Source organism: Lampris incognitus, chromosome 15, assembly GCF_029633865.1.
Source record: "Lampris incognitus isolate fLamInc1 chromosome 15, fLamInc1.hap2, whole genome shotgun sequence".
Classification (NCBI taxonomy): domain Eukaryota; kingdom Metazoa; phylum Chordata; class Actinopteri; order Lampriformes; family Lampridae; genus Lampris; species Lampris incognitus.
This window is the reverse complement of record NC_079225.1, coordinates 35,587,879-35,800,378: the sequence shown is the minus strand read 5'-3', so window position 1 is coordinate 35,800,378 and position 212,500 is coordinate 35,587,879. Positions and strand designations below refer to the sequence as shown.

Below are 212,500 nucleotides of genomic sequence, written 5' to 3'. Positions count from 1 at the left end.
GAGCACTCAACCAGGAGGTGGTGGAGGGGCAGGTGTCCAGGTCAAGACTACCAAGTAAACACAACCAAAACTGCATGCACCTCCACACATACAAACGCAAATGCACACACGCATGTACACTGGTGCCCGGGTTAATTCAGAATCAGAATCAGAATCAGGTTTATTGGCCATGTGGGTTTGCACACATGGAATTTCATTCCGGTTTCGTGGCTCTCACTGTGTACTTAATATAGAATCACAACACTGCAGCACAACGATCAACAATAATTCGGCAGAGTTCGTAGCAAAAAAACAAAAAAAACAAAACTAAATTAGACCGAATCTGTGTGCTCTAACAACTGTTGCCCATCATTAACAACCTGATCATTTGCTGAGCTGTCATATGTCCTGTGTTTAGCCAGGAATGGCTTGACGCTCCTGAACAAAGGACATCCATGCAAGCAGGGCTGGGCAATAACTCAATGTTCATCATCTTTTAAAGGTAGTGTGTCTTGATAACCAAGGAAAGTTGAATCTGTTCATCTGGACACAACGATTATTGACAGAGAAACGTTTCATCACTCATCACCCATCACTCATCAACTGACTGCAGGTATCCCCACCCTTATAAACAATACGGTGGCACAATGACCGAAATGATTGGTCGTTATGACACTTAGTTAATGGGCACACCCATATTTGACCATGAAACTGGTCGTTGGTTTCGGTCATTATACATCTGTCGCCATCTTACAATGCTGTGATGGCAACACTCCCTCATCCTCTTTGAATAGTACACATGATCAATGGTCACACCCATATTTGCATATGAAACTGGTTGTTGGTTTCGGTCGTTAGGCACTGTATTGTACTGTATGGTTTATAAGGGTGGGGACACCTGCAGTCAGTTTAGACTGAAGAGGTGACTTAGCTGAGCGATGAAATGTTTCTCTCAATAACCGTTGTGTCCAGATGAACTGATCCAACCTCCTTTGATATGCCACTGTATGGTTTATAAGGCATAACCAGGTGGCTGGGATAGTGTACAGGAACATCTGCCCTGAAAACAGACTGCAAGTTCCCAAGTCCAAATAGGAGACACCGCCAAAGGTGGTTGAGAATGGTAGAGCTAAGATCCTGTGGGACTTCAGGCTCCAGACTGACAAGCAGGTGCTGGCTAACCAACCAGACATTGTGGTGGTCTACAAGGAACAGAAGACAGCAGTAGTGATCGATGTAGCGATCCCAAGCGACGGCAACATTGGGAAGAAAGAGCATGAGAAGCTGGAGAAATACCAAGGGCTGAAGGAAGAACTAGATGGGATGTGGAAGGTGAAATCCACAGTAGTCCCAGTGGTAATAGGACCACTAGGGGTTGTGACCCCCAAACTGGGAGAGTGGCTCCAGCAGGTACATCTGAGGTCTCTGTCCAGAAGAGTGCCGTCCTAGCAACAGCTTAGATACTGCACAGAACCCTCAAACTCCCAGGCCTCTGGTAGAGGACCCGAGCTTGAGGAAGACACACACACCACCCGAAAAAGGGTGAGAGGGAGATCATTTTTTATATTTACTGGTATAAATGGTTATTTCTCCACAGGGTCTAAGTCTTGTTGCACTCCCCGTGCTCACCAGTGCCAGGAGCAGCTGAACGAGAGCTCTCCTGCCTCTCTCTAAAAGTACGTTGGCTGGAATAACCAGAACAACAGGTGAATGTAGTTAACTTCTTGGCAGAATAGAAAACTGGCAGTGCCAGTGGTGCTAGAGGACCAGATTGAGAAGCACTATGTTATTACTGGTCATTACCATCTGGACCCCAGCATGTTTGACTCTGCCCTATTCTTCGTGGATGGAAACGCTTGCGTTTCAGGGAACACTACATATTAGGGCAGTGCTTTTGGCTGGGCTTTCGCCTTCATTTTTCATTGCGCTCCCTAAATTTACACTGCTTCGTTTTGGATTCAAAGTCTGACTGCAACGGTGATTTGAATCGGAAACTATTCCCTCTCCTGGCCAGTGTGAGTTTTGTAATCTGCCAGTCATCGGTGCATGTAGTCTCAGTCAGACTGCAGGATCTCACAGGGGCGGGCGTGTGTTTGAATACATCACATTTTTATGCCGCACATGTACACATACATATGAATGTGCACATATATGTGCGTGGGCACTCACGAAAATACCACAGGCACCCTGGCTTTACATTGATATTCAGACACGACCTTTAAAGGGATGGTACAGAGACTCCATTGTCAGCCATGTTCCCCTGACACAACCACTCACTGCCTGGGGGGAGAAATAGATGGCTCGCCTCCCTTTGCAGTCTGCTCAGAGGTTTAAAAGTGTGTGTGTGTGTGTGTGTGTGTGTGTGTGTGTGTGTGTGTGTGTGTGTGTGCATGCCTCTGGTCTCTAGAGCAGTGGCATTCAGAGACAGGCCAAGGTGAGCCATGCCTAAGCCAAGCCAAGTTAGCAGGCTGACCCCTTCCCTGACATTTCCCTCTTGTGGGGTTTCAGTTGCCTCAGTTCATCCTCTGTACGTACTGTGTGTGTGTGTGTGTGTGTGTGTGTGTGTGTGTGTGTGTGTGTGTGTGTGTGTGTGTGTGTGTGTGTGTGTGTGTGTGTGTGTGTCTGTGTCTGTGTCTGTGTCTGTGTGTGTGTGTGTGTGTGTGTATGTGTGTGTGTGTGTGTGTGTGTGTGTGTGTGTGTGTGTGTGTGTGTGTGTGTCTGTGTGTCTGTGTGTGTGTGTGTGTGTCTGTGTGTGTGTGTGTGTGTGTGTGTGTGTGTCTGTGTCTGTGTCTGTGTCTGTGTGTGTGTGTGTGTGTGTCTGTGTGTGTGTGTGTGTGTGTGTGTGTGTGTGTGTGTGTGTCTGTGTCTGTGTCTGTGTCTGTGTGTGTGTGTGTGTGTGTGTGTGTGTCTGTGTCTGTGTCTGTGTGTGTGTGTGTGTGTGTGTGTGTGTGTGTGTGTGTCTGTGTCTGTGTCTGTGTCTGTGTGTGTGTGTGTGTGTGTCTGTGTGTGTGTGTGTGTGTGTGTGTGTGTCTGTGTCTGTGTCTGTGTGTGTGTGTGTGTCTGTGTCTGTGTCTGTGTGTGTGTGTGTGTGTGTGTGTGTGTGTGTGTGTCTGTGTCTGTGTCTGTGTCTGTGTGTGTGTGTGTGTCTGTGTCTGTGTCTGTGTGTGTGTGTGTGTGTGTGTGTGTGTGTGTGTGTGTGTGTGTGTGTGTGTCTGTGTCTGTGTCTGTGTGTGTGTGTGTGTGTGTGTGTATGTGTGTGTGTGTGTGTGTGTGTGTGTGTGTGTGTGTGTGTGTGTGTGTCTGTGTGTCTGTGTGTGTGTGTGTGTGTCTGTGTGTGTGTGTCTGTGTCTGTGTCTGTGTCTGTGTGTGTGTGTGTGTGTGTCTGTGTGTGTGTGTGTGTGTGTGTGTGTGTGTGTGTGTGTGTCTGTGTCTGTGTCTGTGTCTGTGTGTGTGTGTGTGTGTGTGTGTCTGTGTCTGTGTCTGTGTGTGTGTGTGTGTGTGTGTGTGTGTGTGTGTCTGTGTCTGTGTCTGTGTCTGTGTGTGTGTGTGTGTGTGTCTGTGTGTGTGTGTGTGTGTGTGTGTGTGTCTGTGTCTGTGTCTGTGTGTGTGTGTGTGTCTGTGTCTGTGTCTGTGTGTGTGTGTGTGTGTGTGTGTGTGTGTGTGTGTGTGTGTCTGTGTCTGTGTCTGTGTCTGTGTGTGTGTGTGTGTCTGTGTCTGTGTCTGTGTGTGTGTGTGTGTGTGTGTGTGTGTGTGTGTGTGTGTGTGTGTGTGTGTGTGTGAGAGAGAGTATTATACTCCCTGTCTGGCACATGTGTCTATAGAGGATACTTCAGAGGTGCAACAGTGGCCTTGGGGCAAGGAAAAGGTTCATATCGCTGCACCGCCTACAAGTGTTTGTGTGTGTGTGTGTGTGTGTGTGTGTGTGTGTGTGTGTGTGTGTGTGTGTGTGTGTGTGTGTGTGTGTGTGTGTGTGTGTGTGTGTGTGTGTGTGTGTGTGTGTGTGTGTACCTTTGCCAGGCTGTTGAAGATGTGGTTCCTTGGTGTAAGAGGATGGTCCGGTGATCGCAGAGGCCAATACGTTTGATCATGTGTCAGTAATCAATTCCCTAACAGTGAAAGACAAAGTGACAGGGAAAACATTGAATAGATACTTAATTCTTAAGACACACAAAAAAGCAAAGCCATTTAATGTTGTTTTATTGTTACATTCTGCGAATTTGAACAGCAAACTGTCGAACGTTAATGCAATATCTAAAATATGACGGTGTTGAATGGTGTGTTTTATTTGTAAGTTGTGGTTATAATTCTGAATATTACCATTCTGACATGTATTCATGGAGACTGTAAGCTTAATCACAACGAGTTCCACACCATCATGCTGCAAGGGCAAACCTATGAGAGCCATATTAGTGTTCAGGTGGAGCTCATACCTCTCATGTGTTCACACACAGAAACACTGTGTCTGGTTACAGACACCCCAAAACTTCAGGGGAAAGCCACTAAAGCTTCGGATGTTCAGAAATATAAATAAATGGGTGCCCGGGTAGCATGGCGGTCTATTCCGTTGCCTACCAACACAAAGATCGGCGACGCAAATCCCCATGTGACCTCCTGCTTGGTCGGATATCCCTACAGACACAATTGGCCGTGTCTGCGGGTGGGAAGCCGAATGTGGGTATGTGTCCTGGTTGCTGCACTAGCGCCTCCTCTGGTCAGTCAGGGGGAGGGGGAACTGTGGGGAATAGCGTGATCCTCCCACGTGCTACGTCCCCCTGGTGAAACTCCTCACTGTCAGGTGAAAGGCCGGTGACTCCACATGTATCGGAGGAGTCTTGTGGTAGTCTGCAGCCCTCCCGGATGGGCAGAGGGGGCAGAGCAGCGACTGGGGTGGCTCGGAAGGGTGGGGTAATTGGCTGGGTAAAATTGGGGAGAAAAAGGCGGGGGGGGGTGTAAATAAATGATTGCATGTAAAATGTAAGAAGACCCAAGCATTTATGAGCAAATGAATGTAGGGAGACAAGGTCAACGTCCCTCCAGCACTAATGACGGTCCCGGTGGTCCAGTTCCGTGTTACAGGGCTTAGTGTGTCATGGGAAGACTTGAAGAACTTGAAGTAATTGAAGAACCTTACAGACACAAACTAGCGGTCACTGCTGAGCAGCATGGCGGGACATCCACGATACACCCTGCTGAATTTGGCTGCGATGGATTCGTCAGTACTGCCACAGTGGTTTTACTCAGGGAGTTGGGATCACGCCTTGACCAGTTTTCAGGCCGGTGGTTCTGGTTTAAAGACTCTGCTGAACAGCTGGTTTCCCCTTGTCCTACCCTCTTCTCTGCCATAAACGGTTCTATTCATTCACTCCATATCAGAGAGAATTGTCTCTGAAAGCACATGGCCAGCATGGACTGCCGAATCACAATCTCAGCAAGTGCTGCACAAATAACGCCACCTGAAAATGCCGTGAGATGTACACACAAAAGTCAAATTTCGCAGAGAACAGCGACGGCAAATACAATTATAGGGGTTATAAGTTTAGGGTTAAGATTAGGTAGTGAGGCTGCCATACAAACATTCGGCTATTTTCACAGAGACTCCCTCGGTCTCAAAGGTGGATCGAGGAGAAACATGTACGCCTCAAGCGTCTGCTGACGGCATGGATACGTCACTTAACGTTTCACTCAGAATCAGGAAAACTCATATGTCTTCTACCAAAATAAGACATCTTGTGCGTGTGTCGGCCCTGTATGATGGTCTGGTGGCCTGTCCAGGGTGTCTCCCCGCCTGCCGCCCAATGACTGCTGGGATAGGCTCCAGCATCCCCGCGACCCTGAGAGCAGGGTAAGCGGTTTGGATAATGGATGGATGGATGGAAGACATCTTGCATGAAATGTAAAATTAGTGCATGCATAATTGTGTTTTATCATACTTAAAGTAGCACCATTGCCTTGGCACATTTATTACTAAATTTTTGCTGGTAGGAGTCTTTAGACAGTAAGAGACCTTTAGCCCACCTCATTAAGATATATGGTATATCTACTGCCTCAGAACTGGGTATCCATGCATCATGCAAAGCTTGAGTTTGTGTATCACTTCTTTACAGTGAAGCGCTTTGGGTGTCTAGAAAAGCGCTATACAAATGTCATGATTATTATTATTACCATAATTATTATTTTATTTTTTCACACAGCGCTGAGTGGATACGTCAGGAGAGCTGGCTGTCCCAGTACCCTATCATTGGGGATATTGATTCTGAGAATAAAATGATTGATTCTGAAATTGTTCCCAAAGGCCAAGTGTAAGCTTTAGTGCTGGTGCAGGATAATGCTGACAGGCGAGTGTAAGGTTAGTGTTAAAGCATCGCAGTGGTGCTGGTTTTTAGGGAGAAAATAGACTTTTTTAGTCCTTTCAAGCTCTTCTGAGCATCCTTCAAGAGAGCCGTCGTGATGCTAGACAATGTGCCTCATAGTCTCATCTTCAGAGATACGACATTGTTCCTCTGAATGCCAAGTCAAAAGCACAGACACAGCACTTGCGTACGCACACCGCACAAAACAGGTAACAATAGTGAGGCAAACGATTCAGTCCTTTTGTCACGAAGGACACTTTGAAAGATTATGGTTATTTTTTACAAGTCAGGTAAACACACTTAGTTATGTCAGCATGTGAGTGTTGGTATATTATTACCTTGCCTGACCGCAGGATGCTACATCAGTACAGCTCTCGAACTTGTGTATGGGCGAAACGTGTCCTTCTACTAGCAACAGCTCATCATGCGTTGCTAATTTGTGAATACTGCAAAAAGGAAAGAGGGTGGTTATTTATAGAATAAGACGATTCAGCGCTTTCTTTTTTTCATATCTGTCTACTAGGTAAAAGAATCCTCAATTGATAGAAATATGGAGTCATTCAACCAACCAAACAATCAATCAACCAACCAACCAATCAATCAATCAATCAATCGATCGATCAATCAATCACTCAACAGACCAACCAACAAATTAATCAATCAATCAGTCAGTCAATCAATCAGTCACTTATTTTCCAAACAGGGAATTTGTTGCACACCCAGGATTAAACACCTTGACTACAGGCGGCGGTAACAGGACAGTTTCGTGCAGCAGCTGAGGTACTGCATCAACCCTAAGCAGACCATCACATTATCTTGTTGGACTACAACTGGTCAGAGTTTGCATCGGGGGAACAACCCAAACTTTGTACCATCTGAGAAATGGGCTCATTAAAGCAGCCGGTGGGCTGCGGAGAGCAATAATCCTCCAGGTCTGGACACAGAGGACGCATCGAGGGGCTGACGAGGCAATCTGTTCGCTCCAGCACCGGGTTAGTGCGGCCTTGCAGGAAAAGCCTTCTGCGCATGGCGGCGGCAAAAGCCGGGCTTGAAACAACGATGCTGGTTTTGTTTGTGTGTTGCGGACAACAAGTATGGGTTTGCTCAACTGCCGGAAAGACCTCTCATGCCACAACAAGTGGGCTACATTTCATTTTTACATCCATTTATCCCTCACACATATTATTGGTCCTTGTGCCTTAGCCAGGAGCGGTCCTGACACCGCTGGTGCCCTCCCGTATGTAAATGACCTGTAGTAAAAACGTGGAAAAAGGAAAATGACTATCGTATTTCCTGTGGGGTTCCCCCCCCCATCTCGTTATGTAACAAACATGTACCACATGCACTACAGTGTTTCTATAGTATTACTACATTACACGTACCAACAACTACAATACACTCTGTACACTATAGAAATGTAAACTACTAATAAGACACGTTAGCCCCTAGCTAGCGGGTCTGACCCTTTAGCCGAGCGGTTAGCGATGTCGCCTTGTGGTGCAGTACACCCCGTATCGAGTCCCGCACCGGGCAAGAAAATAACCGGTTACATTGGTGGCAGCGGCGGGATCCGGAAGTGTGCAGATGCTCAGAAGTCTCTTCGGAGCGCGGGAATAACAAAGCGCGAGGGCGCGCTTCCGGGAGAGGGTGACGACTGTAAACTACTAATAAGACACGTTAGCCCCTAGCTAACGGGTCTGACCCTTTAGCCGAGCGGTTAGTGATGTCGCCTTGTGGTGCAGTACACCCCCGTATCGAATCCCGCACCGGGCAAGAAAATAACCGCTTACAGAAATATAGTATGTGTGTAGTCATGTCACAACAGGAAACAGGAAACACTGCAGTAACCTGTATGGTACGGGTTATAGTGTTTGTACAGTAAATAAGGAAATGAGAATACTATATAGTCCTTTTTTTAAATTTCCCCCTTCTTCTCCCCAATTGTACCCGGCCAATTACTCCACTCTTCCAAGCCATCCCGGTCGCTGCTCCACCGTCTCTGCTGATCCCAGAGCTGCTGCAGACTACCACATGCCTCCTCCAATACACGTGGAGTCACCAGCTGCTTCTTTTCACCTGACAGTGAGGAGTTTCGCCAGGGGGAGATTGCGCGTGGGAGGGTCACGCTATTCCCCACAGTCCCTCCCCCCCAACAGGCGCCCCGACCGACCAGAGGAGGCGCTAGTGCAGCGACCAGGACACATACCCACATCCGGCTTCCCACCCGCAGACACGGCCAATTGTGTCTGTAGGGACGCCCGACCAAGCCGGAGGTAACATGGGGATTTGAACCAGGATCCCCGTGTTGGTAGGCAACGGAATAGACCGCTACGCTACCCGGACGCCCTTTAAAGTCCTTTTAATGGTTTTATTATGGTCTATTTTCATACGGGCAGGAGAGATGTGTCCACCCCCTGCCAGCGAAACCCTCAGAAAGATCGTCTATGACACCCCCTTGAAATGACGAGGCCAAAACGAATATGTGAGTTAGCCAAATCTGCTGTTAACTTCAATAGTTAGGCGGAAAATGAAACTTTTATGAATGGTGAGAAAATCACAATGAAATAGCTGCAAGTCAGTGCCAGAGAGAACAGTGAGTAGCTTTTTCGATACATGGCTGCGGGGCTATGGGTTGGGTTATTTATTTTATTTTATTTTTTGTAAAGAATTGCAGTTGGTTGGCTCGAGATGACACGCACTTCTGTCTGCAGCAATACACTCCTAAAATGGATCTGGTGTGTTTGACCTCCTCGTGATGCTGCGAGCCACTTAATTGCAATATAGCTGCTAGCGGCTGCAGCCATCTGTCTACCTGTCATCCACAGTCTTTTCACTTCAATGCACGTCTAACGACGTCTCTCCCCCTTTGACCTTTCCCATAAGTGGACCTGCACCCGTGTGTGTAAGAGAGAGAGAGAGAGAGAGAGAGAGAGAGAGAGAGAGAGAGAGAGAGAGAGAGAGAGAGAGAGAGAAAGGAGAGAGAAAAGAGAAGAAGAGAGAAAGTGAGAGAGATGGGGAGAGAGAAGGGCGATAAAGAGAAAGGAGAGAGAAAAGGGAAAGAAGAGAGAGAACGAAGAGAGAGAAAAGAGAGAAAGCAAGCAAGAGAAAGGACAGGGAGAGAAAAGAGAAAGAAGAGAGAAAGTGAGAGAGAGAAAAAGGAGAGAGAGAAAGTGAGAAAGAAGAGAGCGAGAAAGAAGAGAGGAGAGAAAGAAGAGAGAAAGGAGAGAAAGAAAGAGAAAAGAGAAAGGAGAGAAAGAAAGAGAAAAGAGAAAGGAGAAAAAGAAAAGAGAAAGAGAAAGAGAAAGAGAGTGAGAGTGAGAAGAAGAAGAAGAAGGGGTGAGTAAGAGGAAAGTGGAGGTATGGATAGGTATCCTCCCTCCCTATAGGTACTATGGTACACAAACACACACACAATGGTGGTTTGACATCTCAACCTCTGGTGGTTTTAATCCACGCTGTCACTTAGTCTCACACACATTTACATAGAAATATATTTCACGTGTTTCAGTGTGTCGGCTAATTAATATTCACGAGATTGACGTACACAAACACACACACACACAAACACAAACACACACACACACAAATACATCATATGCTGGCTTTAGCAGCTTTAGTTCACACATTCCCATCTTAACTTGCTCCCTGAAATATATAATGGTGGGACAATGTGACAACTACGTTAGAGGAGAGCCGGCCAGACAGACACACACATGCATGCACGCATGCTGCACACACACACACACGCACACACACACAATATACAGTACAGTACGCCACAGCAGAAAGGGGACAGAGGGAAGACGAAAAGCAGAGAAGGCCTGTTCTCCACTTAATGCTGTGTTGCCGGGATGTTCTCCCGGGTGGTGTTTCTGTGGGCCCGCACCGCCTCAAGGCTGGTAGACTTGTTCCAATTAGGGAAAGGCAGTTCTGGTGCTTCGTCAATTACATTAATGTCTCTCCAGACCTCTTGAGTAATGACTTTAGGAGCAGTTCAGCATTTTGTCCCATCTTCCTCCGAACATCAACACCGACACTGAACGCTAGACAGTTTTTGCCCTCCAACATTTTTATCAAAACGGCTTTTCTTGCGGAGCAGAGCGGGAAAGAGAGGGAGAGAACGGGGCGCAGAATCACTCTAAAGACTGAAAACACATTCAAAGTATGAGATGGAGGTTTTAATTTTTAATTTTTTTCTACTTTCACCCCCCCCCCTTTTGAACTTTCAGCAATCATTATCAGTAACACAGAAACAGACTGGTAATAATGAAACACAACGGATGAATGTGCTATCGATCCACTCACCTTCTGTCTCGGTCTCCCTCTGAACTAGGTTTCTCTCAGACCACTTATCCAGGCTTTGAGGCCCTTTGGTCTGAAGGTTTCTAGTACTCAAAAGGCCAATTAGCTGTGTGTGTGTGTGTGTATGTACACCAATCAGCCAAAATATTAACACCACTGACAGGTAAGAGAATAACGTTGATTATCTCGTTACAATGGCACCTGTCAAGGGGGTGGGGTGGGGGGGGGCTTATACTGGGCAGCAAGTGAACAGTCAGTTCTTGAAGTTTTGTGTTGGAAGCAGGAAAAATGGGCGAGCGTAAGGATCTGAGCAGCTTTGACCAGGGCCAAATTGTGATGGCTAGACGACTGGATCAGAGCATCTCCAAAACGGCAGGTCTTGTGGGGTGTTCCTGGTATGCAGTGGGCAGTACCTACCAAATGTGGTCCAAGGAAGTACAACCAGCCACGGGCACCCGAGGCTCATTGATGCATGGAGAGTGAAGGCTAGCCCATCTGGTCCGATCCCACAGAAGAGCTACTGTAGCTCAAATTGCTAAAAAAAAGTTCATGCTGGCTATGATGGACAGGTGTCAGAACACAGTGCATAACAGCTTGCACCTTATGGGGCTGCGTAGCCGCAGACTCGTCAGTGTCCATGATGACCCCCGTCCAGTGCTGATAGCACCTACAACGGCCACATGAGCATCAGAACTGGACCATGGAGCAATGGAAGAAGGTGGCCTGGTCTGACGAATCACATTTTATTTTACATCATGTGGATGGCCGGGTGCGTGAGCGTCATTTACCTGGGGAAGAGACGGCACCAGGATGCGCTATGTGAAGAAGGCAAGCCGGCGAAGGCAGTGTGATGCTCTGGGCAACATTCTGCTGGGAAACCTTGGCTCCTGACATTCATGTGGATGCTACTTTGACACATACCACCTACTTAAACATCATTGCAGACCAGGTTCATCCCTTCATGGCAGCAATATTCCCTGATGCCAGTGGCCTCTTTCAGCAGGATAATGTGCCCTGCCACACCGCAAAAATTGTCCAGGAATGATTTGGTTTAAAGAACACGAAAAAGACTTCAAGGTGTTGCCTTGGCCTCCAAATTCCCCGGATCACAATCCGATCAAGCATCTGTGGGATGTGCTGGAAACACAAATATGAGCCATGGAGGTCCCGCTTTGCAACTTACAGGACACAGAGGATCTGGTGCTAACGTCTTGGTGTCAGATACCAGAGGACACCTTCAGATTTCGTGTGGAGTACATGCCTCGATGGGTCAGAGCTGTTTTGGCAGCACAAGGGGGACCTACACAATATTAGGCAGGTGGTTTTAATGTTTTGGCTGATGTGTGTGTGTGTGTGTGTGTGTGTGTGTGTGTGTGTGTGTGTGTGTGTGTGTGTGTGCAGGGAGAATGTGGTCTCACATCTTAACCTTTCCATTTCTACCCTCCACTGAGTTGAAACATGGGCTTGGAAGGCACCCAGGGCCAGGGGAATGTCAGGGATAAGAGTGACTCTGTCTACAGAGACGGCCACACACAAGTGTCCGTCCAACAGCCAGATTGTACAGTATCAGAATGTGTGGTGTTGATTGGTATCTATTTTTTTTCTAAAACACGACTCGGAGAATTAGCATTCCGTGTTCAAAGACACATCATGATAGCTAGCCTTCACCTTCAGCTAGCATGCCGAAATCAATAGTACCAATGGAATACAAGAATGGTGAAAGGGGAAGAATTTGGTTTGTGCGCATCATGCTTCATACATTTGGCATATAGTTTACATCTTTGTAAAGCGGTGAATATTTTTTTGCGACACCTTAAGACACAAGGAATACCAGATCATAGTAGTATTGGAAGATGGTAGTGAATCTCCTAAAATCAGGAATCAGGAACAAATTATCATCATTTCTTACATGTTCTTGCATACACAACAGTAACTAAATTTCGTTTCTCCCAGCCCACAGCAGTGCAACACAAAAGATAAAAACACATATCCAAAATTTCCCAAAACGACACCACCAGAAACACCCCAAAACAGAGAGAAGAAAGCAAAAAAAAAAAAAAAACAAACAAAAAAACCCCCCCAAAAACAACCAGTTAACAACACAGCCCATTCAGTGCAACACAGTCCAAAAATTCCTCTGTCCAGAGAGCGAATGCCAGCCAGGATGACTGTCCGAACCGCCGGTCTGCATGGGCTAGCAGTTAGCTTAGCCTGCCCCGCTTCCGTGTCCATTCAGACCGCTCTCTGTGTTTCCTCTTTGGGCTTAGATCCGGGCAAGGCCCACCAGACACAGCAGACCAGTCTCCCTCAGCCAATCCAATGCTAGCTCTCCCAGCCAGACATCTTCGACACACCTCCCCTGCATTCCACACGACGATACAAACACAGACGTAGACAAAAACACTGCACTGTTGATGCTGGGCGAGGCCGCCACCAGGCTGACTCGGTGTTTCCTCTTCCGGCTTAGCTCCGGGCAGGGCTGTGGTCCTTGGGCCCACCGGACACAGCAGACCAGTCTCCCTCAGCCAATCCAATGCTAGCTCTCCCAGCCAGACACCTTCGACACACCTCCCCCGCATTCCACATGACGACACAAACACAGACAAAAACACCGCACTGTTGATGCTGGGTGAGGCTGCCGCCAGGCCGACTCAGTGTTTCCTCTCAGGCACAGCTCCAGGCAGGGCCGTGGTCCCTGGGCCCACAGGACGCAGCAGACCAAGCTCTCTCAGCCAATCCAACGCCAGCTCTCCCAGCCATTAAACGTAAAAAAATTGACGATCAAAATAAAAACTTCACACGATGACACAAACTTAGATGCAGACGTAGATGTGGACAAGGACACTGCATAGTCAGTACTGAGCGAGGCCGCTGCAAATGTGAGTTCGCGCCACCATCTTCCAGAACAGCTGACACTGAAGACTGCTCATGGACTACAATGAAAAATGCTATCACTCTAAAGTTTTAAAGAGTAGAAATAAAAGATTATTATTAGTGCTGAACTAGGTAATGGGCCTGTGAAATACTGGGATATCACGAGTTCATTGGATAAATGTCTCAAGTCCAGGTTCAATGGTCTCTAAACTGTAAAAAGGATTAGCTAAGATTAGCCATGATACCTATGGTGATAGGTTAAGATACAGGAAAGCCTCCATACACTTTGGACTACACCACAGTGTTAAAACTATCAAAAGCATTTTTATTAGACAGATTTAAGCCTTTAAAATGGAGAAAAGCCACATGGCATGTTGCCTTAAAGCCTCAACAGCAGCGTGTTTTAAAGTGCTAATGCCTTCACATGGCTCCATAAAGAGTCTGGTAGTGACAAGCGCTTCACATTGGTTGTCAGTTTACCTCTATATAAGACACATGTGGTTTGTATTTTGTGTAACAGTCTTTATTTTGCTACTGATGTAGTGTTGGACTGGACTGTGTGTCTTGGCACAGTCCAGTCACCCTTGGCGAAGTCAAATGTTAGGAGTGCCTTGTCGACATTTGCTTTACTGGAGAAAGTGCCGTACCCCATATTTGTTCAAGAACCAGACTCCACTAATAGGGGTGTTAGACGTTCTGGCTCACATAACAGTAACAATCCTATTTGAATCATAAACGTATGCTTCATGATGACAAAAACCCAATAAACATGTTTAAGAGTCTAACAAATTGATTTTTTGCTTCTTCTTCACCCACCAAGGTGTCCTGGAAAACACTCCTGGTGCTTGAATGGAAATTACCCAGAATGTTGCTAGGCAACTGAAAAAAAAACAAACAAACAAACCAGGCGGTAAATGATACTTTGCTATTCTACCTGTTGTGTCATTAAATCATGAGTTTACAAGTGCTATGCAATAACTATAACGACAAATGCTTGGATGAACTATTTAAAAGCAGTGAACGTCATTTTGGATGTAATCCTTACTCCGTCACAGTGTCAGGGTTCCTGCTGTTTAGCCTGAATTGATCTCTTGCTACCTACGCACCTGTACGATACTGTGGAAGACTTTTTTAAGAGTGCAACATATTAAGATATTGTCATCTAAACGGTGATCACTATCATTTTCCGTCATAAAACAGACTCGGCCATCGCAACTGTAGGGGATTTGCGCAGAATTCTGCACAAATGTTATGCTATTGAGAGCATGATGGCTCTTCAACGATACAGGCTGCCTTTTAATTTTTCAGATATGAATTTGAGATTTTATGGATTCACTTGGCTAGGTGTCAGTCACAGCCACAGTTATATCAACAAGAGCAGATTTCATACCCCCCCCCCCAAAAAAAAAGGTCAGCCAGGAAATTAGTGTAGTAAGAAGACAATTGGAATGGTGGGGTAGCGGTAAAGGAGGTCCAACTTTCGAAAGGCTTCATGTCGATCCGTTTGGGATGAATTGTAATTCTCCCCTTTCTCTCCTGCAGACTGTCAGCAGAAGGGCACTGGAGTTGTCAGCAGCACCGGTGGGAAATTCAGAACTTGGCGAGGCCACACTTAAAGGGAGACCCACAATGTAAACAAGAATCGGGTGAGAGAGAAATTGGACTTTCTATCACCACTTAATGGACCTTTGGGATCAATAAAATCCATGGTTTCCCGTCATCGGTATGCAGAGATTTGGAAATGAAATGCTAAATTTCAATGACCTATTCATTTGAAATGTCAGTGACCTTTACTGCATCCTCATCAGTAAGCCTTGTATAATGGCTCGTGCGCCATCGAGTTCTAATTCCCCAAAGTCAGCTGCTTCACATGCTCACACAATGAACAATAGGCTCCATCGTGGATAATACTGGTGACAGCAAATAGAAATGCTAATACCAGGATTCCCCCGAGTACAGGCCCAGTACAGCAGCATGTGAATCTACAACAAAATGATGACTTTTAAAAAGGGAGCTGCTGTGGAGCATATTGCCAACAAAAGACCTACTGAAACACAGACAGGGACAAAAAAGGCTGGAGCAGCATATGCAAGGAGAAAAATCTTAGAAAAGAAAAGATGGAAGTCTCACACACATGTGATGTAGGTGAGATTTAGATGCCCGATAGTGATAAACCGTGGCAGGAACTCTACCAGGGGCTTCACTGCTGAGCTGTACGATGTGAACTGCCCATCAACAAAACATGTCACCTTCTTGCGACAGGCATGGGCGCAAGTCCATGAATACTGGGATGGCATCCAGCGCTTTACCTGTGCCTCCATCCATAGGGTTAGTGGTTGTGTCAGGATGGGCATCCGATGTAAAATTTTGCCAAATCATTATGCGGATTGACAAGACCATACCGGATCAGTCGAGGCTCCATAAGGGATTGGTTAAGGCCCGGGTTAACAACAGCCGCCATTGGTGTTGTGCCCTCACAGGGTACTGATGAAAACTGTAAAATCCACTGTGGCGACCCCTGAGAAACAGGGAACAAGCCAAAAGAAGAAGAAGAGTGCATCATTATATCCGAGACAAATTTCCCCCTGACCATAAATAAATAAATAAACACATAAATAAAAGAAGGAGGAGAAGGAGAAGGAAAAGGGGAGGAAAAGGAGAAGAAGGTGATCATCAGTTAATCTTTACAGGAATGTCCACTGGTGTAAATATAGGTGGTGCAGCCGGTGCAGTGGCACCAGGGCCCGTCGCTAGGGGGGGCCCGTCAATATTTCTGCATGCATTGTCCTAGTCCAATGTTACGTGTCTGTTTTGAGCATGTGACGATAGCTCGTTTAGCGCGCGCAATATCATTTACCTATCTAGCCTACCTAAGTAACGTTAGAAAAATAAAATCAAGCAAGCGAGCATGAGTTACACACATAAAAGTGGATGTAAAAAGAGGAAGGAGAGCAAGGAAAAAAAGGAAAGCTGCAATGTGTGCTGCGTGCGTGCCAAACCATGCAATCTAGCAGGTTTTGAGTCTGATGTGTGCTCCCCTGTTACTGTCGAATGACAAGGCTATTAGCTATATTACAGCCTAGTTGCTTTGTTGACTTGTTTCATTGCCTTGTCGACTGATTGGATTTAGAGACCGTCTGTTTAGGTTTCCGAACTCTGTCCGTGGTGCGTCCGCTCTCCGTGGTTCTGAAGTGTAGCCAACCTTTGACGTACTGACCTTTACAATAACTAATCTGTGTAAACTTTGTCTGTTACTTTGATATTTCTATTTTATTTCTTATATTTTATACTGTGAAGCACTTTGTGATTGTATATCTGTGAAAAGTGCTATACAAATAAATTACTAAAATGACTTACTAAACCCACCTATGGTGGTGGTGGTGTGTGTGTGTGAGCGGGTGAGAGAGAGACGGGGGGGGGGTCTACGAGGGTTGCTTGCACCAGGGCCCATAATAAATATGTTACGCCAGTGGGAATGTCTGAAGCGTAAATCTCAAAATCTTTCCTTTAGCCAACGAGATGTTTAGATATTCAAGAGATCGGTCCAATTTACCACTCAACACAGGTCAGGAGACAGCCTATGACTGCATTTCACAGAAGACGAGATGTCCTGAAGGCAAAGGTTGCCCTATTCCTTAGTCAGCACTTGATATGTATATTATGTTAGATGTTTTGCACATTATTTCCAATTATTGTTGTTAATAAAAGTAAAAGGACTTAGTAGAAGACCTCCTGATGCTCTCTTCAGAGTCTCAGCAGGAAAAAAATTGGTCCTAATTGGAGCCTCATTCTAATTTCCATAAATTAACCAATTCAAATAACTCACTGTTGCTGAAAAAGACCATAATGGAGATTAACTGTTGAATATATTGTTATTGTAAAGGTTGCCGTTATTGTCATTATTTGTAAACTGTATTCTGGTTTTGTGTTGAGGCAGTCATGAGGATAATGACGAGCTTCTCAACAGTAATTGAAATAAGCAGCCCATTATGGCATAATAACTGGGGTAATTGATTCTGTATAATAGATGTGCAGCTCAAACTACCAAGAAGGAAAAGGTCAAAGTAGGTCAGACAATCACAGTATGACAATCAGGTGCAGACCTTTAGACTTCTTTCTTTTATAAACAAAGTTTAAAAAAAGAAGACCCCACCGCCCCCACAAAATTAAGGATGCACTAGTCCTTACACTGGAACTAACATGTGCACGTGCCCACACACAAGCAACATTAATTAAATCTGCATATACAAGCAAATTGCAAGGCCAGCAGCTCCCATATGCATAATTCCTATTTAAATAGTCATATCCTCTTCTTCTGTGGCATATTATCCCATCTTAACCACTAATCAAGTATCACTTTATCACGTGTATGCATGTATTTTTTTCCAACCCAACACTACATCAGCTGATTTTTCTGACTAAAAAATCCTTCAACCTGACAGGAGAGGACTAGTGAATAAAACCAGATATAGTGTAAGGTCAGATCAAAAAGATAACTGACATACATGTCTCAGCAGCATGGCACATGAGTACCACTGCTCTGAACAGAGAGAGATACCATCTCTCCACACTAGGGTGCACACACACCTTACCTTGAACTAATGGAGCTTTGATGCAAGTGTGGTAGTGAGCAATCATTGACACAACTATTGTCAATGATTGCTCACTACCACACCCAGACCAAACTGACCCATTATCAAGCCACTTTCTTTTGTCATTGTATTCTAACAATGAAACGTGTTCTCTGCATTTAACCCATCCTATTGTACAGGAGCAGTGGGCAGCTGCAGCACCCGGGGACCAACTCCAGTTCTTCTTTCCATTGCCTTGCTCAGGGGCACAGACGGGAGTATTAACCCTAACATGCATGTCATTTTGATGGTGGGGGGAAACCGGGGCACCCAGAGGAAACCCACGCAGACACGGGGAGAACATGCAAACTCCACACAGAAAGGACCTGGGACGGCCCGGGGTTCAAACCCAGGACCTTCTTGCTGTGAGGCGACAGTGCTAACACCTGGGCCACCGTGCTGCAAATCTTAATAATAACTTAATTATCTGCTGCTGTGTTTATCCTGCCATGCTCACGCATGTCATTTGATCCGAAGATCATCCCACGCTGCACTTAAAGATGGCCTTCCACCTTTAGATGGTCACCTGTTGTTCCAGGTCTAAACCCCCACCCCACCCCACTTTGCATATATTAACAGTGCATTGTATATTTATTAAGAGTATATTTATGCTGTGCTCTCTTACCTTGCTGCTATAGATGGTCCTGTACACATTTTATAGTTCTCTGTCAGTGTAGTGTTTGCGGAGGTTTGTTCAGTCTTGTTCACCCCAGCATGTTCTGGTAAACTCATTCCAGCTTGCGGGTGGTGTTATTTTCTTTTTGTTGGGTTCTATTGCTGAGCTTGCACAGGTGTATTTACTCTAAAACCTGTTACTCTTATTCTTCTCTTACTTTTACGCATACTTAAAGCGTTATTTCAGTCTTATCTCGTTTCCTATGTGCATTTCTTATTCCGCAGCAGCAATCCAATTTCCCCAAAAGGATCATTTCTAGTTCATCTAATCGTAAAGGTTCATCTAAGCTCCCGGATATATTCTAGTACCACAGCACCGTCTCTCTCCGCTAAACTTGAGTCCAGCGACCGGTGGTGGATGCTGATGAGAGCAGCGAGCATCCTCACAGGGTTTGCCGACAGCGCCTCCATCATACTGTGGCTGTTTTCCGTGACCAGTGGACTCGGCATTTAAAAGAAATCACTAAATCCTGAAGGCTTTGTTATTTACTGTCCTATCATTAAGTAATCAATAGCTAATGTGACACTAAAGGGGGCCTAAAGATGAAACTAAGTCTCTTGTATAAAGGATGAAAGGATTAACCACACAGCTGAATAAAAACTTAAACCAGGATTAGCTGAGAATATTACAAAATCTACAGCATTTTTTCCCTGATGCAAAAAAAAGAAACCTGCAGCATTTTGAGAAGATGCATCAGATACTTTAGAGGAAGATGCTAAATAGTCAACAGACTCTAGTATCACCCCTCCAACTACACTAAATACCCAAGACACAGACTGAAGCTGGAAAGTGAGTTCAGACTAGTCAAACAGCAATGAAATAACCAGTAGCGCCATAGGGTTGGATAAGAAAAGAGAAGAGACCATCTTCAGGACTGGGCGGCATGGTGGCCCAGTGGTGAGCGCTGTCGCCCTCACAGCAAGAAGGTCCTGGGTTCAAACCCCTGAGCTGTCCAACCTTGGGGTCATCCCAGGTGGTCCTCTGTGTGGAGTTTGCATGTTCTCCCCGTGTCCGCGGTGGGTTTTCCCCACCATTAAAGAAACATGCATGTGAGGGTTAGTACTCCTGTCTGTGCCCCTGACCGAGGCAATGGGAGAAGAACTGGAGTTGGTCCCCGGGTGCAGCATGAGGGCGGCAGCCCACTGCTCCCAGCTACACAGATCACAGCTAGGATGGATTAATTTGCAGTAACTGAATTTCCCCAAGCGGATTAATAAGGAAAATTTTATCTTAATTGGTGCTTCCCCTTGATCATGAATGTAAATTTGTGCGATATCTAAGCATCCAGAGTGGAAAAAAAGAAGAAAAGACAAAACCATGAATTAGTGACCATAATATGACCTGAAATGGGAATTTTAAAAGACAGAAAGCTGAAACACGTCAGCATCGTGAACTTCCTGAGATAGAAACAGAATAGCACCCCCCATTTCAGTATTCCTAACATGAAAAAAATAATAAAAGGGACCGCATTACCTTGAACATTTTAAAGTAACATTCAAAATATCTCCAACCGCCCCCCCCCCCCCACGCTTCCTCTGGTGCTTGGAGCGGATGTGATTACACTTCTACCTGCTACAAAATTTATTCCATCTCAGGAAAAGCTCTTCCCGCTGACTTATTTATGTGTTACATATTTAATGTCATTATACGATGTATAAATTAATACTGTGGTAATCACACAATATGTTGCTATAATATTTTGATAGGTCAGCTTGCACCAAACACACTTGTAATTACAACATCAACCTTCGTGTTACTGTGATGAAGCAACATGTGGTGGTTTTCAAGTTTAGGGCGAAAATCCAAAACCTTCCAGCATGTGAAACTGGGTTTCATTACTTTTTTCCAATACGCCACGACCAGAACATCAGACTCATTCAACAGCAAACAGCTACTCAGTCAAAGTGCTGACCTTGGGGGTCGGGGATTTGAACAGTTGAGCGTCTCATTGGTCACCACCAACTGGACTCTGTTCCACCTACCTGTTCCACCTACCTGAGATTAAACAGCCATGTGTGAGAGATGGCGAGTGTAATGACCTCATTTATTATTAATCCTCAGCGCTTCTGATGAGGGACGACATGAGGGTAATGAGGGGGAGAGAGAGCAAGAGAGAGAGAGAGAGAGAGAGAGAGAGACTCAGGAATCAGGAACATTTATTTGTCGTTTCATTTCATGCACTTGCGTACATGAAATTAAATGAAATATAGTTTCCCCCAGCCCACAGCAGTGCAACACAATGACAATAACACATATCCAAACTACAAAAAAAAAACTACAAAAATAGCCAACATATCCAAGAAAAATAGAAAATACATTCACCATCCAAGAAAACAAACGCTAGCCAGGATGCCTGTCGGAACTGCCAGTCTGCATGGGCTAGCAGTTAGCTTAGCCTTCCCTGCTTTCGCGTCCTGTCAGACCGCCCTCGGTGTTTCCTCTTCAGCCACAGCTCCGGGCAGGGCCGTGGTCCCCGGGCCCACAGGACGCAGCCGACCAGGCTCCCCCCAGCCGATCCAACGCCAGCTCTCCCAGCCAGACACTTTCAACACACCTCCCTGCACCTCATACGATGACACCAAAAACACAGTCAACGCTAGGCGAGGCCGCCGCCAGACCGCCCTCAGTGTTATCGGAACTGCCGTCTGCATGGACTGCTCACTAATTATTAGCTTCTCGTGCATTTAAAAAAATAAAGACCTGCATAGGTACATAACCACAACAGGTTGTGATAAACTTCTATACAGGGCACAATATTAGCACCAGCCAAATGCAGGTAAAATATGCAAGTGCCTTCACTCATCAGCCAAAAAGAACAATGACGTATCTATTCAGTGGTTGGTAAAATTTAAACATTCACCGGCCCAAAAGTTAATTCTGCACCCTGCTCCCATATGCATTAACAAGTGTTAATTGTTTAAACTGGCTTATATCCAGAGCATGGTTTTAATAAAATATTCAGCATTAACTTGTAGACTTCCAAAATCCTCAAGTCTTAACAGCCTTACGGCTTATATGCAGCACAATGCTTATAATTAACAATTCTAGAAGCAAAGAGCAATATTTAAATCTTTTTTTTCCCTCAGCTGTGGTTCACACTTACATTTTGTCTTACAACCCAACATTTACTCTTTAGTTAACTGTTTGAGCTACTGTAACATCTTGTTTGTACAACCTACCAGTCCTCGGTATTTCATAACTGCCTACATTACAATGCTAGAGTCTCTGGAAAAATGAAGAGGCATTATACGTATCATCCAAAGCACTAAACATTGATTTCATGTAAATAACACTTGATAATGAAGTTAAGAATGCCTCCTCATTACTTTGTAGATGGAAAAGTGTCAACATTTCACTGGCACATAAATTATGTATCCGAACACCTTAAAAATACGGTACATTAAAGAAGGAGTAAGCACTGGTTTTTAGTCTGTCTCCAACAGCTCACATTTAGAAAAGGATAAAGAAAGAGTGTAGATGTAGAGGACAGTGATGGAGGTGTCCATGTATAAAGGATATAAAGGGGTGTAGATGGAGAGGATGGTGATGGAGATGTCCATGTATAAAGGATATAAAGGGGTGTAGATGCAGAGGATGGTGATGGTGGTGTCCATGTATAAAGGATATCAAGGGGTGTAGATGTAGAGGACAGTGATGGGGGTGTCCATATATAAAGGATATAAAGGGGTGTAGATGGAGAGGACAGTGATGGTGGTGTCCATGTATAAAGGATATAAAGGGGTGTAGATGCAGAGGATGGTGATGGTGGTGTCCATGTATAAAGGATATAAAGGGGTGTAGATGGAGAGGACAGTGATGGGGGTGTCCATGTATAACGGATATACAGGGGTGTAGATGCAGAGGATGGTGATGGTGGTGTCCATGTATAAAGGATATAAAGGGGTGTAGATGGAGAGGACAGTGATGGTGGTGTCCATGTATAAAGGATATAAAGGGGTGTAGATGCAGAGGATGGTGATGGAGGTGTCCATGTATAAAGGATATAAAGGGGTGTAGATGGAGAGGGCAGTGATGGGGGTGTCCATGTATAACGGATATACAGGGGTGTAGATGCAGAGGATGGTGATGGTGGTGTCCACGTATAAAGGATATAAAGGGGTGTAGATGTAGGGGACAGTGATGGAGGTATCCATGTATAAAGGATATAAAGGGGTGTAGATGTAGGGGACAGTGATGGGGGTGTCCATGTATAAAGGATATAAAGGGGTGTAAATGCAGAGGAGGGTGATGGTGTTGTAGTAGAACACGTTGCCCCAGCTTCTCACAAGTCTACCAGCAGAGTACAGTTGGCCAGTACCGCCTTTCTGCTCAACTCATATTTTACATTTCCTTGTTTAGTAGACGTTTTTATCCAAAACACCTTACAAGAGGGTCAGGATTAGCAGATACATTGGAATGGTACCAACTGACATCACAGTAGTAATGATATAAATGAGAGCTCATGTTATGTGGATTACATTTAGTGTAGGTGCTCCTTAGAGCATCAAGAGGTGGAGAATAGGAGAATCAAAGGTACATCCTATATTTACATTGCCACAAGTCAGAAAACTGGCAAATTATGCTCTCACGGTTGAGTAGAGAAAAGGTTCAATAGCAATAGTTATAACAGTAATAGTTAACCACGTGTAATGGTGACAATAAGTTTATCTTAGTGTGGGTTTCCCCCTTGAAGAAAGAAAAAGCATACATTTTTCTCCCTCAAAGCTGCAACATGATGCAGTCTCTTTTTTCTTTTTTTTGATGAATTCATGACCAGGGCAATCTGTTCTGCCAAACATACTCTTCTTTCGGCTGCTCCCGTTAGGGGTCGCCACAGCTGGCCATCTGTTTCCATCTCTTCCTGTCCTCTGCATCTTCCGTCAACCTGTCCATCACCATTGCAATAAAGAAAGGGCTCAGAGCCGATCCTTGATGTAATCCCACCTCCACTTTAAACCCACCTGTCACTCCAACCGCACACCTCACCACTGTCAGGCCCCCCTCATACATATCCTGCACCACTCCTACATACTTCTCTGCCACTCCCGACTTCCTCATACAATACCACACCTCCTCTCTCGGCACCCTGTCGTATGCTTTCTCTAAATCCACAAAGACACAATGTAACTCCTTCTGACCTTCTCTATACTTCTCCATCAACATTCTCAAAGCAAACATCTCATCTGTGGTGCTCTTTCCTGGCATGAAACCATACTGCTGCTCGCTAATCGTCACCTGTCCTCTTAACCTAGCTTCTATTACTCTTTCCCATATCTTCATGCTGTGACTGATCAACTTTATACCTCTATAGTTGCTACAGTTCTGCACATCGCCCTTATTCTTGAAAATCGATACCAGTATGCTTCTTCTCCACTCCTCAGGCATCCTCTCACTTTCCAAGATTGTATTAAACAATCTAGTTAAAAACTCCACTGCCATCTCTCCTAAACATCTCCATGTCTCCACAGGTATGTCATCAGGACCAACTGCCTTTACCCTCTTCATCCTCTTCATAGCTGCCCTCACTTCCTCCTTGCTAATCCACCGCACTTCCTGATTCACTATCTCCACATCATCCAACCTTCTTTCTCTCTCATTTCCTTCATTCATCAGCCCCTCAAAGTACTCCTTCCACCTCTCAACACACTCTCCTCACTTGTCAGCACATTTCCTTCTCTACCCTTCCTCACCCTAACCTGCTGCGTATCCTTCCTAGCTCGGTCCCTTTGTCTAGCCAAACAGTCCAAGTCCTTTTCTCCTCCCTTAGTGTCCAACGTCTCATAGAACTTGCCATACGCCTTTTCCTTTGCCACCTCTTTTTTCACCTTATGCCACATCTCCTTGTACTCCCACTTTCTTCATCTCTCTGACAATACCACTACTTTTTTCTCCAACCTCTTCCTCCATACTTTCCTGTACTTCCTCATTCCACCACCAAGTCTCCAAGTCTTCCTTCCTCTGTCCTGATGACACACCAAGTACCTTCCCAGCTGTCTCCCTCACTATTTCTGCAGGGGTTGTCCAGCCATCCGGCAACTCTTCACTACCACCCAGTGGCTATCTTAACTCCTCCCTGAACTCCACACAACAGTCTTCCTTCTTCAACTTCCACCATTTGATCCTTGGCTCTGCCTTCACTCCGTTCCTCTTCTTGATCGCCAAAGTTATCCTACAGACCACCATCTGATGCTGCCTAGCTATGTTCTCCTCTGTCACCACCTTGCAGTCTCCAATCGTTTTCACACATTTAAAATACTATTTCTTTTTCATTTAAATAACACTGTAATTCAAAAGCTTGTTGTGATCATAGTTGATAGTTATGTGTATATCCTCAAACAACTATAATGCAAAAGCCTGATATGACAACTATCATGCAAAAACAACCATAATGCAAAACAACTATCAAACAACTATCACGCAAAAGCATGAAAAATGCAAAAGCAAATAAAACCAGAAACCCAGCACCTGTAAATATGATGGGTAGAAGCTCTGTGGTACGCACAAGGTGGGTCAGTTCAACAAACAGTTGTTTAACAAAAACATGTAACACAAGTAAATCCTTTGGAGAGGACTGTATTAGACCATAGGATGATCCTTTAAATCCCTAAGAGGTGACAACACCCCTGTTGCACACAACACATTGTACCATAAGCCAAATGTTGCAAATTCAACCAGCCTGGCTTCAAATCACCACGCTTTTGTGGCTACACTCCACACCAAATGCTAAAAATGTTTCTGTGCTTTAAACTAGAACGACCAAGACGGTTATTATGACCGTTTTGGATATTCAAAGTTTAATAACTTTGGGAAAAAAGATACAGACCTGCCGCTCCCTGAATTCTCCTAAAATTGCACATATTTGCATTTAAAATGAGTTTTAGATCAATTGCACACACACACAAAAAAAGTTATGATTAGATCTACCTAAAATGACCATGAGCGGTCATGATGACTGCTCGTAATTTGTGCATGATCGTGAGCGTCATGTCACTATTCATGACGTATTTTGGTCGCATCATTTCCTTCACGGAAATGATGCGACCAAAATAGGACATTGCTCTATCCTAGAAAAAAAACAATGTTCTCCAGTGCAGATAAATAGTCTAAATTTGATTTTTGATTATAGCCAACATGTCTGGTTACACACGCCGTTACAGACGCACCATGACTACCACCGAGGCGTTGTAGTATTTACAGGTGTTGGGCAGCGGCCACTTGAAATTGTTGAAAATAGTATTAAAAGTTGTTAAAATGTTAATTTTGGTACCAGTTTCTTAACAGACATACTAACATATGTAATGCAACATTATCTCATTTGGGTATTTATCTTGACAGAATATAGAGTTTAAAAACTGGCGGTCATTTTGACCGCCCATGGTCATTTTAGGTCGAAGTGTGTGATTACACACAATAATGGACTACAACACTAGACTGTAGTAGATATAGTCTCTTCATATGCTTCACTGAATTGTCTGTGCTACAAAATGTTTCCATGGGACAAAATGTTGACTTCTCTTTGCTAAAGCTGGGATGTTTCAACACCAAGCTGACAGATAAACCAAGGCAAACTCCTGTGACAATCTCGTGGTCATGAGGCTTGTGCCGACTGGTGATTGAAGGGATAATCAACGATTGGTTATTTCCTATGCCGATATTGAGGTGATTTTAAAGGTAGAACAAGAAGGATTTGTTGGTTGTGGTTTGTAAACAATCCAGCAAACAAAAAAAAAAGGTCCCCAGCATGTCCTCTCCGAACGTCCGGTAAATGTCATTGTGTAGGGTTTTCATTACGTCACGGGGATGTTATTGCGGGGAACGTCCCAAGGACATTACAGGGACGTTAGGGAAAAGCATATTGTTGTGTGTCCATAGCAGCAGAAACAACAATATTGCAATATTGTATTATGTATTTATATTATAATTATACTATTATGTATTGTATTATATTATATTATGTAATTAGCAGTACTGGAAGAAGTGTTCAGATCCTTTACACTGTGCAAATACTGTTAATATTATCAACAAAATTTACTGAAAGCATCTGAAAGCAAAGTAAAAGTACTCATTGTGCATTAAAATGGTTCCTGTCAGTGTTTTATTATTATATATGATGTTTTTGAGTTAATATTAATGCTGAATTAATGTCTATGTTGCATGTTACTGCTTTAGATGTATAAGGTTGAGCAAATTTGAACTATTTTATATACTGTTAAGTAGTTTGATCTAGCATGAACATGTTAAATTATGATTGATGCATGTTCAGTCAATGCATCATAATCTAGAAGTAGAATTTTCTCAACAGATGAAGGAACAATCCCTCCATTTATTAGAACATTCACGTTTAAAATCAATACATTTGGATTTACATGGTTTTCACTGGATAGGAAGGGTATGAAAAGTTTGGTGCTGTCCCACGTTGTGGGGCATGCTTCAGCGTGACAGCAATGAGCTCCTCCACGCATGCGGTGTGTGGAGTCAAGTTCTGTATATATTGAAGCTATATACAGAACCTGACTTTAACGACAAAAACATTAATACTCAGATTTTTAATTAAACGTAGAGCTGGGTCTGTTGTAAAATTTGAGGGCGTCGCGGTCTCAAGCCTGATTTATTGACGCTTAAGTTAATTTGGGGTCTCCCGCCTCACACCAGCAGGGGTGAGTTGATGGAGTAGTGCACTGTCATGGATGTAAGTGCACTTGTTACCGTTCAAAACTCTTCCTGTATTTTATTTGGTGGTTGGCAAACAGCTTTTTGGTGCATTACTGCCACCTTCAGTGACTCATTGTATTAGGTTAGCCTTGTATATAATGTGTGTGTGTGGTAACTGAAAATGTTCAAGATTCAAGAGTTTTATTTGTCACATACACACAAGTCCCGAGTGCAGTGAAATGGAAGAGAAAAAAAATGTACGAGCTCCGAAATGAAATGTGCAAACAACAAATGTCTTACCTCCCATAGGTGTGACGTCCTGCTGAGGATCAATCTCTGCTTCATTAAAGAGCTGCTAGACAGTATACAGAGGTGAGGAAGTTGGATCAATGTTTTCTCCAATTCTATGACGCTGTGGTGCTTCGGCAAATAATTCTTGTTTTTGGTCAAATCTGTCACTATTCGGGTCCAATCATATTTCAATATTGTTTTCAAATACTGAAAATGTTTGTAATTATAATCAGCAGTCTACCTTTAAAACATTTTGACTAGACCTAGGCGAGTTGTCAGATGTCTTTAATTTCCAAAGCCCCAATTTAAATGTGTCTTTGTAAGCAAAACGTAAGAAGACATTTTCAGTGTCTGTATATCCTTATCACAACAAAAATCAACTGCCCTGTTCTCATGCACGGCCAATATTCTGTTGAGTTTTTCATACACCCAGGATTTTCTGTTCCTTCATATTCATACAATTTAGGATACATATTTTTTAAAGTCTTACAATTTTGATTATTTAAGAAAGAAAACTTCCTGAATTTAAGGGAAAATTAGAAGATTAAAGCCCATCCTAGATTAAAAAAGGGATTTCTCAAACTTACTGTTTATTATCTCCATCTCCCTCTCTCTCAGACCTGAGTCCAGCCAGACAGCAGAGCACGAGGAGCACCCTCACACCCCCACCAGGACCACCCTGACCACAGCATCAGACCAGAGCCAGACTTCCACAAGCTACCTCTTGGTTCCCCTGGAGAACTGCTGTGTCTGAGCTGTACAGCTCCAGCATGGTTTGGTGCTACCACAGACCGCACCATAAAGAGACTGAACAGATCAGAGTTGACAGTTCAGGCTGTTCATCCTCCTAGGACTGTTACAGGAACCCAAACCTGCCATTGCCAGTGGGATTAGCAATATAGGTGGTGTATCAGTCTAATATGAGTATGCTTTACATATTAGCATGTTGAGACAGATTCTGTATTTGCATACACACACATCTATCTACCTGAGTAGTTGTACACACTTGTTGCACAGGTTTATGTGTTCATGGATTGCATGTGATTCAACTTGGCTCCAGCCTGTTAAAATCCTTGCATTTCAATTTTGTTTCTCTCCCCTGCAGCTAACACTTCATTCAACAATTTCATCACAATTTTGAGTAAGTGACATTATATTGACATTTAATTTTTGGGTTTGCAACTTCAGTATTTTACCAGCATTTTTTTCCCCTACAGTTTTGGAGACACACTGTCATCTGGAAATATTTCTTTATGGTAACACTGGAGAGCTAACTGAACAGGGTTACTTTTATCAAGCAAGATGCTAAAAGACAAATTTGTGATAACTGATCTGAAGTAGTGTTTTGTTACCACTTTACAAAGTGGCATATGCCCTTTTGAAATGTTGAAATGGAATTTGCCATCAGACCAACTCTCATGACATTTTACACAAGTGGTACCGCCAGATCTAGTGGTTATCGTGAATTTTAAATGGTCGAGGTTCCCACCTCAAAGTCTCTGCTGTGAGGGTTTATGGATTTGGCAGATAGTTCTTTTCAGCAGTGTTCTCTCTGTTTATCATTGCAACCTTCGCCCTGTTTTTTCTAGATATTTGGTTCCTTCTTGACCTCAACTCCTCCATGAGCATCTTGAAGACATCGTCAATGACAAAAACAGAGTCAGCATCTTTCCCCCACCATTCCTCCTCCTCAACCTTGCTCAATGCATCCTGTAGTGTTTAATTCAAGATATCTGCATCTCTGTGCTTATCTTTCTGTGTGGGTTAGATGGATGGGTGATAGACGTGGGTGAATAGAACCAGAGGGTCTAACTGACAGCTACTAACTACACAGTGTGACGGCCCCAGAGCCTTGGTGCTGTATACTGTGTGTGTGTTTTGTGTCTCTTGCAGGTAGGTCCCTGGTGGGGTGGAGCTGAGGTGTCATCACAATAACTGGGGAAAACCTGGCCGATGATATAATTACTTAAAACCAGACTTCAAACACAGTCACCCTTCACCAAGCTCTGTGTGCACGTTTCTTTTGTGTTACCTCATTTTGTTTTACACTGACAACACACATCTCACATTAGCCACTGCTCTCATGCGCTTTCACACAACACTGACTCTGACTTCCACACCTCATTGCAATTGTTATTATTACTGTTCTTTACTTTAATAAATCTCAGTTTGTTACTGCTAAAATCAGTGTGCACCTTCCTTAGTTGTTGTGGCCCACGAGCCGGTCCTAACTAATTGGGTGATCGTCATTGGGACCTTTCAGAACAAACGTAGCAGAAAATGAAACATCACCTGGTACAACCCACCCTACAGTGATGCTGTGGCCACAAACATCGGTAAGAGGTTTTTTGAACTTTTGGCTAAGTGCTTTACTCCGGACCATCAACTGAGGAAGATATTCAGTAGGAACACCATCAAAATTAGTTACAGCTGAATGCCTAACATTCAATAACTAATATCGTCCCACAACACAAGAGTCATGAACAAATCAATGACACCTTCATCACAAACGGACACTCCCAACTGCAACTGCCGTGTGAACGACTCATGCCCCCTCGAAAGAACATGCCAGACAAAAGGAGTTATCTACCAAGCTGCGGTGACGAGAGATGACAATGGCAAAATAGAGACATACGTCGGTCTAACAGAGGGAACATTCAAAAAGAAGTTTAATGCACACGTGTAGCTTTAGAAACAACCGTTTAAAGAATGTAACATCTTTAAGCTCTTATATTTGGCAATTGGCAGACAGAAACATTAATTATTCAACCACCTGGAAAATCCTCTCAGAGAACAAAGCATATTCAACCAGTAGTAAAATGTGCAATCTGTGTCTAACTGAACAACATTTTATCATTTGCAAACCAGAAATGTCCACATTGAATAACAGGAATGAATTGGGCAGCAGTTGCAGACATAGATATAAGCACCTATTTTGTAATTATAAATAAATCATGACAATAGACAAATACCAACGCCCCATTGGACCGTTAACGATCACGTGTTTTTGAATGTCGCACCTCTCCCTTCCCCACTGGACGTTGTGCACATGATGTGCATAATGAGGCAGTAAATGCTATGTCCTTTCCCGTGTAACTTTATTGACAGCTGATGATTGTGCTTATGGCACGAAACCGGCTTGTACGGTCTCATAAAGAATTTACTTGACTCACTGGATTATTTTGCTCCTTACTTGTTGAGCACTTTCCCTACCGTTGAGTGTGTCTTTTAACAAAGTTTTATATATATATGCTCCCACTATATTGCACTATATTATCTTATATACCAAAAGTATCTAATTATCTAAGTAACATAACAGGCCCGATAGAAAATTTGATTGTAATTTTGAGTCAAATCATCACATTTGAATAAGGTTCACTGAGGCGTATTTTAGCAAGATAAACACTTTCTTATTTTTAAGTGCCAGTCTAGCTGTTGAGTAAAGCTAATTGTGTCTTGTGAAAATCCTAGGAAATTTAACTTGCCCACATCTGATGCCCTGGCGCTGCCTATGATCAGAACTAAGATGTTATAAAAATAATTTCTAGCATCTGCACCCTACTGTGCATTTAGAGATGTTTCTGGTGGAGTGGCATGTCTGTCCGCTGAGCCCCGTTAATCAGCGCAAGTGATGAATGAATTATAAATCCTTAATTACAAACCAGCTCGCCATCTCTTTTCCATGGATCTGACATCCCACATCTCTGTTCTCCATATGCCTGCTCAAAAAACTTTGCTCTGCACTCCATGAGAGTAGTTAATTTTATGGATATGATTTGGATAGTGATATTAAAGATAATAATGTTAAACAGAGCATGATGCTGTGATATTGTCTCAAACACACTGACTTTTAAACGGGAGCCATTGCTTGAATAGAGGAGGCATTGCTATTAAATAGATTTTTCATCTCATCTCATCATCAGCCGATTCTCTGGGGTCGGTCGTGGTGGCAGCAAGCTAAGTACGGCACTCCAGACATCCCTCTCCCCAGCAACAACCTCCAGCTCCTCTTGGGGGATCCCAAGGTATTCCCAGGCCAGATTAGACATGTAGTCCCCTCCAGTGAGTTCTGGGTCTAACCCAGGGTCTCCTCCCAGTTGGCCGTGCCTGGAAAACCTCCAAAGGAAGGCGCCCAGGAGGCGCCTTAATCAGATGCCCGAATCACCTCAACTGGCTTCTTTCGACGCGAAGGAGCAGCGGCTCCCTCCGGATGTCTGAGCTCCTCACCCAATTTCTAAGGCTGAGCCCAGACACCCTACGGAGGAAACTCATTTCAGCCACCTGTATCCGCGATCTCACCCTTTCCGTCACTCCCCAAAGCTCATGACCATAGGTGAGGGTTGGAACAAAGATTGACTGGTAAATTGAGAGCTTTGCCTTCCGGCTCAGCTCCCTCTTCACCACAACGGTCCAGTACAACATCCACATTACTTCTGATGCTGCACCAATCTGCCTGTCAATCTCCCGCTCCATCCTACCCTCACTCGTGAACAAGACCCTGAGATACTTGAACTCGTTCACTTGAGGCAACAACTCATCCCCAACCCGGAGGGAGCAATCCACCATTTTCCAGTAGAGAACCATGGCCTCAGACTTGGAGGTGCTGACTCTCATTCTGGCCATTTCACACTTAGCTGCAAACCGCACCAGTGCACGCTGGAGGTCACGTTCTGATGAAGTCAGCAAAACCACATCATCTGGGAAGAGCAGAGATGCAATTCTGAGGTTCTCAATACGGACACACTCCTCACCTTGCCCGCGCCTTGAGATCCTGTCCATGAATATCACAAACAGAATTGAAGACAAGGGACAACCTTGGCGGAGTGCGACACCCACCGAAAACGTGTTTGATTTTGTGCTGAGAATGCAGACACTGCTCTCACTTTGGTTATACAAGGACCGGGTGGCTTGTAGCGATTGCCCCGGTACCCCATACTCCTGCAGTACCCCCCACACGAGTGCCCCGGGGTACACAGTCATAAGCCTTCTCCAAGTCCACAACCAGTCTACAAATGTAGTCTGGCTGGTCAAACTCCCATGCCTCCCTCAGCACTTCCACAAGGGTGAAGAATTGGTTTGTTGTTCCACGGCCAGGACGGACTCCATTGTTCCTCCTGGATCTGAGGTTCGACAATCAGTTGGAGCCTTCTTTCCAGCACCTTAGAGTAGACTTTCCCAGGGAGGCTGAGCAGTGTGATGCCCTGAAAATTGGAGCACACTGGAGGGTGTGCTCCAATTATCCAATTAGATTATTTTAGTTCTTAAATATTTTAAATAAAATGTTGACAATCTTTTATAAATGTTTATTCATGTAACTGTAACTGTATTGCTTACAGAAAGCTGGAAATTTTGTTTATTTCAAAGTGCCATTCACACTGAGGTACGCTCAAGATTATTCAAAATCTTTAATCCAAATGAAATCTAACACCAATAATAATTTAAAAAATGCTAAACAGAGAATAAATTATTTAATAAAGATGAACAAATATACTACTACCACTAGGTAAAATCCATAATATTCCCAAATACGAGATGCTACATTTTTTTTCGTCACTAAGCTCAAAGTCGTCCATGCTGGCATTTCACTGGCGTGCTGAGACGTAACTCTCCTCTCACCCCCTCCTACTCCTGCTACCCCCTTGCAACTGGATCACCTATTGGCAATCTCGAGTAACCACAATTGGATGATATGAAACTAGAAATGATCGTCAAACCCTAATGGCCATATCCCTCAATGTTATCCAGTCAGGTTTTGAACTGTAAACTAAGAAAGAGCTTCAGCTGTACTACGAGATGATACTCCTCTGCTTTATGACAGTCAGAAAAATACTCATCTCAGAGCCCCCAATATAATTTTTAAGTGTCTTACTAGTGTAACAGTGTAACGACCATGGATGTGTAGACTTGCTAGCCCTTGGCTAACGGGTCGGAACCTTTAGTTGACTGGTTAGCGCAGTCGCCCGCGGTGCGGGGAACCCAGGTTCGATTGCCGGCTGCCCCCTGAATTCTCGCTACATTGGTGGCAGCGGTGGGATGCATATACGCTCAGAGGCATGAGGGAGTTGGTATGCTGAAGTGCTGGGATGCGCTTCCCGAAGGAGAGGGGTAGTGTAACGACTACGGAGTGGCAGCGGTGGGATCGAACCCGAGTTCCCCGCACCATGGGTGGCTGTGTTAACCAGTCAACTAAAGGGTCTGACCCGTTAGCCAAGGGCTAGTGAGTCTACACATCCGTGGTCATTACACTGGTAACCATCTAAATAAAAGAAACAGCTGAATGAGGGAATGAAAGTAATAAAGATGTTGTGGCTGGACCTGCCTGGCTTGGTTCAGCTCCACTTTAATTCCGGAGCACAGCCAGGCATCTGCCGTGGCCTGCAAAACCTTTTGTGTTATCAATGTCAGTGTCAGCCAATGGCAAAGCATCTCTTTATGTTGGTGGGAGAAGAATCTCCCAGAATGACCGTGTCCCCATCAGCATGGCAGTGATCACCGAATCATTTCATTGGTGTGTAAGTCACGTGACTTATGGATGTCCCAGTTATTTCATACCATCCACACTGAACACTTGCCAGGGAAACAGGATGACAGTATTTCTTGTCAGTGGTGATACACAACGTTGAATAATTCCAAAAAAGAGTGCAGACAGCCATGTAGGGAGCCACGGTGTGCTGGATCTATTCCTCTAAGGTATGGTAGGTCACTTTTCACATACACCTCCTGTTACTGAGCTGTAAAATTGTGAAAGCTTGAATGGGATTTCAGGTGTTTCTACGCTACGGAGTCACGGATGGTTTTCATGTCGGTGAGGACTGTTTTCCGGTAAGCGCGCTCCAACCCCTCCATGTACTCCAGATAGTTACTCACCTTGAAGCCCTGGATAGGCTCCTCCTAGACGGGGAAGAAGGAGAAGAACATGATTACCTCGCTGTCAGTAAATGAAATACCATTCTGTTACTATTGTCCTCGATGGGGAAAAGAAATTATCAGGGGAAATGAGATGACCATGACCAAAGCTTTCATTAGACATGGCAATGTCCACAGCAAATAGACGCAGCCTGTCAAAAAGCTGACATTTGACTAGCAATTTTCATCAAATCACAAAAAGCAATGCAAAATGTTTTGCAATTTTAAGAGAACAAAAATAAAAAAGGCTTCAAAACCATAAAAAAAACTTTTGCTGACGTCAGTGTCACAAATAATGAAGGCATTCAGCTCTCCTTCCATACAGATAATATATGGGTGGTGATGGTTACAGAAAACAAGTTTTCTTCAGCGCTGCTCAGTCTTTTTGAGATGTAATACAAGATTTATATAAAATACTTAACATTTAACCTGTTTTGGAGGCACAGGAAATAAAATCGAATCTTTCAGATTTAATGTCTTCACCAAACCAATAAACAACCTTTATCTCTGTTGAGGTAATGAGATTTTAAATATCAGAGTGCAAAATGACATAACAGCACAGACACAGGCCTGTTAATCCAAGCCTATTGAGACCTACAGTTACATCTCCACCCGCATACATGCAGACGTGTGAAGAAGTACAGCTCAGATAAAAAACGCAATAAAACTGCTAAGAACTCTCTTGGTGAAATATAATAACCATGCTGGCTGGAGGCCAGGAGAACCTGACACTAAAGCACATTTTATTTTATTCATTTGTTCAGTCAGTGTTTCAAGCCAGTGTGCAATAATTGCCGCTGTAGGTATGACTCTATCATGGCATAGCTAACCTCACTGGCTACAAGAATGATCAGAAAGTTAGCTTTTACTACCTTTTGTAGATGTTTACTTCCTAAGGTTGATGAAAGAGTGGAGGGTCCATGCCATGTATGCAGCACATTGAAAGGGGAGTTATTAAAACGGCCTCTGGTGCACTGCCCCCCGAAGGTAGGGCTAAATTCAAGGACTCAGCCCAGAACAAATAAGTGGATTCTATATATTTAAAAAAAATTTTTTTTAATTCCCCCACCTCCTTTTTTTTTCTCCCCACTTGTATCTGGCCAATTACCCCACTCTTCCGAGCAATCCCGATTGCTGCTCCACTCCCTCTGCCGATTCGAGGAGGGCTGCAGACTACCACATGGCTCCTCCGCTTCTTTTCATCTGACAGTGAGGAGATTCACCAGGGGGACGTAGCACGTGGGAGGATCACGCTATTCCCCCCAGTTCCCCCTCCCCCTTGAACAAGTGCCCCGACCAACCAGAGGAGGCGCTAGTGCAGCGACCAGGACACATACCCACATCCGGCTTCCCACCTGCAGACACGGCCAATTGTGTCTGTAGGGAACGCCTGACCAAGCCGGTGGTAACACGGGGATTCGAACCGGCGATCTCCATGTTGGTAGGCAACGGAATAGACGACTACGCTACCCAGACACCCCTCATGGATTCTATCTTTTAACATTATACATGACACGGGCCTTTAACAGACTTTCAACATGTGCTGATCTTCACTTTCTTCTGTCTCATAGCACAGAAGCATGTCTTTGGGAGGATCCAGTTACTGTTTGGTTTGTCCAGGTTAATATCAATTCCATGGGTTTGGCACAAGACAGTGCAGTTGCGGTGAGTGAGGTGGGATTGAGCTGGTGGACGTATATAGAACCGCAAATATGTATCTATATAAAAAAAGACTGCAAAGTTGTTACTCGCAGGCTTGAAAAGAGATTATTTATAAGCAAAGGGAACCACAAGCTGAGGAACTGCACATTTCTGTAGTTAGGATCTAATAAAATATGCATTGCTTTACCCCAACACTCCCCTCTCCAGCGTCCTTCTCTGCTGTAGTGCCCCAGACTTGCCATGATGGTCAAAGTTACAATATTGCATTAAGGTTGGAAAAAACATCTTAATATTTGCGGTCCTTTTTAAAATTTAATGAGGTGCATTTCATAAATACTTAATACAGGCAGTATTACATTACCACTCTGAGTGCACAAACGATGAAAATCATCTTTGATATACACTATCAAAAGTGACAGCTTACCCTATTAGTTTAGACTTTGAGCCTTTGTTGGTATGTGTCAGCTGTAGAATAAGTGTGTTATCTGCAGTATACGAGCCACTCGAATCATCTGAGCCCAAGGTTGTTTGCGTTCCATTTCATGTATGACATGTCTGCTGGTTGGCAAGAGCAGCATGTGAAAATGACAGGATCCTGATTGAAAGGAAGCTTCTGTTGAGAGCTGTAAAGCCTGAAGAGTGATCAACACAAGTCGTTCCCGCCAGACATTCATCATAGTAGGAAAACATTGCTGACACCATTAAACCCTCGGAGAGAGAGCAAAGATAAGCGATGGGAATCACACTAGCAGCGTTAATGGCCTAACATTTCCGCTGGGAGAATTAATGAAGCAGAAAAAAATACAACAACACAGAGGTCCTTGGAGACGGGGTAGGACGAAATAACAAGCTCTCTCAAGCAGTGACCTTTGTCAGCGTCCCGGTGGCTGAATGGTTACGGCGCATGTCACATAACCACAACGTCCCTGGTTTAATTCCAGCAAGGGACCTTTGTTGCATGTCATAGCCATTTCTCTCTCCCCTCGTTTCCTGTCCTCTGCATCACTGTCCGCTATCCAGTAAAGGGGAAAAAAAGTAACCGTTGTAGATAGTTTTACCCAGCGTTGGAGAAAAAAAGTGAAAAGAGCACTTAGAAAGGCGGCCTAGACCAGGGATTCCCAAAGTGTGGTGCGCACCCCTAGGGGTGCTTGAGTTGCCTCTTGGTGGATGCATGAGAGGAAAAATGTAAGGGCTTGTGTAATAAGGTTATAAGAATTGAGGCTTAAATTGTCTTCAATTGTGCCAAACCTCGGAGAGTTTTGTGCAAAGATGCAGGCCCACCTGTCACATAATACGGGTATTTGGCCATTGATATTGCTATTATTGCTACTTGGTTACAGGCAAGACTCGGCGTTTTCAATTTTTATTTTTTAAAGCTATCCAGCATGCTGAATTTCACCACAAGAGGGCACTATTACATAACCTCACAAGAACAGGAACAACTTTTGGATCCGTGGAAACATAAAATCCGGGTGAAAATCAGTTTAAAAATCTGGGTATTTTTTGGGGAAAATTGGTAAAAACCAAAGATGCTGAGCCTTGGTTACAGGGAACACTCAAGCATCTCTCTCTCTCTCTCTTTCTCTCTCTCTCTCTTTCTCTCTCTCTCTCTTTCTCTCTCTCAGGCTGACTTGAAAATCCTCAAATGGATCCTCCTTGTTTCCATGTTATCTGTTTCTGAATCTATGCATGTGTCGTTCTCTTTGTTCTTTACGTGGTGGATCATGTGTAACTTCACTGCAATTTGATTCAAATTACTGGTGTTCGAACTTTCCATAACCTCGATGTTATGTGTGGTTAATTGGAATTTAAACTTGATACAATTTTCCTTTAATGCAGCTGAAAAGATGACAGCATTTCCCCCCATCTTCTCTCATGATGGGCCTATCTGCCTCTGAGCCTGTGCATGTGTACTCGCCCTCAGCCATCCTCTTCGCTCTTTAAAAGTGACGGCTTGTGCGTAACTTTGTTGCAATTTATCGAAACTTTGTTCCAGTGTAATTTCAGTTTGATTTGAATGTGAGAGTGCATTGTTGAGCTCTCTTGAATATTTGTTACATGTGTTCTGATTATTTGTGTATGATTAAACTTGATACCTTTAATGTGGCTATAAATAGGCTAGGTTGAGTTTTTTTGCCCTGTGATGGACTGGCGGCCCGTCCAGGGTGTCTCTCTGCCTGCTGCCCAATGACTGCTGGAATAGGCTCCAGCATTCCCATGACCCTGAGAGCAGGAAAGAGGTTTGGATAATGGATTTTTTTTTTAAGGTGTGGGGGTACAACAACCCGGTTGGTGCATTGCCTAAAAAGTTTGGGAATCGCTGGCCTAGACAAACAAGGGGACACTGTGAAATCCGTGGAAGCGGTAGATGTGTGGAGACAGTTTTTCACTAATTTTTCTATTTTTTTTCCTCTTTTGGAAGAGGAGCAAAGCCAGGTTTGATTTTGCCTTGTTTGATGTAACATCTGAAGTGTTGTCATGTTTTCTACTGTTTTTCTCTCATTTCCTCAGTTTCACTGCAGTTGCTAGGCTCTAGCTAGACTCAGAACAACTGCAGCAAGACATGTGACTTTTCAATTTTTAATTTAGATGAAATATAGATATACCCTGTTGTGTGGCTCTGACTGAGTGAGCGTGTAAGAGAGAAAGAGAGAGAGATCTAAAAAACAAAACCTTCTGCTAAATACTCCATCTGTCAAATCCAAAACCCTTTCCTCACATCTATCCCACAGAGAACAACTAACTTTGGAGGAAAACTGGCATCACTTAGATGTTCCCACAGTTCAACTTGGGACAGGGATTGTGCAAGATTCTCTCTCTCTCGCTCTCTCCCCCAACACACACACACAAACACACACACTCACGCAACATAGTTTTTCTGTCTTTAGCCCTTCTCCTTCCCTGTAGCACTATCTGCTGCCATGTCTGATTAGAACAACAATGACTCTATAGCTGACCTTTCATTCACAAAAATCATCAGCGGCCACTAATGGAAGTGCTAATAACAGTGCTATCAGCGAGAGACAAGGTGAAGGAGACTGTATTAAATGCATATTGAACAGTGCTTCAGCACGAGTGGTGTGTGTGCATGGTGACTTTTGCACTGACTGAAGTGTTGCACTTTCCAGCTTGTCAACATAATTATGTGCTTGTGTGTGAGTGTGCAGGACTCTATACAGGGTTCATACACTCTTTCATCAATGATTTTCAATGACTTTTCCAGGACTTCTCCACAACCATTAACTGAGTTTCCATGACCAAAAAAATGACTTCATTGTTCACTGAAAAGTATTTATTGTAGCACCAAGTAAAATTAGGTCTGCATTTCAAACATGTGGTGCCTCTTTAAAACAAATCTTTGCAGTGTATTTCCTTGTATTCACTTTTAACAAAATAAACACATAATACTTATATCTAAAATGAAATAAAACAACTCTCCCAAAAACTAGAGATGGAATGTGTGTCACTCAATAGTGTGAAATAAATTGTAAACCGTTTCCCAGCAAATACAAACATAAGTAATAAAACTGACACCAAATAAATCTCTCTTGCGATGTTGTTGAAGAGCATCACTTTTGGGATGAACAGAGGATCCTTGGAACTGTTCTTCATGGCCTCAAAAGACTTAACCTTAGGATCCGGTAGATCACCCTTTCGCACCATCTCCATGTAGGTTGTCACGTGGGGCCAAGGCTTCAAAGCTTGGTCAGACACACCAACATTTTCAAGCCAACGGTGTCTGCAGAACTTGAGCATCACGGTGCTGCATCCAGTGGCAGTGACAAAGTCCTCATGATGAGCGGGACAATCACAGAAAAGCCAGTATAGGCTCAAGAGTGTATGCTCAATGTCCCAGCCGGTAGTTTTGCATCCCTCTCTGACAGTGTTATGCACGATATGCAAACCACAAGATCCAATGTTGAGAAGCGATTTGTCCACCACATCTCTTTCTGTATTAGTTCAGATGCTTTCCAGTTCACGTTTGGCCCGTCCATAGACAGCTGGATGCGGTTATGAACTCCTGTCTCAGACAGCGCTTTGCTTATATTTTCCACGATATCAACTGCAGTGGAATGTCCCAAAAATTCTGAGCCAATGTATTTAGTCTTAACCTGTGCACCTTCCCACAGCCTCATATGTAAACCCATTTGTTTAGACTGCAAATGGTGGTTTAGGCTCTCGTCAAATGGCACTTCATATGCCGTTTGTTGGGATACTTCTGCCAGTAAGAGCGTCTTAAAATACGGAGCAAGCCCAAATGTGGAGACATATATGCACACTTTCTTTCACCGCAGGCAAATCTTGCTGCAATCTGGCTGTCCGGGAACATGGCTGCAAAAATACGGCTCGTGTCCTCGGATGACTTGAATAAGTAGTGCGAATTCATGAATTTTAATGTCCACATAATCTCCACTTTGAGGACTTCCATTTTTTGTTGAAACATCCAAAGTTGTCTGTTTCTTCATTGTTGAAGGTGCAGTAGCGTCGCTGGATGTAGTTGATACACCAGAGTTCATAAACTCACCGATGGGAACTGCGGTGCTAGCAGTAGCGGGTGCTGTCTCGTGCTTTTTCCCCTTCATGTGGCTACCAAGTGCAGCCTCGCCCATATTCGAAATATCGACACCTTACACCTAGCACATTTTAGGTCAGTGTCTTCTGCCAGCCGCATTTAGTGCTTATCCTGATAAAGCCATGTATTATTGAAGCTGCACTTCCCTGGCATGTTGGCACAGCAGGTTCGCCACCTGCTACCTTAGCGCACTGGAGGGCTAGTGGGCAGGCCTGTAATCATAGACTTAAATAACTTCACCGAAATACTGCGACGGTTATGTGCCAATTTAGTTTTATTTTTTATGCTTGGATTAATTAGTAATAACATTTGATGCAAATCTAGCTATATTCCCATGACTTTTCCAAAACTTTAAAGAAAAATATATATATTCCATAACTTTTCCAGGGCCTGGAAATTACATTTTAGATTTCCATGACTTTTCCGGGTTTTTCATGACCGTACGAACCCTGTTTATAGTACGAAAACAAATGTTGGCTTATGAAAAAGGTCTGAGTGAGTTTGTGAGTGAGTGAGAAAGACAGAGAGAGCGAGGCAGTAAGAGAACGAGAGGTTGAGAGACAGAGACAGAGAGACAGAGAGAGAGAGAGAGAGCGAGAGAGATCCAACATTCCAGGTGACTAAACATAAGGAAAACACTGTGTCTCTTTGAACCAGCTTCACCGCACCTTGAGGAAGACCTGCAGCTCCTGGGACTGTGTGTGCTGAAGTATGTCAGGTTGCAGGTGCTTCAAGACAGCGACGCACATGTAGACCTGGTAGTCAGGCCCCATCACCACGCAGGTAGAGATGTAGTGACATATTTCCTGCCAGTCCAGGTAGTTCCAGAAACACTGGCCCAACCACTGAAGGCACATCTGGGATATAAAAATAAACAAATAAATAAAGGGGGCAACTGTATTATACTAGTTACCACCCAGTTGTTATTTGTAACATTAGGGATGTTGGGGAACATTTAATCTTGGGGCAGTTGGTATGATATTTGACTTACAAATTAAAAGTAGGTTGCTAAAAGTAACTTGTACTGTAATGGTTAACCAAGCAACACAGCACCAGCTATTTGGTTGCTCAGGCTCTAAGTGCCAGATGAGGGGAGAAGATGAAAAAAAAAACATATTAGAGTTTAAAAAAAGAAAGGATTAATTCAAAAGTGTGATTGAACAATCCTTCCTCACACTTCATATTTATGAATGCCAATATATTTATGAACACTAACATATTTATGATTGTAATGTCTTTACGTTATGAATATCAACCTTTAACACACACCTGTACACATGTATAATAGTACCTCCATTTTTTTCTAAGTTTGAGCAATGCAACAAATCCAATTTCAAGTAATATGGGGGACTTCCAGCTATGCCATGACTTAAGCAGATGCAGGAATACCCAGCCCACCACACCCGTAACTAGAATAGCCTAAAACAGAGAAATAGTCAACAAATGAACACAAGAACACATGGCAAACCTTCTACTACAATGAGTTGGAATGGGGCTTCCAGGTAGTGTAGCAGTCTGTTACGTTGCCTACTAACATGGGGATCGCCAGTTTGAATCCCCGTGTTACCACCGGCTTGGTCGGGTGTCCCTACAGACGCAATTGACTGTGTCTGCGGACGGGAAGCTGGATGTAGGTATGTGTCCTGGTCACTGCACTAGCACCTCCTGGTCAGCTGAGGCGCTTGTTCAGGGGGTGGGGGAATTAGGGGGAATAGCGTGATCCTCCCACGCGGTACGTCCCCTTGGTGAAACTCCTCACTGTCAGGTGAAAAGAAGCGGCTGGTGAATCCACATATATTGGAGGAGATATGTGGTAGTCTGCAGCCCTCCCCAGATCATCAGAGGGGGTGGAGCAGCGACTGGGACAGCTCGGAAGAACGGGGTAATTGGCCGGATACAATTGGGGAGAAAAAGGGGACCCCCCCCCTAAAAAATATAGCTGGAGAAAACTCAATATGAAAAATGAATGGATGAACTAAACCCTGAAAGTCTGGTCACTGGTGAGAAAAAGGGGGAAAGCACCTTTAACAATATCAAGACCAATGAAGATTGCAAAGACTATGGATTTCTGCCAAGTAAGTTTGATGCTGAGTTTAGGGAGTAGACAGAGAAAGGACTTAGTACAATACACCAGATGTCTGAGGGGGCCATTCATTTAAACTACAAGATAAATTTGGTTTACACTCTCTACTACTACTACTTTCGGCTGCTCCCGTTAGGGGTCGCTACAGCGGATCATCCGCTTCCAATTCATCCTGCCCTCTGCATCTTGCTCTGTCACACCAACCACCTTCATGTTCTCCCTCACCACATCCATAAACCTCCTCTTTGGCCTTCCTCTTTTCCTCTTCCCTGGCAGCTCCATATTCAGCATCCTTCTCCCAATATACCCAGCATCTCTCCTCCACACATGTCCAAACCATCTCAATCTTGTCTCTCTTGCCTCTCAACTCTGCCACCTCCAGCTCCATCTCCTGTCTTTCCGTCAGTGCCACTGTCTCCAAACCATATAACATAGCTGGTCTCACAACCATCTTGTAAACCTTCCCTTTAACTCTTGCTGGTACCCTTCTGTCACAAATCACTCCAACACTCTTCTCCGCCCACGCCACCCTGCCTGCACTCTCTTCTTCACCTCTCTTCTGCACTCCCTGTTACTTTGGACAGTTGACCCCAAGTATTTAAACTCATACACCTTCGTCACCTCTACTCTTTACATCCTCACCATTCCGCTGTCCTCCTTCTCACTCACACATAGGTACTCCATCTTGCTCCTACAGACTTTCATTCCTCTTCTGTCCAGTGCATACCTCCACCTCTCCTCAACCTGCACCCTACTCTCGCTACAGATCACAAAATCATCCGCAAACATCGTAGTCCATGGAGACTCCTGCCTGATCTTGTCCGTCAACCTGTCCATCACCATTGCAAACAAGAAAGGGCTCAGAGCCGATCCTTGATGTAATCCCACCTCCACCTTGAACCCATCTGTCATTCCAACCGCACACCTCACCCCTGTAACACTTCCCTCTTACATATCCTGCACCACTCCTACATACTTCTCTGCAACTCTCAATTTCCTCATACAATACCACACCTCCTCTCTCGGCATCCTGTCGTATGCTTTCTCTAAATCCACAAAGACACAATGTGACTCCTTCTGACCTTCTCTATACTTCTCCATCAACATTCTCAAAGCAAACATCACATCTGTAGTGCTCTTTTGTGGCATGAAACCATACTGCTGCTGGCTAATCATCACCTCTCCTCTTAACCTAGCTTCTTTTACTCTTTCCCATATCTTCATGCTGTGGCTGATCAACTTTATACCTTACATTTGGTTCATACTCTAAAGAGTTTTGGAGATATTTACAATTGAGAAATTATTTAAAGTCACAAAAGGAATGGAACACACTTAAATGTCCACCCACTCCCACAGAATTTTTTTTTGTTGAATAAAGATTATGGAAGAGTGGTAAAGAAAAGAAGAAGAAAGAAAGAAAGAGAGAAATAAAGCTACTTTATTTTCTCATTGTACAGGTTACAATGAAATGTGTTTTCTGCATTTAACCCATCCTAGTGTAAAGGAGCAGTGGGCAGCGGCAGTGCCCAGGGAACAACTCCAGTTCTTCTTTCTATTGCTTAGTTGACCTGGGCGCCCCCCCCCCTTTTTTTTGCTACTCACAGCATCGTAACCCACTCTATTATAAATAAACATTTTGTAAAAAAAAAAAAAAATCAAGTAATATGAAAGCTTACGTTCATTGACTTTATGTCAATAAAACGGCTGATGATTCTGATACAGCGTGGCTACGCGTGATGCTTTTAAACAGTTTTTGCCTCAAAACTGGGGATGAAATTAAGATTTTAATTTAGGCTAGAATATTTCACAATTTAAATTGACAAATGGCATTGTTATTAAAAAAAATCACCAAAAGCTGACTCTGAGATAGTACCAGCATGTATTTTCTTATAAAGTTGCTTTTGATATTCAAACCAGACCAACGGTGAAGTGTCACACTTTCACCTGCATAGTGTACACACTGTACATGTACAGATCACGCACGACACTCATAGTTATGTCAAGCTGTCCTTGTAAAATAACAGCATGTTCTTAACTGACCTGGCTGACAGAAGAAGTTTAATAAAAGGTGCAAGTAAACACACCCACGAATCTATTCAGTGTAATTATAAGAAGTGCAAAGTTACCCCATTTACTCACAGCGCTTTGTCGGATGCCCAAAACTAATCTTTGCGGAGATATTTTCACTTTCTGACTGCAAAGTGATAACTCATACCGACTCTCTATTATTGAGGTGGGATTAGGGGACACAGAGGTGAGGAGGTGCAAATATTCATTTCCACAGTCGGAGGCTTTGAATCCCGATCTATGATGTAAATGCACCGGCCCAAAGACGTGTTTCATTCCCGGTCCAACCGAAAAGAATACAAATTACCACAGCAGAAAGAAAAGCCCAATTTCATTTGGCTAACGGGGAGTGTGAAGAAATCATATTAAGATGTAACTTATCTTCAGATTAGTTTTGTTTTTCTTCTGTTACAGGGCCTCTAATCACGGGTCGGCAGTAAGTCATAACATTGTCAGCTACTCATCGCACATCTCACGCACACACACAGACACACACATACACACCACTTGCGCTGATATGTTTAAGGCGAGACACAACCCATCTGTTATGGTGCCAATTAACCTTTTCCAAGGAAAAAGTTTGCCCTTGAGCTCGCGACAGTAAAAAAGGGTTTCGTATCAAATGAGTCATTGTTTCCCCGTCACGGGTATGGTGATGTAGCACATAGTTACAGGAAACTTTAAAACTTCTTATTCTTATGACGTAAGAGCTTCTTCTGTCTTCTTCATTAGTGCTATAAGTCAGTCTGTGGAGCGCCGATATCCAAATGATAATGGCCTCCATTCCTCTACTGGCTGTCGCCTCTTGTTCTTGTGAATACACTACTTACAGTGACTTTCAGACCAACTGAGCCTGAAGAAAAAAAAAGACAAGGACCTTGAATCCAGGTATTCAAGCCTTCACTGGAGAGCAATGCACTGTGTACATGTTAACTATCTGGAATGTCAGAACTTCCCAATCCAGTTTTCCTACATGCATCGGGCTGTTGAGGCATACAGAATCAGTGGCCGTATAGCAAGCAGCATAAATACAGTACACTACTATTAACTCGTCTTCTGCTGTACAAAAATCCATCCATCCATCCATTATGCAAGCCACTTATCCCAACTGGGGTCACGGGATGCTGGAGCCTATCCCAGCAGTCATTGGGCGGCAGGCGGGGAGACACCCTGGACAGGTCGTCAGGCCATCACAGGGCTGACACATTCACAGCTAGGGACAATTTAGTACGGCTGATTCACCTGACCTACATGTCTCTGGACTGTGGGAGGAAACCCACGCAGACAACATGCAAACTCCGCACAGAGGACGACCTGGGATGACCCCCAAGGTTGGACTACCCTGGGGTTCGAACCCAGCAGCTTCTTTGCTGTGAGGCAACCGCGCTAACCACTGCGCCACTGTGCCGCCGATTACACTACTATTAACCTGTCTTCTGCTGTACAAAAGTCAATACCATTATATTGTTGTGTGCTTATAATGACAGGAATTAACGAGTTTTTGTTTTTTGTTTTTTTTTACATGCAGACACAAACTATTTCTCCTGAGGCAGGCTAGGTGTGAATATGAATTCCTTCAAGGTCTTTTTCCAAGAGCACGTATACTCTTCCGAGAAGGGTGCAAGTGTTTTCCTCTGTTGTTGGTGCTGCTGCTTGCCAAGACTGATAGGGCAAGCGTGAGAGTGTCCATTCTGGCAGAACCCCCCCCCCCCTTCTCTACAGTGAATAGTATATATATTAAAAAAAAACTCATTCAAGGTCAGCTTGGATGCATTCAGTTATACACAGTCGACATGAGCTCAACCCTTTTCTCAGTGTTTGACACATTTCAAACTTTTTTTTCGGTGAGGAACAACGACGGGCTCATCTGTATGATGAGAAGTTTAAAATTAGTTTCAGGGATAAGTGAATTTTGTGATGTTTAGATCATCATGTAACAAGAGCATGTTTTTTTTCTTAGGAGGACAGATCTTGTGTATTGATATATTTACTCTCTCGCCATGTTTTTTGATTTCAGAGTGCAAAACAAACCTACCTGTGTAGATACAGGCCTGCTTCTTTATTTAAGGCAGTTCAAAAGCAGTGCATATTTTCTTGCTCATGGATGTCAGCTTCTTCCTAGGACTGGCATCACCTCCTTTACTGGGTGCATGTCAACTGCAGAAATTATCATATAGATTGCTAAATTACCCCTTCTAAGCTGTAAGTATATTCTCTTGGTCTTTATATGGCCGATGTGGCAAACTGGGTGGTAGTTTGGGTATTAGCCTGGAGGTATAGAGTCAAAAGTAGTCCAGCTGGTCAATGAGGTGCACCTGCACCCCATTAACCTCTCACTTACATACATACATACTTATGTGTCCCTACCCACTGGGTGCAGGGAGAGGATCCCGCAGACCGTGTGAGACACATTACTACGCGCCTGGAGACCTGCAAAGACTGCTGGACTTCAATTCGTGAAGGGAATATTGAGCTGAGCAATACGCATATACGAGTCCTTATTTATCTGGCGCCAATTAAATGGGAGCGGGCAACCAGAACAGCCCTCGCTTCAGTGTCCCTTAACATGATAGCACCCAAACCATGACAAACTAAAATTCTGCACTTTAGACAGCAATTTTTTTTATTGCGCACTTTTTCCCAATGTGTGAAATGAGGAAATGCACAAATTCCCCAAAAAAACAAACTTACTCCAGTGCAGTGTACTGGTTAGAAACAGAAATAGACTAAATATTCATTCATTCATTATCCAAACCACTTATCCTTACTCAGGGTCATGGAGATGCTGGAGCCTATCCCAGCAGTCACTGGGTGGCAGGCGGGGAGACACCCTGGACAGGCCGCTAGCCCATCACAGGGCCAACACACACACACACACACAGACACATTCACACCTAGGGAAAATTTAGTACAGCCGATTCACCTGACCTGCATGTCTTTGGAATGTGGGAGGGAACCGGAGTCCCTGGAGGAAACCCACATAGACACGAGGAGAACATGCAAACTCCACAAAGAGGATGACCTGGGACGACCCCCAAGGTTGGACTACCCCGGGGGCTCGAACCCAACACCTTCTTGCTGTAAGGCGACTGCGCTAAATATTAACAGACTAAATATTAATAGCCAAATTACACAACTCTTCATATATGATTGATATTGTATATAAAAACCACAATTGCACCTGCACATTCCTACTTAGCTGAAAAAGGATATCTCCTGAGTGTCTTTACAATTAACAAGACAATGCTCCTGTTACGGCCACGGGTGTGTCCGTATAGTTTTTTTGTTGCCTCCTGTATCTAACCCTCACTCTGACTCTACATTCAGGTATCCGCCAGGTGCTCCTCATCACCTAATCAACCGGTCAACGAATCATCCAGTTTCCATCAGTTGTGCAGTCTCCCATTTAAACCCCCACATGTCTTCAGTTCACCGGCCAGCTAGTTTAGTTTGTGTGTTGTAGCTACTTTGTGTTTGTAATGTCTGGCCCATTTTTGGTTAAGTTTGCATTTTGACTATTTTGAGTTATGTTCAGTTGTTTAGCTCTTTTGGGCAAGGGGATCAAGGTAAGATGCCCATGGGCAAACACCCCATCACGTAGCTTACCTCTGTTAGACACACTAGGTTAGCAGCGGTTGCCACTTTTTGTCTTTAGGTTTGGTGCTTTTCAGCACTGTCAAGGGTGGGTTACTTTTGTTAATAGTTTATTGTTTTGGCAACCGTTCGGTTCCCTTGTCCTGTCATTGTGTTAATAAATATTTATTTAAATGTTTATGTCTCACTGTGTTGCACCCTTGCCTCACTGTTACTCAGTACACTAATTGTTGCACCCTCTCCAGACCGAGGGTCGTAACACTCCACTCACACTGAAGACCATTTTATTGGTGGTTAAAAATCTTTCTATTATCTTGGGTTACATTATAAAACTCTAGGCAGTTGGCATTTTTAAACTCTCAAGCAGTAACCCTAAATACCCCAGAGTTGGAACACACACACACACACACACACCTGCTGTAAGGGAGTTTTCATAATGCCTCATTTGACATCTCTGCTTTGTCAGGTTTTCAGAGGTAAAATTTCAAATGAATATTTCCAGCGAGAGAAGAAAGTTAAAAGCCTTACTCCCCCCTGAAGACCTCCAGACAGCCTTAAAGAAATCCCCTTTGCCTCATGCTATGAGTAAGCCTTAACCGTCAACCGTTGACACCCACAAAAGACAAGATCAATAGGAGGGTTGGAAGGTGAAAAGATTTTTGTTTTTATGAAAAAATGGTTGAAAGGAATTAAGTGCAGGGTAGCAACAACAAAATGTTAGGCAGAAAATTTAGCTTTAGTGTCGGAGCTGTGTTTTGGCATCTCAAAGTCAAACTGAAATCAGAGCCGGGAATATGTGATGTTATTCAAAAGGCTTGGCAACAATGTGCTATGCTATAGCTGCATTCTTGAGTCATACATATATTTTTAGCAAAAAAGAGAAAAATAAAGTTTCATGCCCTTTGTCTCTCAGGGTGTTGCAGGTAGAATGTCGCCCTGCTGAAGTGATATTATGTGGATCATTATCATTTGAGTTCATCATAGATTAAAACATTATATGATTGATCACTGGAAGTAAAATCAACCCCTCAATCACGTATTTGAGCATTGACCTCTTTGTATGCCTGATGCACAACATGGTATCCTGAACATGGGTGTAACATTTCTGAGACAATGTCATGCAGTCAGTTTGAATCACTGGTGCTGTTGAACAACATCTGCCTGCACAGCAAATGTGCAGACATGGGTTATGTGACAACTAGATTGGTGAATGATGTAAAAAGAAATGAAAACACGAAATTAAGTTGCAAAATGCATCTACACCACATGGTTGCCTTCAAGAAGATGCTCAATACCATTGATGGGTCTGAGGGTTGACACAGTGCGAGCAGAGTTGTGATATACAATCCTTGCTGCGCTTAACTCTGGATTAAAGCATTCAAGCAAGTGATGTGAGGCTTTTTTTTTTAGAATAGAATTAGTATTTGACAATTCCCTTGGCTTCATTTATATATAATCCAGTGGTTCAATTAATTCTTTAATGGACAGTACAAGCCTGTATCATGCCATAAGTAATCACCAGCTGTCAGTAAAGTTACACGGGAAAGAACATATCATTAACTGCCTCGTCATGCACATCACGTGCACAACGTCCAATGTGGAAGGAGGAGGTGCCTACATTCAAAAACATGTGATCGCTAACCATCCAGTAAAGGGGGGGGTTGCATCCAAGGTTAACGGTATTTGTCTATTGGCATTATTCATAATTACAAACTAGGTGTTTATATCTATGATGGCCAATTCATTCCTGTTAACTCAATGTAGACATTTCTGGTCTGCAAATGACAAAATATTTTTCAGTTAGACATAGATTGCACATTTTACTACTGGTTGAATATGCTTTGTTCTTTGAGAGGATTTTCCAGGTGGCTGAATAATTAATATTTCTGTCTGCCAATGACCAAATATAACAGCTTAAAGATGTTACATTCCTTAAACAGTTGTTTCTGAAGCTACATGTGTGCATTAAATTTTGTTTTGAATGTTCCCTGTGTTAGACTGACATGTGTCTCCATTTTGCCATTGTCATTTCTTGTCACCGTAACTTGGTAGATAACTCCTTTCATCTGGCATTTTCTTTCGAGGGGGCATGAGTCGTTCACACGACAGTTGCAGTTGGGGGAGTCCGTTTGTGATGAAGATGTCATTGATTTGTTCATGATTCTTGTGTTGAGGGACAATATTATTTGTTGACTGTTAGGCATGCAGCTGTAACTAATTTTGATGGTTTCTTTTTGAATATCTTCCTCAATTGGTGGACCGGGGTGAAGCACTTATCCAAAAGTTAAAAGAAACTGCTTACCGATGTTTGTGGCCACGGTATCACTGTAGGGTGGGTTGTACCAGGTGATGTTTCATCTTCTGCTATGTTTGTTGGTTTGCTGGCAGTCAGTATTTAATGGTGGATTGTACTTGAACTTAAAATTGTAGCCGTTCTTTTGTAAGGTTTCTTGGTATGGAGGTGTAGCTTCATTGAAGATGGACTCATTTGACAATAATTTTGAGAGTCTTCTATTAATGCTTTCTGGGATGTTCTTCAAGACGGAGGGTGGGTGGTTGCTTTCTCTGTGGACATACTGCAGCGTGTTATTGGGCTTAATATGCGGTTTGTATGTGCCGTTCCAAAGGTCCATTGAGATGTCCAGAAAGTCAATTTGATTTTGTTTGCTTCTATTGTGATTTTTAGCCCATTGTTTGAGAATATTTTGCATATTGTTTTCTTAATTTGCTCGACCTCACTTGGTGTTTTGCAACAAATTGCTAGCCCATCATCCCTATAGAGACCGACACTGATGTCTAGGTCTTGTAATTGAGATACCAAATATATTTCAATTAGTTCACACATTTCCGCCCCATCGAGGCCGCCCATGGTTACATCAAATTTGCTATTACCTTTTTTTCTGCCATGGGTTTCCATTGTCGTACAAAAGTGATTCCTTTGTCTGGTATATAATGTCGGTCTTGCTCGGATATCACTGTGTTTTGCGGCAAAATCAATGGTTTTGGATAGTAACTTTCTGCTTATGGAGGGGTAGAACTCCCAGATATCAAAACATATAAATTTGCAGTTCTTCTTGTCATGTATGTTCCTAAACCATTCTAATACTTGGGCCGTGTTTTTCCATTGGTTTAAGGGGACTTTTTTCAAGATTTGATCATTCATGTTTTCAGTTTTTTTACCTACCTTTCTGATTTCCGGTTTGGTGGGGGTTGATCAGTCTGCATGTTGGCTTGTTTAAACAGTGATGTGTATGACTAGGCGGTTAAAATGGTATGTTCTTTCTTGTGTAGCTTTATTGACAGCTGATGATTGCTAATGGCATGAAACAGGCATGTACTGTCTCATAAAGAATTTACTTGACTCACTGGATTATTTTGCTCCTTATTTGTTGAGCACTTCCCTACCATTGAGTGTTTCATTTAACAAAGTTTATATATATATATATATATATATATATATCACCTGGGATGGGGTGAATCCAGACATTCTGAAAGCAGAGTGGACGAGAGGGACCTCCGCCTTCAGCAACATCTCCACAAAGTGAGCCGTACACCAGTAGATGGGAGGGATTCCTGACCAGGCAACCTCCACTGGAATGTGGATCTGTGAAAAAAAACACACACACACACACAGACACACACACACGCACACAAACAAAAGAATAAAGAGCAGATTTATGAAAAAAGTTCACCCCCCCCCCTCCCAATTTCTCAGAGTATTTCTTCATAACAAGCTGGAAATGTTAAGTGATGCTTGACCTTGGTACTCCAAGGTAAAGGTGTCTGACCAGTCAAAAACACCAACTTAGTTTCAGGTTTTCTGCTGAGGGGGAGTATACAGAGTTGTAAATTCTTGACACAGATTTTCCAAGTAGCATGAACAAAATACAACTGAATAAACAGCAGGGTTGAGAATCATTTAGCATCAACTGAACATATACATAAATGGGTCTAAGGGCAGGATGTTGTGTTGCTGTAAAGCCCCTTGAGGGAAATTTGTAATTTGTGATATTAGGCTATACAAATAAAATTGACTTGACTTGACAAATACCAAATATGCTATATGTAAAGAAAGAGTACAGAGTCTGCTGACTGCCTGACAGTTAACAGATCCTGCAGACTGGCTCATGGCCATGGAAAACAACAAAACGTTTTCTTCAAGCTAAAACTTGGTTGATTTTTAAACAAGTGTATAAAGAAAAAGAGCTTGAAGAAAATCTTTAAACAATTCATTCTCATTTTGAAAATCCTTCAGGCATGCTTCTAAAGTTGCCCCGTTAAATTTGCTGCTGTTAGTTGATTCCATGTCCCTGTGTTTTCCGTGATATTGACCAAATCGAATGCATTAGCTAGTCTGCACCTAACTCTGCTGTGTGGAGAGACTATTCATGTCCAGATCCAATACACACAGAGCACATACCACAGGGCCAGCACAGATCCTTCTGAGCTGTAATAAGCTGTAATGAGAGGCAACAAGATGGCTGAGGTTTGCTGGAACGATAGAAAACTCAAGATCTCAACTGCAGCTCTCCTCTGCAATTTAGAGCAATTGAAACAAGAGTTTTCAGACTCAGTTTTACCGCCAATTTTAACTGTCTTTCTTTTCATCATTCATCAATTTTTCTTCATTTGACCTATATCTGTTCTTTTTTCCACACTTTCTGGTCTACTCTTACTTTCTCAGCATTAGGTACACACTTGCACATCGTGATTTGTAAAGGTTGTAGCTAAGTTAGAACCAAAACTCCATCTGGCTACTACTACTACTACTTTCGGCTGCTCCCGTTAGGGGTCGCCACAGCGGATCATCCGTGTCCATCTCTTCCTGTCCTCTGCCTCTTCCTTTCTCACCAGTCACCTGCATGTCCTCTCTCACCACATCCAAAAACCTCCTCTTTGGCCTTCCTCTTTTCCTCTTCCCTGGCAGCTCCATATTCAGCATCCTTCTCCCAATATACCCAGCATCTCTCCTCCACACATGTCCAAACCATCTCAATCTTGCCTCTCTTGCCTTGTCTCCAAACCGTCCAACCTGAGCTGTCCCTCTAATGTACTTGTTCCTAATCCTGTCCTTCTTCGTCACTCCCAATGAAAATCTTAGCATCTTCAACTCTACCACCTCCAGCTCCACCTACTGTCTTTTTGTCAGCGCCACTGTCTCCAAACCATATAACATAGCTGGTCTCACTACCGTCTTGTAAACCATCCTTTAAACTCTTGCTGGTACCCTTCTGTCACAAATCACTCATGACACTCTTCTCCACCTACTCCATCCTGCCTGTACTCTCTTCTTCACCTCTCTTCTGCACTCCCTGTTACTTTGGACAGTCGACCCCAAGTATTTAAACTCATACGCCTTCGTCACCTTACTCCTTGCATCCTCACCATTCCACTGTCCTCCCTCTCATTCACACATAGGTATTCCGTCTTGCTCCTACTGACTTTCATTCCTCTTCTCTCCATCTGGCTCTGTTGGTTTCAATTCTTATCAGTCTATGCATTATTCCTCCTTCATACATTGCATCAAAATTTTCCGGATATACTACATTATTCTTGGTGTGAAGATTTCCATAACAAATGCACACACATATACACACCCATACTTACACAAACACGTGGAAACAGATAACATTGTGATTTTAAAACAATACCATCCAGAATAGGGGCTTTTTGAGATTCTCAGAACTCTCTCATATAACTGACCTAGTGCTTAACTGAACGTTCAACCAGGCCAAGATAAATATTAGGCATAAAATGTAATTAATCCATTTGCAAACTCAATGGAGCTTGCAAATGGATTTCATTTCAGCTCAATTCGCCTGTTATTTAACTCAATGGAGTTAAATAATTTGCCTGTTATTTAACGCAATGGTGTTAAATAACAGGCGAATGGCTGTTATTTCTTAGAATCTAAATACAGTGGTGATTACTCGCAAACCTCTTATGCTAAGGCATATTATTGTATTATACACATTATACTATTATATCATTATTGTTATCTTATTTAAGACAGGTAGGTCTGAATAGAAAGGCACGATAGACAATTTCATGGCTTTAACACTTGCATGTATATATCTCATATACACGAGATTCCCCTGGTAGGCCGTGTTTTTACGTGTGTGTGTACATAGTTATGTACTTGTACTCACAGAGGCGTGTATTCTTGCTGGCCATATAAATGCTGAGGTGAGCAGAGAGGACAGATTGAGTAACAAATGAAGACACCTGTCCATATCTCCAGCCATAATAAGGAAAACTGTAGATGTCAGCCAGTCATGGCCCGGGTAGCCATCTTGTGAAGAAGCTGGAGGATAGTTAAGGAACAGTGGAGTCACAGACCAAAAACATTCTCAGTGTGTAGCATTCTACATTCAACTTCAAGTGTTGTGTGTTGGAGCATCTCATTGTACAAACTCAAACTGCTCTTTTGACCATAAATGAAGCAGGAGGAGGTGGAGAGTGGAATCATACAATATTTATCTAAACAGAATAAAATAAATGGTATAGAGGTGTGGTAGGAAGATGCTTTAAAGGTTTATGGGAAAGCAGGAGTGGATCAGACCCAAACTAAATGAGAAATGTCCTCTCTGTGGCCTTGCTTCTTAACCTTCCTTTCAAGAGTGGGGCTGTCTCAGCAATGGCTCAATTTGGCAGCCTCTTCCCAATCTCTAAATGGATGTGAGAGAGGTGTTTGGCTGACTCCGGTTCCTTTGTCTGCAAAGTGGGTTAATTATTGTACCAATAATCTGATGGGCGGCACGTTGGCGCAGTGGTTAGCACGGTCGCCTCACAGCAAGAAGGTCCTGGGTTCGAACCCCTGGGTAGTCCAACCTTGGGGGGTGTCCCGGGTCGTCCTGTGTGTGGAGTTTGCATGTTCTCCCCATGTCTGCATGGGTTTCCTCCTGGTGCTCCGGTTTCTTCCCACAGTCCAAAGACATGTAGGTCAGGTGAATCAGCCATGCTAAATTGTCCCTAGGTGTGAATGTGTCAGCCTTGTGATTGACTGGCAGTCTGTCCAGGGTGTCTCCCCGCCTGCCACCCAATGACTGCTGGGATAGGCTCCAGCATCCCACGATCCTAAGTAGGATAAGTGGCTTGGATAATGGAATGGAAAAAAATCTGATGGTTCTCGGCTACATTCAGGTCTAAGTGTTCTTGTGCTGCAACACTTGTGCTCTTCATAAATCCACTTTTCTTTGTTTTTGTGGCTTCCAATGACGTGCGCTGCAATTTAAATAACGACCATTTAGGACTTCAAAATAACAAAATAAAGCATCGTTCTCTGATTTTTACTGGCCAGCTCTGAGACAGTTGGGATGCTACAGATTATGAATTGACCAAAATGAGCAAATGGAAACCACAACAGTTCATCATCAGTTAGCATGAAAAAAAACAAAACCACTTCATGCTAGTGTCAAAATGAATGTCTGTTAATTGTTATAACACACTTGTTATGTCTTAAGTCCTCACATGACACTGAGCACATGCTGCACCCCTAGAGTTTAAAATTGTGATCCCGCATTTAAGTTTGTTTTTCTTAAGAACAAAAAAAAAGGAGGGGTTTGTAAACGTTTACCAGCCAAGCAGGAAGGGCCAAATGCTTAGCACTCCATGTCATGTGACTTTGGAGAAACAAAAACAAATCAGCACAAATAGGCCAGTCTCTGTCCAAGGGGTCCAGTAGTTAATCAGCCCTTTCAGGGATGTTGGCAGTGATCTAAAATGCAGCCTTTTCAGATGCTTACGGTCCACTTGCCTTGTTCCTTTTCCCATGTCTGGTTGCTGTTTCCAATCTATATACGCCTGTTTATATGTCTCCCAGTGGTAGCTGGGTAGACATATAAACAGGGAGTGGTTAGTTAGATACAGATGTGCTTCGGTGACCCACTCGACATCTCCTGGCACTCCCCACCGGCTAATCAATGCTCGGAGCCAGGCTCACTTGCTACAACAAGTTCCCCATCAGGACACGAGGAGAATTTTAACAGAATATAATTTTAGACGGTGTCAGACTCCTCTTTTACTACCCAAAACATATAGAGAGAGCTGTACCCCAGTGACATTAACACTTAACAGGCAGGAGAATTTCTGTACTAAAGTAGACGTCACCAGTGGAGATTGTTTCCTTGTGTTGTGCTAAATAATGCTAATGAAGCAAATTCTTTTTTCGTTTTTTTTTTTTTTGTGGATTTTCCCCTCTTTTTCTTTCCAATTGTATCCAGCCAATTACCCCACTCTTCAAAGCCATCCCGGTCACTGCTCCACCTGCCGAGCCGAGGAGGGCTGCAGACTACCACATGCCTCCCCCGATGCATGTGGAGTCGCCAGCCACTTCTTTTCACCTGACAGTGAGGAGTTTCACCAGGGGGATGTAGCGCGTGGGAGGATCACGCTATTCCCCCCAGTAGGCAACGGAATAGACCGCTACGCTACCCGGACGCCATAATTAAGCAAACTCTGAGTGTGATCCAAGGTACAGTGTGATGTCAGTTGGCAAACTCCATGTGTAAAGATGGGCTCACATCCCGATGATGATAGTTCATTCTGTTTTGTGAGCGAAAGAGTAATGGGCCCAGACAAAAGCTGTGCTTTTTAATTATCTTTGCTCAGACAGGAAGGTTTTAATGAGTGCAATCTTGCATCTTTTCTTTACTCATTTTTGTTATTTTTATCATCTCATGTGATGCGGATGGTATGGATACCATGGTGAGCTACACTTAGGAACACCTGCTCGCCCTGTGGTAGAAAGTTTCCCTCATTATTGTCACATAATTGCCAACAGCACTGATGGGCTCTTTGTCTCACATGTGGTAAGTGTGTCTGCTACGTCGGTGCAGAGGCACCGACATGAATGTTCAGCTGATGATGAAGAAAAACTGGGAGTGACACGGCTTTTAAGAGGGGTTTGTTTACTACTGGGGCACGTTTTATGAACAAAGGTGCAGATGCACTTAAAAGCCGCTACAGGCGACTGGCAGATAAGCCTCAGTGATGATGTATAATATACAGAAGTGAGAAAAATACAACATTCATCTCAGAGAATGCAGCCAATTTAGCTCTACTTTCCCTAGATGGGAACCGAATGACATTTTAATTGTTTCTTGTTGGTAGCGACATTATAAAAACATTCATGTTTCAAGGCGTTTAGCATACACACGTCCTCAATGGCATACCATTGCTGCTGGGTGAAAATCATTTTTCCGATAAACTTTCCGATAAATGTTTTTACTTGAACTGTACATTTTCTTTATCCTTTATTCTGACTGTGTGGCCCCTGGATGCCTGAAAACTACTCATTAGTGCAATTTCCAAAAAAATATGAATGTGAGTGTATACACTGCTTCTTGCGGCCCCTTAAGATATCTTCATCCATGATACATTTTACGTATTGGTGTTCAGTTCTTGGACAACCAATATAGTATCTGGTAGGTTAAAATAAAGGATCTTCGGGGCGTCCGGGTGGCGTGGCGGTCTATTCCGTTGCCTACCAACACGGGGATCCGGGTTCGAATCCCCGTGTCGCATCTGGCTTGTTCGGGCGTCCCTACAGACACAGTTAGCCGTTTCTACGGGTGGGAAGCCGGATGTGGGTATGTGTCCTGGTTGCTGCGCCAGCGCCTCCTCTGGTCAGTCAGGGTGCCTGTTCAGGGGGGAGGGAGAACTGGGGGGAATAGCGTGATCCTCCCAAACACTATGGCCCCCTAGCGAAACTCCTCATTGTCAGGTGAAAAGAAGTGGCTGGTGACTCCACATGTATTGGAGGAGGCATGTGGTAGTCTGCAACCCTCCCCAGATTGGCAGAGGGGGTGGAGCAGCAACCAGGAAGGCTCGGATGAGTGGGGTAATTGCCAGATACAATTGGGGGAGGAAAAGGGGATAAAAAAAAGAAAGAAAAAGTAAAGGATCTTCAGGTATGCCTCCATTATGTTTTGTTATACCTCATTTTGACCTCAGAACAGCCTCCATTTATCTGACTCAACAAGGTGTTGAAGACATTCCACAGGGACGCTGGCTCATGTTGTTGAGTCGGCCGAGAGTGGATCTCCAGTCTGAGAGCAGCGTCTCATCCCTCAGATGTTCAGCTGGACTGAGTTCAAATGACTGGGCATGCCACTGTATAAACCTGAATACATGATGTTGTTTGTGGAACAATGATGCCAAAATCATTAGAGTCTTGTGGCATGGGGCATAATCATGCGGGGAAAAAATCCATTTGTGGATGGATAAATTGCCCCCTTGAAGGGCTGTGCCTGATTAGCAATGATGTTTAGATATTCTGTTGCATTTGAACCTTGCACAACATCAAGGGGCCCAGCATGTGCTCATGAAAACAACCTACACCATGGCTGTCCCCCTGCAAAGTACAGACAGCATAAAGGGGTAATCACATACAGGAAAGCATGCACATGTTTTTTTGTTTTTTGATAACATTAATTGTGACTGCATGTAGATTTCTTCTTTTGTGTGTAGAATCTCTGCGGTGTTGTAAAATGAGGCACCAAGTTAGTTGACTTCAAGGAAATAACAAACACCCTAACGTCTTGATGCATGCTCAATAATCCAGGTAACAAAATCAAATAAGGATGAATCAGTTCATCTGGATACGTTTACTGACAGATACATTTCATCACTCAACTAAGTGACATCTTCAGTCTAAGATGTCACTTAGTTGAGTGATGAAACGTATCTGTCAATAAACGTATCCAGATGAACTGATTCAACCTTCTTTAATAAACACCCTAATATTTTCCACTCTATGCAAATCTCAGCGTGTTCTCACTAATACAGTTGTGTGCCAGAGAAAATTACAGTAATTGAGATAAAGTCATCCCTTCCCTTTTTTTCAGGTTCTACTTCCCACACACACCAAAGAAACCTATGGACTGTTCTGAGAAAGAAAAGGCGTATCGTCTGCCATAAGTGACAGAATAGCCTACACTATCTAATGGGACGTAGAGGAAGTTAAGATGTACTGTATTTTTTCGCTCCGACAGAAGTGGATAGATATTGTCTGGCTCTCTCTCACAGTGAGAAGAGTCATGTTATCCCCATAGTCCTGCCAATAGCCTATAGCAGCTAGATCTGTTCGTCAATGAGAGACATAGTGAGAGGAGGAGGTAAAATTGGGCATGTACACACACTCATTTTTAACCTATTTTTCACCGGCCTTTGTTTATCTATACGTACCTGCTCTGTGCAATGCAGTTTGGGACCAAATTTGACCTAATTCTGTGGGATGTGGAGTGAGACACAGGAAAGGAGGAAAGATAAAAAGAGAGACGAAAACTGTGTAAATGCATGCATGTATTCCTAAGTGTGTGCACATATACTTTCTATTTCAGGATACTGATTTTTGAAGCTCCATTGATGCTTTGTGTGGAGAGGAAGAGCTGAGTGTGCTTCAGCAGAAGAGTCAGGCCTTGCTCAGAGTCTTCCTTAAGTAGCCTCAGGTTTCTGCCGTATCTATGGACAGACACAATACAGACATAACTCACATGTCTGTGTACATTAAGCCTTTGTCTTCCTGCAAGGTCATGTGGTAAACTTTTGTCCCACACTGTCCTTGAGTATTTTAGTTGATACTTTGTTTGAGTGACAGACAACAGATAAACAGACCGAAAGGTAGACAGACACATACACACGCATTCACCCTATTTCTGGGACTATAAGTAGCTGCTTTTTCACTCATTTGGCTGATTCGACTTCTATTTCCAAAGCGCCTTATACAATGTAATTTTGTTGGACAAATACGCAGCATTTCAACTACAGCCACGAGATGGCACTGTTTAATCTTGTGACTCAATTGTAGTTCAAAAGAAAATGGCGACTGCGGTACTTTGCTATATGGTCAGTGGAGCTGTCCCAGTAAATTTGTTCCGGCGCGTCATCCAGAACTTTTTCCCCGGCCGGAACAAATATACGGTGACAGCAGGGACAAAGTTCCGGTCGCATCATCCGGAACTTTTTCCCCGGCCGGAACAAATATACGGTGACAGCAGGGACAAAGTTCCGGTCGCATCATCCGGAACTTTTTCCCCGGCCGGAAGGGGAAAAAGTTCCGGATGACGCGCCGGAACAAATTTACTGGGACAGCTCCACTGACCATATAGCAAAGTACCGCAGTCGCCATTTTCTTTTGAACTACAATTGAGTCACAAGATTAAACAGTGCCATCTCGTGGCTGTAGTTGAAATGCTGCGTATTTGTCCAACAAAATTACATTGTATAAGTCGCTTTGGAAATAGAAGTCGAATCAGCCAAATGAGTAAAAAAGCAGCTACTTATAGTCCCAGAAATAGGGTGAATGCGTGTGAACAAATTTACTGTGACATCAAATTTGTTCCGGCCGGGGAAAAAGTTCCGGTCGCGTCATCCAGAACTTTTCCCAATATATTTGTTCCGACGCGTCGGCCGGAACAAATTTACTGCTATCACAATATATTTGTTCCGGCCGGGGGAAAAGTTCCGGATGACGCGACCGGAACAAATTTGATGTCACAGTAAATTTGTTCACACGCATTCACCTTATTTCCGGGACTATAAGCAGTCGCGGATCTACGGGGTGGCAAGGGGTGGCCATCTCTGGAACACAGTCTTGCCCCCCCTGTTGCCACCCCATTTATAAATCAGATAATATGTTTTTAAAGTATATTTTATGTACATGCATGGCGAAGGTCAATGAGACCCGTACCAAGCTCATCTCAAACAGAAGTCACCGATTTAGAATCCCCCTCCCCCTCACAGGCGCGGATCTACGGGGTGGCAGCTGCCACCTCTGGGACACAGTCTTGCCACCCCTTTGCCACCCCAGGAAAAAATCTCTAGATCCGCCACTGACTATAAGTAGCTGATTTTTTACTCATTTGGCTGATTCGACTTCTATTTCCAAAGCGACTTATACAATGTAGTTTTGTTGGACAAATACACAGCATTTCAACTACAGCCACTAGATGGCACTGTTTAATATTGTGACGCAATTGTAGTTCAAAAGAGAATGGCGACTGCTGTACTTTGCTATGGTCAGTGGAGCTGTCCCGGTAAATTTGTTCCGGCCAGGGAAAAAGTTCCGGATGACGCGAAAATGGCGTTCTTGGCATGGCAGAAAAGAGTCATACCCAGGGCATGGCGAAGAGCAGGAGGCATTCTGATCCCCAAGGAAAAGAACTCTTCCTGCATCAGCCAGTTTCGCCAGATCAGCCTTCTTAATGTAGAGGGAAAGATATTTTTTAGTGTGATTGCCCAAAGGCTCTCCACATTCCTGCAAAGAAACAACTTTGTTGATACATCAGTGCAGAAAGCCGGGATCCATGGCTTCTCAGGATGTCTGGAGCATGCTAATATCATCTGGCACCAGATACAAGCTGTCAAGAAAGAACGGAGAGACCTGCACGTGGTTTTCTTAGACCTTGCCAACGCTTTTGGATCAGTTCCTCACAAGATCCTGTGGACGGCGTTTGATTTTTTCCATGTCCCCAAAAATATCAAAGAGTTGGTCAAGACCTATTTTCAGGATCTCCAGTTCTGTGTCACAACACAGAACACCACCACCACTTGGCAACATCTGGAAATAGGCATTATGGCGGGCTGCACTATTTCCCCCCTGGCATTCATCATGGCAATGGAGCTCGTCATCTGTGCATCTCGATGGGTGGTGGGAGGCGAAAGGTCCAGGAATGGCCTGCGTCTTCCACCAATCCGGGCGTACATGGATGACTTGACCACCATAGCAACAACAAAACCATGCACCAGGCGCCTGCTGCAGAAACTCCAGGAGAACATCAAGTGGGCACGAATGGAGTTTAAACCAAGCAAATCTCGCAGCATCTCCATTGTCAAAGGCCAACTAGTAGATGAACGGTTCTGCATTAGTGATCAACCAATCCCCACGGTCCGGGAGAAGCCCATCAAGAGCCTCGGACGGTGGTACAATGCAGACCTCAAAGACACCCAGCAACTGGAGCAACTTCGCCAGGATACAATCAGTGGCCTCAGGCAAATCAACAACACTGCACTGCCCGGGAAGTTGAAGCTTTGGTGCTTTCAGTTTGGGCTGCTACCCCGACTCATGTGGCCAATAACTATGTACGAAGTCTCACTATCTCATGCCAATCGCTTGGAGAGGCTAGTGAACTCGCAGGTGAGGAAGTGGCTTGGACTGCCAAGGTGCCTCAGCAGTGTTGGACTCTACGGCAATGGAGCCCTCGCACTGCCAATTTCCAGCCTGGTTGAGGAATTCAAATGTGCCAAAGTGAGGCTGGACATGTCCCTCACAGAATCCCGAGACCCAATAGTGAGAGGAGTTGCTCCAACCCTAGCAACAGGGAAGAAATGGACCCCGGCTGCAGCTGTACTGGAGGCGAAATCTGCCCTCCGCCACCGAGACGTAGTAGGCCATGTTCAACAAGGCAGAGGCGGCCTTGGCCTGGGAATAAAAACACCTACCTGGCAAAAGGCGACTACTACCGAACGGCGAACTATGGTGGTTGAGGAGGTCTGCCGACAGGAAGAAGCAGCCAGATGTGCTAAAGCCGTAGCACAAGCCAAACAGGGTCGCTGGATGAGGTGGGAGGGTGTTGAAAAGAGGAAACTCACATGGAGTGAGCTCTGGAGCATGGAATCAAACAGGCTGAGTTTCATCATCAAGGCCACATATGATGTCCTGCCCTCTCCCATAAATCTAAATCTCTGGTTTGGAGAGAATCCATCTTGCTCCCTGTGTACAGCCCCAGCAACCCTCAAGCATATCTTGGTTGGCTGCAAGACCAGCCTTACCCAAGGCAGATACACCTGGCGACACAATCAGGTGCTCAGGTGCTTGGCAGCTGAACTCGATTGCAAGAGGGTTTCCATCAATGCCCAACCCTTCAACAACCAGGAAGGGCCCCGGCGTTTCCCAGCTTTCATTCGAGAGGGGGATAAACTGAAGGCCAACCCTTCACTTCCCAACTTAGGCTCTCTAAACTCAGCCAGGGATTGAGAAATGCGAGTGGACTTAGGCCAGAAGCTCATCTTCCCGACAGAGATCGCAACAACCACCTTGCGACCAGACCTCGTCCTCTGGTCCAATGCTAACCAGCTCGCTTACATCATTGAGCTCACAGTCCCCTGGGAGGATGCAGTCGATGAAGCGTACGAGCGTAAGAAGCTGCGGTACGCCAACCTAGCAGCCGAAGCAGAGGACAGAGGCTGGAAGGTGAAGGTGCGCCCTGTGGAGGTGGGTTGTAGGGGCTTTGTTGCCAGCTCCACAGCAAAACTCCTGAGGGAACTAGGAGTCAGGGGGCAGGCCCACAGGAGAGTGATCAAAGAGCTAGCCAACACTGCTGAGAGGACTAGCCACTGGATCTGGCTCAAAAGGAGAGACGCCGTCTGGGCTGCCAGGGTGAACAGCTAACCACAGGTCACACACCCAGGACCGATCAACCTGTGGTGGGCCTGCCTCAGCGGAGGGTGTCTTGTGATAAAAGGCCGAAACACCCTGTAATGCTGAGGTACACAACTGATGATGTGTCCTGGTGGTGGCAATGTCACCTTGGCAGACATCTCCAGTTTGATCTCCACTGAATCTGTTGCAGTGCAAACACTAGGGATTTTAACAACCAGTCCTTTTTTTGAAACCTAATCAGCTGTTGGAACTTTATTAATTTGCACTCCTGCGCTCGCGCTAATAACCATTCCAGCCCTATCACAGGACACTGGAATGAGTAAAGACAAATTTACTGTGACATCAAATTTGTTCCGGCTGGGGAAAAAGTTCCGGATGACGCGACCGGAACCTTTTCCCTGCTGTCACAGTATATTTGGGAAACAAGTTCCGGATGACACGACCGGAACTTTTTCCCCGGCCGGAACAAATATACTGTGACAGCAGTAAATTTGTTCCGGCGCGTCATCCGGAACAAATGATATGGTACATAGTGTTTTATGTCATTGTATGTACAATAAGGTGTTGCTCGTGTAACTTGTAATATAGATTCATTCTGAATGTGATTACTCTGTTGATGTGATGAAGTTTTGAAAGTGGTGCTCATCATCATCAAAATTTAATTGGACAGACCAACACCTAAGTGAGGCAGGACTTGGAGAAATGTTGCACATAGTCAATTACAATAAAGGCCAAAACATTTCTGTATGGTAGACCAATTAAATATGGTTGACAGATCAATTAAAAGCAAGCCTAAAAATATTTTAAGGAGGGCATGACTCTTTCAGGCATGGAAGGTGACCAGCTATGTATGTAATGAGAGATCAAAATGACATCTGATACACCCAACACAGGACATAAACATTAATTAGGCACAGTCAAATGGGTGATTGATTATTACTGCTAAGGGAAAAGATGGAGAGTCAAAGCTTTGAAAATCAGCGTGTCAATGAGAGATAGATGGCAACCCAGATCTTCTAAATAAATGATTTGCAGTCATACGATGGATCTAAAAACGCACACATGCACACACACACACACACACACACACACACACACACACACACACACACACACACACACACACACACACACACACACACACACACAAAGGAATTTGAATTAAAGGCAGACTATAATTATCCCAGTTAGCAATGTCTTTAAGGCTCAGCGAGTTGCATATTGCTCCAAAGACAAAGCTTCTAATTGAGTTCATGGAGAGTTTAACTATATTGTTCTCACTGGGTCCTTTATAAAACAGTTGATAAATCAGAAGGGGGAATCTTCCGCCTGGTTCCACTGCATGTCAGGAGAGCTCTTTCAGAGACAATAGTTAAGACCAAGTTGAAATAAAGTACAGAGCCATGGTGGTGCAGTGGTTAGCAAGGTCGCCTCACAGCAAGAAGGTCCTGGGTTCGAACCCCAGGGTTGTCCAACTTTGGGGGTCATCCAGGGTCGTCCTCTGTGTGGAGTTTGCTTGTTCTCCCCGTGTCTGGCATGGGTTTCCTCTGGGTGCTCCGGTTTCCTCCCACAGTCCAAAGACATGTAGGTCAGGCGAATCAGCCATACTAAATTGTCCCTAGGTGTGAATGTGTCAGCCCTGCAATGGACTGGTGGCCTGTCCGGGGTGTTTCCCCGCCTGCTGCACAATGACTGCTGGGATAGGCTCTAGCATCCCACGACCCGAATTAGGATACGCGGCTTGGATAATGGCTGGATGGATGAAATAAAGTAAAGATTATCAACAAATCCTTTTGTTTCTGACTTTGAATTTCAGTGCTAATTCAGAAAGTGTTTGCCATTATCCTTGGCATAATGAGTAAGACTTTATTTCCATGCATCCAGCAGTACTCAATAACACTGGGTTGCATTTCATTTTAAAAATGGAAACACTGGTGCACAATTCTGTTATTCTGATCATGCATGCTAAATAAGATGATTCCAAATTCATGTTTAAAGTCCAACATTTTCTCCTACAAGATATGATGCTCAAAGTAGAATCCATTCACACAAAAATGCAAGCATGGCACTTAGTAGAATCCTTTTATGTACGCCCGGAAACTTTTCAAGCTGGAAATCTCTCTTCAGGGAGGCAGCAGAGAACTGAGTAATATAGCAACGGGGAATAACTGTAGACCAGAATGAGCTGTATGAGAGCAGTAAAATAAGTCTGAGAGTCCTCTTAGGAGAGAAACAAAGAGAAATAAAGAATGGACCGAGCATAATGTGTGTTGTGTTGTGCACTAAGAGGGCATCTCTTGGGTCAAAGCAGCAGCAAAGCATCAAAACATTAGGCAGGTGTAGGCAATCCATTGTGCAGCACAGTGGAAGGACTGTAACAAAGGAATAGCAATGACACTGCTGTAACACAGAGCAAGTGTGTCACTGGGGAATGAAGTCTCGGCGGCGGGGGTGGTAGCCTGTGGTTAAGAGAGGCAGTTTTGCGAGCAGACATGCTGTTCCCGTGACACTTCCAACGACTGTCATCAAAGCCCCCTTGAACAAGATGCTTAACCCACAACTGTTCAAGTGAAGTTTGCTACTCAGTGGGTGCATGCAGAGAATTGTGTGCAAAGGGTAGCCATGAATAAGAAATCTTCATCAACCTTAGGTTAGCGAAGCAAGGATTTAGCAGTCAGAGAAAAACAAGCACATACCTCAGACAGACGTGGACACCATGCTGTTGAATGGGGGATAGCACGACATCCTTTACACTCCTCTGCTGTGCTGTAAAACAAGGTGATTAAAGGCAGACATTACCAATGAGAGAGGCCATGATGGGAGGTTTTCTATTAAAACACTCCTAAGACATCACTAACAAGAGTTCATTGTAACTGTCAAGAATGGCAGAAACATACTAACACATGATGACTTGCTACTATGAAGGTATGACATATGAGATGCTATGTCTGGGTCATTGTAAAGTTGGCTGTTTCAGAAAACACATTTCAATTAAGTGGTTGAGAGGCACTGTAATATGGAGGTGATGTGGGGGTTTTTCTCCAACACTTAGCAGGGGAAACTGATTACTGTCACCTTTGTGTGAATAATGGTTTGCCCTTATTGGTTCGTCGTGAAATGATGACAATATTTCAACAACAAAAAAGTTCAAAATCCCCCGACGTCAACACTGGAAGGCAAATGCTCAAATCGAAATACAAAACGATGTTGCAGAAATTAGTGAGGGAAATGATGCTCAGCAATTCTAATCGACAGCTCTGAGTGACAACACTGGCGGATTTACGTATGGGTGACACGGGCTGCCGCCCAGGGCAGCATCTTGCCAGGGGTGGCACAGGGCACCCACACACAAAAAATTCGGAATGGTGACATTTGTGCGGTCGGTTTTCCATCTCTCATTTGCACGTCACATCAATGATATCATGTCACCATGTGGGTAAATTAACCTTGTCGGAGTGGGCGCTCTGATTCTAGTTTGTGAGTTAGGCAGGCTACTGCCTGGGAAAGTCTCCTACTCAGATGTATGAGATGGGGAGGGAGGGGGCAGGGATAAGTTGACATTAGGTCTCCCCACTGGATGCCCGAGGTAGGAAAAATCTTTCAAATAGCACACCTCTAACTTCATACAGTACTAATGCAAAAGTAAAGCAGTCACACTACGAAACGTTACCAAATAAACCACAATTCATTCAGAAGACATACTGACTGTTGCATTTTTTTTCTGGTTTGTGTGAAATCGTTAAGAATAATATGGTGTCCGGGTGGAATAGCGGTCTATTTCATTGCCTACCAACAAAGGGATCGCCAGTTCGAATCCCCGTGTTACCTCCAGCTTGGTCAGCGTCCCTACAGACACAATTGGCTGTGTCTGCGGGTGGGAAGCCGGATGTGGGTATGTGTCCTGGTTGCTGCACTAGCGCCTCCTCTGGTCGGTCGGGGCACCTGTTTGGGAGGGAGGGGGAACTGGGCGGAATAGTGTGATCTTCCCACGCGCTACGTCCCCCTGGCGAAACGCCTCACTGTCAGGTGAAAAGAAGGAGCTGGTGACTCCATATGTATTGGAGGAGACGTGGTAGTCTGCAGCCCTCCCTGGATCGGCAGAAGGGGTGGAGCTACGACCGGGACAGCTTGGAAGAGTGGGGTGATTGGCCAAATACAATTGGGGAGAAAAAGGGAGAAACCCCCCCTCAAAAAAAGAATAACATAAAAACAGTCTGCACCAGGGTTCGAACTACTGGGGAGCCAGGAGCAGTTTGGCTTCTCTTAATAAGACATGAGCTTTCCTGAAAACATGATTTGTGAAATTTCGGGGGGTCTCTAAAATATTGAAAATATGCTATTTTTTGCCAGGCATTTCTATTTTTCTGTATCTTCATCATGATAGATCATGCATAAAATCGGGCTATAACTAATGTATGATTCATGCATGAGGGTTATTCATCACTAATTAATTTTAAAAAGCCACGAAACACTTAAACATGTTTTTGAGCTGTAAACTGAATAATATGACTGTGCAGTCATGAAACGAATCAATGATGGTGTTAATAATGACATTTCTTAGCAAATTTACTACAAAAATTGGCATATCGTGGGTGGATAATGGCTGAACACACCATTTACTGTTTTAAATCAGCCCTGAACCTTGCAAGGCCAATGCTGACATAGAGTCGACCGGTTGGGACTCATCTACACAATGAAAAAAACAAAAAAAGAACGTTAACGTCTTCTAATCAGAGGTGGGCAACACCACCCCCAGCCCTCGAGTGTGAAACTGTGAAACTGCATTCATTTTCATGCTGATTGAGACTCATTATTCACAGGAGTTTACTCGCTAATCTTGTGCCTTTACATTTTCTACTAACCTTTTGAAATTTTCTCAATTAACAGTTAGTTATAGTTATTTCATCATTTTCAATTTTGGTTCGGACTTGTGCTTTTAATGGCTGTAGAGGTACAACCGGAAAAATTGGTTGGTCGGGCTGTGCTCGAGCAGTCTCCCCATCATCCGCCTCTCTCCACCGCTGAAAAGCCACGGCCTGTCTCGTGGGGCCCCCTTCCATCTGCTGCACATCCCCATTGCAGCAGTGGGGGTGGTGTTCGATGCCATGCCCAAAGGCAGGCTGGTGGAGGGGACTAGGCGCAGTGGTGAGCCAGCAACTCCCGCCAGGCCCTTCTCACAGATCTCCCCAGCTACTCCTGCCCATGTTGCTTCCTCAACCCCCCCCCCCCCAGGCTCTTGCCCACTTTTTAGCATTTTTCAAAATTATGAAGTGGGTGGAGTTGCACTCAGACCCATAGGAGAAGTTACAGTTAATAAAGATACCAGCATGCATGCTATTCTTGTTATCACCATCGAAGCATGGTGGCGCAATAACTCACTTTAACTCAAAGATCAGAAAAAAAACAAAATCTTTCTTAGTCCCACACAGTCAGCGTGTCGAGTCGATATATTAATTTTGCTGTTTTGTAGTCAGCATACAGAGATGTCAAAAAGAAAACAAGGAAGCTTACCCGCAAATTTTGGATTTACCAGAAAATCTAAGCCAATCGACTCTGAAGAGCAACCAGAGCCAGAGGCCTCTGTGGTCGCTTCGGTTTCAAGGTAGGAGGAACTGGATCTCTTGTAGGCAGCCTGGCCTATTATTGTTGGTATTTACATTGCTCATGCAGGTCAAGTCAATTATTATTTGTATAGCTCATTATTACAAATTACAAATTTGCCTCAATGGGCTTTACAGCAACACAACATCCTGTCCCTAGACTCTCGCATCGGATAAGGAACAACTTCCTAAAAAAAACCCTATAGCAGGGAGAAAAAATAGGAAGAAACCTCAGGGAGAGCAACAGAGGAGGGATCTCTCTCCCAAGATGGACAACGTGCAATGGATGTTGTGTTTACACAATTTACAGAATACAACATTGAGGGGTCCGCGGTGGTGTAGCGGTGTAAGCATCGGCTTTGTGTCGATACAGTTGCCCACTGGGGACCAGGGTTTGCGCCTCGGTCTCGTCAGATCCGACTATGGCCAGACTCGATGAAGCAGCAATAATTGGCAATGCTGTCTTTGGGAGGGGGGCGGAGTCGGCTTGTGTTCGTCACATGAATGCGTCTCTGTGTCGGAAAAAGCAGTGGTTCAGCCTGGATTCGCCTTGTCACGAAAGTGGCGAGGTGAATCCTTCGAGACTGCCGGCCAGAGAGATGCAGTTGGCGAACGCATACAGTACGAGGGTGGGTGTTTGAACTAAAATAGGGATCGATTGGCCACTAAATTGGAAGAAAAAGGGAAAAATCAGAAATAAATTAGTAAAAAAAAAGAATACAACATTGAAGGAGGATAGCAGAATTATAAAATATATGAAGAATACGATGAGGAGGATGCCATGCAGTGTCCAGACAACAGCCCAGGACCCAAGCCACACGACCAGCATCACCATGTAAAAAAAAAAAGAAAAAGAAAAAATTTGTTGTTATAGGCTGGTTTGAGATGCCTGCATCTCTCCCCCACTGAAGTGTAACATGTGACCTTCAACTTTGATGTCTTAGTTGTACCGAGAAATTATAGTGCTCATCTGCATGTGATGGGTACCTTGAACCATTGTTGATGAGGACTCCATCCCTTGTAGGCAGCCTGGTGTGTTCTGTTTTTGATTTAATGGTCATACATTTGTGTGTTCATAGGCAGTTTTCTATTTGACCTATCCAGGTCTTTTTTGTGCTGATAAACTATAGAATATAGTACATCACTCTGCAGAGTATACTGTGCCCTGCTTTAGTTGGCTGTATTGTATCATGATTTTAAAATTCTATTGCTCACTTTTAAGGCCTTAATTGGTCTTGCTCCTACATACATTTGTGATTTATTGACATGGTATAAACCCTCTTGACCATTAAGATCTGCAGATGGAATCCTACTGGTTATTCCCAGGTCTCGGTATGTTACAAAGAGTAATCGGGCTTCTGCTGTTGGAGCCCCACACTATGGGGCGTCCGGGTGGCATAGCGGTCTATTCCGTTGCTTACGACCACGGGGATCGCCGATTCGAATCCCTGCGTTACCTCCGGTTTGGTTGGGCGTCCCTACAGACACAATTGGCCGTGTCTACAGATGGGAAGCCAGATGTGGGTATGTGCCCTGGTCGCTGCAATAGCGCCTCCTCTGGTTGGTTGGGGCACCTGTTCGGGGGGGGGGAACTGGGGGGAATAGCGTGATCCTCCCACGCGCTACGTTACGTCCCCCTGGCAAAACTCCTCACTGTCAGGTGAAAAGAAGCGGCTGGCGACCCCACGTGTACGGAGGAGGCATGTGGTAGTCTGCAGCCCTCCTCGGATTGGCAGGGGGGTGGAGCAACGACTGGGACGGCTCGGAAAAGTGGGGTAATTGATCAGATACAATTGGGGAGACAAAGGGGGGGGGCCCACACTGTGGCACTCTCTTCCTATTGAACTAAGACAAATCAAGTCTCTAGCTTCTTTTAAATTTCTTTAAACTTTTCTTTTTAAGAAAGCTTTTACAAGTATCTGATATTTGTTTTTATTCATACTGTTTTCATTTTTACTTTTATTTTTGTAATTGTTTCAATTAACAATTTGCTCTCTTCTCTTTTGCTCTGATTTCATGGTGTTATTTGTTAGTGCTAATATTTTATTCTCTTACGAGGTTTTTTTTGTACGGTCTTATCCTGTTCTGTGAAGCACTTTGTAACCCTGTTTTGAAAAGTGCTGTTACATTTATTCTTATAATAATAATTATTATTATTACTATTTTTATTATCATTATTATTATATCATACTGTGATGTTTGGTTTTGATACCTGTGGAGGTTTGATGTGGTCATTAACTGATTATTAAATATCAGATGTGCTAACATAAAGCAAGTAGGTCTACATGCTTGCAGCTATGAATGTTTCTTTGCAACAAGAGTCACAGTCAGTCCTCTTTGAGACACGCACATGCCCCCCCCCCATAGTGCAATTGTGTAATAATGTAACAATGATAACCTGTGCAATAGTGAAATAGAGTAATAATCAGGTTCTCTTCTTTATAAGTGTGTTATTCTATTTGTATGTTGGTGATGTAGGATTTTTGCAATTTGGTTTTGATTTTTTTTTTTTTTTTGTAGATATTTCCCCCCTTTTTTCTCCCCAATTGTACCCGGCCAATTACCCCACTCTTCCGAGCTGTCCTGGTCACTGCTCAAGCCCCTCTGCCACTCCAGGAAGGGCAGCAGACTACCACATGCCTCCTCCGATACATGTGGAGTCACCAGCCGCTTCTTTTCACCCAACAGTGAGGAGTTTCACCAGGGAGACGTAGCGTGTAGGAGGATCACGCTATTCTCCCCAGTTCCCCCTCCCCCCTGAACAGGCGCCCCAATCGACCAGAGTAGGCACTAGTGCAGTGACCAGGACGCATACCCACATCCGGCTTCCCACCCGCAGACACAGCCAATTGTGTCTGTAGAGACACCCAACAAAGCCGGAGGTAACACGGGGATTCGATCCAGCGATCCCCGTGTTGGTAGGCAATGGAATAGACCGCTACGCTACCTGGATGCATTTAGTTTAGTTTTTGTTAGCAATAGGGTGATAGTGTACTACCTGGATTCTCTTTAATTGTATTCATATACTACAACTTTCTATTTGTCTTTGTTACTTTTTGATATTTATGAGCCATTTTGTATATTTTTTGTACAGTTTTAAATATGATAAATTATTGGTGTTGTTCCAAAAGTCAGAATAAAAGTTAGTTAGTGCTTTTTTTGTGCTGGCAGGGGTGCTTAATGGGGTGGGGTTGCCCGGGGCGTCAGACAAGCTAGAACCGCCACTGAGAGCTGAGTAACATGGATTAAACAGAACCCCCTCAAATCGCGTATTAATTTAACAATGATCTTGATGAGTGTGAAGTAGGCTTGGGCAATTGGACGAATATATCAGTAATTAGCAACTGAATGAGTCCAATAAGCATTTAGTTTTTTCGGGCCTTTTTTTTTTGCATGTGATTTTTGTCCTTTTATTTTTCAAATTTAATGGTGTGCTTTCTGGAGAATTCAACTTGGTAAATAATTAACCTGTAAAGCACAATTCTAAGCGTGCGTGAATAGGAAGTGCCAGTTGGAGTTGGGCCATATGCACATTCTTGTTGCACTGATTTTCAACGAGTCTTCCACAAAACAGGGCAGTGACTTCAGTAAGTAAATGACAATCTTTTGATGGCACTACTCATTTGCAAAAACACAGCTAATTGCTTCATTTAGGTCCTGGGGCTTGCCAGTTGTGTCTGGTTTAAAACCAAAATAATCCCGAATGGGGGACGTTATGTTAAATTCCCTGAAAACCTCTTCTGATGGTGTTTACTGCATAATGGAGATATATCTTCTCTTGCTCAACATTTCTCTCAGCTCTCGTCTCTCTGGCACTGTCAGTGTCATCCATTTTTATTCTGTAATGATTCTGTCATCAGAAAGTGTTAAAAATCCCACTTGTATCTTAGGAATTGGTTGTAACAATGGAATGGATAAGGCATTTTTTTAAACTTTTTAATTGAGCACAAAAGGAAGGAACTGTCAGTATCACAAGCGTAGCACCGAGGATGTGTTTCACGCTCCCAGTTGATCTAATTAAGGGGAAGGGGAGGTTTAAGTTGAAACAGGATCATAGAAACTAAACCCATTGGCTTTGTTTTTCTGCTCAGGTCAATGGTCAATGACATATCTACATATCTAGGGAGAATACCTACAATAGAGCAGCTATAGGCAAGTTTGGTTACATAAGGATTACTCGCAGAAAATTCGTATAAAATCTATGTTTACATGAGACAGACAATGTTGAGGTGGAGGTGACAAACAATAAGGCCTCGCCTTTTCTTTATCTATTTTGCTGAAGCCACTGGTTGCTGAAACTTCGGTATAGAAAGCTCCTCTCCCCAACTGCTATTATACGTCAAATAAATTGAGCTCTCTCTTTTCTTTCCAGTCACCCACCTTGGGTGGGTGCTGAATTAAATGAGACGGCTCGACAGTTGCTTTAATCAGTCCGGAGCAGAGGGGGAGATAAAGTACAGAGCTGTAAGTTGACAGAGGTTAACACTTGGCAAATGAGTCTGCTCTCTCCACACAATGGGAAAACTCAAGCAGGGCATAGAGGCTCAGACTGTAGTAGATGTCAATCAGACACACACAAGTGTGGACACTAACTCACGTACATGCACACATAAATGCATGCGTGTGCGCACACACATACACACACACACACACACGCACAGCTGAGACCTGAAAAAGAACTATGACAGCAGGGCGCCCGGGTAGCGTAGCGGTCTATTCCGTTGCCTACCAACATGGGGATCGCAAATTTGAATCCCCGTGTTGCCTCCGGCTTGGTCTGGCGTCTCTACAGACACAATTGGCCGTGTCTGCGGGTGGGAAGCCAGATGTGGGTATGTGTCCTGGTCGCTGCACTAGTGCCTCCTCTGGTCGGTCAGGGTGCCTGTTCAGGTTGGAGGGCGAACTGGGGGGAATAGTGTGACCCTCCCACGCGCTACGTCCCCCCTTGTGAAACTCCTCACTGACAGGTGAAAAGAAACGGCTGGCGACTCCACATGTATCGGAGGAGGCATGTGGTAGTCTGCAGTCTCCCCTGGCTCGGCAGAGGGGGTGGAGCAGTGACCGGCATGGCTCGGAAGAGTGAGATAATTGGCCAAGTACAATTGGGGAGAAAAGGGAGGGGAGAGAAGGAAAATAAATAAAAGGACTATGACAACTTGTAGAAGAAAAACTGCAGAGTAAAATATAAGGGAGTACAATGAGTGTTGATGTGTGTAGAAATTTCCTTAACTACCATCGTGGTTACCCCAAGGGTTGGTACTGCAACCAGTAAAAGCGTAGTAACTAGTGTCTTAAGGGACTTACCTCTGGGTCAAATTTATGACCAATCAGACTGCTCTGCCACTTACAGTGACTATAAAAAAGCTACACACCCCTGTTAAAATGGCAAGTTTTTGTGATGTAGAACTGTTTTCACCTTTAATTTGAGATTGCAACTTATAAAATTCAAGTGAAAAACAAACAGACCTTTTAGGGAAAAAATAAAAAAACTTAACCTGGTTGCGTAAGTGTTCACGCCCCTAAACTAATACTTTGTTGAAGCACCTTTTTTATTCTATTACAGTACTCGGTCTTTTTGGATAAGCTAGTATCAGCTTGGCACATCTTGATTTAGCAATATTCTCCCACTCTTCCTAGCAAAAAAGTTCTATATTCACCAAACTATGAGGGCATCTCTTGTGTATAGCCTCTTCAGGTCACCCCACAAATTTTCTATTGAATTCAGGTTTGGGCTCTGGCTGGGCCTTTCCAAACCATTGATCTTCTTTTGGTTAAGCCGTTCCTTTGTTGATTTGGATGTATGCCTCGAGTCATTGTCATGCTGAAAGGTGAAATTCCTCTTCATCTTCAACTTTCTAACAAATACCTCAAGATTTGGGCCAAAATCAACTGGTATTTGGAGCCATTCCTGATTCCCTCCACCTTGACTAAAGCTAGCCCCCAAAGCCTGATGCTGCCGCCACTACCATGCTTCACCGTAGGTATGGTGTTCTTTTGGTAACGTGCTGTGTTGTTTTTGCACCAAACATCCCTTTTGGAATTATGGCCAAAAAGTTAAACTTTGGCCTCATCAGACCATAACACGTTTTCCCACATGGTTTTGGGGGACTGGATGTTTCTTTTTGCAAAATTTAGCCAGGATTGGATGCTTTTTTTTTGTGCGCGATAAGGCTTCCATCTTGCCACCCTACCCTATAAACCCAGAGATATGAAGAATACTGGAGATTGTTGTCACATGTAGGGAGCAACCAGGACTTTCCAGAAATTCCTGCAGCTCCTTTAATGTTGCCGTTGGCCTTGTGGAAGCCTCCCTGACCAGTCAGTTTTCTCCTTGTCTTCACATCAATTTTGAAGAAATATCCTGTTCTTGGTAATGTCACTGTTGTGCCATATTTAATCTATGCCTTGGAAATTGGAAATTCTTTTGCATCCCTCTCCTGATCGATACCTTTCAACAACAAGATCCCGTTCATGCTTTGTAGCTCTTTGTGGACCACAGCTTTTGCAGCTGGATGCAACCAAGAAGTTGTCAGGAAAATCCTACATGAACAGCTGAACTTTATTTGGAGTTAATCAGAGTCGTATTAATTGATGGCAGGTGTATCCTCGCTACTATTTAACATGTGTTTGAATGTGATTGGTTAATACTGAACACAGCCACATCCCCAATTATAAAAGGGTGTGCACACTTATGCAACCAGGTTATTGCATGTTTTGTATTTTTCTTATTTTTTCTTTTTTTTTCCAAAAGATTTCGGTTTGTTTTTCACTTTGTTTTTATAGGTTACAATTTCACATTAAGGGCAGAAGAAGTTCTGACATGATTTAGCTTTGTTTCTTTTTTTCTTTTTTATTTGATCACAAAAACCTGCAAGAGTGATGACCTTGGGTTGTCCCTCTGCCACTTTGCCTCTGCTCCTAAAAGGCATGGCTCAGGAGTGGAATTGTGGCACCTAAACCAAGGCTGTGTTCCAAATCGCATAACTGCATACTGCGTAATATGTACTCAATGAATATGTGTGGATACTGAGCACTCAAGTTCAAATGTTGCACACCATTAATAACAAAGAGTTTAGACATCTATTACGTTATTCTACATTATCCCTTAAATGTATCCCACACCAAACAGTCCCTTCACTATATATGGGCCTTCCCAAGGTACTGTATATTTAACAAAAATTGCAAGAAAACAACAAAACAAGAAACTGAGTATGATCGTTTCATCATCTTAGATGATTTTAATGTTCATGTTGACAATCAAACAGACCCCGATGCTAGAAACCTAATTAGCTTACTGGAGGCGTTTGCTCTCACTCAGGATGTTTCTGGATCCATCCACAATAAGGGGCATACTCTGGACTTAGTCATATCAAAAGGACTTCATATTACTGTACCCTGTTTCAAGGATTTAATATTACTGTACCCTGTTTCAAGGATGTTGCTATTTCAGATCACTGTTGCATATTTTTTGATGTGTCTGCTTTTCCTGTACAACAGAAGAGCAATCGAATGATCAAAAAAATGTTTCATTGACAATAATACAATTGAAACCTTTAAGAAAACAGTAAATGAGTTATCGCTGTTCATGGCATCACAAACTGAGGATCTTGTGAACAACTTCAACTCAAAAATACGAATTATCTTTGACAACATTGCACCTGTTAAAACTAAAAACACAGAAAAACAAAAAGCCCCCTGGATAAATGGAGTGGTTGTTAGGCAGCTTAAGAGTGTCACCAGGCAGAACGACAGTGGAGAAAGACTAAATTTCAGGTTCATCATGAAATTTACAAGGATAGACTGAACAAGTACAGCAAAAAAATAACAGGCCAGACAGTCTTTTTTCTCTAAAATCATGAATGAAAATATTAACAATAGTAAAGTGCTTTTCTCTACTATTGATCTACTTATCAATCCACCATCTCCAAACCCATTCGATGCTGTCTACTGAAAAATGTGAGCAATTTGCTACATTCTTTAATAACAAAATTATTGTCATTAGACAGAAGATTAGTGCCTCAAGATCCAGTAATGAACCTACCCTCTAGTTCTCCAGAAATATCACTAGCGCCATGTCTTACTTTGACCTTCTTGACCTTCAAAGTCTAGACAATATTGTAAGGCAGCTCAGGTGCTCCACCTGCTGCTTTTTAAAAAACGTTTTTAATTGCTTAGCACATGAAGTTTGAGAAATTATTAAATGCTCTCTTCAGAAAGGTATGTTTCCTGCAGCACTTTAGACAGCTGTCATTAAACCACTTCTGAAGAAGAGCATCCTTGATGCGACAGCTATTGCCAACTGCAGGCCCATCTCCAACTTACCATTCCTCAGCAAAATACTTGAAAAAAGTTTATTCACAAGTTAATAACTATTTAACATCAAACAACCTTCTAGCCATTTATCAATCAGATTTTTGATCTCACCATAGCACAGAAACAGCAGTTATCAAAGTTGTGAACGATCTGCATATGAACACAGATTCAAAAAAATTATCTGGTCTTGTGCTCCCGGATTTTGGTGCCGTCTTCGACTGCTGATCATGACATTTTGTTAGAGAGATTTGAAAAATGGGTCAGCCTCTCTGGCCCGGTTCTCAACTGGTTTAAAATATACGTACCTACAGGACAGGCAGTTCTTTGTATCTATTGGAGACTTTTCCTTGGACAAAGTGGGTATAATGTGTGGGGTACCCCAAGATTCGACTCTTGGACCATTTCTGTTCAATCTCTATATGCTCCACTTGCACATGTTATACAGAAACACAATGTGAATTACCATAATTATGCAGATGATTCACAACTGTACATCAGGAATCAGGCACACTTTATTTGTCATTTCACCTCATGTACTTCCGCACATGAAGCGAAATGAAATGCCAAAATACAGATCCCTATCTCCTGATGACTTAGATCCCATACATTCCCTAACTCAGTGTACTGATGATATTAATCTATGGATGTCGGAGAACGTTTTACAATTGAACAAAGACAAGACAGAAATACTTATTTTTGGTGCAAAGACTCAGACAGAGAATTGCAGCTCATCTCAGCTCTCTGTCTCTGGAGTGCAAAAGTGAAGCTAGAAATCTCAGAGTAATCATAGACAGTGATCTGAATTTTAAGAGCCACATCAATCATCTCACAAGATCAGCCTCCTACCATCTTAAAAATATTTCAAAACTAAGGGGCTTTCTATCAAAATCAGATTGTGAGAAATTAATCCATGCATTTATAACAAGTAGACTACGACTACTGGAATGAACTATGCACCGGCCTCCCAAAATTAGTTGTACGCCAACTACAGCTAATCCAAAATGCGGCAGCATGTATTCTCACCAGAACTAAAATGTATGAACACATTACACCTGTTCTTAGATCTCTGTATTGGTTCTCCGTCAAAACTAGAATCGATTTTAAAATTCTGCATGGGCTAGCAGTTAGCTTAGCCTGCTCTGCTTCTGCATCCTGTCAGATCACCCTCAGTGTCTCCTCTTCGGGGACAACTCCAGTCAGGGCCATGGTCCTTGGGCCCACAGGATGCAACAGACCAAGCTCCCTCAGCCAATCCAACGCTAGCTGTCCCAGCCAGACACCTTTGACAAACCTCATTGCACGCTACACGACGACACTAAAAACACAGTCAAGGCTAGGTGAGGCTGCCGCCAGACCACCCTTGTTGTTACCTCTTCAGGCACAGCTCCAGGCAGGGCTGTGGTCCCTGGGCCCACATGATGCAGCAGACCAAGCCCTCCCAGCCATCAATCGAATACAAACTTAGACACAGACATGGACAAAGATACTGACTGCATGGATGGTACTGGGTGAGGCCATTGCAAACATGAATTTGTGCCACCATCTTCCTACACCAGTACTGGATGAGGCCGCTGCAAATGTGAATTTGCGCCACCATCTTCCCACACCGGAAGCGGCACAAATTCACATTTGTGCCGTGAATTTACGCCAATTGACCTCACCTCAACTTCAACAGTTGAGGTTGAGGTGAGGTCAGTGTTAGGGTGAACCTCCTGCAAAAGTTTAGCAAATCTAGGGTTACCATCTAGACACGTCCAATGAGAAGGGAGGAGTTTGGCTTTCTTGGTTTGTCTCTTACGTTTTGAGTAAAAAGCACCCTTATATAAAATCTGTCACTCTGAGGGGACTTGAATTCCCTTCAGATGCTCATAAAAAGGAAGGATGAGCGCTACAAGATTATCTGGATAATAAATGTGACATCCCCAGGTTGTCTGAGAAATTTTTCAGGTTAATTTTCATAGCTGAAAGAGAATGTCTAAACTGACATTACTTTGATGACTGAGAGTATAAGTACCCATCTTTGAGTTCTCTCATCCTTGGCTGCAATCCATTCTTACAGATATCTGCTGGTGTCACGAAATAAAAAAAATATATAAAAAAACGTGGGTCCCATTTTTTCCCCCTTAGTTTGGTGATAAGGTTTGTTGGAGAGCTATTATTGTCTCTTAACATTTTTTGAAAGAGAGGCTTCAATGAAGGTTTTTTGAGTGGAGAAAGAAAAACTCTGAAAGATCCTGGGCAGCTGTCCTAGTGCTAATCACCTAATATGCTATACAGTGATGTATATATCTTATCGCAATGTTAAGTCATCTGAGGAGATTTGAATAACTGTGCAATCATGCTTAATGCATGTTCCAATGTATTTTAAGTAAAGAACACTGGTATTCTTTGGAAAACTGCTTAAACTGTGATCCTGCTGGATTATAGATACTACATATGTTGTGGTGGCACAGCTATCTGATATATTATGTACAGTAGGCTAAAGCTTTTTATTGGGAAGGCAGTAGTACTGCTCCTAACTATTTTGACACTTCCACCACACTATTAGACCCCTAAAGAACATAAACAACTCCATTTGTCATACTTTTTTGATTTTTGATTTTGAGATACTTTATTGATCCCCGTGGTGGGGAATTTACACTCTGCATTTAACCCATCCTAGCTGTGTAGTTAGGAGCAGTGGGCAGCCACCGTGCAGCACTCGGAGACCAACTCCAGTTCTTCTTTCCATTGCCTCAGTCAGGGGCACAGACAGGAGTATCAACCCTAACATGCATGTCTTTTTGATCCTGACATGATCAAATCCTGACATTTGTTTTCACAAAGACCTTTGAGTAACTTTTGCTAGCCCATCTAAGCCATCACAGATCACCAGATGAACCCCTTCAGTTTACTTACAGAACAAAGAGGTCTACAGATGATATGGTCAACATGGTCCTGCACTTAATCCTTATCCTGGAAGGCAAGGGACCTATGCCAGGGTACTGCTCATGGACTTAATCTCTGCATTAAACACCATTGTATAAGACCTTCTGCAGGCCAGGCTTTCTAAACTGACTGTGCCAGATTCTATCTGTCAGCAGATAACTAACTCCCCCACAGAAAAGAGACAATGTGTGAGGCCAGGCAAACAACCATTAGACACACTGTCTCTCAGCAAGAGCACTCTGCAAGGGTTGACACCAATTGGCCTTACAAGTGGCAGCAGTGAGTCAGCATACAGAGGAGGGTTCAAGCAGCTGGCTTCCTGGCCCAGTCACAAAAACCTGGAGCTCAATGCTCCAAAAACTTTGGTGCTGTCTGTAGACTTCAGGAGATGCCTCCCTTCTCTGCTCCCTGTCAACATCAGTGGCTCTACAGGCTCATTCAAGTTTCTGGGAACCACAATCTCATCGAGAAGAAAACAAACTCTGTAATCAACAAGGCCCAACTGAAGTGATTCAACTTGCTGCAGAAAACAATCCTCCAATTCTATGGGTTTATCACAGAGTCCAACCTATTCTATTCTAGAAAAATCCAGTCAGTGGATAAGACACAAGCTGAAAACACCTCCCCCACTTTTACAACTTTAGTGCAGCATTGAAACAAATAGACATTAACTTTCTACAGCTGGTATCTTGCACCTACTCACACTAAATACACATTTGCACTGGCTGTATAGTAAGTCAAGTCAATTTTATTTGTATAGCCCAATATCACAAATTTGCCTCAAGGGGCTTTACAGCAACACAACATCCTGTCCTTAGACCCTTGCATTGGATTAGGAATAACTCCCTAAAAAAACCCTTTAATGGATAGAAAAAATAGGAAGAAACCTCAGGGAGAGCAACAGAGGAGGGCTCTCGCTCCCAAGACAGACAGACGTGCAATGGATGTTGTGTTTACACAATACAACATTGAAAGAGGATAACAGAATTATAATAGAATTATAAAATTTATGAAGAATATGATGAGCAGATGCCAAGCAATGAAGAGTTTTTATTAAGTAAAATTAAATTTAAGGCTGTTTAGTTTATATTTAGTATTTATTTCAATTTTCTGGTTGAATGTTCCTTACCAGTGTAATAATCTCAAAAGTGAATATTTTACAGCAGAGATATACTGCTTCCAATTTTTTTGTAAATGATCTTTTGAGATATTTCCTGCCTTTATAATCACAGCATATCAGTTTTGTACACACTGTAACAAAGAGAACCATTATTTCATTATTCTTTCCTTCCCTCGCCCTCTTAGATTTACTACCTTTCTTTCACCATGTGTACATCTTTGCGTTTTGTGTGTGCAAACAACCAAGTCAAATGTGCAAAATGACTTGGCTAATAAAACCAGGTTGTACCTCTGATTCTAAGACAAAGAGTGGGGCAAACGACTTGTAAATCTGATGGCATTGGCATGAAACTGGCGGGACTTATGGAAACGCCATAGGGAAGGCAGAGAAGCGTTCACTTGACGGGTCCGGTTCTCTTTGCTGATTCAAAATAGTTGCAATTCATTGTTTTGGGGCATGAAGAATGCAGTTCAGGGTGTTGCGCTCACCTTTATACTGAGCAGGTGAGAAGTAGCGCTCTGTGGCAGAACTAGATAGATGGGCCAACACCTTCTCCAGGAGGTCAGACAGCACTGAGGAAAACAAAACAAAACAAAGCTAAGGTTATTGAGGTGATGCTGAAAAAGATACATTTTTTCTGCACAGATTCAAAGAAAAATTCAGTTTCCAGAAGCTGACACCTCGTTTTTTTATTGCAATTGCCCCTACGATTACAAATAAACATTTCTGAAAGCTTACAGGCAGCACAGTTAAATGATAAGTGTTCTGCCATAAGCCAGTTTTGAAAATATAGATGTAGCACACACAGTAAAATGCAAAGACCTTATTTCAAATGGGAATTCTAAATCGACTATATCTGCATCAGCACCTTTGAACAGTTGCTTTAATAATCCTCAAGTATAAAGGGTGCAGAGAATATTCTTTGCTCATTCATACCAGGCACAGCATCACTGAGCCTGAGAAAATAACTGAATCCATCCCAAATAACAATTCAGTTGTTCCAATGTGCATGGTCACACAAAGGAGCTTCATCACACAACAAAGCAGGCACATGTGTAACAATGGCAATAAAAACTTTATGCTTTTATTATGCAGCATTTGTGCGTGCACACAATCTACCACCCCCCATGTCTGCCATCTTTGTTTGCCCCCTCTTGGGCAGGAGGCATGTAGTGAGAGGTCTTTGGCTGATGTAATTGTTTGAAACACCTGATAATTTACTGAGGCAGGGAATGACTGACAACACAGCACCCAACCAGCCACACATGCACACACACACACACACACACACACACACACACACACACACACACACACACACACACACACACACACACACACACACACACACACACACACACACACACAGCGATAAGGTGCTCTTTGATGAACTTTTTAGTGTCATATTGCTGATGCTTTATTATCACATACAAGAAGTGGTTCTGTGATTATGTAAGTATAGGTGTGTGTGTGTGTGTTTTTATGGGAGTTCATAGTATTAGGATGTTGCTTTGATCAAGATTGTATATCTTGCCAAGGCTACTCAACCCTCAACCCAAATTAATGCAAGAGTGTTCTGAAGAAATACTACCCTGCTGATGCACACTCGGTTCAGAGTGTTTTCTTTGAGACAGCAAAAAGCCCTGACTGAGGCGCTCCAAGTTGCCATTACCAAGAGATAAGGGGGGACGTGCAACTTCAAACATTCACCAGCTGGCCGCTTACTTCAATACCTGACTGGAGGGTGGGTGCCATCTTTAAGTATCTTTATCTCACCCTACAATAAAAAAAAAAAATTGTCTTTTTCTATTTATGGTTGGGTTGATTTATTAATTGATTTGCTGCCTTCATAAACGTGTTCTTGTACTTTTTTTTGTTGATACTACAACATTTCTAATAAAAAAAAAAGGTTTTAAGAGTCCCATGGTATGATGAACGCAGTGTTTTTGAGGGAAATTCAAGAGCTGAATGAAAGGGAGAACTCAACGTGCAGTGTACAGTGATGAGACAAAACATTATGACCACTCACAGGTGAACCAAATGACGATCATCTACGAACAAGGGCACATGTCACGGTCTGGGTAGATTAGATGGCAAGCGAACAATCAGTTCTTGTAGTCAAAGTGTTAGATGCAGGAGAAATGGGCAGGAGAGACCTGAGTGACTTTGACATGGGCCAAATTGTTCTGGCCAGAGATCTGGATCAGAGTATCTCTGAAACGGCAAGGTTTGTGGGGTGCTCCCGGTCAGCAGTGATGAGTACCTACCGACAGTGGTCTGACGAGAGACAAACCACAAACCTGTGACAAGGTGTTGGGTGCCCAAGGCTCATCGATGCACGAGGGCAAAGAAGGCTATCCCATCTGGTCCAAACCGACAGAAGGTCTACTGTGGCACAAGTCACAGAAAATTTTGATGATGGTTACGTCAGGAATGTGTCACAACACACAGAATATCCTACCCTGCAGTGGCTGTGCAGCCACAGACTGGTCAGAGTGCCCATGATGACCTCTGTCCACCATTGAAAGCGCCTATAATGGGCATACAAGCGTCGGAACTGGACCTTGGAGCAGTGGAAGAAGGTCGCCTGATCTGATGAGCCCTGTTTTCATTTAGCTCATGTGGATGGCCATGTATGTGTGCACTGTTTACCTGAGGAAGTGATGGCACCAGGATGCAATTTGGGAAGACGACAAGTCGGTGGAGGGAGTGTGATGCTCTGGGCAATGTTCTGCTGGGAAACCCTGGGTCCGGTCAGTCATGTGGATGTCAGTTTGACACGTCCCACCTACCTAAACATCATTGCAGAATGGGTACACCCCTTCATGGCAATGGTTTTCTCTGATGGAAGTGGCCTCTTTCAGCAGGATAATGTGTCCTGCCACACTGCACACATTGTTCGGGAATAGCTTAGGGAAAATGATGAAGTGTTCAAGGTGTTACCCTGGCCTTCAAATTCTTCAGATCTCAATCCAATTGAGCATCTGTGGGATGTGCTGGTCCAACAAGTCCGACCCACGGCGGCTCCACCTTGCACCTTACAGGACTTAAAGGATCTGCTGCTAATGTTTTGGTGCCACAGGACACGTTCAGGGGTCTTGTAGAGTCCATGCCCCAGTGGGTTGGCAGTGTTTTGGTGGCATATGGAGGACCAACAGCATATTAGCCAGGTGGTCATAATATTTTGGCTCATCAGTATATGCAGTAATACAAAGCTTGTCTGACTGAATTCATTTGGATACATTTTTCTTTCCATTTTGAGTCCTAACTCTTAAAAGTTCAGATGAGAAATGAGTCATCACTGCCATTTCAAATACGAGTTAATGTCAGTTGATAACAAATTGCTCTTAAAAGGTTAAAAACTTCAATCAGCTTAATTCTTGTCCGTCTCTGTGAACAGGAATTTAACTGTTTGTACTGACATCAAAACTACTACACAAACTATCTCACTAATGCAAACACACACGCACACAGACCAGGGTTTGACAGTCATGACCTTTCTGCACTCTCTCTAAAAGGGGTTTTAATCCAGCCAGTGACCTACCAGGCCCTGTGAGAACATTGGGCTTGGTGGTCATGACTTTGCAGTACTGTCTCCGGCAAGTGTCCATCCAGTTCCCATCCTTCTCTGTTTCTTTGGATGATGCCAAAAACGCTCTGATCTCAGAGTCTATGAAAGAACACACACACACACACATGCACGCACGCACGCACGCACGCACGCACGCACGCACACGCGCACACACACACACAAACACACGCAAAATTAATCAACAAATCAAAATTCAAAATCAAACAAATGCAGATCGACACAGCTTGGATCAGTCAACATTCCTCTTACCCTGTTGGCTGTGGCTGGTCTTGGATGTATTCAAGATGTAGCATTCAGGTAGAGGGTAGCAGGAGAACATGGGCCAGGGGTAAGGATTAGCTCCCTAGAATGAACAGATGGGGACATTTTAAAGGAGCCTTTGAGTTTTTTATTACACACTACCGTGGTTACAATATTATTTAGTTAGGTCAGGAAAATTAATTCATTTGTAAAAAAAAAAAAAAAAAAGAAAAGAAAAAGTATATTTTATTAGATTAGACTTGTTGTGTGATCTAATTACGGCTATGGCAATAAACATATTTGCTTATAGGGAGTAATTCCTCCATTCAGTGCACTACATTAATCAAAATACAGAACACAAATCCCGCATACGGTACATAGAAGCAGACCCAGTCAGGAAATGGATGGGACAGAAGTGGATAAGTAGGAGCCAAACAAGCAGCAGCGGCATATGTGAGATCTGAATACCAGACATGTAGTTTCTATAACACCATTCCCTTTTGTGTCAATGGATCGGTGTTAAGTGAATATGTGGTTTATACAGATCAGGTCATCTGTCAGCAAGACAGCAAGTTCTTGACTGAACTTGTTCTGATTTATAATAGAACATCACTAAAATGGGTGTGGAAAAAAAGCCCTTCGTGATTTTTGTTGGTGAATTTATCTACTATTACTACTACTTTCGGCTGCTCCCGTTAGGGGTCGCCACAGCGGATCATCCATTTCAATTTCTCCCTGTCTTCTGCATCTTGTTGGTGAAATGTATGACTTCAATAAATCCCTTTTATTTAAAAATAGAAAGCCCTCATAATCATTTCATACACAAATACAAGAAGTTTTTCATAAGTCTGTTTTGACTAAGTTTTTATATTTTTTTGGATCCCCCCCCCTTTTTTTTCCCCAATTGTATCCAGCCAATTACCCCACTCTTTTGAGCCATCCGGAACTCTGCTGCAACCCCTCTGCCAATTCGGGGAGGGCTGCAGACTACCACATGCCTCCTGCGATACAAGTGGAGTCGCCAGCCGCTTCTTTTCACCTGACAGTCAGGAGTTTCGCCAGGGGGTCGTAGTGCATGGGAGGATCACGCTATTCCCCCCAGTCCACCCCCCCCAAACAGGTGTCCCGACTGACCAGAGGAGGCGCTAGTGCGGCAACCAGGACACACACCCACATCCGGCTTCCCACCGGCAGAGACAACCAATTGTGTTTGTAGGGCCGCCCGCCCAAGCCAGAGGAAACAAGGGGATTCGAATCAGCAATCCCCGTGTTGTGACTAAGTTTTTATAAGAGAATTAACTTTTTAAATATTCATATCACAAACACAATTTATTCAAAAATTATGTTTGACCTTTTAGATAAGAGAACTGAATTCATGAAATAGGTTATACCCTGGTTTTACACAACTCAACCGGTGGACTGTTAACTTGGCATTTGTCTTTGCTGAAATAATGCCTGCTAAATGTTAATGACTTTACAAGGGTAGCTCCTTTTATGGCATTATCTCTGCAAACATTTGTTGATGATCCCTGTTGGTATTTAAACCTGCCACTCACACAGTGATGAAATTCTCCAGAATGGAGTTAGAAAAAACTGCATAAAACCATGTTTTTTGGATGAGCGATGAGAAATACATCCATTGCTTTGAAAACCAAGGAATAGCCTCTCGGTGAACAAACAAAAAAACAAACAAACAAACAAACAAACAAACAGAATAACAGAGACAAAGATATTTTGGCCATCTGGTTTAGAATGTCAGGATGTGCCATAGTATATATGTATAGTATATATGGATATGGATATGTGTGTTCTTGTAGTTTTTGGATGTTTGTTTTTGTCTGTGTTGTACTGCTGTGGGCTGGGGAAACGGCATTTCATTTCATTTCATGTACACAAGTGCATGAAGTGAAATGAAATGTTCCTGATTCCTGATAGTTTTTATTCAAAAATACATCCATATCATGACGCAACTAGAAAAGCACTTCAGTGTCTTGCAAAACAAAACAAACATTTTTTTTTTCACTTACTCACCAAATGGGCAAGGACAACCAATGCTTTGTAAACTCATTCTGTCAATCATTACTGCCGGGTCGTATCTAGACCAGAATAACAGACTGACTGACCTCCTGCAGCGATCGGGAGGGCAGCCTCCTCTCAGATGGGCCGCCCACTGCACTCACACGCACCAGCACATGGTTCCTCTCCACCGACAGATCATCCACGATGAACTCTCTGTGAGGGGGAGACAGACAGGACGCAGGGAGTACAGAACAAAAATGTATGAACAGAGAGCCATAAGAGGGATCGACAGGCAGTGTAAGAGAACAGGAGAGGGGAGGGAAGAGGAGAAAATGAGAGCAGGAGAGGTAGAAGGATAAAAGTGACACTAAAAAATGAGTAGGGGTGGAGAGGAGGTGGAAGGGAAAGGTGATATCATGAAAACATCTGGGGAGATCAAAAGTTGGAGGCAACTGAAAATACAAATTGAAAGACACTGAGTGAGAAGAGAGAAGAGTAATGGAAATGAAAAGGAGAGCACAGAGGATGATGATGATGATAATAATGGGGGGGGGGGGGTCAGCCAGCACTCATGCCTATGTGAGCATGCTTTTCAGGGCAAATAGCCTAAGCTCCACCAGTCATCAACAGCAGAGAGTGCCATGCTGACCTCCACTTTTGAAAATAAAGGCCTTTTAACTTTTTTTCCCTCCACTTTTATTGTGAAAGGGCAAACAAACAATTTTCCTTTCCTGAGTTAAATGGAAAACTGGTCCGTCACAACAGGATGATAGAGGGGGAAAAAGCTTGTGCTGAAAGCATAAGAGAGCAGACTTCATCTACAAGGCAATGTGCTGAAGGTAGATTTTTTTCCATTTTTTTCTACTCAAGGAATATGTTTTTTTAATCAAGTTCAAACAACATATTTCAGTTAAACTCTAATATACTTGGAGAAGTCAATATTGAAAATTATTACGGCCAACATTTACCCAAAATGTTCACTAAAGCACAGTTTTTTGTTTCCGTCACTTTCTTTCATTGTTCTTGACTCAAGAACAATGAAAGGAAGTGACAGAAACAAACAACTGGGCAAAAAGATGTTGGTGGAAACATGAACCCCGCTGAGTATATGCATGAATGCTTAGATACAAAAGAACTGAAGTCGGTACAGTGCTTTTACCTAACCATGTTTGCCCAAGCACTTTGCAGCACCTACCTGCCACCTGGGATGTTTTTTCTCCATACCTTGTGTCCTTCAGCATGGCTGTCAAGTGACTTTTTGTTCTTTTCAGCAGCTGAAAGAAGCTTCACAGTAAACTATTCAAGATTATAATTTTAATCTAGCAGACCTAAAGGTATGGTGGAAAGACAAGGTTGTCATGCATTCATTTACCATTTTATTTAGCATTTCCCAGTGGGCTCGACAGTGTCTCTTGTATTGAACTCCAACTGATTATTTTTCATTGTTACAATAAAGCTCTTCTTCTGCAGATTGAGCCCATTACAACCATTAAAGGCTAAAACTCAATCAATACCCCTGATGCCGGGGTTGAATGGGGGGGGGGGGGGGGCAGTGGGGTGAGTGGGAACAAAATACGGGGAAGCAGCCAGTCTGAGCTCAATATACCCAACATCAGTTTGAGATGCTGGGTATATTGGGAGAAGGATGCTGATTATGGAGCTGCCAGGGAAGAGGAAAAGAGGAGGGCCAAAGAGGAGGTTTATGGATGTTGTGAGAAGACATGCAGGTGGCTGGTGTGACAGAGGAAGACGCAGAGGACAGGAAGAAATGGAAACGGATGATCTACTGTGGCGACCCCTAACGGGAGCAGCCATAAGTAGTAGTAGTAAAAGTAGCCAGTCTGAGCTCGTATACATAGTGGAGCAGCCACGTGGATGGCTATGGTATGCAAAAATGATAATGAGATTCAAGTATTTAAATACACACTTACAAAGTAGCAAATTTGCAGAGCGGCCAGGAACCGCCACACTCGCGACGTGAACCCAGGTCTCCCGCACCACAGGCAACTACGTTAACCAGTTGACTAAAGGGTCTGACCCGGTAGCCAAGGGCCAACGAATCTACTCATTCATGATTGTTACACTACCCCCCTCCTTCGGGACACGCGTCCCCGTGCTTCAGCATATCAGCTCCCTCATGCCTCTGGGTGCACGCACTTCCAATGGCCTGACAGTCTCACCATCCCACTTCTGACACCAATGTAGCGAATTAGGGGGGCAGCCAGGAACCGCCACACCCGGGACGTGAACCCGGGTCTCCTGCACCACGAGCAACTACAGGCCTTTATGCTCAGTGTTATGCTCTGTTCAGTTTTCCAACCTGAACAAAAGAAATTGTCCATTGACAGTCTTACGTGAAAGCAAGTGTGTGTGTGTGCGTGTGCGTGTGTGTGTGTGTGTACTCGAGCTGATACCAACATTGGTTACCACTAGGTTTCATCCCTAGCCAGACATTTTTGAATTGCCTGCTGCTGGATGATGAATAGCCACAACGTTCCCTATCTGCCCTGTCCAACTTTTTCCCTACTTGACATAAGTTTTGAATGTGAGCACCATCTATCACTGACTATAAATCAAGAGTGGCATTATATTTCCCCTTTTGGTGAAGCAGAAAATGACATTTAGTGAGATACAGTGGGCTAATGAAGTTCTGTTTGGTGGAGGCCTGGTGTTGAAGGGCAGAAACAAATTCTGTTTTTTTCTTATTTTTAATCTAGATTACTTTTTAGTTTTTGTCTTGGGGTAGGGGAAAAACAAAGCCATCAGGCCTGCTTTACAGCTGAGTAAGAGGACAGGAGATAAAGCATGAGTGAGCATGGAGTTCCTCAGTGACTATCCATGTACACGTATGCATGCATGCTTGCTTGGGTGGGTACAAATGTGCATCCGTGAGTAAATATGGACATGCGTGTGTTTGTCTTTCTGCACATACCCCTTCCCACTTGATGGCTCAGTGATGTTGTCCCTCTGACATTGAAGCAGCATGGAGCAGATGCTGTACTGGCTCTCCAGCAAGAGAAAGGAGTCCAAATTACAGCACAACACACTCAGCAGCCTGCAAGAACAAAGACATAGAGATACAGGAAAAAACAGACGTGAGCATGCATACAGTAACCAAGCAGGAAATATGGTAATGTAGCTGGAATGTGGATTTCAACCCATTCAGAAGGATGACACAATGCAGATAATCAGAGGAGACCCGAGCTCCTGAATGGGATGAAGTGGCCAGCAAGATGATTTTATGCAGGTAAGGTTAAAAAAAAAAAGTTTGTGTGTGTATATACATTCATCCATCCATTATCCTAACTGCTTATCCTGCTCTCAGGGTCGCGGGGATGCTGGACCTATCCCAGCATCCCCATGACCCCCGTTATTATTTATATATATATATAAAATATATAACATTTAACAAATAATATCATCCCACAACACAAGAATCATAAACGAATCAATGACACCTTCATCACAATCGGACTCCCCCAACTGACAAGAAATGACAACGGCAAAATAGACATACGTCGTTCTAACAGAAGGAACATTCAGAGGTTTAATGCACACATGTGTAGCTTCAGAAACAACCATTTAAAGAATGTAACATCTTTAAGCTGTTATATTTGGTAATTGGCGGGCAGAAACATTAATTATTCAACCACCAGGAAAATCCTCTCAAAGAACAAAGTATATTCAACCACTAGTAAAATGTGCAATCTGTGTCTAACTGAACAATATTTTATCATTTGCAAACCAGAAATGTCCATATTGAATAAAAGGAATGAATTGGCCAGCAGTTGCAGACATAGATATAAACACCTATTTTGTAATTATAAATAAACCATGACAATAGAAAAATATCCCCCCCACTCCATTGGACCATTAGTGATCATGTGTTTTTGAATTTTTGAATGTAGGCACCTCTCCCTTCCCCACTGGACGTTGTGCAAGTGATGTGCATGACGAGGCAGTTAATGATATGGTGATATGGTCCTTCCCGTGTAGCTTTATTGACAGCTGATGATTGCTTATAGCATGAAACAAGCTTGTACTGTCTCATAAAGAATTTACTTGACTTGACTCACTGGATTTTACAAATATATATATATATAAAACAATAATAATTATTATTATGTTATAATATAGTAATAAAATGTGTTGTAGTAACAAATTCAAGGCTAAATGCAAATGATTAACAAAAAACCTGCATGAAATTTTGGGGCTTTTAGCTATTTGATGATTCAAAGTCAAAGCAAAAAGACTCTAAGGCTAGCTGCAAGCTCAGATTTCAGCCATAGAAAATCCCTGCGTAGACTCCAGAACCAGATGAAATGTAGTGTTGTAGAGAGAAGCCTAACAATTGAAGGAAGAAAAAAAAGAAATTGCAACATCAATGAAACTAAGATAGCAGACATCACAACATATAATATATGCCACAAAAAAAGGAAAATATATTGCATAATAAGGATTAGGATATCTACATTAGGCATCAGTAAGCACAGTATCTGTAGACTGTTCTTGAGGTTCAACATAACATCAACGCCAAGGGGACTGCAGTGACAAATAGAAAGCACAATTCCATCTGTATGAATGGCATCACTCCAAGATTTCGGGCTAGAGATTAAACTGTGGTTCAAGAGTTATAAGGTACTATGACGGAGTTCATAGATACACTAACCCAGACCTGATTCCAAGTGGAAGGTGCTGAAAGAACAAAGTGCTTTTTGCACATTCATTTGCATGATAATAGCCCCCAAGATTCAAACAATTTATGAAACGCTTTTCTTGCAGCTTAGAACACATTGTTCAGCTGTTTGATTATACAAAGAAACTTGTCTTAAAAATCCAATTTTCTGCTCACAAGCTAATATAAAGGTGCACACATATGGTTTTGCTAGGCCGGATTTATATTCTTTAATCTATTTTGATGAGACTACATTTCACCAGACTCATCTCCTTGCACATTAACAGGCAACCATATAGACATGGGCAATATTGAGGTAGACTGTGTATGGCCTCGGTTATGTGCATGATATGAGAGTGAAGGAAAGAGTGAGAGAGTGGGAGAACAAGAGAATAACCAAGAAGAGAATTGGAGCAAGACAATAGAGGGATTTGAGCATTAATGCAGTAGTAATAAAGGTAATAAATCATGAAAGGATCCACATGATGAATGGAGACATTGTTTGGAGGCCATGCTGCAGGAGAATATGGAAGAGAGAAAGTGAAAGAAACCAACAAAGAGAGACAGACAAACAGAGAGAACTGGATTAAGGACAAAAGGGCAAATGAGAATGTAGGAGAAAAGAAGAGAATGTAGGTCACAGGGCCTTTCGCCACTTGGTGTCAGAGACTTCTCTCTCCAATGGAATAATATAAAAGGAGTGTGTGTCTTGGGGCCATTTTGGGCTAGTACCCCAAATAGGTGGCAGTCTAGTTTTTTGTTGTGGGTTCCCACATGACAGCACCAGTATGTTTTCAGGAGGTCGGGTTTAGAGCTGAGGGACGATGTACACAATTTGCTTCTCCCCTAAAAGAATAGTGATGAGCCATTGGTCTGGTGTATAGCAACATAAGCGCAGGTAAAAAGAGAACATAGTATAAGGCAAAAACAACTCTCATCAACAGACCTCACAAAGTGTAAAAAAGCCTTACAGGCAAAGTCTGACTTTTAATTGACAGCACACCTGCTGAAGGGACTGGGGGATCAATTAACTTCAACTTGCCATCAGGCAGGATTTTCATCAGCCAAACTGTAGGCTTTGTTTTTCTGATTCTTAACAAGGAAATATTCATTCATTCATTCATCTTGAGCTGCTTCTCCAGGGTTGGGTTGCAGTGATAGCAGGATAAGTAGGGCACTCCAGACGTCCCTCTCCCCAGCAACGCCCTCCAGCTCCTCCTGGGGGACCCCAAGGCGTTCCCAGACCAGACTGGACATGTAGTTCCTGCAGTGAGTTCTGGGTCTACCCCAGGGTCTCCTCCCAGTTGGCTGTGCCCGGTAAATCTCCAAAGGAAGGCACCCAGGAGGCATCCTAATCAGATGCCCGAAGGACTTCAACTGGCTCCTTTCAATGCGAAGGAGCAGTGGCTCTACTCTGAGCTCTCTCCGGATATCCAAGCTCCTCACCCTATCTCTAAGGCTGAGCTCAGACATCCTACGGAGGAAACTAATTTCAGCCGCTTGTATCCACGATCTCATCCTTTAAGTCACTACCTAAAGCTCATGACCATAGGTGAGGGTTGGAACGAAGACTGACTGGTAAATTGAGAGCTTTGCTTTCCGGCTCAGCTCCCTCTTCACCACAACGGTCCAGTACAACGTCCGCATTACTGCTGATGCTGCACCAATCTGCCTGTCAATCTCCCGCTCCATCCTACCCTCACTCGTGAACAAGATCTCAAGATACTTGAACTCCTTCACTTGAGGTAACAAATCATCCCCAACCCGGAGGGAGCAATCCACCATTTTCCGGTAGAGAACCATGGTCTCAGACTTGGAGGGGCTGACTCTCATCCCGGCCATTTCACACTCAGCTGCAAACCGCCCCCGGTGCACGCTGGAGGTCATGTTCTGATGAATCCAACAAAACCACATCATCTGCAAAGAGCAGAGATGCAATTCTGAGATTCCCAAAATGGACACACTCCTCACCTTGGCTGCGTCTTGAGATCCTGTCTATGAATATCACAAACAGAATCGGAGACAAGGGACAACCTTGTCGGAGTCCAACACCCACTGAAAACAAGGAAATATGATTTTATTTATTTACTTCGGTATCAAAGTATTCATTATTACCCCTGCCAGGCTGGCAGGGATTATACATTTGGTTGCGCGCACGCACACTTGTCTGTCTGCGGCTAATCTTGCAAACTACTGGATGTATCAGCCTAAAAAATTTTTTGTGCACAGTTATGACAGCATGATGAAGAACCTCTCATGGTTGCGGTGATTCAAAACCTTCAAAAAACATTTGTTCTCACTATCATCACTACCTCTCAGCGCCTTTGCAGTTTTAGCCCCAAGCCTCTAGAATAATCTCCCCTAATCCTTTAGATTCGCTGAATCTTTGGACTGTTTTAAGCAGCTTCTAAAAACCCATCTTTTCAGGCAAGCCTTTTTATAGATTCCCACCCCTGACTTCTGTTTTGTTTAATTTTTAGCTTGGCCTATTACTGCTGATGCCATGTTTTTATATTCATTCAATTTGCTGATGCCATGTTTTTAATATTCATTCAATTTGCTGATGCCATGTTTTTAACATTCATTCAATTTATTTTATGTATTTATTCGTAATTGTGTGTATGGAGTGTAAAGCACTTTGTAACTGTGTGTTTTTAAAAGTGCTATATTCATAAAATTTTGCTTGCTTGCTTGCCCTCTTCATTCATTCTCTAGCTCGCTCAACCAATGCTGCTGTCACTGCCTGATCTACTAAGTCATCTGTGCGCATGTGAGACATCTATGGTTGACTTGGATCGGGCTGACACATGATTAAAAGAATTCTGATCATCCAAAAAATGTGAAAGTTATGAAGAAAAAAACTTCCTCTAGGGTGCAGTCAAAACAGGAAGTGTTGCATTTTCTTGTCGCTGACTTATCAACTATAGATGTGAGTCATCCATGCGCGACCGTAAACGGTTTAAGTCAAGTCAATTTTATTTGTATAGCCCAATATCACAAATTGCAAATTTTCCTCAATGGGTTTTACAGCAATACAACATCCTGTCCTTAGACCCTCGCATGGGATAAGGAACAACTCCCTAAAAAAAAAAAAAAAAACGCTTTAACAGGGAGAAAAATAGGAAGAAACCTCAGGGAGAGCAACAGAGGAGGGATCTCTCTCAAGACTCAAGATGGACAAACATGCAATGGATGTTGTGTGTACAGAATAAAGCACAATTTACAGAATACAACATTGAAAGAGGATAACAGAATTATAATGGAATTATAAGATACATGAAAAATATGACGAGGAGGATGCCAAGCAGTGTCCAGATGCCACTCGAACAGCCAAGGATCTGAGCCCCGTGACCACCATCACCACGTAGACCTGGCAGGAGGACAGACTACACAAGCACACGGGGGAGACTCACATCACACCATTCACCCATTCACATTCACGGGAGAAGAGACAAGAAATTACATTAGTCACACATCGGAGAGAGCGAAGGATATAACATTGAAACAGGATAACAAAATTATATGGATTCAGTATATATAAAGAATGTGACAAGGAGGATGCCAGCAGCATCCAGGTAGCAATTCACATCACCATGGAGACCTGGGAGGAGGACAGACCACATGTGCACACAGGGGAGACTTGCATCATATACAAGGCAGAACAGAAAGGAGAAGACATCATACAGAAAGAGAGAAAAGATGTGAGCAAAAGAAAATTTGCAATAGTCAATAATCATTGGCAGAACAATGCTTGGTAAATTCACTGAGACAGAAACTGCCCCGCCATGCAGTACAGGTCATTTAGTGCTCAATTTAAAGGCAACTAACTGTAGGCCAAGGCAAAAAGATGAGTTTTTAGTTTGGATTTAAAGGACTCAACAGACTCTGATTGTCTGACAGCAGCCAGCAGGTTATTCCATAGGAACGGGGCCCAAAAGGAAAAGGCCTGCCACCTGCTGACTTCTTTTTAATTTGGGGTACACACAGGAGCCCTGTAATTTTGAGAGCAAAGAGCTCGAGATGGAATGTACTGTTTAAGGTGATCAGACAGGTAAGATGGGGCAAGCCCATTTAAGATTTTGTAAGTCAGCAGAAGCACTTTGAAGTCTCATCTAACATCGATAGGAAGCCAATGAAGGGAGGCAAGAATTGGTGTAATATGGTCCAATTTTCTAGTTTATTTTCTAGCTGCAGTATTTTGAACCATCTGAAGACTTTTAATACTAGCATGTAGCAGACTTGAAACCAGAACATCACAATATTCAAGTCTGGATGAAACAAATTAGAGTCTCTTCATCAGCCATGAACAGGAAAGACCAAATTTTAGCTATGTTGCATAAGTGACAAAAAACCCAGTCTTGGTGATTTCTTTAATGTGCTTATCAAAGAAAACGTGAGGATCAAATGTAGCACCCAAGATTTTTGACTGCCACACTTTGTGAAATCACAGAGTTGATAATTGTTATTGTTCCTTGATCAAAATTAGGGCCAATGACCAGCATCTCAGTTTTATCCGAATTTAAAAGCAGGAAATTTAAGTGATATCCAATTTTTCACAGCAGCCAAGCAGGCCTCTAAATTAGTCATTTGAGTACGATCATCAGCTCTTATAATTTGTGATATTGGGCTATACAAATAAAATTGACTTGACTTGACTGACTTACAGGCACATACAGCGGAGTATTACCAGCATAGCAATGGAAATGTATTCCATGACTGCGTGTTATTTGGCCAAGAGGTGAAATATAAAGAGAGAAAAGTAGAGGGCCAAGAACTGAGCACTGAGATATGCCATATTTAACATCAGAGAATTTCGATGTATTATAACAGACACACTGTGTTCTTCTAGATAAGTCGGACTTTAGTTGAGAGGGCTAAGCCAGAGACACCACAATTACAATTTATTCGGTCTAATAGTATACAGTGATCAATGGTGTCAAAGGCTGCACTGATGTCCAGTCATAGAAGACAAGTAGCAAGTAGAAGATCGTTCACCACTCTGGTCAGAGCAATTTCAGTGGCGCGACAGGCCCTTAAAGCTGATCGAAAAGATTCATAAAGATAATTTTCTTCTAAAGGGGGCGAAAGTTGTTGATACACAACTCTCTCTAGTACTTTAGAAAAGAATGGAAGATTACAGACTGGTCAATAGTTATTAAAGAGACCCTGGATCAAGGTGTTTTTTTTTTAAGTAGAGGCTTAACCACAGCTGTCTTAAAACTGCTGGGAACAGTGCCAGTAGTAAGTGATAATAACAATGTTTAGCATTGTAGGCCCCAGAAAAGGACAGAGGTCTTAAGAATTTTTTGCTGGTAAAGGGTCAAGTAGGCATGTATTTGGTTTAGAAGCTGACATGCGCTTAGTCAAAGTTACAAGAGAGATAGTATCAAAAGCTGTAATAACAGGGACTATCAGTGACTCATTGTAGAGATGTGAATTTGGTAAGACAGGATCTGCAGGAGTAGCTGGAGTTGAACTAATTTTGGTTATGATCTCATCAACCTTATTGCCAAAAAAGTCTAGAAACTCATGGGCCGTGAATGGGAAGCAGTCAATAGACGGCTGCTTTTTATCTGCAATGTCAGAGAGAAATCTGGGATTATGTTTATTAATATTGATTAAGCGAGTCAGATACACTGCTTTCACAGCAGATAAAGCACACTTGTATTTCAATAAACACTCATGCCAAGATAAGTAAAAAACTTCCAATTTTGATTTTCGCCATTTACATTCCAGTCTCCTGCAGGCCTGCTAAAGAGCACGTGTCTCATCATTAAACCAGGTTGTAGGCCTCTTTAGTCACCTAGCTCTGGTAGTGAGAAGTGCAACTGAACCAAGGAGACTAGAGAGGGCCACATTTAAGTTACAATCTTACAATTTCATTTAGCAGATGCTTTTATCCAAAGCAACGTACATCTGAGAGTTAATACAACACAAGCAAGGATCTAGTCAAGTAAGTGCCAAAAAACTAGGTTCAAGTCCGATAGGACATGGGTGTCAACTCTCGAGTGAAATTTCCAACAGAGTCACTCGCTACAGCGAAAGGAGCCAAGACTTCAGGCAACTGCTGGCCAAATGCAGCTACAGTGGACGGACCAATGTGGCGAGTGGCAATTACATTTGTACCGACATCAACAGCACAGGCCAATAATGGTTCAAATTTAATGACAAAATGATCTGACACAGCAGATGTGGTTGGCAAGACAGTCAGATCAGAAACAGCTATCCCTTTAGATAAAACCAAAATCAAGGGTGTTACCACTGCAATGAGTTGACTCTTGAACACTGGGTGAACCCAAAAGTATCAACAAGCACCAGAAAGGCTTTACTTAAGAGGATCAGCAGCCTTATTCAGCTGAGTACTGAAATCACCAAGCATTAGAATCTCATTAGAATGAGTAACAAGACCTGAGATAAATTTCTCCAAATTCTTCAAGAAATAGTAAGGGCCAGGAGGTTGATAAAGTATCACAATCTGGAATGAGCAGAGTCTGTTTGTGGCTGAGGGAGATGGACTTAGAATAAGAGCCTCAAAAGATTTGAGTTTAGATTCAAGTTTAGAAGTTAAATTGAAAATAGACTTAAATATTAAGGCGATAGACAAATAGATGAAATATTAATTGGAATTAGATACCTTGTATCTAATTCCAATTGTACCAAGTTGACAACTTTAAAGACTTACACTTTGAATAGAGTACACTTTATTTGAAATTCACTCTCTGCATTTAACCCATCCTAGCTGTGTAGCTAGGAGCAGTGGGCAGCCACCACACAGCACCCGAGGACCAACTCCAGTTATTTCTTCCTATTGTGTTGGTCAGGGGCACAGACATGAGTATCAAAACATACATGTTTTTTTGGGGGGGAGGGATTTCCCCCCTTTTTTCTCCCCCAATTCTACTTGGCCAATTTACCCCACTCTTCCAAGCTGTCCGGGTCACTGCTCCACCCCCTCTGCCAATCTGGGGAGGGCTGCAGACTACCACATGTGTCCTGTGATACATGTGGAGTCACCAGCTGCTTCTTTTCACCTGACAGTTTCACCAGGGGGACGTAGCATGTGGGAGGATCCCACTATTCCCCCTGATTAGACAACTAAACTAGTTGACTCCACATCCACACTAGGTTTAAACCTAGCAGGCACTCTAGTCACCTGCGACCTGCTGAATGAGATGTCCCTAGTGTCAATCTAAATGTAGACAGCTATCTATATTGCTAGACAAAAGTGGCACCATCCCCAGTAGTGTGAATGCCGCCCGCTTTCAGCAGGTAAGAGGGGCCCCAGAAAGAAGGCAACAAAACCGAATCCCTGCTCATTACAGAAACAAGCCAGCCAGTGGTTCATTGAGGTGAGCCTACTGTACAGCTCATCATTACCCCTCACGGGTAAGGGACCAGAGACAATTAACTATGTAAACACATCTTTCTGGCCAACTCAAGCATCCTGACTAGGCTAGCCTTTGTGATCTCTGATTGCTTCGTTCTAGCATTATTGGTGCCAACAAGAATATCAATGTGGCTGAATGTAGTGGTGCTGTGTGCCTGGGTTCCCTGATTCCTCTTTGACTCCACATCAAGGATGTGCACATCCTCATCCTTGAAAGAGTGGCCACTGACCTGTAGATGGGTCTAGACCGTGGAGTCCTGGCCTGACGCGTTAGCTCTTCTGTGTTGTGGCATCCTCTTGGCCAGCATCTGTTTGGTTTCCCCAGTGTACAAGTTATGGCAATCCTCCCAGCACTTAACAGCATACTTAATGCATCAGGCCAGGACTCCGCAGTCTACACCAATCTACAGGCCAGTGGCCACTCTTTCAAGGACAATCATTGCTCATTGCTGAACCGGGGGGGGGGGGGGGGGGGGCTAAGAGTACATCTGTCACCATCTTCTTACAATGCTGTGATTGCAACTATTCCCCAATCCTCTGTGAATAGTACATGTGGCTATTTAAAATCGAGTTAATGGTCATGCCTATTTGCATATGAAACCAATCATTGGTGTCGGTCATTATCCAACTGTATTGTTTATAAGGTTGGGGGATACCTACAGTCAGTTGAGACTGATGAAGTCACTTGGATGAGTGATGCAATCTTCCTCTCACTAAACATTGTGTCCAGAATAACTGATTCACCTTTCTGTGATTTTCTTACCTGAATTATTAAACATGCATAAAGATTTTTTTTTTATTGGGCAGCTTTTTAAGCTTGAGCGCTGCATATTAAAAATGTTTTTTCCATATTTCCTGTTCAATCAACAAGGGTGCTGCGCAAAAGTTTTATAATGGCAGGATAAACACTGGTTTTTCTGTCTGTGTGTGTGTATGAGCATTGGCCCGCTGCTAATCTCGTATACTACTGGTCTGTCAGGCTAATAAATTTCGTTCACAGTTATGACTGTATTATCAAGTCCTCTCGTGGTTGTGGTGATTCAAAACCTTGGAAAAACCCATTTTATACTGCAGTTGAGTGCTAATTCCTCAGCTGGTTTTTCGCTTAAGTCCGAGCACCGGAGAAGGGGAGATATGCCTGGTGGAGATCTGCACTCTACTGAGTGCACTCTTCTAGTATATAATATATATTGACGGATGGTGTATACAAAGCCATCGTTTAGCATCCTGATATCAATTTCATCTGATGTTTGGTCACACTGGTATGTAAAACGTCCTTCGAATGTCAGATGTCCCCCGTGTCATTCAATCAGAGAGCTGAACATCTCAGACCAATTTGAATCCACCTATTTCCTATTGGTATTGACTACCACACAGGAACAGGCTTTTTTTCCCTCTCTTGTTTCCCACAATTTGGAAACACAACCATAAGAGTAGCCATCTTGAGTTTCATTTTGGAATGTGGCAAACTGGCATTTTAGAAATGAACCGAGATCCTGTTAATTCAATTTTCTGTGTGGGAGAGAAAAGAGAAAGGGGCATAAATGTGCCCATGTCATGTCATTTTTAAAATAGTTGTTAAGAAAAAGCAGTGGAGGGTTCAATATTTCCATGTTATATGGTGCATAAGCGCGTGTGTGCATGCTTGTGTGTGCATGTGTATGTTTATCAATGTGAGTGTTTGCCCTTGCAGAGGAAACCTCTGCTTTAAATCAGCTGCTTCATTCTCCTGATGTGACGACCTGTCACTTGGCATTCTGAGTGAATGACACCTCTCCACTTTCACTCGAACAACAGCACAGCAAGAGGCCGAGTGTCTGTCAGGCATTGCAACCTCATTGAGTTTGAAACACCAAAGTAGAGAGGCTAGCCTGGTCCCATGTTGCAGGATGGAGTAGAAAGCAACTGGGATGAAAAGCAATTGTCCAATGGAAGGTTTCAATTTTGTAAATAGATTCGAGTACATGCCCGATGTTTTCCCCTCTGGGATGAAATTCAATTGCAGTTTCAAAAAACGAGGACTTTGCTGGATGACCTCAATAAAATGGCAAAGTCTGAATGTGAAAAAACTCTTGAGATGACAACCAGTTTAAAACCAGCATTTTTACAGACTGAAATGGACACGTTAATAAACTAAAGCAGGGAATACACTAGAAGACATATTAAGTCCTAAACAACTGGCAAAGGTCTCAGCATCACACACTTAACGAGTGACTTTTAAAAATTAGGCCTGCAGTTGTAGACGAGCACACTGATTATGACTACAGTCATAGAGGTTAACACACTTGCCTACAAGCTCAAACTTGTCATAAAAATCAAATATGTTTGATATAATCATGATAGATATGACCTGTCAAAGGCTCGAACAGGAGACAGATCATTTGAATCTTAAACTCCTGCACACTACCAGATAATTTGTGCCAACTGTCCTTAGTGACCTGCAGACCGGTGCAGACTCTTCGCCATCATGGAAATCAGTCATAATGGCCAAATCATTGGCCCATCAGCAACAACTGCACCTCCTTCACCGCTCCCCTGTCCCAAGGCATTCCCCAGGGTTTGGTGCTTGGTTCTCTCCAGGTCATCCTGAACATGCTCCCCCTTGGTAAAATCATACGTCGTTATGGTCTCCACTTCCACTTCTATGCCGATGACGTCCAGCTCTACATCCACAGTAAATCCATCGCCACTACAACTTACTCCAGTCTGACCAACTATCTCACTGAAATTAAATCATGGATGCAAGCCAACTTTCTCAAACAAAATTGTGATAAATCTGACATGATCATCATTGGCCCCACATGACTTACCCCTCACAAATTCTGCCTCAACATCGATAACTATACTCTGTCTCCTTCCCTAAACATCAGTAACCTTGGAATCATCTTTGACAGCCACCTCTCCTTTGAACACCATGTCAATCAAATCACAAAGAACTTCCTTTTCCCACCCAAAAAACATAGCTCGTCTCCACCCATCACTCTCCTTCTCTGCTGCTTAAACTTTGATCCATGCCTTCATTACATCCATAATTGACTACTGCAACAGCATTCTCTATGGCTCATCATCCAAAGTCCTAAACAAACTCCAGTACACCCAGAACTTTGCTGCTTGCCTGCTCATCCACTCTCACTCCTGTGATCAGATCACTCCTGTTCTCCAGAACCTCCACTGTTGCCTTCAGACGTGTTTCCTCTACTTTGAGCTCTGCTTGCTTAACTCTCATTTTCTTTTTTGGGGGATTTTTCCCCTTTTTTCACCCCAATTGTACGTGGCTAATTACCACACTCTTCTGGACCGTCCTGCTCGCTGCTCCACCCCCTCTGCTGATCCGGGGAGGGCTGCAGACTACCAAATACTCCAATACATGCGGAGTCACCAGCCACTTCTTTTCACTTGACAGTGAGGCGTTTCACCAGGGGGACGTAGCATGTGGGAGGATCATGCTATTCCTCCCAGTTTCCCCTCCCCTCCAAACAGGCATCCCGAACAACCAGAGGAGGCGCTAGTGCACCGACCAGCACACATACCCACATCCGGTTTCTCACCCGCAGACACGGCCAGTTGTGTCTGTAGGGATGCTCGACCAACCAGGAGGTAACACGGGGATTCAAACTGGGATCCCCGTGTTGGTAGGCAATGGAAGAGACTGCTACACTACCCGGATGCTCGCTTAACTCGCATTTTCAATTTCCTTTTGAGCAAATACTGCTCTAACTCATGCTGCCTCACTAGCATGTGCATTGACTGCAGCCATGCTGGCTGATGACTTACTGGAGCACTTTGATTATTTTGATGCGTGAATGTGGACCAACCTGACTTCATCACCTCGCGGCTGAGACATGCTCAAGTTCTGGGCAAGGCTGTCGTGTGTAACCACCTGACATTTTGTTGCTGTAGACAAAATTGCCTTTTCACTGTTCGGCCCTCACTGTTCAACCTGAGCACAGCTGCACATTTGTCATAATCACTATGTAAGAAGCAAACAAAGATGATGTAAATTCTACAGCTACATATAGCCACCATGCAGCTATGCTACTAGCACAAAACATCCTTAACTGCAATCTGTTGAAACCCTTGCAATGCCAAAGTAGTCATCAACAATGCCTTTAAGACATGTTAATAATTGAAAATACTCACAGGCAATGCTTTCCATAGAACAATAAAGAAGGATGGATGCTGAGTCAAACATAGCAAATCTGACCTCTGTCGGCCATATCTGAACACGTGAAACATACTTCCTGTTTCCTAGTCAACCTAAGTCATGAGCAGCAAACACAACCCACAGTCATTCATTTTGAACAAGAGCTGAAGATGAGGAGCAGCCAATGCCATGGCAGCACAGTGCAGCGAGATGCCAGTACCTGAGGCGTAGATTAGAAGTTGAGCTAAAGTTAAAGTTAACCTACGCAAATTAGTGATAACAACCTGAAACAGCAACCACTTGAAGACGGATTTCTTCACACTGTAACATCTCTATAACAAACTTGATAGCCTATAATGTTTGCAACACAGGTTCAATATCCAGCCACCCTTGACATGACTACAAGAGGGCTGGCAGCAAGCAGCGAACAACCAGAACATCCACTAGCAAGATGCCTTTGGTTGCTTTTGGTGTTAGCCCAAGGAAACACCTGCGGTCTGTGAGGTCCACAGTAAAATACTGAGAGTGGAGGTTGGCCATATGCCTCATAAATGCTACTGTGTAGGTCTGCACAAAAACCAAGCACAAAAAAAGTTGCTATATTGCTCTATATTGAATAAGTGGTCTGATTAGTACGTTGCATTCCTCAATGAGCACACTCAAACAACATGGACCCTGCTGGCTAAAGACTAATATCCCTTTTATTTTGCTTGATGCAAAGTAACACGAAGCAAGTCGGTAAATCTCTCCCACTTGGCAATGCCTTTCACCTCTCCCAGCGATTGCTTTGATATTTATTTTTTATCAGTGATGGACTAACTGGGATCAAAGAAAAGAAGAAGTCCAAGATTTCTAATGCAACATTTATATAGAGAGATTTACCCAATGAATCTGGTCCAAGTAAATTTCTATTTTGCTCTTACTGCAGATGTGCTGCTGTAATGGTGTCGGACAAGTATTCAGCATCCCATTCTATTTGAGTTGCACTAATTTCAGGGCCAACATGTACTGAATAGAAACTGATGTGACATGTTGAGGTTGGTGATCCATAAAGCTGCGTGTTGTATTTGTTTCAAGTAGTGATTCAGTGATAATCAGATTTGGGCATGATGGTCTTCAAGCGATGCACTAGAAATCTAGCTAATACTTGTCTCTTTAGCTTCAAACACATCACTGGCACCCGCAGGGATGTGTGCTCTCCCCGTGACTCTTCTCCCTCTACACAAATGACTGCACCTCAGGTGACCCGTCTGTTAAACTCCTCAAGTTTGCGGACAACACAACCATCATTGGTCTTATCCGGGATGGTGACAGGTCTGCATGTAGACGGGAGGTTGATCAGCTGTCCCTCTGGTGCGGCCATAACAACCTGGAGCTGAACACGCTCAAAACAGTGGAGATGACAGAGGACTTCAGGAGGAGCCCCCCAACACTGCCCCCCACCACCACCAGCACCATACTCAACAGCATGGTGTCTACGGTGAAAACCTACAGATTTCTGGGTTCCACAATCTCCCAGGACCTAAGGTGGGCATCCAACATAGACACAATCATCAAAAAGGCCCAGCAGAGGACGCACTTTCTCCGCCATCTCAAGAAGTTCAACCTGCCTCAGGAACGGCTGATTCAATTCTACACTACAATAAGCCAGTCAGTCCTCTGTACATCCATCACTGTCTGGTTTGGTTCGGCCACCAGACAGGTCAGGGACTGACTACAACAGACAGTTAAGTCTGCAGAGAAACTCACTGGTGCTAACCTGCCCTCCATTCAGGACTTATACACCTCCAGAGTCTGGAAATGGGCAGGCAACATCACTGCAGACCCATCACACCCTGGTCACAACCTGTTCCAACTCCTCCCCTCTGGTAGGCGCTACAGAGCACTGTACCCCACAACAACCACCTATAAAAAACAGTTTCTTTCTGCGGGCTGTCACTCAAATGAATGCTTAACACTGTCTAACAAATCCAACCATTTTGTATATACTGTAAATTGTACGTATACTGGTACGCTCTGTCATGTCCATCTACCTCAGGCATATATGTAAGTAACCTGCTAACATTTATTTCAGCATCTCTGATATATTCTATGCACCATTGCACTTTATCACCTCTTATCTCGCCTATATAAGTCAATCCTTGCGTATATATCTGAAGATTGCTGTGTCGTTATTCTATGTTAAGTACACAGAGAGCCATGAAACCGGAGTCAAATTCTATGTATGTGCAAACGTACATGGCCAATAAACATGATTCTGAAACAGAATATAAACTTCTTTTTTTTAACCTCAAATGATGCTGGCCCCTGAGCAAAGACAAAATCCCAACCTTACTAAATACAATGTCAACATAACGAACCCCATTTTTTGCCAAATTAGATATAAGTTATGGAATGATAATCATTTCGAACAAGTGTTAAACATATGATAAGCAGTAAAGTCAATTTTCGGAGGAAAGGGGCATCGCTTGATTACCACTAAATTAAACTGCCAGCTAGTAGGAAAAAATGAAATCTCCTCAGCCACCAACCACTTACTGGTAGAATATATATGTTTGTGTGGGTAGAGTTTTTTGAAGTAAACTTTGCTATTTAATCACACAGGTAAGATGCATGCGTTGAAGCAAACTGTGTGTGTGTGTGTGTGTGTGTGTGTGTGTGTGTGTGTGTGTGTGTTTGTGTTGAGATGAAAAAGATTGCAGGGGTGTGTGCTTGTGTGTCACTGGCTTCTGTCTGTGAACTAGAAGTGGGCTGAGTGACAGAGACAGAAGCCATAAGTCAGTCAGACAGTGAGGCTCAGAACAAGCCAAATGTTGGGATTCAGTATGCTTTTCAAAAAGCAAACAGCGTCCAACTGCCCTGCGGCATGCAATGCATGCACAGACATATAGGTTTGTGTGCATTTCTATGGGCACATATCCATAGATGCCCACAATTCTCTTTCTGTATCACACATTTTTTTACTACTGGATCGATCTCTTAGATTTACATCCACACACACTCTCCCAACCCCTACATACACATGCATAAGAAGGCCTTGATAATCTCCTCATCCAGAGGAATCCTTTCATTAGCCCCTCAGTGTCAGCTAATCCCAGTATAGAGAGCCCAGTCAATCTGCTACTAGCTTGATAGCGAGAAACGTGCATGTGTGTTAGTGTGTCTGTATGTGCATCGCTAATGCTAATCAGTAGGGGAAGACACTTAATACGTTCACTTGCAGCTATCCAGTACAGAAAACATCAATTTCACCTCAGGCCAAACGTGTGAGACTGCTCATAGTTGAAGAGAGAATGAATCTTGGCATCAGAATTCACAGCAATCAACCTGTCAATCAAGTCCTGTGGGGTAAAAAACAAAGAGAAATGATGGACTGACAGGACATTCAGAATGTCAACGCTGTGAAATGTAAATGGATCAGAGAATAACAATGACGTGCAGTGGGCAATATACACCATGAAAGTGTTATATTAGTGGGGCCTGTGAAGAGAGAGACGCTCACACTTCGTGGGTGGTGCTTAGGGAAGAAAAGAACAAAAATGCCCTCCAGTGGCTGAGTGAGGTACTGCAGCCACACCATGGTAGTATATATATTTGAATAGCGCTGCATGTGCGTGTGGTCTCACCAGTATGGAGGTGGGAATCTCTCGCAAGGTGTATTCACTCTTGTTAGGGAGAGGCTGTTGTCCCAGCAGCTTTTTCACCGACTGAGGAGACGAAAGGAGATTGACAAGGGACAGGAAAGACTGGAGAGAGAGAGACAGAGAGAGAAAGAAAGAGAGAGAGTTCATAGCACTTTTATTTATATAGTATATTGATTTTTCCCCCTCTTTCATGAAAAGGGCATTTGCTGGAATTTGTGATGTATCTGATCTTTATAAAAAAAATTATTTATCACAAAAAAGAAGAAAAAATGTTGCCCTGAGATGAAGAAGCTGATGTTCTAAGAGCGCACACACACACGCACACGCACGCACGCACGCACACACACACACACACACACACACACACACACACACACACACACACACACACGCCAGAACAGATGTGAGGGTTACAGTAAAACAGTAAAATGTCTACCTGTTCTCAAAGGGAGATTAAAAAGAGCAGACACACCACAAAGCGATCAAAGGAACAAATAAAACCCATTGTCTCATGTTGTTGAGCAGCTTGTAAGGAGCAGCAGAGCTTGCTTCAATTGCTTTGGTTGTAAAAACATGAACTGGGTTTTCTTTTTTCACCCTGTGTTTTCTTTTAATGTCTGATCTTTTACCTCCTCTGTTGAGCCGTTACTTGCCTCTGTTCCACACACATATGCGACACACCAGCCAGAGGGACCGGTGGGGGTTGCAGGGCGAAAATAAATCCATGATGCTGATCTGAATGGGGCTTAGGTTGTGGTGGACAAGTGGGATGTTGTCATCCCCTATATGTCTACTTGGTTTTATTGAGTGCAACTTTAAACTATGTCAAGGCAAACTAAAAGGTGCCTTAATGCATTTGAAACCTGTTCTTTTTCAGCTGACGGTGCTTAATGCACAGCGCTGCTTAAAAGTGAGACATCCCTTGCCCTTGCCAATGAGATGCAAAGGGACACACACACACAATGGGGAGCACGTTCAGCCACAGACTCATCCTCCCTCGGCACACCACAAAGCACCTCTGTGCCAGTAGCCACCAGGCTGCACAACCGAGGCTTGACCCCCATATGAGAACTTTTAGACCTGCACTGTCTGTTACTTAATTTTGATTTTAACTGCTGAATCCTGCATGGACTCCGGCACTATTGCACATGAACTTATATATTAATTCATACATATATCCATTCATATTTGTATATGTACATTCATATTTATTGATAGATTAAGATGGGGTGTCTCCCCGCCTGCCGCACAATGACTGCTGGGATAGGCTCCAGCAAACCGCGACCCCAATTGGGATAAGCGGCTTGGATAATGGATGGATCGATGGATAGTCTAAGACTGATAGACTGAGACTATTTATTGATAGACTGTACATATGTAGAGATTTATATTTATTGATAGACTGTACATATGTAGAGATTTATATTTATTGATAGACTGTACATATGTAGAGATTTATATTTATTGATACACTGTACATATGTAGATATTTATATTTATTGATAGACTGTACATATGTAGATATTTATATTTATTGATAGACTGTACATATGTAGAGATTATATTTATTGATAGACTACATATGTTCACTCATTCAGAGATCCAGTACAGATATCTCGGGCCAGCAGCTCAGTGTTTTATTTTATAGCCATTTATATTTTCATTCTTATTATCTTGGCTTGGTTCTAGACTCTCCCTCTTCTTACTTGCACCTCTCCTGTGTTTCATTCTCATTGCTGTTGACACTTGAATTTCCCTCCGGGGATTAATTATTTCTTATCTTATTGCTTATCTAAAAGCTTTATTCATCCCGAAGGAAACTCTTGTGCCAGAGGTTGCTTCAAAGTTAAAACATAATAAAGCAATAAAAGTAACACTTGTGCCTACAAGATAAAATTAAGTAAAAAATAAGTAAACTAAAAAACAAAAAAAGTAATTATTGCACATGATATGGAGAAGTAATATTGCTATGATGTTGAAAAAGTGATATTGCACATAATATAGATCGTATTGTTCTCAATGTTTCAGCTGTGTAACTCCTCCCTCTCCCTACAGAAGGGGGAGGAGTTATACAGATTGACGGCCACTGGTAGAAAAGACCCCGTGGCGTTCTGTGGCGCACCTTGGTGGTCTCAGTTATCTTATCTTACACACACTCCACAGACTCACCGTCAAGGGCTGCCACCCCACCCCTACCGCACGTGGTCTTGTTTTAAACAAACGTAACATAAATAAGCGTAACAGTTTATGATACGATAACGCACAGGTTTACTAATTTGTCTTTTGTTAAACTGGATATTCAAATTAACTCTCTCCCAGTTGGTTCATCCACCTCCACCAGACCGATGACTGCAGATTGGTCACATCTGCTTACTAAGTGCTGTAACAGAATGCTTCCATGATAATCGATTAGAGTTGCCTGCGGCCATTTAAACAAAGCAACAACAGTTGGAAGAAAAAAAAACTAAATCAAAACGCGTTGCAAGAAATTTAGTCCATTCAGACGTATTTAAAATGAATAATACATGGTACTAGAGGCAATGAAGGCAGCAAATTAAGCGCACAATGATTTTTTTTCACATTTATCTGATGCAAGCTTTTGAATCCACAAAACTATTATGTCCTTGTACAACCAATATTTGAAAGTAATGGATAAAAACCCGGGCGGCACGGTGACGCAGTGGTTAGCGGGGCGGCACGGTGGTGCAGTGGTTAGCACAGTCGCCGCACAGCAAGAAGGTCTTGGGTTCAAGCCCTACGGTAGTCCAACCTTGGGGGTCGTCCCGGGTTGTCCTCTGTGTGGAGTTTGCATGTTCTCCCCGTGTCTGCGTGGGTTTCCTCCAGGTGCTCTGGTTTCTTCCCACAGTCCAAAGACTCAGGTGAATCAACTGTACTAAATTGCCCCAGGTGTGAATGTGTGCGTGTGGGGGCCCTGTGATGGACTGGCAGTCTGTCCCGGGTGTCTCGCCACCTGCCACCCAATGACTGCTGGGATAGGCTCCAGCATCCCCGCGACCCTGAGTAGGATAAGCGGTTTGGATAATGGATGGATGGATGGATAAAAACCCATGAGTGGCTCCGCTGTTGGGCTATACCTTGATATGTTATCATTGGATGAGTTCTGACAGCATCATTCAGTTCTGTTTTATTAATGTCTAGCATTAAATAATCTAGCACCAGGGGCGTCTGGGTAGCGTAGCATGGAAGCATCAAGTGAGTGACATGTTTCAACTTTCCTCTTGTTTTTTACCGATGTGCATCCCCCCCTTTTTTTCTCCCCAATTGTACTTCGCCAATTACCCCACTCTTCCTAGCTGTCCCGGTCACTGCTCCACCCCCTCTGATGATCCGGGGAGGGCTGCAGACTACCACATGCCTCCTCCGCTACATGTGGAGTCGCCAGCCGCTTCTTTTCACCTGACAGTGAGGAGTTTCACCAGGGGGACGTAGGGCGTGGGAGGGTCACGCTATCCCCCCCCCCCCCCGACAGGCGCCCTGACTGACCAGAGGAGGCGCTAGTGCAGCGACCAGGACACATATCCACATCCGGCTTCCCACCCACAGACACGGCCAACTGTGTCTGTAGGGACACCCAACCAAACCGGAGGTAACACGGGGATTCGAACCGGAGATCCCTGAGTTGGTATGCAACGGAATAGACCGCTACGCTACCCGGCTGCCCCGATGTGCATTTTAAAGACAAAATATTACAAAATACTTTTCGTGGTGGTTCAAATGTATTTAACAATTAAATATTTGAAATCTAGAAAAAAAATAGCTAATAAATTGAGCAACAACTAGATTTTTAGCACATTGACGTGTTTGGTTTTGACTCCAAATTGACTCCTTTAAATCTTTTGCCTGCTGTTGCTCTATAACAAACTCTCTCACCTTGCTTACACGTGACTGAAACACAGCAAAAAAACAACTGCCCCCTTGTGCTCCACCCCGTTACTGTCTCAAGTCATGTCCATGACTGGTGTAGCTCCCCTCGCCCCTAATAAATCAAGGACTGCTTTTGTTTGGCAATAAGCCAATCCTGTTCAGAGCTAGTTTGTAATCTACAGTCCCTACCAAGAGCCACACACACACACACACACACACACACACACACACACACACACACAGATCATCTTGAGATGACCATCCACCAATTCAAGAAAATTGTTGGCAGAGAGAAAAGCGACATTATCAAAGTGTCGATTCATGTGTAGTGTGTGTTTTTGCAAATCAAATCTTACTTTATTCAGACACAAAGGTAGGTCCATGTTAAATACAACAAAGAAATACAACACAAGACAAGAACACAAAAATATAGCTAAAAACAGCAGTTCACGAGTCCACAATGATTAAAAGCTATACAGACATTTGTTCCAATGTTTCCAGAAACAAGAGGAGTACCTTGTGTCACTTTGTGTAGGCTCCGTTAACAGCATTATAATTACATTCTTAGAATCAATTAATCGACACATAAATTTGTACATAAAATTCCTCAACACAGCATGAAAAGTGGGAACATTACTAGTCACAAACGTATGACTTGCACTTGTCCATTATGGAAGCTTGAGCAAGATTCTGAAAGCATCATTATAAGCTACCAGCAGCTTTTTCCTTTTTGCTCTGCTATAACTGCACCACAAGTGGGCTGTATAGAGTGGAGTACAGTAGGCCCTAAAAAGAGCAGTTTTAACATCATCTGTACGCATATGAAATTTGTATGCCAGCATATTGGCTTGTGCATACAGTTTGCAACACTGGCGTTGCACATCATCGTCATCACATAGATCATTCCTGATGATGTGACCCAGATTTCTCATTTTGTTCACCACATTCATTCATGGTATTCATTCGGTGTATTACAGTGCACACTGTAGATACTTAGTTTAAGAAGATGGTATAAACCAGCCACATTTCAGCAATATTTCAAAAGTACTGTAACACATTAGAAACTGAACCGGGGGAGAAAAATGAAATTGCTACCAATCATAATATTGCACAAAAGGGAATAAACCTTGGGGCTTGTCTGCCAAAAGGCCAGTGTAATCCACAAAAACTGTAGTGCATTAGCTTGATTGGCACTACCAAGGTCAGGGGGCAAAGACAAAAGAACAAAAAGCTCGTCATCCAGAGCCCCACAGATGCACAAAGAAAATTACCGGCATCTAGTAGTCTCCAACACAGGCTCAGTTCTTGACTCTGCTGCCAGCTATCGTGGTCTCTGTCCAGCCCTGCAGGTCAGCATAATGGTGCATGGGCCATACTGTTCTTACACTAGTCACTGACCCGCTCATAACACTGGTTGTAAATTCAGTTGCAGGGGAAGCACAGTTCACACTTCTCTGGCTGCCCATGTTCACTTTTTCACCAGCTAATTGTGCTAAGCAAGGTGGCCTGCCTCCTCTCAAAGAGCTGAAACCTAAGCAGCACACATTCTTGCAAATACACTAGAGCAGTAGGACTCAATCACGAGCCATTAAGAGCCATAAATGTGCAGGTTTTCATTCTGACCCAACATCACACAGGCTGATTTCATTCAATAACTTCTTTCAACTAGACAGAGCAGGACTTATCAGTGAGGTAAGCTGATGTAGCATTAGGTTTTTATGAAAACCCATTCACACATGACTTTCCATGGCATGTGATTGAGAGCCACTGCACTGGAGACTGATTTTGGACCTAAGAATCTCAATCTTATTGTCTTGACATCCATCCATCCATTTTCCAAGCTGCTTATCCTAAGTAGGGTCACGGGATGCTGGAGCCTATCCCAGTAGTCATAGGGCAGAAGGCGGGGAAACACCCTGGACAGGTCGCCAGTCCATCTCAGGGCAGACACATTCACACCTAGGGACAATTTATTAAGTCCGATTCACCTGACCTACATGTCTTTGAACTGTGGGAGGAAACCGGAGCACCCGGAGGAAACCCACATAGACATGGGGAGAACATGCAAACTCCACACAGAGGACGACCTGGGATGACCCCCAAGGTTCGACAACCCCGGGGCTCAAACCCAGGACCTTCTTGCTGTGCGGCGACGGCGCTAACCACTGCACCACCGTGCCACCCCACTGTCTTCACATGAAGGTGAGGAATGTCTGTCCAACTTAAACCAAGTACAAGCAGTAAACGGAAAGATTTTAGATTTTAAAGAATCTGTCCCGACATCAGCTCAGCGAGTCAAGTTAGATCTTGGAATCAAATATCAACATCTTGAATACTCACAAGTGTGTACACACATGCACGCATGCAGACACACATACTGTACCTTTAGGCAGCTCTTGTCTATGGGGTCCATGGGTGTAGATTTGGGATGGACAACCCTTGCATCCTCTCTGCCACACTCCAGAGCTGACCAAAGCTCAACCACCAGCGCTTGGACGTAACCTGGACATGACATCACGAGTGAGCATTGAGAAGTATTTATACTGTATTTTTGTTGAGAAGGATATGAAACCTCCACAAGATGTGTTCACAGAAGCCATTTGAGGGAAAACATTATTCCTGAAATACTACACCAAATTATGAATTCACATCCATGCCACTCTTAGCAAGTTGTAATCCTCTTCTTCCAAGCATAAAAGTACGGTTCCAGTCATGGCAAAGATTTTCAGCTACAAATAACACATGCTACTAGGAAATCGCTTTTTTTTGGCTTCGTATCTCTGAAATGAAGCTGCACCGAGCTATTTGTGTTTCACTGGCAAAGTAAATCAGATGAATGAATCTTGAGCATCTGTAATACCTGTAAACATAGTTTGCATCTGTATATGCACTTGCCTCTTCGTGTGTCTATTTGCGTTAGTGTGAGAATGTGTGTGTGTGTACCTGAACTGTGCAGGGCTGCCACACCAGGAGCGGTAGCTGCCACCTGAGTCACCATCACCCCATAACCAAACTTCTCACAGCGGCTAACCTGTGTCACACACACAAACACACACACACACACACACACACACACACACACACACACACACACACACACACCAAAAGCTGTGATCTAATCATACTGTATCCAAACTTATGAGAGAAAGGCAAGCTCAGGGGTTATTTGTAGCAACCATCCATCCACATCCATCCATTATCCAAGCCACTTATCCCAATTGGGGTCACGGGGATGTTGGAGCCTATCCCAGCGATCATTGGGCAGCAGGCGGGGAGACGCCCTGGACAAGCCGCCAGGTCGTCACAGGGCCCACACACACACACACACACACTATTTCTAGCAGCTTTACTAAAAATGGGTATACTAATTAAGAAAATGCAAATTCATTGTGTTGGCAGCATGGGATTATTTCGTGAAAAAGCACAATCCCATAGTACGCCACGTATTTAGTTTCAAAGTGTAGCACAAGTCATGTATAATTATATACTGCAAGAGGGCCAATACAGCTCCTTCACCTTATTTAAATGCATTCACCTGAAGGAAGGAGGATGAATATAAAGCTTTACTACTACATTATAATCAATCATACTGATTGGTGCACGAGCCAGATCTTGAAAATGATTTATATATCTGTGACAATGCCTTTGAAGAAATGAATGATAGTGGTGGTATACTTAGAAAAGATATAGGAACATATTTACAATATTGTGGGTGCAGCAGGGTTGTGGCATCAGTCTACTAAAATCAGCCTCAAAAATTGATCAACCATTAACTTTGTTGTTTAATAATTATAATTAAGCTACAGACATTGATGGAATAATCAAATCAGTCCCATAAAATCAGTCTCATAAAACATACTACAATACCAATTTGGAACTCTTCTTAATAATCAAATTAAAATCTACAAACAAAATTACCATATCGATTGTTTGCAAATGTCAAGGGTCTTCAGTGTTCTGAATAGTAGAGGTGGGCAGCACGCACTCTTGTGCAACATGAAATAGACCAGCACATACACAGGTGCATCTCAAAAAATTAGAATATTGAGAAAAAGTTCATTATTTTCCATAATTTAATTCAAAAAGTGAAACTTTCATATATTCTATAGATTCATTACACATAAAGTGAAATATGTCAAGCCTTTTTTTTGTTTTAATCTTGATGATTACAGCTTACAGCTCATGAAAATAAAAAAATCCAGTATCTCAAAATATTAGAATATTACTTAAGACCAATCAAAAAAAGGATTTATAATACAGAAATGTCAACCTTTTTAAAAGTATGTTCATCTATGCACTCAATACTTGGTCGGGACTCCTTTCGCACGAATTACTGCATCAATGCGGCTTGGCATGGAGGCAATCAGCCTGTGGCACTGCTGAGGTGTTATAGAAGCCCAGGTTGCTTTGATAGCAGCCTTCAGCTTGTCTGCATTGTTTGGTCTGGTGTCTCTCATCCCCCCTGCGACAGCCCTGTGTAACTGACTGTTTTAAATGGGCATATGATATTGTCTCATATCAATCGCAGACCGCTGAATTGAATCAAAATCGTATCGGGGCAGTTTGTGACATCAGCAAATATGGTATTGTTGGCTTGGCGACCTGTCCAGGGTGTCTCCCTGCCTGCCGCCCAATGACTGCTGGGATAGGCTCCATCATCCCCGTGACCCTGACAGCAGGATAAGTGGTTTGGATAATGGATGGATGGATGTACAAAGAATCGATATAATATTACTTCATGATGAAACTTGTGATTTACTAGGGATGAGACTGCAGTTGGTGGTGACAGGCATGGGCGCAAGTCCATGAATACTGAGATGGCATCCAGCGCTTCACCTGTGCCCCTGTCCATAGGGTTAGTGATTTTGTCAGGAAGGGCATCCAATGTAAAATGCTGCCAAATCATTATGTGGATTGACAAGACCATACCGGATCGGCCAAGGCTCCATATGGGATCGGCTGAGGCCCAAGTTAACAACGGCTGCCATTGGTGCTCACAGGGTACCGATGAAAATGTCTGTGAATGAGAACATTCACAGACATGGGGATACCATGGGGATACCGATGAAAACTGTAAAACCCGCTGTGGTGACCCCTGAGAAACAGGGAACAAGCCGGGAGGAGAAGAAGAAGGAGGAGGAGTAAGAGTAAGAGAAGGGGGACGACCTTGCGTCACTCTAAAGTATAACTAACCTCATGTATGGTATGGCGGAGCCAACTACCTAATACCTAACAAAGATAACAGGACAGTAAATTTCAGTGACCATCCAACTCAATGAAAGAAAAGAGTGGGGGGGTTCCGTGGTGTGTTCTCTGGCAATTCCGATGTTTGTTGATGACCCAGCTTGGGTTGAGTCTGTGGTTCAAACATCAGTTGTGATCTTTGCTGTGCAGTGTTTCGATGGCACGGGTCGGAGGAAAATGGTCGCTCCTTTGTTCTCCTGCCAACTCCACGGGTCATCTCTGTGCTAAACTCGTTTGTTGCTCCTATTGCTTGTAGTTAGCAGATTTCTGTTGCAGCTGCTCGCACTAAATAAATGCATTTACTCTCAGCTAGCGTTGGATAGCGAGGGAACTTGGGCAGGCTCTCGCGTCACTGCTGGAAGAGGAAGAGTTCAGTGCAGGAGCCTGGACTGCACCCACGGAGTGAGAGCTTCAGGGAGTGGTAAGAGAAAAAGGACAGACTGCAGACTGAAGCAGACTTCGGATTAAGCAGACTAATTAAGAGTTCAAATTTTTGCCGCCGTTTATTGGTGGAGTTTCGTCACCAAACACAGAACTGCTGTCCAATACACTGGCAGTGCGTCATTGGGAGGATACCCTTATATCCACTGATGCTGCAGTAGGTGGGAGGATGGGGGGGTGTACAGTTCATCCAATGCTTTCACAGCCAAGGTGTTGCGAATGGGCAGAGTATCTTTCCCGCCCTCTGTAACATCAGCAGAGGTGATTCGGGGATTTATGAGTAGTGTAGTCTACGGGCAGGGAAGCCCCTACAATATCTACAAGGCTCAGCATTTTCATTTTTACCGATTTTCACCAAAAAATACCCAGATTTTTTAAAAAGGAGCGGATTGGTTTAAACTGCATTTCACCCGGATTTTATGTTTCTATGGATCCAAAAGTGTTTCCTGTTCGTGTGAGGTTATGTAACAGGGTCCTTTTGTGGCGAAATTCAGCATATGCTGGATGGCTTTGAGAAATAAAAACCGAAAATGCTGAGCCTTGAATATCTACCACTATTACTTTTGGCTGCTCCCGTTAGGGGTCGCCACAGCGGATCATCTGGTTCCATCTCTTCCTGTCCTCTGCACCTTCCTCTGTCACACCAGTCACCTGCATGTCCTCTCTCACCACATCCATAAACCTCCTCTTTGGCCTTCCTCTTCTCCTCTTCCCTAGCAGCTCCATATTCAGCATCCTTTTTCCAATATACCCAGCATCTCTCCTCCACACATGTACAAACCATGCCAATCTTGCCTCTCTTGCTTTGTCTCCAAACCGTCCACCCTGAGCTGTCCCTCTAATATACTCGTTCCTAATCCTGTCCTTCGTCACGCCCAATGAAAATCTTAACATCTTCAACTCTACCACCTCCAGCTCCGCCTCCTGTCTTTTCATCAGCGCCACTGTCTCCAAAACATATAACATAGCTGGTCTCACAACCACCTTGTAAACCTTCCCTTTAACTCTTGCTGGTGCCCTTGCAACCCCTACAATATGTATTTACGAAATTCAAAAGAGCTCGCTATTCACTAGATTTTTGTTCTTACATTGGAAAAAAAAAAGGATGTGAAAATCAGAGAAGAATATTAAAGAGAAGGAGCAAAAGACGGACTTGGTTTAGAGACATGAAACAGTTTTTAAAGATAAGGAGGACTGTAAATGCTGTGTGTGTACGTGTGTGTGTGGTTTAATTGACATTTATAATTAAGAATGCACAGCGAAGAGAAACTGCTAGCATCTTAAGTGGCAATCTGAATTTTACAGATGAAAACCCTAACTGCATTTTGATTTTGATCATAAAAAGCCCTTCACTAACGATACAATGATTACAAAAACAATGTCACAACTAAAAATACACTAAATATTATTAAGAGCGCCAATGAAAGCAAAGTGCTGAAGCAGGGATGCGATTACTGAAAGTGTAAACAACGGCAGTCTATTACATGAGCAGGGGATGTGCTGAGATTTTTTTTTTATTTGTGTCAGTGTATGTGTGTGCGTATGTGTTTGTGTGTATGTTGTGTAAATGCAAGGCGTAGTGAGGCAACACGGTGGCAACTCACTGTAGTGAGATTCATCAAGTTGAATGTGTAGCCTTGAGTAACTCAAGGCGAGAGGCGAATACTAAGCAGTATTTTAAGAAATATTACTGTAGCTTTGAGGAGGAAGCAGAGCGAAATGTTAACACGTCGCCAAGAGGATGATTTATGGATAGAGAACACATGGAATAACGGGTGGGATATAAATACAAGTTCTGTTTCACTGTGGTGTGAGTCTGGAGAGTGCATGTAAGCCAAAGCTATCAAATTCAGTTTCTCCAGGACTTACCAATTGCTAGAATTCAAATCGCATTCATAATCTATATTGACAAGAAAAGAATTCACTGAAATTAATAAATATTTTATGATATTTATTGGGCTCCACTTACTTCGCAAGACAGACAACTCTTACAGGCTCACAAAATCTCTAAAATGAGGAAGGCAATGGCTCAGCTGTATTGAAGAAGACTTTTTACTCCAATGATAGAAGTTTGTAACAAAAAAAACATTTCCTTGTTTAACTCATTACTTCAGGTTTAACTCAGATAATTAATTTAAAAAAATCTATGAGCAACGGGAGTCCAGGTAGCGTAGCGGTCAATTCCGCTGCCTACCAATATTGGGCTCACCAGTTCGAATCCTCGTGTTACCTCTGGCTTGGTCGGGCAGACACAATTGGTCGTGTCTACGTGTGGGAAGCCGGATGTGGGTATGTGTCCTGGTTGCTGCACTAGCACCTCCTCTGGTCGGTTGGGGCACCTGTTCAGAGGGGAGAGGGAACTGGGGGGAATAGCGTGATCCTCCCACGCGCTACGTCCCCCTGGCAAAACCCCTCACTATCAGGTGAAACGAAGCAGCTGGCGACTCCACATGTATCGGAGGAGGTATGTGGTAGTCTGCAGTCCTCCCCGGATCGGTATCGAGGGGGTGGTGCAGTGACCAGGATGGCTCGAAAGAGCGGGGTAATTGGCCAAGTACAATCGGCAAGAAAAACGGGGAAATCCAAAAAAAAAAAAAATCTATGAGCTGCTCAAGGTGCATTTTATCACAATAAATAACATAACATAGAATATTGTTATGGCCAAGGCCAAGTACTGAAAGCAGTCTTCGTGCTGTTAGTACCATGTCTGGAACGGTCCTTTCAATAACAGTACTGGTATAACTGAGTGTTCCTAACACACACGTCTCACAATTACATTATATTGAGACCCCAGAAATGTCTGTGAATGTTCTCATTCATCCAGGTCATGGTTATCCAAAGGAGTTGAATCAAGTGCAACTGGACGTTTCGCCTCTCATTGAAGAGGCTTCCTCAGTTCGTGCCTTTCTGACTAGACCAAGCTAGTCTGACTGGCTGGTGATGAGACTCAGAATTTATCCTCTTTGGAGTCGTTGTCAGAGCTATAGATGTCTCATCACCAGCCAGTCAGACTAGCTTGGTCTAGTCAGAAAGGCACGAACTGAGGAAGCCTCTTGGATGAGAGGTGAAACTTCTTCACGGATATATATACCAAGTCCAGTTGCACTTGATTCAACTCCTTTGGAGACCCCAGAAAGTCATCTGGACACAACATTGTTTAAGAGATACGTTTCATCACTCATCTAAGTGACTTCGTCAGTCTCAACTGACTGCAGATATCCCCACCCTTAGAAACAATACAGTTGCATAATGACCAAAACCAACAATCGGTTTCATACGCAAATTGCCCATTACCTAGGCCATTTGTACTATTCACACAGGATTGGGTAATGGTTGCAATCACAACACTGTGGCCCCTCCCCAGGGATGGTCTTTCCCTCTTCTCTTAGACAGCCTCTTTGACTCCCCATTCAAACCAGCGTTCCTCTCTATCAAGGATGTGCACATCTCATCCTTGAAAGAGTGGCCACTGGCCTGTAGATGGATGTAGACTGCAGAGGGCTGGCCTGACGAGGTAGCTCTTCTGTGTTGTGCCATCCTCTTTGTCAGCACCTGTTTGGTTTCCCCGATGTACAAGTACATCTTACAATGCTGTCATTGCAACTATTCCCCAATCCTCTGTGAATAGTCCACATGGCCATTGTAACTCTAGTTAATGGTCACGGTAATTTGCATATGAAACAGATCGTTGGTTTCGGGTCGTTATGCCACTGGATGTAAAGTACTATACTCTGTGTGTGTGTGTGTGTATATATATAAAAGGGTGGGGATACCTGCAGTCAGCTGAGACTGATGAAGTTACTTAGATGAGTGATGAAACGTTTCTCTCAATAAACATTGTGTCCAGATGAACTGACTCAACTTTCTGGGATTTCCTTACCTGGATTATTGAGAATGCATCAAGACATTATACCGAGATGATGAGGTAAAATTTAAAAACTATTTGGACAAAAACAAGCCATCATGGATTTGAGATAGTCAAGCCTCGCTTCTCAACATTTTGGATTTAAATTAAAAAAAAAAATATCACAACAATATTTTTTATAAAAGACAGGCACACACTCAAATTTCTGAAGGACAGAAAAAAAAATATTTGACAAAGTGTGTGTGGACAAGGAGAGCTTCTTCAGAGAAAAACAAATATGCACTGATATTTACTGGTTCAAGTTTGATGGATTTCTTGCTGGTTTTGGGCCATTTTTTCCCTCCTCCTTTTCTACTATATTTTTACAATTTCATTTGAGATGGCAGATGATGGCAGATAATTTCGGTCAGTAGCTATATCACAAACAACAAAAACATCATTTGACCTGAATATTGTCAGGTAATTTCTCTCACACTTCAAAACCATTTTAAACAGAACTTGGAATATATACAGAGCTGGTATACGCTACAAATTTTGCAAGGACCCACCTGTGTTGCCCTGAATCAGATTCCTGTCATTATGACTTTTTTGAAAAACAAAAGCCTAGTATAAATATATTATACCCATTCCAAACAATCCAATTGCTGGTGGTTTACTTCAGGATGAAACTCCAAATCCTTCTGACATCCAAATGCATCCATGGACTTAAATCCCCAAAACCTATGGAAGTTACTTAAACTCCAACCCCCCCCAAAGCATCCTCAGATCCAACAAGTGTAAGCTCCTTTGCAACCCCAAAACAAAGTTGTGCACCATAAGGAAATCAGACCTTACAGTGAAGGTGTCAATAAATAAAAATAATAAGTAAGGTATAATGATTCTAAGTTCTGACCCGTCAGTAATAGGCGTGGTTTTAAATATGAACAGCTATTTACAGACTATGTGGGCTAAAAAGCACAAGAAGCCTAATTCTCCTTTACAATAATTCTCCACATGTAGTGGATTGGGTAGCAAACTCGTTAATTAAGATCAGTGTATATTGATGGAATAGTGGCATTAGAACGTGCCAGAGGCCACCAAATATGGGCTTTGCTAGCCAATGTTTTTCTCCGGGGAGCATGCCCTCAGGACCCCCCCCCCCACCACTGGCTACTGTTTCCCCACTGGCTGGCTACTCTATATCCTTGTGGAAAGCCCTGTCATTCTAAAGACAGTAATCGCATTAACACAACCAAGGCTTTTACCTGGCTATAGCCGACACTGATGAATGCCTATCTAAAAAAGACAGGCAAACACACACAAGATTAAAGCTGATGCTCACCCGTGGAATTCCCAGTTTGATTGTACTGTCTACTATACCTTCTATACCTACTATACCCTACTACCGTAGAGGGAAACAGCCTAAACAATTACTTTCGAAACGACAACTTGTATGGCTCAGTGCAATGTGAGTATTTACCTGAAGTTTCTTGGTGAAACGAGAGAACATGTAGGAGACACATTCGTTGATAGCTCCGGTCTGCTGAAGCAGTAGCAAGCCTCTAGGGGTAGCAGCAAAGGTCAACAAGCTGTCCAACAATGTCTCTTCCCAGATCAGCCTGCTCAATAATGACAGACAGACAAACTTATGAAAATGCACTTTCTACCAAATGTTTATCTTGTTACATCAATCAGAAATAGACAACTGACAGTATAATGACCCAGTGGTGTGCTGTGGAAAATGCAATTCGATCCTCATATATCTAACAAAATACAACACTTTTACTGCCATAAGGTTCTGCGTTTAATAAGTGTGACAAGTCATGAATCTGCATCTTATCTCAAAGTGATGATACCTTGTGGACTATTTTCTATTGCAAGGCAATCTTCTGGATGTCTTGTTGTGACAGCTTACTTTTTAATTCTATAAACATATTGCAATTATGATAACACCGTTACCCTGAATACACAGAGTAAGCACAACGTGACAGGGAAGTGGACATCACTGCATCATTGTCTGAGCTGACACATGCCTTAGAGCGGTCAGATGAGAGATGTCCATCTGTCATTGTTTTATTCGAGGGGGGGAGTTACACAAGGCTGATTGGGAAATGGCATGTTTCGGGTCAGTTAACTTAAGACTGAACTTACAATCTTAATAGCTGACAAAAACCTATATTACCCCACTAAGCTAAATCCCATTTTCAAATGTTTCAGATACTTGTGTTTAAATGTTTGTCAAAAGATGGTATTTTAAGTCATATGGGGGGACGTGGTGGTCTATTCCATCACCTACCAACATGGGGATCAGTGGTTCGAATCCCTGTGTTACCTCCGGCTTGGTCAGGCGTCCCTACAGACACAATTGGCTGTGTCTGCGGGTGGGAAGCCGGATGTGGGTATGTGTCCTGGTCGCTGCACTAGCGCCTCGTCTGGGCGGTCAGGGCACCTGTTCGGGGGGGGGGGGGGGGACTGGGGGGAATAGCATGTTCCTCCCACGTGCTACGTCCCCTTGGCAAGACTTCTTACTGTCAGGTGAAAAGAAACGGCTGGCGGCTCCACATGAACCGCAGGAAGCATGTGGAAGTCTGCAGCCCTCCCGGATCAGCAGACAGGGTGGCGCAGCGACCGGGATGGCTCGGAAGAGTGGGGTAATTGGACAGGTACAATTGGGGTGAAAGGGGGGGGGGGTCAGCCCAAAAAAATATCATATGGAAATTCCTACAATAGTTTTTGGAGGGGCACAATTGAATGTGTAGCTCATTTGACTGATATAAATATAGACTGGTAGGATGATATCGATATATCAATTCTTGCCAAGTCATGTATACATGGTATTTATCCAGAGGACTTTGAGGCAAAACAAAAAACAGGAACTGCTTTTTGACATGAGGCTGCTGAAGGCTAGCAGTAATTGCAACATTTTGGAAAAATGGGTGTCTCCTCAACAGCTATGTGGATAAAGGAAATTCTCGCTTTGGAGGAAGTGATATACCACATATGCAGCAAGAGAAAAAAGGAATCAATCTTTTTAAAGACCCAGAGAATAGAAGAACACGAGTCTTAATGTGTGTCTTTCTGTTAGAAAGACTGCACGGCCTTTATTTCCTGTGTAAATTTGTGGTTTCAGATGATTATTGGTGCTTGTTGTTTATTGTTGAATTAAGGACAGTTTTTAGAAAAAAAAACACCTATCTAAGCACTCAAGTTACAGTTTTCCTCAGCAGATAGTGTATACATGCGTCTTATGCATGTGCGTTTGTATGTGTGTGTATACATATATATAAGCCTTACATGTTCTGCAGCTCCTTAGAGGATGTTCCAGCAACAGCTCCTGGAATTGGGGTTGGGATCCTTTCCGATTTGAAACTAGTCTATAAGACAAACCAGGGAAACATGTCAAGTTACAATTTCTATCACTCCGTAAGACTAGATTATCAGTTAGTGTGTGAGGTTGCAGCATAAGATTTTGGCTAGATGAAGTCAAAGGCGGGTCTCATCTCAAAAACATAACATGGCAACATATGTGGCTAAGGAATCCCAGAAATCATGTGATGTGCAACCTCAAACAAGGGGGTTTAGACAGACACAAAAAGATACACTGTGTATCTTTAACAAGGACCAAAACCATGGTGCTGGCATTTGGTCATTATTCCAAACAGGTTGTTAGTTTACCAATCACTTTTCTTAAAAAAGGCGATGCGTGTTGATAGAGGTCAATAGAAGGGTGAAATTGTGTTAATTAAGCTTATTAAAGATTCAGACAGCAGAATATGGACTTCGGATTGGGCCACATTTGTACGTGCTGAGTCATGGAATACCGGTTCAAAACTGTATGTGCAAGAACACAATGACCAATCAGGCCATCTGATTAAACTTTAACAGATGTGGTTGAATCAGAGTATGTTTGAGAAGGGTATTGTTTTCTGACTTCGTCCATGAGTCAATGACTGATTCATTATTGAGACAAACGTTTCTGAGGAGGAACAGGTAAGTGGTAAAATGGCCAAATAGGGCTTTGCCATTGAGAAATTTAAAACAACATGTAATTAGTGAAAGCACTGACTCTACGCTAGTCTACCAAGTAATTCCTCTGTAGCTACCATGTTGTGGTAATGGTTGGGAATTGTTTTTAGTGTTGGCTCTCGTGTAGGATTTACCTTTTTCCATACCGTGGCTATAGAATTGTGCAGGCCATAGGGCTGAAGAATCTGCAAGCCCTCACAAGTGTTGTATATCTGCCGGCAGACGAAGATGAAGGCCCCACACACTGCAGGGGACATTTCTGACTCTTGTAGTGAAGGGAGATCCTTTTCCAGCAACCTCTGGGTGAACTGCACAATGACATGGGCAGCAAGGGTCCTGGATACAAAAGCATCGTAAGCAGTTCATTGTCAAAGGAGAGACAGAGGGAGAAATGAAGAACAGAGAAAGCAAGTTTTTGAAAAGGAAGTGACACTGGACATGACAAAACTATAATGCTGTACATAGGTCAAAAGATATTTAGTAAGTACAGCTGTCACAGATGTGAAAACATTCAAGAATAGGATGAAGGATGGAAAAGGTTAAAAGAGAAAGGCCTGTGGCGTGAACAGAGATTCCACAGGTTTGTTTTGACAGACTTAGTGTCTATTAAGTGATATGTACATTTTTTTACCCCCCCTTTTTTTTTACCCCCCCCCTTTTCCCCCAATTGTATCCAGCCAATTACCCCAATCTTGCCAACCCAGTCTCTGCTCCACCCCCTCTGCAGATCTGGGGAGGGCTGCAGACTATCACATGCCTCCTCCGATACATGTGGAGTCGCCAGCCGCTTCTTTTCACTTGACAGTGAGGAGTTTCACCAAGGGGGACGTAGCACATGGGAGGATCGCGCTATTCCCCCCAGTTCCTCGTCCTCCCCGAACAGGTGCCCCGACCGACCAGAGGAGGCGCTAGTGCAGCGACCAGGGCACATACCGACATCCAGCTTCCCACCCGCAGACATGGCCAATTGTGTATGTAGGGACACCCGACAAAGGCAGAGGTAACACGGGGATTCGAACCGGTGATTCCCATGTTGGTAGGCAATGGAATAGACCGCCACGCCACGCTACCTGGACGCCGATATATACAATTTTATACAATATCTTCAACACTTGTTGTAATGTTATGTTTCCCTGATGTGATATGACTTTAAACCTGACCTATAAACACAAGTTGAGTAAATGCCTTTGCTGTCTCAGAGATGGTGGACAACCGTCGACTAGGTTACATAACAAAAACTCAGTCCTGATCTTCTTCCCCTTAAATGAAAAATGGCCGTGAGGCTGTCTGAGTTCACCAATCTCATGCTATTATGCTCAGTCATCCTTGTGGTAATGTGTTTATTTACCAGTGCAACACCCAATACCATGAAATGCTATCCAAAACTGTAATCGCTGTAAGGTAATGACAATTTGTCTGCACATTTGGTGAAATTGATAATTTGCTTTATGAACTCTGTAAAAAGGTACGTATTACTCCCTAAAGCCCTTTACTCACTTGCCTACTTATAGATAGGTGGATACTATTACTTTTTATTCATGAACACTCTGAAATCAGGTTAACTTGCACTCTGACTGTCAGCAACACACACACACACACACACACACACACACACACACACACACACACACACACACACACACACACACACAAGATACACTTACCCTTCCCCTTGAGCTGCAACTAGATTCTTCTCATATAAGAAAAGAGCTAAGCCTCTGTCAGTGTTAGCAATATGAGCCAAAGCGTCCGCTATATGAGTCAACGTTGCAGCAGGAGACTTTAATTTGACCTGTGAACCACAAAAAAAACCACACACACACACACACACACACACACACACACACACACACACACACACACACACACACACACACACACATTAAAATTGCCTCAGGAATAGAGTGGAACAAATACAAAACCATGAAAAGAGATTAGCATATATTTACCAGTTTTCCTCCACTTGGAAAGCCACAGCACTACTATGAACTGCTATGTTTCCATAAGTGCATCTGGGTGGATACGGAAAGTTCACAAACAACTGACAAATTGCCTAAACCTGCCCAACTGAGACGTGATGATGTGTGGATAACAGCTGCTCCATTATCTCCGACCTGTGACCTGTGATAGCAGGACATGCTTCACCATCACTACCAAGAGATGGCCTTCACTGTGTTTATAAGTGTACATATCTCTTTCTTTCTTCTGTACGCCTTATATTAGCTTATATCTTCTTTACTGTATGTGTGTGTGTGTGTGTGTGTGTGTGTGTGTGTGTGTGCTGACCTGCTGTTCGTTGAGCAGGGTTACAACAGGAGCTAGCAGCGCCTGTATGACAGGGGTCTGGTAGACACATTCTATTGCACACTCAGTCCTCTCACACAGCGTCCACAGCACCTCCATCACTAGACCACTGGGGGACAGGGAGTCTGGACACACAGACAATAAAGTACCTCACTGAAAACAGATGATGGGTGAATCAATCCAAACAAAACTGGTCCTAAAAATTTTCAAAGGCAAAAAGAAAAGCAAAAATATAGGAGCTGAACTGTGAGCTATAAATAAAAGGCCATTAAACAGGACACACTAGCTCTATGTAGTTGGAGACAGCCTCTGTGATCTGAAATTTTATGTTCTTATCACAAGTGTAGTTCCATACATGTGACTACTGTACCGCAGAATATAACCACCATATAAAGAAATAACTCCCCCACATTGCATTACAGTATGTACGTATAGGAATGTACTCATCACATTATACTTTACTCATCTGCAAATTAGATATTAAAATATCTTTTTTAATTCAATTAACTTGATCTACTTGTCACCTACTGTATTATGTAAAATACTTGATTCTCACAACAACACAAGTTACTGCAAGAATATAAACTATATACATCATCCCAGTTTTTTCAAATCATGGAATTGTGATTTCTAATGAGTTCAGTTAAAAAAATTAGTATGTAAAGCATGCGACCATGACAGTTTTTCACTAAAATGGGTTTAAAAATGTGCAGGTGTGATACTGTTTTAAGAGATTTTTGTTCCTATAAAATGAGGTTGTGTTGCTGTAAAGCCCCTTGAGGCAAATTTGTAATTTGTAATATTGGGCTATACAAATAAAACTGACTGGACTTGAGTCTGCGCCATTGCGATTGCAGATTACCTTTCCTCTTATTCTTCAAATGACATAACACAACAATAAAGCTATAGAATGCATAAACAAATGCAAATACTCACACCCATACACACACACACACCCACACACACAAGGTTTCTTCCTTGGAATTATGACTTGCTCAAAATTCACTCCTATCAGAGGTACATCTGTGTCATCCTAGGGGGGAAGGAAAAGTTTAAAACAACTCTGACTCATTCACCATGACTTTCTTATTACACTCAGAAAAAAAGTGACGTTCAGACATGGGAGCTCCTCAAAGTCAAGGCAAAGGACACTATTGATCACTTGTGCAAAGTCCCCGTGCTATTAATCATGAGAAGAAACACAGGCCATAAAGCTGGGCTTGTGAGGAGACTGTCACCGTAGTACACGACTTGGTGCCAAGTTAAATTATATTGCCTAAGGAATGTTATGGCTCATAGGGAGAGTCCCTCTGTCCTTCTAGACTTAAAGATTTTGTGGCAGGCAATTTCAGGGTGGGAACTCAAATTTACTGACGTAGATAACAGTGTGTGGACATTGAAACGATAAAAAAGAAAAATCTAGATCGAAAAGAGATTGTTTCATCCCAAGACTCAACTTTGCTCCTAGTTAATTTACAATCCTATTGAGCGGCTATCCCGATACCTGTGAGTGAGGTTTCGCCATGTGAGGGCTCGGGGTGTTGGTACATGATGTTAATCAGGGTGACTACCAGGTCTGTGAGGCCGACGGGATCTGAAACACAGACAGGAAGGTAATAAATCTGTCATTCAGGTTAATCAGTAATGTGGGTGAGAAATAAAGAAGGATTTTAGAGGAACTCATTACATAACATGATCATACTGGTGACTACTTGAAAGTTAAAAAAACTACATAAAAATGACCATTTATTTGTACACCAAGAACTGCCATAATTGAGAGTTCAGTCTTTCAAACTCAAGTTTTGGAAGCAGCAGAGGCAACATCTACTGTTAGGATAAGTGTCAGTATTTTTAGAGCTGTAAATGGAATTTAAAAATTCATTGTTCTGGAAGGGGCCAGATTATAAATTTTCAATGTCTACATATTTTATACAGCGGCAACATCCCCTTAAGTGGTGGCCGTCACTGCTTAGGAGAAATTAACAGTTGAACTATTTTGAACCTGAAGTTTGGTAGGACAACAGTAAATGGAAAAATTGGTGAGGAGAGACTTCAAGTACTGGTTTGGATGTTATGAGTTAAGAATAGTAATATCTCCTGGTCTCTAACAATGCAGTGAGCATGTGAGCAAACTGACTGGAATCCTTGAATCGCTGACATGCAGTCAAGGTGTGCAAAACATTAAAATGACAAATAGATATAAATTAAAAACGGATGGGAATGAACCGACAGACTCCTCTAGACATAGAGGCTGACGTTCATGAGTAACACCAAGGATTTTGAGATTAATTTGTGATATATAACTGTTGTCAAGCAATACAGCAAGAAAGTCTGAACATGGGAAGGCACCTGATACTGATGGAGGACGATGAAATCTCAGCAGTTGCCTGAAGGGGGCCAGAGGTTTTGTGTAATATAAGTTCAAAATACCCTGATACAATTAGGGCTTTCAAGAGTCTTTCTAAGAAGTAATTTCAAGTTTGGCATCATGTGATCTATGGAAGTTATGCCTTGAGAATAGTGAAACAGGAAATCAGTGACATCATCCTTGTAGTCTCTAAAGGTCCATCCATCCATCCATCCATCCATCCATTATCCAAACCACTTATCCTATCCCAGCAGTCATTGGGCGGCAGGCGGGGCGACACCCTGGACAGGCCGCCAGACCATCACAGGGCTCACACACACACACATATACATATACACACACACACACACACACACACACACACACACACACACACACACACACACACACCTCGGGACAATTGAGTACGGCCGATTCACCTGACCTACATGTCTTGGGACTGTGGGGGGAAACTGCAGCACTCGGAGGAAACCCACACAGACATGGGAAGAACATGCAAACTCCACACAGAAGACAATCCAGGACGACCCCTCAGGTTGGACTAGCACGGGGCTCGAACCCGGGATCTTCTCGCTGTGAGGCGACTGCGCTAACCACTGTGCCATCATGCCGCCCCTCTAAAGGTTCTAAACCAGTTTTATTTTAATGTCAAGAGCTGACAGTATTTTTCCAAAAATGAGATTTTTTGTATCCACTTGTACATATTCTGAAATGTTTAAGGGCCTGTAAGTACCACCGGGTTAATTGGAATTATTTTAAACAGTAATTATTTTTATGTGATCTACTACTACTACTTTGTGCTGCTCCCGTTAGGGATCGCCACAGCGGATCATCCATCTCCATCTCTTCCTGTCCTCTGCATCTTCCTCTGTCACACCAGCCACCTGCTGTCCTCCCTCATCACATCCATAAACCTCCTCTTTGTCCTTCCTCTTTTCCTCTTCCCTGGCAGCTCCATATTCAGCATCCTTCTCCCAGTATACCCAGCATCTCTCCTCCACACACGTCCAAACCATCTCAATCTTGCCTCTCTTGTTTTGTCTCCAAACCATCCAACCTGAGCCGTCCCTCTAATATACTTGCTCCTAATCTTGTTCTTCTTTGTCACTCCCAACAAAACTCTTAGCCTATTTTTCAGTGATGATTGTTATGATTTTGACAAAGCTGTTTCCACTGTCATTACACAGAAATCTAGGCTTAAATCGCAGACAAGCTTCTTCAAATACTCATCACAATAGCGCCTCAACAACTGTAATATGCAATATGTCCACATGCTGCCATATTTCATTACACATGTAGGTGAGCAACTGATCAGATTATTTTAAAGGTGAGCAACAGCTGGATAGGACCTATTGTGCTGTTCATCAACAGGTTGACACCCCAAAGTATGAGGATTATGAGCACAATAAACTATTCACATCCGAGTAAACGGACTGATCTTACACTAACTCTGACTGAAAGATGACAAGTTGGCTGACAGAGGAAGTGAATTATGGGTTATTTAATGGTTAGGACGGATGGTAGGCATATTAATCTATAGCAATAACAATTACGCCACTACTTAACTTGAGTCACTAATGAGTCACTAAGCAAGGGTGGAGGGTGACATACCACTGAACAGGTGTGGAGGGAGTGGGAGTGTGTAGTACAAGGTAAGGAAATCACAGCAAGTTGAATCAGTTCGTCTGGATAACGTTCATCGGGGGAAATGTTTCATCACTCATCCAAGTGACCTCTTCAGGCTCAACTGACTACAGGTATCCCAACCCTTATAAACAGCACAGTGGCCTACCGACAGAAAACAATGATCGGTTTCCTATGCAAATTGCCATGACCATTAACTAAGTGTACATGAAACTGATCGTGGTTTTCAGTCATGTCACTGTGCCGTTTATATGGATGGGGATACCTGCAGTAAATTGAGATTTAAGAGGTCACTTGGATGAGTGATGAAACATTTCTGGAGTTTACGAGTGATCACAACCTGAGATTATCTGGCGTAATTATACTAAAGAGGAAGTGAACAAGTGGGACTCATTCATGAAGGACATTTTGCTATAATTTTTACACTGTATTCACTATTGACAAACAATGATATAATAAAGAAAAACAATTAGAGGGTTTAAAATCTAGATCCCTTCAACTATATACATCATTCTTTTTAGAGCTGCACCATTTTATATTCACACACTTGGCAAAAAATGTGCAGATGTTTAAAACATCTATATGAAGCAATGTCTTTCAGCATCATACCTTTGCTGTTCAGGACTTTGATAGGGAAGAGATTTCTTCCACTGCTGTAAAGGAGCAGTTTCCCAAGAACACACATTGAGTGGACAAAGACGGCATACTCCATCTCCTTCCCTGTGTAAGTACTCCTCTGGACTGAGCCTGCAACGTGCACGAAGACAACCAAAAACATTACAGTTCACAACAGTACTATCATCCCTCACCTTCCTTTGTGCCCATGTTACAATGCAGAAAACCTTCCAACATTTCCAGTCTGTGAAAGTGTAAACATGTAAGTGCTCATCATCTGTTGACAGCCGATTTAAAGTGAGGGGTTAGTGTGAGGATATTGGACAGGGAATCGACAGGTACCTCCCCATTCAACATTACAATGATATTTGAGTGCGTATTTGATACAAATCAGCATCCATCCATCCATTACCTGAACCGCTTATGCAGCTCTCAGGGTCACTGGAGCCTATTCCAGCAGTCACTGGGCAGCAGGCGGGGAGACACCCTGGACAGGCTGCCAGCCCATCACAGCCCAGCACAGCACAGTGTGCGCGCACACGCCCACACACACACACACACACACACACACACACACACACACACACACACACACACACACACACATATATATATATTCATACTAGGGACAATTTAGTGCGGCCGATTCACCTGACCTACAAGTCTTTGGACTGTGGGAGGAAACCGGAGCCCCTGGAGCAAATCCGCACAGACACGGGGAGAACATGCAAACTCCACACAGAGGATAACCCGGGATGACCCCCAAGGTTGGACTACCCCGGGGCTCGAACCCAGGACCTTCTTGCTGTGAGGCGACCGCGCTAACCACTGTTGATACATATCACGATTTTTCAAATATCCTATTATGATATATAATGTGATTAGATATGCTTTTTTTTAAGGCTCCATCACTTCTTACCTACAGTAAAATCTGAAAACTGCAATAATCCAAAGAAAACTTACAATAACATACATTATTTTAAGCCACATGTGTTACAAAAGCTTAAAACATGGGTATGCTTCCCTGGGTAAATTGGAACAATTCAAACTCAAACATTCAGAGATTCAGAAATCATTACATCAACCCTCTTCACATATTCTGTTCATTATGTGTCAACATTGCAATTTAGGGGAAATGCCCCCAATATCAAAATCATCATGGCTTCATATCGCAACTTTGAAATGATTCCCTTCCAGCCCTATGAGGAAATGTGAAATGAACAGAGTACGAGAAAAGAGGACGCTCCTGTTCCTAAATGAAAGCTGAAAGAAGATGCCTTAGGCTTTTATTAATTGCACAAAACAAGTCTTACATTACAAAGCCTGACTGAAATGGAGCTTGTTGAGAATAACAAAGACAGTCCTTGTTCCTTTCTCAGGCACATATCAGTGATGGGGAGTTGGCATATCTCTGTTCAGCCAAGGCAAAGGTCGAGACATTGTTCTGTGTACCTCCAGGAGCCAGCTGGCTTGCAGGAGATAATACCACGTACCCACGACTAGCATCCTCCTTCACCTCGCCTCGTTTTTCTCCCCACTGTCTTTTTCTGTCCCCTCTTCTCTGCTGTTACCAACAACCCCATTCTGCTCTCTCCTCATTCTTCTTTTAGCCCATCACCTCCACCCATTGCTGCACAACGTCAGGCTGCACAGGGCAGACTTCACAATAAACCCCAATTGGTCTTTGATGGGTTTCCAATGCCTGAGATATCGTTCTCCGGTCTTATTGTAATTGCGCAGGAACCAGATATCAAACCAGGGTGGAACCTTTCACAGCTGATTCCCAGAACCAAGCAGGCCAGTGTAATGGAAACAAACTGTGATTTTCAAGCTAACAGAAAAAACATATCTGATTCTTCATCTAACTGTTTTGTCATTTTTCCCTCTACTTTAATCATCTAACCCCTCCCCCTTAAACTATCCTGCCCACACCCACCCCTCCATCCTCAACTTCTGAACGTCACGTCCTCTTTTCTTTCATCTCACTTTGTTTGTCTTGTTCTCCATCCTGACGCTCCACTTTTTACATTTTCATTCCCTCTATTACCTTTCTTTCTGTTTTTCTCTGCTCTTAATGGACATTCCCCACATGAAGAATGAAAAGACAGTGAAACCACAAAGGGAAAGAGAAAATCACAGACATTTAAGAAAAAAACAAAAGTACACCTTCGGAGTACTTCAGCCCGAGAAATATATGAAGGTTTTCTTTCACAACACATTACAATCATCACTATTGCAAGTGTATATGTAATCTGTATGCGCTGGAGTAAGAGAGAGACTGCTGTACTGAAGATTTTCATAACTCATCATCTCTCATCTCATCTTTAGCCTCTTCTCCGGGGTCGGGTCGTGGTGGCAGCAAGCTAAGTAGGTCACTCCAAACGTCCCTCTCCCCAAGCAACGCCCTCCAGCTGCTCCTGGGGGATCCCAAGGCGTTCCCAGGCCAGATTGGACATGTAGTCCCTCCAGTGCGTTCTGGGTCTACCCCGGGGTCTCCTCCCAGTTGGCCGTGGCCGGTAAACCTCCAAAGGAAGGCGCCCAGGAGGCATCCTAATCAGATGCCCGAACCATCTCAACTGGCTCCTTTCGATGCAAAAGAGCAGCGGCTCTACTCCAAGCTCCCTCCAGATGTCCGAGCTCCTCACCCTATCTCTAAGGCTGAGCCCAGACACCCTACTGAGGAAACTCATTTCAACCGCTTGTATCCGTGATCTCACCCTTTCGGTCACTACCCAAAGCTCATGACCATAGGTGAGGATTGGAACGAAGACTGACTGGTAAATTGAGAGCTCTGCCTCCCAGCTCAGCTCCTTCTTCGCCACAATGGTCCAGTACAACGTCCGCATTACTGCTGATGTTGCACCAATCCGCCTGTCAACCTCCCGCTCCATCCTACTCTCACTCGTGAACAAGACCCCGAGATACTTGAACTCCGTCATTTAAGGCAACAACTCATCCCCAACCCGGAGGGAGCAATCCACCATTTTCCGGTAGAGAACCATGGCCTCAGACTTGGAGGTGCTGACTCTCATCCCAGCCATTTCACACTCAGCTGCAAACCGCCCCAGTGCACGCTGGAGGTCGCGTTCTGATGAAGCCAACAAAACCACATCATCTGTGAAGAGCAGAGATGCAATTGTGAGGTTCCCAAAACGGACACACTCCTCACCTTGGCTGCACCTTGAGATCCTGTCCATGAATATCACAAACAGAATCGGAGATAAGGGACAACCTTGGCGGTGTCTGACACCCTCCGAAAACGTGTTTGACTTTGTGCCAAGAATGCGGACACAGCTCTCACTTTGGTTATACAAGGACCAGATGGCTTGTAGCAACTGCCCCGGTACCTCATAACTCTCAGACTAAATTAAACTCTGAAAGCAATCAGATAGACGTTTACTTACAGGTGTTTAGTTGCTCCATTGGGTGGGTCACATCATTTGTCTCAGCTACGACACCTTCATGAGACTTGCTGTACTGAATGCACCTCTGTAGGGCCGCTGCAGTCTAAAGCAAGAATTAGATTAAGCGATTTAATTATATATAGATATATATATGTAGGGAAACATTTTTTTAATACATAGCAGTACAATCTTGTTTCATGCATTGCACACTCATCAACTGCCAACAAGTGCGCGACACACGAAACAAGCTTGTACTGCTACAGTTAAGGTCAAATTAGCCTCCTTTATGAAATCAAACAAAACCCTTAACTTTTCCATGGAAATGACCATAACCAAAACTGTTTATAGTTTAACTGCTTCCAAAAGAACAAAGACAAAATCTCCACTAAGCTTGATTAAGATATTTTACTGATGTGCTGAATTGAAACAAGAAAAAACAGAAATGACAAGGCCAAAATTATTAGCCCTCTGACAATTAATAGTCAAAAGTGTAACCTTTCTGACTCACAACTGACAACAACCTCTTATGGTAGTTCCTAACTAGGTTGGCATATGTCTCTTGAGGAATCTTAGCCCATTCTTCCATGGCAAATTGTTCTAGTTCATCCAAATTGCGTGGTTTTCGAGCATGGACATTAACCTTGAACTCCCGCCACAGATTCTCAATAGGATTGCGATCTGGGCTCTGAGAGGGCCACTCCAGGACCTTGATTTTGGTGTCCTTCAAAAAGTTTTGGACCAACTTGGATGTATGCTTCAGGTCATTGTCTTGCTGGAAGACCCAGCAGCGACATAAAGCTAGACTGGCAGCAGATTTCTTTACATTATCCTTCAAAATGTCAACATAATCTTCTTTCTTCATGATCCCATGAACCAAAACAAGGTTCCCTGTGCCTGAAGCAGCAAAACAGCCCAACAGCATTATGCTCCCACCACCATGTTTAACTGTGGCAACTGTGTTTTTAGGGTTGAAGGCCTCTCTCTTCCTTCGCCAAACAAAAGCAACATCCATGTGCCCAAACATCTCAAGTTTAGTCTCATCAGACCAAAGGACAGACTTCCAAAACTCATGCCCATGTTTCAAATGTTCACGGGCAAACTGCAGTCTGGCTTTGATGTGCCTCTGTGAGCAATGGAGATTTTCTTGGACGATGACCACAAAGCCTACCACAATGAAAAGCCTTCACAACAGTCTTCCTTGAAACATCAAGTCCAGAAGAGGCCAGTTCAGCAACGGTCATCTTGGCAGAAATCCGGGGATTGTTGTTGACAATCACTGACTATTTTCCTCTCCAAAGTTTTTGAAATCTTGCACTTTCAACCATGCCCAGGTTTGTTTCTAGCAGAATTTGTCTCCTTGTGCTTTGCAATGATGCAACATACAGCTGTTCTAGATACTGTGAAATGCTTGGAAATGGCAGTATAGCCTTCCCCTGTAAGATGAGCATCCACTATCTTCTTTCTGAGTTCCAGACTGATTTCTTACCAATAATTTAAGAGTAGTCCCTCTCAATCAAGTGTTCAAGTGCCACTAGCCCTTCTTCTTCTTCTTCTCTCGGTTTACTGGTGGATCGCAAACTACGTTAAGGTGCATACAGCCACCTACTGTACAAGAGCGTGTAATATCATGTCATGTTCCATCCATCCATTTCCGAACCGCTTATTCTGCTCTCAGTGTCGCTGGAGCCTCTCCCAGCAGTCATTGGGCGGTAGGTGGGGAGACACCCTGGACAGGCCGCCAGACTATCACACAGGGCCGACACACACACACACACACACACACACACACACACACACACACACACACACACACATTCATACCTGGGGACAATTTAGTATAGCCGATTCACCTGACCTACATGTCTTTTGACTGTGGGAGGAAACCGGAGCCCCTGGAGGAAACCCACGCAGACACGGGGAGAATATGCAAACTCCATACTGGACGACCCCCAAGGTTGGACTACCCCGGGGCTCGAACCCAGGACCTTCTTGCTGTGAGGAGACCGCACTAACCGCTGTGCCACCGTGCTGCCATCATGTCATTTTACCCTATTAAATTCTACCCATCAACCTTGTGTCACTTAAAAAAGTAGAGTGCCTTCCTGGTGATTTTAATCCCCTCTCCCTCTCCTTCTGTTCCCAGTATCCCCATCAGATTCCACTTCCGTCCCACCTCTCGGACTTTATCCTGTGACCTTTCTCTTTCCACTTCATACATGTTACAATGTAGTATTACATGTTCAGCGTTTTCTTTAACTCCACAGTTCTCACACTTATCACTGTCCCTTTCCCCCATTATAAACAAGGTGCCATTTAATCCTGTATGAGCCAATCTTAGTCTTGTTACGACGATCTCCTCCCTTCTGTTCCTTTCTTTATAATTCTTTGCTATGACAGATTTTTGTATTTTGTAATACCCCCTCCCTTTCTGGTCTTCCTCCCACCTTTTCTGCCATACCTCCATTCCTTTCCTCTTAATCACTACTTTTCCTTCCCCTTTTCCAAGTGGAACTGATGCTGTTATTTCTTTTTGCAATGCCATTTTTGCTAGTTTATCTGCACACTCATTCCCTTTCGGTCTCTCATGTGCTGGTACCCAACAGAACTGTACGTCTATACCACCTCTCTGTAGTCTTAGCAAATGATGGTCAATTTCAATGATTAAGTCTTCTCTGGCAGTTTTTGTTAACTGTATACTTTCCAAGAATGCTATTGAGTCTGTACATATCACCACCCTATTAGGTCTGACCTCTTCAACCCACTGTAACCCAATAATGACTGCCACTGTTTCTGCTGTATATACTGATAACTGGTCAGATATTCTTTTGGAAATAGATATTTTAAAATCAGGAACATACACACCAATTCCCACACACTCCTGTTTGCTCTTGGAACCATCTGTGTAGATTTTGATATAACTGTGATAACTATTACTTAGGTACACACTTGTTTTAACTCCCACTTCATTCATTATCCATTCTCTTTTCTTTTCCAGAATACTCATGTCTATCTTCACTTCTGGGAACAACCAAGGGAGTACGCTGCTAAATGGGGTGGACCTGGTGAACTCTAAGGCCTCCATTCCATATGTCCTCACTCTTTCATCTCTTGCCCACCCCAACCCATACCTCTGGAACTTGGAATATTCCCAACAATCCTGTAATGTCTTCTTTGTAAGGTTTTCTTCCCCATTTCCTTTTAATCTAACCCAATATGCAATTGCAAGTTTCTATCTTCTTAATTCCAGTGGTCTCTCCTGCTTCTATTCGTACTGCATTACTGGGGGTTGACTTAATAGCTCCTATACACATTCGTAGTGCTCTATACTGTAGTCTGTCCACTTTTTTGCAATGACGTCTTTGCTGCTGCTCCATATACTATACATCCATAATCTATAGTTGACCTCATAACCGCCCTATAAATGTCAAGTAATGACTGTTTATCTGCCCCCCAGTCGCAGCCAGCCATAGCTCATAATAAATTTATGACTTTTTTTAATTTTCTTTCCAGGTGTTTAATATGTACTCTCCATGTATATTTGCTATCTAGCCATAGGCCCAGGTACTTATATTCAGCCATCCTCTCCAACGGCTGATCAGATAATGTTAACTTCCCAGCATCAATCTTGCACTTATTTGTAAACTTCATGTAACAGGACTTGCTTGTTGATAATTTCAACCCCCACTCATATGACCACTTCTCCACTTTCTCTATTGCTTTCCCTATATTCTTTAACGCATGGTACATTCCTTCCCCTCATCCATATGGCCCGATCGTCTGCATATAGCGCTGATTTGATGCATCCATCTAGATTTGTAAATATATCATTAATCATTACGTTGAACAATAGAGGGCTGATTGCACTCCCCTGGGGAATACCATTTTATATTTCATAATCCTTAGATACATCTGCTCCAACCTTGACTTCAAGTTTCCTGCATGTTAAAAAGTCCATAATCCAATTATACATCCTCCCTCCAATACCCATTTTACTTAATTTGATAAGCAACCCCTCCCTCTACATAGAATCATATGCCTTTTCAATGTCAAAATATATTATTGTCATCAACCCTTTCATCTTCAGTGTCTTTTCCACCTCGTTACTTACTCTAACTAAAGCATCTATTGTGGATCATCCTTTTCGAAATCCACTCTGAAAGTTACTAGTAACCTGCCACTAGCCCTGTTCATTGGAGTCCCTTAAGGAAAGTTCAATGCTGATTGATTGCTCAGGTGTGGTTTGAAAGCTGATTGATTGCTCAGGTGTTTTTTGAAAGAAAAAAAAATCATAATTTTGACCACCTCAATTTTCACTACATTTGGTATAAAGCAAACCTGAAGATTTATTTTACATTCCAAAATGTACCAAATAGGGGCCTTGACATTGATGAATTTTTTACTCTGTAAAGTTTTATGAATGATGCAAAAATTGGGCAGAATTTTAGGGAGATGTTCCTTGGGAGCTAATAATTTTGACCTTAACTGTATGTATTGAAAGTTTTTTTTCCTACATCTATCTTGATATTCCGCTCCTCATTTGTTTGAGCACTTTTATCATCAACATGGTTTTCTAAAAAAAAAAAAAAAAAAAACCCGCCATATATATATCAACATGGATACAGGAAAAAAGATTTTAATGCATAGCAGTACAGGCCTGTTTCGTGCATCTTGCACTCATCAGCTGCTAACGTTTTTTTGACAAAGATTCATACAGTTACGTTGCCCAGCGTCACGCCCCTAATTTTGGTTGGACAGTGACCAATCAGATGGGGAAACATTCAAATTATAACAGCCAATGGGGTAGGTACTTATGATGCACGGCAACCAATGGAGGGGTAGAAAACATTACAACCAATGGGACTGGGGTTTGTTTTGAAAAGCATTTAGGGGCCAGGGCACTGTTGAAATGGTGTACATTGAAAATATTAAAAATATAACAAGGTAACTTATGTGAATTATATATTGGGGTGGTGTTGGGGCACAGTTGGGAGGACAGGTAGTTAAAAAGAAAAAAATACATTTAAAAAAACCCATATTTAAAATAGCATACTAAAAAACCCATCCCCACAGGGATGTTTTTCAGCGGCAGGAACTGGGAGACTAGTCAGGATCGAGGGAAAGATGAATGGAGCAAAGTATAGAGAGATCCTTGATGAAAACTTGCTCCAGAGCACTCAGGACCTCAGACTGGGGCGAAGGTTTACCTTTCAACACGACAACGACCCTAAGCACACAGCCAAGACAACGAAGGAGTGGCTTCGGGACAAGTCTGTGAATGTCCTTGAGTGGCCCAGCCAGAGCTCAGACTTGAACCCCATTGAACATCTCTGGAAAGACCTAAAAATAGCTGTGCAGCGACAATCCCCATCTAACCTTACAGAGCTCGAGAGGATCTGCAGAGAAGAATGGGAGAAATACCCCAAATATGGGTGTGCCAAGCTTGTAGCTTCATACCCAAGAAGATTTGAGGCTGTAATCGTTGCCAAGGGTGCCTCAAACAAATACTGAGAAAAGGGTGTGAATACTCTGTACGTGCAATATTTCAGTTTTTTATTTTTAATAAATTTGCAAAAATTCCTACAAAACCTTTTTTGCTTTGTCATTATGGGGTATTGTGTGTAGATTGATGAGAAAAAAAGGAATTTAATCCATTTTGGAATAAGGCTGTAACATAACAAAATGTGGGGAAAGTGAAGGGGTGTGAATACTTTCCGGATGCACTGTATATATATATATACATAGCAGTACAAGCCTGTTTCGTGCGTCGCGCACTCATGTATGTATGTGTGTGTATGTGTGTGTGTGTGTGTGTGTGTGTGTGTGTATATATACAGGGACCGAAATTAACGCTGCCACCCGCCAAATGTGAGTAGATTTTCTGACTGGCGAGTAAATCTCAGAAGCCTACCCGCCACATGGCAAGTAACAAAAAAAGTGAAATCCAACCACTTAATCCCCCCCCCATCTCTCTCACTCTCTCTCTCTCTCTCTCTCTCCCTGTCTCTTTCCTTAGCAACAGCAATAACATAACAGCAATAACAGAAATTAACCAACCAAAGTGTATTAGAACAATAACATAGCAACAATAACAGAAATTAACCAAATACATTAGAACAATAACAAAGCAACAACAATAACAGAAATTAACCAATCAAACTGCGTTAGAATGTTGCTAGACGCTACTGGCGGGTAACATTACACACACACTCGAGAGGAACGACGACAGCAGCATCCATCAAACTCGGTACTAGCCTACTCAATTCTTTTAACTAACATTAGCGAGCAACACCAGTTTCAATAGTTTATCTATTGTTCAATAGTTTCTCTATTATTCAATAGTTTCTCTATCTCAATAGGGAGTTGCAGAGAAGTATGTAGGAGTGGTGCAGGATATGTATGAGGGAAGTTTGACAATGGTGAGGTGTGCGGTTGGAATGACAGATGGGTTCAAGGTAGAAGTGGGATTACATCAAGGATCAGCTCTGAGTGCTTTCTTGTTTGCAATGGTGATGGACAGGTTGACAGACAAGATCAGGCAGGAGTCTCCATGGACGATGTTCGCAGATGACATTGTGATCTGTAGCAAGAGGAGGGTGCAGGTTGAGGACAGAGGTGGAGGTATGCACTGGAGAGAAGAGGAATGAAAGTCAGTAGGAGCAAGATGGAATACCTATGTGTGAGTGAGAGGGAGGACAGTGGAATGGTCAGGATGCAAGGAGTGGAGGTGACGAAGGCATTTGAGTTTAAAGGGAAGGTTTACAAGATGGTTGTGAGACCAGCTATGTTATATGGTTTGGAGACAGTGGCACTGACGAAAAGACAGGAGGTGGAGCTGGAGGTGGCAGAGTTGAAGATGCTAAGATTTTCACTGGGAGTGACGAAGAAGGACAGGATTAGGAATGATTATATTAGAGGGACCGCTCAAGTTGGACGGTTTGGAGACAAAGCAAGAGAGGCAAGATTGAGATGGTTTGGACATGTGTGGAGGAGAGATGCTGGGTATATTGGGGGAAGGATGTTGAATATGGAGCTGCCAGGGAAGAGGAAAAGAGGAAGACCAAAGAGGAAGTTTATGGATGTGGTGAGGGAAGACATGCAGATGGCTGGTGTGACAGAGGAAGATACAGAAGATAGGAAGAAATGGAAATGGATGATCCGCTGTGGCCAGAGCCCTAGAAAGAGAGAGTTACGTCAACTTCGTAGACGTCAATAGGCCAACCGCAATGGCGGATCATGGGAGCCCCTGATAGTTCCAAACAGTGTGCATAGAATATGTGTCACGTTGAAATATATCTATATCTATATATAAATGTAAAAATCTGAAAATATTGGTTAGTAGTTACCCGAAATTGCGGCTAAGCGGTTCATTTAAATGACCCGCCAAGCTTCGTTTGGAAATATTCGGCGGCTACATTAACCATGTGACCCTCTCGCGTTCTCACCCCTCATTGACGCAAGTCTCTCTTTCTAGGGCTCTGGCTGTGGCGACCCCTAACTGCAGCAGCCGAAAATAGTAGTAGTAGTAGTAGCGAGCAACACCAGTTATGTGGCGATATTTAGAAGGCACAAAACCACCATCAAAAAGACAACCATGCCCCAAAGAGGAGAAAGAAGCCACCATCACCACCAAACCAAAAAAAGAAAGTTAGTGAAAAGTGAAGGGATGATGATAAAGGAGTTGCGATAGGCTGGCTGGAGTATAATGCACAGACCGTGATAAAGAGTTGCTCCGTCTGTCCCTAGTATGCCAAAAACCGTAGCAATTCATTTGTCACCGGTAACAAGATAATGAAGGTAGAAAGCATCAAGGAACATGAGACCTCCAGATGTCACATTACCTGTATGAATGCCTCTCAGGCTCAATTGGAGCCTGTCCTCGCAACATCCTCCGTAAAGGCGCTAATAGCCATGTCTGAGCAGACCAGCATGAAAATGCAGAACATGTTTAGGACTGTGCATGCCATTGGCAAGAAGGCGAGACCACTCTCTGACTTTGAATGGATGTGCGAGTAAGTGAATTTAGTTGTCATCTCAAAATATACAGCGTAAACAAAGTGCTGGCTGTAGCTAACGTTAGCCAGCTAGCACTAGTATGTGACACCTAGTTTGCACTAACGTTAGCTGTGTGCTAGCTACAACACCATGAAACAGGTTAAAACTTATTGGCGGTCCAACCTCAACTTAGACACACTCTCAGATCTACTGATGGTGCAGCTGTCATCTCCCGAGATCAGGGAGTATGACCCAACCAGTGCTGTTGATCTGTGGCACCAAGACTCTTGTCAGGAGCAGGAGGCCAGACTTCATGGACGGTGCAAAGAGAGTGGCTGCTGTAGAGTGAGAAGTAGTCTGGGACTAGGAATGGGCACGTGGAGCACTCGAGTAGTTATAATAATACTGCAAATAAAACTTGAAATCATGTTTGGAACATTTTATCGTTTAACCATTGACTAATTTTACATAAAAATATTTATGCTTCAGATCTGCTCTTGTCACATTTTTAAAAGCTTTTATTCAACACAATACCTTATTCTCTCATTGATATATACTGAAAACGTGTGTATGGCACAAAAAAGGCTACTTATTATTTTGGCCGGTAAATTTTTTCATCTACCAGTCCCCTTGGCCGGTAAGCCAAAAAGTTAATTCCAGACCCTGTATATATATATATATATATATATATATATATATATATAAAATCCAGTCAGTCAAGTAAATTTTCTATGAGATAACATTGAAAGAGGATTATATATATATAATCCAGTTAGTCAAGTACATTTTCTATACAACATTGAAAGAGGATTTTCTATCCTCTTTCAATGTTGTATTGTGTAAATTGCGTAAACACAACATCCATTGCACGTTGTCCGTCTTGGGAGAGAGATCCCTGCTCTGTTGCTCTCCCTGAGGTTTCTTCCTATTTTTTCTCCCTGTTAAAGGTTTTTTTTTAGGGAGTTGTTCCTTATCTGATAAGAGGGTCTAAGGCTGTTGTGTTGTTGTTAAGCCCACTGAGGCAAATTTGTAATTTGTGATACTGGGCTATACAAATAAAATTGATTTGATTTGATGAGACAGTACAAGCCTGTTTCATGCTATAAGGAATCATGATTGCTTATAGCACGAAACAGGCTTGTACTGTCTCATAGAGAATTTACCTGACTAACTGGATTATTTTGCTCCTTATTTGCTGAGCACTATCCCTACCATTAAGTGTTTCTTTTAACAACGTTTTATAATATATATATATATATATATATATATATATATATATATATATATATATATATATATATATACACACACACACACATATATATATATATACTGCTTATCCTTACTCAGGGTCACGGGGGCTGCTGGAGCCTATCCTAGCAGTCATTAGGCAGCAGGCGGGGAGACGCCCTGGACAGACCGCCAGACCATCACAGGGCCAAGACAACACAAATACATACACACAGATTCACACCTAGGGACAATTCAGTACGACCTACGTGTCTTTGGACTGTGGGAGGAAACCAGAGTACCCAGAGGAAACCCTCGCAGACACAGGGAGAATATGCAAACTCCACACAGAGGACAACCCCCAAGGTTGAACTACCCCAGGGCTCGAACCCAGGACCGCGCTAACCATTGCGCCACCGTGTCGCATATGTATATTTATAGCGTTTTTTTTTTCCTTTTTCGGAAACCGTCAATGGTGTTGATGAAAGTGCTCAACAAATGAGGAGTGGAATATTAAGATAGATGTAGGAAAAAAACTTTAATTCATAGCAGTACAAGCCTGTTTCGTGCGTTGCACACTCATCAGCTGCCAAGTTATATATATATATATATATATATATATATATATATATATATATATATATATATATATATATATATATATATATATATATATATATAAAAATTACATGAAGTACATATACCCAGGGTGGGGAGATAAAGGGCAACAGACGAATACTGGGAAAAATTGGCTTCCATGAAATTTTTAAAATGTACTTCCTTTATCACTAGCCTATTAGCAGTTAGGGGTTCACAAGCAAGATTCAAATGTGGTTCAAAATGTGGATAAGAGAACCCTTCTTGACTGTATCACTTACCAGAGACTTGTATTTTCTGTGCAAAAGTCTGAAAACCACAGTCCTGCTGTAGTACCCATGCTGGAATGAAATAATGTGCATGAAAAAAAAAAAAACAGGAAACAAAACAGAAGTTATTAAGAAGTATCTCCATCATGACTGCAGAAGGAAAAAACATGCACATAAATAAACTTAGTAAGCATCATTACTTACCATCCACTTTTTAAACCAAATAGCTTTGATATCGAGTAAGGCTAGAAGGTGAATGGGCTCCAGGGGTTTTTCATTCCCCGGTGACACTAAGCCATGTTCAGCATGCAATGACAGCAGAGAGAAAGTACTCTCGATAATTTCCTCCATATATCTACCAAGGAGAAAGGAGAGAAGCAAAAGAAAAATCAACTCTGCTGAGACATGTCTGTGCCATATCATTGAAGGTAAGATAAAAACAACTGCTAACTTCTCTGGGTGACGAATCCAAAATGTTGTCACTTCTTTTTGGAAGTCATTCATCAATCGCATCTGAAAGAGGACAGGGAAAGATACCAAAATGTTAAATAAAAGGTAAAAAAGGAATATCACTGATTTGCTTTAAGCCACAATGAAAACAAGTCAAGGATTTCGTTTATATGTTGGGAAATACATGGAAGAGAAGCTGTGTTCTTATTGCCTAATTGTCTTATGAATACCATATCCTAATGTTCCCCACAAGACAGTTAACATTGACCCGAACAATGGAACAACCATGTCATAGACAGCATTCATAGCAGGAGAAATATTGGGAGTATTGGAGTAGTTTATGGATTGGACTGCACAGTCTTAGGATGCTCTACCTGTTTGAGAAGACGACTGATATCAGGACTGTTTATGTCAATCCGTTTAGAGCCAGTCGGGAAACCCAGCTTATAGGATAGGAAATTAGACTCCACACTTTTAGCTACACATCAGAGAGAAAAAAAATTATTCATTGCATATATTACATATTGAATGTATGCCACTTATTTAAAGACAAATTGGAAAAATTACAGTTTTCTGCAATGCTTTCGTCAGGAATAAAATGGTCATGAGATGAACCGTTATTAACCCTGCATTAGACTGGCCTACCCAAAGTGGTGTAGATCTCTCGGGTCACATTCAGTGGAGATGAGGAGAAGGTTTTTGCAAAAAACTGAAGTACCTTTTCCTGGAGAGGGGAGAGGAGGCTGAATTAGCCGTAAGTACAACAGAAAATCACGCATGCGTGCGCGCGCACACACACACACACACACACACACAAGGGAGATAAGGGCAGGTTGGAGAGAATGCTTTCAAACTTTGGCTGTGACAGGCAACAAATAAATTATTTTTTTCCCAATATTTAATACATTAAAGTGACTTGTTGAAAAAAAGTTTGTTTTTTTTCTCCACACACTTTACTGGACAGTATATAATAATAATAATTGTTAAGAACCAGCGATTGTGGTCAATGGGCTAAAAAAGGAAGCGGAGGCCTGAGGGGACTCACACTAATGTCAGGGTCTGGGTCACACAGGGCAACAGAGAGATTCCTGCACAGGCTGCTCCAGCTCTCACAGCTCAGCACATCAGCAGGAGGGGCACAGCACAGGGCCTGCAGTGCTTCCCATCGCACCTGTATTCCATAACATCACATGAGTGGTTCATAAAGTTAATATCGAAACCATCATTGGTACAGCACAATAACTGTTCGTATTGAGTGAACCCCTGCCAACCTCAGCTTTGTGAGCAAAACCAGACAGCATAAGAAAGGAGGTGGAGTTGCCATTTTGTTCAATGACTCGCTCGAAGGCAATAAGACATCTTATGGAAATTTTGCTTCTTTTGAATATTTGGCTCTTCAGTTGAATTCCTCTCCTCAAGTTATATTTCTAAATATCTATAGGCCACCTAAATACAATGCAGACTTTTTTGATGGCTTAACTGAACTGCTGTCTATAATCTGCATTGAATTTGACAGTGTAGTTATTGCTGGTGATTTAAACATCCATGCTGACATCTCCCAGTACAGGTGAACTACACAACTGTGTTGTGTTCTTGATAACTATGGACTAACTCCACGTGTGACAGAGCCCACATGCAACAAAGGGCACACGCTGGACTTCATTATTTCTAAGGGTCTGAACTTTTCTAAGGTTGTGGTGACTGATGTCGCTCTCTCCGGTCATTCCTGTGTTTTCTTTTGAGTACTATCTCCATGCACACAAATGCTCAAACAGAGGAAATCACAAAATGGCATATCACTGAAAGCACGAGAGAACTATTTATTCAGGCTCTCTCTTCCACACTGTTGGGTCTCAGTCAATGAGCTTGTTGATAATTCTAAAATTACAGATGTTATCCATGCCACTGCACCTGCTAAGGTGAAGGTGGTCTCTGGTAAGAAAACATCTCCATGGAGATGTGTCACGCTGGTCAGAACAGGAAAAAAAAGTGTCGTAAAGCTGAACACACATGGCGAAAAACAAATTTTACTGTTCATTATGACATCTATAAAGAGAGACTGTGCATTTATCATTTGGAACTGAGAAATGCAAGGCGGTCCTACTTCTCTGACATCATTGCCAAAAACAATAATGGCTAACAAACCCTCCTGTGGCAGTAGCCTCTGAAATTTTATCTATCAGGGCCTGCAATGAATTTGCCTCCTTCAATGACAAAATTCAGAAAATTAGACAGGCAGTCAGTTCCTATAGGTACAGGGCATGTGTTGTCCCTGTGTCCAACTAAAATCAATTCAAATAGCATGACACATGATCCCATCAACCATAAAAACTTGGAGGACATTAGACATCTGAAATCCTCCTCCTGCTTCCTTGATATTCTGCCAACAGGCTTTTTCAAAAATGTTTCGAATTGCATGGCCTCAGATCTTCTACAAATTGTCAACACGTCTCTTTCTCAGATCTCTTCCCACAGGCCCTGAAACTGCAGTTATCAAGCCACTCTTAAAAAAGAGTAATCTAGACGCTTCACTAATGAACAATCATAGGCCCATATCAAACCTCACATTTCTAAGTAAAATAACTGAAAGAGCCGTTTTCCAGTAACTCAAAAACTTGTTGGCACTAAACAACAGTTTTGATGTTTTCCAGTCAGGATTTCAACCAAACAACAGCACTGAGACTGCTCTTGTTAATGTTTTTAATAGCATCTGCTTAAACACAGACAATGGCAGAATCTCAGTCCTGGTATTATTGGACGTCAGTGCTGCATTTGACATAGTCGACTACAACATATTACTAGACCAATTGGAAATCTGGGTGGGACTTTCTGGCACAGCACTACACTGGTTTGGATTAAGGGACAGGACTACAAATCTGACATGGAGTTCCCCAGGCCACTTCTGTTTAACATCTATATGCTCCCACTAGTTAAGATTATGTAAAACAACAAAATATGCTACCACAATTATGCACACAACATGCAGATTTACATAACAATATCACCAGGGCACTATAATCCCATACAAGCACTGTGTAAATGCATTGAATAAAATCAATGATTGGATGCCTCAGAAATTTCTTCAACTCAGCAAAGACAAAACTGAAGTAATTGTCTTTGGAGCCAAGGAAGAATGATTAAAAGTCAGCGCTCCACTGCAATCGGTAATGTTAAAGACCACGAACCAAGCCAGAAATATTGGTGTAGTTATGGACTCAGACCTGAATTCAGATAGCCACATTAAGACAATTAAGAGAGTCAGCCTACTATCACATGAAGAATATATCAAGAATTAAAGGATTTATGCCTCAGCAGGATTTGGAAAAACTTGTACATGCATTTATCTTCAGTCGACCTGACTACTGTAATGGTGTCTTTGCAGGTCTTTCTAAAAGAAAAAAAAAGAATTGATCAAACTGCTGCAGCTGATTCAGAAAGCTGCTGCTCCAGTCCTTACCAAGACCAAAAAAGTGTATCACAGAACTCCAGTTCTGAGGTCGCTACACTGGCTTCATGTCCGTCAAAGAATTGATTTTAAAACTGCTCTTGGTTTATAGAGCACTGAATGGTTTAGGGCCAAAATACACTTCTGACCTACTGCCACACTATGAACCATCCAGACCGCTCCGATCATCTGTCCCCAAAGTTAAAAATAAACATGGAAAGGCAGCTTTCAGTTTTTATGCACCATATATCTGGAACAAACTCCTGGAAAACTGCAGGTCTGGTGCAACTCTGTTCTATTAAGACAAGGCTGAAGACCCTCCTGTTTTTCGCTGCCTTTTAGCAAATAAAACTTTAAACTTTTGTTTACCATCTTATACTGACTGCACTGTAACTTTTACTCTCTTTTTATTCGTTTCTAAATTTTTTTTAAAAATTTTTGTTTTTATATACTCTATTGATCCCCGTAGGGAAATTATGCTCTGCATTTAACCCATCCTAGCTGTGTAGCTAGGAGCAGTGGGCAGCCGCCGTGCAGCCACGGAGACCAACTCCAGTTCATCTTGCCATGCCACAGACAGGAGTACTAACCCTAACATGCGTGTCTTTTTTGATGGTGGGGGAAACCGGAGTACCCGGAGAAAACCCACCACAGACATGGGGAGAACATGCAAACTCCACACAGAGGACAATCTGAGATGACCCCCAAGGTTGGACAACCCCGGGGTTCGAACCCAGGACTTTCTTGCTGTGAGGCGACAGCACAAACCACTGCGCCACCCAAATAATATGATTGAGTGTTGGAATATGTGGAACCAATGAAAAATAGAAATCGAACAGATTTGGTTCCATGTGAACATTCTAACAGGAGACATGAGCCAAAGAAAAAAAAAAATCCAAATTACAGCAAAAAAAGGCCAGGCACTTCCAGTAAAAATCAATACTCACTGTGCAACTTAAATCTTGAAAAATCTCGTGCCTGGACGTGAGGAGTTCCTGTTGGGCTTACTGACTCTTTTTATTGTCTTTTTATTGCCTTATAATTCTTTTCTTAATGTCTTATGTTTTATGTAAAGCACTTCAAACTGTCTTTATACTGAAATGTGCTATACAAATAAATTGGCCTTGTCTAAAAGTCCACAGTGCATGAACAAGATCTTCACAGCAAAATAATAAAACAATGAACACATTATCACTCTCTGTGAATAGGTACCCAATTTTACCTCTTTGGGTCTGCTTGAGTCGAGTTTCTCAGCCAAGGCTTGTAGTTGTTCTTGCTTGATGAATGCATAACTCTGGAAAAGACAATAAAGATGTGAAGACGTAGCGTTTCAAGTGCTCTTTTTATTGTTAAAAATAAACAATCACACACAGGCGTCTGGGTAGCGCAGCGGTCTATTCTGTTGCCTACCAACACAGGGATCGCTGGTTTGAATCCCCGTGTTACCTCCAGCTTGGTCGGGCGTCCTTACAGACACAACTGCCGGTGTCTGCGGGTGGGAAGCCAGGTGTGGGTATGTGTCCAGGTCGCTGCATTAGCGCCTCCTCTGGTCAGTCAGGGTGCCTGTTCAGGGGGGAGGGGGAACTGGGGGGAATAGCATGATCTTCCCACGTGCTATGTCCCCCAGGCGAAACTCCTCACTGTGAAGTGAAGAGAAGTGGCTGGTGACTCCACATGTATCGGAGGAGGCACGTGGTAGTCTGCAGCCCTCCCTGGCTCGGCACAGGGGGTGCAGCAGCGACCGGAATGGCTTGGAGAGTGGGGTAATTGGCCGGATACAATTGAGGAGAAAAATCCAAAATAAATAAATAAATAATCGCAATTTTCAACAGGGGACAAATGAAAGGAAAAACTAACATGAAGCGTCTTAATAAGGTGTTGGGTCACCACAAGCCTCTAGAACAGCTTTAATGCTCCTTGTCATAGATTCTACACGTCTCTGAACTCTGTTGGAGGGATGGAACACCATAATTCCAAAAAATATTCCCTCATTTGGTGTTTTGATGATGGTGGTTGAGAGCACTGTCTAACACATCAGTCCAAAATCTCCCATAGGTGTTCAACTGAATTGAGATCTGGTGACTGTGAAGGCCATACCATATGATTTACATCATTTTCATACTCATCAAATCATTCAGTGACCCCTCGTGCCCCATGAATGGGGACATTATTATCCTGGAACAGACCACTCCCCTCAGGATAGAAATGGTTTATCATAGGTGATCACTCAGAATAACTTACTATTGATTTGCTGTGACCCTTCCCTCTCAGGGGACAAGTGGACCCAAACCATGCCAGGAAAATGACCCCCCCCCCCAAAAAAAAGCATAACGGAGCCCCTGGACCCCCTCACTGTAGGGATAAGACTCCATTAGAAGCATAATGCAGAGCAGTCTTCTATGGGTCTCTCAAATTGCAAAATTATGATTTACATTTTCTGATAAAATGTAGTCTATTTCAATGTAGCCTATCACAGATAGCAGCAAACCAGAAGTAGGGGCTGTAGTTATCATATTCACGGACTGTCACTTTTCAGCACAATTTGTCGGTGAAACAGTCATTCTTTTTCCTAAATTCACTCTACTAATTTCCACTAAATCAGCTGGCAGAAAAGGAGAGAAAAGTTATACTCAAGTGGCAGGCAGCGCAGTGATTGCTCTAAGCCTGTTCAACTCTTCAGTCTCATCACAGATAGGTACTGGACTGATTTTATTTGATGTCATGTGGATCACCATGCTACTGTTGGGCGAAGGAGAAGGAGAGGGGAGGGGAAAGGCATGTCCGGAGGCAGCGAGAGAGGAGGAAGGGTAAGACTGTGGAGGTGAGAGTTGGAACTTTGAATGTTGGCACGATGACTGGTGGCTGATATGATGGAGAGAAGGAAGGTACATATACTGTGTGTGCAAGAGACAGGTGGAAGGGGAGTAAGGCCAGGAGCATCGGAGGTGGATTAAAACTCTTCTACCATGCTGCAAATGGAAGGAGAAATGGGGTAGACATAATTCTGAAGGAAGAGTATGTCAAGAGTGTGTTGGAGGTCAAGAGTGTGTCAGACAGAGTGGTGAGTATGAAGCTGGAACTCAAAGGTGTGATGATGAATGTTATCAGCACATATGCCCTGCAAGTTGGGTGTAAGATGGAAGAGAAAGAAGAATTCTGGAGTGAGTTGGATGAAGTGGTGGAGAGTGTACCCAAGGTGGAGAGAATGGTGTTTGGAGTGGACTTCAATGGGCATCTTGGTGAAGGGAACAGAGGTGATGGGCAGGTATGGTGTCAAGGAGAGGAATGTGGAAGGACAGATGGTGGTGGATTTTATGAAAAAGATGAAAATGGCTGTGAGGGCAGTCTGACAGTGGTGAGGTGTGTGGTTGGAATGACAGATGGGTTCAAGGTGGAGGTGGGATTACATCAAGAATCGGCTCTGAGCCCTTTCTTGTTTGCATTGGTGATAGACAGGTTGATGGACGAGATCAGGCAGGAGTCTCCGTAGACTACGATGTTCGTGGATGACATTGTGATCTGTAGCGAGAGTAGGGTGCAGGTTGAGGAGAGCCTGGAGAGGTGGAGGTATGCACTGCAGAGAAGAGGAATGAAAGTCAGTAGGAACAAGACGGAATACATACTATGTGTGAATGAGAGAGAGGACAGTAGATTGGTGAGGATGCCAAGAGTAGAGGTGACGAAGGCGTATGAGTTTAAATACTTGGGGTCAACTGTTCAAGGTAACGGGGAGGGCAGAAGAGAGATGAAGAAGAGGGTGCAAACAGGGTGGAGAAGAGTTTCAGCAGTGATTTGCGACAGAAAGGTACCAACAAGAGTTAAGGGGAAGGTTTACAAGATGGTTGTGAGACCAGCTATGTTATATGGTTTGGAGACGGTGGCACTGATAAAAGACAGGAGGTGGAGCTGGAGGTGGCAGAGTTGAAGATGCTAAGATTTATATTGGGAGTGACGAAGGACAGGATTAGGAATGAATATACTAGAGGGACAGCTCAGGTTGGATGGTTTGAAGACAAAGCAAGAGAGGCAAGATTGAGATGGCTTGGACATGTGCGGAGGAGAGATCCTGGGTCTACAGGAAGGCCAAAGAGGAGGTTTATGGATGGGGGTGAGGGAGGACATGCAGGTGGCTGGCATGACAGAGGAAGATGCAGAGGACAGGAAAAGATGGAAATGGATGATCCACTGTGATAACCCCTAACAGGAGCAGGTGAAAGTAGTAGTAGTAGCAGTAGTCATGTGGCTCACTTGTGAAGAAAAAAAAAAAGAAGAGGATATCCATACACTGAAATATAAAGCTCCCAAATATTATTTTCATTGTGACGTTTAAGTCAAATATATCTTCTTCAGGCATCAAGGCATAACTGCCCAGAATACAGTAGCCATTTACCAATCACCAGTGAATACATAGTCATGTGAACAAAGGACACATCTTCCATTAGTAAAATGAAGATAGAAGTATAAAGATTACTGAATGACAGATCATTGAATACCTATGTATAATACAGAATAGCGGAAACAAAATTTTTTTCGTCTTGCTTCTATGGTGAACACTTGTACCTTCTGTTATTGGGTAATTTGCTTCCCACCAAATAAGCATTCAGTTAAGGTAAACAGGGAATAAATGAAAATGGCAACCACCTAAATGCTTGGGGCCTGCAAGCTTTTTAAACCAATATTTACAGAAACAGTTTTTAAATAGCTTGCTTGAAGATGAGTTCTCCCCATTCATGACCCACTGTCTGTGGTCCAGTATCATTGGAGCCTATGTAGGAACAATATACGCATTTTGTCTTTTGTGTATCCCTTATTAGTATATATCTATCACTTGCCTGGTTGAAAGAAGAGTCACTGTCAGAGCAGTTGTCAGTATAGTAGTGACTGTCGGATGGTCCTTGATGTTTGTCTCTGTGCATCTCCTCCTTCTTCAGCTGGTCCTCCTCAAATTTGTTGATTAGTGCCTCAACCACCACTATCATGGTATTCTTCAGTGTCTGCATCATCTGCTTGTATCTGAGAATGAAAGAACTTGCATTAGTTTTGTTATTGGTAATATGACATTATTTTAAAAAATATGGAGAAAAACCATTTCAATAAAAATTGTATCTAATGTATCCTTACACTGCCAATAACATAGCTCAGTAGTATCCCCCCCCCCCAAAAAAAGGAAACATAGTATGTGCAGAGAGAGTTTCAGTTAGGGAGAACATAAAGGACATAGTTAGGGATAAAGATTTTCAGAAACACCGTTAAAATAGATTTATAGTTGGGAAATAAAGTTCATACAAGAAAATAAAGTTGTTCCTGCATCTTCTAATGCATCTTGTGTTTGGTAGTATAATATGCAAAACATGATCCGAACTTGAATTCCACTTCCAAGTTAATGGACAATTGCACGATCGGGGCAATTCACATAATGTTAATGACTAGCTTTAAATTAATCTCATAGGCAACATTATACAGATAACCATTTGAATAGCGTAAAATAAAGCAAACAAGAACACAGTTTTTCTCTGCACCACACTCACTCAGCTGATTCTCTGGTCCTTCTGGTAACAGTGTGGATAAGGGTGTCATGACCTGAGCCAATAGCCTGTCCCACTCTTCTGGCATAATTCTCTGTCTCCTCCTCCACTACTGCACCGAGTGAGCTCTCCACATACTGACGAAGGTACCTGACCAACTCATAACTGGGAGTGAAAAGAAAGACAAGGCGGTTAGCAGGCATCAAATACATCCAATTATTCATCATGTGGAAAGAAATTTACATAATTACTTGAAAACATAGCAAGGTTTGCAGAATGCTAAAAACAAGCATATACATATATTTACTCTTACAGAATAACATTTACAAAAGCAATGACATGGTTACAAATTTACTACAGTTCCTGTCTTGTATCTTGTGTTGTCTGTCCGTGTCCGTGTGTGTGTGTGTGTGTATGGGGTGGGGTCTGTCCTGTGCTGGGTTATGTTCTACTTACTTGTGGAAGTTCTTGTCAGTCTCCTCCAAGTGAAGTAGGATCTCTTCAGCACATTCAATCGAAGGAGCACCAGAGATCCTATCTTTGATACTTCTGAGTAGCTGCTTCAACAGGGACTGCAGTTCAGCCTCATCCTCAGCTGAGAATTGAGACATACTGCCGGGCCTTGAAATGGGGGAAGAAGGTTTTGGCCTCAACAGTCTAAAATATAGACAAGGGGTAGGGGGTGATAACAAGTCCACCTGTCATTACCTTGTTACTCTGGTCTGGTGCAGCTAGCCTATAGCCATAACTAAGCACAGTTTTAACCATCTAGTCTAGGTATGAACTAGCTAGTCGTCTGGCATAAGGTAGCGAGTACAGCGAAGTGAGGTCGGTGTGGACAAGATAGCGTTAACATGGACTCGTGTTAGCTGTTTTGTCTGGCTATGTAGCATTAGCGAAACAAGCCTTGTGACAAACACCACATGTGAAATGGAATCAACCAGATTTGCAGCAAAACTGCTAAACCGAAATCTGTATTATATAAAAAAGAATAATAAATGACAAACGTTACCTCGCCACTGGATCAACTGTTTCTCAATTTAGGAATAGCTTGTCAGTCATATTAGGTTTAGTCAAACTTGCCGCAGCTGCAGCTCCGTTTCTATGGAAACGTTGGTCCCGCTTTGTGACCCCGGTGCATTGTGGGAGGTCAGCAACTACTGAACCATATGGCGTGTTGTGATGTATTTTTGAAAACATTTTGAATTTTGTTATAGTTTCAGCTCTTGGGACATTGTTGGCGTATTTCAAAACCGCGCTCTTGCCGGAGTACCTCTCAGACGGAAACGCCACGTGACTTTTCATGTTTCGGTACCTTTTCCGGGTTGTCCGGCTGCAGGAGCGTCGGTTAAGCTGAGTGTGTATCGTGGTGCTTCCTGCCGTGTTGCTGTGGAAACAACACAATTAATCACTTTAAATGTGTTGTTTGCTATCAGACGTTAATCCTATCTATTGCGGAGGTACGCTGATGGCTTGAGTTTTTAGAGAGTTGGTTAGTTCATGCGATATCGCATCAAGCAAAGCAACAACCCGGCTATTATCAACCATGGCCGCTGTTGACAGCTTTCAGCTTCTGTCCAGAGAAGTTGCTCGGTCATGCAGTTCTTACTTTGAAACGCTGGCTTTGATCGGAGCTCTGTACACGACCGCTAAAGCAGTCATCCTATTGCGCGACTGCTGTTCCCTGATAAGGGTGCATTTTCTCCCTCGAGTCATTCCAAGGAAGAAGCTGACCCAGCGTTTTGGTAAATGGGCTGTCATTTGTGGTAAGGGTTTAAGAAGCCTAATGTAATGTACATTGTACACAATAGCTCTACTGCATGCATGCAATGTATATGTGACAACGGTGAAAGACCGCACCAAGTTCGTCAGTCTTTATTCGTTTGTCAAGTACAGAAACGGAGCACTTGGTCCTGACGTTACATTGAAGTTAGACTGATCTAATCATATGTCTTAGTCATTTTAAGTCAGCTAAGGCCATATGTATTTGAATGTGATGCAGCACTCCGTTTTGTTTTTGTTTTTATTCATTTGGGACCTGAGATTGAGATACCCATGGTGCTTTGTTCTCTATCTTTTTGCACAGGTGGATCAGCGACTATATCCATTGCTTATGCAGAAGAGCTTGCTAAGCATGGCATCAGCATCATCTTTATAAGCCAAGACCATTCCTTTATTGGCGATTTTGTGACATCCCTCTCCCAGAGCTATGGCGTGGAAAGTGATGTCATCTTTGCTGACTTCACCCTGGGCCAGGCAGCCAGCAAGCCAATTATAGATGCCCTTAGGGGTAAAGACATTGGCTTTTTGGTGAACTGTGTGGATGAGTCTCTGGCTTTCTCTCAGAACCTGATTGAGATGTCTGAGCAGAGGCTGTTGGACCTTGTGAATAAGAATGTAGTTGCTGCTACTCTGATGACTAGGTTGGTACTGCCCGGAATGCTAGAGCGAAGCAAAGGGGCAGTGATCAACATATCTTCTGGTGCAAGCTGTCAACCCTGGCCAGGGAGAGTGGTACTGACTGCCTCAACTGTAAGAATACACAGTAACAAAACTAGCTTTTGTACACACATTAGAAAACACATCTATAGCCTTGATATGCACAGTTCTCTCTTACTCCTTTTGATGGGAGAGGAGAGCAGGTTGCAGCAAACTACATGCCTAAATCTGACAGTGCAGTGTTCACTTGCAAACCAGCAAACAAACATACCTTATAGAACTCAACACTGTCCAAATTGTGAGAAAAACACTCATTTTGGTAGATATCTGATTCATTATTTATTCAAATATATTTTTACTTTTAAAGGTCAAATTTACAATTACTGATAATTCCTCTTTCTCCAAAAGGACACTGTTGGAAGACAGTAGAAATAACCGTTTGTAACTTTTTAAATGTGAAGTTCTGTTAAAAAAAAGTGGTAAATTGGTCATTATCACATGCTAACACATCCACAAAGATATTCAATAACATATCTCGATTCTCTTGCTTTCTCTGTCACCCATCCATTAAATAAACACAAAAACATTTACACATTTACACTATTTAACCTGTTCCTATTCTCTTTGCATTAATGGTGATGTCTATCCCGTTTTGGTCTCTTGTAGGGGTACCTGGATAATTTTTCTCGAGCGCTTCACCTGGAATATGGCTGCAAGGGGATCTTTGTCCAAAGTCTGATTCCTTTCCAGGTGGCCACCTAAAATTTCACGATGCAATAATAGGACAAGTAGCAATATAATAGTATTATCAAGTGTTGTGTAACACATATGGATGGTCACAGGAATTTGCATACCAAGCCAATTGCTGGTTTTGGTTGTGATGCAACTGTGCCAGTTTCAGTCATAATGCAACGGTGTTGTTTATAAGGGTGGGGATACCTGCGTCAGCTGAGACTGACAAAGTCACTTAGATGAGTGATGAAACCTTTCTCCCACTAAACGGTGTGTCCAGATGAACTGATTCAACTTTCTGGGACGTATAAATGTAGTTAATAATTCACAGCAAAGAGATCTTCACTCTTTCTTCCCTTTACAGACCTGGCTAGACGTGGGGTTTTTTTGGGGGGAGTATTTCTTTTCATTTAGTTGTGTTTGTTCTTTTAAATCAGTGATATTCAGTCATGAACCATGGAGAGCCATGTGTAGGTTTTCATTCCCGCCCAACATTACACCAGTTGATTTCACTGAGTGGTCCTCCCTTGTCTGGTTTAAGGTTTGCTTAGGTCTGATGTTGTGTTGAGTTGGAAAGAAAACCCACATACGCATGGCACTTCATGGCACATTACTGAAGGCTCCCTGCTTTAAATCACAAATAACATTATCACTGAGATGCAGTAAAGCCAGGTTGCATAATCAAGTAAACATAGTGTTGTTTGAAGAAAATGCTTCAAAGTTCAATTGCAACGGTGTCAGTTTTTCATAGCGTGTGCGTACATGTGCCCAGGTGGCCTCAAGTGGACAACCACCATCAGCAAAGGGAGGCTGGCTGGTGCCAAAGCCAGAGGTTTATGCTCGCCATGCCATCTCCACCCTGGGCATCTCTCATAGGACCACAGGCTATTGGCCTCATACGCTGCAGGTTGGTACAACGAGTAATAACCAAAGGTGGCATTATACCGTACAAAAATTATCTGGTTTGCAAGAGGGAAAGGACACATTAGCTTAATTAGGTCACCGCCATGTGTACAAGCTTGATGGGCAAACTAGTCTAATCCCAGTGCTTGCCCCCCCACCCCCCAAAGTATCACATTGTGTTGCCATGTGGGAGAAGCCTTTCATTTCCTTTTATGGTTGATTGCTTCAGTTAATATCTGTATCTTAATATCTAATAGTCAACTCTTATATATAAACTGTTTCAAGGAAAAGCTTGTGCAAATTACCAGAGGATATTTAAATATTTATGACAGATTAAGTCCATTTTAAGTAATGAGCAATGGCTGTATGTCTATAGTAAAGCTCAGGAGAAATTCCTCACTTCATAATACAAAGGAATATGGAAATCAAATATCAAAGATCCAATCCAAGAAGCAACAGTCTAAAAGAAAGAAAGGCCAATCATAAAATTAGGGAAATATGAGTGTATAGTATTTCTTTTTTTGACCATCTCTTTCTCTCTTTTTTTTTTTTATTATCTTTACAGTACGGGCTGATGAGATGTATTCCAGACTGGATTTGGGAGTTGTGCTCATACATGCTCATTAGGTCAAGCTAAGGACTCTTCTCTAGTAGGAGACACAGTCTCTGGATTTACCAATAACTGAACTATTTCTGAATCAATTTATTTATTTTATTTATTTATTTTTTTGCCAGTAAAATCTAACTGAGTGTTAGCCGTGAGATTTTTTGTTTTGGTGTCCTTTTTGTTAAGGTTGTTATTTGGGACTCATTGAACAGTTTCTATACACTGCTATTATTACATGCTATTACTGCGGCATTGAGTTCAAATTTAGATGGTAAAGACCCATGTCATTTTGATCGGTTGCTGCATTGACCAGACCTGTCAAAATGGCATCATCAATTCCAAAGGTATATTTCCAGCTGGTTGTCTGTGATATTGTACTTTTCCAGTTGGCTGTCATTGGAGGTGGACACTGACGTAATATGGTCTAGACCTTTTCTAGAGTGCATGTCAGTACTGACAAAAGCCAATGCTTCTTGCCTTTTGTTCTGTAAGATATCAACAGGCTGCCATCTCTAAGGAAATTGTCAATTCTGGCAGATGATAATATATGTTTATTCAAATAATGCTTGATTGTATTCTAATATATTGCAGCAATTCCCTTTGTAAAAACCACGAGTACCTCTTCAATTGTTAATTTGAAGAAGTACTTGTGGTTTTTTAGGCTTTGAATTGTTGAAAAGTCATGCCTATATTCAACTATTGCCTCATGACTGAAGTGAGATTAAATCTGAATAAGGTTCCCATAACTTGAACACACCTTCAGTTTATGTGGCTTCCTGCATTGATTAATGGTAGTATTCTAGTAGTATCAATGCAACAGGCATGGGTGCAAGTCCATGAATACTGGGATGTCATCCAGCACTTTACCTGTGCCCCCGTTCATAAGGTTAATGGTTGTGTCAGGAAGCGCATCTGACGTAAAACATTTTCCAAATCGGAATTGTGGATTGACAAGACCATACCAAATCGGCTGAGGCCCCAGTTAACAATGGCTGCCATTGGTGCTGTGCCCTCACAGAGTACCGATGTAAACTATAAAATCCACTGTGGCGACCACTGAAAAACAGGAAACAAGCCGAAAGAACAAGAAGAAGTAGTCTAGAATCGATGTGAGATAGTGTTCCCTTTGTTGTTCACTGTGAAAGACAATATATATACCAAATGATTGAGTGGTGGAAAATGGTGAGAAAGCAATGATCAGGTTCAACTGGATAGAGTTTAATTTACAATGAGAAACTGTTCAACATGCTTTCTTAGGACGTCACTCTGCGATAACGGCTGTCATCTATAAATGCTGACATATTCTGAGGAAATGAGCAATAAAAGTTGTTTTCACTTCCCACAATTAATCACCCTTTCACTTTGTTTTGTTGAATTTGTGCTGCAAAATAAGAGATAGCTTGATCGTAGCATAGTAACCCCACCTAAAGCTTTTGAATAAGTAGGTGTGTTGATTCCTGGATGCAATATGAAATGTGGTCTTTTCAATGACTCCCCCCCCCCCCCCGAAGAGCCAGGATTATTGTTTTCCACTTGAATTCAGGAAGTCACAAATGCTTGGCGATCAGAGGGTAGGTTTACATTCTCTGACCTTCAGATGAACTGGGTCAGGGTCTGTTTGTACACCGTTTGTAATATGCATGGAGCAACAGTCTGCTAAAGAGACAAGTTTCCGTGGAAATGTATAGTAGAACTGGTCTCAATGAGGACCAATGCACACCCTCACCCCCACCTCTGTGGTTTCTCTAATGCAAGGAATGACATCACTAAACACCAACATAAAGAAAAGGTAAAACGATCACACACAAAACACTCACTCCCCCCTACAGACAACCCCCCCCCTTTTTCCTCCACAATCGTATCCGCTCCTCGAGCCGTCCCGTTGCTCCACCCCCTCTGCCGATCCAGGGAGGGCTGCAGACTACCACAGGCCTCTTCCGATACATGGGGAGTCGCCAGCCGCTTCTTTTCACCTGACAGTGAGGAGTTTCACCAGGGGGAGGTAGCGCGTGGGAGGGTCACGCTATCCCCCCCTCCAGTCCCCCCCTCCAGTCCCCCCTCTCCTCCCGAACAGGTGCCCCGATAGACCAGAGGAGACGCTATTGCAGCGATCAGGACACATACCCACATCCGGTTTCCCACCCGCAGACACGGCCAATGTGTCGGTAGGGACGCCCGACCAAGCCACAGGCAACACGGGGATTCGAACCAGAGATCCCCGTGTTGGTAGGCAACGGAATAGACAACTACACACCCGGATGCCCCCTACAGACAACAGTTTGATCAAACATACAGGAGCGAGTTGCATTTGAAGAGTTCTATGACACAAACAGCCACTATATCCTAACTGACAGAAAAGAAGTACCTTTTGTTCATCGATTTGTATCTCTTGCATGGACAATTCAACCTGTAAGTCTTCGCATTTTGCCAAAAAAGACACAAGATGCGGATCTGCAGCCATTTATACAGAGCCAAAATGTGTCTCGGAGTCCAGGTGTTTTAAATGTTGGATTGGACCAAAACAAAGCACCTCAAGATAATGACTACTCAATGTCAGCTCATTGGAGCAGCCTCAGAATTAAAGCGACATTGATTCGCAAACGAGACATGATCATTTCCTCGCACGCAGGAAATGACATTACGAGGTGTCATGAAAATAAACACGGGATTTTATATTTCATTTGACCACGTGTATTTTGCTGCAACCTCTGGACCTACAAAAAAATATCTAAAATCCCACATTTCTGTCTAGCTTGTCGTGTAACGAGCACCATTTCCTGTACACATTTGCTGGTATTACGATAACACTACCCGTGTGTGGCGTCACGGTGGCGCAGTGGTTAGCACGGTCGCCTCACGGCAAGAAGGTCCTGGGTTCGAGCCCCGGGGTAGCCCAACCTTAGGGGTCGTCCTCTGTGTGGAGTGCCGTCTCCCCGCCTGCCACCCAATTACTGCTGGGATAGGCTCCAGCATCCCCGCGACCCTGAGAGCAGGATAAGCGGTTCTGATAATGGATGGATGCCTGTGTGTGTTGCACCGGGCCATTTGAGGTGATAGCAGTGGAATGATACACGGATCAGCCAAAAAACATTAAAACCACCTGCCTAATATTGTGCAAGTCCCCCTCATGCTGCTGAGGCATGGACTCCACAAGACCTCTGAAGGTGTCCTCTGGTATCTGCAGATCAGCAGATCCTTTAAGTCCTGTAAGTTGCGAGGAGGGGGAACAATTGTTTTTGCAGCACATCCCACAGATGCTCGATCGGATTGTGATCTGGGGAATTTGAAGGCCAAGGAAACACCTTGGAACTCTTTTTTATGTTGTTTAAACCATTCCTGAACAATATTTGCAGTGTGGCAGGGTGCATTATCCTGCTGAAAGAGGCCACTGCCATCAGGGAATACTGTTACCATGAAGGGGTGTACATGTCAAATTAACATCCACATGAATGCCAGGACCCATGGTTTCCCAGCAGAACATTGGCCAGAGCATCACACCGCCTCTGCCAGCTTGCCGTCTTCCCATAGTGCATCCTGGTGCCATCTCTTCCCCAGGTAAACAACGCACACGCACCCGGCCATCCACACGATGTAAAGGAAAACATGATTCATCAGACCAGGCTACCTTCTTCCATTGCTCCATGGTTCAGTTCTGATGCTCATGTGTCCATTGTAGGTGCTTTCGATGGTGGACAGGGGTCATCATGGGCACTCTGGCCAGTCTGCAGCTACACAGCCCCATACACAGCAAGCTGTGATGCACTGTGTGTTCTGATACCTGTCTATCATAGCCAGCATTAATGTTTTCAGCAGTTTGAGCTACAGTAGCTCTTCTGTGGGATCAGACCAGACAGGCTAGCCTTTTCTCCCCACACCCATCAGTGAGCCTTGGGCGTCAATGAACCTGTTGCCGGGTCATCGGTTGTCCTTCCTTGGACCACTTTTGGTAGGTACTGACCACTGCATACCGGGAACACCCCGCAAGACCTGCCGTTTTGGAGATGTTCTGACCCAGTCGTCTAGCCATCACAATTTGGCCCTTGTCAAAGTCGCTCAGTCCTTACGCTTGCCAATTTTTTTCTGCCTCCAACACATCAACCTCAACAACTGACTGTTCACTTGCTGCCCAATATATCCCACCCCTTGACAGGTGCCATTGTAACGAGATACTCAGTGTTACTCACTGACCTGTCAGTGGTTTTAATGTTTTGGCTGATCGGTGTATGGTCTACTGAAACGTGAGAGCTCTCAATGTGTTCATACTCCAGATCTTAGTAAATCAATAAAAATTACACAGTGTCGCTTTAAACATTTAAATGACAAACAATAAACTTCCAAATCAAATAGAATATCTATGTAGCAGAATAATAGTAGTCAATGTACCATTTCGTTCCCCAAAGTGGGATAAAAAGCTGTAGAGACGTACGATTATGGATGTAGTTTATCTGATGAAGATTAAACTCTGAGAGTGATCGCAAAAATAAAGCAATAATTAATTCAAGACTGAAAACATGGAGGCCCCAGAGAAACAAATCAGACAGCTGTGGTGTAGGTCAAATGTTTTACATAACTTTTACATCTGCCAGCCGGGTGGGTAGTCGGCTTTAGGACTGAAGGTCTGTTATGGCTAAGGTCGGAGCCCTTTGGATAAGAGGCAAAGGGAAGGATGGGGAGAGGAGAATTTCTTCCTCACTCACTCACTCGGCTTCGTCCTCGAGAGGCATCGCTACCTTGAGCCACTTTACTTTTCTCTGAGGATTAGCTCATCGGTAAGTTGAAAATAGCGACATACCCAGTCCAAAACATTATTGAACTTGACAAAATACTGCAGCTAAATGGTGATGTCCATGGACCGGACGACTTGGGATACTGGAAAAATGTATTTATATCTATGCTAATTGGTGGTCCGGAGTGTAAAAAAAAAAGAAGTGTAATCAAACATTTACCATTCATAGATTTGTAGAATTTATGAATTGTGTGAAAGGTTCATATGTGATAGAATTGGAAAATGTGCATTTTGTTCGTCAACTGTTGTGAATGTGTGCAATGACCAAAGCTTAAAATGTGTCACAAGTGGCATTAATTCAATATAACAATCAAGTATTAAACAGTACAACGCTTGAAGCACATATTGGGTTGCACTAATTCATTCAATCATCTTTAGATTCATCTGTCACTGAAAAGCAAAGACTAAAACTAAATTTTGTACACTGTTGGGGGTGCAAATATCTTTCCGTATTTGGTAATGTTTTACATTACCCAAGTGCATGCCATAAGTGTTAGTTAATAGGTAATAAGGCCCTCATAAAATGCTTATTAACATTATAGCGAGTTAACAGCATCATAAACTCGTTTTCAGCCTCTAGGTAGTGCTTGCAAAATATGCAAAAACTTCTTTTTCCACACTTGTCTTAGGTTGTAAGTCCAATCTGCATAAAAATGTGCACATAGCATCTAAGAACCCTCATGATTAAAATGTATGAAAAGAATTTTGATTGTCCATCAAATGCAAAAGTTATGCCTTATAAGGGCCTTGTTACCTATCAACTGACACATGTAAAGTGTTACCCAGTATTCGAAATGAGATTTATAATCAGGTATTGAAGAAGGTCAAGTCTTTGGTTCCCAGCAGACTGGCAAAGCATGCTATCGAAATCAGGTGTTGGGGCGATTATTCGTGTAAAAACACAGGCCCACAAGAGATGTTTTCATAATCTGACCTCTACCACGGCACAATCAGTTCTGTCTCATGTCTTTTTATCCTGGCTGCAAATGGCCTTTATCATTCTGTCCTGATTGCCAATTCAGGTTCATGCGATTTTGAAAATATGAAAAGAGCATGGGCTAAAGCCTAACAGAGTAATGCAATCTGTTTTATTAATTCTGAGGAATTACTTAATTCAGAATTACAGTCAAATCCAAATGACCAGGATTGCGTACTATAAATAAACCTGTTTCCTTTCCAATAATGGAATAAAGGAAAAAAAAATTCTATAGGCAAACCAACTGCATTGAAAGTCAGGCCAGTAAATGGGAATTGTAAATGTCCCCTTCGATGCCTTAAGATGTATAAGATGTGCATAGAGCATTATCAATCTGATATTCAAAATAAGAAAACAATCATTCGTCCGTTGCTAAATATTCTGCAACTGTACTTTTGTTTATTAACAATGAAGAATTGTGCTCTTGTTTCTCTTTCCACAGCAGGTGTTAGAATATCCCGTTCAGAGATTACACGATTGGACACTATTTGTTTAAATCTTCAGAGTGTAATAAACTCATTTTCTCTTCACTCTTGTGTATAGCAGACGCACAGCTGGCGGCAGAAATGGGGGACTGGGAAATGCTTAGCCGCCTGCTGGATAAGGTGCAGAGCCATTCCACAGTCATTGGCAAAGTCTGGCTCACAGTACTTTTTGTTTTCCGTATCCTGGTCCTGGGCATCGGCATAGACAAGGTTATGCATTCACTGCCTCACACACATTGTGACCGATGATGACCTCCACTGCTTGTTGTTATGGGTTCTCTTATGACTGTAAAGTCCAATATTGCATGCACACAGCCTGCCGTCCAGATCGTAATAATAATAATAATCAACATCATCATCATCATCATCATCATCATTAAATTTATATAGCACTTTTCTAGACACCCAAAGCGCTTCACATTGAAGGGGGTAACTCACATCAACCACCATCAATGTGTTACAACCACCTGGGTGATGCATGGCAGCCATTTTGCACCAGAACGTTCACCATATAATCAGCTTGAGGTGGAGAGAGAGGAATCATTGAGCCAATTACATGGGGGGATGATTAGGTGGCCAGATGGAGAGAGCCAGGTTGGGAATTTTGCCAGGACACTGGGGAACCCCCGACTCTTTGCAGCAAGTGCCATGGGATCTTTAATGACCGCAGTGAGTCAGGACCTCGGTTTAATGTCTCATCCAAAGGATGGAAGCACACAAAAGCCTGACGCATTTTATGTGGTGCAGTCATAGATACAAGGAACCCAGACTTCTTTGCAAGGTGCTTTTCAGCCCTTTTATCCTCAGTCAACTGTACTCCCTCATGCCATGACCTGCGGCAGTTTGTCCAGTCAGAGCCCATAGTTTCCAGTAAGCCAGGGTCTAGTCCTGGGGAAGCTCTTCAGTTGGTCTTTGAGGCATTTTGTCAGTTTTTCATAAAGGATTCTCTGGGAAAGGCAGTCTCTCTCACACGCATGCACGCACATGCACACACACGCACAATGCTAAATGCTTTGTAAATGCTACAATATGTAATGCACTATATGTACGTCATATATGGTATACTGTGGAAGTTGGGAGAAAACATTGATGAACAACTTCTCTCTGACTACATGAACTCGTGTGTCATTTATTTTTCATTTCACAACCCCACCTCAACAGCACGGCGCTCCATAACCATGGCTAAACCCTGAGCCCTTAAAGTGAGCACACTAACTTAATACAAACAAGCTATGGTGAATTATGTCTATAAGTCCATTACACACGTCCCCCCCAGAAACATACGGGCTGACTATGTTATTCCTTCCGTTCCTTTTCTCCTCATCTCGTATGTTTCATCCTGTATGTTTCTGGGGTCTCCGAGAAACTCAGGAGAATTTTTAACAAACACCGCATCCTGGTATACTTCACACCCAGCAACACACTCCGACAAAGACTGGTTCATCCCAAAGACCGTGTACCACACACCCAGAAAAGCAATCTGGTGTATGCTGTACAATGCAATGAGGATTGCACTGACCTATACATAGGAGAAACCAAACAACCACTACACAAACGGATGGCCCAACACAGAAGGCCAAACTCCTCAGGACAAGACTCAGCAGTCTATCTAAACCTAAAGGAGAAGACACACTCCTTCGAGGGCAGCAACATACACATTTTGGACAGAGAAGATAGATGGTTTGAAAGAGGGGTGAAGGAAGCCATCGATGCGAAACTGGAAAAACCATCCCTCAACAGAGGAGGAGGTCTGCGACACCACCTATCTCCCACTTACAATGCCGTCCTTCCATCTCTACCCAGGAGACTCAAGAAGCCTAGCCTCCAAGAACAACAGTTGGTCACTAACGGCTCCAACGACTCTCATGACCACTGAATAATGAAGTCGAAACTAACACCCCCAACGACCGTCGCTGCTTAACATCGGATCACAAAGAGCCATGGACATCAATAGCTCTGATAACGACGGGCGTTGCTAAACATTGGAACACAAAGAGCCATGGACATCAATAGCTCTGATAATGACTCCAAAGAGGATAAATATCTGAGTTTCATCACCAGCCAGTCAGACTAGCTTGGTCTAGTCAGAAAGGCTCGAACTGATGAAGCCTCTTGGATGAGAGGCGAAACGTCTTCACGGATATATACCAAGTCCAGTTGCACTTGATTCAATTCCTTTGGATAACCATGACTTGGATGAATGAGAACATTCACAGACAGTGAAGAGGTTGGTTTTGCCAGCAAGATGCTGTACAGCTGTGGTGAACTCTGAAATGTAGGACAGTTGTCACTGCTGGCAGGCGGACCATGGTTCTTGGTCATGGCGAACATCAGTGGTTTGTCGTCCAACAAATGCTGTGAACTGGCGGGCCTCCAGCAGGGAACAGACGTGTCAAATGGCGAGGTAGAGGGTGAGGCGCTCCCAATTGAAGGTGCTGCATCATTTACCCACTGCTCGTGTACCGCACCGACTGCACAATCCAAAGCGGTCATAGTAATGATGATCGGAGCCTTGGGTGACGGGTGCACCAGCATTGTTGCGTCAGCCAGAGCAGTCTTAGCATCCACAAATGCCTTGTCCCTGTCTACGGACCAGTCTACAGTATGTTTGGTGGCTTTGCCTTTCAGGGCCTCATACAGCGGTTGCATAAGTTGAGAAGCTTGGAGGATAAAATGGTGGTAAAAGTTCACCATGCCGAGGAATTCTTGCAGGGACTTGACTGTGAGCAGTCGTGGGAAGATGTCCACCTTTGACAAGATGGGTACCACCCCGTGTTTGGTGTCCGAAGAAGTCGATGGTTAGCCCAAACTGGCACTTGGCTGGGTTGACGATCAGCCTGCGCTGGCTGAGCCACTTGAAAAGTGTCCAGAGGTGAGACAGGTGTTCCGCTTTGGAGGTATTGGCAATGAGCAGTGAGGGCGGTGTTGGCCAAAGCAGCCCGTACCTGAGAAGGCAGCTGTCGCCGTAACAGTCGGACAACGAGGAAGTCAGACTTGTGCTCTCTCAGGAGATCCAGCATCCTGTCCATGAGTTCAGGTGACTTACTGTCACTGAGGCCTTGTAGAGAGAAGAGCCGGCTGGCTCGCTCAGCGTCAGAAAGTTCAAAAGTTTTCAACAGGTGAGCCTTGAGTGTCTCATATTTATCCTGCTATGGAGGATTTTTAAGAAGGCTCACCACTCTGGTTGCTGCTGAACTCCTGAGGGCCGACACCACATAACAGTATTTTATGGTATCCGCAGTGATTCCCCACGAACCGCGCTTCCGTCTGGGTGAACCAAGCCGAGGCTGACGACTCCCAGAACTCCGGTAGTTTGAGAGAAACTGCATTAGTCATCATGTTCATGAAGAGCTGTCTCTGGAAATGTCCAGCAGACAAACGTCGAGGGGATCACCAGTGTGGGAGCCGGGAGAAAACATAGACGAACAACTTCTCTCTTTGACTACATGACCGCGTGTGTCGTTTATTTTTCATTTCACAACCCCGTCTCAACAACATGGCGCTCTGCTACCATGGCTACACCCCGAGTCCTTAAAAGTGAGCATGTCAACTTAATACAAACAACAAGCTATGGGGAATTATGTCCATAAGTCTACTACAATACCGTATCGCATCCTGCATTTATTTAAAACCAGCTACTAATACTCAGTTCTGTATATATATATATATATACACACTCACCGGCCACTTTATTAGGCACACCTGTCCAACTGCACGTTAACGCAAATTTCTAATCAGCCAATCACATGGCAGCAACTCAATGCATTTAGGCATGTAGACATGTTCAAGACAATCTGCTGCAGTTCAAACCGAGCATCAGAATGGGGTAGAAAGGTGATTTAAGTGACTTTGAACGTGGCATGGTTGTTGGTGCCAGACGGGCTGGTCTGAGTATTTCAGAAACTGCTGATCTACTGGGATTTTCACGCACAACCATCTCTAGGGTTTACAGAGAATGGCCCGAAAAAGAGAAAATATCCAGTGAGCGGCAGTTCTGTGGGCGAAAATGCCTTGTTGATGCCAGAGGTCAGAGGAGAATGGCCAGACTGGTTCGAGCTGATAGAAAGGCAACAGTAACTCAAATAACCACTCATTACAACCGAGGTATGCAGAAGAGCATCTCTGAACGCACAACATGTCGAACCTTGAGGCAGATGGGCTACAGCAGCAGAAGACCACACCGGGTGTCACTCCTGTCAGCTAAGAACAGGAAACTGAGGCTACAATTCGCACAGGCTCACCAAAATTGGACAATAGAAGATTGGAAAAACGTTGCCTGGTCTGATGAGTCTCGATTTCTGCTGCGACATTCGGATGGTAGGGTCAGAATTTGGCGTCAACAACATGAAAGCATGGATCCATCCTGCCTTGTATCAACGATTCAGGCTGGTGGTGGTGGTGTAATGGTGTGGGGGATATTTTCTTGGCACACTTTGGGCCCCTTAGTACCAATTGAGCATCGTGTCAACGCCACAGCCTACCTGAGTATTGTTGCTGACCATGTCCATTTCTTTATGACCACAGTGTTCCCATCTTCTGATGGCTACTTCCAGCAGGATATCGCGCCATGTCATAAAGCTCGAATCATCTCAGACTGGTTTCTTGAACATGACAATGAGTTCACTGGACTCAAATGGCCTCCACAGTCACCAGATCTCAATCCAATAGAGCACCTTTGGGATGTGGTGGACCGGGAGATTCGCATCATGGATGTGCAGCCGACAAATCTGTAGCAACTGCGTGATGCTATCATGTCAATATGGACCAAACTCTCTGAGGAATGTTTCCAGTACCTTGTTGAATCTATGCCACAGAGGATTAAGGCAGTTCTGAAGGCAAAAGGGGGTTCAACCCAGTACTAGCAAGGTGTACCTAATAAAGTGGCCAGTGAGTGTATATATACCTGTTAGTGGGATCTTTCATCAATGTAATATTTTCACAAAAGAACAACACTCAGTGTAAATACAGTATAGCAGAGGTACTATCCAAGGATTTTCTTTTATGCACATTTTCGATTGTCAGTTTTTTTTTCTTAATTTGTTGCAAAGATAGTATTACATATATCCTTTTAGTGCCTTGTACTCATGGATTCTTAAGTCTTTTCTACATAAATATGCTGAGACACTGTTAGACGTCCTACTCTAAGCATGTTTTGCCATATTCCTTGCTTTTTTTTTAATACATAAGAACATTGCAAAGTCACTGTAAGTGGAATTTTTACTTGGCTCTGATCTCATCTCATCTCATCTCATCTCATTTCATCTCATTTCATTTCAGGTGTGGGGAGATGAGCAATCTGACTTTGTCTGTAACACAAGGCAGCCGGGCTGTAAGGCCGTCTGCTACGACCGTGCCTTCCCCATCTCTCACGTCCGCTTTTGGGCCTTCCAGATTATCTCTGTGGCAACACCGACACTAGTCTACCTCGGTTACGTCCTTCATGTGATTCACATTGAGAAAAAGGCGAGTGAACACAAATTGAACAGCTCAGCATTAAACTTGTCTGACTTGACACCTGCCTGTTGTTGAAAGGTATTCCTTTTTAGCTATTTTGTGCATGGTGGGAAAACCATGTGGAACACCTTATAGATGCCCACTTGATTTGTACTGCACAGTGCATTTGTGTAATTTTATGTTTACTGATCCAATGTGAAGGGTGCGACCTTGAAGAATTATAACCTGTTGTCTTGCAGTGAATCTCCCCGCACTACTTTACAAAGTCTCAGTTATATCTCGTCTTTTCAATACGATATAGGTGAGGGAAAGGATGAAGAAACATGCGGTCCTGGATGACCCTGCCGCTCTGCTCCTTAGAAAGGGTTACAAAGTTCCCAAGTACAGCAACAGCAGCGGTAAGATCAGCCTCCGTGGACGTCTGCTTCGCATTTACGTCCTCCATCTTGTGGCCAAGATTCTGCTGGAAGTCGGGTACATCGTGGGTCAGTACTTTCTGTACGGCCTCACTCTCCATACAAGCTATGTCTGCAGCCAGTTCCCCTGCCCACATCTAGTGGACTGCTTCCTCTCCCGGCCCACAGAGAAATCCGTCTTTATCTGGTTCATGCTGGTTGTGGCATGCATCTCCTTACTCCTCAGCCTGATTGAACTGCTGTACCTATGTGTTAAAGCTGTGAAGGAGAATCTGGGAAGGAGGCAGGACTACACCGTGACCCCAGTGACCCCTCCGATCACAGAGAGGAAGGCCTTCAAGAATGAAGACCACGTGATCCAGAACTGGATCAATCTCACCAACGAGGTGACAGGTGGGACTGAAAGTGGGGCAAATGAGGTTACAAAGAGCGTGTCGTCTGAGGAGAACCACATGAGGGAGATTCAAATCTGAAGGGTGGTGGGATTGACGTGCGACGTCACCTGAAGTGTCGGAACATGCTCACGTTCCCTGAACTTTTTTTGTTTGCTTTGCTATTGGGGAGCCAAGGGGTATGTCTGTGAGTAGGTGGGGTTGAATGGGGGAGTCAGCTTCTGTAAACACGGCTCAGTCACATGAAAAGTGCAACTTGTAGTGGCTGAATGGGATTACAGTGCATACTGAGTTTTTTTCCAAAGCAAATCATGCTTTGGAAAACGAAATGTCATAGAGCTGATAGAACTATAACTTTAACATGTCAGCGGGACCATTTTTTGTTTTTACCCAAAGCTGGTTCAACATAATACTTGTGTTTTCCATTTGAAAAGTAGGTTCTGTGTAACAAGGGACCCTGTCATTGCTTCATTTTGCTTGAATTGTTATCTTATATTTCCACTGTACGCTGAGATATGTTGAAGCAATGTAAAAAGCAGTATTATCCAGAAAAAAAACTATTTACCTGATAAATGTCTTCCACATTCCTTCACACTGTTGCTGCACCGGTGTTACCTTTTTATGTACTTTTTTGTCCACACGTCTTGCCTCAGAATCAGCTCAGGTACAGTTCAAGTATTGCAAGATAGTAAACACCTACTTTCAACTTCCAAACTCACCAGTAGGAAAGCTAAAAAAAAATTGCTATCCTGCAAAACAATAATACATAATTGTGCATCTGCAAAAGTTTTTTTCTTCCTTTGTCGATACATCCAAATCAAAGATTTTTAGCAGTAAATTAGTTTTTGATATTTTATGATTTTGATATACTTAAATGATCCCCGCAGGGAAATTACGCTCTGCATTTAACCCAGCCTAGCTGTGTAGCTAGGAGCAGTCACCGTGCAGCACCCGGGGGCCAACTCCAGTTCGTCTTGCCATGCCTCGGTCAGGGGCACAGACAGGAGTACTAACCCTAACATGCATGGTTTTTTTTTTTTTTTGATGGTGGGGGAAACCGGAGCACCCGCAGAAAACCCACGCAGACACAGGGAGAACATGCAAACTCCACACAGAGGACGACCTGGGATGCGGCCCAAGGTTGGACGACCCTGGGGTTCGAACCCAGGACCTTCTTGCTGTGAGGCGACAGCGCTAACCACTGCGCCACTGTGCTGCCCACATAGTTCACATAGTATATACAATAAAGAGATGCATAGCAGTGTGTCTCATATCCCAAATATCCCATTCACAACTTCACATCTTTGAAGATGTGTATATTTGTAAAGTAAGTTCCTCATACAAAGAGTAGTTAGACTACCAATTAAGCTATTTCAAAATGTAATTAAGCTAAATACACGAGATTTACTTTCAGAATGGTTGAACTTAGAAAAATGTGTCTTCATATACCCACATGCTGCCAGACCATGCCATTTCCCCTTAGTTAAGAAACAGGACTAGGATTAATATCTATCCTGGTCAAAGTTCCCTATTCTTTGGCTGGTAAGCAACTTGAGAGGGTTTTTTTTTTTTTGCACATTCAAATGACATACCATCAAGTTACTAATTGAGAGTTTAGGAGGAAACACAACAAAATGATGGCAGCGTTGACAGTCACAGAATATATTTCTGTTAACTTAGAGATCTTAGGGGTTACGACTCCCTATTTAAAGAGCTAACCAAGGTGTTTAACACGGTCAGAGACAACTGTTTTTAACAAACTGGGCTTTTAATTTCAAAGCAACTGATGCTTTGCCATTACACTTGTTCTCCTGTACATGGTCGAAGTGACCGTGACCGACCGTCAAAGGGATGATGTGTTTTTAGGTTTCTTTCCCAACATTCAGGTTTGAACTTGGCAAAATGAACTTTGATAATCCCGGCCCTTACTGTCTGACCCGGCTGTGTATAGGTTTAAAGTTAAAGAACTGGTCTGTCCCGGTAAGCAGATGTATTTGTTGCTGTTAAGTTGGACTCATACAGGGCTTGTCTGCTTCGGGTGCAGATCTATCTAATAATGTCACTTTCTGACTTTACGCTGTTGAGACACCTGCTAGTTTAGCTTCAAGTTTTAAACCTTCACAATATAACCTGCATATCTTCACATGTGAAAATCCATCCATCCATTATCCAAGCCGTGTATCCTAATCAGGGTCATGGAATGCTGGAGCATATCCCTGCAGTAACTGGGCGGCAGGTGGGGAGACACCCTGGACAGGCCGCCAGGCCATCACAGGGCCCGCACACACACACACACACACACACACACACACACACACACACACACACACACACACACACATTCAAACCTAGAGATAATTTAGTACAGCCGATTCACCTGACCTACATGTCTTCGGACTGCGGGAGGAAACCGGAGCACCCGGAGGAAACCCACGCAGACACGGGGAGAACATGCCACTCCACGCAGAGGACGACCCGGGACGACCCCCAAGTTTGGAAAACCCTGGGGTTGGAACCCAGGACCTTTTTCCTGTGAGTTGACCACCCTAGCAATTGCACCCCTGTGCCACCACATGTGAAAATGAGGTATTTAATTGATGGAAAGAAATTCGGGGAATTTGAAATCACAATAAACTAATTACATTATTTACTGTATTTTGGGTGTACTTACTGGGGTGTGCTGGGTATTTTTGATTGCTTTGACCTGTAGACAGAAAAAAAAACTTTCTTGACCCATCATACTTCAAAACCAATGTTGATTTGTACCACTGTGTTTACACATGTTGCATAAATGCAAACAGACCCTCTAAAGCATCAAAATGAAGATCCCGTGAATTTTTTTGGCGTGCACCATCGATCCGTCTGTAGAAAGTTTAGACAAATTTGTGCTAGAGAGAAAAAAGATAATAATAATAATAATAATAATAAACATTTTATTTATAGGTGCATTTCATGACACTCAAGGTCACCTTACATCAAATACAATAAAACATAGCAACAAAAACATTATTGCAATCAACAAATGAAATAATAATAATGCAATAAAGCATACATCAGCAGGAGTAAAAAAAAAACAAGGTGAATTTGATGCTGTTAAAGATGGTTTAGCCTCTGTCAGGGTCACCGGTCAGAGTTCACCTATTAGGACAACAAGGCACACCTGCATCCAAATACCATTCTCACGAGTTTCTGACCCTGTGAACACTGTGTACAGTACACCATGCCCAACCGCTTACCTTCTCTCTCTCTCTCTCTCTCTCTCTCTCTCTCTCTCTCTCTCTCTCTCTCTCTCTCTCTCTCTCTCTCTCTCTCTCTCTCTCTCTCTCTCTCTCATATAAATATATATTTTCTGGTGTCAAATAAATTCACCCACCTACTCTAGTACCAATACTTAATACTCCAGCATCTTGAGCAGGTCTTCATTCCAGCACTATTCACTCGCTACAAAACCAGTGAAGGTGGAGTACACCAAATTGCTGTAATAAGCAGCAAGATAAAAAGTCCCCCATTCACTTAGTTTTGGGACTCAAATTTTCCCCAACACCGGCAAAGTACATATATTTAGATGAGTAAGATCAGTAGTACCATTTGTTGGCCGGTGTTTGTTGATGTAAAAGTTTAGACTTTTGCACCCCATTGCCAAATATTCAAACCCATATACCAGACTAAACACATCTAGCCTGCAGGATTTTTAACCTGACAACGTGACAGTAAAGCCAGATGTTACGCAATGCAGTCTCTCTCCGGTTCTGTTGCCCTCCGCTGCAAAACAAAACTCCAAGGTCCAACCTCAGTTAGTGATATGTCCAAGACTCACAGCGTCATTTCTGCCTGGCATCTGGGTAAGCAGCAACGATTTCTGTCCTCTGCTCAGGAATACACAGATATTAATATTATCTCGGGGCAAGACTGACTGATTGGCTGATTGGTGAGACTTTTCTCCGTATAACTAGATCAACTAGTATAGTTTTTTCATGTTTTATTTTATCAAATCTTGTTCACAGTCACAATTAACATGTTCTGTGGGGACATTACGAGAAGAATTTTCAAAAGAGACAATTCTCCACTGTTTATTTCATGTGGTATTATAGATAAAACGATATGACAAGATGCGAGTATTTAGCACGACTAGTGTTTTCTGTTGTTAATTTCTACCCGTGACTCTAATTAGGATCCACCTTCTAATTGTAAGGTGCTTCTCAATGATATAATGGGATTTTGGTGTTTTTTCTTAAAATTGTGATTGGTAAATCATAAAAAAAATCTGATTCAAGGAAAAGATGGCACTAGCTATGTTCACACCTTTTTTTAATTTAACTTCATTCACAATTCAACAACTCATAACCCTGGAAGAACACTTCTTTTTAAGTTTAATTAAACGGTGAAAAAAGAACATCTTTTTCCTTGAGGTTACTCACTGAATTAGTAATTAAAACATTTTGGCAACTTTAAGCAAGGTGTGCCATGAGTCTTTAAGGTTTTTGTCACTTCCTTGATTACTTGCTACTTGATGTATAGGACCTTACTACTCATATTGAATATGTTATGGTTTCATGTTTCAGTCTCAGACTCAACCAATATTACTGAAAACGTTGGTAGATTGAGGATTGTCATTTTTACCTGCTGGTACTTATTTCCCTTCCTGTCTCTCTTATCACAGAATAACTGACCATCAAGATGGGAGATTGGGGGTTCTTATCATCCTTGCTGAACAAGGTCCAGGCCCACTCTACAGTCATCGGAAAGATCTGGATGAGTGTCCTGTTCTTGTTCCGGATCATGGTTTTGGGGGCTGGCGCCGAAAGCGTCTGGGGCGACGAGCAGTCGGGCTTCATATGTAACACCCAGCAACCTGGTTGCGAGAACGTCTGCTATGACTGGACCTTCCCCATCTCGCACATCCGCTTCTGGGTGTTGCAGATCATCTTTGTCGCCACGCCAACCCTGGTGTACCTGGGCCACGCCATGCACGTCATCCACGAAGAAAACAAGCTCAGAGAGCAGCTGACTAAACCCAGCTGCAACCAACTCAAACATCCCAAGTACACCAATGATAGGGGCAAGGTAATAATCAAGGGGAACCTACTGGGGAGCTACATGACCCAGCTAGTCGCCAAGATCATCATTGAGGCTGCCTTCATCATGGGTCAGTACTACCTCTACGGTTTCATCATGGTCCCCATGTTCCCTTGCTCCAAGAAGCCCTGTCCCTTCACCGTGGAGTGCTACATGTCTCGTCCCACAGAGAAGACCATCTTCATCATCTTCATGCTGGTGGTGGCCTGTGTCTCCTTGCTCCTCAATGTCATTGAGGTCGTCTACTTGCTCTACAAACGAGTCAGATGTGGGTCCCGCCAGCGTACTCACAAAATCACCTCAGCGCTGAACCCCGCCAGCCTGTCTGCTCCCTTGTGGCCCAGTACAGACGACGCACTGCTTCAAAACAAGATTAACTTGGAGATGGAAAGCAACCAGAGTCTTGGAGGAAGCCTGGAGGGCGCAAAGGAGGGGAGAAAGCTGCTGGGTGGCCATTAGAAATCATTGTTGTGACATTGATAAAGCAAAATAAAAAAACATTTTAAATCCCGTTTTGAAGTTTTTCTCATGGCCATTTGCTGACTCAGGTCTAAATCTCTATGTGCCAGTCACCTGTGCAATGTCAAAATGCTGAGAAAAGTGTTTTACAAGTGATGTTTTTTTTTTTTTGTATAGATGTTTGAATTTGGAAATTTATTTTAAGGCCTTTCCATTTGAAATTGAACTCTGTTGTTAATTTAGCAGTGTAAAATAGGTATACTATTTATTTTCCTATGTATATTAACACGCATTTGTAAATTCATGTAAGACATCTTGCAGTGGCAGGATAAAGAGCAAAATATTTCTCTTTGCTTATACTGTACATGTTTTGCTTCACAGTAAAAAAAAGAAAGAAAAAAAGTTGAGTTTCTCAGTTATTGCTAATGACCATTTATTATGTTATAACAATACTGATCACTTTTATAGGCTTTGGGGAGAAGAACTGTTTGTTTCGTGATGAATGATGAAAATAAATGTTGTTTCCTTTGTTTGCTTTTACATATGCTGTTTTGAAAGAATAAATAAAGTCTATGGTGGAAAAAAAGTACTGTTTGACTGGCAACTTTTTTGTTAGATGACGAGATTGCATAACACAAGGCAACAGCTCTTAAAGTACACGTTAGTTATAGTGTAGGCTCGAGATAAGTTCAGACTGAGGAGTGGCGTGTTCTCTAGACATTGTAAAAAGACTGGGGATTGTGAAATTAAATACTGATAAGAAATATTTCAATAGCAATTCATATCTGGGGTTATCCAGCGTACCAGCTGTCTATCACTGATGCTGGATATCAATGTATGAAAAGACAAAATTCAGACTAAAACCTGATATGTTGAGGGTTAAAATTAAATATATCCATAAACTAATTGATTGATTGATTAACAAATTTACCCCTGAATTTGCAACTATGTATTTTTTTAAAGTAACGACAAATCATATTTTAAACGTAAAAATGATCAGAAAAATAAACATTAATGCCCTATTGGATGTTGTCAGTGTGATTAAACTCATTAAACTAAGGCATGAAATAATAATCTGAGGGGTTCCTCAGTTAAGATTGATTTAATAAACTGTACTGTATAATTTCATGCCACTTTTTTACCATCCTTGAGCATACTGGCAATATGTGGTCACCTGTAATATTGTAAGCATGCAGTCATAGCAAAGCACATGGTAAGGGGTGAATTTAACTTGTTTTTCTGTCAATTATTAACCTCTAACAGTAACGTCAGACCTCTACCCAAAATCTCTACTCTGCATGAAATTTCCAGATGTCAGGACAACGTGACAGCTCACACAACACTTGTGTAATCCCACAAATGTAAAGTTCAAGGTGCTTAGACAGGTTTGGTGTTCTGTGCAGCGCAGCATTCGCCTCTGTAGTTTGTCACTAGTGTGCTGTCTGGAAAGGACGTTGTCTGAGGCTTAAAGGTAAGATGTTATGTTTTATCCTGTTTGGTAGTATTTGTGTTACATTTGTGACACTATAGGGAATGTGATTTCACGACTTATCTGCAGTTTACTGATTTTTTTTTTTTACAGATGTATTGTTTTTACAGATGTGACATAAATTTGAGTGTCAACTTGAACAATGAATTGAGAAGAGTATGGAAGAGTATGGAGTATATATTTCACATATCTAAACTCGTTGGATTGTAAATTTCTGCATAGAAAGAGGCTGCTCAAATTTTGCACACAACTCATGTGTGGACATTGTGACCGACTGATAGGAGGCCCGTTACTGTACAAACTGAGTTTTATGGAAAAATCTCAGATATTTTTATCAAGATTTTCTATGTTCTTGTCTTCCTATTGCTATTATCACTGCATTTTCATGCCGATAAGTATAGCGCTCCCTTGCTATTTCTCCATCTTTCTACTTACAGACAACATCTCCAGTACACTTAGACTAAGATAATATGAGATAAATGTATGTGTTGCAATATACTTTATGACTTGAACATCTTTGTTTTGTAAAAAAAATCCATAGATTAGGGTTTTTACTATGCCTTGATGTCCCTTGACATCTTTTCACTCTCACTGCAATGGATATTGACTGATTAAATCACATATTTCTGTATATTAAATTAATTTACCTGCGGGGTACAGTAACCTATATTCATGTACTTTGTTACTATATGTATGTATGCATATAATATATGTTTTAGATATGGTAGGTTTGTTTAAACAAGGACTTTAGGAGTACATGTGAAAGCTAAAAGTGAACCGGGAGGGGGAAAAAAATCGTTCGATTATTCTTTTTCAATGAAGGGGGATATTTTGGTTTGCTTTGTGGACCTCTTCAACTTTATACGTCAACTAGAGTAAAAGAGGGAATTCATAAGGAAACAATGAAGAAAAACAATTTGTCATTTATTTATCTCATCAGATCAGAGACCATGGGAGAGTGGGGTTTTTTGTCGTCGCTGTTGGACAAGGTCCAGTCCCACTCCACTGTCATTGGAAAGATCTGGCTCACTGTGCTCTTTATCTTCAGGATCATGATCCTGGGAGCTGGCGCAGAAAAGGTCTACTCGCATTTTTCTTTCAAGAAAGTTTAGCTTTATGCAACACTTAAAAATAATATCAACAGACAAATTAAGGTGAACCATTGATACATTGTCATATGATCTTTAAATCTTATATTTACAAAGTAACTTTCATTGTATTGTTGCATCAATCTCACTCTACAGCATCTTTACATTTCAGGTATGGGGTGATGAACAGTCCAACATGATCTGCAACACCAAACAGCCTGGTTGCAAGAACGTCTGTTATGATCATGCCTTCCCAATTTCGCATATCCGTTTCTGGATTCTTCAGATCATCTTTGTCTCAACGCCAACTCTTGTCTACCTAGCTCACGTCCTCCACATCGTTCACAAGGAGAACAAGCTGAGGGAACACATACAGAAAAACTCAGGGAGAGAACTGATCAAGTTTCCAAAATACTCAGATGAAAAGGGCCATATCAAGATTAAGGGAGACCTTCTGGGGAGCTACACGGCCAGCATATTATTCAGGATCATTCTGGAAGTAGCTTTCATCGTGGGGCAATACTATCTGTATGGGTTTGTCATGGACCCAAGAATCGTCTGCTCTCGGGCCCCCTGCCCCTTCACTGTTGAGTGCTACATGTCTCGTCCTACAGAGAAGACAATCTTCATATTGTTCATGCTGGTAGTGTCTTGCATCTCTCTGTTTCTCAATGTGATGGAGTTATTCTACCTGATGTGCTCTAGAGTCCGCTCTTCCAGCCAAAGAGCTAGAACAGCACCTATGACAGCTATTGCCATGCACTCTCATTTCACTGACAACAGCCTCATGCAAAATGAGAAGCTCAGCCTTCATGGGGCTAGTCACACCATGGGCTGAATTTTTTTTTCTCTCACCCAGATTGCGTCCAAAGAGATGATAAGTAAATACGATCTGAATACAAGAAATTACTATCCTCTGTTCACGCTGATGTTCCAGTACATAAAAATTGTTAAAGTGACGTAAATTAAACTCTACTTTTGAAATACTGGCAGGCACCTACAGATAAATGTTTGCAATAATACTCTCTATTCCTCGGCTAAAGTCCCAACCACTAAATAAGAACCAACAGGTCATAGTTGACTGATGTGGTTAGGAGTTAACACTAGGTAGCGGCATTAGGAAGACAGAGACATAGAGCATGTAGATAACAAGAATACTTTTTTTTTTTAAGTTGACAATCTTGATTGTGAAGACACTATAAAAATTGTGGAAGTCTGAGCATGGAACTCAAACACAGTACATTAAGCAGTTCAAGAAGTACAAAGGACTGATCAAGAGATATAGGGATGATGAAAAGTTGCGTTAGCTGTCTAAGTTTTATTTATCACTAAATTATTTTTTTTCTTTCTATGACACCGAGTGGATATTTGGGTTGTACATAGCATTGAGATCTGTTTATTCTTGGTACCTGACATTAGGTTGTGTTTTTGATGTGTTTTTTTTCTCCTATTGTTCACAATAGTTGAGTTTGTATTGTGCAGCACAATTTGCACTGAATTTGAACTACACAGTACAGCGGGAATTGAGTTTGTAATGTACAGTTGCTGAATTAACTTAAGAGTAGGTGAGAAGGGTTAGGGAAAAATAAGTGTATACTTCCTCCTACTGCTTTTCCAACATGTGAGAAGTAATCTGATGCATACGGAGATTTGTTCACTGAGTTTGATGTGTGGATTTGTTGATCATTTCAGATTATTGGCAATGGTTTATCTGCATGTTACATCCTTCTCATTTACATGTTCGAAATAAATCATCATCATCACTATTTTTCACTTTTTTGGGGGGGGGGGGACAACTATGCCGCCCTTGTTATGTACTGACAACTTGGCAGTAAGTTAAACACCTCCTGTTCATCCACCGTCCGCAGGTTTATTGATTTGCAAAAGGGTGAAACTGAGAACAGATAAAACAAAACAAAACTATGCTTACTGTAAATACCCCATTGCAAACACACTTCTATTATGAGTTAAATTGCCCCTTTTCAATGCTTACATAGTTTACATTGCATATTTAACAAATTATCAATCAAACGACCCGTAACAGTCTTATTTAAATACGGTGTCAATCAGTGTGTTTTACTATAACTCCTCATGACTATACACATAGCATTGGCTGTACATGGACTCGACCGAAATTAGCTTGGTAGCCTTTTTACATCAAAATACATAAAACGCTTATTTTATACCAAATAATGAATTACAATTGTAGATAATGATAAAAGATCGAATTACATACCAGTGATGCTACGGACGGCATAAGACGTGTGCAGACGCTTGCTGATGGAAAAAGTTATCCTAAAAAGAATAGCAGTACTTTTGCAATGCGTCTTCCCTTCCTGACTAAAGTCACATGGGAGGCTAACTTCCTGTGTTTCTTAAAGGAACCACTACCTTTCACAGAAAACAATTGAAATCCATCCATTTTCCGAACCGCTTATCCTGCTCTCAAGGTTGCGGGGATGCTGGAGCCTATCCCAGTAGTCATTGGGCGGCAGGTGGGGAGACACCCTGGACGGGCCGCCAGGCCATCACACAGGGCACTACCATAACAGATTAATGGCGGTTAATCACCCCCGTCTGGCAGGATTAACCGCCACAACCCAACAGTCTCTAACACAGTTATTATGTCTCCTTCTCAGGAGCGACGAGCAGGACTGTCTCAGTAACAGGCCACAGGAACACTTTAGTCCTGTCCTTCGTAGACCTTGATCTCTACCTTGCGTAGCCTATTGTCTTTGCTGGGGAAGACTTGAGTTATCAGTCCCAAAGGCCATGCATTCCTCTTAAGTTGGTCACCCTTGAGAAGCACAATGCGTCCAGGCTGAAGTTCAGACTGGGAAGACTGCCACTTCCTTTGTGGCTGAAGCGAAGAAAGGTTTGAGCCAGATGCTGGGCTTGTCACCACTGGGATTTGTAGAGGTCTTTGACCCAGTCACCAACCGGGGCAGAAGGAAGACTCACTTTCTGAGTGAGGAGGGTTGCTGGTGTAAGGATGAGAGGATCGTCTGGATTGGTGGACACCAGAATAAGAGGTCTGGCATTGACAATAACAGCCACCTCTGCCATCAGTGTAGTAAGGGCCTCGTGGGTCAGCTTTTAAGACCCGAGACGCAGGAACATAGAATCCTAGATTTTTCTTGCTACACCAATCATTCTCTCCCATGAATCACCCATGTGAGAGGCGTGGGGAGGATTGAACTGCCATGTGCAGCCTTGATCTAACAGGAACTCCTCGACAGAAGTGTTGTCAATATTGTTAGGAATCTTAAGCTTCTTACAAGCACTGACAAAGTTGGTTCCTCGATCGGCATGGATGAGTTTCACTGAACCCCTGCTGGCAAGGAAACACCTGAGGGCATTGATGAAGCTCCACACATCTAGAGACTCGATGACCTTGATGTGAACAGCTCTTACACTCGTGCAGGCAAAAAAAAAAAAAAACTGCCCACCGCTTACTCTGAGCGAGGCTACCCCTTGTCTGGCTGAAGATACTGTCCGTGGGCCGAAAACATCCAGGCCAACATTCGTGAATGGAGGTTCAGTAGAAAGGCGATCTGCTGGAAGGTCCGCCATCTTCTGTTTCTGAGGTGTGTCATGAATTTTAGGCATGTGACGCATCCATGAATAACACTGCTAACCCGCCTTTTGCCACCGACTATCCAGAGACCAGCAGCACATAAGGCACCCTCGGTGAACAGTCGTCCCTGGTGTTGAGTTTTCTCGTGGTAATACCTGACCAGAAGTGTTGCTTTAAGGTGCTTGCTAGGAATGATGAGAGGAGTTTTCTCTTCTTGCTGGAGTTCGGCTTCTCTGACATGACCTCTGACCCTCAGAAGGCCATAAAGGGGTCTAAGGCTTTGAGAGGACTTTCTTAAGGCTCTTCTCCCCATGGCCTCTGTTACTCCAGAGCAGGTCTGGAGAGAAAATGGGAAGGTGGGGCCTTGGACATTGAAGGCATCAAAGAACTCAAAACAAGCTAAGGATCTATTGCTATGCTCGTTCTTAGGCCTGGAGCGGTACGACTCAAAATGGTGTGTGAGCTCATCCCACTATTCTCCACGTGTCACACCACGATGCTTTCAGTCAGACACCCCACTCTGTGGAGTTCACCGCCTGATTACTGCAACAAAATTAAAGGAGACCGCTCCTGGGAACTCCCTGGGTTCGCTGAGGGAAATGAAAGAAGCCTTATTATTGTCTAGGACATAACACAAATATATAAACACAGTTGTCAGTTGTCTGTCTGTTTTACTAGAAGTGTACATGATTTAAAAAGGATTAAAAGGAAAAAATCCAAAACTTTTATTTCAATATCTACATTGGACTTCCTCCGGGTGCTCCGGTTTCGTCCCACAGTCCAAAGACATGTAGGTCAGGTGAACCGGCCATACTAAATTGTCCCTAGGTGTGAATGTGTCGGCCCTGTGATGGCCTGGTGGCCTTCCAGGGTGTCTCCCCACCTGCCGCCCAATGATTGCTGGGATAGGCTCCAGCTTCCTGCTACTCTAATCAGGATAAGCGCTTGGATAATGGGTGAATGGATGGATGGATTTCATACAGTTCAGAACCTAGTCATTATTAAAATTCAACTTACCTAAGCTTTAATGCAAGAACAGAGCAGCATAGCACTTTAATTAAAACTCGTGAATTCATATTTTAGGCTATATTATTCACAACCTCATTATTACAATTGAGTCTGTATGACATACAAACAATTCAGATACATGCAGATTTTAATACACTTTATCAGTAACAATGTACGATAACCAACTCACCTCGGGAGATAAGGGCTGCACAGATGGCAGGCTGCTGCTCAAGAACCAGGAAGAGCAGCTCAGGGGCGCTTTTCCATCGGACAACAACAAATTAGCTTTTGTTGTGGAAGGTCCAGCATCCTCTGGTTTGTCTTCAGTGCATCCGCGGTGCTTCTGTGGCAGAGGGCGGAAATCCTCCGAACCGTCACAAACACTTGAGCAACAGCTGTCAGTTACAGGGCATGCTGTGACGCGAGGTTCAGTATTTGCACAAAACACCGAATGTGTTGATAACCAGTCAGCTCAACTAGTCATATTTGATCCATTGTCAGTAACGACTACTAGGTCTTTTTCAGTAAGCTAACGGTGCCTCTAGGGTTTGCTTTCTGCCGCCGTCCACGCTGCCCGCCATTTTCCCTGCTGCTGCTGCTGCTGCTGCATATGCTGCTACTTATTCTTCTTCGTCTCCATTGAAAAATATTTTCTGACGTTTCAATTTGACAAAAAATAGACAAATAGAACAGAAAAAAAGACCAGGGCAATTAGTTCCATGCCAGAAATGTACAAACAGAATAAAAACAAAAAAACAAAAAAACAAAAACAAAACAACAAACGAAACAACAACAACATATGGACCCACACAAGAGGTCTACTTGATCAGGTATAATCCTGAAGAGTTTGCATACATTAATAGTTTTGGTTACTATCTTATTACAGGTTTTTAAATGTAGCAGAGTTTGAAGACATATACTTAGATCTGTTTGTTTAAATGTTTCATAAGATGGTAACTTCTTCAAAATTTTCATTTTATGAATATAGAATTTTGCTAAAATAATGAGCAAGTTAATGACATATTGTTCATTGCTGGAGAAATTAGGATTGTTGAATATCAATAACAAATCATGCTTTTTGGTGAAATGTCCTTATCAAAATATGTTTTAAGATCCAAAAATATGTTTAAGAGCCAGAGTTTCTTCTTCTTCACCACCAGTTTACCCTCATTCACCCTCATTCATTTGTTAAGCGCCACCACGTGGAGTCATGAAGTAGTGACTCTGGTAAGTCAAATTGGTGGGGGGAATCCGTTTAGAGCACCTGCATATTTTAATTAGAAATTTCGATATTTGGCGCCAGTCTATCGATAACGTATCGCAAGAGGAAGTAATACAATATATTCCTGTATCGATATTTTGTCTCATCCCTAGAAATAAATAATATACTTTTAATTTGAAATAATTTTCTTTCGCTCTGCAGCTGTTACACTGGAGCCCCCCAAGGTTCAATCTTTAGCCCTATCCTTTTCTCAATTTTATATAATATACCTCCAAGGTGTGTTATTCATATGGATATTGTTTAATGATACACAGCTCTACCTGACTGCTAATTCGAAAGTGTTTTCCTCTATCATTGCTTCTACTAGAAATATGTCATACTGGTCTGAAGGGGGAATATCTTGTAATGCTCACGAAGGACAATTCTGAATCAAGTTTATTTTGCTGTTAAATCAATAGGGTTTTTTTTCTGCACAGAATTAGAAACAGGGGCCTATGGTGCAAAAAGATAAGAAATCTAGGGGTGATTTTGATTGTAATTTCAAATTTAATCTCGATTTTATTGTTTGATCCTCATAAAAATATTGATAAAGTAGATTGGATTGTTTCAGAAAAAAAATGCGCTACAAATACCATTGTTTTGAGCAGATTAAATGAATGTCATGCACTTTTTACTGGCATCTTAATAAAAAATCATTTGTTTGCAACTAATAATATATGGGCAATGAAAACTTGTTGAAATGTAGCTACTAGCTATTCGCATAATCACTAGAAACAGCTATACAGTAAGGAAATATAGTATAATCTCTAATTCAGTGTCATTGCACTAGCTACCTAACACTAGCACTAGCCTGAGATCTGTAGACCAAGTCATTATCAATGTTCAGAAAGCTAGCCTCAGTACTGGAGGGTCTAACGGCTTAGCCAATGGGGCCACTTTGGTTTTGAAACAGCCAACAGGAGCTCAGATTAGTGTTGTCAACAGTTTCTTATAGAAAACTTACAAAAAAAAAATGTTTGGCCTCTTTTTTTACAGAGCCCCTAAGGGGACATGGACGATTTTTTTTGGTGAACTATCTCTCGTGCGCACGACATACCAACTGGTGCTCACGAGATACTAACTGGTGCTCACGAGTTAGCACGAGATAGTTAACAAAATAAAAAATTCGCCCATGTCCCCTTAGGGGCTCCGTACTTTTTCTATCAATCGTTCAGATTTATTTTGATTTTTTTTAATCTCTTGTGATCCCTTGCTTTTTTTCTATTGCTATTCCATTGCTCATTGCATTGCATTTTAGTTACCTGTGGAGCATGTCGTTCATCTTGTATTTAAAAGTATTATTAAAATAAAGCCATTAATGTCATTGTTGATGTTGGTGTTATGGTTTTACTATTTTAAAGTTAGATAATTTCCAAGTAACAAGGCAATTAACCAGAAATTGTAAAATATTACAGGAATTGCTTAAAACATTCTAATTTATTAGAAACCTTGATTAATTCTCCTGATTAATTAATATTAATTAATTTAGGGTAAACACAGCTGCAGCTAATAACAGTAACATTCGATTTTGGTGTATCAGCACCACTTATCCTTACTCAGGGTCATGGGGATGCTGGAGCCTATTCCAGCAGTCATTGGGCAGACAGCACTAATAATTGTCAGTTACTATTAATATTAACTATTTGGTGCATCTATATCCAAGACTCATTTTTTGTTAATTATTAGCTGCAGCTGTGTTTATCCCGTTATGCTAACGTCACAGAGTACCAAGACCAGCCTGCCATGTTTTTAACCTTTACATGGTTTTTAACCTGTACATTTTTATTTTTTTTAATTTTGATATACTTTAATGATCCCGTAAGGAAATTACGCTCTGCATTTAACCCATCCTATCTGTGTAGTGAGGAGCATTGGACAGCCGCCGTGCAGCGCCCGCAGACCAACTCCAGTTCGTCTTGCCATGCCTCAGTCAGGGGCACAGACAGGAGTATTAACCCTAACATGCATGTCTTTTAGATGGTGGGGGAAACTGGAGCAATCAGAGAAAACCCACCACAGACACGGGGAGAACATGCAAACTCCACCCAGAGGACAACCTGGGATGACCCCCAAGGTTGGACAACCCTGGGGTTCGAACCCAGGACCTTCTTGCTGTGAGACGACATCACTAACCACTGGGCCACCGTGCCACCAAGGGATTATGAGTACTTTGGGATCAAACAGATGTTGAGCATCGGTAATATGTGGAGGCAGTGCAGGCAAGCCAGATGGGTTAGGAATGGAGGCAAAATAAACATCGGTAATTAAGGGCAAAACTATAAAATAATGGTAAAAATCGATTCTAGACAACTGCTCGTCTACTTTGCCTCATTATATTGTCTGTTTACCAAATTTCTATGGAAAACCCAACTTCAACTGCAGTGACAGCACATGAGTTTGATGGAACCAGGTAACTTCACCCAGTTCGGCCAAGGATAAGGACAGGCGGGTTTAAGAGCTTATATTCAAAGACAACGATGGCTGTGGCAGCGGTGTAAACCGGGCAGAAGGAGCACTTGTTTTGTGGCAGTGGACATTCAGCCAGGCCAGACAGAGAACTGCTTTGAGGCCAGGCCTTCATTAGTGCCAGCAGACAAGGTAGTCTCACTGAGCCAGGACACCAGAACATAGCACACCTGCTTGTCTTCAGCCTGATTCTCAGCAGCACTACGAGGAAGGGAACACCATCTGGTCCACCTGGTTCATCTTCATGTGGTTGTCAAGGATCTGGAAGAGCTCCTGGATGTTGGGAATGTAGCCTGACTGCAGTCTGGACCAGATGGGGACATCGTTGAGTGTGATCTCAAATGCTCCAGGAAGAGGGTCTCCAGCATGTTACTGAGGAAGAATGCCATCAGACATGAGAAGATCTTGTTCTCCTGGCTCCAGGTCCAGGCCCGCAGTGTAGCCACGGCCAGCAGGAAAAAGGGGTTCTGTCCATTCACTATCAGAGTGATGGCAAGCAGCTTGAAGTAGGAGAAGAAGTTACCTGTATATTCGTTGAGGGGTGTCGGAGGGTAGTTCTCTCCCTCAATGCGGATGTCTGGGTACAGCTGGCTGATAGAGCGAGAGTACTCCTGGAACACCTTGCTGTACCCTCAGGAGATGCAGTACTGGAATTTATGTAAGGCCTGAGGTACAGGCTTTGTTTGGCCGCCTTCAGAGTATCGGGGTCCCGCAGGCCATCGGTCACTGAGCCGAGGCTCTCTGAGGCCGGGCTTTGACTCATCCTCCTCCCGATATAGATGTCTCGGACCATCACCACTGTAAACAGTAGAAGAGCCATCAGGATGCCCGTCTGAGTGTATTCAGCCATGTCAAATGGCCACCGGGACCAGAGTCCCCGGAAAACACACTGTTATTATGTGCAAGTTTCTCTGGAACTGCCAGGAAACATTTCCGTGGATGTCAGCAAACTCACTAAAATAGCCTTGGATCTAGTTACTCTTTGTGTATTATGATAGCATAACATTCTCATATTGATATGTGGGCTATAAGTAAATCAAGACAGTCTATGCTTCCAGTTAGAAACATGATATTAGATGCACAAGCACAAAATCTAGACTAGTAATATGGACATCATGGAAATTTGACATGTTGCTTGCAAACAGTCATGCATGTTTAGTCATGCTTGTCATGCTGTTATCCAAGATGATCCTAACCAGAGAGAGGTGATCACAAATGAATGGTGTTGGATGTGTGTTCCAGCTGAGATGTCCTTTAAATATGTTGTTACTTTGAGCACATTCATATAAATTTCTACTGTTTTTAAAATACCCCCTTTTTAGGGGAACTGTTATGCAACACTTCTTTATTCTACTACTGCTACTACTACTACTACTGCTATTACTTTCGGCTGCTCCCATTACGGGCCACCACAGCGGATCATCCATTTTCATTTCTTCCTGTCCTCTGCATCGTCCTCTGTCAAACCAGTCACCTGCATGTCCTTCCTCACCACATCCATAAACCTCCTCTTTGGCCTTCCTCTTTTCCTCCTCCCTGGCAGCTCCATATTCAGCATCCTTCTCCCAATATACCCAGCATCTCTCCTCCACACAGGTCCAAACCATCTCAATTTTGCTCTCTTGCTTTGTCTCCAAACTGTCCCACCTGAGCGGTCCCTCTAATATACTCATTCCTAATCCTGTCCTTCTTCGTCACTTCCAATGAAAATCTTAGCATCTTCAACTCTGCCACCTCCAACTCCACCTCCTGTCTTTTCATCAGTGCCACTATCTTCAAACCATGTAACGTAGCTGGTCTCACCACCATCTTGTAAACCTTCTTTTTAATCTTGCTGGTACCCTCCTGCCGCAAATCACTCCTGAAACTCTTCTCCATCCACTCCACCCTGCCTGCACCCTCTTCTTCACCTCTCTTTTGCGCTCCACGTTACTTTGGACAGTTGACCCCAAGTATTTAAACTCATACACCTTCATCCTCACCAATCCGCTGTCCTCTCTCTCATTCACACATAGGTATTCGGTCTTGCTCCTACTGACTTTCATTCCTCTTCTCTCCAGTGCATACCTCCACCTCTCCAGGCTCTCCTCAACCTGCACCCTACTCTCACTACAGATCACAATGTCATCCGCAAACATCATAGTCCACGGAGACTCCTGCCTGATCTCGTCCGTCAAACTGCCCATCACCATTGCAAACAAGAAAGGGCTCAGAGCCGATTCTTGATGTAATCCCACCTCCACCTTGAACCCATCTGTCATTCCAACCACACACCTCACCACTGTCACACTTCCCTCTTACATATCCTGCACCACTCCTACATGCTTCTCAGCAACTCCCGACTTCCTCATACAATACCACACATCCTGTCTCAGCACCCTGTTATATGCAACACTTCTTTATTCTGCTAGAGTTTTAACAAACAGCCATTGGATTTGCCGTATACTGTGTACATGACTAAATTATATATTGTGGTCTATAGTTGATTAACTGAAATACATTTTAGACTTCTTCTGAAAGAAGAAGTCAGTTTTACAGTTTTTAGTTATCTAAGGATTGTGGGAGGAAAACTGACAGAGACTAAGCAAAAATGAGGAGAACAAACATATGATTCAAGACAGTATATGGCCTTACAAGCCATGAAAACCATGTAGAATCTATCTTATAACTTACTGTTACTTCTCCCCAAAACTAGTCTGCATATCTTATGAAATTGAAAAAAATAAAAACTTGGCTTTTTTAAGAAAAGTTTTAGAGAATTCATAAAAGCTTTTCAAAAAGACTTTTCAGTGGGCACCGGTGCTATGATTAAGATGCAGGAAATGATGAGAGGAAATCTGAAGTGGGATTATAGCTCAGTAGCCATTTCCTCTTCTGCTATTTTGAGTCAGCAAAGGAAAGGCACTGGTCATTCACAAACTATGGCACTGTGTTTCAACAGAGCTCTGTAAAAAACAAAAAACAAAACAAAAAAACACGCAAAAACAATCACAGTTGTGTTGTCATGGCCCCTGGTTATCGTCACTACATTAATTTAAGAGAACATATGTGGGAGAACGACACATTTATCGGTGGTTTTAAAGTTTGTTTAATGCAATGAGCAATGATGCATGATCAAATTTATTTTCACACATTCACTTTCAAATCACAATTCATACTACACACATAACATCTCTGAAGTGAAAAGCAGACAGCTTGCATTAAAAAAAACAAACACAAAATGGGCCTCACAGTCAGCAGAGTAAAAAGTAACAGATAATTTGTGCCTGCCCCTTTAAGAAAGCAATGCGATACTCAAATTCATCACATTAAGTGCAAGTGTACAGTTCATATGTAAAGACAGAGCTCTTCCCTGTAATGTAGCTGTCTAAACTTTCAGCAAAACGTTGGTGTCGTAATGGCTCTGTGTGTCAGTTCTTTCAAAGAGTGCATCTCTTCTGAGGGTGGGCATCCGCTGTTCCTTCTCTTCCTCTGGCTGATCTTTGAGACCATCAGGTAGAACAGTTCGACGATGTTGAGGATCAGCGAGACGAAGGCCATTACCAGCATGAAGATGATGAAGATGCTTTTCTCTGTGGGCCGGGTGATGAAGCACTCTACGGTTCCCTTGCATGGGTAGCCCTCGAACGTGATCTTGGGTGGCATGAGGATGAAGCCGTAGAGGTAGTACTGGCCCACGATGAAGGCCACCTCCAGCATAACTTTGAAGAAGAGCTGGATTATATAGCTGGCCAGCAGGGTGCCCTTGAGTTCAACTTTGCCGTGCTCGTCCGAATACTTTGGTACTTTTGCCCACCCGTTCTTATATGTTTTCAGCTCCTGTTTTCTCCTAATTTTGTTTTCCCTGCGGATGACAAGCATCACGTGACCCAGGTAGATCAGTGTCGGCAATGAGACAAAGAGGATTTGAAGGACCCAGAAGCGTGTGTGTGAAAGTGGGAAGGAGCGGTCGTAGCAAGCGTTCCTGCAACCGGGAGACTTTGTGTTACAGTCCATGTTACCTTGCTCATCTCCCCACACTTTGTCCAAACCGGCAGCCAGAATAAAGAGTCTAAACAGAAATAGGACACTCATCCACACCTTTCCGATGATTGTGGAGTGTGACTGCACCTTGTCCATCAAGGACGACAGAAACGACCACTCTCCCATGATGAAAGTGTGACTGCAGACAGAGGAGAGAGTACAAACGTGTGAATGAAAAAGAAATGTACATAAACATAGCTTGTTGTTTTGGGATAACATGTTCAACTTGGGAGCAACATGTTGTTTCTGCAGTAATCCTTTACACAGACGATGTTTATCCTGACCAAGAACACTTGTGACCCGGGTGAGGGCTGCTGCCTAAAATCAAAATATCCATCCATTCATTATGTCCAGAAAATTAGAAAAAAATCAGACAAACGTGCTTAATTTTTTTTCCTCCATCCATTATCCAAACCGCTTATCCTGCTGTCAGGGTCGCGGGGATGCTGGAGCCTATCCCAGCAGTCACTGGGCAGCAGGCGGGGAGACAGACACCCCGGACGGGCCGCCAGGCATCTTTTTCAATTGTACACAAATTAGACTAAACTAATCCTACTTCACCAGTTGCCCACATGGAGGTACTGAGACAGCATTAAAACATTGTTTGCATACTGTAATTATAACGACCACTGATCAACTACTTATGGAGTGACTGACTGTAATAAAGTGATATTAGATGTATTATTTATAAACATATTTACCATTTAATGAGACAGTAATGGCTCAAATCTTGAGAAAGTGTCCCTACCTCAAATGTGAGTGCTGACTCCTTCAACCAGTTCCCGTGTAATAAAGTTCCGCCTTTGTTTCTCTTCCCTCTTATAGTTTGCATGCTTTGAGTTGCAGAATCATCAAAGCCCTCTTCAGAACCAGTTGAATCCGCCACTTGCTGACTCTTCACACTGAATCGTCACGTACACCTCCCAATACGCCACCCTAAACATCACTACGGGGGAGCAGTCACTCCGAAATGACAAACTATGTTGAAATCACAGAGAAATCATGAGAAATCAGACGCTGTCTGGATGGTGGTCAGATGACCTTATGACCATAAGGTCACCTTTTTGGACACGGCATTTTTCTTATTGCATGTCTCTGGACCTGTGCTACTGCATATGGATCACACGGGTCTCAAGTAGGAAAGGTAGATGACTTGAGGAAGATGTATTAAGTTCATGTAGTCACTGTTTTACCAAAACACATTATTTTTGTCATCTTTTAGCAGGGTAGCGTAGCATAAAAGAGGTGCGGCAAAATGTAATAAGAGCGTGGTCCTAAATATAAATACTCAGTTTCAGTGGTTGCTGGTTTGACATCTCATTTGTATGAGAACTGTTCTTTGTGGCGACCAAAAACCTTGGTGTTACATTTGATGCCCGCCTTTCCTTTGATAAGCACATTATAGAAATCACCAAGACTGCCATTTTTCACTCATGTAACATAGCTAAACTTCGGTCTTTCCTGTCCACGGCTGATGCAGAGACTAACACATGCATTTGTTTCATCCAGACTTGAATATTGCAATGGTCTGGTTTCGGGCCTGCCACATGCGAGTACTAAAAGTCTTCAGATGGTTCAGATGCTGCAGCAAGAATCATAACTAAAAAAAAAAAAAAACTAGAAAATCTGACCATATTACACCAACTCTTGCCTCCTTTCCTTGGCTTCCTATCCATGTTAGATCAGAATACAAGGTGCTTCTGCTGACTTATAAAATCCTAAATGGGCTTGCCCCATCCTACCTGTCTGATCTCCTTAAACCGTGCATTACATATCGAGCTCTTCGCTCTCAAAATTACAGGGCTCCTGTGTGTACCCAGTGTTAAAAAGAAGTCAGCTGGTGGCGGGGCCTTTTCCTATTAGGCCCCGTTCCTGTGGAATAACCTGCCTGCTGCCGTCAGACAATCAGAGTCTGTTGAGTCCTTTAAATCGAAAACTTAAAACCCATCTTTTTGCTTTACCCTACAATTAGTTGCCTTTAAGTTGAGTGCTTCACAACCTGTACTGCATGGCGGGTCGGTTTCTGTCTCAGTGAATTTACCAACCACTGTGCTGCCGACGAGTTTATAGAGTCTAGATTATTGACTACTGCAAACTGTTCTCTTCACTCGAGAGTCTTTTCTCTCTCTCTGAATGATATCTTCTCCTTTCTCTTCTTCTGCGTATGTGACTGGTGTGGCGTGAGTCCCCCTTGTGTGTACGTGCAGTCTGTCCTCCCCCCAGGTCTCCATGGTGACAGTGGTCGCCACCTGGATGCTTACTTGGTATCTTCTTCATCACATCCTGTATATGTATCTTGTGAATCCATATAATTTTGTTATCCTGTTAACATGTTGTATCCTTCTCTCTCTCCCGCCAATGTGTGACAAATGTCTTTCCTTGTCTCTCCTCCCGTGTATGTGAATGGTGTGATGTGAGTCTCCCCTGTGTGCATGTGTACTCTGTCCTCGTGTCCGGTCTACATGGTGATGCTGGTCGCGTGGCTCGGGTCCCGGGCTGTTCCGGTGGCGTCTGGACACTGCTTGACATCCTCCTCATCGTATTCTTCATATATTTTATAATTCCATTATAATTGTGTTATCCTCTTTCAATGTTGTATTGTGTAAATTGTGTAAACACAACGTCCATTGCACGTTGTCCGTCTTGGGAGAGAGATCCCTCCTCTGTTGCTCTCCAGAGGTTTCTCCCTATTTTTTCTCCCCGTTAAAGGTTTTTTTTTAGGGCGTTGTTCCTTATCCGACATGAAGGTCAAAGGACAGGATGTTGTGTTGCTGTAAAGCCCTTTGAGGCAAATTTGTAATTTGTGATAATGGGCTATACAACTGGCTCCTTTCGAAGCGTCGAAAGGAGCCAGTTGAGGTGGTTCGAGCATCTGGTTAGGATGCCTCCTGGACACCTTCCTTTGGAGGTTTTCTGGGCGCGTCCAACTGGGAGGAGATTCCGGGGTAGACCCAGAACTTGCTGGAGGGACTACATGTCCAATCTGGCCTGGGAACGCCTTGGGATCCCCCAGGAGGAGGTGGAGGGCGTTGCTGGGGAGAGGGATGTCTGGAGTGCCCTACTTAACTTCCCCGGAAAAGCGGCTGAAGATGAGATGAGATGAGATGAGATGAGATGAGATGGGCTATACAAATAAAACTGACTTGACTAATGTCTAATTTTCCCTGGAGCGTTCACATGAAGGCCAGAATTCATTAAACATACTTTCACAGTATTGTTTTTTTTTTTTTTTGATAAATCATTTTTTTAGGACGGAGCTGTGTGGCCCAGGCTTAGGCCTGTGATGCCAATCTGCGTTGCCGTCCTGTTTCAGAATAAAAGCTCCGTGGAGGGGACGCTGAGCTAAGTCTATCCGAACCCTCTTGAAGTGGGTTATATTTTCACATCCTTGTTTCGTTGAAATACATAAACTTTTTTTTTTTTCTTGCCAGTTTCAGTTCCCCCCGGTGAATTCATCGGGAACTGTTGGATAATTAGTTGTGTAGAGTATGTCAAAATGGGAGGAAGGTGGAAATACTTTCATGTTAAATAATAGATGAGGGAGTGAATTGAGTCACAGAAGTCATGAAGTCATCTTAACAGGAAAAAGGGAATATCTTTTTTCTTCGACACCATGTGAAGCTTGATTTCGACTGAGAAAGGGGAACTTGTGACATGCACACAGACGCTCCAACAGCTGAGTCAGCCAGACCGACACACAGACCCCACGGGGTGCAAGAGTATATAAGTATCCCCTGGCCATGACGACAAGTCATTCACCGCGTTCCTTCCCCCTCTTTGGTGGGCCGATGACTATGAATTTCTAATACCTGAAGCCCCTCTAGTGAGTACATTTTGTATTTCTACTACTTGACAATAACATTGAATCAAAACAGTAACATGACTTTTTTGTTTTGTTTTTTTAATATATTTTTCATCAGAATAGCATGTTAGTTAGGAATTTATTTATTTTTTATAGTGTCCCTGAAACAAGTCAGTAGCTAGTCAACATTATTTCTCCTTCATGTATCCATAGCCATGTCTTGCAGATCATGTTGCCTCTTTTATCAGTAATGTCAGGAAACACAAGACTTAATGCTGATGTTGCATCAGCGTGACGACTGACTGCTGGACCAGCTCATTTGTAAAACTGACATGTTTGCACTCTTTGTATCAAAACAAACACTCTTTTATTTCTCTACCAGATAGATAGATAGATAGATGGCTAGATGGATAGATAGACAGATAAATAGATAGATAGACTGACAGATAGATGGATGGATAGATAGATAAACAGTCAAGTCAATTTTATTTGTGTAGCCGAATATCACAATAGATAATAATAATAATAATAGATAATAATAATAATAATAATAGTAATAGATGATGATGATAATAATAATAATAATAATGATAATAGACAGACACAGACAGACAGACAGACAGACAGATAGACAGATAGATAGATAGATAGATAGATAGATAGATAGATAGATAGATAGATAGATAGATAGATAGATAGATAGATAGATAGATAGATAGTCAAGTCAATTTAATTTGTATAGCCGAATAGCACAATAGATAATAATAATAATAATAGATAATAATAATAATAATAATAGTAATAGATGATGATGATAATAATAATAATAATAATAATGATAATAGACAGACACAGACAGACAGACAGACAGACAGACAGATAGATAGATAGATAGATAGATAGATAGATAGATAGATAGATAGATAGATAGATAGATAGATAGATAGATAGATAGATAGATAGTCAAGTCAATTTAATTTGTATAGCCGAATAGCACAATAGATAATAATAATAACAACAACAATAATAATAATAATAATAGACAAACCGACAGACAGATAGATAGATAGATAGATAGATAGATAGATAGATAGATAGATAGATAGATAGATAGATAGATAGATAGATAGATAGATAGATAGATAGATAGATAGATAGATAGATAGATAGATAGTTAGCTGAACGGATGGCTGAATGGATGGATGGACAGACAGAGATACAGATAGATAGATAGATAGATAGATAGATAGATAGATAGATAGATAGATAGATAGATAGATAGATAGATAGATAGATAGATAGATAGATAGATAGATAGATAGATAGATAGATAGATAGATAGATAGATAGATAGATAGATAGATAGATAGATAGATAGATAGATAGATAGATGAACAGACAGACGGATTGACGGACAGACAGACAGACAGTTGTAGATTAGGGTTCCCATGTATTCCAGAAAAACTGAAAAATTTCTAAATGTATAGACTACTTTACCAGTCATAAAAAAATCCTTTAAAATTCTCATACGGCCTGGAAAAATTATCGAGGTCATGGAAAATTGTAAAGTTAGGTTGCAAATTTATTTTGCAGGGTTAATATTTAGTCTGCATATTTCTTGCATAATTTTTAGCTGAGCTCACATATTTTTGTGTCACATTTTTATCCGCTAATATTGTGCATCAGTGTTTGCTGTCTGGGCGGTTACAGTATGGCTGGTGACCAGCTAAAAGTTCCTCAGTTCATTTAGAGACTGACAAGACTTCCACTGATAGTTAGTACTGAATAATATGACCTTTCCTGAACAACTGTATAGGTATATATATATGTATATGTATATATATATATATATATATATATATATATATATATATATATATATATATATACATGTATATTAATTTCTTGTCTGTGTATTTCTCCTTTAATTAACAGACACTAATTTTCAGCCATGGGGGACTGGTCCTATCTTGCTAGTCTTCTGGACAAGGTCCAGTCTCATTCCACTGTGGTCGGTAAGGTCTGGATGAGTGTGCTCTTCCTATTCAGGATATTAGTCCTGGGAGCGGCTGCTGACAATGTGTGGGGGGATGAACACTCAGACTTCTTCTGTAATAACCAGGAACCGGGGTGCCAACATGCCTGCTACAACTGGATGTTCCCCATTTCATACATCCGTTACTGGGTGCTTCAGATCCTCTTCGTCTCCACGCCGACTCTGGTCTATTTGGGCCACGCCGTCCATGTCATCCACAGAGAGAAGAGGCTGAGGGAGCAGCTGCAGAACAAAACAGAAGGCGCTCTCTTTCTCAAGAAGCCCAAGTATACAGATGACAGAGGGAAGGTGAAGATCAAGGGGATTCTCCTACGCAGCTACCTAACCCAACTGGTCTTCAAGATCCTCCTGGAGGTCGGGTTCGGCGTAGGCCAATTCTACATCTTCGGTCCGATCTTCTTGGTCTCCTTCTTTCACTGTAAACAGAGCCCGCCTTGTGCCCTCTCCAGTGGTGCTGAGTGTTTCATATCACGTCCGACGGAGAAGACCATCTTCATCATCTTCATGCTGGTGGTGGCAGGCGTCTCGGTGCTCCTCAACATCATCGAGATCATCTACCTCCTCTGTGCCTGGAAGAAAAGGGGAGCTGACAAACATATTTATAACCTGCAGCCTCCTTTTAGCTTACAGCAGCCGTACGTCCACAGCCCGTCCGGTCCGGCGTGGGCAGCCCAGGTGAACAGCCGGCACGGTGGAAGTTTTCCCTCGCCTCCCCCTCAACAGGAGCTACTGGACATCTGCAAGGACGACAGCTGCAGTGACCTAGTCAGTAAAGAGAAACACACGTGATGAGGCTTGATAGGTTTGACTTTAAAGTTGTACTTTTTACTTCTCGGCTATCAAATGCTAGGCTTGTTATTGCACTTGGCCATTGTGTTGGTGCCATTCATGTCCCCTTGACTGCGTGAAAGAAACAGGCACTCTTCTCTTCTCCTGTATTAACTTGTGATTTCAGCATATGTGTGTTCTTAATATGTTGTTTGAATCCTGAAGATGCAAGAATGGCTTTGCACTGCAGTGTGTGTGTTTCCTTTGAGACCACCGTCCTATAAGTTCTTCTGCATTTGTGACTGATTAAGGTTTTAAGGTCTGTGGGGAATGGATTTATGTTTACCCAAAACTGACTTTTTTATTTACTTTACATGCATAGTATTTTAAACGTAGCTGCTTCTCCTCTTTATATGGGTTGTTATTAGATTTGTATTGCACTGGACTGGTGGGGCGTTTTCAAGTACAGAGGACATGAACTTCATTCAACACAAACCTTTCCAAGCATTTCAAGTGGACTTGCTGCTCCACAACGACAGGGAAAGGCTTCGAAAAGTGTTCATATGTCTGTCTTATTTGATGAGTAAAGTTTGTTAAGTCGAGTTTTGTTGACAGTTTCAGTTTTTATCTCCACAAACAGTTTCACATCCAACACAATCCCTTCACATCCAACCCAATCCCTTCACATCCAACCCAGTCCCTTCACATCCAACCCAGTCCCTTCACATCCAACCCAATCCCTTCACATCCAACAAGGTGTATTTGTTGGTTTAATGGTTCAAGTTAAATAAAACTTTGTGTGTGTGTGTGTGTGTGTGTGTGTGTGTGTGTGTATTGGTCTAGTGTCTTGTCAATCCCACATGCATGCACACATTAAACTGTTAAATCCCTGGCACAAGATGTTACTTCTATGTCTGGTAAATTAATAATAACAATAACAACAAAAACAACAACAACAACAACAAAAATAATAATAATAATAATAATAATAATAATAATAATAATAATAATAATAATAATAATAATAATAATAAAAGCGGCACAGTGGTTAGCACGGTCGCCTCAGAGCAGGAGGGTCCTGGGTTCGAGCCCCGGGGTAGTCCAACCTTGGGGGTCGTCCTCTGTGCGGCGTTCGCATGTTCTCCCCGTGTCTGCGTGGGTTTCCTCCGGGTGCTCCGCTGTCCTCCCACAGTCCAAAGACATGTAGGTCAGGTGAATCGGCCGTACTAAATTGTCCCTAGTTGTGTGTGTGTGTGTGGGGGGGGGGGGGGGCTGTGATGGCCTGGCGGCCTGTCCAGTGTGTCTCCCCGCCTGCCTCCCAATGACCGCTGGGATAGGCTCCAGCATCTGCGAGACCCTGGGTAGGACACATGTTTTGGATAACGGATGGATAAGAATAATAATACATGAAATCGCAGAGGTTGGTCACTGGGTGGCGCCATTAGCTTGGCGATGAGTGTACAGTGGCCGGACTCCAGTGAGAGAGCAGCGTCTTGTCTTGCAGGTGACCGGACTCAGTACTCATCCCTCAGTAGTCACTGCATTAGCAACTTTCCCCTCGCGCTTCATTCAGCAGGCAGCGGTTCGACTAGTCGACCACGAAGACACGAACCAACAAGTGGCCTCCAGCTGATAAACCCAGTCTAACAAGTCAGGTCTTATGCAAGTCCTCCTGTCCCTCCGCACAGCGCAGTAGTCCACAACGGGACTGCCCTGTCCCCCCGAGTCCGTCTCTAACGTGCTTTTTCTTTTTCTTATTTTAACCGCCAATTCTTTTCTCACCCCATTCAGTTTATACACCCGGCAGTCGGTCGTGTTCGGTCTGGGAAAAGTTGAGCAGAACGTAAAACCAGGCCTCAACCCAAAGTGGTCGGTCAAATTGCCCCTCCTAAAAAAAAAATGAAAAAAAATCCAAAAGAAAAAAAAGATTTAGGAGCAGTGCTTTAAATGGTCGCCCCCCCTCCCCCCTCCCCCTTTAAACTTCCCTTCAGAAGTGTCGGTAACTCGACAAAGCGGCCACGGACGAGGATGCAAAGGAGGTCTGAAGTCTTGACGTATGGGGTCAGCTGACTCCAAACTTTCCTCCTCATCCACTCTTGGGCCCGTGCGAGCACTCTTATAAGCACGGCGAGTTGGACAAGTTGGACTCAGTTTCCCCCCCGGTCCCAAACTTGGATTTCAAGACAGCAAGTGATTTCAAAGGATTGCCGGAGAAAGTGCCTTTGGGCTCTCTTCTCGCTCTCTGTAACTCTTCCCAGGTAAGGTGTGAGTAAACTTGACATGTTTTTTCCCTTCTTCCTCCTCTGCGGTGAAGGAGCCACATCTCGTCCCCGCCGCCCGTCACGAAAGTCGACTTCTGACTAACTTCGGTGCGCTCCGGAGGAGGCGCGCCGTAACTTTTTCCTACGGTAACGTCCCGGGACAGGCTTCTTATTCATCCATCTTTGACTTTTCTTTTCTTCTCTTTTCTTTTCTCTTTTCTTTTCTTCTTCTCTTCTCTTTTCTTGGCTGTTGTTTTATTACACCGCCCCGTCTTAAACGCTTTAACCACGTATTCCCGCTTTTTCCCAAGGAAAACTCGCAGACTTGCCTGGTCCGCTTATCTTTTTTCCCGACTATTTTGTCTTTTCCACTTGGGAGACTTCCTTTGTCCCCCTTTCCCAAGCCCCTGCCGGGCCACCTCCTGGTTTCGGACCGTGTTGCACGTTCCGCCGCCAGACATGTAACACGCAGGCTTCAGTTGGCTGAGAGCAGCCCGTGCGGTAAAGGGCGCGCGAGACCCCGACGCGCTTATTACTCATTTGCGGGATTAGCGTCCGCTTCACTGATCAAAACGAGATTAAATTGAACACGTCTTAGTCAGATACACGTCAGGTGGTTTTATAATGGGGTTTTTTCTCTTTCTTTCTTTCTTTCAACGGTTTTCTGTATATTATGCTTGCTGTATTTAACTTTTTAAAAAAAATGTATTTGATGTAATGAAATGAGAGCCCACAGTGAGGGGGAGGCTCCTGTCTGCACTTGGGGGCTTTAATTTTCTGGCATCAGTGGACATTTTGGAGTTTGTCTTTCAAAAGGAACGAAAGCCGTTATATTCAAAACCTAATAACCACAGGTTCCTATAACAAAAAAGATATTCGAGCAAAGTATGAGTCAGATGGTGTGATTATAGAACTATGCACACTATGCTAGACATATTTCAGAGTTTTTCTTATTAGATCCGTTTTATCTCATCGTTATTAAAGGGTAATCAATGCTTTCCTAAGTATTTCAAAATTTCAAGTTGGAGAAGGACGATCTAGCTTCATCTGAGGGTCATTGTCTCCTAGGGGTCAGCTAAAGCAGCGGTCCTATTGTTCCAGGACCGTCTTGGCTCTTTTCCACCCCGGGGGTCCCGAGAAACGGGGCCACCGGCTCACTGGTGTAGAAACTGGCGGGATATTTGGTGTCTGGAGCGAGACCTTTCCCCGAATTGAGGTCAATGTTACCGATCAAATGTGGATCAGCGCCTCCATTATTTTTCTTTTTTGAGGCTGAAGACTACTCACTTGAGGGGGGGTAATGAATAGGCAACCTAGTCTACAGGTTTGAGATATACTGTATCTGCTATAGAATATATGAGAGCACATGCTGTTAGTTGGTAGACCATGAGGATTAGACTAAAGCTCTCTGCATGACCCTGAGCAACCTCCACACTGCACTATGACAGGGATAATGCATTCCTCTCTTTATTTCCATTGCATTTCCATGTGTTCATATAGTTGGACGTTTTCTCTCCACATCATTCGGCCCTTCTCCAAAACACCTACACTAATGTTATGATAGTCCTAAAACAGGAGGCCAGTTATATTACTTGCATTAATCATAATCAGCTTTACATTAATGCTTATTTCACATGTCAATTCCTGCCATCTATGGCATCTATAAAACTATAGATGGAATAAATGGGCACTTTTAACCAAAGGGGACGCTAGTACGCACGATCTGAGGAGAAACAGCACACTACAGACTGAGGCATACAGAAAGTAATAGACTAGTCTGCTCATATTAGTTGTAAGCCAACGACAAAAAAACGATATGTGTGCAAGAAAATTCATTTAAGGAAACTTGGGGTGGAATTTGCTGAATTCTCCATGAAACGTGACCCTTCTGGACACTGGTCTGGAGTCATCTCTTATTTTGCCATGCTGTGCTGGATTAATCTTGGGGCGTGCAGCTCAGCTGATTCCAGACCGTTTTTTTTTTTTGAACGGGGCTGTTTTGCCCAAAGCCCATCATGTTTCACAGCTCTCTGTAGACTCTGTAAAGAGAAGCAGACCGGATTCTTTTGTCTACAGATTTGCCTTTTTCACCACAACTAATTGAGGAAATTGAAGAGACGATCACGCCATAGAGCGGCATTCTTCGTGCAGTCCCACCCCAGTCCAGTCCAACCGTTGGGCTGGCACAGCGATGTTCACTAAATCCCGGTGGAGGCACTGAACCCTTTGACCTTTCTGTCCAGCAGATGGGATTGGGCCTCCACTCTCCAGAGGAAGCATCTCTTTGGCCTCCTTATTCAATTCAGCCCACGCTGCTTCGTTAGATAGCCATCCTTAACTTACACATTCATTTTTGTCATTTATTTTCTTCGGTGATAGAGGAGAAAAAGCAACAAAAAATATTACAACAATATGAAAAAAAAAGTACAGGTGGTGTAAATACAAACCACACGCTCCCAAAACTCCTTTTCGCTCACAACGATTCATGGAAAAGGGAGGCAAATTAAAGATAAGTGGGCTCAGTCGCTCTGCTCTTACTTACAATAATCTACGATTGGCAATGGTGAGTAAAATTTGGGACAGATGTGAAATAAAGGTAGTTGGGATAAAGGCTTTCCTATTTTTCCTGCAGTACGCTGAAAATAAAGACATGGAAAAATGGTGGTATTGTATGTGTGTGTGTGGGAGGGGTTGAAGACATTGCTGTAAGTCATAATAACTAGTTAACGTCCGCACATGGTGGGCTGCAGAGTTCCTCGAAAAGGCCCTGACAGCCCAAAGCTGTGCAAGCCCACATTCGGTAGGTATCCTTCCTTGACCTCATGCAAGTCAAAGGCGACGTTTAGCCGAGCTCGACGTCTGTTTTCGGGAAAACGTCAGCGTTGTCTTGTGTTTGTCTGAGGGCAAATGGGACGGAAAATGTTTGACTGCAACCCAGTCTGAAATGAATATTGTATAAACTGCTCGCGACCAAAAGTGATGCCTCACAATCGGGGAAAAGCAATCCATGCTAGCAACTGCATCTGGCTATGAGAGAGGTCTAATTGTACACCAAGGGAGCGTTTTACTTTTAAGATTCTCTCAACACCAAACGAGACCAAAACTATGCGTCTAAACATGCACGATATCTTCAACTTTCCCTCCACATCCTTCATTTTTGCATTCTTCCCTGTTTATTGGAGTTGTTAACCAACAATGGGCTGATGAAAACCAGCTCATGGGTCCAGGTTTTTATAGTCATGCTGATGAAAGGGATTCGCTCTGTTTGTTTGTGCGAATGTCTCTTAAACATTTTACACCGCGCCTACCCAGCTCACTTTTATGATATGTGTTACTAGAGCATCCGAAGAGACACGCAGCATCTCTCAAAGGTGCTTCTGAGCGTGATGAGCTGGGGTTTCTAAACTTTCAAGGGACATTTCAAGACAAATATCAACACATCTCTTGGTTTGATAGTCTTACTTTGGCCCTAAACTAGGTATAAAGGCCTGATAGATACAGTCATGATGGCATCAATTTAATACATCTTTTTTTCCCTAATTTTGATAATTGGATTATTTTTTTTGTTTTGTTTTTGGGACACTCTGCTTTTGACATCTTATTTCATAAAGGGCAGTTTTCTAGTTTTCATCAACAATATACAAGTCCTGACCCTTTGCTCCATCCCACAGGGTCAATGTGAGAGTTTGCTTGATGTTTTCAAGTCATTTACCACCTCCCCCACCCTGTTCTCTCTGTTTCTCCAGCTAACACTCCTTGAGGATGGGTGACTGGAGTGCTCTGGGTCGTCTGCTGGACAAGGTCCAGGCCTATTCCACAGCTGGAGGCAAGGTCTGGCTCTCCGTCCTCTTCATCTTCCGGATCCTGGTCCTGGGCACTGCCGTGGAGTCAGCCTGGGGAGACGAGCAGTCTGCCTTCAAATGCAACACCCAACAGCCCGGTTGTGAGAACGTCTGCTATGACAAGTCTTTCCCCATCTCACACGTCCGCTTCTGGGTTTTGCAGATCATTTTCGTCTCCACACCCACTCTCCTCTACCTGGCTCATGTCTTCTACCTGATGAGGAAGGAGCAAAAGCTTAACAGGAAGGAGGAGGAGCTCAAGGCTGTGCAGAACGACGGCGGGGATGTTGACATCCCGCTGAAGAAAATCGAGATGAAGAAGCTGAAGCACGGACTGGAGGAGCACGGCAAGGTGAAGATGAAGGGGGCCTTGCTGAGGACCTACATTGTCAGCATCTTCTTCAAGTCCATCTTCGAGGTGGGCTTTCTCATGATCCAGTGGTATATGTATGGCTTCAGCCTGGCTGCAGTCTACACCTGCGAGCGGTCGCCCTGCCCCCACAGGGTGGACTGTTTCCTGTCTCGGCCCACAGAGAAAACGGTTTTCATCATTTTCATGCTGGTGGTCTCGCTGGTCTCCTTGCTGCTCAACGTCATCGAGCTGTTCTACGTCTTTTTCAAGAGGATCAAAGACCGCGTCAAGGGCAAACAGCAGCCCACGCTCTACCCTGGTGGAGGTACCCTGAGCCCGACCCCCAAAGAACTGTCCACCACCAAGTATGCTTACTATAATGGCTGCTCCTCCCCAACTGCCCCACTCTCTCCAATGTCCCCACCCGGGTACAAGCTGGCTACAGGTGAGCGAGGAACCGGCTCGTGCCGTAATTACAACAAGCAAGCCAACGAGCAGAACTGGGCCAACTACTCGACGGAGCAGAACCGGCTCGGCCAGAACGGCGGTGGCAGCACTATTTCAAACTCCCACGCACAAGCCTTTGATTTCCCAGATGATACCCATGAGCATAAGAAACTGTCATCCTCAACTGCGGGACATGAGATGCAGCCGCTGCCACTGATGGACGCCAGGCCGTGCAGTCGGGCAAGCAGCCGGATGAGCAGCAGGGCACGACCAGACGATCTAGATGTCTAATCCCGAACCCCCCCACCTTCCTGTCTCCTACCTGCCATGTGTCCACTGAAGCAAGTGGAGGTTTGGCCACAGCCAGAGAAACCAGGAAGTGCACGGAGAAAAAGTTACCGATAGAGGAGGCGGGGCTAACCTCAATCACTGTCTTCAACCTAGAGACTCTTAGTCGATAAAAGAGACATAAAAAAATGTTACTTAACACTGTCGGAGGTACTACAATGTGTTTTTAGTGATGACTTTTACTGAAACTTTTTTTAGTGGAGCTAACCCAGCTTTAACAAGGCAGAACAGCAGGAATGGTGTAAGAGTCTTCCTAACAGTAACTGGTCCTTACAACAGTATTGTTTTGTTTTTTGTTTTTCAGTGCAACATAAGAGGGCTTCTCTCTGTCTCACACACGCACACACACACACACACACACACACACACACACACACACACACACACAAACACACAACATTCCACATTAGAAAGATTGCACTCCAGTATAAGATAGCCTCTTTACAGTGGCTCGACTTGTCGGCCACACTTTGCGTAGAGTCGCTCTTGTGCTCGTGTATGTAAGACTCAATGTGTGAATCAGCATTATTTATACAGTTCTCTCCATTTTTATGTTCCTCATAACTGTTTAATCTCATTTCCCGTGTTATAATCACACTTGAGTTTAGAAATGGTTACATCAAGAGCATTTCTTTTTTCTTTTTCTTTATTTTTTTTTTGTCGTTCTTCAAGTGCCATTGTGTAGACAAAAGTGCAACGTCATGTTAAGCAACAACCACTTGGATAATAATCCTCATGCCAATCCTTTTCATGTAACTTCTTGTAAAACAGGGTTTCGAGGGGAATGCTCCATATTAGTGTCAATGACTATTTATTTATTGCTTGGCATCTGCAGGACACCCACCACTAAGAGAGAAAAAATAAAATTTGACTACTATTCACAGAAAAGGTCTCATATATTCACAGAGAGAAGATGTAAGGTCACAACCCAAAAACTGCATATTTATTTACAGTGAAATTGAAAAAAAAAGAAAAAGAAGAAGAAGCAATATTTGTTTTTAATTCCCTAAAGGAAAGAGCGTTCAAGTTTTGTCAGTTACAGTGGCTCGTTGTTTCCTGAAAAACTTTGAATTTATGTGAATTGGTGTCCGTTTATGTTTTAACTTTGTGGATTGATTTGTCTTTTTTCCTTTTTTTGAGAAGAGCAGGCCGAAGGTTTTGGGTTCCAGCCTGCTGTAAGGCCAATAACACAGTAACCTTTTTTTAAATTTTTATCTGCTTTTATCTGTGTCCTGGAAACATCTGTTGAAAGAAAGGCTTTATTTTATTTTCCATTCAAAAGTGTTCCGTTCTCTTTATCCTTCTTTTTTTTCGTGGGTGGTAGAGGAAGGGCGTAGAATGAATATGATATGTGTTTTACCTATTGGAGTGAATGATCTTTTTTTGTTTTGTTTTTTTGTTTGGTGGTATTTTTTTGTTTTTCAAACTCAATGTAATCATTGCTGCTTGAGAAATAGATATTTAGTACTGTAAATCAAGCTAACTGTGTCACAATTAAAAAAAATGTGAGTTTTTAGAAGACTGCTTATAGATCTGGACTAATATTTAGTCAATTATATTAAAAAAAAAGAAGAAAAAAAAAGGTATATGCCAATGTAGCTCCACAACCAAACACTAGTAGAATGAATCTAAATTTGGAAGTTTTCATGTTTATTTGTATTTTTTTTTGTTTTGTTTTTGTTTTCAGTGTTTTATTCCTTTCAATTTTGCATCATAGTATGTCGGTACTTACATTTTTTTGTTTCATGGATTTTACAGCTACAATGGCGTTTGCACTGAGATCTTGATGTTAGGGTGTAATATGATACAAATAAAGACCTAGGTGGCAAGTGTTTTCTGATATACATGTTACTAATTTATTCTACAACCCAGAAATCTCCACAGTGCATTCTCTCAGACAGCGCTTTTATTTGACTGCTGGTTGCATCGATCTTGAAAGGCTACGAAGTAAAAACGTCTTCCAGTTACAGTTAGCGGGAGACGAAATTTGTCAGATGATGCCATTCCATGAGGATCCACTGTTGTACAGTGTGTAAGTGCATGATAGCAAAACGAAACTCATTAATCATATCTGTGAAAAGCTATTTTAACCAATAAAGATTTTTTTTCTTTCTTAACGACCCGATTCGTTTGTTTCATCGCAGTCTGGTATCTTGTTGTCCTTTAGTCTGGTTTTCATATTGGTTTTAAGGTGGACATCATAAACTCTGTCCCTGCTCCTTGTTGTTTTCTCATCCCAAATGGGACAAACTCTACATAACCTAGATAAAGCCAAAATAAACCTTTCTTAACGAAAAAAGTGCAGTATTATGGTCGCCATATTGGATAGCAGTCATCTGCTTGCATGGTAAAGTGGTCCAAATCCTTGTTAACGAGACATTTCACATCCTCACAGCAACTAAATGGACATTTCTACTGTTTTGTTCCTCAGCAAGACACAGTATAGCAAGGACTGCAAATTTATGGTTTAAGTGTGTTCTTGTGTGCATCTGGAATAGTTGAAAACAAATACAAATTCCACTGCAGCAGATGGTATAATCCACTGTCTGTTCTGTTCTGTTCTGTGTGCTTGCACCAGGTTTAGGCACTATTGTTGGATTTATGCAGGATTGCATCATGTGCCTCAAATAGATCTGAACTCTATGCGGTCCACGTTGGCACAGCATTATCAGCGCGACGTAAAACACGACATGGTCGAGGTATAAGAGTGATAAGGGTCTCTATGTACGCAAACCCGAAGTGTAATGTGGCCCTGACAAATGGCTCAGAGAGACATGGTGAAATTTCATAATATGAAAGGACAAAGCGCTTTTTCGGTTCTCCAACTTTCCTGTTTAACCTTTCCACAGCGCTAAATCAAACCACATGTCTGGAGCAAACTGTGCTGCTGCCCTGAGGACCACATGTGGCTGCAGCTTGTGGAGAGAGAGAGAGAGAGAGCGAGAGCGAGAGCGCGAGAGAGGAGAGAGAGAGAGAGAGAGAGAGAGAGAGAGAGAGAGAGAGAGAGAGAGAGAGCGAGAGCGCGAGAGAGGAGAGAGAGAGAGAGAGAGAGAGAGAGAGAGAGCGAGAGAGAGAGGAGAGAGCGAGTGAGCGAGCTAGCGAGAGAGAGAGGGGAGAAGAGAGAGAGAAGAGAGAGAGTGAGTAAGAGAGAGAGAAGAGAGCAAGAGAGGGAGAGAGAGGGAGAGAGAGAGAGAGAGGAGACAGGAAGGGAGGTCTTACTTTGATCCACGGCTAATTCATCTTAAGTTTTTAATTTCACAAGTTTTCATTTGGAAGATCTCAGTACACAGACCACCTCTGAAGCTGTTGAATAAGACCTCACTTTCAGTTAAGTACAGATGTACAGAAACTTATTACACAACATCAAATATTATGTGAACAGATGCCGGGGGGGGGGGGGGGCGGCGCTACCGGAACAGGAGTTTAGTTTACCTAATCATGATCAACTTATCTCAAATGAATGTTTCTGCAATTGGTTTTCTTCCTCTCTGTCAAGGATCAATGCAGCCCTAAACAGGCCCGGACTTAATGGATTTTCATGTGTTTTAGAGTTTCAGACTACTCCGAGGGTAGGAGGAAAAAAAAATTGCTGCGGAAACCACAAGTGGAACTTGGTGCCAACAATACAGAGTGGTTTACCTATTGATCCCAAAATAATTTAGCCAGTTAAATTATACCTAGGAGGAGAATTTGCTCCACCAAGATGGAAGTAAAATGAGATAAGATGTTGTTGTTTTTTACTTGTTCAGTGGCACAAAAAATTTGCCATGCCTCTCAGCATACCAGAGCGAAGGAGACAAAACCAGAGTTAAATTCCAATTTTTTACAACCCGGGTGTTATTTTTCATGGTTTTTTTGCCATTCTGCATGTCGATTATGGTATCATTTTCCTCACCAGCTTCATTGTGGAGATCCTTGGACACAGGGCAACCACTAGACAAAGCTTTAGATTGGTGTCTTATGGGGTAATTGACCACAAGCATCAGATATGTTTCAAGAAGTCCAATATAACCTCATTATCTAAACCTTGTATTTGGAAGTGAAAACGAAACAGCAAGTTAAACGTTATTACCCGAAATGTTCAGGATCATCAATGGTCAGTTGCATTGCTGAGCCACTGCTGGTTCAACTTGCAGGAATGAGTAACCTATACTTAGCATAGGTAGCAGTTAGTAACCATCTGTATGCTACCCGGCCAGTGCCACTGAGAGGTCATAGATAATAGGAAATGGGAAATCATCTACACAGTCTAACTGAGACACTTGAGTTTGATTTTTCTTTCTTTCTTTTCTTTCTTTTTTTATTGTTTGTTGAAAGCACAGATTTAAGGCTCATGTTCAGTTGCCCTGTAAGACAATGTTGTAAAACTGTGTTTAGCTGTGGTCCCGTGTCCAAAGTCTCCAAAATGAAGCCAGTGAGTAAAATGATATTCAAACCGACATGCATGATAGCAAAAACTACAGAAATAAGATCCAGGTTGTAAAAAAAAAACAGAGTTATCCTTTAACACCAGGGGAGAACTAGCACAGTGTGCAATGAAGGTTCGGGTGTCCTCCTGCGGTCACTTGGAGGGACAAATTGTTCTTGGCTTGAGTCATGACTGCAGGAAGGATGGCCGATCCAGCGCTTCAAGCAGGCTGACTTTGAACTGCACCAGGAGTACCTTATCTACAATTTTAATTGCAAAGCACCTCATGAACGCGGTTTCTAACTCATTCACTCTCAAACTCACATTTTGTCTCACATTTAAATGTACCATCAACACATACTTGGGGAGGTGGTAAGTTGCGACCCTCTCCAAAAATCTTTTGTCAGTGTCTTTAAAAATATTCGCTGTTGTAAGACGTTAAAGATTTTGCATTCTTTTTTACTTGACATTATAATCCTCATTGGCAAGAAAGTTGGCAAAATATATATTTTGTCTTCACCCCCCCCCCCCACACACACACACACAACTTTCTCTTATCATCTCCCTCACGTTCTATCACTTGGTATTGCCCATGCAGTTTCATCTGAGGTAGGATTTCACAGAAACACCATCGACAGAAATCCAAGTAAGATGTTGCTCTGTCACCATTAATGAGCTGAAACGAATCAATCTTTTAATAAAAGTTTTTCTGTTTAATAAATGTGTTTCTGATGTGTCAGCTTGCTTTTCTGGGTTGCTGGTTAGCTAAAAACATGATTCAGACGAGCTAACTTTAGCTCTGTTGAACCACTGCCAAAGCTTCTATTTCATAATTTCAATGTTAATCAGGATATTATGTGGATGATATGTAATGTTAGCTGCTCGGCTGAAAATGTGCAGAGAATACCAGGCTTACCTCCAATTACAAACTTGAGATAATGATCGTTCTGTTCACAACAGTCACGTGATGGCTGTGCTTCATATCTCTGACGCTACGTCTTACATGTCTCTGGGGTGGAAACCCCTTAGCTGAAGTGATCATCTGGAGGCGCTGCTGTGCTCAGGTCAAAGGACAGCCAGCATTCGGGGGTACTGCTATGAATTCTAGGACCCCTAACAAGGTATGATGTTGGACCCACAAACAGGACCATTCAATTTAGTATAGTGACACTCTTCTTCTTCTTTCAGCTTGTTCCCTGTTTCTCCGGGGTCCCCACAGTGGATTTTATAGTTTCCATCAGTACCCTGTGAGAGCACAGCACCAACGGCGGTTGTTGTTAAGCTGGGCCTCGACTGATCCGGCATGGAGCCTTGACCAATCCAGTATTTTGATTTTTTTTTTATTTTGAGATACTTTATTGATCCCCATAGGGTAATTACGCTCTGCATTTAACCCAGCCTGGCTGTGTAGCTAGGAGCAGTGGGCAGCCGCCATGCAGCACCAATTTCAGTTCGTCTTGCCATGCCTCAGTCAAAGGCAAAGACAGGAGTATTAACCCTAACATGTATGTCTTTTTTGATGGTGAGGAAAACCGGAGCACCCAGAGAAAACCCATCGCAGACACAGGGAGAACATGCGAACTCCACGCAGTGGACGACCGGGGATGACCCC

General features: G+C 43.0%; 8 protein-coding genes and 1 pseudogene across 9 annotated transcripts; 6 read left to right on the top strand and 3 right to left on the bottom strand.

Moving 5' to 3' along the window:
- Window positions 1–34,526: 34,526 nt before the first annotated feature.
- tbc1d32 (TBC1 domain family, member 32) lies at window positions 34,527–156,046 on the bottom strand. Its single transcript, XM_056294202.1, has 34 exons — window positions 155,980–156,046; window positions 155,424–155,624; window positions 154,971–155,132; window positions 154,275–154,455; window positions 150,665–150,736; window positions 147,043–147,168; window positions 146,643–146,721; window positions 146,372–146,475; window positions 145,999–146,060; window positions 145,752–145,902; window positions 145,560–145,619; window positions 135,460–135,562; window positions 132,050–132,187; window positions 128,933–129,022; window positions 127,411–127,553; window positions 126,789–126,916; window positions 125,259–125,460; window positions 124,393–124,472; window positions 122,579–122,717; window positions 114,513–114,600; window positions 113,953–114,071; window positions 107,667–107,786; window positions 107,293–107,381; window positions 90,767–90,889; window positions 87,939–88,047; window positions 85,825–85,918; window positions 85,528–85,653; window positions 82,472–82,555; window positions 66,719–66,788; window positions 59,988–60,103; window positions 54,790–54,944; window positions 52,104–52,244; window positions 41,565–41,753; window positions 34,527–34,646 (listed from the first exon to the last, which is right to left on the bottom strand). Exons 2-34 carry the CDS (start codon window positions 155,576–155,578, stop codon window positions 34,527–34,529), a joined length of 3,918 nt encoding a protein of 1,305 aa, XP_056150177.1. The 5' UTR covers window positions 155,579–155,624; window positions 155,980–156,046.
- A 257-nt stretch (window positions 156,047–156,303) lies between these two features.
- On the top strand, window positions 156,304–160,978 carry hsdl1 (hydroxysteroid dehydrogenase like 1). Its single transcript, XM_056294027.1, has 5 exons — window positions 156,304–156,733; window positions 157,054–157,499; window positions 158,073–158,156; window positions 158,911–159,045; window positions 159,607–160,978. The coding sequence occupies exons 1-5, from the start codon at window positions 156,514–156,516 to the stop codon at window positions 159,676–159,678; spliced, it is 957 nt and encodes a 318-aa protein (XP_056150002.1). The 5' UTR covers window positions 156,304–156,513; the 3' UTR covers window positions 159,679–160,978.
- A 4,998-nt stretch (window positions 160,979–165,976) lies between these two features.
- On the top strand, window positions 165,977–172,238 carry gja11 (gap junction protein, alpha 11). Its single transcript, XM_056294028.1, has 3 exons — window positions 165,977–166,105; window positions 171,173–171,358; window positions 171,651–172,238. The coding sequence occupies exons 1-3, from the start codon at window positions 165,977–165,979 to the stop codon at window positions 172,236–172,238; spliced, it is 903 nt and encodes a 300-aa protein (XP_056150003.1).
- A 3,761-nt stretch (window positions 172,239–175,999) lies between these two features.
- On the top strand, window positions 176,000–178,267 carry gja13.1 (gap junction protein alpha 13.1). Its single transcript, XM_056294065.1, has 2 exons — window positions 176,000–176,085; window positions 176,818–178,267. The coding sequence occupies exon 2, from the start codon at window positions 176,835–176,837 to the stop codon at window positions 177,690–177,692; it is 858 nt and encodes a 285-aa protein (XP_056150040.1). The 5' UTR covers window positions 176,000–176,085; window positions 176,818–176,834; the 3' UTR covers window positions 177,693–178,267.
- An 837-nt stretch (window positions 178,268–179,104) lies between these two features.
- On the top strand, window positions 179,105–182,015 carry LOC130124731 (gap junction Cx32.2 protein-like). Its single transcript, XM_056294063.1, has 3 exons — window positions 179,105–179,163; window positions 180,122–180,260; window positions 180,442–182,015. Exons 2-3 carry the CDS (start codon window positions 180,132–180,134, stop codon window positions 181,105–181,107), a joined length of 795 nt encoding a protein of 264 aa, XP_056150038.1. The 5' UTR covers window positions 179,105–179,163; window positions 180,122–180,131; the 3' UTR covers window positions 181,108–182,015.
- A 6,767-nt stretch (window positions 182,016–188,782) lies between these two features.
- LOC130124924 (selenoprotein T2-like) lies at window positions 188,783–189,431 on the bottom strand (annotated as a pseudogene).
- Window positions 189,432–191,657: 2,226 nt separating this feature from the next.
- On the bottom strand, window positions 191,658–193,488 carry LOC130124923 (gap junction Cx32.2 protein-like). 2 transcript variants are annotated; one of them, XM_056294277.1, is made up of 2 exons: window positions 193,353–193,488; window positions 191,658–192,743 (listed from the first exon to the last, which is right to left on the bottom strand). In XM_056294277.1, the coding sequence occupies exon 2, from the start codon at window positions 192,728–192,730 to the stop codon at window positions 191,957–191,959; it is 774 nt and encodes a 257-aa protein (XP_056150252.1). In that variant the 5' UTR covers window positions 192,731–192,743; window positions 193,353–193,488; the 3' UTR covers window positions 191,658–191,956. The 2 variants fall into 2 exon arrangements, with proteins under 2 accessions (XP_056150252.1, XP_056150253.1); XM_056294278.1 differs by having other exon boundaries at window positions 193,306–193,358.
- Window positions 193,489–196,375: 2,887 nt separating this feature from the next.
- LOC130125175 (gap junction Cx32.2 protein-like) lies at window positions 196,376–199,862 on the top strand. Its single transcript, XM_056294658.1, has 2 exons — window positions 196,376–196,427; window positions 198,342–199,862. The coding sequence occupies exon 2, from the start codon at window positions 198,358–198,360 to the stop codon at window positions 199,249–199,251; it is 894 nt and encodes a 297-aa protein (XP_056150633.1). The 5' UTR covers window positions 196,376–196,427; window positions 198,342–198,357; the 3' UTR covers window positions 199,252–199,862.
- A 1,334-nt stretch (window positions 199,863–201,196) lies between these two features.
- On the top strand, window positions 201,197–208,597 carry gja1b (gap junction protein alpha 1b). The gene is made up of 2 exons (XM_056294657.1): window positions 201,197–201,488; window positions 205,238–208,597. Exon 2 carries the CDS (start codon window positions 205,254–205,256, stop codon window positions 206,421–206,423), a length of 1,170 nt encoding a protein of 389 aa, XP_056150632.1. The 5' UTR covers window positions 201,197–201,488; window positions 205,238–205,253; the 3' UTR covers window positions 206,424–208,597.
- The last annotated feature ends 3,903 nt before the right edge of the window (window positions 208,598–212,500 follow it).

What these genes read in the sequence shown, in the direction of transcription:
- LOC130124731 (XM_056294063.1), top strand. Translation starts at nt 180,132, where the DNA reads ATGGGAGAGTGGGGTTTTTTGTCGTCGCTGTTGGACAAGGTCCAGTCC. An exon ending in TGGGAGCTGGCGCAGAAAAG is followed by an intron (nt 180,261 to 180,441) that starts GTCTACTCGCAT and finishes TTTACATTTCAG; the next exon opens with GTATGGGGTGATGAACAGTC.
- gja1b (XM_056294657.1), top strand. Translation starts at nt 205,254, where the DNA reads ATGGGTGACTGGAGTGCTCTGGGTCGTCTGCTGGACAAGGTCCAGGCC.
- hsdl1 (XM_056294027.1), top strand. Translation starts at nt 156,514, where the DNA reads ATGGCCGCTGTTGACAGCTTTCAGCTTCTGTCCAGAGAAGTTGCTCGG. An exon ending in TAAATGGGCTGTCATTTGTG is followed by an intron (nt 156,734 to 157,053) that starts GTAAGGGTTTAA and finishes CTTTTTGCACAG; the next exon opens with GTGGATCAGCGACTATATCC. An exon ending in TGGTACTGACTGCCTCAACT is followed by an intron (nt 157,500 to 158,072) that starts GTAAGAATACAC and finishes GGTCTCTTGTAG; the next exon opens with GGGTACCTGGATAATTTTTC.
- tbc1d32 (XM_056294202.1), bottom strand. Translation starts at nt 155,578, where the DNA reads ATGTCTCAATTCTCAGCTGAGGATGAGGCTGAACTGCAGTCCCTGTTG. An exon ending in ACTCAAGCAGACCCAAAGAG is followed by an intron (nt 147,169 to 150,664) that starts GTAAAATTGGGT and finishes TATGGAATACAG; the next exon opens with GTGCGATGGGAAGCACTGCA. An exon ending in CTCACCTGCTCAGTATAAAG is followed by an intron (nt 66,789 to 82,471) that starts GTGAGCGCAACA and finishes CTTGTTTTACAG; the next exon opens with CACAGCAGAGGAGTGTAAAG.
- gja13.1 (XM_056294065.1), top strand. Translation starts at nt 176,835, where the DNA reads ATGGGAGATTGGGGGTTCTTATCATCCTTGCTGAACAAGGTCCAGGCC.
- LOC130124923 (XM_056294277.1), bottom strand. Translation starts at nt 192,730, where the DNA reads ATGGGAGAGTGGTCGTTTCTGTCGTCCTTGATGGACAAGGTGCAGTCA.
- LOC130125175 (XM_056294658.1), top strand. Translation starts at nt 198,358, where the DNA reads ATGGGGGACTGGTCCTATCTTGCTAGTCTTCTGGACAAGGTCCAGTCT.
- gja11 (XM_056294028.1), top strand. Translation starts at nt 165,977, where the DNA reads ATGGGGGACTGGGAAATGCTTAGCCGCCTGCTGGATAAGGTGCAGAGC. An exon ending in TGGGCATCGGCATAGACAAG is followed by an intron (nt 166,106 to 171,172) that starts GTTATGCATTCA and finishes ATTTCATTTCAG; the next exon opens with GTGTGGGGAGATGAGCAATC. An exon ending in TGATTCACATTGAGAAAAAG is followed by an intron (nt 171,359 to 171,650) that starts GCGAGTGAACAC and finishes AATACGATATAG; the next exon opens with GTGAGGGAAAGGATGAAGAA.